Source organism: Acinonyx jubatus, chromosome A1, assembly GCF_027475565.1.
Source record: "Acinonyx jubatus isolate Ajub_Pintada_27869175 chromosome A1, VMU_Ajub_asm_v1.0, whole genome shotgun sequence".
NCBI lineage: Eukaryota > Metazoa > Chordata > Mammalia > Carnivora > Felidae > Acinonyx > Acinonyx jubatus.
In genome coordinates this window covers 171,611,940-171,884,875 of record NC_069380.1, presented here as the reverse complement: position 1 = coordinate 171,884,875, position 272,936 = coordinate 171,611,940, and the positions used below count along the sequence as shown (strand labels likewise).

At 41.4% G+C, this 272,936-nt stretch overlaps 3 protein-coding genes and 2 pseudogenes across 8 annotated transcripts; 2 read left to right on the top strand and 3 right to left on the bottom strand.

Moving 5' to 3' along the window:
- Window positions 1–67,510: 67,510 nt before the first annotated feature.
- Window positions 67,511–155,098, bottom strand: THOC3 (THO complex subunit 3). Of its 2 annotated transcripts, XM_053226289.1 has the most exons (8): window positions 154,843–155,098; window positions 150,536–150,666; window positions 95,034–95,307; window positions 84,209–84,365; window positions 82,580–82,784; window positions 75,138–75,299; window positions 74,918–75,018; window positions 67,511–68,095 (listed from the first exon to the last, which is right to left on the bottom strand). In XM_053226289.1, the coding sequence occupies exons 3-8, from the start codon at window positions 95,139–95,141 to the stop codon at window positions 67,932–67,934; spliced, it is 897 nt and encodes a 298-aa protein (XP_053082264.1). In that variant the 5' UTR covers window positions 95,142–95,307; window positions 150,536–150,666; window positions 154,843–155,098; the 3' UTR covers window positions 67,511–67,931. The 2 variants fall into 2 exon arrangements, with proteins under 2 accessions (XP_053082264.1, XP_026890710.1); XM_027034909.2 differs by lacking the exons at window positions 95,034–95,307; window positions 150,536–150,666; window positions 154,843–155,098 and adding an exon at window positions 85,128–85,490.
- LOC128316402 (density-regulated protein-like) lies at window positions 130,886–133,241 on the bottom strand (annotated as a pseudogene).
- A 172-nt stretch (window positions 155,099–155,270) lies between the features above and the next one.
- On the top strand, window positions 155,271–234,912 carry SIMC1 (SUMO interacting motifs containing 1). Of its 3 annotated transcripts, none has more exons than XM_027034942.2 (10): window positions 155,271–155,540; window positions 189,799–191,289; window positions 195,032–195,264; window positions 196,009–196,078; window positions 207,226–207,380; window positions 214,224–214,376; window positions 216,232–216,360; window positions 226,993–227,149; window positions 227,255–227,339; window positions 234,401–234,912. In XM_027034942.2, the coding sequence occupies exons 1-10, from the start codon at window positions 155,412–155,414 to the stop codon at window positions 234,661–234,663; spliced, it is 2,865 nt and encodes a 954-aa protein (XP_026890743.1). In that variant the 5' UTR covers window positions 155,271–155,411; the 3' UTR covers window positions 234,664–234,912. The 3 variants fall into 3 exon arrangements, with proteins under 3 accessions (XP_026890743.1, XP_026890736.1, XP_053082256.1); XM_027034935.2 differs by having other exon boundaries at window positions 195,032–195,279; XM_053226281.1 differs by lacking the exon at window positions 155,271–155,540 and adding an exon at window positions 183,084–183,224 and having other exon boundaries at window positions 195,032–195,279.
- Window positions 234,913–235,366: 454 nt separating this feature from the next.
- Window positions 235,367–249,945, bottom strand: KIAA1191 (KIAA1191 ortholog). 3 transcript variants are annotated; one of them, XM_015072710.3, is made up of 9 exons: window positions 249,723–249,945; window positions 248,339–248,451; window positions 247,971–248,057; window positions 245,124–245,302; window positions 241,729–241,855; window positions 239,346–239,470; window positions 237,239–237,345; window positions 236,905–237,047; window positions 235,367–236,770 (listed from the first exon to the last, which is right to left on the bottom strand). In XM_015072710.3, exons 3-9 carry the CDS (start codon window positions 247,996–247,998, stop codon window positions 236,562–236,564), a joined length of 918 nt encoding a protein of 305 aa, XP_014928196.1. In that variant the 5' UTR covers window positions 247,999–248,057; window positions 248,339–248,451; window positions 249,723–249,945; the 3' UTR covers window positions 235,367–236,561. The 3 variants fall into 3 exon arrangements, with proteins under 3 accessions (XP_014928196.1, XP_053082258.1, XP_014928197.1); XM_053226283.1 differs by lacking the exon at window positions 249,723–249,945 and adding an exon at window positions 249,104–249,122; XM_015072711.3 differs by lacking the exon at window positions 247,971–248,057.
- Window positions 249,946–263,526: 13,581 nt separating this feature from the next.
- Window positions 263,527–264,096, top strand: LOC106975392 (sterol carrier protein 2-like; annotated as a pseudogene).
- The last annotated feature ends 8,840 nt before the right edge of the window (window positions 264,097–272,936 follow it).

Below are 272,936 nucleotides of genomic sequence, written 5' to 3'. Positions count from 1 at the left end.
TGTCATGCTGGCTGGTGCTCCAAAGCCTCCCAGCACCCACTGCAGAGTCTAGCCTGTAGTGGGTCCTTAGGAACCCCAGTGCTGACTCAGGATCCAAGCGACCAATCTCCCTCTCCTCTGTTTGGTGGCCACAGTCACTTTTCCTCTAGCTCTCTGCACCTACTGGACAATAGGGGGAGGGGAGGCAGAACCTGACCCCTTTCTCTCCTATGCCCTAACATCACTCATCCTACCTTTCTCCCAGATCCCCCCATAAGTCTGGGCTAGTGCACTAAGGATAACAGGTCTCCTCGCCTCTCAGAGTCAGGGGAGCTCAGTGTGCACTGGGAGGCTGTGTTAGTTATCTACTGCTGCATAACAAATTACCACACACTTGGAGGCTTAAAGCAACATGTATTTATTATCTCACAGTTTCTCACAGGAGGCCAGGGTTCTCTGCTTCAGGGTCTCTCACCAAGCTGCAGTCAAGTGCAGGCCAGGGCTGGGGTCTCAACTGATGTCAAGGGCCACTTTCAAGGTCACGTGATTGTTGCCAAGATTTAGTTCCTGTTGGATTGAGGGCCTCAGTCCCTGGCTGGCTGTTGGCCAGAGGCTGTCCTTCATTTCTTATTATGTGGGCCCCTTCATTAGGGCAGCTCACAACATGGCAGCTTTCTTCATCCAAGTGTGCAAGCCAAGAAGGCAACAGAGAAGGCTGATAAGATGGAAGCCTCAATGTTATGTAACCTGATTGGGCAACTACATCCCATCACTTTTACCATATTCTATTGGTTAGAAGTCATAGGTCCTGCCCACACCCATAGGGAGAGAGTTACACAAGGATGTAACAGGACAGGGATCACTGGGGGGGCATCTTAGGGTCTGCCCCCATGGAGCCTGATGCAACTCCCCACCCTTCCCTACAAAGAAGCAGGAGTTGAGCAGGACCTCAGAGGAGCCAGAACCAAACCTCATCTACCACAGGGTCCCAAGTGGAGGAGGAAATGTGTCAGAGCAGAATAAGGGCCAACAGTTGGTTCCCCTCAGGCCTCTGCAAGACTGAGACCATTCCCAGAGTCAGTGGCTAGGCTCTCAGGGCCTTCCAAGGATGAAGACTGGAGAGAAATGGAACACAAGGTCTTTGGGCTTCCCTAGAAGTCCATCTGTGTGCTCTATCAGCACACAAGACACTGTCCTTTCAAGACTCAGGTCCCTCCTCAGTAAACAACTCAGCCCCAGACACTCAGATGCTTCTCCTCTGCCCACTTTGCCCCTCCTTGACACTCAGTGGCACCCCACAGAATCCTGTGCCCCAGTCAGGAAATGACAGCATCCTCTCACTGTTAGTCCCAAAGGTCTTCCCCTCATAGTCTTAACCCTTTCTTAAATAGCACTTACTGAGCTCCTACCACTTGCTAAGCACCAAGAACACCAATCACACACTAGACACCGAGAACACCAATCACACAGCCCTTTCTACCAGGAATCTACCTGCTAAAGGAGGAGACAGGCAGATAAATAGGCCAATTAGCCACCATAACATGTGCAGTGATAAAAGCAAACTCAGGATGCTTGGGGAAGGCTCCCGGGAGGAGGCAATATCTCAGATGAGTCTTAAATGAGAAGTCAACCTGGTAGAGAAGGAGGGCACTCCAGGCGGAAGGGCTGGCATGAGCAAAAGCAGGGAGGAGACAAAAGTAGTCTGAGCATGGGTGGTGGGTGTCAAGGAGGGAGAAGCAGGGGACATCTGCAGGAGCTTATTAAATTCTTGATGAAAAGCTGAAAGCTTGGGGACATCAACCAGGGTGCCAGGAGATGGAGCTTGGGCTCTCCCTGCAGACCATGGGGAGCCACTGAAGGGTCTTGAGCAGAGGTGTGATACGATCAGGTGGGCAGACTGAGAAAGATCATTAGGGCTGGGAGGAGAATGAACTGGGCTCCAAGAAGGAGCTAGTACAATGTCAAGGCTGGAGATGGTAAGGCCCGACCTCAGGCAATGGCAAAGGGCCTGAGAGAAACAGATAAACTGGGGGTACTATATAGGAGGGCAAATTGGCAGGACTTAAGGATTGAATGTGTAGGGCATGGAACAGGAAGGGGTTGAGGCCAAAGCCTGTGTCTCCATCTTGGGTGGCTCCATTCTTCAAGATCTGAAAAATTTGCGGAGACAGGTTTGGGGGAAGATAATGAGTTTAGTTTGGGGCTTCTGTGTTTGAGGCACCTGGGGAGAGTCTAGTGGCCATTCTGCTGTCCATGCTGGAGAAGGACAAGAAAAGCACAAACTGCACTGTGCATGGGCTGGCCTCCAAGTGGAGCAATGTCTTTACAACTTCATTTACCACAGGGATCAAAAAAGCATAGGACATCACGAATCCATCCTTCCATGCAACCCAGGAGTCCCTCTTGTGCCATCTTTGGTGGAGGGCACTCTCTGCTTGCATTCCCCACAGTGTGGGGGAGCTCATTACAGACAGATGCCTTCTTTCTCCTAAACCAAAAGTTGCCAGGAGGCAGGGGGTTAATGAAGCTTCCTCCAGCATCCCTTTAATTGACTGCAAAAGTCTGCTTCCAGACCACTCACTTAGCACTTGTAATTAATTGGGATTTCTTGCCTGATCTAAGAGATGATTCAGTATCCCTCCCCACCCCCCAACGTTTTCTCAGCTGGGATCCTCCAGCTGGAGCCATCTCTACACAATGGCCTCTCCACAGGTACTGACCTAGGTTTGAATGCGTGTTCCTTCCTTCCTTCATCTCTGTGTGAGCTGGGGCAGGAACAGGGCTAGCACAAGGTAAGGGTCAGTGGGTGAGCAAGAGCTGCTAGTGCTACCATCTCCTTGGATTCCAGACCCAGGCATGCACCCTGTCCATCCTGGGGCAGGCCCATCGGTCTCATCAACTCCCTGTTGGTACTACAGTGACAGGCAATGACATGACCCTGTCTATACAAGGGCTAGGATAGCCCATTGTAAAGTACATAAGTGGGGAGGGGAGAATAGGAAGATCAAGGAAGCCTCCCACTTACTAGGCCTTCGCTCCATGCCATAATAGGGTTGTTGCTCTAAAGGCACCACCTTTGCTCATCCTGACAGGGATCTGTGAGGTCAGAATTATGCCCATGTTACATATTACAACACTGGGGCTCAGAAGTAGAGATGTATAATGGAAATGAGCATAGGCTTTGGTTTGCAGACAAACCTGGCTTGGAATATTGATTCTTTCTGTCTGGTCTTGGGCATGTGACTCTCTAGACCATGGTCTCCTTATCTATTTAAAATAAATGAGTATATAATGTATGTTATCTATACTGGAATTAAAATAAAAAACAAAATAATAGAATACAATAATAACTAACCCCACCACCACCACCAATTAAGGGAACTAAATTAAATAATGTCTGTGGATCCCCTAACACAGTGCCTGGTGCATAACAGTTACTTAAACAATGACAGCCGTTACTACAAAATGCTACTCTTACTATGGCAAGACTGATGAAGACAAGAAAAAAGGATAGGAAAGGAGGGATAAAAAGTAAAAAGGGATAAGAAGAATTAATTTCAATAAAAATCCTCAGGTCATCCAAATAGTAAACTGGGAACCTGGATTTAAAACCAACTCTCATGTCTTTTTACTGTAATACATACAAAATAAACTGAGAGGCAGGAGTCACAAGTGAGAAAGGGGACAGGAGGGAATAAACTGCCTATTCCAGGAAGCTCTCATCAGCTCAAAAGAGACTTAGCAATATGCATGAGTTATCTGTTGTTGCATAACAAATTATCCCAAAACTTAGTAGCGTGAAACAAACATTTCTTTTTCTCTCACAGTTTCTGAGAGTCAAAAATTCTGTTGTAGCTTCATGGCTATTTATGGATTGGGGTCTCTCATAAAGTTGCAATTAAGATGTCAGCTGGGGGGCACCTGGGTGGTTCAGTCGGTTAAGCATCCAACTTTGGCTCAGGTCATGATCTCACAGTTCATGAGTTCGAGCCCTGCATCTGACTCTCTGCTATCAGCACAGAGCCTGCTTTGGGTCTTCTATCCCCACCTCTCTCTGCCCCTCCCCTGCTCTCTCCCTCTCTCTTTCTCTCTCTCTCAAAAATAAATAAACATAAAAAAAAAGATGTCAGCTGGGGCTGAGGTCTCATCTGAAGTCTTAACTAGGGCTTGAGGATCCACCTCCAAGACGCCTCCATCACATTGCTGCCAAACTGGCACTGGCTTTCTGGCAGAAGTCTCCCTCTCCAAAGGGCTTCTGAAGTGTCCTCATGATAGGGAAGCTAGTCTCTCCCAGAGTGAGTAATCCAAGAGAGCAAGGTGGAAGATGCAATGTCTTTCATGACCTGGCCTCGAAAGTCACACCATCGCTTCTCCAGTATTCTGTTGGTCACACAGACCAGCTCTGATTCAATGTAGGAGGATACTACACAGGGCATGAACAGCAGGAGGGACGATCACTGGGGGCTGCAGGCCATCTTGGAGGCTGCCTACCTCACAACGCATACCTCATCCCACCTTCTGCCCCTAGTCAGCAACTACTCTTTCATTCATCCATCCACTCAGCAAACATGTCCTCATTCCTTTCTTCCTCCAGCAAACTCCCCATGGCCAAACACTGGGATAGGAGCTGCCTTTTAAACCTGAATCTGATATGGTCATGAGAGCTCAGAGTCCAGACATGTACACGAACACACAACAGAGCATCATGAGAAAACATTTGGGTTTTTCCCAAGCAGACCTGGTTATAAGCCTGACTTGTTATGTGGAAGCCATTTGATCTTGAACACATTATTTTACCTCTCAGGGACTCCATACTAAAGGATAATAATACTTGCATTGCCCAATTATGGCAACAAATGTATTAAAGTGCCCAGCACATACAAGTTCTTAATAAATGATGACTAATACTATTAATATTGCTGTCCTAAATAAATGGAGATTGCACTCCCAAAGTGGACAGCAGCCCCATCTAGGCTTCCCATGTCCCCCAGGAGAAGGCTGGGTTCTTGGACCCCAAGGCTGGTCCCAGCTCCTGCCTGCCACCTCCTCTCAAAGGCCTAGCTGAGTCCTGCCATGGCTCTGACAGCCAGAGGGCTCCCTGGCTGCCAGCCCTAATCAGCAGCTCCAGCAGAGTCCTCAAATTGATTTGCCATCGTTTAGCTGGGAAGCGAGAGCTCTTCTTGACTCGCGGCCAAAATCCATTTTGAGAGCAAAGTAATCACCTCCGTGGCGGGTGTCCGGAGAATGTGATAGAGATCTAGGACAAAAAGTCTCCATCCTACCACCCAGAACCACTGTGTGTGTGTCCTCATGAGGCGGCACATACTCCCCACCCCACATTTCACGTGGTCTAATGCAGTGAGCACCTCTCAAACTTTGCAGCAAGTGGGACTATCTGGCGGTTTTTTTAAAATACCAGTGCCTAGTTTGGTCCCCCAGATATTCTGACTCAACTGGTAAGGGCTGTACCCTGGGCATTGGCGTTCTTATAAGATCTCCAGGTGGTTCAAATGAATGGCAAGGTTGGGAAACTTGGTAATCTAATGCACACAGCATTGGCCTCACCTGCATGCACATACCTCTGCATTATTCAGACAACTATTTATTGAGCACCTACGATGTGCCAGGCACTGTTCTAGGAGCTAGAGAACAAAGTAGTTGTCCTCAGGGAATTGACATTCTAGTAAAAGGAAGCAGATAAAAAACAAAAGAATAAGTAAAATATATGTTAGGTGAGAATAATTGAGAAGTCACATGTGGCCAGTCACTTTTGTGTGACACCTGGCTCCCCCATATACCAGTTGACAGCATCTGCCCTGTCTCCTGCTGACCAGCTTCTGATCCCCAGCCTGGACCCAGACTGAGTCTTTACCACAGCCACACAGTGATGCCAACTCACACAATAACCCCAACCGTGGCCACGCGCTAAGCTCAATACAAGCAGAGTGAGGTTTGACCCTGGCAACAGACAAGCCCTAAGTCTTGATAGCCACTGGCCATTTGCTCAGGCCCCCAACTGTCCCATGAACCCAGCACTTCACGTGCTCTAGCCCACCTCCCTGGCCCTGCCACAGATCCCAAACTTGGCTCCACTCTGAGCAGCTTCCCCTACTACTTCTCTGACTACCAGGTTTTCTAAGGATCTTTACCACTAGTATCTAGACTCACAAGAAAACAGATGGGCTAAACAGATGGGAAAGGCCTCTGAGTGGTAAGGCCCCTTAGAGGGCATCCCACCTCACCCCCTCATTCTACAGTCAGGCCCAGAGAGGTTAATAAGTAACTTGCTCAAAGTCACACAGCAGCAAGTTAGCAGAGGAACCAGAATCAGGACCCAGGTCTCCTCTTAATCCTGTCTCCCTAAGAGAATACAGGGAGCATCACCCATCGGGGAAAAGAGCCATCAGAATTTCCTTTAGGAACCCACTCTTCCTCTGTTATCTACCCATGATTTGAGTGAAATCCAACCCCCTGGCCCCATGATTGGTTGGGAGCTAGACTCAAGACCCAGGCAAGGCAAGGCAAAGCAAGGCAAGGCAAGGCAGGGCAGGGAGACCTGCTGAGAGGTGGCAGTTGCTCTGGCTCACTTAAACCTGGAGGCTGGGGGTGGCAGTGACTGCTGCTATGTTGCCATCTCATGTGGACTGAGAATAAAGCCAAGCTGGGGTTGAAAGGAGATTTGGGAGGTGGAGGGAAGTGGAGTTGTGGGACATCCTCTGACCCCCAACCCAGCTGTACTTGGAGGAATTCTTACCTGTGTGTGATGTTTTAGTCTCATGTGTCAGTAAATCCCCCTGGTCCTTAAAGCCAGTTTTGGCTGGGTTTCTACCACTTGCAGGTTTGACCATGACAGGCAGAAATCCCTTTCTGGCTCTCCCAGAACTCTCTTAACCTGCATCAAATCATCCTGCTATCTGACCCTGACTGTCCTTTTGCCCTTGGTGTCCCCCATTCTTAGAGTCTCACAGAGGGGTACCTCTCCCCACATGGCACTGGCTTCTCCAGCTTCTTCCTTATTGTGATGGGCAGGACAGTGGCCACCCAGAGATGTCCATGTCCTAATCCCTCAAACCTGTGAATATCTTGTTAATTTACACGGCAAAGAGGAATTAAGGCTGCAAATGAAATTAAGGTTGCTAATAAGCTGACCTTAAAATAGGGAGATTATACTGGATTTTCCAGTTGGGCTCAATGTAATCACCAGGGTCCTTAAAAGTGAAAGAGGGAGGCAGAAAAGAGAGATGGTACCATGAGAAGGACCCAGCCCAACATTGGTGGCTTTGAAATGGAGAAAGTGCCCACAAGCCAAGGTAAGTGGAAAAGGCCCCGGAAACTGGAAAAGACAAGGAAATAGATTCTCCCTTAGAGCCTCCAGAAGAAACCCAGACCTGTCCACCCTTTGATTTTGGCACAGTGAGACCAGGCCCCATCAGATTTCTGATCTCTAGAATTGTAGACTAAATTTGCATTGCTACTAAGCTTGTAGTAATTTGTTACAGCAGGGATAGGAAACTAATACATACATCAAAAGACCCTGATGTTGACATTTGAGAGATTGGTAGACATTTCATTTCTTCTGCAGCCCTGCTTAAGCATATACCACAGGCCTGACTCAGGTGGATGCTAGAGAGCACGACCAGCAAGATACCCAACCCTGGCTCTCCAAGCTCCCACAGCTAGCAGAGGGCAGAAGACAGATCTGCAGTCAACTGTAACTGAGAGTGCTAAGCGCCATGATGTAGAAACATGTGGGATGTTATAAGAGCCCACAACAGAGACACCTAGACCTGCTGAAGGCGGGGAGTGGGCACATGTTCAGGGAGCATTTCCTGGAGGAGTCAAAAGCTGAGTGTACTTACAACCAAAAGTGGGGAGAGACATTCCTTGGAGAGAGAACAGCATGAGCAAAGACTCAGAGTGGAGGGAACATGGCACACTGTGGGAACTGGAACATGCAAAGTGTTGGAGGAGGTGTGGAAGCAGAGGCTGCAGTAGGGCCCAGGCCACATGGAGCTCAGAATGCTAAGACAAGGAGTACAGATTTCATCTGGGGGTGCTGGGGGAGCCACTGAGAATTTTAAAACAGGAGAGAGCTATGGACAGGCAGCATGGATGGTCAACCAGGGGCTCAGAGTCAACGTGGAGACTCCAGGAAAGAAGGAAAGGTGAGTGAACCAGAGCACAGCCATGAAGAAGGTAGTTAAAAGAGTTGGTGGAAAGCTAGTAAAGGTTTGGCTTACCTGTGGTAGGTCAGGGGAAGAAGAGAGTTGGGAGCGACTCTGTGTGCCCTGGGCTGGGCTAGTGGGCAGACAGTGGAGCCCTTCTCCAAGATGGGATGCCACAGAGGCAGAGCAGGGTAGGCGGATGAGAAGTGGTAGAGTCTGTGGAGCCCAGGAGCACCCCTGGGAGATGCCCAGGAGGAAGCTGCTCAGCAAAGAGTCTGAGCTGCAAGTAGGGTTTAAGTCATCACTGATAACTTTCAAGGCCAAGGGGCTGGTGGGAGAGGAGAAGAGAAGAAGTCTGAGGGAAACTTAACAGATTTCTTTCTACTGGAGAAAAGGGAAAATGATAAGGGAGATGGGTCTACAGTATGGGAGCAACAGTACGTAGCCTCAAGACTACAAGTAGGACTGGTGGGATTCTCAGACACAGGACAGAGGGTAAGGGTCCAGTAGACACCACAGCCTTGGCGCAACCACCATAGTAGCCAAGAAGCCTCAGTGAGGAGTGCACCATCAAGGTGCCCTAGGGACCAGCACTGGCATCAGTTCAGCTCCTTTCCTGCATCCAAGGATGCTCATGACACTGTCCCTGCTGTCAAGGAGGGGCTTGCACCATGGTGACAGGTTTAGGCCCTGGAGAACCTCCGCCCTCCCCTCATATGATGAAAAGAAGGGATCCCCTGGTCCAGAAGAGGCAGAACCAACCCCAGCCCACACCCACAACTCCCATGTTGTTTTCTTCCCTCATCTGCCAAGCTCACCATCCTAGGGAGTGCCTAATAACTGGCTGCCAAGTTCCCTGGGGACAGACTAATGAAGCTGCCTCCCTGTCTCCCACCTCCTCGGAGTCCTTGGGCTCTACCCCTCCCCGCCTACTCCCACCCCTCTAGTCCCTCTCTGAAACCTCCCATCCTCCCCACTGAAGCACTCAGGCCTAGGGGCCTCATCTGGGCCCCAAATTGCCAGGCTTCAGATAAAAAACGAAGCTCTGGACTCTGGGAGAGGCCACAAGGGAACTGTCTGGGGCAGGAGACCCTGGGACCAGAAAGTGAAGCCCCATCCTGTGCCTCATCTTTGAGCATCCTCAGAACATCTGCTGAGTAACTGTGGGAGACACGCAGCTCAGCTTACCTGCCACGTTTTGGGGGCGGGGGAGGGGGTTGGGTTGCAACTGGGTCTCTGGTCCCCAGCATCAAAGGAGGCCCAGCTCAGAAGAACCAGGGCTTGGACATCAAATGGGCAGCATTCCCTCTTAGTATGTGATCTTGGGAGAAGTTTCCTAACATCCTCGAGTCTTGGTTCATTTGTCTGTAAAATGGGGACAATGATACTCCCTCAGTGCAGGGAGGATGAAAGGAGGTCATATATGTAAAGCACTTGACACAGGGCCTATACCATAGAATGTTTGCAATAAATTATATACCAGAATGTTTCAAATTGCCCTCCTTGGCAAGGTGAGATGTCCAATCAGGATGTGGTGGTTACCCTGGAAACAGAGGTTTCTCTGCACAATGCATCAGTGGATGCTGTGGGGACTGGACTCCCTATATGGTTTCCCCTGGGCTGGTTCTGTCCCTCCAGGTGTTGGTACTAATTTGTAAAACTCGTTTCCTCCTCTTGCTTAACCACGGCGAATCCCTGGAAGGCCTGGTCAGGTGGAGCCTATGGCCAGCCCACGAATCATGGAAGCTCAGATGCTTCCATCATAACTGTTTGCTCCAAACTGCAATCAGGACAGCGTGAGGAGGGTATAGGACACTGCCCACCCCATCCACAGAGTTGACCATAACCAAACCGGTTCACTGGCATAGCTCCTCCACTGTTAGGAACTATTGTACTGCCATGCATGCTGCTGCCTGGGGCCAAATGCTTTTCACTAAAAGCATTCCAGGAAATGCTTTTCCAGGAAAGCGTTCCTGACCCCCGGCTCAGGTGTCCCAGGCTTCCCTCAGCCCCAGGTCATAAGAGACGAATGGATGGGCCTGTCTGGGGCTCTATGAAGAACATCCACTGGGTTTGCCAGCCAGCCATCTCCCCCTTTACCGGGTGCAGGGCCCCAATATCACTTTGGGGGACCACCCTTCCTCCACTCTAGACCCTTGTAGTTCTGGCTCCTCTGGTCACGTGAGAGGCCTGATCTGTGAGAGGACTACATTCCCCTAGCCACTTGATTGGTTCAGTGATGGTCATGTGACCCAGGTGTGACCAATGAGAGGGCCACATCTTTTAGCCACTTGATTCGTTCTGTGATGGTCACGACGTGACCTACCAGAGGTCACTTCAGCCTTAGTGAGAAGGCCACATTCTCCTAACCATTGGCCGATTGATAGCCTTGTCACCCAAGGATGACCAGTGAGAACCCTGCCTAGGACTTTAACTGCAACCACTAGGAGGGGCGCCTGGGTCGGTTAAGCGTCTGACTTCAGCTCAGGTCATGATCTCACACTCCATCAGTTCGAGCCCCCCATCGGGCTCTGTGCTGACAGCTCAGAGCCTGGAGCCTGCTTCCGATTCTGTGTCTCCCTCTCTCTCTTCCCCTCCCCTGCTCATGCTCTGTCTCTCTCTGTCTCAAAAATAAATAAAAACATTAACTGCAACCACTAGGAAAGGGGCTCCCTCTCTCCTCTGCAGTAGCTCTGCTGGCCCAGTTGAGCTGCCAGCAGCCATCTTGCCACTTCCTGGGGGAAACTTGCTTGGGAGCAGAGCTTACATAGAAAGCAGAGCTCAGAGAAGGTACCCCGGTTTGTGCCCTTGAGCACCAGGTGATTTTTCTTCCTTCAGAGGGCAAGGCTGCCTCACATGCCACAGCAACCCAATTTATCAGCCCTGAGCTACAACACAAATAGGTCTCGAGAATGACAGTACACATGTTCTAACTTGAGCATTAACCACCGGGGTCAGAGTCAGACAGAACTGGGTATGGAGCTCTGCATTCCTGCATGCTTGACTTTAGGCAGGCCACATCTTCTGTATGAGATTCAGTTACATCCTCCTTGAAACTGAGTTAACACCTGAAGGCAAGCTAGAAGACCCCATACTATTTCCTGTGTTAGAACGTACTATTTCCACTTTCTACCTTGTGAACTCCTATTTAGCCTTCAAAACCCCACTCACCGCCACCTCCAAGCAGTCTTATTCCTTCCACTATGCCTCCACAGAGATAATACATACTAGTGTTTACTATATGACAGGAACTGTTGTTGCATTTATCCTGCACAATAATCCTAAAAATAGGGACTAAAATATCCCTGTTTTGCAAATGAGGCATCAGAAATTCAAAGAGTTTAATTAATTTACCCAAGATCATACTCTCTGCTCTGGTCTTCCAACTATCCATTTGCTTCATTTTGCTCTCCTGCTGCCAGTGAGTCTCTGGACTCCTGGACCTTGTTTATCCCTGCAACCCTATCCACTTACCAGAGAGCTTTTAAGCCAGACCAAAGCATCCATGCACATGCATCCACTCACAAGTACTACCTCCTATCCATCTCACCTCCCTTGCCCCAACGTGCTTGCCCCCCTCCCCAACCCTAGGCCTTGGCATCTGCTGAGTGTCTCCAGGATAGATGAGGAAGACTACAGTCTGATGTCCCCAGGGGCCCAGTGGGTATGCAAGGAAGAAAGCTGGTATAGGGAGACTTCAGTTAATGGGGAACCTGTTCCCCCCTGGAGGGCCAGCATCTCTCTGCAGATTTGGAAATATCTGCTAGACACATCATTAAGTGATCAAAACAAAGGCAGAACCTATTTTAAATGAGAGAGTTGAGGTGTATCTATTCATATTTGTTTGTGTCTGCATTTTTTTTTTAAATGGAAGGAAGCATGAGAATGTAATGCAGGGCTTTATTTGTGGTGAGGGGCTGAGAACAGAGTGGATGATGACAGGTGTGGGAGTCAGACTTTTCATTCTATACTGTCTTGTATTGTTTTGATTTCTGAACCCTAAGAATGTATGATCTATTTAAAACAAATAACAAAAGTAAAGCAAACAACAAAAGGGGAAAGTCCTACTCATCTCCGGCTGACTATTGCCACGCAAAGGTGCCAGCCCTGGGTTGAGGAAGTATGCAATTATTCAGAAGAAACCAGGATACAGGAGTTTAATATGAAATAGCCCCATTTTTAAGTGTTGGTAATTACTGTATGTCCTCATTACTCGGCAGCACATTTTTTCATATATAAACATCATTAAAATTTGGGGGTTCATCTTAAAATTGTTGGCATGTCTCTCAATGATACATAAAATGGAAGCATACTTTGCAATAAGTCTCATAGCAGAGCTGATGAAATATTACAGTAATGGTAATATAAATAAATCTTTTTAAATGGTTGTCGGCCAAAGAGAACATAGTTGAAGGCCAGAGAGGCTCAGGGGCTGCTGGGCCTGGTCCCCCTCAGCCATCCAGCTCCCTGCTGCTATGTCCCATGGCATACAATGTGGCTGAGTCCTCAGTTACCCTGAGTCCTCACTGGGGAGGGGCTTTCAGTCTCTATCACCAGGGTCCCACACTGGGCTGGCAAAAGTAGACACTAATAAATGTATATTGACTGGCAGAGCGAATGATCTAGAAGACAAACTGGAGTTGAAAGTTGCCTCTCAATCCACCTGGACTTGGCCTCAGTCCCTGGACCCAGTAGATGCACCTCACAATCATGGCTAGTGGGCCATGCGGCAAGTTTCCAGGCAGCCACGTGTAGACGTGTGAGACATATTCTTGAACATAGCACATGGCCCCACATAGGCAAGATCAGTCTGACGCCCTTCTATTCTCTAGATAGAATAAAAGAAGCCTTCAAGGTGGAGAGGGTGTGGATGTGTTTTTTACCATCATCTGTTGACTTTTATTTGCTCACGGCATCTCAGTTTTCCTTTGGGACACTGCCTAACCCCAGCTTCCCATCAAGAAGGGCTGACCTCATCCTCCCCGCTCTTGAGAGGCCCCATGACCCAGGCCTGGCCAATAAGTAGGATTTATCCTAGAACTAGTCATCACTGGGAGGTTTTGGCCCCCTCGTTCTGCCAGTGTTCCTGAGCTGGGAGGATGTGGGCCTGGAGCTGTTAGGGACCATCTTTTCTTCTCTCTCTCTCTTTTTTTTTTGTTTCAAATTTTTATTTAAATGCTAGTCAGTTACCATATAGTGTAATATTGGTTTCAGGAGTAGAATTTAGTGATTCATCACTCACATACAACACCCAGTGCTCATCGCAACAAGTGCCCTCCTTAGTACCCATCATCCATCCACCACCCACCTGCCTCCACCAACCCTCAGTTTGTTCTCTATAGTTAAGAATCTCTTATGGTGTGTTTCCCTCTCTCTTTCTTTTTTTTTCCTCCCCATATGTTCATCCATTTTGTATCTTAAGTTCCACATATGAGTGAAATCATATGGTATTTGTCTTTCTCTGACTGACTTGTTTCACTTAGCATAATATACTCTAGCTCCATCCACATCATTGCAAATGGCAAGAGTTCATTCTTTTTGATGGCTGAGTAATATTCAGATATAGATATATATAGACATAGATATAGATACAGATGATATAGATACATATATAGATACAGATATATAGACAGATATAGATATAGGTATAGGTATAGGTATAGATACAGATAGATATAATGCCCCCCCACCCCCCGTTGAGGGCCATTGTTAGCCTTCAAGGGCAGACTGCCTGAGAGTGAAGCCAACTCAGAGGAATTGGGGACTTAGAGATGGAAAGACAGGTGTGTGTGTGTGTGTGTGTGTGTGTGTGTGTATAAAGAGAGATTGAGACCCATCCTGATGAAATTCTTTGAGCTCCTGTATCCATCCATTCCTGAAGTCACTTCCATGTTCCCAATTATGTGAACAAGTAAACTCCTTTCATGACTTGAATTATTTTGAGTTGAAGTTTTATCCTCAAATAACTACCTATAAAGTATGCAATAGCTACCATTTATGGAGTCTTTATCAATTAGCCTAGCAATAGCTAGGACTTTTTATATCCGTGTCTTACAGATAAGTGAACTCACAGGTGTTGGGGTAGATGCTCCGATAGGAATAAAGACCCTATTACCCCAGCTGCCATCAGACAGTCCTCAGCTATCAGTACCATCAGAGACTGCTTCAGCAGAAGAAGACCACGTCACCCAAGGTCACCAGCCTGTTCCCAGGACTGCCAGGGCCTTTTGCCCCAACTCAGAACAGCTCTAAAAGATCACACCACCTTCAGGACTCACTGCAGGGCCAGCTGAGGCTTCAAACAGTACTATGGGACAACTTGACTTCTCTCTCTGTTCGATCCTGTTTCTGTCTCTTCCCCTCCACAGGTGTTGATCCTAAGAATAATTCTTAATAAATACCCCACATGCTGAATTCTGTCACAGAGTCTGCTTTCTGAGAACCCAACCTGTTACATACAGTTGGTACCAAAAGTGGGTCAGGAAAGCAGACACCAGGATGGGAGTTTGGAGCAGAATCACCTGCCACCCAGCTGGTTGAGTGATGAACTAGGATGGCAGACTGGTGACAGGGAATCCATTAATTAGAGTGATGCATATAAGAAATATGGAAGAAACAGTAACTACAAGGACAACCGAACTGGGTAGCTGTTGTTAAACCTCACTGATCCTGAAAACAATAACACAGAGCTGAGTATGATTAGTCAGCAATTAAAAGCTAAATGTGAAAGCCAGAGGGCCTTCTGTTGCTGTTTAGAGAGGTGGTCATCTTCCACCACAGAAGGACAGAAAATGTGAAAACTTGCCCTAGGCTCAACTCCAGCCAAGACACGTCTGCTCTGCCAAGGTCAAAGCCCTGGTTAGGAAAGAATGAAACCCCGACACGCAGTATGGGGACATCTGGGTGGGGATATTGCAAAAGCCCAACTCTCCAGATCCCCCTGAATGCTCTGAGTCTCCAGGAGCTTGCCCCTCCCCGCTGGGAGCTAGCACTCCCTCCTCACCTGAGACTGCAGAGGCTTCTCCCTGCCAAGACATGTCCACACTCAGGATCTGCTCCACTTCTGCTGATGTCATTGGGCCGATAACTAGGGTTAAGTCACACATAAAGTAGCTGTGGGCACACTGCCCAATGTGGAAAGATGGGGGCTCTACCCCAAAGGGGCTGCAGCACCTAGTCAACATGGCTCTGGATTGGGACGGAAGGTGAGTGATCAACAGGGCCAGCGCACAAAGCTAGATAAAGGGAGCATTTATCAGTATGGGAGCACCCTCCCAGGACACAGGATTTAACACCCTCACGAGTACCCCAGGGGTCCCCAGAAGCATGGGGAAAGCAGTGGCCCAGGTGAAGTGAAAAGTGCCACCGCAGATGTTGGAAGAAGGCACTGAAAGGCTCAGAGAAGTGGGCACGGCAGAGGGGATGTCCTATACTATGTAAGGCCAGAACTCCCTCCAGAGGCCTATATTGCACACAGAACCCAGAGGACATACCATGTGCAAGGCGGTCAGGAATGCACTGGTGAGTGGCCCCAGCATCACTTGGAAGTTCAAGGATGGCTCTTCTCTGGAGGCTGGGGCTGGCAGTAGGAGATGCCATTGCAAACCGGGCTTACTCACAGCAGTGGGGGTGATAGGGCCCTGAAAACACAGAAACCACCTGAAGGCAGGAAGACGCAATTCTGTGATGAGTGGTAAGGTGGAGGGACAGCGAGGAGAGCCTGACCTGCAGAGGGTCATGGAGTTGCTAGAACATAGCATCAGCCAACCAGGATACTACTCTATCTGCATAAAACAACAACAACAACAAAAAAAACCATCTAAGATGGGCTGTCGGGAGACTGAAGATAGTCACCCCAATAAGAAGTAACAATCCCTTCCCTAGTTTCATACCTGAGTAGGTTTTTAGACCTGGAATCCACTGGTTGAGGGAAAGCCTGTGTCCCCAGGAGGAAGGACCCTGCAATAATACGCAGCAATGATTTCCCCAGTCCTTCCCCCAAGTTACTCAGGTAACTGAATACTGAGAAAAAGGCAATAACGCAAGCATTTCTAGGGCAGTTGGGCACAGAATTGAAGATCACTTTGCTACCTCCAAGCATCATCATGGTCAGGGGGTCAGGTGATAAATGGAGTTCTAGCCCAGGCCCTGGTCACAGTGGGCCCACTGCATCCCACCCAGGAGTCTCCAAATGTATAACTGAAATAGACATACTTAGTAATTGGCACAAACTCCTTTATCCTGTGAGGTAAGAGTGGTCATGGTGGGGAAGAACAAGCGGAAGCCTCTGAAACTGCTCCTTCTGGCTAAGGTGGTAAATCAAAAATAGTATTACACCCTGGGAGGATGGCAAATATTAGTGCCATTCTTAAAGATCTTAGGGATGTAGGGGTAATAATTCTTATCATGGCTCCACTTAATTCACCAGTCTGCCCCCCATGGAAACCAGGTGAAACCTGAAGAATGTGAACTCGGGTACATATTATGAAGTCATTAATTTGCTAACTGTATTCTCTTCTATCCCAGTCAAGAAAGAAAATCAGGAAGAGCACACATTCACAAAGAACCGACAACAACATGCATTCACCATTTTCACCAAGGCTCTGTCATGGTAGTCCAAGGAGATCGGGACCATTCGGACACACTACAGAACATACACCAATCCATTACACTGATGACATCATGCTGATTGAGCTGATGAACAAGAGGCACCTAGTTTGCTGGAGGCCAGAGGGTGAGAGAGAAAACTGATGAAGATCCAGGGGCCCACCATGTCAGTAAAATTTCTAGGAATCCTGTGGTCTAGTAAATACTTGGACCCACCTCCAAAGTAAAGACAAATTATTTCATCTCTCACCTCCCATCACAAAGAAGAGAGCACAGCACCTGATAGATGGGTTTGGAAGCGAAATTATTTCATGTCTGAGAGTACTGTGATATGAGGGGCTACCAAGGCCCAGAGTGAGGAAGAACTCTGCAGAAGGTTCAGGCTGCTGGCACCATCAGCCCTGTCACTTGGGCTGACCGATTCAGCAGACCGTATGGTATTAGACACATAGGACAGTGATAGGAAAGGATGCCCTGTGAGGTGTGACAAGCTCCCCGGGGAGAACCACAATGGAGACCCTGGGAATTCTGGAGCAAGTGCATATCATCTGTAGTGAAGAATTCTACATCTTTTGAAAAACAGGTTGTGGCATGCTCCTGGCTCTGGTAGAGACAGAGCGCCCAATTATGAGATGCCGAGTGTTCACATACCCAGAACTGCCCATCATGAGCCGGGTCTGTCAGACCCACGAAGTCAGAAGGTGGGTACATCCTGAGTTGAACATGATCAGGACTTGAGTTCACCAGCAAGCTGCATAGCAGGTAAAAGAACCCTGTCACCCACCACTGTTTTACCAGTACCCTCAGCTCACACAAATGGCCCCACCAGGGATCCTGTGCCACCAGCTAAAGAGGAGGACAAAACCTTAGATTCGTTTGGGTCAATATGTAACAGACGACTACTCTGGACCCCTCCACCCTGGAAAGACCAGGAATAGAGACATGTTCCAGACACAGATTGGCCTTCCTTGCCCACAGGCTGTCTATCCAAGGGTGTATGAAGTGTTGAATCCACAGGCATATGATACCACATAACATCACGTCAAACCGAATAACTCATCTTACAGCAGTAACCCATGAGGTAGGGGAGCAGGCTGCCATCATGCACCCCATTACCCAAAAGCTTCTGGCCAGGTGGGGCAGTGTAACAGCCTGTTAAGGCACAGCTGAAAAGCCAACTCAGAAACAATACTTCATGAGGTCTGGGCACCATCCTCCAAGATGCAGCATCACTTTAAATCAAATACCTTATATGGCACTGTGTCCCAGTGGGATACATGGGTCTAAGAGGAAGCTTAAGTGGCCCAGCTCACATCCCTCCCAGTGACCCATGTAGAGAATTTGTGCTTTCCATCCCTCAACTATGGGTTCTGTGGGCTCCTTGTTCCCAAAGGGAGGGTACTTTTGCCAGTGGATGTGGTAAAGTCCCTTAAACTATGGGCTACAGCTGCCTCCCCCTTGGCACTTTAGGCTCCTAGTGTCAGGGAACCAGCAAGCATGAAGAGTGGCCATCCTGGCCAGAGCAATTGACCCTGGTCATCAGGAGGAAGTCACCCTTGGGGACAGGGAAGAATATGGTGACACATAGGTGATCCCTTTGGGTGCCTCTTGGTGTTCTCTTGCCCATATTGATGGTAAACTGACAAGTGCAACCATCCAGGCCTGAAAAGGGCATGGTGACCAGAGTCTCCGTCCCCACAGAGATGTCACCTGAGAGTGACAGGGATCTCTGGTGGCTAGTGGAGGAGGAAGTTGAAGAATGTTGGTTGCAGCCCCTGATATCACAAAACCCTTAGCAGGAAGAGGGAGGGGTGCTATAGTTCATCCACTAGCCCTCTTTTTCACTCCTAGAGGAGCCTCTCCCAGAAGAGGTCCAAGGAGTGGACTGTGGTGGGCTCTGTGAGGCACCACCCAGGTCCCCCTGCAGGAGTAAAGGACCTATTCCCCCAGCTTCTGTGGGTGTTGCTGGCAGATGGTTGTCAGCCCCTCACACTCCATTCCTGGAGTGACCTACAGACAATGACGGATCAACATGGGGTGCAAAGGCCCAGCCCTTTTGCCTCAACTCAGAACAGCCCTGAAGGGTCATCAACTCCCTGCAGGACCAACTGAGCTTCCATAAAGACAGCATGATAGGTTGGCTTCCTCCTTTGCCCAATCCTGTGTCCATCCCCTCCCTTCCAAAGATACTGATTTCAGGAGCATTCCCTAATAAACTCCCTGCATATTGTATCGCAGAGCCCAGTCCAAGATTATATACTGCGCTTGAGTGGCAAAGACAAGCCAAAAACTCATTGCTGTCCCCATCCAAAGCCCATCCATGCTCCTTCCTCTAGAGCTTCTCTGGCCACTTTACCCAGAGGTCCCAAAAGTCAGCACCCAAAAGGGGAGACACAGAGCAAGCCTCTTGATGGGATTCCCAGCACTCATCCAATTACCTAAGCTGCTCCACAGTGACTGATGGCATTGCTGAGTCCCCATTCCTAGGATGGGGGAGGGTAGATGTTCAGCCTCAGTTTCCCCAACTCCAAAATGGGACCAACAAAGATGTATTTTGAGCAGCTTCAAGTTTTGTACCGTCTGCAAGGCTCCTGGCATGCAGACACCTCTCCGTGAATGTGGCCATTATTATTCAGGAGCAGTGGAGCTAATTAGCCTCACGGCTGATGCAACAGGAATTCACAGCCGGCAACTGGCCTGTGAGGGGAGGATGAGGCTAGAACATCTCATTTTGACAAATGGCTTTTGTTTACCCACGACTGGCAAACAAACGCTCCACGACGTGCGGCTAATCACCTAAAAATAACAGCACATATGTTCCCTCTAAGGAGTGTTCCTTGCTAACAAGCACAGTGGCCGTGGGGTGCTGGGGGAGAACCGGCTCTGCACTCCTTTCTCTGCCCACCCCCCCCCCCCCCCGCAGCCCTGCAAGAGCCTGAAGGCTCTGGACCTGCATCTTCGACTCCGCACATCCAGTCTGCCACCTAGCCCCATCAGTCCCACACAAACCCACCCTCTCTTCTGTGGCCCTGGCTCTGACCCCCTGCTGCTGTCCTGGTCAGACCTCCCCCCATCTTGCCAAGACTGGCACCCCAGTGTCCTCACTGCCGTCCCAGCCCCACACAGGGGACCCCAGGTTCCCCTCCACCCTGCCTCAGATCTAACACACAGATCTGGCACAGCACTCCCCTGCTTAGTACCCTCCATGGCTTCTGGTCCTCAAAGCTGAGCCAACCTCATTTTCCACACCAATTTGGCCTAGCCATCAGCACTCAACCCCTCTTCGTACCCTGAGTGCACCCCAAAGCCTCAGGCCTTTGCAGATGCCTGGATCAGGGCCCCTTCCATCTCCACAGCATCCTGGTACTCTCAGCAGGCACAGCTTTCAATGACATCTGTACTAGTGACTAACAAGGGTCTTCTCCAGAAGCCCAGGCCCATGCGTCCAACCGTGTACTGGATGTCTCCTCCTGGTTACAGAGTAGGTATCTTAACAATGTGTCTAAACACACACACACACACACACACACACACACACACACACACACACACCTCATGCCATCATCTCAGTATTTCCAGTTGCTCAGGCCAAAGGCCATTGAGTCTTCTTTGTCTCCTCTCTGTCTCTGCCACCTCATGACCAACCTGTTAGCAAACAGGGTCACTTCCATCTTCCAAACATGTCTGGCTTCCCCTCATGTTTCCAAACTCCCACTGCCATACTAGCCCCCATCTCTCACTTCCCATGCCCCGCCCCCAGCTTCTGCCCCTACCTACTGCAGCCTGATCACAACATAGCACCCAGAGGATCCCCTTAAAACTAATCACATCCTATCCCTCCTCTGCTCCAAATCCTCCAGTGGCTTCCATCTCAGAGTCAAACCAAAGTCTTACAGAGGCCTGACACTAGGCTAGCTAAATTTAGCAAAGGAAAACACAGGACACCCAGTTAAATTTGAATTTCAGAGAAAGGCAGTTTTGCATGGTTCATACTTATTATACTAAAAATTTATTTGTTGTTTATATGAAATTCAAATTTAACTGGGCGTTCTGTACTTGTCCAGCAGCCAAACCCACAGGCCCACCCCTGCTCCCCGCTCCACCCCCCACATCCCTGCATGCCTGCCACCCTCCCCGCAGCTCTAGTCTCCTGGCTTCTCCCAGGGCCCAGCAAGGTTCTACCTCAGGGACTGTGCACTGTGTTCCCTCTGCCTACACTTTTCCCCCAAATCCCCATCTGGCTCACTCCCTTGCCTCCTCCAGGCCTCTGCTCAAGTGGCACCTGTCACCAAGCCCTGTCCTGAGCACCGGATACAAAACAGCAAGCACCATCCCTGCTCTGCTTGTCCTTTCTCTAGCCCCCCACCAGAAAATCATCTCCTTGAAAGCAGAGATTTGTCTGTTTTGTTCACAACTGTATCCCCACACTTAGAACACTGCCTGCCACACAGGAGGTGTCAATAAATATTTTTAATCAATGATGTCCCACTGTCCCACCCCCCAGGCTAGCTGGTAACTTCTCTAACTGCAGGGACAGCTCCGTGTCCCCGCCTCTGAAAGGCTCTCCTTGATGACACACGTGTGCTCCAGGCAGAGGACGTCACCCCTCCTCTGAGCTCCCAGGGGTTGGGTTGTCCATTGCCACAGCATAACCTAGCCTGTCCTGGCTAATTCCACTCCCACAGCACCAAAGAACTGCAGGAAACTGCAGGAACTGCAGGAAACTACGTTTCCTAGATAATAAAAAAAAAAAAATTAATAAAAAAAATAGTGATGGAGATAAGCAATGTGTTAATGAGGACCATGAGACCATAGATTTGAAATCAGAATGTCTGGACAAAATCCAGGCTGCAGAGCTCCTGAAATCAACAGCCCTCCCTACCCAATATCATGGCAATGATCTCTCCCTTAACTGGCATCCCCACTCGAGTGAGGGCCCCACTGAGGTGGGAATCGTGTCCCATCCACCTTTTTATTATCCCCAGTGCCTAGTCGATCGATGGTGGCACATGGGAAGTGATCAGTACATGTGTGAGTGAGTGAATGAATGGAGTGAATATTTGAGTGAGTGAAGAAATTAATAGCTTAGGAAACAGAATTCTATTTCTGAGACTTTCTGTAAAGGCTGGTTTGACTCCCATTGTCCCCAAAGGCACAGAGTATTGTTGGTTAACACCACTAAAGAATACCTTGAAAGAGAAGCAGAAGAAGAGGAATATGCCATCCCTTCCCTCTGATTCACACTCCACAAGGCACGTCCACATCCGCCATCATCTCACCAGCCCTGAGGGGCCGCTGTTACTACCCCCTGGTCCGGATGAGGAGACTGGGGCCCAAAGAGATGGAGAGACTTGCAGAAGGCCCCACCATGAGAGGTGAAAGGAGATGCAGCTGGGATCTGGCCACCACATAGTGCCACCTCTCCAACTGGCCCGAGGTTACAGTGACCCACTGGGGAAGAGGCATTATATTCCCTGGATTCCTCTTTGGACAGTCCAGGGAGGAAGGGGTTAGACTGCACAAGAGGATAGACCCTGTCCAAGGTAGAGTTGCTGTCTCCTCCCTTCCCACCGGGCATCTTGGGGACCTGGTCTTGTTATCCTCCTACCACATCTGCACTGTTTCCTCTCTGCCCCTTACCACAGCTCCCTTACCCACACCAACTTCTGAGCCATCCCTATGCAGGCGCCTTCCCTGAATCATTGCATTTGTCTCGAAATTTTTTGGATATTAATGTCATTCTGTACTAATGAGTCCAGCCCACTGGTCCCAGCTGGAGCCTCGGATGTCTGCTGATTAATTGGTACAGAGCTCTTGGAGGGAGGCAAGAGATGGGAGGTGGGGGGAGAGAAGAGTGGTTTCCAGAGTAGAACTAAGATTCCTCGGCTTACCAGTGATCCCCTCAACCCCATCCTTAAGTGTTTAGCTGGCTATGGGGCAGAAGCTAGAAGGCTACTCCTTTATCAGCCACTTGGTCCCCAGTTCAGGAAGAATGAGACATATAGACACTGCCCCAGGGTGCATAGGGGTGGGCTGGAGGACACAGGTCAAAAACTGGAAGATCTGGTTTCTGTCTCATCCCAGTTCTGCCCAGGTAAAGTCATGGACTTCCCTGAGCCTCATTTTCCTCATCCATAAAATGGGGACAAAAAATCCTACCAGAGCAGAGAGTATAAAGCTCTCAGGTTTGATTACTTGGCTTCCAATTCTGACTCCTCCATTTACAGGCTGTGTGGCTTTGGGCAAGTCACTTAATCTCATCTGCAAAACAGGGGGGTTAACAGCACCTACCAGAGTAGCAGGAAGGATTGAATGAGCTAGTGAAGATACACTGCTTGGCCTGGCATCCAGCAAGATCAAGCACTCAACGAATGGTAGCTACTGTCACTATGTCCGGCAACAGTCAAGTGGTTAAGCCTGTGGAATACCGCACAGTCTCCATAAAGGATGCACACAAGAGAGCGTGGCCCAGGAAATGCCTCTGCACTGTACCTGTTTGAGGGAATCTGATCTCCATTTTACAGAAAGGATAGCCAAGCCTCAGAGAAGTAGCTGAGATTTGTCCTGGGTCGCAGAGTAAGCAAACAGCCAGACCAGGAAAGAAAGCAAGGAAGACCTGGCTCAGAATGCAGACTCTTTCCTCTTTGCTACAATTCCTGCACATCGAATTTTTAAAATTGATTTACTAAAGTCTTGAGCCTACAGGCATTTCATTCTGGTTTCTGTCCATGTGATCATGATGTTTCTGTGCCATGGATAATCACTTTTTAAGGCAGATATTAATGCCTGTCCTGTGTTCCCCACCTGGCTGATGTGCAGATCAAAGGAGCTAATGGTTGTGTGAGGGCTTTAGAGACAGGAAAGCACTGGCCCAGGGGAGCATTACAGGACTCGGGTGGTTTGGCTTAACGTTAAACAGTCACTCATTCATTCATTCATTCATTCACTCGACAGGCATTCCTAGAGCCTAAAGGTACAAGTTCTAGGCTTAGAAGACATAGCAGTAAACAAAAGAGATAGACCTTGACTTTTTGTAGCTGACATTCCTGTGGAGGAAACAGACAGTAAGCAAATAGAAACAAGTATTACAAAAGAAAATAAAGCAGGATAAGAGCACTGGGGAATGAGGCTCTTTTGTCTACAGTATCATGGAAGGTCTCTCTGGTAAAGTGGCATTGGAGGCTGAGATTTAAACAAAGTAAGGAGGTAAATCATGATTCCAAGGAGACAGCTTTCCAGACAAAGGAACAGCAAGTGCATTGGCCCTGCAGCTGGCATGTCCCTTTGGTGTTCAAGAAACAGCAAGGCCAGTAGGGCTGAAGTGAGTAAGGGGAAGGTGACAGAAAGCGGATGCAGATGAGACAGCAGATGATGAGGGCCTTGCAGGCCATTGTATGAACCTCAGAATTTACACTGTTCAACTTGAAGAATCTAGTATATCATTTTCTCACTGTACTAGTTGCATTTCCTTTATGTTCCAACAATTTCCCATATCTGTCTAGATAAAACCAAACTCATTGGCATGGCATTCAAGGCCTTTCAGAGTCCCAGCCCGGACATAACTTTCCAGCCTCTGGTCTCTTTGCTTCCTCCCCCACCCCAACCCCCTCAACCCTCCATCTCACCTCTGTGCTTTTGCCCATGCAGTTCCCCCTGCCTGGCTTCACTCAGGCCAACACTGAAATATTCGGTGAGCACCTATGAGGTGCCAGGCTTTATGGAGGAGATGGGAAAACCGTGGGGAACAAAACTGTCTCTGTCCCTGCTCTTCTGTTAGATGCAGAGAAAGACAAACACTAACCAGGAAAGTGTGAGGAAATGAATAGGTGATTTCCATGAGCTGTGGGGCCATGGCTACCACTAACAGGGCACCTACCCACTCTGGAGTGGGAGGTGGTCAGGGAGATCCAAGAATGACCAGGAGTCAGCCCAGGGCAGAGGTGGTTAAAGGAAGACCTGCCCCTTGCCCAGCCCCCAGTGAGCAGCACACGGGAAGTCTGCAAGAGGAGAGAGGAAGAGGCCAGTCTCACATGACCCCAGGGCCTAGTCAGGACTTTATACTGAGGCCTGTGCAGGGTTTGGCTGCCAAGGAGGCACTCCCAACTCCCCACCTGCCACATCCTCTGTTGTCCCATCTTCCTCCTGGGCACCTAAGCCAGGCCAGGAATAGAGCTCAGCAAACAGGCAGCGCCTGCCCAGCTCAATGCTGGGTAAACAGGACTCTGCCCCGCACCTGCAGTCTCCACTCAGCCCGCAGCTGCACAGGAATAAATATTTGCCTACAGCCCCATCTTGCCTAATGAGTGTTTGGGCATCCGCTAGGCAGGCCTGGCCCAAGTGGACCTGGCAGGAAGGGGGCCAGCCCTGGGGGGGCCCCAGGACCTCACTCCCTGGGGCCCAGCAGTGCAGGACCCAGACCTGGAAGGCCCACAGCCAAGGCATCCCTGAAGGTCTTCACCAGCATGTCAGTGGGATTTCAGGGGGCCTGATGTCTGGAAGCCAAAGAAAGAGAGTGACCCTGAGAAGGGCAGCCCTATACCAGGCCACAGAGTAGCAGCCAATGCCCTCCACCCTTCCCACTCACTCTCTTCCCCCTCCTCCTGCCAAATACAATAAATACATGCTAGGAATACATTTCTTCTCCAACAGGGAGCTGGAGAGGGTAACTGCAAAATTGTACAACTCCCTTTGTGTCTTTTGGATGTTTTCACTTTGTGCATTATTATTAATGGTAGTCACATTAGGGACGCCTGGGTGGCTCAGCTGATTAAGTGTCTGACTCTTGATTTCAGCTCAGGTCATGATCTCATAGTGCATGAGATCAAGCCCCATGTTGGCTCTGAGATGACAGCACAGAGCCTGCTTAGGATTCTCTCTCTTTCTCCCTGCCCCTCCCCTTCTCACACACACACTCTCTCTCTCTCAAAATAAACAAATAAACATTTTTTGAAAAATGATAGTCAAAATAAAGGCAATCAAATAAGTAAACAAAATTGTAAGGTAATATATGTTCATAATTTTGAAAAATCAAATTGTAAAGAACAGTTTATAAGTTAAAGATAAAAGTCTCCTGATCCTTTATTCCCACTTTCCAACTGAACTTCATCTTAACTTTGGTAAGATTTCATTTTTGTTTCAACACAAACACCATCGTGCCACACATCCTGTCCTCCCCTACCAACATGGTATACCCTGGATACCTTTCCACACCCACACGTCCAGGGCCACCTCATTCTTCTCTTAGCAGCTGAAATTTATTCCACAGTTTAGATGTACTGTGATTCATTTAGACAGTCCCCTTTTTAATGGGAATTTGTTTCTGGTTTTTGCTGTTACAAATAATACTATACTAAACAGTCTTTTACTTGCATCTTTCCATATTTGTTGGTGTTTACCTGTACGATAAATTTCAAGCAGGAAGCAGGTGTATTTTCACATTCAACAGACATTGCCAAATTACCCTCCAAAGAGGCATGTGCCAGCTCATGAAAGGATCTGTTTCCCCATCCCCAGGTATTCGGCAACATTCAGCTCTTTGACAAACTGATGGGTGAAAAACAGATCTCACTTTATCTGTCTTTCTTAATTATTAGTGAGCTTGGAGATCTTGTCATTGGTATTCCTTTTTCTGTGAACTGCCTCTTCATACACTTTGTACACTTTTTTGTGAGGATGTTTTCTTTGCTTCATTTCAACAATGTTTGAGCACCTACTTTGTGATGGATGTTATGTTCAACAACCTTTTGTGAAACTTAGGATAAAATATGTGCACACTCAAGTGGGAACTGGAGGCAATGAGGAGTTCCCATGTGGGGCATTCCCAAGACAAAAGAGAGTCACCAAGCCTTGAATCTTCCTTACCAGTAAAATAGAAAAACATAGTAATTCCTGTCTGTTAGTGAAAAGAGCACAAAATGTTTTGTAGAAGTCTGAATAATTTCAGATGCAAGTGACAGAAAATCAATCAAAAATGGCATAAACAGAAAAAAGGAAATATATTGGCTCATGTGACTAAAACTCAGACTTCAGGCTTGGTTGGTTCCAGGTGCTCAAACACCACCATCAAGCATAATCTGTCTCTCTCCATCTTTCAACTCTGCTTTCCCCTGTGTTAGCTTCATTCTCAACCTAGATGTGCTAAGGCAGCCCTCAGCAACCAGAGACATACCCTATTGGTTCAACAACCTATGAAGAGTGACTATTTTTCAGTATCTCCAGCAAAAATACAGGGATTAGCTTTGATTTATCCAGCCTGGGTCATATGTCTATCATCAAGCTAATCAATGAGGCCTAAGTGATAGATTACATAGATTAGCCAGGCCTGGAGATGAGGGATGAGAATAAGTCCTCCATGAAGCAGATGGCCTGAGTATGAAATGCGAAAATTCAATTGCCATTGCTAAAAGAAAGGGCAGACTAAGATTACAGATGTCCCTCAACTGGATTCTAGCCCTACCTCATCTGTGTGACATTGGACAAGTCACTGCCTCTCTCTGACCTGTGAGAGTAAGACATCAAACTCCACCACTGATTTTTGGATATTTTATAGTAGCAGAAATTTTTACTTTCCAATTAATAATACATGGAACCAAATATAAAAGAGATAAGAGCTATGTTTTCTTAGAAACTTTTATTTGTTTAATCCTGTATTAGGGTAGACCAGGATTTGTTGTAATAACAAATAAACCCAACATCCCAGTCGCTGAACACACATGTGTGCTGCTCATGTCATAGTTCAATGTAGTTCAGAGAGCATTTCATGGCAGATCTCCAGCTCCCGCAGTCAGTGACCCACCATCTCACTATCTTGTGATTGCCTATTTAAAAAATAAAGCCCCGACCTCTGCAGAAGGAGGGGGGGCGGGGGGAGGGCAGCATACACTACTTCGGCCCACAGCCTGGTGGCCCTCAGCACCCAGCGCCTCTGTTCAAATGCAAAGGACTCTGGGAAGTTTAGTCTTCCTCTTGCAGGAAAAGACAAGTTTTGGTACCTCTGCACAAACTCCATAACATTTACTTATTATAAGGTCAATCCCTGAGATCAATAAGATTGTTTTAGTGAGTCAAAAGGAATAAGAAGTTTAGGGGTGGCTCGGTCGGTTGAGCGTCTGACTCTTGATTTCAGTACATATCATCATCCCAGGGTCTTGCTACCTGTGGGTTAGCCCACATTGGGCTCCGTGCTGAGCATCGAGCCTACTTAGGATTGTCTCTCTCTCCCTCTGCCCCTCTCCCCAGCTCACACACACGCTCTCTCTCTAAAATAAATTTAAAAAAAGAATAGGAAGTTTAAAAAAAAAGAATAGGAAACTAGATATGGATGACAGACACAGTCATGTTTCAACCTCAGCACTGACTTTTTTTTTTTAATTTTTTTTAACGTTTATTCTTTGAGACAGACAGAGACAGAGCATGAACAGGGGAAGGTCAGAGAGAGAGAGGGAGACACAGAATCTGAAACAGGCTCCAGGCTCTGAGCTGTCAGCACAGAGCCCGACGCGGGGCTCGAACTCACGGACCGCGAGATCATGACCTGAGCCGAAGTTGGATGCCCAACCGACTGAGCCACCCAGGCGCCCCAGCACTGACTATTTAAAGCCTTACTCTTTTTAAAATTGTAAATATGAAGATAATCCCTAGTTGCAACAAATAGGAGTTGGATATGCTAGCAGTATTTAAAAGTTTGCTTTGCAATTTCAGTATTCTTTTCAATTATACAAACAGAGAAAAAAGAAGAAACTTGAAGGTCGAGCCTACACGTATCTGACTTAACAGCTTAAGAAACTATGCTGGCCATCTCCAAAATGCTAATATTTAGCATGCAACACATCTGACGTTCTTGTTGCATTTATTACAATGTTTAAATAGTTAAGTATATTTAAAATGTGAAGTTCAAGTGTGTTTGTGGAGGCCTCTGCTTTGGAGAGCACAGTGCCAGGTGACCTCTGAGCTTTACAGCCAGTCCAAATGAGTGGAGCCCCGCTGGGCATCGTCGGGCAAGATGCTTTACTTCCATAGGCCTTGGTTTTTTCATCTGTCATAGAGATGACTTAGCAAACTCAAGGGACTTGACCAGAGAAATAAAAATTTTAAAAAGCAAAGGACAGACCAAGGTGTGCCAGTATACCCCACAGGCATCTGTAACTCAGTTGGCTGCCTATAATTCAGCAATGTGCAAGGAGTATCCTTTTGAAACACATGAAACTCCTGTTTGAACAGAGCAAAACAGCCAATTATAAGCAATTTTGCAAATAATATACACTAATGTATGAAAACTGGTAGACTGTGGTCTTTTTCTAGTCCATAGACATGTTTTATTTTAAAAACACTTACAAACTGAAATTTTTCACATGAAAAACCAATTTCTGGTCTCTCTTGGGAAAAAATTAATACCTCTACGAGCAAACATAAGAGAAAAATCTTTGTGATCACGGGCTAGGCAGACTTCTTAGATACAGCATGAAAAGAATGACCCAAAAAAAGTTGGTAAATTGGACATCATGAAAATTAAGAATGTCTACTCTTCAAAAGACACTGTTAAGAGAATATGAAGACCACATACCTGAGATGCTTGCAATATGTTTGCAAATCATGTGCCTGACTTAGAAAAATTTGTATCCAGACCATACAAAGAACCCTCAAGACTCTAGGGCCACATATTACACGACTCCATTTATAGGAAATGTCCAGAATAGGCAAATCTACAGAGATAGAAAGTACATCAGTGGTTGCCTAGGCCAGGGGGAAGGGGAGATTATGGGGAGTTGTGGGGTGATAGCTAAGAGGTATGGGGTTTGAAGTGATGAAAATGTTTTCAAGTTGACTGTGGTGATGGTTGCACCCCTTGAGTGTACTTAAAATCATTGAATTGCATACTTTAGTGTTTATTTATTTTTGACAGAGAGAGAGAGAGTAGGGGAGGGGCAGAGAGAGAGGGAGACACAGAATCTGAAGCAGGCTCCAGGCTCTGAGCTGTCAGCACAGAACCCAACATGGGGCTTGAACTCACAAACCCTGAGATCACGACCTGAGCCAAAATCAGACACTTGAATGACTGAGCCACCCAGGTGCCCCCTGAATTGTATGAGTGAATTTATGGCGTATGTTCCCCCCCCCCCGCCTCCTTTTCTTAGAAGGCTCTCCCTCCTGATGGACATGTGATGCTCTCCTCCATTCACGTCTTAGCTTAATGGTCATCAGAGGAGCTTCCCTGAGCCCCCTATATAAAACAGTAGCCCCCTCCCCTACCCACAGCACACCTGTCCCCCTTACCCCACTTCATTTTGCTCCACAGCACTTACCACCTCCCCACAAGTATTTATTTGTTCACTACAACAGAAGATCAATGACAGCAGGGACGTTGTTTTGTTCACTATTATGTACTTGAGTGCCTACAATAGTATCTGAGTCAGAGCAAGAGCTTGATAAAATATGTGTTGAGTAAATGAATCCAATTTTACAAATGAGGAAATGAAGCCTCACAGCTAGTACGTGGCAGAGCCAGGATGTGGTCCCAAAGCTCATAGGTTTGACTTTAAAGGGTGTTCTTTTAACCAGGATCAAGTGGAGGGGGGATTCGGAGCTCAGGCCTTGGGATCAGAAAGACCTTGGCTTAAGTCAGTGCTTCCTTACCATTATTGAATTACTGACCTTGAGAATCTGTTGAAAGTTTTAGACCCTTCACTCTAAAAAAGGGATTGAGGTGCAAACGTAAACTATTTTGCAGATGACCTCAAGGAGCTCTTGGATTCTCTTTGATAGCTTTTCTGAGCTTCCTGGCTTGTGTCTCTGGACAAGTCACCTAAACCTTCTGAGCCTCAGTCACTGCACGAAGGAGGGGATAGTGAGACTGACCTCACGGGGTTGATGGAGGATCTGAGGACATCAGTATGAACATCTGGTGTTCAAGTACTGCCAGTCTGCACTGCCCCTTCCCTGCCCGAGCCACTGTGTGGCAAGTCAGGGGAAACGGACTCAAGAGACCTTGCCCCAGTCTGTGTGACTCTCAGATCCTTACTTTTTATGAGCCTTGGTTGCACCCACCAGGAAAATGAGATTATTGCTCATTTAACAGACGGGATCAAATGAAATAATGAAAGCCCTCAGGAAACACTGAAGTCCTGGAAACATTTCCCAAGACATCCCCACTTGGTGTTTCACTGTTTTACTGTTTCAATTTCAGCTACAAACTGTTTTACTGTTTCAATTTCAGCTACAAAAAGCATTCTGCAGACCCAGGCCTAAGGAGTTCAAGGATAATTTGGGCCAAATCCCATTATGCCAAATCCTATCACAGTGCCACTTTCCTGTGTAGAAAGTTCCTCTCACCGTGGGATTATAGCTGGGCTAACTTGCCTTTGCCTCCCACTGGCCTAGCACAAAGCCTGGCACACTTTAGGGACTCCATTAGCAAAAACTTGCATCCATGATCCCAAGAAATGGGCTTTGAGAAAGAGACATCCACGAGGGAAGTCCTGAGTTGGTCACTGGCCTCAATGTGGGGAGGGGTGGCCAATATGTCAGATGCCTGTAGTCTGCCGTATGAGTACCTAGGACTCTTTGAAAATACCGGCTGCTGGAATGCTCTGTTTGAAGAAGTGCACAGACCACACCAGGGCAAAGAAGGGAAACACATGGCTGCTGCAGTGAGCTGACCTCTGCTGTGGGCAGTCTGGCTGGCCACAGATGCCCCACTAGAAGCTGAAGCTCCAGTCGGAGTGTGGGCAGAAGAGCTGGTGCCCATACTCCGCTAGCCACAGGGCTGACAGACAAGATGGGAACAGACGTACCTGGTGCCTTTAATCCCTGGAGATTTTCTGGAGATGTGGGGTGCTAACTGGTCAACTTCTGGCTTTCCCCCATGGATGGCCTAGGTTTCTGTTTCTTCTGACCTGCGAAGATAGTTAGCATCCATCCAGTTTCTTTCCAGCAGTTTCTTTTGTTGCTGTTATATCCTCTCTTTATTCTCTTAGTCATTGTGAGCGAATACCCTTTAAAGCCTCCTTTGTCACTACAGGGGCCTTTGGGGAGGGAGCAGGGGAATATGCACCTGCTCAACGCACCTATCAGATCAGAAGTTCATCTTTGGGGCGCCTGGGTGGTTCAGTTGGTTGAGGGTCTGACTTCGGCTCAGGTCATGATCTCACGGTTTGCCAGTTCAAGCCCCATATTGAGCACCCTGCTGTCAGCACAGAGCCCACTTCCGACCCTCTGTCCCTCTCTCTCCGCCCCTCCCCCACTTGTGCTCTCACTTACATGCATTAGCTCTCTATCTCAAAAATAAATAAACATTTTGTTAAAAAGCCTAAAAGAAACTTCATCTTTGCTCAAGCTCATTAGTTTACAATTTTGTCACTTGTAACTAGGGTTCTGACCAATACAATTATCATTTCCCTTTGCAGATGAAGAATTTGAGGCCCAGAGAGGGTAATGTGTCCAAAGTCACATAGCGGGCAGATGGGTGATGTCAGAATTGGATCTCATATCTCCCTGACTCCACAGCCAGTGCTCTTCCCCAGGATCTTCTACTCACCCCTCACCCAGTCCTACTGTGTCTAGCAATTAGGTCTTAGTAAATCATAAGTTAATGAAATGTGGAGGAAGTGAATCCTGGTGGGCACCCATTTATACAGAAGTCTGACAAAAACCCAAAGTCAATATATTTTGTCCAACCCGGGTGGAAAGTGGTAGCTCTTTACACTGACTGGAAGGCTGGTGTTTGCATCTGAGGCCTCCCCTTTCTTAGAGTTACACTGTAAATGAGCCATAATAAAGTGTTGTAGACAGTATCCACAAATTCAGTCTGGGGGGGTTGTTGATAGGCTGAATTGCAGTCTCCCAAAATTCATATGCTGAAGCCCTAATCCCCAGGTCTTTGAAATGGGACTGCATTTGGCGACAGGGCCTTTAAAGAGATGAGGCAGGTAAAATGACTGGACCAGCGTTGGGACTGCCCATCTCTGGCAATTTCTGCAGTGGGGGAGGGGAATGTGCTAAATGACCTTGCCCAGGCCAAGTGGTCCCTCTGGGATCAGAGGGCTGAGTGGAGTCAGTGTGCTCAGAGGCACAGAGCCCTCTAAACAGAAATCCAGTTTCGGGGAGGGGGAGAGAGAGATGTCATTAGAACTTCCTATTTTCCTTTGCTTCTATCTGCATGTCTGCTTCATTTTTTTCAAGTCAGTGTCTCCACAGGGTGAAGAATGTGTCTATCAAATGATAGCTATGCTTTGCTTTGCTAAGGGGATAAACAGGGTTGTCAGCTCTATTTAAAAAAAAAAAAAAATCCTAAGACAGGATGTGATTGGCCTGGTTTAGGTCACATGCTCACGCATGGCCCAATCACTGTGGCCAGGGAGACGGAATACCTGCCTGGCACAGCTGGGGCCAAACACACTCCCCCTGGAGAGGTAGTGCTGGGTTTGCAGCTCCTGCTTGTGTAAACAAAATGACAGGAGTCCTCTCAATATCTACAAGGCAGGGTTGTTGCAAGACTATACCTGAAGTTTCCTTTTTTTCTTTGGCATCCAATGTGTCTTCAATTCCCTTTTCCTTTCCCAACCCACCACCCTCACCTTGCCCTCCAGATCCAATGTGCCAAGCTGAAGAGCAGGTCCTGGGAAAAAAAAAACAAAAACAAAAACAAAAAAACCCACAGGTGAGTTCTGTCTACAAGCAGGCTCTGGTTCCCCCATGCACATCTCTCTCATTTAAAATAAACTATTCAGGGGCACTTGGGTGGCTTAGTTGGTTAAACATCTGACTTTGGCTCAGGTCACGATCTCATGGTTTGTGAGCTCAACCCCCGTGTCGGGGTCTGTGCTAACAACTCAGAGCCTGGAGACTGTTTTGGATTCTGTGTCTCCCTCTCTCTCTGCCCCTCCCCTGTTCACGCTCTCTCTCTCTCTCCCTCTTCCTCTCTCTCTCTCTTTCAAAAATAAACATTAAAATTTTTTAAAAATAAAACAAAATAATCAAAGCAGAGAGTGCTTGAGTGAACCACCATGTTCCTGAGACTCAGATTCTTCAGCTGTCAAATGGAGTTAGTGATAGTCCCTACCTCAGAAAGTAATTGTGATACGAACTGAATTGACGCATGTAAAAAGGGTTCTGAGCATACAGTAGCCACTGAGTAAATGGTAACTATTATGTTCCATTCCATTCTATACTTTTAAAAGCCTAGTCAAAAGGGAATCTCACTAAAAATAATTGTCCAAGAACATTTCAAAGCCTCCCCCACAGCTAAGAAAAGGCCATATCACCTTCTTCCCAGGGAGGTCCTGTCCCTACATGTCACCCTCCGGTACCTCTACCTGACACGCTGCACACCCAGGCTGAGTCCCCTGCACCCTGGTTTCTGAGAGTTCAGATCTGCACATTCACCCCCTGCACCTCCCTCCCTGACCCTCCAGTCATCAGTGTTGCCCAGCCCGGCAAGCTGTCTGTCTCTCTAACACCCCACCTGCTTCATTATTTTATTTCCCCACTTTTCCCATTCCGTGAAAGGAGGGAGCAGGGATAATCACACAAGGCAGGAGGCCCTGGGAGCCAGCTGGACACAGCCCCTGCTGCCAGGTGCCATGCCCCTAACCTCAGTTCCCACAAGCCCACCTCTGGCCTTCTGGCACCTTCTTTTTCCTCCCCACGCCACCCCCATCACTCCCAGGTGAGCAACCAGTGCTTCCCAGTCCCCACCCACTTCCCCTCCCCCTCATCCCAAGATTGGTCACAAAGCCCGGCCGAGTTCCAGACCCCCAGAACCACAGCTCTGGCAAAAAGCCTAATTCTCCTCTCTAGCAGGATGTATTAGCTAGAAAACACACTTCCCTGTCTGTAGTAGGTGGCGGGGAGGTAGGAAGGCAGTAGGAAGACCACTCACTGAGACCCCCGGCCCTCTGCAAGCTCTAGGCTCATTAGCCCTGTGACCTTGGAAATATTATTCTCTGAGCCCACCTATTTATCCCCCATCCCCCAATAAATAATTCTAAAAATATAATACAAACCCTTACTTCCTGTGACTCCGTTTCCTCTCCTGGGAACTACGTGGGCAGCATAGTGAGTGGGGACCAGACTTAATCCCTTCTAGACTGTGTGATGTTGGACAGGTCCCTTTGCCTCTCTGCAGCTAGGTTCCCTCATCTACAAAATGGAATGATCTGACACCCGCCTCACAGGCTTGCTTTGAGGAGAAAAACGATCACACGATGATGGGAACACACTTTGTCAAGCTGTTGGTTGTCACAAAGGGAGGTTTCTTCTCAGGTGGATTTTGAAAACAAGATCATGGAATAAAAAGGTACTTTTCTGCTCCAGCAAGTTGGAACATACTTAACCTTCCATCTGACACAACAACAACAAAGCATAGTAAAAATGTGAAACAACCATTTTCAAGACAGTGGACATAAAGCAACAAAGGATAAAGACCCCTGCGAGGGAGAAAACAAACAAAGTGAGCCCTGAAGTTGCCCTATCTCACTGCCTGAGGGGAAGTCCAGGCTGTGTTTTAGGGAGCAGGAAGGGAGGAGAGGCTGGCAGACAACTTGAGTTGAAGAGACAAAGCTGAGAGCTGGGAGACACTAGGGTGTCTACGGCACACAGCACAGAATGCCAGGGAGGAGCCAGCACGTGGGAAAAGCTCTAGAGGGCCCTGGAGCATTTAGCAGAGCACTGAGCAGTACGTGTGGGTATGTGAGGAAACTACCCGAGGCCGGAAAAGATTCGTCCTCCGACAGCGTTAGAGGGACAGCCTTGGGTCCTGGCACAGGCCGGGAACATTGCCTGTCCCTACCATCCGGTCTGTAAAGCCTCAAGCTTCACAGGGTTTGGGCAGAACACTCGCAGTCCTGCCTTGGGAATGAGGAATGATTAGCCCTTCACTAATACATGGTCTGGTCCCATGTAGTAATCTTGAAAGCAAGATACAGAAAATAAACTGTTTTCAAGTAATTAAGGTGCTTTCCAAAGTGAAGCTCAAGAGTCTTTGTAGAAATATTAAAATAGCCAGCAACCAACAAGGTAAAATTCACAATGTTTGGCATCCAATAAAAGATTTATAGGCATGGAAAGAAGAAGGAAAATATGACCCACAATGAGGAGAAAATCAGTCAAAATCGATCTAGAACTGACACAAATGTTAGAATAAGCAAAAAAGGACATTAAAACAATTATTATATTTTACATGTTATAACATTATGTATATTGTATTAATACTTTATAATATTCAATATATTATATTTCACATATTACAATGTATTGTACTTGATATAATATATATTTATTTTTTAAATATTCCGTACTTTCAAAAAGTTAACTAGAGGGGCACCTGGGTGGCTCAGTCGGTTGAGTGTCCGACTTCGGTTCAGGTCATGATCTCACAGCTCGTGAGTTTGAGCCCCGCGTCGGGCTCTGTGCTGACAGTTCAGAGCCTGGAGCCTGCTTCTGCTTCTGTGTCTCCCTCTCTCTCTGCCCCTAACCCACTCACATTCTGTCTCTGTCTCTCTCAAAAATAAATAAACATTAAAAAAAATTTTTTTAAATAGTTAACTAGAAACAGGGAAAACATATTTTTTAAAAGACCCTGAATTTTAGAAATGGAAACTATAATATGTAAGGAAAAACATACTGAATGAGATTGTTAGCAAATCAGTCATTACAGAAACAGATATTAGTGAACTTATGGCCATAGCAATAGAAACTATCCAAAATAAAACATACAAAGAGAAAATAATTTTTTTAAAGATTTTGTTTTAAAGTAATCTCTATACCCAACTTGGATCTCAAACTCACAACCCCAAGATCAAGACCTGATGCTCCACCAACCAGCCAGGTGCCCCCCAAGATAATTTTAACTAATGAAGAGAAGTGGCAGCAAACTATGGAACAACTATATATATATAAATATTATATATATATATATATATATATATATATATATATATATAGTCAATTGGAATTCCTGAAGAAGACAGGGATGGAGAGAAAAACTATTTGAATAAATGACACCCAAAATATTTTAAATTTGATAAAAACACACAAATTCAAGAAGCTCAACAAATTCCAAGTACAAGAAACATCAAGAACACTACACCAGGACACATCATAATAAAATTGCTCAAAACCAGTTAATGAGAAACAGAGAAAATTTGAAAACAGAGAAAAAAAGCACATCACATATAGAAAAACAAATATAAGAATAACACAGACTTCTCATCAGAAACAATTCAGCCAAGAAGACAATGAACAACATATTTGAAATACTAAAGGAAAAATCATAAACCTAGGGATACACCTTGTTACTGGGTTGGAATACTCAATATTATTAACATGTCAGTTCTCCCCAAATGGATGCATATAGTCAACACAATCCAAATTAAAATATCAGCAAGTTTTTGTACAAATTGACAAGCTAATTCCAAAATTCATATGGAAATGCAAAGGAGCCAGAATTCACCACCACCACCCCACACACACACACACCTCTGAAAAAGAAGAACAAAGTTGAAGGTCTAAGACTATCTGAATTCAAGAATTATTACATTAATCAAGATAGCATGGAATTGGCATCAAGTAGTCACATAGATCAGTGGAACAGAAGAGAGAGTCAAGATATAGACCCACCCAAATGCAAACTGGTGCAGCCATTCTGGAAAACAGTATGGAGGTTCCTCAAAAAATTAAAAATAGAAATACCCTATGACCCAACAATTGCACTACTAGGTATTTATCCAAGGGATACAGGTGTGCTGTGTTGAAGGGGCACACGCACCCCAGTGTTTATAGCAGCACCATTGACAATAGCCAAAGTATGGAAAGAGCCCAAATGTCCATCGACAGATGAATGGATAAAAAAGATGTGGTATATATATATATACAATGGAGTATTACTTGGCAATCAAAAAGAATGAAATCTTGCCATTTGCAGCTACGTGGATGGAACTAGAAGATATTATGCTAAGTGAAATTACTCAAAGAAAGGCAAATATCATATGATTTAACTCATGTGAGGAATTTAAGATACAAAACGGGGGGGGGGGGCAATATGGTGGAACAGCATGGAAGTTTTTTGTGTGTCTCACATCCATGAAATACAGCCAGGCCAACACTAAATCATCCTGCACACCTAGAAAACTGATCTGAGGATTAACACAACAATCTGCACAAACCGAACCACAGAATTCAGCAGGTATGTGGTGCAGAGAGGTGAACTGGGGGAGAGAGAAGCCACGGAGGGCAGGGAGGTGTTTTTGTGTGCAGAGAGAGGACAGAGAAGGTGGGGAGAATACAGGAAAAGCACCCCTCCCCAAAAGCAGCTGGAGAGAAAGTGGAAAATGGGAAACAGCCACAGGGACTGAACTAAAAAGGGAGAAAGGAGAAAGGTGAGGGTTTAAATTCCATTAAGACTATAAACAGGGGGAACGCAGAGTCTGAAACTCCGCAGCTCGATACCTGGTGGTGCTCTGGTGGGAAGGGTGAATCCCCAAGAGCAGAGTGGGGTCCAGGAGTCCTTAGGCCACACAGGGAGAAGCGATTCCACTGCTGGAAGGACACTTGGTAGAGGCTGTGAGGCCACCTGGGCCCAACAGACCCCAGAGAACGGCCACATTCGCTGGTGCTGGAACAAGGTCTTTAAGGCTGAAGCTTGGTGCAAGATGTGTGTTGTGATTTTCCATAATCCCTGAAACGCTGCTGCTACACTATCTCGCGAACTTTTTCTGGGGCGGGCTGGCACCTGGCCAGTCTCTGGGCATTGGCAGCAGCACCGTCACGCAAACTTTCCAAGGTGCAGCCGGCACCCGGCATTGCTCAGTGAGACACTCCACAGAGGGGCAGAACAGGTCAAAGCCACAGTCCCTCAGAAGTAAGGGGCCGGGGAAAACAGCCACATCTGAGACAAAACTCAGGAGAGAGGTACTTAGGGCAATTGTTGATCCGGGAGAACAGAGTTCCGATACTAGAGACTGGGTAGCTGGGTGACGCCATTTTCACCGATCCCGCGCATGCGTATACACACCTACTAGCGCCGCAATACTCCACCCCAGTAGGCTAGCAGCGCCATCTAATGGAAAACGGAGCCATTACACTAAGCCCTGCCCAACTGGGTGAACCTCACTCTTCAAGAAAAGAAGTCTCACCACCTGCTTAGTTTATGGACTATAAAGCACTTCACAGTCTGACTTCTAGAGGAAAACGAAATAATTTCAGACGTATTTCAGTCTGTTAGCAGGCCCATCTATTCAATTTTCTTTCTTTCTTTTTTTTCTTTTTTTCTTGTCCATTTTTTGTTTTCTTGAATACAGAAACAGAAAAAATTCATTTTTATTTTCAATTTTTATTAAAAATATTTTTCTTTAATTTTTTTACTATATTTTTACTTATGTGTAAATTTTTTCAAATTCTATTTTACTTCCATCATTTTATTTTAGTCTACTTCAGTGTATTCATTTTTTCAAATTTTCAAACGATTTCCTTTTTTTTTCTTTTTTGTTTCTTTACTTTTTCTTGAATACAGAAAGAGAAAACAATCATCTTTATTTTTAATTTGTATTAAAAATATTTTTCTTTAATTTTTCTACTATATTTTTTACTTTTGTGTAAATTTTAAAAATTCTAGTTTACGTCCATCATTTCATTTTAGTCTACTTCACTATATTCATTTTTTCAAATTTTCAAACAATTTCCTTTTTTTTTCTTCCTTCCCCTTTTTTCTCTAATCTATCAAGCCTCTTTCAACACCCAGACCAAAACACACCTAGGATCTAGCATCATTTATTCGATTTTGTGTGTGTGTGTTTAATTTATTAATTTTAATCTTTTTATTTTAATTTATTTTAATTTTAATTTTTCTACCCCATGAATTCCTTTTCTCCCTTCAAAATGATGAAATGAAGGAATTCACCCCAAAAGAAAGAGCAGGAAGAAACGCAGCCAGGGACATAACCAACACAGATACAAGCAAGATGTCTGAACCATAATTTAGAATAACCATAATAAGAATACTAGCGGGAGTCAAAAATAGACTAGAATCCCTTTTTGTGGAGATAAAAGAAGTAAAAGCTAGTCAGAATGAAATAAAAAATGCTATAACTGAGCTGCAATCTCAAATGGATGCTGCGGCGGCAAGGATGGATGAGGCGGAACAGAGAATCAGCAATATAGAGGACAAACTCATGGAGAATAACAAAGCAGTAAAAAAGAGGGAGATTAAAGCAAAAGAGCACTATTTAAGTATTAGAGAAATCAGTCACTCATTAAAAAGGAACAACCTCAGAATCATAGGGGTCCCAGAAGATGAAGAGATAGAAATAGGGGGAGAAGGGTTATGTGAGCAAATCATAGCAGAAAACATTCCTAACCTGGGGAAAGACACAGACATCAAAATCCAGGAAGCACAGAAGACTCCCATTAGATTCAACGAAAACCAACCATCAACAAGGCATATCATAGTCAAATTCACAAAATACTCAGACAAGGAGAGAATCATGAAAGCAGCAAGGGAAAAAAAGTCCTTAACTTACAAGGGAAGACAGATTAGGTTTGCAGCAGACCTATCCACAGAAACATGGCAGGCCAGAAAGGAGTGGCGGGATATAGTCAGTGTGCTGAATCAGAAAAATATGCAGCCAAGAATTCTTTATCCAGCAAGGCCGTCATTCAAAATAGGAGAGATTAAAAGTTTCCCAAACAAACAAAAATTAAAGGAGTTTGGGACCACTAAACCAGCTCTGCAAGAAATTTTAAGGGGGACTCTCTGAGGGGTAAAGAGATGAAAATAAAAATGAATGAATGAATGAATGAATGAATACCAAAAGCAACAAAGATTAGAAAGGACCAGAGAACACCACCAGAAACTCCAACTCTACAAGGATCATAATGGCAATAAATTCATATCTTTCAGTACTCACTCTAAACATCAATGTTCCAATCAAAAGACGTAGGGTAACAGAATGGATAAGAAAACAAGATGCATCCATATGCTGTTTACAAGAGACCCACTTTAGACCTAAAGACACCTTCAGACTGAAAGTAAGGGGATGGAGAATCATCTATCATGCTAATGGTCAATAAAAGAGAGCCAGAGTAGCCACACTTATATCAGACAATCTAACTTTAAAATAAAGACTGTATCAAGAGATGAAGAAGGGCATTATATCATAATTAAGGGGTCTATCCAGGAAGAAGACCTAACAATTGTAAACATTTATGCTCCAAATGTGATAGCTTGCAAATATATAAACCAATTATTCACAAACATAAAGAAACTCATTGATAATAATACCATAATAGTAGGAGACTTCAACCGCCCACTCACAGGAATGGACAGATCATCTAATCAAAAAATCAATGAGGAAACGATGGCTTTGAATGACACACCGAACCAGAAGGACTTAACAGATATATTCAGAACATTTCATCCTAAAGCAGTGGAATATACACTCTTCTCCAGTGCACATGGAACATTCTCCAGAATAGACCACATACTGGGACACAAGCCAGCCCTCAGCAAGTACAAAAAGATTGAGACCATACCATGCATATTTTCAGACTACAATGCTATGAAACTCAAAATCAACCACAAGAAAAAATTTGGAAAGGTAACAAATACTTGGAGACTTAAAAACATCCTACTAAAGAATGAATGGGCTAGGGGCGCCTGGGTGGCTCAGTTGGTTAAGCGGCCGACTTTGGCTCAGGTCATGATCTTGCGGTCCGTGAGTTTGAGCCCCGCGTCGGGCTCTGTGCTGACAGCTCAGAGCCTGAAGCCTGTTTCAGATTCTGTGTCTCCCTCTCTCTGACCCTCCCCCGTTCATGCTCTGTCTCTCTCTGTCTCAAAAATAAATAAACGTTAAAAAAAAAAAAAAAAGAATGAATGGGCTAACCAAGAAGTTAAAGAGAAAATTAAAAAGTATATGGAAACCAATGAAAATGGTAACACCACAACCCAAAACCTCTGGGACACAGCAAAGGCGGTCATAAGAGGAAAGTATATAGCAATCCAGGCTTTCCTAAAAGAGAAAGAAAGATCTCAGATACACAACCTAACCTTACACCTTAAAGAGCTGGAAAAAGAACAGCAAATAAAACCCAAAACCAGCAGAAGACAGGAAATAATAAAGATTAGAGCAGAAATTAATGCTATCAAAACCAAAATAAAACAGTAGAACAGATCAATGAAATCAGAAGCTAGTTCTTTGAAAGAATTAACAAATTCATAAGCCACTAGCCAGTTTGATCAAAAAAAAAAAAAAAAGGAAAGGACCCAAACAAAGAAAATCAAGAATGAAAGAGGAGAGATCACAACCAACACATCAGAAATAAAAACAATAATAAGAGAATATTATGAGCAATTATATGCCAATAAAATGGGCAATCTGGAAGAAATGGACAAATTCCCAGAAACATATACACTACCAAAACTGAAACAGAAAGAAATAGAAAATTGGAACAGACCCATAACCAGTAAGGAAATCGAATTAGTAATCAAAAATCTCCCAAAAAACAAGAGTCCGTCCAGGGTCAGATGGCCTTCCAGGGGACTTCTACCAAATATTTAAGGAAGAGTTAACACCTATTCTCTTGAAGCTATTCCCAAAAATACAAATGGAAGGAAAACTTCCAAACTCATTCTATGAAGCCAGAATTACCTTGATTCCAAAACCAGAGACCCCACTAAAAAGGAGAACTAAAGACCTATTTCCCTGATGAACACAGATGCAAAAGTCGTCAACAAGATATTAGCAACCAGATCCAACAATACATTTAAAAAAATTATTCCACGACCAAGTGGGATTTATACCTGGGATGCAGGGCTGATTCAACATCCACAAACCAATTAATGTGATTCATCACATCAATAAAAGAAAGGACAAGAACCATATGATCCTCTCAATAGATGCAGAGAAAGCATTTGACAAAATACAGCATCCTTTCTTGATAAAAACCCTCAAGAAAGTAGGGATAGAAGGAGCATACCTCGAGATCATAAAAGCCATATATGAATGACCCAATGCTAATATCATCCTCAATGGTGAAAACCTGACAGCTTTCCCCCTAAGGTCAGGAACAAGACAGGGATGTCCACTCTTGCCACTGTTACTCAACATAGTATTGGAAGTCTTAGCCTCTGCAATCAGACAACACAAAGAAATAAAAGGCATCCAAATCGGCCAGGAGGAGGTCAAATTTTCACTCCTCATAGATGACATGATACTCTATATGGAGAACCCTGAAGATTCCACCAGAAAACTGCTAGAACTGATTCATGAATTCAGCAAAGTTGCAGGATATAAAATCGACACACAGAAATCAGTTGCATTCCTATACACCAACAATGAAGCAGCAGAAAGAGAAACCAAGGAATCGATCCCATTTACAGTTGCACCAAAAAAAAAAAAAAAACCCATAAAATACCTAGGAATAAATCTAGCCAAAGATCTATACACTGTGAAAAATCTATACACTGAAAACTATAGAAAGGTTATGAAAGAAATTGAAGAAGACACCAAAAATGGAAAAAGTTTCCATGCTCCTGGATAGGAAGAACAAATATTGTTAACATGTTGATACTACCCAAAGCAATCTACATATTCAATGCAATCCCTATCAAAATAACACCAGCATTCTTCACAGAACTAGAATAAATAATCCTTAAATTTGTATGGAACCAGAAAAGACCCTGAATTGCAAAAACAATCTTGAAAAAGAAAACCAAAGCAGGAGGCATCACAATTCCTGACTTCAAGCTGTACTACAAAGCTGTAATCATCAAGACAGTATGGTACTGGCACAAGAACAGACACTCAGATCAATGGAACAGAATAGAGAACCCAGAAATGGACCCACAAACATATGGCCAACTAACCTTTGACAAAGCAGGAAAGAATATCCAATGGAATAAAGACAGTCTCTTCAGCAAATGGTGCTGGGAAAACTGGACAGCGACATACAGAGAGATGAACCTGGACCACTTTCTTACACCATACACGAAAATAAGCTCAAAATGGATGAAAGACCTAAATGTAAGACAGGAAGCCACGAAAATCCTTGAGGAGAAAGCAGGCAAAAACTCTTTGATCTTGGCCACAGCAACTTGTTACTCAACACGTCTCCAGGGGCAAGGGAAACAAAAGCAAAATTGAACTATTGGGACCTCATCAAAATAAAAAGCTTCTGCACAGTGAAGGAAACAATCAGCAAAACTAAAAGGCAACCGGCAGAATGGGAGAAGATATTTTCAAATGACATATCAGATAAAGGGTCGGTATTCAAAGTCTATAAAGAACTTCTCAAACTCAACACCCAAAAAACTCTCAACACCTCAAAACCCATAATCCAGTGAAGAAATGGGCAAAAGACATGAACAGACACTTCTCCAAAGAAGACATCCAGATGGCCAAGCGACACATGAAAAAATGTTCAAAACCACTCATCATCAGGGCACTACGAATCACAACCACCATGAGATACCACCTCACACCTGTCAGAATGGCTAACATTAACTCAGGCAACAACAGATGTAGGCGAGGATGCAGAGAGAGAGGATCTCTTTGGCACTGCTGGTGGGAATGCAAGCTGATGCAGCCACTCTGGAAAACAGTATGGAGGTTCCTCAAAACATTAAAAATAGAACTACCCTATGACCCAGCAATTGCACTATTAGGTATTTATCCAAGGGATACAGGTATGTTGTTTTGTAGGGACACATGCACCCCAATGTTTATAGAAGCACTATCAACAATAGCCAAAGTATGGAAGGAGCCCAATGTCCATCAATGGATGAATGGATAAAGAAGATGTGATACACACACACACACACACACACACACACACACACACACATACAATGGAGTACTACTCGGCAATCAAAAAGAATGAAATCTTGCTGTTTGCAACTATGTGGATGGAACTGGAGGGTATTATGCTAAGTGAAATTAGTCAGTTAGAGAAAGACAAAAATCTCATGACTTCACTCATATGAGGACTTTAAGACACAGAACAGATGAACATAAGGGAAGAGAAACAAAAATAATATAAAAACAGGGAGGGGGACAAAACAGAAGAGACTCATATATATGGAGAACAAACAGAGGGTTATTGGAGGAGGTGTGGGAGGTGGGAGGGCTAAATGGGTAAGGGGCATTAAGGAATCTACCCCTGAAATCATTGTTGCACTATACGCTAACTAATTTGGATGTAAATTTAAAAAATAAAAAAATTTTTAAAAAAGAATCATAAAAATGATATATACACAGTTCGTAGAAAAAGAATATACCAAAAATCATTCAAAATATTTCAAGTGTGAAACGGCATTGTGGTATATTTCTTCCCAGTGATATATGTTTCTACATAAATATTATGGACATACTCTTTACAGATGTGATTAAAATTCAAGAACCAAAAAAAAAAAAAAAAAGATACAAAACAGATGAACATAAGGGAAGGGAAGCAAAAATAATATAAAAACAGGAGGGGGACAAAAACATAAGAGACTCTTAGGGGCACCTGGGTGGCTCAGTCAGTTTAGCGTCTGATCTTGCAGTTTGTGAGTTTGAGCCCTGCATTGGGCTCTGTGTTGACAGGTCAGAGCCTGGAGCCTACTTTGGATTCTGTGTCTCCCTTTCTCTCTGCCCCTCCTTCCCTCACCTCTGCCTGCCTCCCTCTCTCTCTCTCTCTCTCTCTCTCTTTCAAAAGTAAACATGAAAAAATGTTTTTCTTAATAAAGAGACAAATATAGGAAACAAATAGAGGGTTGCTGGAGGGGTTGTGGGAGGGGGGATGGGTTAAATGGGTAAGGGGCATTAAGGAATCTACTCCTGAAATTACTGTTGCAGTATATGCTAACTTGGGTTTAAATTCAAAAATGAATGAATTAATTAATTTTAAAAATAAAAAAATTAACTAAAATACAAATACAAGTATAAAAAAAAGATAGACCCACCCATGTATGAGTTTTTGACAATAGTGCAAAGGGAATGCAGTAAAGATAAGACAGCCTTCTCAACACATGATACTGGAACAACTGGATATCCATATACAAAAAAAAAAAAAAACAATTGTCAATCCATACTTGTTACCATCTATAAAAATAACTCATAAATGGATCACACAGAGAAAAACAAATACCGTATGATCTCACTTGTATGTGGAATCTAAGAAAAACCACCCACAGAAGCTCAGAGATACAGAGAACAAATCAGTAGTTTCCATAGACAGGCAGAGGATGGGCAAAATGGGCAAAGGGAGTCAAAAGATATAAACTTCCAGTTATAAGATAAATAAGTTGTGGAGATGTAATGTACAGTATGGTGACCATAGTTAATAATTTTGTCTTGCATATTTGAAAGTTGCTAAGAGAGTAAATCTTAAAAGTTCTCATCACACACACAAAAAAATTTTGTAACTATGTCTGATGAAGGATGCTAACTAGACTTACTGTGGTGAATGTTTCACAAAATATACACATATCAAATCATTGTGTTGCACATGTGGAGCTAATATAATGCTGTATATCAATTATATCTCAATTTTTTTAAAAGGGATCATAGATCTAAATGTAAACCTAAAACTACACAGCATCTAGAAGAAAGCATAGGAAAAAATCTTTGTGGCCCTGGGTAACACAGCACCTCAAAGATTTCTTAGCTCAAACACCAAAAGGATAACCCATAAAGATCAAATAGATAAATTGGGCTCCATCAAAATTAAACACTTCTCCTCTTTGAACGATACTTTTAAGAAAATACAACAAGCCACACACCAGGAGAAAATACTTGTGAAGCATATGTCTGATATCCAGAATAAATAAAGAACTCTCAAAACTCAACAGTAAGAAAACAAACAACCAAATTTTTAAAAATATGAGCAAAACATTTGAACAGACTCTTAACTAAAGAAGATGTACAGATGGCAAATAAGCACATGAAGAGATGCTCCACATCATTAGTCATTAGGGAAATGCTAATTAAAAGCACAATGAGATACTGTTACCCGCCCAGTAAGATGGCTTCAATTAAAAAGAATGACCATGGTAAGTGTTGGTGGAGATGTGGAGGAACTAGAACCTCATGTTGGTGAAGTCAAACATATACTTAACATACGATCCAGCCGTTCCACGTCGTTTACCCAAGCAAAAGAGGAAATATATATCCATACAAAGAACTATACATAAATGTTCACAGCAGTTTTGCTTATAATAGCCCCAAACTGGAAACAAAGCAAATGGCCATCAATAAGTGAATGGATGAACAAAGTGTGGCGTATCTATCCGATGGAATGCGAGTTAGCAGCAAAAAGGAATGTTGTGTATACAAACAGCACCATGGCTGAATCTCAAAATAACTGTGCTTTTTGAATGAAGCAAGACAAAAGAGTATATGCTACATGATGCTATTTATATGGAACTCTAGAAAATGCAAACTAATCTATGATCCCACAAACGTGATCAGTGGTTGTTTGGTGGGGAGGTGGGAAATAGAGATAGACATGAAGAAATGTTTGTGGGTGACAAGTATGTCCACTACTTTTATTTGGTGACAGGTTTCATGAGAGAATGCCTATGCCAAAATTTAGCAAACTACACACTTTAAGTACATGTAGCTTATTGTATGGCAATATGTACATCAAAAAATCTGTAAAAAGGAAAAAAGATAATGCATTCATAAAGGATAACTGCTATAACTAGTACAATTCACTTCAGATCGTTTTTATTTTAACTTTTATTTTTAAATAATTTTACACTTACAGAAGAATTGCAAAGACAGCACAGATAGTTTCCAAATACCCTTCCCCCAGCTACCCTGATGTTAACAACTTACATAAGCTGGCACAGTTATCCAAAGGCACACACTTCCACCACTCCCTCTTCTCCCTCTCCGGGGCAGCCTGCTGCGGTCCAACAGACCAGTCCTCTCCAGTAACAAGGTCTAGGTCCTAATCTCGGCTCCAGCTTTATGCCTGCCACTCCGTATGCAATCAACACTCCACACTCTGGACAGCCCACCGTGTCCACCCCCAGCCCTATCGCTCGTTAGCTCCAGATCCTACAGCTAACCGCATCCTACATGTCTCCCTAGCTGTCTCACAGATGCCTCAAAAGCAGCATGACTACAATTGAATGCATAATTGTCCCTGCACCCCAAAAATCCTTTTCCTTCTCTGGTCTTGAACTCAGCAAATGGCACCTATCACTCATCAGACTTCTCAAAGTCTTCTCCGACTCGTCCCTCTCTCTCTTAGGGTCCCAAAACAGTAAGACACCATTCAAGTTCTGCTAACTCTTCCTCCACGTGTCGCTCAGACCCCACCACTTAGGCCCCATCTCCACCGTCCACATCTTTATTCAGGCCCTGATGTCAATTCCCTTTGGGCTGTCAGAAGAGGCCTTAAAAACACTCCTGTACTTCCAGCCTTTTCCCCTGACTCTGCTGCTTAGGATGATCTTTCTAAAATGCCCAATGCCCTAACTTCCTTCTTCCTAAAGACCACAGTGATTTCCAAATGCCCATAGAGTGACATTCTGGCTTCAGGTATGACATTCAAGTTCCTTTTAAAACACCCTTCGAGGGCACCTGGCTGGCTCAGGCGGCTGAGCGTCCGACTTCATCTCAGGTCATGATCTCGCGGTTGGTGAGCTTGAGCCCCGCGTCGGGCTCTGTGCTGACAGCTCAGAGCCTGGAGCCTGCTTCGGAATCTGTGTCTCCCTCTCTCTCTGCCCCTCCCTCATTCACTGTCTTCCTTCAAAAATAAACATTAAAAAAATTTTTTTAATAATAAAAATAAAAATAAATAAATAAATAAATAAATAAAACAGCCTTCAACATCCTGTCTTGACTATCAGCCAGCCAGTTTACTCCTTGGAGGAGTCATCAAATGAAATGGAATTCCTCCCCCTCCCAAGCCCACCAGGCATCCTCATGCCTTTTCCCCTGTTGTTCCCTCACCTAGAAGGGTTTTTTTTCCCCCCACCTTCCCCACTAGGAAACTCCTACCCAAGGTGCAGCTCTATTTTTACCCTCAGAATGAGCCTTCTCAGAAATAATAGGAAGAACTGTAAGTCCCCCTTTGTGTACAGCCAGAGCCCATCACACATACTTTAGACGCTACTTTCTGTGTCTTTCTCCACAGTATGTGAAAGCCCACAGAGCAAAGATTGATTTGTACTTATCTCGTTCCCTCGCACAAGCACAGGACTGGGGACCTTACAGACACATTGATGGCTGCATGAATGGATACAGAGGTAAGCAGATGTATGATTCAGGAATGGGCAAAGAGAAAAGGAGACTGATAGAAAGATGAACAGACAATGGCTGGCTGGCTGGCTGGATAGATGAAGAGATCATAAGCACTTGAAGGGCAGAGACTGTTTCTTATTCATTTGCACAGCACCTAGAATAGGGCCAGATGTTCAACATATGTTGCTGAAGGAATGAAGTTGAAACACCAGGTTATTCTGGTAAAGTTTCAGACTAAGAGTCAGAAGACCTGATTTCCATCTCTGTCCATATTAAGTGATGTGTATGAATGTTAGCAAGTTAACAAAACACCTTCAATTTACTCTTCTGTAAAATGGGTAGACTGGATTCAATGATTTCTAAGGTCTTTTCCAAACACTCTGTGTTCCATGACTTAAAGCTGCCCAAATCTAAGATAAGGCTATGGGATAGGAGCAGGAGCCACATTTAAGCGAATATGTTTTTATTTACAGCTTGTCCTAATGCAGAGCCGATTCCAGATCTCTGCCAACGATGGAGAGAAAAGTTAACACACTCCAGATGAGATTCTGTTCAAACTGTCTGGCTGAGAGCCTTTTTATGGAAATGAAAGACAGGCTGATAGTAGAGCCCAAGGGGTAATTAAGAGTGAAACATGAACCTCTGTGAGGGTGTACCCTCCTCAAGCTGAAAGGAAGGAGGGAAGGGCCAGGCTACACAAAGCCTCCCAAGGCCCCGGCTGATAGCCAAATGCACTCTATCCAGAAGGATGGTTGTTTGTTCACAGAGCACGTGGCCTGTCCTCCCAGAGTCGCACCTGGACTCCTAACATGCTCTGGAGTAGTAATTGTGCTGAGAACACGTCTATCATTAGTTACAGACTGCTACGTGCCAGGCACTGTCTGTATGTCACCTCATCACTTCTCCCAATGACCCTGGGAGGCAGGAACGATGATCCTCACTCATGGAGGAGGAAAGCGTAGCCACTAAGTGGCAGATTGAGAACTTGAACCCAGAGGACTTTGGCTGCCTGTCTGTTGGACAGCTGCCCTGGAACTGGTCAGGTAACAATGCGGAGACTTCAGACTTCATGCCACGCCAAACTGCAGGGACACCCTCTGGAGCTTGCCTGATCCCTCTACAATGTGCTTTCCCACTGATTCAGGCCTACAATGTTGATCCATCATTCCCGCTTTGTAGATGGGACACTGAGAGTCAGACTGACAGGTGAGTGAGCCGGCCATGGTCACACAACTTGTGAATGGTGAAACTGGGATTCCCTCACAGGGAACTGGAGTCCCAGGCCAGGGCTCTTAGCCAGTGGATTATTCTCTTCCCACATAGTAGCTGTAGTGGACATCTGTGGATTTTGCCTAAACATCGATTCTACTTACCTCTGGTAACAGCATCTGAATTTCTTTGGGGATTCACATTCACACCCCACCATCTACTACCTCAATTCATGTTATTTGGGCAGAACTATATGCCCTATACTTTCCCAATTCCATGCAGGGTGAGTAGATGATCCCCTTGGCCCCAGTGAATGCATGTGACCAAAGATGTCCAGTGAGACTAAGTCCCATGACATTAGAGCAAACCATTGAAAACAAGGCACCCTCTTTCTACTGGGATTTCTGAGCTGGTAAAAGGGAAGCCAGAAGCTCCTGGGGGGGCACCTGAGGCATTGCAAAGGGACAGACTGTCACAGAATGAAGCCAACACAGAGAAAGGCAAGGAGAAGAGATGGGAAGAGACAATTTCCTAAGGACCTCTTTTGAGACTGGATCCAGTCACACCTGAATATATTCCAGGTATGTGAGCCACTGAATCACCATTCTACTTAAATCAGTCAGAATCAATTGTCTCTCACATGTATCTTAACAGGCTCTGAGTCAATATGGCCCCTTCATCACACTGAACTATCATCAGCTGTGTCCTTGGATGTTGACTGGTTAGACCCAGGTCACTTGAGGGCAGGGACTGGGTCAAGGCCACCACTGTGTCTCAGTACGTGACTCCAGGCATGCCTGATGAATATTTATTGAATGAATGAAAATCCAACTTGACTTGATGATCCTTTGTGAAGCTGGAGGCATACTGGGCCCAAGAAGACTGAATTCTCTGGCCTGGCCCACTCTTCCCTCCTCCTCCACCCATCTTTAAAGGTCTAATACAAAGGCTGTCTTCTCTGAAACTGGCCCACACCCCTACCCCACTCCAAAAGTTCTCTTACTCACATCGGGACCTCCATGGAATGTTTTTGCCTTGTGCAGTAATGAACACCCATGCCTGACGTCTCCACCAGACTGAGAAGCCTAAAATGGAACCATTTATATACCAAGCTAGCACCTGGCACCATCCAGAGCTCAGAAAATATTTCCTGAATCCAAGGGCTCATCTCATTCAATAAACATACGCCAACCCCTGGTATATGCCAGGCACCAAGATAACAGAGGTGAAGATAGCATGACGGTTAAAAATAATGACAATAATAAGAGCTAACATTTAGAGTTATTTTTATTTTTTAAGTTTACTTATTTTGAGACAGAGAGAGACAGAGAGAGAGGGAGAGTGAGTCTGAGTGGGGGGAGGGGCAGAGAGAGAAGGAAAGAGAATCCCAAGCATGCTCCATGCTGTCAGCACAGAGCCCGGCAAACTGTGAGATCATGACCTGAGCGAAAACCAAGAGTCAGATGCTTAACTGACTGAGCCACCCAGGCGCCCCTAGTGAGTTATTTGTACCAGGCACTGATCTAAGCCTTTTGCATGTATTAACTCATTTAACCCTCAGAGCACACTAGTGAGGTAGCTACTATTATCTTCTCCCATTTTACAAGTGAGGAAAATGAGGCCCAGATGCCAAAGAATTTGCCCAACATCACAGAGACAGTAGGTGGCAGAGTCAGGATTTGAACCCAGGTAATCTGGCTCCAGATCCATACTTTTAATTGGTCTACTATAATATGGGATCATGAGTACTTAGTAGGCTGTTCTGTCATCAGGCTGGCCTTCTCCTTCCTATTGTCTATATACCCCACTTTGGAAGGAGCTAAAATAGAACTGCCCATACCCAATATTGCTGACAGAAAGACTTAGATTCTGGAGTGAGACGCATCGGTCTGAATTTCCAGCAGCACCATCCTTTGGCCCAATGCACCCCACTGTAACCTCTCCAAGTCCGTTTCTTCAGGATTAATTAATAATGCGTCATGGGCAGTTAAGAGGGTGAAGAGAGCAAATACGGGAATATCACTTAGCACAATCAGTAAGAGCAGGTAGCTGTCACTGGTACTTTCATTATTCTTGTAGAATAAAGCAACTCATCAAAGTACAGGGCTTGGCACAAGGTATACCATCAAATAGTATAAATGTGCGTCTCGTCTTTTTCCTTCTGTCACCACACCTATGACCTTGAAAGAGCACTCACACTTCTCTGAAATGACTCCACCGGTGCTGTTTTACCAGGCCCCTAGAAAGCCCTGCTTCCAGCCAGCCTTCAAAATGGATTAAGGATTTGGAATTCCCTTTATTTCTCCACCCACAGGATCAAAGGGTGCAGGCGAGGGCTGGGGAGCGGGGGAGGAAAGCAAGATGGAACAGGCCAAGTTCTGAACTGGCAGAAGGACAACTGTGGTTCATCCTAGGCTCTCCTGAGCTGCAGGGCCCAGGCCCCCATGTTCTGCTCTGCTTGTGCCCTTGAGAAATAAACACAGCTGCCAGAAAGCAGGACGCTTCGGTTATGGCTAATCCTCAGCCACAAGACAAGCAGGAACTCAGAGGTGCCCTGCGATTAGAAGTGTTTTCCAAAAAACGTCAGCAAACACAGCCAAGGAGGGAGAGGAGAGCGCAATGCAAATACACAATTAGGCTTCAGAGCACGAAGAAAGGCTGAATGCACAGACCAGCGCCAATCTTCAGGACGCCCACCTCCCTCTGCGCGGCCTTGCCTCCACTGCCCTCTAGTGGCCAGAAAGGGACCAGCCCGCGGATTTAAAGCAAGTTTCCAGTGAAGAAAGGAGGTGAAACCAGACTCTGATGAGAGAGGATCACAGGGCTTGGGGCTTCCCAGAGAAACCAGATCCCCTCCTCTCCATCACTCAGCCACTGGCCTCGTTCAGCCTCTCCTTCACCTCTCCCTGGCACTTCTGCAACAGCCTTCTCACTGGTTTTAATAAAAATAATAAACAGCCTAGTGAATGCTGACTTCAGGCACTGTGCTGAGCACTACATTATCTCATTGAACTCTTACAACATCTTTTGGGAATGGGCAGTATCCCCCCCCACCCCCCACCTACAGATGAGGAAACACACACATGCTCACACGGGTCTGGGGACTTGGCCCAGGCTGCATGGCTAACTACAAAGTGGAAGATCTGGAGTTCATACCCAGCAGCACCCTGGGCTGGGCCCTGGTACCTATCCACTTCACCAGCAGCAGCAGCAGCAGAAGCCCCCAGGAACCTGTTAGAACTTCAAGTTCTCAGGCCCCCATCTCCACTGCAGGGAACTAAAACTCTGAGGCCAAGACCTAGCAGTATTTGCTTTAACAAGCCCTCCAGAGGACTCCTCTGCATTACACCATGCTGCTTCCAGAAACATGCTGCTCCCTGAATCGTCAAGTCTCCATGCCACCCCAAATGGTCTTCCTAAAACACAACTCCCAGCTGCTTGAAGCCCTTAAAACCTCACTGGCAGGCCTTAGGTCTAACTCTAAGGAGCTAGTGGTTAGGTCCCTTCACAGCTGGCCCCAATCTACCTCTGTAGCCCCATTCTTGTCACCCCTTCCTTAAATCCAGAAAGGGGACATGAGAGGAAAGAGCCTAACACTGATCAAGCACTTTCTGTGTTGTGTGCAAGCTCTCCCCTAGTACTGATCATACAGGATGACACTTAATTCCTCGCCTGTAAAAAAGTTTCACTTCCCAGAAGGGGGAACCTGAAGCTCAGAGAGGTGACAAGACATGTCTTTGTTCACACAGCCAGCAAGTGGCAAGGCCCAGGTAAGAGCCTGGCACTATCTCACACCACAGACCCAGCACTTCCCACCCAGATGGGACCAAACTGGTTAGGAAGCTGGGCTGAGGCCCCATGCTGCAGGCTCTGAAGTCTGAATGAGTATAGGCTTCCCATACAAGGTCTCATCTTTATTTAATGGAGTCACCAGGCCAAAGTCCACCTAATTCTACCCAAAATTCCTTCATGGGAAAATCCCAGTCTTTAACTACCTCTCTGTGACTCTAATAATAGTGGGACAGGAGCTTAGAGAGGCCAAAGCCCTAATAGGACCCTTACATAACCAGACCCAGAGGAGGTGAGTTGTCATGACAAAGCACAACAGTCCAAAGCTTGGGTGAACCCTCTCTCCTCAGCACAAGGACTGTTAAAGGAAAGCCCATCTCTCCACAGTCCCCCACTGCTGCCCAAGCTCCTTGTCAGTCACACCTGGCCAGGATGGTCCGTGTCTCCACACCTTTGCCTATACTAGCCTGCGGCCTCAAACCTCCTCCATGGGCTGCCTGCCTGTTCCTACCCACTCTTCTAGGACCAAGCCAAGTCCTTTTTCAGGAAGCCTTCTTCCTCTATGCACCAAGGACTCCTGTGCCATTCCTGTGACACCACCCACCTTTCCACAGTCTGGAGAATCAGCAGGGGCTAGGGCAGTGATTCCCAACCTAGCAGGATGTTAGAATCCCCCGGGGAGTTTGGTTCAAGTAGGGCCTGAATGGCATCTGGTTCCAGGGTGTGACCAACCTACTGGGAAGGACCTGGGCTTTGTAGCCTCACACAGAGGTTTTAACCCTGCTCCTCCACCTGAGAGCTGTACAATTTGAGCAAGGAAACCAATCCTTCCAAGCTTGTTTCATATAGTATGAACTGGGGGCTATGCCGCCCACCTCTCTGGGTCACTGTGAGTGCTAAATGAGGACTTAACTTTCTCAGCCCCCCATGACCCGAATTCTTTCCCTCCTCTGCTCTACCCACAAACCCACCCTTCACAAAAGCAAGTACTGACAGCCTGGTGGGAATTCTGCCCAAACTGTTCACTACTTTCCCATCAGTCATCTATTTAATAAAATTTTACTGAGCATCTGATTGGTAGTATTGGGCACCTGCTAGAGATTGGGGATATAGCAGTGGATGTGTCAGAAAAGTTGGGGAGACAGTCACAAAACAGGAAAACAAATGAGGGACTTCTGATAAGAAGTGAATGTGTAACAAGTCAGATCCCCAGTATACCAATGGGACAAAATGAGGCTTCCTTAAAGAAGAGGTAAGGGAGCAGCCAAGATGGTGGAACAGCATGGAAGGTTTTTTGCGTCTCACATCCATGAAACACAGCCAGATCAACACTAAACCATCCTGCACACCTAGAAAACTGATCTGAGGATTAACACAACAATCTGCACAACATGAACCACAGAATTCAGTAGGTACATGTCACGGAGAGGTGAACTGGGGGAGAGAGGTGCCACGGAGAGCAGAGAGCTGTTTTTGCTTGCAGACTGCAGACGGAGATGGGGGGAAGAATAAGGTAAAAGCACCCCCCTCCAAAAGCAGCTGGAGAGAAAGTGGAAAAGTGGAAACAGCTGCAGAGACTGACCTAAAAAGGGAGAAAGGAGAAAGGAGAGGGCTTAAATTCCATTAAGACGCTATAAACAGGGGGAGTTCAGAGTCTGAAGCTCAACAGCTTGATACCTGGTGGTGCCCTGGTGGGAAGGGCGAATCCCCAGGAGCAGAGGGGGGGTCCAGGGATCTTCAAGCCACACAGGAAGAGGTGGCTCCCCTGCTGGGAGGCCATCTGGTAGAGGCTGTGTGGCTCCCCCAAAGGACCCAGTGGACCCAGGAGAACAACCACATTCGCTGGTGCTGGAACAAGGTTGTTGGAGGTGAAGTCTGGTGCCAGATGTGTGTTGTGATTTGCCATTATCGCTGAAACGCTGCTTTTACACAATCACGTGAACTTGTTCTGGGGCAGGCTGGCAGCCAGCCACAGTCTCTGGGCATTGGCAGCAGCACAGTCCTGCCAACATTCCTGGGTGTAACCAGCACCCAGCCATTGCTCAGTGAGACCCTCCTGCAGAGGGGCAGAACAGGTCAAAGCTGCAGTCCTTCAGAAGTAAGGTGTTGGGAAACACAGCCACATCTAAGATAAAACTCAGGAGGGAGGTACTGCCTGGGGCTTGGTCACGGACAGCATAAAAGCAGGGAGTGGACAGAAGCAGAAGACAAAGGATGGATGCGCCATTGCTGATTGGGAAGAACAGAGTTCCAATACCAGAGACTGGGTAGCTGGGTGACTCCATTTCCACCGCTCCCACACATGCACATACACACCTACAAGCACCACAACAATCCACCCCAGTAAGCTAAACAGCGCCATCTACTGGAGAACAGAGCCATTACACTAAGCCCAGCCCAACTGGGCCAACCTAACTCTTCAACACAAGTCTCTGCCTGCTTGGTTTACGGACTATAAAGAGCTTCAAAGTTTGACTTCTAGGTGAAATAGAAGTAATTTCAATCATATCTCAGGCTGTTCACTGGTCCATCCATTCAATTATCTTTTTATTTCCTTTTTTTCCTCTTTTACATTTCTTTTCTTTTTCTTGAATACAGAATGAAAAACATTTTTATTTTCAATTTTTATTAAAAATATTTTTCTTTAATTTTTTTCTACTATATTTTTAACCTTTGTGTAAATTTTTTCAAATTCGATTTTACTTCCATCATTTCACTTTATTCTATTTCAGTGGATTCATTTTTTCAAATTTTCAAATGATTGCTTTTTTTTTTTTCCTTTCCGCTTCTTTTCTCTAATCTATCAAGCCTCTTTCAACACCCAGACCAAAACACACCTAGGATCTACCATCATTTATTCGATTTTTTTATGTGTTTGTTGTTTTTAATTTTTTATTTTAATTAAAAAAAATGTTTTCCCTCATTGACTCCTTATCTCCCTTCAAAATGATGAAATGAAGGAATTCACCCCAAAAGAAAGAGCAGGAAGAAACGACAGCCAGGGACTTAACCAACACAGATACAAGCGAGATGTCTGAAACAGAATTTAGAATCACCATAATAAGAACACTAGCTGGAGTAAAAAATAGATTAGAATCCCTTTCTGCGGAGATAAAAGAAATAAAAGCTAGTCAGAATGAAATAAAAAATGCTATACCTGAGCTGCAATCTGGAATGGATGCCACGGTGGTAAGGATGGATGAGGCAGAGCAGAGAATCAGCAATATAGAGGACGAATTTATGGAGAATAATGAAGCAGAAACAAAAGATGGAGACTAAGGCAAAAGAGCACTATTTAAGAATTAGAGAAATCTGTGACTCATTAAAAATGAACAACATCAGAATCATAGGGGTCCCAGAAGATGAAGAGACAGAAATAGGGGGAGAAGGGTTATGTGAGCAAATCATAGCAGAAAACTTTCCTAACCTGGGGAAAGACACAGACATCAAAATCCAGGAAGCACGGAGGACTCCCATTAGATTCAACGAAAACCAACCATCTACAAGGCATATCATAGTCAAATTCACAAAATACTCAGACAAGGAGAGAATCATGAAAGCAGCAAGGGAAAAAAAGTCCTTAACTTACAAGGGAAGACAGATTAGGTTTGCAGCAGACCTATCCACAGAAACATGGCAGGCCAGAAAGGAGTGGCAGGATATATTCAATGTGCTGAATCAGAAAAATATGCAGCCAAGAATTCTTTATCCAGCAAGGCCGTCATTCAAAATAGAAGGAAAGATTAAAAGTTTCCCAAACAAACAAAAATTAAAGGAGTTCGTGACCACTAAAACAACCCTGCAAGAAATTTTAGGGGGACTCTCTGAGGGGAAAAAGATGAAATACATACATACATACATACATACATACATACATACATACCAAAAGCAACAAAGACTGGAAAGGAACAGAGAACACCACCAGAAACTCCAACTCTACAAGCAACATAATGGCAATAAATTCTTGTCTTTCAGTACTCAGTCTAAATGTCAATGGACTAAATGCTTCACTCAAAAGACATAGGGTAACAGAATGGATAAGAAAACAAGACCCATCCATATGCTGTTTACAAGAGACCCACTTTAGACCCAAAGACACCTTCAGACTGAAAGTAAGGGGATGGAGAATCATCTATCATGCTAATGGTCAACAAAAGAGAGCCTGAATAGCCACACTTATATCAAACAATCTAAACTTTAAAATAAAGACTGTATCAAGAGATGAAGAAGGGCATTATATCATAATTAAGGGGTCTATCCACGAAGAAGACTTAACAATTGTAAACATTTATGCTCCAAATGTGATAGGTTGCAAATATATAAACCAATTATTCACAAACATAAAGAAACTCATTGATAATAATACCATAATAGTAGGAGACTTCAACTGCCCACTCACAGGAATGGACAGATCATCTAATCAAAAAATCAACGAGGAAACGATGGCTTTGAATGACACACCGAACCAGAAGGACTCAACAGATATATTCAGAACATTTCATCCTAAAGCAGTGGAATATACATTCTTCTCCAGTGCACATGGAACATTCTCCGGAATAGACCACATACTGGGACACAAGCCAGCCCTCAGCAAGTACAAAAAGATTGAGACCATACCATGCATATTTTCAGACTACAATGCTATGAAACTCAAAATCAACCACAAGAAAAAATTTGGAAAGGCAACAAATACTTGAAGACTGAAAAACATCCTACTAAAGAATGAATGGGCTAACCAAGAAGTTAAAGAGAAAATTAAAAAGTATATGGAAACCAATGAAGATGATAACACCACAACCCAAAACCTCTGGGACGCAGCAAAGGCGGTCATAAGAGGAAAGTATATAGCAATCCAGGCTTTCCTAAAACAGAAAGAAAGATCTCAGATACACAACCTAACCTTACACCTTAAAGAGCTGGAAAATGAACAGCAAATAAAACCCAAAACCAGCAGAAGACAGGAAATAATAAAGATTAGAGCAGAAATTAATGCTATCAAAACCAAAATAAAACAGCAGAATAGATCAATGAAATCAGAAGCTAGTTCTTTGAAAGAATTAACAAAATTCATAAACCACTAGCCAGTTTGATCAAAAAAAAAAAAAAAAAAAAAGGAAAGGACCCAAACAAAGAAAATCAAGAATGAAAGAGGAGAGATCACAACCAACACATCAGAAATAAAAACAATAATAAAAGAATATTATGAGCAATTATATGCCAATAAAATGGGCAATCTGGAAGAAATGGACAAATTCCCAGAAACATATACACTACCAAAACTGAAACAGGAAGAAATAGAAAATTGGAACAGACCCATAAACAGTAAGGAAATCAAATTAGTAATCAAAAATCTCCCAAAAAACAAGAATCCAGGGCCAGATGGCTTTCCAGGGGAATTCTACCAAACATTTAAGGAACTCTTAACACCTATTCTCTTGAAGCTGTTCCAAAAAACAGAAATGGGCGAAAAACTTCCAAATTCTTTCTATGAAGTCAGCATTACCTTGATTCCAAAACCAGACAGTGACCCCACTAAATAGGAAAACTATAGACCAATATCCCTGATGAACATAGATGCAAAAATCCTCAACAAGATATTAGCCAACCAGATCCAAGAATACATTAAAACAATTATTCACCATGACCAAGTGGGATTTATACCTGGGATGCAGGGCTGGTTCAATATCCACAAAACAATTAATGTGATTCATCACATCAATAAAAGAAAGGACAAGAACCATATGATCCTCTCAATAGATGCAGAGAAAACATTTGACAAAATACAGCATCCTTTCTTGATAAAAACCCTCAAGAAAGTAGGGATAGAAGGATCATACCTCGAGATCATAAAAGCCAAATGTGAAAGACCCAGCACTAATATCATCCTCAATGGGGAAAACTAAGAGCTTTCGCCCTAAGGTCAGGAACAAGACAGGGGTGTTCACTCTCATCACTGTTATTCAACATAGTATTGGAAGTCTTAGCCTCTGCAATCAGACAACACAAAGAAATAAAAGGCATCCAAGTCAGCCAGGAGGAGGTCAAACTTTCACTCTTCGCAGGTTAACATGATACTCTATATGGAGAACCCTAAAGATTCCACCAAAAAACTGCTAGAACGGATTCATGAATTCAGCAAAGTTGCAGGATATAAAATCGACACACAGAAATCAGTTGCATTCCTATACACCAACAATGAAACAGCAGAAAGAGAAACCAAGGAATCGATCCCATTTACAAGTGCACCAAAACCATAAAATACCTAGGAATAAATCTAACCAAAGAGGTGAAAAATCTAGACACTGAAAACTAGAAAAAGCTTACGAAAAAAAATTGAGGATGACACACAAAAAAGGAAAAAGATTCTATGCTCCTGGATAGGAAGAACAAATATTGTTAAAATGTTGATACTACCCAAAGCAATCTACATATTCAATGCAATCCCTATCAAAATAACACCAGCATTCTTCACAGAGCCAGAACAAATAATCCTAAAATTTGTATGGAACCAGTAAAGACCCCAAATCACCAAAGCTTTTCTTCTTGAAAAAGAAAACCAAAGAAGGAGGCATCACAATCCCAGACTTCAAGCTATACTACAAAGCTGTAATCATCAAGACAGTATGGTACTGGCACAAGAACAGACACTCTGATCAGTGGAACAGAACAGAGAACCCAGAAATGGACCCACAAATGTATGGCCAACGAATCTTTGACAAAGCAGGAAAGAATATCCAATGGAATAAGGACAGTCTCTTCAGCAAGTGGTGCTGGGAAAACCGGACAGCGACATGCAGAAGAATGAACCTGGACCACTTTCTTACACCATACACAAACATAAACTCAAAATGGATGAAAGACCTAAACTTAAGACAGGAAGCCATCAAAATCCTCGAGGAGAAATCATGCAGAAACCTCTTTGATCTTGGCCACAGCAACTTCTTACTCAACACATCTCCAGAGGCAAGGGAAACAAAAGCAAAAATGAACTATTGGGACCTCATCAAAATAGCTTCTGCACAGCAAAGGAAACAATCAGCAAAGCTAAAAGGCAACCGACAGAATGGGAGAAGTTATTTGCCAGTACCCAAAATCAATAAAGAACTTATCAACCTCAACACCCAAAAAACAAACAATCCAGTGAAGAAATGGGCAAAAGATATGAATAGACACTTCTCCAAAGAAGACATCCAGATGGCCAAGTGACACATGAAAAAATGCTCAACATCACTCATCAACAGGGAAATACAAATCAAATCCACATGAGATACCACCTCACACCTGTCAGAATGGCTAACATTAACAACTCAGGCAACAACAGATGTTGGCGAGGATGTGGAGAAAAAGGATCTCTTTTGCATTGTTGGTGGGAATGCAAGCTGGTGCAGCCACTCTGGAAAACAGTATGGAGGTTCCTCAAAAAACTAAAAATAGAACTACCCTACGACCCAGCAATTGCACTACTAGGTATTTATCGAAGGGATACAGGTATGCTGTGTTGAAGGGACACATGCACCCCAATGTTTATAGAAGCACTATCAACAATAGCCAACGTATGGAAAGAGCCCAAATGTCCATCAATGGATGAATGGATAAAGAAGCTGTGGTGTGTGTGTGTGTATATACACATACATACACACACAATGGAGTATTACTCAGCAATCTAAAAGAATGAAATCTTGCCATTTGCAACTATGTAGATGGAACTAGAGGGCATTATGCTAAGCGAAATTAGTCAGAGAAAGACAAATATCCTATGACTTCACTCATATGAGGACTTTAAGACCAGAACAGATGAATATAAGGGAAGGGAAGCAAAAATAATATAAAAACAGGGAGAGGGAGAAAACATAAGAGACTCATAAATATGGAGAACAAACAAAGGGATACTGGAGGGGTTGTGGGAGGGGGGATGGGCTAAATGGGTAAGGGGCATTAAGGAATCTACCCCTGAAATCACTGTTGCACTATATGCTAACTAACTTGTTTGTAAATTTTTTAAAAATTACATTAATTAAATTAAATTAAATTAAATTAAATTAAATTAAATTAAAGAATTTACACAGCCATTGCTGGGGAAAAAAAAAAAAAAGAGGTAATTTAAGACCTAGACACAGAAAGGAACACAGCCTGAAAAAGATTGGATCTGGGGAAAATTCAAAGGGAAGCCTCTGTGGTGTTTTCAGCAATCTGAGTTACTCTTCTAAAAAACCACTGTCACACTGAATTTCACCATCTCCACACCAGACTGTGGGTTCCTGGGCACAGAAACTAGCTGAGCTTCACATCTCTACTCTTGGCGCTCAGCCCAGGTCTGCCACAGGGTAGATGTTTAAAGGATGGTTGAATGAACCTCCTTGCCTCTCATGTTATTTCCCTTTTGTTCACCAAGCCAAGCCTTTGGTCTCGTTTCCGCCCATCAGTATCATGACAGCTTTACCACAGAGAATCAGATTAATTCCAATGTTGATGGTTGACATCATCTAAGACTCCAAAGCCTTTATATCTATGTGGTTGGTGAGCAACATCTGGATTGGACTGAACCTAAACACTTGGGACCCATGTGCAGGGCTTCAAACTAATGTACTGACCACATGGACCTGGGCAAGTTCCCCAACCTCCCTGAACCTCAGCTTTCATCTGTAAAATGAGCCCAAGGTATGGTAGTCTGACTTCCCCCCCCTCTCTCTTGTATAATGCCCAGCACTCAGAGGAAGCTCAGATGTTTGGTCAATCCAACAAGGCACCTGGTTGGCTCAGTTAGTAAAGCATGTTACTCTTGATGTCAGGGTTATGAGTTCAAGCGCCACGTTGGGCATGAAGCCTATTTTAAAAAAAAGAAAAAGGAAAAGGAAAAAAAGGGGTGCCTGGTGGCTCAGTCATTTAAGCCTCTGGTTCTTGATTTCAGCTCAGGTCATGATCTCACAGCCATAAAATCAAGTCCCGCATTGGGTTCTGTGCTGAGGGTGGAGCCTGCTTGAGATTTTCTCTCTCTCTCTCTCTCTCTCTCTCTCTCTCTCTCTCTCTCTCTCCTGCCCCTCCCCAACTTGCACATTTGCATGCCCACATGCTTGTGCTCTTAAAAAAAAATTCCTTATTACAAAGAGGATAAGAGGGCAGGAGTTCTACTATGTGTTAAAGATGCACCTCAGCTACCATCATGGAGATGCAGTCCATCATAAGTATTCAATAAATAATCATAGACCTGATGATCTTCAACCTGATCTCCATGGTGCTATCTCATTTCAGGAGAGAAACTTTTCTCCAAATTAATTTTAATCCCACCCTGGGTACAGTTGATGACCAGGTACAAATAGGCTTATGCCTAGCTCAGATCTCCTTTGGTCCCCAAGGACATCCTGAGATATTTTGACAGATTCCTTGCCACACCTGCACCATTGCCTGACCTGTATTAAAGCAGTCTTACCAAGAAAATAAAAGGAAATGTGATTTTTAACAACTTGTTCTTGGCAAATTCATCGTGGCCCCAGTGGTCCGCACTGGCATTCCAGCCAGGGCAAGTTATACCCAGTTTGCTATGACGCTGCTGGTTGGATAGGCATGTCTTCACAATCTGCCTGCTTTACCAAAGGGGTGAAAGACTAAGATGTTGGATGCCTTGAGGTTCATCAGTCATGGCTCCATGTTGCAACAATTTCAAACATGTAAACTGCTAGTAAATTTGCAATTATTGGCTGAATAGTTCTCAATTTTTTTAAGGTGTATTTATTTTGAGAGAGAGAGAGAGCACAGAGGAGGGGCAGAGAGTAAGAGAGAAAATAATAAGCAGGCTCTGCGTTGTCCGCGCAGAGCAAGACAACATGGGGCTCGATCTCATGAACCATGAGATCGTGCCCTCAACCAAAATCAAGAGTTGGACATTTAACAGATATGAGCCACTGAAGAGTTCTCAACTTAATATCCTTAAATATCACAGAGCCTTAGTTCCATAATTGGGTATTTAAAAATGACTGTTAAATATTCACCTTCTCTAAATCCCACCCCATCCCACTCCCTACCTTTAATGCATAAGATGTGATAAGCTTAGGAGACAGTGAAGTTTCATAAGGTAAGAAGGTTTATATTGCACACAGATTTGATGTTAACACCTACATAACAATAATAGCTATTGATTTAACATCCATGATGTGCCAGGCATTTGACATGTGGCAAGTCATTTAACCCTCATAACCTGTATTGTTATTATGGACATTGTAAACAAACTGCAGCTCATGGAAGTGATTTGGCCTAAGTCTCCCAGTTAGTGATGGCAGAACAAGGATTTGAACCAAGGCACACCCTTAACCAGTACCAACTGACATCGCCAGAGCCCGACACCCTCTCTCTCTTTTCTCTCCAGCCCCACCTCATATTCCACCTGACAATCTTCTCCACGTCCCAAGACACTGCCACTGCCTCCACTTTGCCCCAAGCTGCAGCACCCCTTCTCACATGTCCTCACCCCCAGAGTCGCACCCTCTGTGATCAACGCTTGCTCTAAGCCCACCTCCTCTCCACCAATCCTTTCCCAGCCATCTCAGCTACTCTTTCTTCCCCCACTGGTATGCACACTTCTGACGTATGCTCCACCTGTTCACATGCACACATATCCATCACAGACCCAAACAGACTGCAACAGTAAGCAGATGTACTATTTCTCCTCTGAACCTCCCGCCACGCCCAGGTGTGACAGAGAAGTCTCCTCTCCTCACAGCACCTACTTCTGGAATGACAAACGTGGCCTGCACAGCTCTGACCGTGGACAGTCTGAGACAGAGCCGAGAAAGTGGACAGTCTGCTGACATGTCTCTGTGGACAGCCTCTGTGTTCTCATCAGAAGCTGCCCTTCCTCAAGGGGAAGGGATGTGCTAAGAATCTCCCGTGCGCCAGCTGCTATGCTAGACGCTTTACAAATAGGTTATGTCCTTTAACTCTCCGAACAACCCAAGGAGAAGAGGAAAGTGGGTTCACATCAATCACTGCTGGAGCTGGGATTCAAATCCCCTTCTGCTCACCTAGGAGGCCAGCCTTCTTTTCACTGCCCTGCAGTGTCACAGGGAGAAAAGAAGGCAATACTTACCTATATGTAGATATTTCTGAGTGTGCAAGGCACTTCTAGGTGTATGATCTCTACTCTCCTTCTGAAAGATGGGACTTACCTTGTAATTTTGTTTATGGGCTTTTTCCCTTCCAAAGAAGGTAGACATTTGGCAGTCCCTTTTATGACTAAAATCCTTAGGGAGTAGAATACATCTTTGAAACAGGAAAGGGAGTAAAGGTGTATCTACCCCATTCCTGGTCATTCTAAACTAAAAGACCACTGACACATCACACCCCAACCAGATCACACACACACACACAAACACACACCTTGGACCTCACAGTATTGGCTGCTTCCTGATTCCCCTTTTTGGATCTAATTGCCTCTGGCCAAAACTCCTTGTACTAGCCTCTCAATCCACCCTGCCAGGACACCACCCCCCAGCCATGCCCTACCCCTACAAAGGTTAGGGTGAGGGAATAATCCTCAAGGCACACACATACACTTTACACAAGCTTAACATCTGGCAGGTTTCATACTCCCCTCTATCTCATGCCATAGAGAAATCAGGATCCTAGCACAAAATATACTATAATTTTAACTACCTATTTCTTAGCCTGACTTGTAACTCAAGTCTACACAGCAATGGGTCACTGGCATAGCAAATCCCCAACTTTCTTTACCAACTACAGTCTAGCTCAAAGCAGAAGTCGCCACCCACTTCTGACTTGTTAGTGTTTGGAGCAGTAACTGTATGACACAGCTGGACTGACCACATATGTCAACTGCCAGGTGACTCTGAATGGTTCCCTTCCTGCTCTGAATTAGAAAACTCACTCAAACCATAGGGGTATCAGGTCTGGGACAAATTATGCCATTCCTCCAAGAGGGACCCAATTTCTGAGCCTCGTCAGGACTCTAAAGTCGAGGCACAGAAATGTTGTCAGCAAGATCCTGAGAGTCAGCAAGAGCTGCCACAAACGAGCTCTTTCCTCACAGGTAAGTGCTTTCCTGTTGCTAAGCATCCCACTAGTTGAAAGCAACAGACCTCTTAAATGAAAAGTTGAGTGGATTGCTACTTTACACAAACCCAGAGGGAAAAAATCCACATGGATGAAAGAGGAGGCAATTGATCAAATACGAAGATCTAGACTGAACTGTGGTGTCTGGTTCCAATGCTAAGGCGGAGATATAGAGAAACAAAGCAGCAACCACAGGAATGACAGATCACTGTAAAAACAAGAATCAATGTGCCACGGTTTACTCCCAGTAACATGAACACTCAACTTCTGACATAATGAGGTGGCATGCTGGTTTGCAACTAAAAAGACCATCCCCAGGGAAGGATGGAGGCAGAGGCTGTTCTGGGGGCTGAAGGAAATACTACTGAGCCTGAAGACGGGACTCAACTGATCTCACTCATTCACTAACTTGGGCCAAGAGTCAACTTCTCAGAGCCAAGGTTTACTTATCTGTAGAATGGGAATGGAAATAGAATAGCCATTGCAATAGAAGGCATGTGGACCTTTAAGCAAACCTACATCTGAATACCGTCGCTTAATGAGTAACACTGAGTTAAACTCCCTGTAGTAAAATAACATCAAACCTCAGAGGCTGTTGCAAAACTTGAGTAAAGTGCTCATTACAGTACCAGACATAAGGAGTGTCTAATAACTAAAAATTTCTATTAAGACTGTTCTAATACTACCAAACATGATGCTGAGCACTTTTCTTGCTTTATCTAGTCATACTTGATTTGTCTACCCTGCAGGATTTGTATAAACATGTTACCATTTGTAACTATGAGCATGGGATACTAGTGATTATCTCTTGGGAGGAGAAATATGATTTCTTCTTTTTGCTTATCTTTTTCCAAAATTTCTACAAACATCATTTATTGAGGCATATTTCTATTTTTTTAATGCCAAAATACAGTAAAACACAATGAGGATCAAGATATTGCTCACAGGTAATCTTCTATAGGAGCCATTTCTTTTGGAGGTAAGAGCTAACAAAAGTTCTGTTTTCCTTGAGGAACTGGCATGTGCTTTGCTTTTTAAGAATTAACTGGTTTATCCCTTCTTCACTTTGCCACCAGGGGGCACAGCCTCAGGCCCTCATTCTTTGCATATTTCTATTTTAATTTCCCCAGTCTTGACATTCTATTCTAATCTATATGTCTTATCCTGATGTGGGATTTACTTATATTTTATTACTTTTCTCAATGTTTATCATAAATTTATTGTCTACAAATCCTTGTACATTTAGACCAGTTATACATACACATAAACTGAAGACTCTAAGGATTGCTATTGCCATACACATCATGCTAGGTCCCTGCATTTCCAGAGTTCTTGGTTAGGACATAAAATGATAGAAATACAACCTGTAAATTCAATCTGAGATTTTTTTTTTTTTTTTAAATGCAAAACTACATCTCCCTGTAATAATATAAAAAAAAAAAAGCAAAAATACCATAACTTTTCAAGTCTTAGAAGTCCCATAATTAAATTCAGTTTTATTAAATGCTCAATTCTCAAAAGTATGTACATTTCTTTATTATAAAAAATCTCCATCCCCATCTCACCCTCCCTCACTCACTCCCCCAAAGTAGGTATTGTCCACACAGAAGCAAACACAACAAAGTCTACCATACATCTAAAAGCAGGGAAGACAGGAGGTCCCCAGAGGACAAGATATGCTGGTGTTATCATGCAGAGCCCTCCTGCAGGGTGGAAAGAATGGGAAGAGCTCATAATACAAGAAGGGAACTGGAATAGGCAGACTGACAAAAACGTATATAATTTATACCAATTTACAAATACGTGAGGTGCCCACCAACTCCAAGAGAACAGACCAAACTAACACACAAAGGAACGCCTCTGCCAGTGCCTCCTCTCCCTACATCAGGTCCCCCTATCAGGAGTCATTAGGAAGCCCAAACAGCTTCACAGTTCCTGCTTCCCGACTGCTGTCATATTTGCCATCTTTGTCATCACAGGCAAATGCCAGCAGAGGCCTTTTGGGGTGCCAAGCCACGGTGAAGGTCGGGGACTCACACTGCACCTCCCATAGCTTGTCTCCTATAAAAATCAATATAGAGAAACCAATAAATATGTTAATAATAAGAAACCACATTCATGAAGTACTTGCCTACATTAACTCACTTAATCCCCTTATTAACCCTATAGGATACAGTCATCACCCCATTTTACAGAGAACACTGAGGCACAAAGAGGGCACAAGTCAGTAGGTGGCAGAGCAAGATCTGAATGCAGAGGCTGTGCTCTGAACGTACTCTGTCTCCCTAGGAAAACAGTAGTGGCAGCTACCATTTGTTGAGCACCCCTTAGGAATCAGATGAATTCTATTTTATTTTAATAAAGCACAATGACATCCCAGCAAGATAGGTAACGTTTTAAACCCCACTTTATAAAGGAACAAGTGACTTAACAGTTAAGTCATACCTCAAGGAAGCAGCAGTCAGCATATGAAGTCTGTTTTCAAAGCTACAGATCTTTCTGCTAAATCACAATGTCTTGCAAATAGATTTCTTTTTCCAAAAACGTTATTTTTCCTACTTATTGAAATTAAACAGGATTTTTCTAAAGCCATTATCCCTTTAGTCCTGCTTTACTTTTCTTCAACCTTAGGATTAAGATTAATGTAGTAAAGCATTAGCGATGTGGTGTTAAAGATGCAGAATGCATTAAATTATATACCTGAAATTGGTCAACTATATGATAAATTATATTTCTATAAAGCTCTTTAAATATATATATATATTTATATACATATGCAAATACATATGTGTATAGGGAGAGTAAGAGAGATTCTTTTTTTTAAGTAATCTTATTTCAGGGACAATTAACCACTCTTCATGATGCTAGGATCTGGCAGTCCAGCTATACGTCTGAGCAAATTTCTGTATTATACAAATACCAAGAATAGTTTCAGAGGCTGCTACTCCCCTTTTACTTCTCTTTAGGCCTTTAACTCGAAGTCATTTGTCAAATTCACTTGGGATTGGTTAAGATAAAGAAATTTATGCAGTTCAAGAAAACCAGGGTAGATATGAAGAGGACTTCTAAAATGTTTCCTAAATAAACATCTTGACAGTTTTACTGGAAAGCTTAATCTCTGAATGATAAAGAAGGTGCTATCTGGGTGGGACTGACATTACCACTCCAGACCACCAAAGTTCCAAAAGACTTGGTGTAATACGTATGATGTGTCTAAAAGTTGAAAATAAGTGGACTCTTAAAACGTATGCTATCAGAAATAAAATTCTTACTTTGTTTTACATTTAAACATAAAAATATGTAAGATATAAAATCTTACTAAACATGATTCCAAATATAGTGTATACACACACACACACACATAGATGTCTATATACAAAATATCTATATAGCGATATAGATATCTATATATGAAAAGATTGGAAGGAAATATACCAATATGTTAGGAACAGCTATCTCCAAATTATAGGCCTATATGTGACTGTTAGTTTCTTCTTTATATTTGTTACCATTTTCTAAATATTCTACAATGAACATGTATTACTCTTATTTTACAAACTAATATACAAAGACATGCTTACTGTATAAAATTCAAACAGTACAAGGGTACAGAGCAGCACTGGGCAACAGAAACTTCTATGGTGGAGACATTCTACATCTGTGCCATCCATATAGAAACCACTAGCTACATGTGGCTACTAAAGTCCTTAAAATGAGCCTAGGGTGACTGAAGAACAGAACTTCTCATTTTATTTAACTGATTTCATAATAATAATTACATTATAATTTAAATTAAAATTTATCTTTTTGGGGGACACCTGGGTGGCTCAGTCGGCTGAGTGTCTGACTTCAGGTCATTATCTCACAGTTTGTGAGTTCAAGCCCCACATCGGGCTCGGTGCTGAAAGCTCAGAGCCTGGAGCCTGCTTCGGATTCTATGTCTCCCTCTCTCTGCCCTTCCCCTGCTCACGCTCTGTCTCTCCCTCTCTCTCAAAAATAAATAAACATAAAAAAAAATTTTTTTTTTAATTTATCCTTTTTCCCTACTGCAGTCTTCTCCCAATCTTCTAAGTCTGAAATAAATTCTTTCTTTCTTTTTTAATATATTTTTTTAAACATTTATTCAGTTTTGAGAGATAGAAAGAGAGAGCATGAGCAGGGGAGGGGCAGAGAAAGAGGGAGACACAGAATCCAAAGCACGCTCCAGGCTCTGAGCTGTCAGCTGATGCCAAAGAGTCCGATGCGGGGCTCAAACTCACGGACCATGAGATCATGACCTGAGCCGAAGTCAGACGCTTAACCAACTGAGCCATTCAGGTGTCCCTGAAATAAATTCTTTCAAAAGTCTTTCTGCCAACTTAGCTTTAGCTTCTTCACCTAAATGGGAACACATCACATGCACTGATTGGCTATTTGTTTTGCTCATTCAGTAAAATGCCTTGTCAATCTTCCATTTCGGCACATACAGAGCTATGTTTTTTCTCTTGGCACACTGTAATACGGATGCATCACAATTTATTTAATTAGCTCATCATAATGAAAATTTGACTATTTCCCATTTGTGCATAAAACAACTCTGTAAATATAATTGTGCTTCCCTTTGATAATCATTTGACTTTTAGTTTTTAGCCTCAGTTATAAAGAAAATTTAAAAAAAACTTGTTAAAAGTATTTGAACTATTTACAAAAATTAATACAGCCATATTTGATATAGTTCTGAAGATTGTATGTGAACTAAATCACATTTTATATGTATTAGGTGAGGCAGACAATTAAACTTGCACAAAGATGGCATGGGAAAAATAGCACACACTTGCACTGTTTTAAGAGCAAACACTACAATAACTTTTCAGTAAGTGGTTTAGTCCTTTACAAAATGTGAGCACTTTGGACTCAGTCAAACATTCACTTCAATAGTTTACCCAAAAGGATGACCGCATTAGTAAAATGAAGTGCATAAGGATATTTCTCACAGCATTATTTATAATGGTGCAGATGAGAAACCACCAAATAGATGGGCAACTAAAGTATCTACAGGCATATATATGTATATACTGGCAGTTTAAGTATATACTGATATAATTCAATGGAATTCTAAACTGCATGAAAAGTGGCAGTAGAGGGGCACCTGGGTGGCTCAGTCAGTTAAGCATCGAACTTCGGCTCAGGTCATGATCTCGCAGTTCGTGAGTTCGAGCCCCACATGGGGCTCTGCCCTGACAGCTCAGAGCCTGGAGCCTGCTTTGGATTCTGTGTCTCCCTCTCTCTCTGTCCCTCCCCCGCTCACACTCTGTCTCTCTCTCAAAAATAAATAAACATTAAAAAAAAAAAGTGGCAGTAGAGCTCAACAGCCATGGCCATGTAAGAAGCTATAACATCCTCAAGTGGGGCAGCCACATCCTAGAGCAGGAGAGTATCCATGCATCACATTAACAAGGGTGACAAAGGAGCTGCATGTCCGAATGCCTGGACAATACTCAACACAGTGTCATCAACAGAAGCGTTGTTAAATTGTGGAATCTCAACTTTTTTATTTTATTGTTTGATGTTTTCTACACAGTGTCAATTCTTTTACTAAAGTATCATGTATTTCCAAAAACAATAGAGCTACATTACAAAATAAATCTGGGGGTAATGACAGAAGATGACAGAGTAGGAGGATCCTGAGCTCACCTCCTCTCAGAGACACACTGAGACAACAAGTATGTCTATCATAACTAACTGAAAATGACCTGAAGACCAGCAGAAGAGATCTTCCACAGCTGAATATAGAGAGAAGGCCACACTGAAAGGGTAGAAGAGGTGGAGACGTGAGTCAGGAACCAAACCCCTGGTGCAAATAACGACAAACGGGAGGGACATCACAAGCATGGAGTGAGGGAATCAGATCCCAAACAGGGCAAGCCTAGCCCTAAGGACCGACACTGAGAAGACGAGTTCCCATAATGTCTGGCTTTGAAGATTAGCAAGGCTTAACTTTGGGAACTTTAGAAATCAGCGGGGCTTAACTACAGGAGAACTAGAGGGCAGAAGAGTCACCACACTAAGTTTCTCAGTCGGAGACAGCACAGAAGCAGCAACTTGAAAAGCACCTAGGGTATACATGAAGGATATTTATCGACTAATTTTAGGATGTGTACCAGAAGGGCAGAGATCTGCAGGAGATTTCTCCAGGAATAAAAAGTGCTGGCAGGTGCCATTTTTCTTGGCTTCCCTGAGCCTAGCTCTAGCTGGACGCTTGCAGAAACCAGTTCTAACTCTCTCCATCTTCCTCACTAGCAACACATGCCCCGCCCCAGCATTCTCCTACCACCCACCCTACCCAACCCACTGGCCTCCGCAGGCACCCCTCCAAAACAGCTCCTGCCCTGCCACACCCAGCAAGCAGCCCCAGATGGGAAGCCTCCAAAGTGACACCTCCCCTAGAGGACAGGGGAGATACCCTACACAGCAGCTTGCCCACAGTTCCTACAGCCAGGCCTCTTAGCTGGCTGCACAAAGAATTAGCCCTGCCCTTCCATGTACCTGCAGCTGTTCACAGAGGCTAATTACAGGCAGCTAGGCTGAGTGCCAACGCCCCCCACAACTGAGCCCATGACAGCTGCAGCCAGGCCTCTCAACAGCATGGGCAGCAAACCCTGCCCAGTGCGCATGCAGCAGGCAAAGCGGGTTACTGCAGCCAGCTGGGCTGAAGGCCAACCCCACCCATCAGCATGCCCATAGCAATCACAGCTCAGCCACAACAGGAGGGTGCACACAGCCCATACGGGGGCACCCCTGGTGCACCTGGTTCCAGTGACCAGGGTGGATAGCACTACAGGGCACCACAGGACCTCTTCTACATAAAGCCACTACTTTCAAGGTCAGGGGATGTAGCTGACCTACCTAACACATAGAAACAAACACGGACAGTTAGATAAAATGAGGAGACAAGGGATATGTCCCAAATGAAAAAATAAGACAAAACACAGAGAAAGGACTAAACAAAACAGAGATGAGCAATATGCGTGATGAAGAGTTCAGAGTAATAGTCATAAAGATACTCAACTGGACTTGAGAAAAGAGTGGATGAACTCAGTGAGAATTTCAACAAAAAGACAGAAAATGTAAAAAAGAACCAGTCAGAGATGAAGAATACGGTAACTGAAATGAAAAATACACTAGAGAAAATCAAGAACAGATTAGGGGATGCAGAAGAACAGACCAGAGATCTTAAAGACAAGGTAACAGAAAACAATCAAAACTAACAGCAAAAAGACAAAAGAATAATAAAAGTGAGAATAGGTGAAGGGACCTCTGCAAAATTATCAAGCATAATTAACATTCCCATTATAAGGATTTCAGAAAGAGAAGAGAGAAGAAAGGGGGAAAAATAATACCTGAAAACTTCCTGAATCTGGGGATGGAAACAGATATCCAAATCCAGGAAGCAAAGAGAGCTCCAAACAAGATGAACCCAAAAAGGTTCACACCAAGACATAATGATTAAAATGGCAAAAATTAAAGATAAAGGGAGAATCTTAAAAGCAGCAAAAGAAAAGCAAACAGTCACATACAAGGGAAAACCCATAAGTCTTATCAGCTGATCTTTCAGCAAAAACTTTGCAGTATGGAGGTTCCTCAAGAAATTAAAAACAGAAATACCATATGATCCACTAATTCCACTACTGGATATTTACCCAAAGAAAACAAAAACACCAACTGGAAAGGATACATGCACCCCTACATTTATTTCAGCATTATTTACAACAGTGAAGATACGGAAACAGCCCAAGTGTCCATGGATAGATGAATGGATGAAGAAGATGTGGTGTATATATACACAGTGGAATATTAATCAGTCATGAAAAAAGAATGAGATCTTGCCATTTGCAAGAACATGGGTGGACCTATGGGGTATTAAGCTAAGTGAAATAAGTCAGACAGAGACAGACAAATACCATATGATTTAACTTATACACGAAATCTAAAAAAAAAAAAAAAAAAAAAAAAAAAAAAAAAGAAACAAGTAAATAAACAAACAATAGAAAACAGACTCATAAATACAGAAAATAAACTGGTGGTTGCCAGAGGGGAATGGGTTAGGGTAATGGGTGAAATAGGTGAAGTGATTAAGAGGCACAAACTTCCAGGAACAAAAAAAGTAAGTCATGAAGATGTAAAGTACAGCAAGGGAAACACAGTCAACATTGTAATAATGTTGTATGTTGACTACATTTACTGCAGTCAATGACTGTAGTCAATTTACTACATTATACTGCAGTATAATGCATATAACTGTCAAATCACTGTCTTATATAAAATTAATATAACATTATATGTCAACTATCCCTCAATAACGAAAAAAAATTTCAATTAAAAATAAGTAAATATGAGGAAATTCTTCTGTAAAATGGATACTCTTCTCCCATTTTTCTATTTTCAAATTCTGTTGGTTGTTTTTAAAGCAAATCACATGTATTTGATAATTCCTAAAATTATTAAAAAATATGTATTTTTTAAGTTACACACAAGCAAAATATAGAAAAAAATATACACCACAACACTTAAAGAGACTGTATTTAGATGGTGGGACCACAGGTCATACTTTTTTCTTTCTCCTATTTTCTGTATTTTAAAATTTTCATTATAATAGAAGAATTAAAAGTTAATAAAATGCAAAATATTTTCCTAAATCACTTTCTTTCAGACCTTTCTTTTAACTCTCTGCTCCCTCATGACCCGACTATAGCAGTCATAATAAACAAACCTGTCTTAAGCAGACAAATTCATTTATGCTAATACTGGTGAAGTAGTAATGTGAAGATGAAAATACAAGACAGAAGTCCTGATGGCCACAGATGACAGAGAGAAGATCATTATGGTAGTGAGGGTTTCAGTTACCTGTCTCTACTTCAGCAATGTCAATAAAATGATCTTCTGAAGCTGATGCCAGCATTTTTCCATCATGGCTAAAACTGAGGGTCCTCACAGGCCAATCCAGCCTATAACAGAGAAGACAGAGGAGACATTAGAATAACCCAATAAGAGGAGGGCACAATTTCACCCAAAATGAAGTAAAATTAACTTATCCAGCAAGGAAAGTACTGGCAGGGCTGCTTACCTGGAAAAGCACCGAACACACACTAACTCATCCACATCCCAAAGGCTGACCAAAGCATCTGCACTTCCTGTGGCAAAGTACTTCCCCATGGGGTCAAATTTGATGCAGATGCAGTTGGAAGGATGAGCATTGATGGACTGCACAGGCTTCAGCTCTGGGTAGCTGAGAAACAAGACAGATGGCAATCAAACTATGGGAAGAGGACTATGGTACTGAGACAACAACAGGAGACGCTGAAGAAGAAAACCAAAGTAAGACAACATAACAAATATCAGACTATAATTCAAACAAACTTTTCTAAACTTTAAAAAAATAAAATTAGATTATCATCAGACCTTTCTGACAATAAGACTTTCTGCCAAAAGAAAATGGACTAACGTATTTAAGCTATACAGGGAAGAAAATATGAATCAAGGATTTTTTTTTAGTAGGCTTCACGCCTAGCATGGGGCCCAATGTGGAGCTTGAACTTATGACCCTGAGATCAAGACCTGAGCTGAGATGAAGAGTCAGACACTTAACTGAGCCACCCAAGTGCCCCAAGGATTTTTTAATTTTTTTTTAATGTTTATTTATTTTTGACAGAGAGAGAGAGACAGAGCATGAGTGGCAGAGGGGCAGAGAGAGAGGGAGACACAGAATCTGAAGCAGGCTCCAGGCCGCGAGGATTTTTATGTCTAGCAAAAGTGACTATCAATTATAAAAAGCTCAAATACTAAGCATAATATAATAAAGTAGTTGTAAGTTTTATTAAGTCTATAAATTATAATAAGTATGAACTCAGGGAAAACTGTTCCCATGAACCCTGTTCCTGAGGAAGCTAAAGAATGAGCTTCTTTAGCTATGCTGATCAGCATAGGACTGTCAATGAGCATTACATACATAGCTTCTTGTGTATGTATTGGTGGTGGTAGTGGTAATACTGTTATTCTGAGATATCTCCACATATAACATGGATAAAAGTAATAAGTAACTGTGGGATATTCTAATTCTGTAATCCCGTGTCCTTGAGAACCTGAATACTCAGTTTGAAGGAAAGAGTTACTTATAATATAGAAGATATTTAGTAAAATTCCTCTAGTCCTGAATTTTAACTGGAACTTATCAGTATGAATTCACAAGATATTTTATCTTTAAAAATACACACAGAGGCACCTGGGTGGCTCAGTCTGGGGCTTCTGACTTCAGCTCAGGTCATGATCTCACAGTTCGTGAGTTCAGGCCCCGTGTTGGGACTCCGAGCTGACAGCCCGGAGCCTCGAGCCTGCTTCAGATTCTGTGTCTCCTCTCTCTCTGCCCCTCCCCAGCTCTCACTTTGTCTCTCTCTCTCTCTCTCTCAAAAATAAACATTAAAAAAATTTAATAAAAAAACAAATACATACATACACATATGCTTCCTTGCTCTATCCACTGGAAAGGTCTAGAAATAATAATCAACGTATCAATATGGACATCGGTAGCTCCAATATTATTTCTCAGAAAAAGAATCCAGGGATTGATTCTTAGAGAATTTTCTGATTAAAGGTCTGAGGCAGGAAGCATACAAGATGAACTTGGAATACTCATTATACCAGAGAGCAAGAAACTGAAGACTACTAACACTGTCAAAAAAATGACTCAGGAATCAACTTGAAGAGGCTCCCATTGGCTAAAGATGGGATAATTTGAGCTTCCATAAGGATAATTATTCCAATAGATTGAAACACATCTACCATGCTTAAATACATGAGTTTATAATGAGTCTTAAAACTAGCTGATTATCTTTGTAAGTGATAGAGAACTAATTCATTATCTGATGACAAGAAGCATTTATCCTGTCTTTTCTAAGTAAACTATATTCTTTTTTTTTTAAGTTTATTTTTATTTATTATTTTGAAAGAGAGAGACAGAATGTGCATGCACAAGCAAGCACAAGCGTAAGAGTGGCAAAGAGAGAGGGAGACAGAATCCCAAGCAGGCTCCCCACCCAGCACAGAGCCTGACGTGGGGCTCCATCTCACAACCATGAGATCATGACCTGAGCCCAAACCAAGAGTGGGACAGTTAACCAACTGAGCCACCCAGGTGCCCCAAAGTAAACAATATTCTTAAGTAACCAAATAGTAGGGGCACCTGGGTGGATCAGTCAGTTAAGCATCCAACTTTGGCTCAAGTCCTGAGTGGGGCTCTGTGCAGACAGCTTGGAGCCTGGAGCCTGCTTTAGATTCTGTGTCTCCCTCTCCCTCTACCCTTCCCCTACTCACACTCTCTTTTTCAAAAATAAATAAACATTAAAAAAAAAATTAAATTCCAAAACTAGACAGAGACCCCACTAAAAAGGAGAACTATAGACTGATTTCCCTGATGAACATGGATGTAAAAATCCTCAACAAGATATTAGCCAACTGGATCCAAGAATACATTAAAAAAATTATTCACCATGACCAAGTGGGATTTATACCTGGGATGCAGGGCTGGTTCAATATCTGCAAAACAATTAACGTGATTCATTACATCAATAAAAGAAAGGACAAGAACCATATGATCCTCTCAATAGATGCAGAGAAAATATTTGACAAAATACAGCATCCTTTCTTGATAAAAACCCTCAAGAAAGTAGGGATAGAAGGATCATACCTCGAGATCATAAAAGCCAAATGTGAAAGACCCAGCACTAATATCATCCTCAATGGGGAAAACTAAGAGCTTTCGCCCTAAGGTCAGGAACAAGACAGGGGTGTTCACTCTCGCCACTGTTATTCAACATAGTATTGGAAGTCTTAGCCTCTGCAATCAGACAACACAAAGAAATAAAAGGCATCCAAGTCAGCCAGGAGGAGGTCAAACTTTCACTCTTCGCAGATTAACATGATACTCTATATGGAGAACCCTAAAGATTCCACCAAAAAACTGCTAGAACGGATTCATGAATTCAGCAAAGTTGCAGGATATAAAATCGACACACAGAAATCAGTTGCATTCCTATACACCAACAATGAAACAGCAGAAAGAGAAACCAAGGAATCGATCCCATTTACAAGTGCACCAAAACCATAAAATACCTAGGAATAAATCTAACCAAAGAGGTGAAAAATCTAGACACTGAAAACTAGAAAAAGCTTACGAAAAAAAATTGAGGATGACACACAAAAAAGGAAAAAGATTCTATGCTCCTGGATAGGAAGAACAAATATTGTTAAAATGTTGATACTACCCAAAGCAATCTACATATTCAATGCAATCCCTATCAAAATAACACCAGCATTCTTCACAGAGCCAGAACAAATAATCCTAAAATTTGTATGGAACCAGTAAAGACCCCAAATCACCAAAGCTTTTCTTCTTGAAAAAGAAAACCAAAGCAGGAGGCATCACAATCCCAGACTTCAAGCTATACTACAAAGCTGTAATCATCAAGACAGTATGGTACTGGCACAAGAACAGACACTCTGATCAGTGGAACAGAACAGAGAACCCAGAAATGGACCCACAAATGTATGGCCAACGAATCTTTGACAAAGCAGGAAAGAATATCCAATGGAATAAGGACAGTCTCTTCAGCAAGTGGTGCTGGGAAAACCGGACAGCGACATGCAGAAGAATGAACCTGGACCACTTTCTTACACCATACACAAACATAAACTCAAAATGGATGAAAGAACTAAATGTAAGACAGGAAGCCATCAAAATCCTCAAGGAGAAAGCAGGCAAAAACCTGTTTGATCTTGGCCAGGGCAACTTCTTACTCAACACCTCTCCGGAGGGAAGGGAAACAAAAGCAAAAATGAACTACTGGGACCTCATCAAAATAGCTTCTGCACAGCAAAGGAAACAATCAGCAAAGCTAAAAGGCAACCGACAGAATGGGAGAAGTTATTTGCCAGTATCCAAAATCAATAAAGAATTTATCAACCTCAACACCCAAAAAACAATCCAGTGAAGAAATGGGCAAAAAATATGAATAGACACTTCTCTAAAGAAGACATCCAGATGGCCAACCAACACATGAAAAGATGCTCAACATCACTCATCATCAGGGAAATACAAATCAAATCCACATGAGATACCACCTCACACCTGTCAGAATGGCTAACATTAACAACTCAGGCAACAACAGATGTAGGCGAGGATGCGGAGAGAGAGGATCTCTTTGGCACTGCTGGTGGGAATGCAAGCTGGTGCAGCCACTCTGGAAAACAATATGGAGGTTCCTCAAAACATTAAAAATAGAACTACCCTACAACCCAGCAATTGCACTACTAGGTATTTATCCAAGGGGTACAGGTATGCTGTGTTGAAGGGACACGTGCACCCCAATGTTTATAGAAGCACTATCAACAATAGCCAAAGTATGGAAAGAGCCCAAATGTCCATCGATGGATGAATGGATAAAGAAGATGTGGTATATATATACAACGGAGTATTACTCGGCAATCAAAAGAATGAAATCTTGCCATTTGCAACTATATGGATGGAACTAGAAGGTATTATGCTAAGCGAAATTAGAGAAAGACAAATATCCTATGACTTCACTCATATGAGGACTTTAAGACACAGAACAGATGAACATAAGGGAAGCAAAAATAATATAAATACAGGGAGGGGAACAAAACATAAGAGACTCATAAATATGGAGAACAAACAGAGGGATACTGGAGGGGTTATGGGAGGGGGGATGGGCTAAATGGGTAAGGGGCGTTAAGGAATCTACCCCTGAAATCACTGTTGCACTATATGCTAACTAACTTGTTTGTAAATTTAAAAAATTAAATTAAAATAACTAAATTAAATTAAATTAAAGATTTTACACAGCCATTGCTGGGGAAAAAAAAAAAAAAAGAAGAGGTAATTTAAGACCTAGACACAGAAAGGAACACAGCCTGAAAAGATTGGATCTGGGGAAAATTCAAAAGGAAGCCTCTGTAGTGTTTTCAGCAGGGGTGAGACGCAATCTGAGTTACTCTTCTACAAAACCACTGTCACACTGAATTGTCACCATCTCCACACCAGACTGTGGGTTCCTGGGCACAGAAACTAGCTGATCTTCACATCTGTACTCTTGGCACTCAGCCCAGGTCTGCCACAGGGTAGATGTTTAATGGATGGTTGAATGAACCTCCTTGCCCCTCAAAAAGAATAAAATCTTGCCATTTGCAACTATGTGGATGGAACTAGAAGGTATTACGCTAAGCAAAATTAGTCAGAGAAAGACAAATATCATATGACTTCACTCATATGAGGACTTTAAGACACAGAACAGATGAACACAAGGGAAGGGAAGCAAAAATAATATAAAAACCAGGAGGGGGACAAAACAAAAGAGGGTTACTGGAGGGGTTGTGGGAGGGGGGATAGGCTAAATAGGTAAGGGGCATTAAGGAAATCTACTCCTGAAATTATTGTTGCACTATATGCTAACTAATTTGGATGTAAATTAAAAAAATAAAATTAATTTTAAAAATAATAGGGGCGCCTGGGTGGCGCAGTCGGTTAAGCGTCCGACTTCAGACAGGTCAAGATCTCGCGGTCCGTGAGTTCGAGCCCCGCGTCGGGCTCTGGGCTGATGGCTCAGAGCCTGGAGCCTGTTTGCGATTCTGTGTCTCCCTCTCTCCCTGCCCCTCCCCCGTTCATGCTCTGTCTCTCTCTGTCCCAAAAATAAACGTTGAAAAAAAAAATAATTTAAAAAAAATAATAATAATAATAAATAATAGGAATAATTAACCAAATAGCAGATGAGAGGAAATACCTTATATTCCAACAAATAAATAAGCATGTGAAATCAGCTAAATTCAGACTAGGAGAATATCTGCAGGTTTTCAATGACTAAATTAGAAGTAAAAGAAGGATGCAAAGTGACTTGGTAGTGTAACATACTTAAAAGACATCCAATTTTTTTAAACACACAAAACTAGAGTATCTAGAAATGCATACATGGTCGCTAAAACTATAAAGAAATACTATAAAAATCAAGATAGTGTTTCCTTTTGAGGAGGGGGAGATATGAGCAGGAAAAGCACATGTTTGGACTTCTGGGATGGCCAACAAGTTACATTTCTTGACTTGGGTGGGGTTACAAAGATGTTGGGCATATAATGGTTCATTAAACTATACATTGTTTTAAGTGATTTTCTGTATCTGTGTTTTATTTTCTGATAAAAAGGCTTTAAAAGAAAAAAGATATAGAATCCTTACTAACTACAGAATAAAATTCAAGCTGCTAAGCATAGAATTCCAGCCTTTTATAATCTGGTCCCAGATTATATCTCAACTTTATCTTCCCATTTTCAGGCCCTCTCTTCAGACACCTTATCTGCCACCACTCCCAGCAACTCTGACCTACCAACTATTCCCCAAATAGACCATGCTCATTCACACCAGTTTCGTCCAACTGTATGGTTCCCTTTTGCTGATTCTTAAAATTCTCCTCAACTTTAAGGATCAAGCTCAAAAGGTGCCTCCTTCAAGCTCCAACTCCCACAGTCCATATAAATTTCTTTCCTTGGGGTTCCATAGCAAATTCCTAGACTCTCTAACACAACCTATTTCATACTGCCTTGCATTACCCACCCAGAATAACAGAAAGAATAGAATCGACAAGCCTGAATTTCAATTCCACCATTTCATTCATTTACAGAATAAATATTTAATGAGATCCTAACTCTGTGTAGCAGGTATTAAGTTAGGCACTAGGGATTTAAGAGTAAACAAGTTACACACGGTCCTTACCCTCATGGAATTTATAGTCTAATGGAAGATACAAATAAACATGAAATTATAACATAGAATGAGAAATGCTTCCAACAGGAAGTACATAAAATAAGCTTCTGGGGCCCTTAGGTGGCTCAGTCGGTTAAGCACCTGACTTCAGCTCAGGTCATGATCTCGCGGTTCACGAGTTCGAGCCCCATGTCAGGCTCTGTGCTGACAGCTCAGAGCCTGGAGCCTGCTTCAGATTCTGTATCTCCCTGTCTCTCTGCCCCTCCCCCACTCACGCTCTGTCTGTCTGTCTCTCTCTCTCTCTCTCTCAAAAATAAACACAAAAAAAATGTTTGTTTTTTTAATAAAAAAAAATAAGCTTCTAACCTGGGGAAGTAGGAAGATGATGAAGATGGCTTCCCTGGAGGGTAAGTGATATTTAAGCTAAGACTTTATGGGTACAAATTATCCACAATTCAAGGTGCATCTACTTCTAGTGCTCACTAGTTGATAGTGATTTAACCTCTGTGAATCCCAGGTCCTCATCTGTCAAATAAGATGCATACTATCAACCCCCTAGAATTTCTGTGATGACTTAAGTAAAATATAAGGTGCCTGGCTCAAAGGTGCTCAACAGAGGTTAGGATTCTTTATTACCACTTGTCCTTTGACCTCCTTCAGGACAGACTCAACATCTAATTCATCTCTGTATCTACCACAGCACCCAGCACAAAGATCAGACAGTTCCTAAGCTAGAATCCTCTCACCTGAGGATGTTGATACAACCATTGCCATTTGTCAGAAAGAACATGTTATTGTCATTATTCCAAGAGATTTCATTGACTTCAAACTTGAACTGCTCCTCCGCTTTGGAACGGTGTGTCTTGGCATCAATAAAGGTCACCACATCATCCTTGTTGCCCACAGCAATGGTCTGTCCATCGGGACTCCAGCAGATATTAATGTTCTCCCCTGGAAACCCAGATATAATCAGCAAGATATTGTTTGCCCATAATCCTCCAGAAGTTTATTTTTTTACCATACAAAGACCAGAGCTATTCACTAAGGTCCTAGTCAATAGAAGGGAATGACCACTTACTCAACAATTTTGAGACCAGCACATTCATCTACAAATTTCCCCCCTTTGGGTCCTCACAATAATTCTCTAATGGACACTTCATTATTCCCAATTTACATATGAAGAAATGGAAGATAAGAGAGATGAGCCAAAATGTCAAAGCTATGACGTAATAGAGCCAAAATCTAAGCCAGATTTAACTCCAAAGCCTCTTATTCTTACACCAACATTTCCCAAACTCCAGTCATTCGAATGCCACTTTCACAATTTTTGTCCTATGTTAATAGCTATATTTCTTTACTCAAGACTTTTCTTAAAATTGACTCAAAAAATTTCTTAAATAAATTTAGTTTCAACTTAGCAATGAATTCTACAGGCTAGTTCTTTTCTTCTGGTAGGTATTAAGATATAGACATAGCCAGTTTTGAATGTTCATCCATGTTACACCTAAATCGCACATGCATTACCAGCCATCTACTTGGAGAAAGCACTACAACATTCCATGTCCAGGTACCAGTCTTGTCAAAAAGTCCAGTGGCCCACAGTGAACACATTGATTAGAAATGTCATCAACTTTACCAATTCTATGATGCATATTTTTTTCACACTTTATTATCTATAATGTACCTTAAAATACAACAGGATGCATCTCAAAATTTTTGGTGCATCATGGTTACCTAGAAGCTTTATCTTCTTTCCTACTAGCACATAAAATATTGGTGCATCTTGTAATCAATGACATGTTAGTCAATAAAATATAATAAATGGCCTCAAGGTTTACAGAACAATACCTGGTGAAGAACAGATTCTACAAACATACTGCATGACTTCCAGTTCATTTTGTCCCAGACCATCAAGACCATTCATTCCAAGATCAGCCATTCTAGCCTATCAACAGTTTCATAAATTCTCCACACATCTGTACATGCAGTTCCCTCCTAGAGCTGCCTCCTATCCCCCACCAACCCACTGTACCCTGACCACTAAATCCCTATTAGCTATTCTAAGAGTTTGCTCAAATTCTGTGAGACCCTCCCTGTCTCCACAGGCAGACTTAAGCATTTCCATTCTGAGTGTCCATCTTTTAGACCTCTCCAGTTAAGACGAACCATGTCATATCACGTTAGGGTTTTTTTTACACGTACGTCTCTCTCCCTGCACTAAACCCAGTACAGGTCCTAGGAGCTGGAGATTGTCTTATTCAGCCCAGGATGTCTCACACCTAACACAAGGCCACAAATAGAGAAGATAATTCAGGAAAGGCCTGTTGAATGACTAGAAGTAGCTCATTCCTATTGCCCTTTCTCTGAAGAGTCACCTTTAGTGTTCACAGTGGCAATGCATTTAGTAGTCCTCACATCCCAGATGCGAATGGTTTTGTCTCCAGACGCGGTGACAAAGAGGTCAGGATTACTTGGGTGCCAACAAAGCTGGTCCACACTATCCCCATGTCCCCGATAATTGTTTTCTTTAACCTGAAATAAGAGAATCCAAACATCACTACACACAAAAGTACCTGCCTCCACATGTAATTTTTTTAACCTTATTCAAACTAAAGTACCTTGTGACCAACAAAGATCTGGATAATTTAAAAGACACCAATCCTTCCAAGCCCTTTCTGCCAAACTACTCCCAATACCCACCCACACTTCCTCCCCAATCACTCTAAACTGTTCTGAGGTTTGGGTTCCATACCAATGGCCTTACTCTTTTGTCCTCCCTGTCCTTCCTCCTCCTTTCTGGTTTTCCATCCTTACTCTACCACTCAGGTTCCCAGTCTTGCTCATCCCCACAGAAAGCCCTATTATTTTCAAAAGGGCCCCCCTCACCACCATGGGGACCTCACCAGCACCACAGCACCCTAGCCACTCCTCACACTACACAACACCTTCCTACCACTCAAGTACACCCCCATCTCACCCCAGTCCCATCCACCCTCCTCACCACCCGTCTTCATCTCCCCCCCACCCCCCTCATCTGAACTCCTCCTCACTACTACACTCCCTCGCACCCCCACCTCCCTCTTACCACCGCCGTCCACCTCTCCACCACACCCCCTCCTGACCCCTAACCACCAGCCTCATCACTCCCACACTCCTCTCTCGTGCACTGCACACTCCCAACATCCCCACACCCCTTGCCTCCACCCCCCTTTTCACCCCCATTCTCTCCCTCAACACCACACCGCCCTTTACCACGGCCCCTCTCTCCTGCTGGGCCGGTCCCTGACAGCTCACCAACCGGTCCTTCTCCAGCAGGAATACGCTGGCCGTCTTGTCGAAGGACCCCGAGGCAAGGCGACGCCCGTCGCAGCTCCAGGCCACCGAGTGCACCTTGGCGCTATGCGCAGGGAACTCGCGCGTCTTGCTGTGGCCGCGGAACAGCTCCTGCATTCCCAGCACGTAGCGTGTTGGGCCGCTGGTCACTGAGCACCAGGGAGCCATTGAGCCAGGACCACTCTGGCCCAGCGCCGAGGGCCCCATGGCCGCCGCAGGAACCGCCATGACAAGCTCCCGGTGGCCCGCGAGGACACGGCCGCTTTGGCCCAGTCAGTCCTGCCGCCGCTGCCGCACGCCTGCGCCCGGAAGAGCTGCTCTCCCCTGCACAGCCGCACTGTGGGCCATCCGGAGGGGACTACAAATCCCGGCATGCAGCGCGCAAGCTTCCTTACTTTTCAAATACGATTACGATTTAAGTATCTTTCACAGTTAATGATTCTAAGGATTTTAGGGCCTATTTCCCCCTTACCTACTGCCAGGTAGATATATATTTGTATCCCTATTTAATTGAAAAAAAAAACCAATGCAATCCTTCTAAACCTCAGTTCCCCATCAGTGAAAGACATTTTTTTCTAGGGTTGATCCCCACCCTCAGTCCCCTCCCTTGGAGCAGAAGACTCTCCACACTCTGGCTGGTGAACTAGGGGTTTGTGGGTGTCCACAGTTCAGGAGGGGAGGGACTGAGAAGGAGTCCAGGGAAGTCTTTAAATAGGCAAATTCTCCGCTTTTAAAAGGTACTACTGGTGAGTAATAGAAGCAGAAATATGTTCACTTTAGTGCAGAAGGCCGATCTATACAGCCTGCATAGTTCTGATAAGGAGCATATACGTACTGGCTGCTACATTCTTAAAAGGTCCTATGATTGCCTGTATGTCCCACCACTAGTTAATATCCAGCTAAATGATAAGCACCGGAGAAGTCTTGCAAAAATAGTTTTACGAGTAGAAATTCAAAGAAAACATTTATGATCTAATACTCCCTGCACATCCCCACCCCCTTTAACAGTAAGCATATAACCACTGGCTGCATATAGCAAAAGCGTGGATCTTTCTGCCCACGTCCTGTCCCGGCGCCATTTAAATAAACTTACTAAGTTGCACTGTAAAACATCTCAAGAATTCTTTCTTGACGATCAGCGTTCAATGATCCCGCAACACCATATATATGCACATTATTACATATGCAAAAACATAAAAGATACAGAGTAAACAATAAATGCCTACCTGTGACACACACTCCCTCTTTGATTATATATTTCCATCCTTACCACACCTACCTTAAACCACAAGTCCAGCAGTTTCTTGCTGAAGAAACCGTGGTAAGTTGCCACGACAACCAAAGCCCTGGGGAAGGACTGTGGGCTGGGAGAGGGGTTTGGAGGTAAGCAGGTGGCTGGAAATTTGTTTAAAAACAAACCTTTTTTTAAAAGGATAATATTTAAAAAAAGTGATATGAGCACTTGGTAACAAATATAGAAAAAACAAAAGGGAATAGAGTAAAAAGAGTAAGTTTACCTCCTGTGTCTCCAAATTCTCCTTCTGAAAAACATTATTAAATTTTTGTGTGGTCTTCCAGAGACAGTTTAAGTGTAAAAAAGCACCTTTGGAAAGGTAGATTGGTCTGTATATATCCTTCCCACACCACCACCGCCCGGCAAAAATAGTAGCCTTCCTTACATAAATTGTTTTCTTTGGTAAACACACATAATCTATAGTATATGCTAATGTCTCATTCTATTTCATGGATGAGTCTTTAATGACATGCATGTATAATAGTTTATTTAACTGATCCCCTTAATCGATAGTGTCCTTGAATTTGCTTTTAGAACAATACTGCAGAAGGGTCGCCCTGGGGGACTCAGTCTGTTAAGCTCAGGTTGTCTGTTGGCTCAGGTCATGATCTCACAGTTCATGAGTTCAAGCCCCACATCCGTGCTGCCAGCACAGAGCCTGTTCGGGATTCTCTCTCTCTCCTTCTCTCTCTGCCCTTCCTCAGCTCCTGCTATAAATAAACAAACAAACTTAAAACATAAAAATATATATATTAAAAAAGAACAATACTGCAGTAAATATGCTTATAAACTTGCCTATGCAAGTTTCATTGTGCACATATGCACTTTTTTATTTGAATAGATATTACCAAAATGAAAGCATTCTAACAATCTCTATTTCCATCGGCAACATAGGGAAGTGTCATAAGATCCTAAATACTAAATGAATCCACATGTAAAGCACATACTCTGATGAAGGCCTTAGCAAATAAGGCCCTTCTCTTTCCTCCATATTCTTCTCTACCCCAGTGAAACCACAAATTCTTATAGACTTCAAAGCTTTTTAGACTCCAAAGAATACCCATGAAGTCCACTAAAATCTTGGGGTAAGAGACCATTTGGTGTCTAGCTTTCCTTCCTTAAACTTTTCTTTTCAGGAATTTTCTTCATATGCTAGCTTTTTTTTTTTTTTTTTTTTTCCTACAAACACAGAGGATTTCTGTCTCTGGGTTCCAGATAAGGAAACTAAAGAAGAAAAAGGCAAAATGTTCTGCTCCAGATCACATGGTTGTTAATGGACAGAGCAAAGATTAGAACTCAGCTGTGACTGATTCCAAAACCTACACTCTGATTCTCAGTTCCTGAAACCTCCATGTTATAAACATAATTCTTCGTATTTCTGTATTAATTTTATATTTTTGTACATTATGTGTGTTTTTTATTTCATTTTCCCTTGTGCTCTTTTTCTATATTCTGTAAACAGAAACATTAGGACCTCAGTTGTGATAAGTGTATCCTGCTGGTCTTCACTGAGATAGCACATGGTACAACTGTTTTGAAGGTGGAACAGCATACGTGTGGGGGCTATGTGATTGAAGGCAGAGAATCTCAAAGGAGAGATAAAATTCAGGGAAACAGAGGCATTGGCCATTTTTTTTAAACTTGTATTTAGAAAAATAATCAAATTTACAGAAAAGTTGCAAGAACACTGCTAATCCTATGGCCCAGGTTCACCTAGTTTTAGCATTTTGTTTCCTTTGCTCTCTCTACCCATATACATATCTTGTCCTAAATGTTTGGGAGTAAGTTGCATATATCATTACACTTTGCCCCTAAATTTTTCAGTGAATATTTCCTAAGAGCAAGGATATTCTGTTTCCTATCTCCAGGATAGTTATAAACTTTGTTAATTTGAACAATAACATAGAATTTTATCTACTGTATTTCAGTGATGTCAGTTTAGCCAGTAATATCCTTTAGAGCATTTCTCCAGTACACGATCTAGTCTAGGATCTGATATTCTATTGAGTTATCATATCTCCTTAGTCTCCTTGAATCTATAAAAATCCCTCAGCATTTCTGTAATCATTTTGATATTCATATTTTTAAAGAATTTGTCTGATGGACCATTTTAATAGTCCCTTTGTCACCAAAATTTCTCTTTCAGGAGCTGATCTTTGCTCAACTCTGAAGGATATTTTTACATATGGGAGTCTTTGGATTTTTAGGGTCACTCAGGGCAGAATCAGGATATAAATAATAACAGAGATATAAATAATAACAGGATATAAATAATAACAGAGATGACAGGATGTGTAGAGGGGATTTTCAGGGGGCAAGGGAGACATCCTACAGTGAAGGAAGAGTAGACAAGGAAAGAAGGAAGCTTTAAGTTTAAGTCCTTTGATAGTGGGGAGCTTTGGAGAAGCTGTTGTTACAAAAGAAAACAGGAAAGAGTCTGTCACTTCAGGCAAATGATGGCAGATATTCTACACAAACCCTTTAAACAACTGTCTTTTATTTATTTATTTATTTATTTTTTCAACGTTTTCTTTTTATTTATTTTTGGGACAGAGAGAGACAGAGCATGAACGGGGGGGGGGGGGGGGCAGAGAGAGAAAGAGACACAGAATCGGAAACAGGCTCCAGGTTCCGAGCCATTAGCCCAGAGCCTGACGCGGGGCTCGAACTCACGGACCGCGAGATCGTGACCTGGCTGAAGTCAGACGCTTAACCGACTGCGCCACCCAGGCGCCCCATAAACAACTGTCTTAAAGATGCTCAAGGAATTAAAGGAAGAGGGGCATGTGGGTGGCTCAGTCAGTTAAGCAGTCGACTTCAGCTCAGGTCATGATCTCGGAGCTCGTGAGTTCGAGCCCCATGTCAGGCTGTGTGCTGACAGCTCAGAGCCTGGAGACTGCTTCAGATTCTGTGATCTGTCTCTCTCTTCCTCTACCCCACTTGTGCTCTGTCTCTCACATACACTCTCTCTCTCTCTCTCTCTAAAATAAATAAGCATTAAAAAATTTTTAAAGAATTGAAGATATGGAGAAAGTAAAAAAAAAAATATGTGAACAAAATGGAAATACAAATAAAGAAATAGAAAACCTAAAAAGAAACCAAGAAGATATTCTGGAGATGAAAAGTACAATAACTAAAATGAAAAATTCCCTACAGGTATTCAAAGGCAGATTTGAACAGGCCAAAGAAAAAAAATCAATGAACTTGAAGATAAGATCATGGCCATTATTGAATCTGAGAAACAGGAAAGGGAAAAGATTGAAGAAAAGTGAACAGAGTGTAAGGAACCTGTGTGATACTATCAAGTAAACCAACATATACACATTATAGGGGTCCAAGAGAGAGAAAGGGGGTACTAAGAAAGTATTTGAAGAAATCAGGGCTTAAAACTTCCCAAGTTTGGGGTACCTGGTGGTTCAGTCAGTTAAGTGTCCAACTTTTGGTTTCTCAGGTCATGATCTCATGGTTCATGAGTTCAAGCCCCATGTCAGGCTCTGCACTGACAGTGTGGAGCCTGCTTGGGGTTCATTCTCTCTCTCTCTCTCTCTCTCTGTACACACATACACACATCTCACTCTCAAAATAAATAAATAAACTTTAAAAAAAAACTTCCCAAGTTTGATAAAAGACAAATATAAACATCCAAGAAGCTCAACAAATTCCAAGTAAGATGGACTCAAAAAGACCCACACCAAGACAGATTATAAGCAAATTTTCAAAAACCAGAATGTATAAAAACAGAGAATCATGAAAGCAGCAAGAGAGAAACAACTCGTCACATACATGGGATCCTCAATAAGATAATGAGATTTTCATCACAAGTTTCATAGGCCATAAGGCAGTGAGTTGATACGGTCAAAGTGCCAGAACAACAAAAAAAGTGTCAACCAAGAATCCTACATCCACCAAAACTGTCCTTGAAAAGTGAGAGAGAAATTAAGACATTCCTAGATACACTAAAGCTAAGGGAACTTGTTACCACTAGATTTTTCCTATAAGAAATGCTCAAAAGTCCTACAGGATGAAAAGAAAAAAACAACAGAAAATAAAACTCAAAACAATATGAAAAAATATAGATCTCAATAAAGGTAAGTACATGGGCAATTACAAAAGCCGGTATTTTTGTAACAATGATTTGTAACTTCATGTTTCATTTTCTACATGATTTAAGAGACTAATATATTTTTTTAATTATGAGTCTAAAAACTAGTGTTATTGTAACCTTTTTTTGTAACTCCACATTAAGTTTTCTACATAAATTAAGAAACTAAAGCACTTAAAAGAATTACTACTTTACAGGGGCACCTGGGTGGCTCAGTTGGTTAAGCATCTGACTTCAGCTCAGGTCACCATCTCATGGTTTGTGAGTTCAAGCCCTGCGTCAGGCTTTGCATTGACAGTGAGGTGCCTGCCTGGGATTCTCTCTCTCTCTTTGTCCCTCCCTTACTTGCTCTCTCTCTCTCAAAATAAGTAAATGAACTTTATTTTTTTTAATGTTTATTTATTTTTGAGACAGAGATAGAGACAGAGCATGAACAGAGAGAGGGAGACACAGAATCTGAAGCAGGCTCCAGGCTCTGAGCTGTCAGCACAGAGCCCGACGTGGGGCTCGAACTCACAGACTATGAGATCATGACCTGAGCTGAAGTCAGATGCTTAACTGACTGAGCCACCCAGGCGCCCTATAAATAAATGAACTTTAAAAAAATTACTTTAAATTCTTTAAAAATACTTTAAAATTCTTTAAAAAGAATTAGTACTTTACATTTGAGGGCCCACAACGTATAAAGATGTAATTCTGTAACATCAACAACGAAAAAGGGTGAAGACAAAGCTATTAAGGGAGCAGAGTTTTTGTATGTTGTTGAAATCAAGTTAAGTTAGATTGTTAAAACTTTAGGATATTAAATATAATCCATATAGTAACCACAATGAAAATAGCTATAGAACATATACAAAAGGAATTAGAAAAGAATTGAAATATTTTGAGACAAAAATCAACTAAGCATAAAAGAAGACACTAATGTAGGAAATAAAGGACTGAAAAAAAGCAATAAGATATGTAGAAAATAAATAGAAAAATGACAGAAGTAATCCCTCCTTATAAGTAATTAAGTGTAAACAGATTAAACTCTCCAATGAAAAGACAGAGATTGGCAGAATGGATAAAATATGTGAACCAACTATATGCTGTCTATAAGAACTCACTTTAGATCCAAAGACACAAATAGATTGAAAGCGAAAGAATGGAAGAAGATATTCCATGAAAATAACCAAAAGGGAGCAAGTTGGCCTTATTAATATCAAACACAACGGACCTTAAACCAAAAAAGTTTCTAAGAGCCAAAGAAAGACATTGTGTATTAATTAAAGGCTCAATACAGCTAAAAGATATAACAATTATAAACATTTATGTACCTATTGACAGATCACCAAAATATATGTGGCCAAAACTGAAATCTGTTTTTATCAGTATTTGTAAAAAAAAAAAAAAAAAAAGAGATATAAATCAAGTTAGGGATGCCTATACCTAACCTCCAGAACACACTGACTCTTGTTTTATCTGTTCTTCTTCCCACTTTAATAAACCATTTGTAAAGAAACACACCTGAAGTGGAAATTCTTGAGAAATATTAGAACATCATCCTTCTAGAGGAATAGGATAGACTGGGTAGAGGGTAGAGTGGCAACTAGGACTCCTATTCAAAGTTCACAGTCAAATCTAGGGGGTCGTATACAGAGCTCCAGGGGAAAATCTCTGGATATCAAGGTCCTGGATTGGATAATTAAAAAGTTCAGCATACCCACAGCGGAACAGAGTTCTACAATACTCACTTTTCAGTTATCTTCCTATACAGAATCTTGGTCTCTGGGCCAAACCCTTAGGTCAAGGCTAAAATGCAGAGCAATGATGATCCTCTAAAAGCCTTTGAGAAGATTCCAAAAACCCAGCTCTAGCCCCCAGGACCAGAATCCTACCTGATAGAGTAAACTGCCCCTCTATGTCTGAGAATCTGCACCCTTCTTAAGCAGAAGGATAACTGACTGAAAGGTTGTTGCAGATCACATATTGAAAACAGGTTCTTACTTGAATTTATCAAATAAACATCAATAGAAAATATTTTTATCCATTTTAAAAATGAATAACAGAGAAGGAACACAGAGATCCATGAATTCAATGCAGAAGACATATTGTTCATGAATAATGAATAACTCTCTTGCCTAGAGACAGTATAGTGTGATTCCCAGCTGCTCATTCTTTTCTTGTCCCTTAGTGTAAACACAGAGTAAAGAAAAGACTGGCCTCACATGACCTTACGCTCTCATGATATCAATCTCTTACCAATTAACCCAGGTCCTAGATCCCACTGAATCATTCTCCTGGCATTCTGAACTTCCAAAGTTCCCTATTCTACCACCACTAGAATTCAATTAATTCATTCAGATTTGATTTCCATCCCGCTGAACACCATTTCACAGAGCTACTCTCCAGCTAGCACCTACTGTTGGCCTCTTCTATGTCAATATTCTCAGGAATGGGCCACTGACACCTGCCTATTTCACCTTCCCCTGGTGGCCAGCATCTGCCAAATACTTGTTCCTTTCCACTTCCTGACACTGTTCTCCAGCAAAACCTTCCTCCACTTCAACTTCCTCTGGGGAGACCCTACAAGCAGGTGTATGGAAACTAACAGCATCTTTTCCCACACACTTTATATCTTCAGGAGCATCTGAAGACACCAGTTATAACAAGAATGGATTTCTGAACTTGGGACAAGAAAGGAACAAAAAAAGCGATCATGTATAAATTCTAGAAATAGCTTAGAATCACTTGCTGATGAGTGGGACACCATAGCCTCCCAACCATTCTGAAGCACCGGGGGCAAACCAAGCAGCTGACCAGTCATCACAATTTCCCATTTCTTAAAACTTTGGAGAACCATATGCCACATAAATGGAGCTGGATCTTCTGGAATGTCCTCATCAGGCACAAGTCCCTGATGAACACAATCCTGGTCTTTGGTAGCGATTCCCCCATTAGCATCTCCAGCTGTCTCATTCAATGTAATATCTAATGTTCCTACCCTTCAAAACCAAATACAAGTTAAAGAATCCCTACAGTTTCCCCAGAAACAGCCCCTGCCCTACCCCAAGGCTCAGCCTCTGCTCCTGCCTAGAACCCTGTCTGACAGACTCTCAGTGCCCTCTGTTTTTAAGGGGTGAAGGAACAAGTATTCAAGGAAGATTGGATTAAGGAATCCAATAAGCTTCCATGTGAGGAGCCTAGTGAAGAAATTAGTGAAGGGGACAAGAGTATATTCTGTGATGGGGTCCAAAAGATAATCCAGCAAAAGCCTCAGTTATCCAATGCACTGTTTGAGAACTGACTCTAAGAAGGAAGGAAAAAGGGAGGTGAGTCATTCAGACAATGATTTATCAAGGCATCCAAGGGAGAACCTAGTAGAGAAGCAATTGGAAAAACACCCTGAGCATACACTTGGGCAAAGTCAATCAGGGTAGGATCCCTGTGAATGTACATCATGCAGGGCTCACTGCCGACTTTATTCTACCTCCCTCCTGGAATGTCTCACATCCACAGGGAAATCAGAAACTTGGCACCCTCAGTGGTTCAGGAATGTCACGTGAATAGCCCTTGGGGCTGTCCTTCATTGATTTAGCCACTTGACAGGTGCTAGAATCTCATCACCCATGCCCCCAAAAAAAGACCTTCTGAGCTACTGAGCTGAGAAACATCCAAAATCTAAATGGGGAATGGCCCCACCACTAAGAATGTTGCGGACCCAAGATCTAGCAAAAACTTTTCTTAAAGACCATGTTTTTAGTAAGATACAGCTCAAATTGAAGGTTGAGCCACATAGTCATGCTCATTGCACTTCCACAGAAGAATCACATGACTCAGGACAGTTTGGTGGCTAAAAGCTCACAACCCCATATGCAGTGTGTGCACAGTGGAGACATGGCCACTTCCCAGGTTCTTTCTATTCACATGGAGGACAAAGGAGAATGCTGGATGCAGGATCGTGGAGCCCCTAGCCTTCAGGACCCAGGTAAGAGTCAGAAGACAAATGCAGACCCAAATGAAGTGAAAGAGGGCCCTAAGCCAAATCAGGAGAACATCTATAAGAAAATGCAGGATTAGAGACCTTCCACACCAGGGAAAGAGCAAGCTGCTCAGGACAGAAGATGAACAGAGACCTTTGAAGCAAGAACACCTCAGGTCCTGGAACAGAAGGGACAGGCTCTTCATAAAACTGAGTTCAGACAAATAAGGAGTCGTTTGCTTCAGAAGCTTCAGTTCGAGGCAAAAGGCAAATGTCAGCAAGGTCCTCTGATAAAAGTCACATTGGTGTTAGCCTTTGTAGAGAGCCCAGGACCTTTTCAAACCAGAATAGGCTTTATGGGTGTGAGGATACCGTCAAGGGCCTGATGCCAGAGGGGAGACTGTGGTTTAGGATGTGTTTCATGCACAGAAGGAAAGTCAGAATAAGGAGGAACCCCAGACCCAGGCAGAGCCCACAGCTGGGCATTCCTGTGATTACAGAACCTCCTACCTTGAGCAAAGTGATAAGTGCAACAGCATCTGAAGGCTTGAATTTTCTAAGTAGAAGCAGGCAGTTAGGAGAAAAAGACAGACACCCTGAGAAAATGATGGAATTCATAGAGCAGCAACTCCTTCCACGTTCCCAGGAGTCAAGGGTGTCAGGTTCCACAAGCTGTGCTGGTCACTGCACTGGGTTCTCTCTTAGTGGGTGTGCTTCTTCTACTTAGCCAGAAAGTCTTTCTCTAACTCCTCCTAGGTAGAGAATTTCAGAAACCTTTCATTCCCTGTAGAGAAAAAATAGCGCTCCTATTAATATATTCTCCAAAGAGTATATTTTATTTTCCAAACAGATGTATTCCTTCTCATAGGAGCATGGTATGTGTTTAGTCGATGTCACATTTGAGATCAAGGTTTATACGGTATCAGTAGCTTGGACTAGAAAAAGGAAAAGATTAACTTCAGTGCCTGCTGATTGCCTGCTTCACCTTCTAAACTGTGTCCCAGGCCATGGAGGGAGAGTAAGAATAGCACTACAAAGTCACCACAATTCTGGCTTCCTCCATTTGTACCTGGTCCCATGTCCAAATATTAAGTTCATTATTTTTCCTAATCCTTTCATTAGAAAGGGAAAAAAAATGTCCCTATGCATATTTTCAGGAGCCTTCAAAAGTGACAAGATCAAATGAAGACCCAATCCCAGGATCTGGCTCAAGCAGTCCTACCCCCTCAATATTGTCACTTGATTTTTTTAATGGTGTATTTATTTTTGAGAAAGAGAGCATGAAAGCAGGGCAGGGGAAGAGAGAAGGGGGAGAGAGGATCCAAAGTGGGCTCTTCGGCTGACAGGAGCAAGCCCGATGTGGGGCTTGAACTCACAAATTGCAAGATCATGACCTGAGCTGAAATCAGATGCTCAACCAACTGAGCCATCCAGGTGCCCCTCAGTATCTTCACTTTATACAACTCGAGGGTAAACCGTAGGGTGGGTGTGGTTATACAGATATAATAGAGCAATAAATTCTCCACTTAACCTCCAGGGACAGTAGGAAATAACCAGCCTCATATATCACAAAAGTAAGAAACAGAAGTTTAGAATGGCTCACCCTAAATTCAGAAGGGTTAGGAGACATTTACGTTCCTATATCTCTTGGTGTGAGACTAGTTGACATCCACACCTAATAGTCCTTCCCCTTTAATGAAAGCTGAGTAGATGGGCAGTAAAAACGTGAAGCAGTCAACTCCTTGTCCTTCTACCCTTTCCCATATTCTAGAGCATTACTGAACACAGAACTGAAGTGTGTGTGACGGCGGGGGAATTGTCAAGGAGGCTGCTGGGGACTGGTTCATCTCTCTGTCCCAAATGATAAGTGACAGCTCTGTGTAAAAGGGCATAAGTAGGAACATGTATGCAGTGACCTTGGCTTCTGACACCTGAACACTATGGATGTCCAGGGGTGGGGTAGTAAAGCAGCTTTCTTTATTCTTCTACCCTCTGACAGATGAATGACAAAGAAAAGGGAAGAAAGATCTTATCAAAGCTTGGAAGGGAAGAAAAACATTCTCTATACAAGCTTGCAAGTCTCTATATAATCTTCAAGTAACATTCAGTTTGCCCTCCTGGACTGGAGTGGAACTGGATTCAGAGCTAGAAGCATGAGTGTTGACTCTAGTCTTGAGCCAGCTCTTCCCACTTCCCACCCTAAAAAGTGCCTTTTTTGCACTTTTAAAAAATTATTAAGTGTCACACAGAGCTGAGTGGGCTTTGTCATAGTACATTTTTAGAGTACTGCTATGGTAAAATCCTAGATGATCAGAACAAAACACAGTAAAAGGGTATTTGCTACTTAAGGATCTTTAGTGTCTGTAATGTTAATATATCTTGGAACAAATATTCAACTCATAATGAGATCTCTCTGTTTTATATTTACCTTCTATAAAATGTTCCATCTGAAAGAAAAAGGATGACCCAGATGTCAATGGTGGTCAATATGAGGAAAAGAGTAGTGCAGTGAGTGGGAAACAAGGAAAATGACTGAAGGAAATCAGAATGAACTAGAAATAGGAGGAATGAGAATATTCATCATTTTCATCATGATAGCCATCCCACCGACACACACACACGCACAACCATACCCAGGCCCACCTCTTTGTGGCAGCTGACAGTCCCAGGGCCATCCCCATAAGAAGTGTGTTTAGGTTTTATCTTTGAGCATCAAGTCAATATCTTCATGAATATTGTCAGACATGATATGGCCCTCTCTGAGGAAGGTGATCTTGGGGCCTCTTCAAGCTGTGCTTCATGACAATACCTAGGGCCCCTGTATTAGTTTCTGAGATCTTCCATAACAAATTACCACAAACTTTGTGGCTTAATACAACAAATTTATTATCTCACCATTCTAGAGTCAGAAGTTCAAAATCAAGATGTCAGCCACACTATATAAAGAAAACCCTAAAGACTCCACCAAAAAACTACTAGAACTGATCAATGAATTTAGTAAAGTTGCAGGATACAAAATCAATATACAGAAATCCATTGCATTTCTATAAACTAATAATGAAGTAGTGGAAAGAGAAATTAAGAAAACAATCTCATTTACAACTGCACCCAAAATGATAAGATACCTAGGAGTAAACTTAACCAAGGAGGTAAAAGATCTGTACTTTGAAAACTACAAAACATTGGTGAAAGAAATTGAAGATGGTGCAAACAAATGGAAAGACATTCCGTGCTCATGGGTTGGAAGAACAAATATTGTTAAAAGGTCCATACTACCCAAAGCTATCAAAATACCAACAGTATTTTTCACAGAACTAGAAAAAAAACAAACCTAAAATGTGTATGGAATCAGAAAAGACCCTGAATAGCCAAAGCAATCTTGAAAACAAAACTGGAGGTATCAAAATCTCAGATTTCAAGATATACTACAAAGCTATAGCAACCAAAACTGTATGGTACTGGCACAAAAACAGACACATAGATCAATGGAACAGAATTGAGAGCCCAGAAATAAACCCACAATTATATGGTCAGTTAATATTCAAACAAAGCAGAAAAGAGTATTCAATGGGAAAAAGACAGTCTCTTCAACAAATGATGTTGGGAAAACTGTACAGCTCCATGCAAAAGAATGAAACTGGACCACTTTCTTACACCACACACAAAAATAAACTCAAAATGGATTAAGTACCTAAATGTGACACCTGAAGCCATAAAAATCCTAGAAGAGAACATAGGCAGTAAGTTCTCTGACATCAGCCACAGCAACTTTTTTCTAGATATGTCTCCTAAGACAAGGGAAACAAAAGCAAAAATAAACTATTGGGACTGCATCAAAATAAAAAGCTTCTGCACAGCAAAGAAAGCAATCAACAAAATTAAAAAACAATCTACTGAATGAGAGAAGATATTTGCAAATGACACATCCAAAAAAGGGTTAGTATCCAAAATATATAAAGAACTTATACAACCCAACACCCAAAAAACAAATAATCTAATTTAAAAATGGGCAAAACATAAACAGACATTGCTCCAAAGAAGACACCCAGATGGCCAATGGACACATGAAAAGATGCTCAACATCACTCATCATCAGGGAAACGCAAATCAAAACTACAATGAGAAATCACCTCACAGCTGTCAGAACAGCTAAAATCAAAAACACAAGAAACATCAAGGATGTGGAGAAAAAGGAACCCTCATGCAAAGTTCATGGGAATGCAAACTGGTGCAGCCACTGTGAAAACCAGTATGAAGATTCCTCAAAAAATTGAAAATAGACCTATTTTCCAGTAATTCCACTAGTGGATATTTACCCAGAGAACACAAAAACACTAATTTGAAAAGATATATGCACCTCTATATTTATTGCACTATTATTTACAAAAGACAAATTATGGAAGCCCCCAAGTGTCCATTAATAGATGAATGGATAAAGAAGATATGGTATATATATCTACATCTATATCTATATAATATCTATATCTGTGTCTATATCTAATAATATTCCATCGTGTGTGTGTGTTTTCAGCCATAAAAAAGAATGAAATCTTGCCATTTGCAACAATGTGGATGGATCTAGAGAGTACAAGCAAAAAAATCAGAGAAAGACAAATACCATATGATTTCACTTACATGTGTAATTTACGATACAAAACAGAGAAAAAAAGAGACAAAAACCAGACTCTTACCTCTAGAGAATAAACTGATGGTTACCAGAGGGGAGGTGGGTGGGAGGATGGGTGAAAGAGGTGAAGGGGATTAAAAGTACACTTATTATGATGAGCCCTGAGTAATGTATAGAATAGTTGAATCATTCTAATTGTACACCAGAAACTAATATAACACTGTATGTTAATGATATTGCAATCAAAATTTTAAATTTTAAATTAAAAACACAAGAAAATCAAGATGTCAGCAGGACCACATTCCCTACAAAGTCTCCAGGAAAGAAATTTTCCTTGCCTCTCCCAATGTCTGGTAGCTTCTGGTGTCCCTTGGCTCATGGCAGCATAACCCCAACCTCCCCCCACCTTCACACGGCCTTCCTCTCTAAGCATCTCTATGACCAGTCTGTCTCTCCTATTATAAAGATCAGTATGCAAAACTCAGTTGCATTTCTATATATTAGAAATGAGCAACCAGAAATTAAAATAAAAACACTCTTTACATACAGCATTGGAAAATATGAAATACTTAGGGTTAAATCCGACAAAAGCTGTGAACGATCTGTAAGCTAAAAACTATAAAATATAGCTGAGAAAAAAATTACAGATGATGTAAATAAATGGAGAGCTAGCCCATGGCTTGAAAAACCCAATATTGATAAGAAGTCAATTCTCCCCAGTTTGATCAATGTAATACCAATCAAGATGTGGCAGGCATTTTTTTTAATTGACAAACTGATTCTAGAGTTCATGTGAAATGGAAAAAAAACTAGAATAGCCAAAACAACTTTGAAAAAAAGAACAAAATTGGAAAGCTACTACTACCTGATTTCAAGATTTGTTATAAAGTTTTAACAATCAAAATAGTCTGATGTTGGCATAAAAAAAAGCAAATAGATCAATGATGCAATACATATATATACATATATACATATATATATATATATATACACGCATACACATACACACACACATATTCGACAAACACACACACACCATGGAGTTTTACAATATAGATTTCATTTATTAGAATAGTTTTATATTTACAGAAAAATTGAGAAGATAGCACATAAAGTTCCTATATGTCTCTCATCAAGTTTCCCCTATTATTAACATCCTATATTAATATAATACATTTCTTATATTTAATGAACTAATGTTGATACATTGTTATTAACTAAAGTCCATCATTTACTCAAATTTCCTTAGTTTTAACTAACATCTTTTTCTGTTCCAAATAACATCTAGTTGTTATGTCTCCCTAGGCTCCTCTTAGCTATGACAGTTTCTCAGACTTTCCTTGTTTTTGATGACCTTGACAGGTTTGAAGAGTGCTGGACAAGTATTTTGTAGAATATCCCCCAATTGGGATTTGTCTGATGTTTTTTTCATTAGGCTGGGAAAAAAGTGCTTATGTTATACCAAGGTTATATACTATCAACGTGATTTATCTGATGAAGTTAACCTTCATTACTTGAGACAGCGTCTGTTACATTTCTCCACTGTAAAAGTATTCTTCCCCTCCCCTCTTTTCTATACTGTACTCTTCAGAAGAAAGTCACTACACACAGCCCACACCTGAGGAGTGGACACTTATACCCCGCTTCCTTAAGGGTGGAATATCTACATAAATTACTTGAAATGCTTTTGCAAAAGAAATTTTTCTCTTCTCATTTATTTATTTAATAACTTATATCCCTATAGACTCACGGATATTTGTTTTATACCTTGGATTATAATCCAATACTACTTTATTTACATACTGTTGATCAAATTGTTCAAATTGGCCTTTGGGAGCTCCTTCAGTTGGCTGCTGTGTTCTTTTGAAAAAATCCCATCAACATAGGATTTTCCTTTTTCAGCACTTCACTTCCGGTGCTACAAGATGCTCCAGGTCCATCTTGCATATTTCCTGCCCCAGTCCTAAAATTACCCACCTCTCCAAGAAGCCCTGGATCTTTTTATTGACAAATGGTACTAAAAAACAAGATCTAGGGGTGTTGGATGACTCAGTCAGCTGAGCACCTGACTCTTGATTTCAGCTCAGGTCATGATCCCAGGGTCATAGAATGAGCCCTGTGTCAGGTTCTGCACTGAGCATAGAGCCTGCTTAAGATTCTCTCTCTTTCCCTCTGTCTCTCTCTCTCTCTCTCTCTCTCAAATTAAAAAAAAGGAAAGAAAAGAAAAACAAGATCTGGGCATTAGGTGTGTACTCATTGCTAATGGAGTGAATATTTGATTTTAACAAAGGTGCAAGGGCAATTCATTAGAGAAAGCAGTCGTTTTCTTTTCTTTTCTTTCTTTCTTTCTTTTTTTTTTTTGTTGAGAGAAAGAGATGGGGGAGGGGCAGAGAGAGAATCCCAAGCAGGCTCTATGCTCAGGGAGGAGCACAACACAGGGCTCAATCCCACAACCGTGAGATCATGATCTAAGCTGAAATCAAGAGTCAGTCGCTTAAGCAATTGAGCCACCCAGGCACCCCAGAGAAAGCAGTATTTTCAACAAATGATGCTAAAACAACTGGATATCCATATGCCAAAGAAAGAGAGAAAGAGAGACAGAGACAGAGAGAGACAGAAAGAGGAAGGAAGGAAGGAAGAAAGGAAGGAAGGGAGGGAGGAAGGAAGAGGTAAAGAAAAGAACAAATAAACGAGCTTGGCTCTATACCTTGTACCATATACAAACATTACCTCAAAATCCTTCATAGACCTAAAGGTAAAACCTGAAACAATAAGACTTACAGAACAAAAACAGCAGAAAATCTTTGTGACCTTATGCTAGGCACAAATTTATTATAAAGACAGATCCATAAAAGAAAAGTTTAATAAGTTGGACTTCACCAAAACTCATGTGCTATTCTTTGGAACACTGTTAAAAGAATGAAAAGACAAGCCACATATGGAGAAAAAATGTTAATCTGACAAAGTGTTTATCTGATAAACAACTTTAATCCAGAATTTATATATTTTTTAATTTTTTTTAACATTTATTTTTGAGACAGAGAGAGACAGAGTATGAATGGGGGAGGGTCAGAGAGAGGGAGACACAGAATCCGAAACAGGCTCAAGGCTCTGAGCTGTCAGCACAGAGCCCAACGCGGGGCTCGAACTCAAGGACCACGAGATCGTGACCTGAGCCGAAGTCGGCCGCTCAACCGACTGAGCCACCCAGGCGCCCCAGTATATTTATTTTTGAATGTTTATTTATTTTTAAGTTTCTTTATCTTGAGAGAGAGGGAGAGAGTACATGTACAAGTGGGGAGGGGCAGACAGAAAGGGGAAGAAAGAGAATCCCAACCAGTCTCCACACTGTTAGTGCAGAGCCTGATGCAGAGCTCAGACCAGACTCCCAGACCGTGAGATCATGGCCTGAGCCGAGACCAAGAGTCAGACGCCTAACTGACTGAGCCACCAAGGTGCCTCTATTTATTTATTTTAAGAAAGCATGAAGGCATGAGCAGGGGAGAGGCAGAGAGAGAGAGAGAGAGAGAGAGAGAGAGAGAGAGAGAATCCCAAGCAGGCTCTGTGCTCAGCATGCAGCCTGATGCAGGGCTCAATTCCACAACCCTGGGATCACAACCTGAGCCAAAATCAAGAGTCAGACACTCAACCAACTGAGCCACCTAGGTGCCCCTAGAATTTATATTTAAATCTTACAGCTCAGTAAGAAAACAATTCAATTTCTTAAGCAGACAAAAGATTTGCACACACTTTCCCAAAATGATATATGGCTAGCAAATAAGCACACAAAGATGCTCACCAGCATTTGTCATAGGGGAACAACAAATCAAAACTAGAGCTATTAGAACGAATAAAATTAAAATAAATGATCATGCAAAAAGTTTAAAAGACTGTGGAGAAACCAGTAGAAATATAAGAGAGTAAAAACTCATTGAAAAATACTTTACCAGTTTTTTTATTTAAATTTTAATTGATTACTATACAGTGCAGTATTGGTTTCAGAAGTAGATTTCAGTGATTCATCACTTACACACAAATCCACTGCTCATTACAACAAGTGCCCCTCTTAATACCCATAATCCATCTAGCCCATCTCCCACCCACCTCCTTCCATCAACCCTCAGTTTTTTCTCTATCGTTAAGAGTCTATTATGGTTTGTTTCCCTTTCTTCTCTCTCCCTCAACCCATGCCATATGTTCATTTGTTTTGTTTCTTAAATTTGACATATGAGGGAAAGCATATGATATTTGTCTTTCTCTGATTGACTTATTTTGCTTAGCATAATACACTCTAGCTCCATCCATGTCATTGCAAATGGCAAGATTTCATTATTTTTGATGGCTGAGTAATATTCCATTACACACACACACACACACACACACACATCCATTCATCAGTTGATGGGCATTTCGGTTCTCTCCATAGTTTGGCTATTGTTGATAATGCTGCTATAAACCTTGTAGCAGCATGTACCCTTCGTACGTGGGTGCATGTACCCCTTTGAATCTGTATTTTTGTATCCTTTGGGCAAATACCTAATAGATTTTAGCAGTTTCTTAAAAAGCTAAATAAATATCTACCATATGATCCAGCCATTCTACTCCAAGGTACTTAATAAAAAGATAATAAAGTATGTGTTCATACAAAGACTCGAATACAAATGCTTCTTACTTCTCTCAGTCCTGAGTACCAGCCAAAAACCTGGAGCCATATAGACACTCAAGAAATTCTGGATAGATGAAGAGACCAATGGGTGGATCAAAAGAGAAGTGGATGGAAACAGGAACAGATGACAGGTGGGCAAGAAAACAGACAGAAAGATAAATAAATGTGGTGGACAATCTATGGTGAGATAAATGGACAAAAACAAATGTACAAAAGGATGAAGATTAAGGGATGGATGAAAAGATGGACAGGAGAAAGGTAAATGGATACACAGAGAAATGGATAAATGAAGAGACACACGCATTAGATGGACAGACGGACCAATGGACAAAGAGTTCATAAGCAATTCAAGGGCAAATCATTCCTTGTTTATCTGTTTTTCCAATGCCCACAAAAGGACAAGGTATAGGTAGGGAGATGCTCGGTACGCATTTTTTTGAAGGAATGAGTGAATGACTGACTGCAGTACTGGGTTACTATGGAAAGTTTTGGACTAAGAGTAAAAGACCTCATTTCCATCTTTATCTGTAACCTCAAGTTGTCTATGTAAACATGGGTGACTTAACTAAATACCTTCAATTTACTCTTCTGTAAAATGGGTAGACTGGATTCAATGATTTCTAAGGTCTTTTCCAAACACTCTGTGTTCCATGACTTAAAGCTGCCCAAATCTAAGATAAGGCTATGGGATAGGAGCAGGAGCCACATTTAAGCAAATATGTGTTTATTTACAACTTGTCCTAATGCAGAGCCGATTCCAGATCTCTGCCAATGATGGGGAGAATAGTTAACACACTCCAGATGAGATTCTATTCAAACTGTCTGACTGGGAGTGGAAATGAAAGGCTGATAGTAGAGCCCAAGGGGTAATTAAGAGTGAAACATGAACCTCTGTGAGGGTGTACCCTCCTCAAGCTGAAAGGAAGGAGGGAAGGGCCAGGCTACACAAAGCCTCCCAAGGCCCCGGCTGATGGCCAAATGCACTCTATCCAGAAGGATGGTTGTTTGTTCACAGAGCACGTGGCCTGTCCTCCCAGAGTCGCACCTGGACTCCTAACATGCTCTGGAGTAGTAATTGTGCTGAGAACACGTCTATCATTAGTTACAGACTGCTACGTGCCAGGCACTGTCTGTATGTCACCTCATCACTTCTCCCAATGACCCTGGGAGGCAGGAACGATGATCCTCACTCATGGAGGAGGAAAGCGCATAGCCAGTAAGTGGCAGATTGAGAACTTGAACCCAGAGGACTTTGGCTGCCTGTCTGTTGGACAGCTGCCCTGGAACTGGTCAGGTAACAATGCGGAGACTTCAGACTTCATGCCACGCCAAACTGCAGGGACACCCTCTGGAGCTTGCCTGATCCCTCTACAATGTGCTTTCCCACTGATTCAGGCCTACAATGTTGATCCATCACTCCCGCTTTGTAGATGGGACACTGAGAGTCAGACTGACAGGTGAGTGAGCCGGCCATGGTCACACAACTTGTGAATGGTGAAACTGGGATTCCCTCACAGGGAACTGGAGTCCCAGGCCAGAGCTCTTAGCCAGTGGATTATTCTCTTCCCACATAGTAGCTGTAGTGGACATCTGTGGATTTTGCCTAAACATCCACTCTTCCTTCCTCTAGTGAAATCATCTGAATTTTCTTTGAGGAATCATACCCACCACACTCCACCTCAGTCCACGCGATTTGGGTGGTACTGATATGGCCTGGGGGGCAGGGGAGGAATGCAAGATGGAATAGTCCCCATGTTTTGAACTGGCAAAAGAAAAACTGAGGTTTGTCCTAGGCTCTCCTGAGCTGTAGAGCCCAGGCCACCATGTTCTGCAGCTACTTGTGCCCTTCAGAAATAAATACAGCTGCCAGAAAGCGAGAGGCTTGAGCCATGACTAATCCCAGGCCACAGATGGAACAAGAACTCAGAGGTGCCCACCAATGCAATGTTTCAAAAAATGCCATCAGCTACACAGAGCAAAGAGGGAGAGGAGAGCACAATGCAAATACACAATTAGGCTTCAGAGCACGAAGAAAGGCTGAACGCACAGACCAGCGCCAATCTTCAGGACGCCCGCCTCCCTCTGCGCGGCCTTGCCTCCACTGCCCTCTAGTGGCCAGAAAGGGACCAGCCCGCGGATTTAAACCAAGTTCCCAGGGAAGAGAGGAGGTGAAACCAGACTCTGATGAGAGAGGATCACAGGGCCTGGGGCTTCCCAGAGAAACCAGATCCACTCCTCTCCATCACTCAGCCACTGGCCTCGTTCAGCCTCTCCTTCACCTCTCCCTGGCACTTCTGCAACAGCCTCCTCACTGATTTTAATAAAAATAATAAACAGCCTAGTGAATGCTGACTTCAGGCACTGTGCTGAGCACTACATTATCTCATTGAACTCTTACATCTTTTGAAGTGGGCAGTATCCCCCCTACAGATTAAGAAATAGAGGCTCACATGAGTTAGGGAACTTATTTAATGCCACATGGGTACCTACAAGTGGAAAACAGGAGTGACCACTAATGGGTGGAGTTTTTGGAGGAAGAAGGTGACAAAATGTTCTAAAATTGATTGTGATGATAAATTGTATAGCTCTGTGAATATACAAAAATCCACCAAATTGTACTGCATATGTATTACTTTCCTATTGCTGCTGAAACAAATGACAACTTAGTGGCTTCAAACACCAATTTATTCTTTTATAGTCTGGAGGCCAAAAGTCTAAAATCAAGGTGTTGGCAGGGATGTGTCCCTTCTGGAAGCCCAAGGAGGAATCTGTTTCCTTGCTCTTCCAGCTTATTGAGCCTGCCTGCATTCCTTGGCAATTGGCCTCTTCCTATATCTTCCATGTGTATCATTTAAACCTCAAAGGTTCAAATGTTATACTTCCCTTTTCTCTTTCTCATCCACTTGTCCCCCTCTTAGAAAGACCTTTGTTATTACACCTGACTCACAGGATATTACAGGATAATCTTTCCATCTCCAATGCCTCATTTACTCATATATCCAAATTTGTTTTTATCAGGTAAGGTAACATATTCACAGGTTCCACGGATTAGGATGTACACATCTTTGAAAGCCATCATTCAGCCTATCACAGTATGTACATAATAAAACTTGTTTTGGAGGGTTTTTTTTACGCTTATTTGTTATTTATTTTGAGAGCGTGAGTAGGGGAGAAGCAGAGACAGAGGGAGAGAGAATCCCAAGCAGGCTCCTGTCAGTGCAGAGCCCAATGTGGGGCTCGAACTCACTAATCATGAGATCATGACCTGAGCTGAAGTCAGACACTTAACTGACTGAGCCACCCAGGTGCCCCAAAACTGTTGTTTAAAAAAAAAAGAAAGGGAGTGCCTTCCAAATTAAGATGTGAATGCCAAGAAGTACATGGTTTAGAAAGACCAGATCTGGAAAAAAGTTCAAAAGGAAGCCTCTGTAGTGTTTTTAGCAGGGGAGAGACATGATCTGAGTTACTCTTCTTCCCTCCGCCCCCCGCCAGTGGTCCACCATTTTTATTTTATTTTATTTTTTAATAATTTATTTATTTTTTAATATACATCCCAGTTAGTTAGCATATAGTGCAACAATGATTTCAGGAGTAGATTCCTTAATGCCCCTTACCTATTTAGCCCATTCCCCCTCCCACAACCCCTCCAGTAACCCACCATTTGTTCTCCATATTTAAGAGTCTCTTATGTTTTGTCCCCCTCCCTGTTTTTATATTATTTTTGCTTCCCTTCCCTTATGTTCATCTGTTTTGTATCTTAAAGTCTTCCTGTGAGTGAAGTCATATGATATTTGTCTTTCTCTGACTAATTTTTTTTAGCATAATACCCTCTAGTTCCATCCACATAGTTGTACATGGCAAGATTTCATTCTTTTTGATTGCCAAGTAATACTCCATTGTATATATACACCACATCTTTATCCATTTATCCATCAATGGACATTTGGGCTCTTTCCATACTTTGGCTATTGTTGACAGTGGTGCTATAAACATTGGGGTGCATGTGCCCCTTCAAAACAATATAACTGTATCCCTTGGATAAATACCCAGTAGTTCAATTGCTGGGTCATAGGGTAATTAATTTTTTGAGGAACCTCCAAACTGTTTTCCAGAGTGGCTGTACCAGTTTGCATTCCCACCAGCAGTGCAAAAGAGCCCTCTTTCTCTGCATCCTCGCCAACATCTGTTGTTGCCTGAGTTGTTAATGTTAGCCATTCTGACAGGTGTGAGGTGGTATCTCATGTGGTTTTGATTTGTATCTCCCTGATAATGAGTGATGTTGAGCATTTTTTCATGTGTCACTTGGCCATCTGGATATCTTCTTTGGAGAAGTGTCTATTCATGTCTCTTGCCCATTTCTTCACTGGATTTTTTTTTTTTGGGGGGTGTTGAGTTTGAGAAGTTCTTTATAGATTTTGGATGCTAACCCTTTGCAAATATCTTCTCCCATTCCATCGGTTGCCTTTTAGTTTTGCTGATTGTTTCCTTCACTGTGCAGAAGCTTTTTTATTTTGATGAGGTCCCAATAGTTCATTTTTGCTTTTGTTTCCCTTGCCTCTGGAGATGTGTTGAATAAGAAGTTGCTCTGGCCAACATCAAAGAGGTTTTTGCCTGCTTTCTCCTTGAGGATTTTGATGGCTTCCTGTCTTACATTTAGTTCTTTCATCCATTTTGAGTTTATTTTTGTGTATGGTGTAAGAAAGTGGTCCAGGTTCATCTTTCTGCATGTTTCTGTCCAGTTTCCCCAGCACCACTTGCTGAAGAGACTGTCTTTAGGGGCGCCTGGGTGGCTCAGTCGGTTGGGCGGCTGACTTCGGCTCAGGTCATGATCTCACGGTCTGTGAGTTCGAGCCCCGCATCGGGCTCTGTGCTGACAGCTCAGAGCCTGGAGCCTGTTTCGGATTCTGTGTTTCCCTCTCTCTGACTCTCCCCCATTCATGCTCTGTCTCTCTCTCTATCTCAAAGATAAATAAACGTTAAAAAAAATTTAAAAAAAAAAAGAGACTGTCTTTATTCCATTGGATATTCTTTCCTGCTTTGTCAAAGATTCGTTGGCCATACGTTTGTGGGTCCATTTCTGGGTTCTCTATTCTGTTCCATTGATCTGAGTGTCTGTTTTTGTGCGGTGAGTTACTCTTCTACAAACCACTCTCACACTGAATTGTCACCATCTCCACACCAGGCTGTGGGTTCCTGAGCACAGAAACTGGCTGATCTTCACATCTGTACCCTCAGTGCTCAGCCCAGGACTGCCAAAGGGTGTTGAGTGGCTAGCTGGATAAACCTCCTTGCCCCTCATATGTTATTTCCCTTTGGTTCACCAAGCCAAACCTTTTGTCTGGTTTCTGCCCATCATGACAGCTTTGCCAGAACCAGATGAATCCCAGTGTTGATGGTTGACAATCTTCTAAGACTCCCAAGCCTTTATATCTGTGTATCTTTATATCTGTATCTTTATATCTGTGGTTCATAAGTGACATCTAGATTGGACTGAACCTAAACAGTTGGAATTTGGGACCCATGTGGAGGGCTTCAAACTAATGTACTGACCAGGTGACCCTGAGTAAGTTCTCCAACTTCCCTGAACCTCAGCTCTCATTTGTAAAATGGGTCCAGAGTACAAAGTCTGATTTTCCCCTTTGTCTCTTATACAATGCTCAGCACTCAAAGGGAGCTCAGATGTTTGGTCAATCCAACAAAGACTCCTTTCTACAAAGAGGGTAAGAGGGCAGGAGCTCTACTACGTGTTGAACAAAGCATTGTGGAGATACAGTCTGTCATAAATGTTCAATAATCATGGGCCTGATCATCTTCTACCTGAACTCCATGCTGCTATCTCATTTCAAGAGAGAAACTTTTTTCCAAATTGACTTTAATCCCCACTCTTTGTATAGTTGATGACCAGGTACAAGTGGGCTTGTGCCTAGCCCAGATTTCCTTTGGTCCTCAAGGACATTCTGAGATGTTTTGACAGATTCCTTGTATATCTGTGCCATTGCCTGACCTACATTCTAGTACCCATACCAAGAAGGTAAAAAGAAACAAGGTGAGTTTAGTAACTCATTCTTGGCCAACCCAAGGTAGCTCCAGGGACAACTATTCCCTTTAGATACAATGCCTCTCAAGAGTAATTAATTACCAGAAGAGGGACTTGGTGATGCTTCAGCTGGGTAAATTGTACCCAGGGACTTTGTTACTATGATACTGCTGGTTGGGAAGACATATTTTCATACTCTGCCTGCTTCTTGTAAGGGGTGAAAGACTGAGGTGATAGATGTCTTGAAGTTCAACAGCTTGTGGCCCCATCTGAGCAAAAATCAAACATGGAAACTGTAGTAAATTTGTAACTTTGAATAGTTTTAAATTTAGTGTCCTTAAATGCTAACAATGAGTCTTTGGTCTATAAATGGGCACTAAAAAGTAAGTGTTAATTATTCCTTTGTCCAGTTCTCACTTCCTTTTTTTAAGGCCTATACTGCCTTCTTTATAATCCCATAATCCTCCCTTTTGCATGCAATGTGATTAGCCCAGGGACAGGAAAAGCCTCATAAGGGAGGAAGGTTTACATTGCCCACAGATATAACATTCACATCTACAAAACAATAGCTGCTATTTACTGACCATCTACAATGTGCCAGGCATTTGACAGTATTCATAAGTTACACTGTTATTATGTACATTTTAAGGATAATCAAAATTGGGGAGGTGAAGTAATTGGCCAGATTCTTCCAGAATGATTTGAACCCAGGCCTATCCAGGTCTGCCCTACTCACCAGGGCACACCCTTAACCAGTACCAACTGACATCACCAGAGCCCGACACCCTCTCTCTCTTTTCTCTCCAGCCCCACCTCATTTTCCACCTGACAATCTTCTCCACGTCCCAAGACACTGCCACTGCCTCCACTTTGCCCCAAGCTGCAGCACCCCTTCTCACATGTCCTCACCCCCAGAGTCGCACCCTCTGTGATCAACACTCGCTCTAAGCCCACCTCCTCTCCACCAATCCTTTCCCAGCCATCTCAGCTACTCTTTCTTCCCCCACTGGTATGCACACTTCTGACGTATGCTCCACCTGTTCACATGCACACATATCCATCACAGACCCAAACAGACTGCAACAGTAAGCAGATGTACTATTTCTCCTCTGAACCTCCCGCCACGCCCAGGTGTGACAGAGAAGTCTCCTCTCCTCACAGCACCCACTTCTGGAATGACAAACGTGGCCTGCACAGCTCTGACCGTGGACAGTCTGAGACAGAGCCGAGAAAGTGGACAGTCTGCTGACATGTCTCTGTGGACAGCCTCTGTGTTCTCATCAGAAGCTGCCCTTCCTCAAGGGGAAGGGATGTGCTAAGAATCTCCCGTGAGCCAGCTGCTATGCTAGACGCTTTACAAATAGGTTATGTCCTTTAACTCTCCGAACAACCCAAGGAGAAGAGGAAAGTGGGTTCACATCAATCACTGCTGGAGCTGGGATTCAAATCCCCTTCTGCTCACCTAGGAGGCCAGCCTTCTTTTCACTGCCCTGCAGTGTCACAGGGAGAAAAGAAGGCAATACTTACCTATATGTAGGTATTTCTGAGTGTGCAAGGCACTTCTAGGTGTATGATCTCTACTCTCCTTCTGAAAGATGGGACTTACCTTGTAATTCTGTTTATGGGCTTTCTCCCTTCCAAAGAAGGTAGACATTTGGTGGTCCCTTTTGTGATTAAAATCTTTATGGAATAGAATACATCTTTGACATAGGAAAGGGAGTAAGGGTATATCTACCCCATTCCTAGTCACTCTAAACTGAAAGACCACTGACACATCACATCCCAACCAGCTCATCACACACACACACACACACACACACACACACACACACACAGAGGCACACACACATGCACACAGGCACACACACTCCTCTGGGACCTCCCAGAACTGACCTCTCCTGATTCCTCTTCCGGTATTACACACTGCACTCTCCAACTGAGGAGAGCTTAACCTGCTTTCCTTGGAACTAACTGCTTTGGGTTCATTGGATGGAACTGCCTCTGGCTAGGACTCTGCTCTGGTCTCCCAATTGTTCACACAAGGCCCTCTGCCAGGATCCCAGTACTCACCCTCATCCCCACACAGGTTAGCATGAGGGAAATAATCCACAAGGCACACACATATATCTCACACTTGATGTCTGGCATGAAAAATAGGTTCATCCTTCCCTGGATCATAGGCTACAAAGGTACTTGGGACTCAGCAAAAGACTAGGAACAACCAAAACCAAACCAAAACAAAATGCCATCTTTCCCAGCTTACTAGCATTTAGAGGAGAAACTATAGGATATGCCTAGACTGGCCAATCAGTAAATAGCCAGATGTGATCGTTAAGAAACTAGAGAAATGACCAAACCATAGAGTTACTGTGTGTCATTTCTCTGGCAGAGCCTCAAGCTCCAAACTCTCTTGGCCACTCTCTAGGGCTGGATATCAAACCATCGAGGACTGTGTAGCTAAAGAAAGAGGGTAGTGGACCATGACCTTGACAGTCAGCTGAGGCAGCCACAAGCTAAGGCTTTCTTCACTGATGTGTGTATTAATAATTTTCCTATTACAATTGCTCCTTTAGTCAAAGGAGATGAATTTCTTTTTGTTTAAATTATAAGGAGCAAAGTTTGCTACTTTTGCTTATAACATATCCAAAAGAAGAAAATAAAAGATCCATATTGATGGGGAGGTACTGTCTGAACCAAACCCATGAAACCACCAACAAAATTAAGTCTGCAGAAAGACAGAGCGCATAAAGATTATTGGGGAAAACACCAAGATGCTTTCTTTGCTCAAGATAATGAAAATGTAGCCCAAGGGAATAAGAAATGAGATAGGCTGCACAGTTATCATAGTCATAGGGTGTATGGCCTCTGCATTTGCTAACAAAGCACCATTGACACACATTGCAGAACCAGATCAGGGAAAGGAACCACTCACCACCAGACCACAATCTTGATGAAATCAGATGGACCAGTGCCAGAAAGACCAGTCAATCAATCTTGAATTTACCCAGTTTATTTATTTTTGAGACAGAGAGAGACAGAGCATGAACGGGGGAGGGTCAGAGAGAGAGAAGGAGACACAGAATCTGAAACAGGCTCCAGGCTCTGAGCTGTCAGCACAGAGCCCGACGCCGGGCTTGAACTCACGAACCGCGAGATCATGACCTGAGCTGAAGTCGGACGCTTAACCGACTGAGCCACCCAGGCACCCCAACAACTGATAACTTTTAAAGATTGCTGTAGCCCGTGTACTTCATTTCACACTTCATGCATTTCATGGAGTTCTTGGTTACAACACTAATGAAAGAATTATAGTAATCTTTAAACCCTATTTCTGAGATTTAAAAAAAAATGCAAAACCACAAAATCTCCCTGTAATGACTTTTAAAAACCTTAGAACTAGGTCACTTTTATTCAATGCTCAATTCTTAAAACGTATATGTTATAAAACATATATTTTATAATATATAAATTATATAACATAATATATAAAATTTTTGAGAATATCTTTTTTAATTTTTTTTAAAATTTTTTTTTAACGTTTATTTATTTTTGAGACAGAGAGAGACACAGCATGAACGGGGGAGGGGCAGAGAGAGAGGGAAACACAGAATCAGAAGCAGGCTCCAGGCTCCGAGCCATCAGCCCAGAGCCTGACGCGGGGCTCGAACTCGCGGACCACGAGATCGTGACCTGAGCTGAAGTCGGATGGCCAACCGACTGAGCCACCCAGGCGCCCCAAATTTTAAAGAACTCTATACTTATTCCTCCCCTTCCCTACCTACTCCACTGAATTTTGATATATGCAAGAAGCAGCAAGCCCAACAAAGTCACTCCTAAGGAAAGAGGTCAGAGGCACTAATAAAACTACTCTCTCAAAACCCTGGCATAGAATTTCAAGAGATCCTCTATCAGAACCTAATGCTGTAGCCAGCCCACCGACCTGTGGTAATTTTATGCCACCATTCTCAAATGAAGGGCCTCCCTCAGGCTGGGGAAATAGGAAGTTGACAATTTCCTTCTCCTGCAAAAGATATTCAGGCAGCCAATTTACAAATATTTAAGACGCATACCAACTCCAGGAATCCAAGGCCAAACTAATACACAAAGGAAGGCCTCTGCCAGTGCCTCCTCTCCCTACACCAGGTCCTCCTATCAGGAGTCATTAGGACCCCCCAACAGCTTCACAGTTACAGCTTCCCGACTGCTGTCATACTTGCCATCTTTGTCATCACAGGCAAACACCAGCAGAGACCTTTTGTGGTGGCAATGCATGCCAAGTTCAGAGACCCATACTACTTCCCAGCTGGTCTCCTATGAAATCAATACAGAGAAACCATGTTAATAATAAGAGTGTACATTCATTAAGTATTTGCCTACAGTAAGTGATTTAACCTGTTTAACAACCCTATAGGATAGATACAATCATGACTCCATTTTACAGAGAACACTAGGCACAGACAGGGCACAAGCCAGTAGATGACACAGCAAGACCTGAATGTAGGCCAGTTAACTTAAGAGCCTATGCTCTGAACCCCTACTCTCTACTCCCCAGGAAAACAGGACTAGCAGCTGATGTTTGTCGAGCATGTCTTACGAATCAGATGAATTATATTTTACTGAATGCCAATCACAACTCAGCAAGGCAGTTTTCTTTTTAAAATTTTAGCTGCAAAATTAAAATCAATCGTTAAAAAATAACAAAGTTTTTAAATTAAAAAATTGTGAAATTTGCTTCTTCCCATGTATAGTTCTAAGAGATTTTAAACATACATGCACTTTTCTCTTTTTTTTTTTTTAATTTAAATTCAAGTTAGTTAACATATAGTGTAATATCGGCTTCTGGAGTAGAATTTAGTGATGCATAACTTACATACAACCAATGCTCATCCCAACAAGTGCCCTCCTTAATGCCCATCACCCATTTAGCCTGTGCCCCCACCCACTTCCCCCCCAGCAACCCTCAGTTTGTTCTTTATATTTAAGAGTCTCTTATAGTTTGCCTCCCTTTCTGTTTTTATCTTATTTTATTTTTCCTTCCCTTCCCCTATGTTCATCTGTTTTGTTTCTTAAATTCCATATATGAGTGAAATAATATAATATTTGTCTTTCTCTGACTTATTTCATTTAGCATTAACACAAAATAGCTCCATCCACGTTGTTGCAGATGGCAAGATTTCATTCTTTTTCATTGCCATATTCAATTGGATATATATACCACGTCTTCTTTATCCATTGATCAGTCGATGGACATCTGGGCTCTTTCCATAATCTGGCTATTGATGATAGCGCTGCTATAAACATTGGGTGTGTGTGTCCCTTCAAGTCAGCATTTTTGTTTCCTTTGGATAAATACCTATTAGTGCAATTGCTGGGTCCCAGGGTAGCTCTATTTTTAACTTTTTGAGGAACCTCTGTACTATTCTTCAGAGTGGCTGTACCAGTTTGCATTCCCACCAACAGTGCAAAAGGGTTCCCCTTTCCCCTCATCCTCCTTGCCAACATCTGATGTGCCGAGGTCCAGCCCCAGCAGGTCCAGGGGTTCCCGAAGGATGAACGGCATCAGCGAAAATAACAAATGAACACAGACAACAGCAGTGTGTTAGACTGGCCGCTGTATTGTGGCAAGCGTGGCATTTTATGTGTCAGCAATTTCCTTGTAGTGTGCGTCATCTATGTTTCTCGGCTTTACCTGATTCTAAAAATGTTCCTTTGTGTAATCACCCATTAAGGAACCTCATGGTTATTTCTTTGCAATGTTTCCTCCTGCCTTTTTGCTTATTGATTTCTTCATACTACTTTCATTATGTATCTACATTTATTTATACTGTATAAAGCAGTTGCTTTGCTATTTTCATGAAAGGTCATCTAACTCTCAACACCTCAAGTGGAACATTTACAGGGACGTGACTTCTTAATTGTTCCTTTGAACCATTTGCAGTACAAGGAACAAAAGTATTTGCTTTGGTCTGGGGTGCCAGGAGGGAGCCAAGAGGGCCCTGGGAACCCACGCCTTATGCGCTCCCGGAGAGACAAATGTATACCTAGGAACTAATGAACCATTCTGTACCTTAACCCACCAGGTCCAGTTATGCTCTGGAATGCCTCCTGGGGGCCAAGTGGGCCTAGGGGTTGGAGTAACTTGTATCCATGGATACATTCCTTTGTTGCCAGAGTGGGGATTTTGAACCCATTTGCCCCCCTCCTTGACTGGGAAATATATGGGGCTATCCTTCCTTTAGATAGAGAACGGGCAGGCAGGGGTGGCACCGGCTGGATATAAGGTTTCTTTTTTGTCCTGGGGGTCATCCCCAGAAAATATCCCCAAGTTTGCTTCCATGGGTTTATTTTGAATCATCAGTGCCAGTTGGACCATGGGGATGGCCATGATGAGTAACAGGAGGGATACCAGTAGCTTCCCATTGGAGGGTCACTGTGCATTGTCCTTCTGCCAACCATCCAGGCTGTGCCATCAGGAGGGCTGGATGGATCAGCTACTGGCAATTTCGTCATAGTCTTAATTATTACTAATGATGTTGAGCATCTTTCAGTTGCTTATTTGCCATCTTTATATCCTCTATGGTGAAAAGTCTGTTCAAATCTTTTGTCTGCTTTTTAAATTGATATGGTTAAGTTTTATTGAGTTTTGAGAGTTAAGTATTTTAGATATAAATGATTTTTCTTATGTAAGTTTGCAAATATTTTCTCCCAGTATGGGACTGGGTTTCTATTCTCTTAACAGTGTTATTTGCAAAGCAAAAGTCTTCCATTTTCACGGGGTCCAATCTATCAGCTTTTCTTTTTTTTTTTAATTTTTTTTTTAACGTTTATTTATTTTTGAGACAGAGAGAGACACAGCATGAATGGGGGAGGGTCAGAGAGAGGGAGACACAGAATCTGAAACAGGCTCCAGGCTCTGAGCTGTCAGCACAGAGCCCGACGCGGGGCTCAAACTCACGGACCACGAGATCATGACCTGAGCCAAAGTCGGCCGCCTAACCGACTGAGTCACCCAGGCGCCCCTCTATCAGCTTTTCTTTATGGATCAAGCTTGTGTTGTCGTATCTAAGAGATAGTTACCTAACTCAACAGGAAAAAGATTTTCCTGTTGCTTTCTAAGAACTTTATAGTTTTAGGTCTTACACTTAGGTCTATCATTCAATTCAAGTTAATTTTGTATGCAACATAAGGTGTAGGTCAAGGCTTACTTTTTTGCATGTGAATGGTCCAGCACCATTTGCTGAAGACTGTCTATCCTTTGTCCATTGGACTGCTATTGTACTTTTATCAAAAGTCAATTGATCCTCTTTATGAGGGTCTATTTTTGTCAAAAATCAGTTGACCCTATTTATGATTTTATATTGCATATATATTTCATTTGTCTATGTGACTTTCCTTTCACCAATATCACACTGGTTGCCTTACGGTGTATCTTAAAAACAGGTAGTGAAATCCTTCAATTCTGTTCTTTTTTCAAAGCTGTTTTGGCTTTCAAGTTCCTTTCCATATAAATTTTAGAATCAGCTATATCTACAAAGAAGCTATCTTAGTCCTTCCAGGCTGCTTTAGCAGATCATCACAGACTGGGTGACTTATAAACAACGGAAATTTATGTCTCTCATTTCTGGAGGCTGGGAAGTCCAATCAAGACACCTACAGATTCAATGTCTGGTGAGAGCTGCTTCCAGTTTCACAGATGGCCATATCCGTGCTGTATCCTCACATGGCAGAAGAGGCAAGGGAGCCCTCTGGAGTCTCTTTTGTAAGGGCACTAATCCCATTCATGAGAGCTCCACACTAATGACCTAATCACTTCCCAAAGGCCTCACTGCCAAATACTATCACACTGAGGATTAGGTTTCAACATATGAATTGTGGGGGAGTGGGGAGCATATTCACTCTATAGAAGCTTTCTGGGACGTTGAGATTGCTTTAATTCTTTAGGTCAAGTTAGGGAGAATTAACAATATTGAGTCTTCCAGCATGAACGCAATATGTTTCCATATTTATTCAGCCCTTCTTTAATTAGTGTTTGGTAAAACATTAATTTCAACCTCACTATAAATAGGCGACTTAACTAAAGTCATGCTTTCTAGTGGAGTCAGCACTCTGAAATAAGTTCCATCTGCCCCCAACGATTTAATTCTTTCCACTAAATCACACTGTCTTGCAAATAGATTGGTTCATTTTTTTAACCGATATTTTATTTCTCTCATTCATCGAAATAATACATGATTTTTCTGCAAGCTATTATTTCTTCAGCTGTCTATTTATCAATATCAGGATTATGATTAAGATTAAAGTAGAAAATATTTATAGTGTGTTGTTAACTTAAAAAAATGCAGTACATAAAATTATATCTACTATATGATCCTAACTACATCAAAAATACATATATAGGGGCACCTGGGTGGCTCAGTTGGTTAAGCGTCCAACTCTTGGTTTCAGCTCAGATCTCACACTGTTCATAGGTTCAAGCTCTGCGTTGGTCTCTGCACCGAGTGTGGAGCCTGCTTGGGATTCTCTCTCTCCATCTTTCTCTCTGTCCCTCCCTTGCTCACATGCTCTCTCTCTCAAAATAAACAAACATTAAAAAAATACATGCAAAGAAAAGTATATTAAAATGTTCAATGTTTCTGACATAGGCAGGTCAGGTCCAAGGACCCAGAGGGGGTCCCCCAGGACCAGCCAAGAGGATCTTTCACTTTGCATAAGATAGAATCAAATGCAAGCCAGCAGGAAGTGAGAGCTCTATAGGTCAAATGGTCTGGGTTTTTCAAAAGGTACATTATAAGGAAAATAAAGCAACAGAGGAGAAATGTGTAGATTAAATGAAGTTGACTTTGCTATCCTAGGGAAAGGACTAGAGCTATCTTCTTCAAAGATTCATTCAAGATGGTCCTAGTCAGTAGAAGGGAACTACCATTTATGGATCACAAGAGTCCAGCACATTCACCTACAAATTTTCCCTTTAGTCCTTACAATAAATCCTAGACATATATTTAACCCCATTTTATAAATAGGAAAATGGAAGATAAGAGAGACCAGCCAGAGTGTCAAAGCTGTTAAGTGGAAGAGCAAAAATATGTAATGAGGTCTGACCCCAAAACCAGTTATTCTATCTTTTACACAGGCATTAATCATTCACACATCATCTTCAGAATTTTTGCCCTAACCACCATCAGCTACACTTTTCTTTATTCAGTAATTCTTTTAAAGTAGGCTCCACACACAATGTGGGCCTTGAACTTAACAAACCCTGAGATGAAGAGTTGCATGCTCTATAACTGAGCCAGCCAGGCGCCCCTCTTCATTCAATACTTTTTAAATTTTTTACTTAAAAATTTTAGCTAATCTTCACTAATAAATGCAATGACCTGGCTATACGTTTCCCAGTAAGTGTGAAAATATACCCCTACTCTAACTGCATTTGTCACACACTCCTCTACCTCTTCTCAGTCCCGCCCTCTTATTTGCCCCCATCCTTCTCCTCACCACCAGTCTCTATCCCCTCCCCTCTCCTCATCCCTACACCCTCTCTCTCCTCACCCCTTCTCCTCCCCTTTCCTCATTCCTGCTCCCTTCTTCATCCCATCCTCTTCTGTACCACCATTCTCTCCTTACCAGCACACTACACTTCTCCATCTCCCTTCTCTCTGGCTTGGGTTGAGCCCTGACAGCTCACCAACAAGTCCTTGTCCAGCAAGAAGACACAGGCCATTTTGTCCAAGGACCCCAAGGCCAGAGGGGTTCATGGCAGCACATATACCATATGCCAGGAACACTCATGCTTTGCTATGCACCCAGAACAGCTCCAGAATCCTAAGCATTTAGCAGAACAGGCTGGAAGTCACTGAATTCCAGGAGGCCATTGAACCTGGACTGCTCTGGCCCAGAGACAGAATTCCATTGCCACCAGTACCACCACAAGGAGCACATGGTCAACAAAATCACTGTGGGGGACGCCTGGGTGGCTCAGTCAGTTAAGTACGCAACTCTTGGTTTTGGCTCAGGTCATGATCTCACAGTTGTGGGATAGAGCCCTGCACTGGGCTCTGTGCTGACAGCATGGATTCTGCTTGGGATTCTCTCTCTCCCTTTCTCTCCCTGTCCCTCCTCCACTCACACACACTCACTCTCTCTCAAAATAAATAAATATTTTATTTATTGAAACTTTTTTTTTAAATCACTGTGTGGGAATTCAAGCTGGTGCAGCCACTCTGGAAAACAGTTTGGAGGTTCCTCAAAAAACTAAAAATAGAACTACCCTACGACCCAGCAATTGCACTACTAGGCATTTATCCATGGGATACTGTTTCGAAGGGACACATGCTGTGTGCTGTGTGCTGTTTTGAAGGGACACATGCACCCCCATATTTATAGCAGCACTATCAACAATAGCCAAAGTATGGAAAGAGCCCAAATGTCCATCGATGGATGAATGGATAAAGAAGATGTGGTATATATGTACAATGGAGTATTACTCGGCAATCAAAAAGAATGAAATCTTGCCATTTGCAACTACGTGGATGGAACTGGAGGGTATTATGCTAAGTGAAATTAGTCAGTCAGAGAAAGACAAAAATCATAGACCACTCATATGAGGACTTTAAGAGACAAAACAGATGCACATAAGGGAAGGGAAACAAAAATAACATAAAAACAGGGAGGGGGACAAAACAGAAGAGACTCATAAATATGGAGAACAAACTGAGGGTTGCTGGAAGGGTTGTGGGAAGGGGGATTGGCTAAATGGGTAAGGGGCATTAAGGAATCTACTCCTGAAATCATTGTTGCACTATATGCTAACTAATTTGGATGTAAATTTTAAAAAATAAAAAAGAAAATTTAAAAAAAAGACAAGAATGAAAAAAAAAAAATCACTGTGGTTCACAGCCTGTTCTCCTGCTGCCTCCATGTGAATACATGTGCCCAAAAGTGAGGCAGAGGACTGCAAAGCCACACTGTGCCCCCAACACACTGAAAATCCCAGCATGCAGCACACACTCACCTTTGTCTTGTCAAATATATTTTACCTTAAAACATGTTTTTGAAGTGACATAATCTTTTATTTAAATATAACTCATATAACATAAAATTCACCTTCTAAAGTATGCAATTTAGTGCTTTTAATATGTTCAAAAAGTTGTACAACCATCACCACTATCTAATTTCAGAATACTTTCAGAAATCACCCCAACAAGTAACCATTTACCTACACAGAGTCACTCCTCATTCCCTCCTCCCAACAACCACTAATTTACTTTATGTCTGTCTGGATTTGCCTTAACTGGACATTTCATGTAAATGGAATCACACAATATGCAGCCTTCTTTCTCCTGACAATGTTTTCAAGGTTCATCAATGTTGTAGCAAGTATCAGTACTTATTTCCTTTTATGGCTAAATAATATTCCACTGTATCCCATGGATATTCCACATTTTATTCATGTAATCATCAGTTGATGGACATTTGAGTTATTTTCACTTTTTTTAAAGTTTATTTATTTATTTTGAGAAAGAGAGAGACACCAGAGGAGGGGCAGAGAGAGAGAATTTCAAGAAGGGCCCACACTACCAGCATGGAGCCTAATGTGGGGCTGGAACTCACGAACCACAAGATCATGACCTGAGGACACTTAACCACTGAGCCAAATAGGCTCCCCATTCACTTTTTGACTATTATAAATAATGCTACTATGAGCATTCATTTTTCTGGAGACGTATGTTCGATTGCATATTTGTAAATATTTTCTCCCATTCTATGGGTTTTCATTTCACTTTCTTATTTGTGTCTACTGAAGCACAAAAGATGCTGCAATTGGTTTTTCTAGATATTATGCCCTTATCGGATATAAATAAAGTCCAACATATCTTGTTTTCTTTAGTTGCTTGTGAATTTAGTGCCATGCCTAAAAAAACTAACTCAAGGTCATGAAGATACTTTCTTCTAAGACTTACATAGTTCTAGCTATCTTATTTAGGTCTTTGATCCATTTTGAGTTGATTTTTGTGTGTGATATGAGATAGGGGTCCAAATCCATTATTTTGCATGTAAATATCTAGTAAACACAATAAAATCAGTTATATCTTGGGTTGCATGGCTGGCTCAGTTGGTGAGCATGTGACTCTTGATCTCCAGGTTGTGAGTTCGAACCCCATGTTGGGTGTAAAGCTTACTTAAAAAAAATAAATTAAATAAATCAATAAAATCAGTTACATTTTATATATTGGCATTGAGTAATTACAAAATAAAATTCCTTTAAATATCATTATAAAACCTCCCTGACATGAAATAATTAGGTATAAACTAACAAAATATGTTCAAGATAAAACTACAAAATGCTGATGAAATAAATTAAAAACCTACGTAAATGGAGAGGCATACTATATGCATGGATTGTAAAACTGAACATAATAAATATATCAGTTCTCCCAAGCTGACCTATAACTTTAACAGAATTCCCATCAAAATCCCATCAGGATTTCTTCTGTAGATATAAACAAGTGATTCTAAAATTTAATTGGAAGGGCATAGGAAGTAGGAAAAAACAAAATAATTTTGATAAACAAGTATACAGTTGGAAGAACCACATTATCCAATATTAAGACTTATGATACAGTTACAGTAATCAAGACAGAATGGTACTGGCAAGGGAGTACACACAGATAGAATCATACAATATATGGCCTTTCTGGTAGCATATTTTCAGACATAGGCCCACACAAATATGGCAAGCTGATTTTTGAAAAGACACAAAGGCGATTAAAGATGAAAGGATACTTCTTTCAACAAATGGCATTAGAACAATTGGACATTTATATTATAAAAAAAAAAAAGAACATCAACCTAAACCTTACCCCTGATACTAAAGTAAATCAAAAGGGATCATAGACCTAAAACTATAAAACTTCCAGAATGAAACATAGGAGAAAATCTTCATGAGGTAGGATTAGACAAATAATTCTTGGTTTTAACTCCAAAAATACAATTCACCAAAGACTAAGTTGACAAATTGGACTTCATTAAAATTAAAAGTATTTGTTTTATAAAAATACTGTTTAAAATTAAAAGAGAAGCTACAGAGTGGGAGAAAGTATTTGCAAATAACATACTCAAAAAGAATGGACTTATGCCCAGAATATATAAAGAAGTCTCAATACAAAACAAAAACAACTCAACTTAAAAATGGGCAAAACACTTGAACACATACTTAACTAAATAGGATATACAAATAGAAAATAAGCATATGAAAAGACACTCAACATCATATGCCATTAAGGGGAAAGCAATTTAAAACCATGATGTTGGGGAACCTGGGTGGCTCAGTCAGTTAAGCATCCTACTCTTATTTTCAACTGAGACCAGGATCTTGGGCTCATGACATCAAGCCCCACACTGGGTTCCACACTGACAGCACAGAGCCTGCTTGGGATTCTCTCTCTCCCTCTCTCTCTCTCTCTCTCTCTCTCTCTCTGCCCCTCCCCCACTTACACATGCACTCTCTCTCCCTCTCTCTCAAAAGAAAATGAATAAACTTAGGAAAAAACCATGATACATACCATTGCACATTTATTTGAATGGCTAAAATAAAAAGTACTTATAATTCCAGGTGCTGACAATGATGCAAAGGAGAGCAAGTCAAACCATCATACATTGCAGGTGGGAATAAAAAATGACACAGTCAATCTAGAAAACAGTTTGGCAGTTTCTTATAAATCTAAAAATATTCTTACCATATGAACCAGCAATCCCACTCTTGGGCATTTACCCTAGAGAAATGAAAACTAATGTTTCCCAAAAAAAGTTTAGGCAGCTGTATTCATAATTGCCCAAATTGAAAACAATCCAAATGCCCTTCAATTAGGTGAATGAATAAACTGGTACATTCACACGATGGAATATAACTCGGTATGTATCAATAGTGCCTAGATAAATCGCAAAGGTATGCTATTTGAAAGCCCATCTCAAAAGGTTATAAACAACATGATTCTATTTATATGACATATGTGATAAGACAAACTACTGGTGATATCACTTCAGTGGTGGCCAGGTTGGCATCAGGGGAGGTTATCGCCATAAAGAAGTCCATAATGGAGTGTTTGGGGGCATGTGTTAGTTTCCTAGGGCTGACAACACAGTACCACAAAATTGGTTGTCTTAAAGCAACCAAAATTTATTCTCTCACAGTTCTGAAGGTTAGAAATCTGAAAACAAGGTATTACCATGGTGATGCTCCTTTCTGAAACCAGTAGGAGAGGACCTTACTTATCTCTTCCAGTTCCTAGTAGTCCCATCCTTGCATTCCTTGGCTTGTGACAGCATAACTCCAACATCTGCTTCTTTCTTCACATGACCTTCACCCTGATGTTTTCCTCTTTTTTAAAAGACACCAGTTATATTGGATTTGAGCCCATCCTAATGGCCTCATCTTAACTTAATTACATCTCCAAAGACTCCAAATAAGGTCACAATCACAAGTACTGGAAGTTAGGACTTCAACATATCTTTGTGGGGGTTGCAGAGGGAAGGATATAATTCAACCCATAAAAAAAGTGATAGGACTGTTCTGATTCTGATTACAATGGTGGTTTCAGGGATCTGTTCATGTATTAAAACTGATAGTACTGTACGTTTTTAAAAAGCTACTCTACTGTAAATTTAAAAACAAAGTAAAAAAAGGAAGAGCACAGGCATAGGGATGTCAACTTTCATTTTGCCAAGTTGAGGACACTTAATATAAATATACTGTCACCACTTACTATTCTCATGATTTTGTTGAAGAAAGGATTGATGACTATCAAAAAGTAAGAACAACATAACCTCAAAATAACATCAGTCTGTTCATTACCACAAATTTACAGTACAGGTAAGTTCATTAAAAACAAAAGAGGATTATTGGCCACATACATAATGTAAAAACTGAAAGAAATGAAGAGATAAACAGACAATTGAATGTATAGTTGGAAACTTTGATACTCCACTTTGAATAATAGAACATCTAGATAGAAGATCAACAGAGAAATAGAAGACTTGAACAACAGTATAAGCTAATATATCTAACAGGTATCCATAGAGAACATTCATCCAAAAACAGTGGATTACATAATCTTCTCAAGTGCACATGGTATATTACCCAGGATTAAAAAAAAATATGTTGGGCCATAAAACAAGTCTGAACAAATTTAAAAGTATGTGCTCTGACTACAATGGAATAAAATTAGAAATACAGGGGAAAAATTGGGATTCACAAGTAAGCGAAAATTAAACAACACACTCCTTAAAAAAAAACCTCAATGGGTCAAAGAAGAAGTCACAAGGGAAATTAGAAAATACTTAGCTATAAATGAAAATTAAAACACAACATGCCAAAATCTATGCCATACTTTCCCTCTAAGGCATTGCTTACAGGGAAATTTATATAGCTATAAATATATATATTTAAAAATAAGAAAAACCTCAACTAACTTTCTACCTTAAAATACTAGAAAAAGAAGAGCAAACTAAACCTAAGGCAAGCAGAAGGAAATAAATAATAATTAGAGCAAAAAATAAATGAAATAGAGAATAGAAAACAATAGAGCAAATCAATGAGACTAAAAGTTGGTTCTTTGCAAAGACCAATAAAATTGACAAGTAAAGCTAGCTGACCAAGAAAAAGAGAGAAATAAAACTCAAATTACTAAAGAGGGGACATCATTACTGACCTCAAAGAAATAAAATGAATTATAAGGGAATACTATGTATGTCAACAAGTCATGTCAACCTAGATGAAACAAAATAGAAAAACTACCAAAATTGACTCAAGAAGAAATAGAATAGAAGCAACCCAAATGTCTATCATTGAGGAACAGAAAAACAAAATGTGCTATAGCAATATAATGGAATATTATTTAGTCATAAAAAGGAGCAAAGTACTGATACATGTTACAATGTGGATGAACCCTGAAAACATAATGCTAACTGACAAAAGCCAGACACAAAAGGTCACATATTGTGTAGTTCTACTTACATGAAATGCCCACAATAGACCAAGCCACAGAGACACAAAATAAATTAGCAGTCAGTAAGGACTGAAAAAAAGGAAATGGGGCATGATTACTAACAGGTACAGAATTTCTTTTGGGGTGATGAAAAAAATTCTGGGAGATGGTAGTGATGGAGCACTGCTCTATAAAGAATGTAAGAATGCGGGGCGCCTGGGTGGCTCAGTCGGTTGAGCGTCCGACTTCGGCTCAGGTCACGATCTCGCGGTCCGTGAGTTCGAGCCCCGCGTCGGGCTCTGTGCTGATGGCTCAGAGCCTGGAGCCTGCTTCCGATTCTGTGTCTCCCTCTCTCTCTGACCCTCCCCTGTTCATGCTCTGTCTCTCTCTGTCTCAAAAATAAATAAACGTTAAAAAATTAAAAAAAAAAAAAAGAATATAAGAATGCTAAATTGTACACTTTAAAAGAGTGACTTTCTGGGGCACCTGGGTGGCTCAGTCAGTAAAGCATCTGACTTCAGCTCAGGTCACGATCTCACAGTTCCTGAGTTCAAGCCCCGCATTGGGCTCTGTGCTGACAACTCGGAGCCTGGAGCCTGCTTCAGATTCTGTGTCTCCCTTGCTCTCTGCCCTTCCCCCACTCGCATTCTCTCAATCTCTCTCTCTCTCTCTCTCTCTCTCTCTCTCTCTCTCTCTCTCTCAAAAATAAATAAACATTTAAAAAGAAAAAAAATTTTTTAATATGAAATTTATTGCCAAATTGGTTTCCGTACAACACCCAGGGCTCATCCCAACAGGTGCCCTCCTCAATGCCCATCACCAACTTTCTCCTCCCTCCCACCCCCCATCAACCCTCAGTTTATGCTCAGTTTAAAAAGAAAAAATTTTAAAGAGTGAGTTTTGGGGAGCCTGGGTGGCTCAGTCCATTAAGCAACCAACTCTTGATTTCAGTTCAGGTCATGATCCCAGGGTCATGGGATTGAGCCCAGCATCAGGCTCTGTGCTGAGTGCACAGAGCCTGCTTGGGATTCTCTCTCTCCCTTTCTCTCGCTGCCCCTCCTCCGCTCACATGCGCTCTCTCTCAAAATAAACAAACTTTTTAAAAAATGACACACATTTGAAATAGTGCCATAGTTAAAATATTAATGAAGTCTCGCTATATGCAGAAAATAGAAGCAATGCAATCCCCACACCACCCCCAATTTGAAAAATCTGCCAGGAATTTCGTAATTTCAAAACCAGCAGCCCAGGTGAATTGTATACTGTACTTATGTAGTTGCCAAATTGGGCATCCTTCAGCTGGCAAAAAGAAAAACTATAGCTTTTATATGCTTCGGGAAATTTCTCCAAGTTAGATTTTTCACGTGTCCACTTTACATTCACTTGTTATTTTAATGTAATATCATCTCTAGTGTAATATCATAACACTGTCCTTTAAATACTTTGTTAGGTAATATTTTGTTAGGTAATACCTCTGATTACAGAGCTATTAAAGGTGCCCCCTAAATGTTGCGAGATGATAAAAACCTCATGAGGAAGGCCCATCATCATGATATAGCAAGCTGACAATTTAGAAGAGTACGCTCTGCTGAAGAGTATAAATCATGCTAAGAGATTTTTAGAAATAAGCATTAAAACAAATGTACAGTGACATCAGTTAACTCAAGAATGGATAAGTTTTGAATTGTATAAAAGTTCTAAACATGTGTCCCCCTCATAAAGAGAATTGGCCTTGAAATTCCTTCGAAATTTTCATCTCTGTTCTAGGTCTTAATAGTTGTGAGAGATGCCTGGCAAGCGGCTTAACGCTCACAGCCTCAGTTTTCTCATTGAGAAATGGGGATGATAATAGGATTTGGTTCACAGGAGTTCTCCTGAGGATTAAATGAGCTAATTCACATAAAGTGCTTTTTGAAGTGACTGGTACAGAATATCAAGAAAGGCTCACGGTAATAGTAGTGGTAGTTTTGTTGTGGTTATTTCATTTTTTTTTAATGTTTTTATTTATTTTTGAGACAGAGAGAGGCAGAGCATGAGCAGGGGAGGGGCAGAGAGAGAGGGAGACACAGAATCAGAAGCAGGCTCCAGACTCCGAGCCATCAGCCCAGAGCCCAACGTGGGGCTCGAACTCACGGACCACGAGATCGTGACCTGAGCCGAAGTCGGACGCTCAACCGACTGAGCCACCCAGGTGCCCCTGTTGTGGTTATTTCAAAACGTTAGATGGCTTACTGCTCCCTCAGACCTGATATAGTTGCCTTATCTAGGAGCTAAAACCGTCAATGTCAATAAAAATCAGAACAGTGGTATCCTATTAGGAAAAGGTGGTTGAGGATTGACTATAATGTGGCAAGAAGGAACTTTCTGGGGCAGTGGAAATCTGTATCTTTATTGGCGTGTTGGTTGTCAAATTTCATTGAATTATACTGTTAAGATTTACACATTTCACTACATGTAAACTTTCAATTCAGTTTTTAAAAATTAGCATGTTAAGCTAATGACTGCCCTGTTGAACAAAGGCACCACTTCCTAATGTTTAACAGGTGAGAGACAGAAATCATTTTTGAGGCCATGCAAACAGGGGAAACTGGTTTTTCTTCCTAGCCTAAGACTACAAAGTTCCACAGATGTGAGACGGGTAGAAGACAAAGAAAATGAGAAGCAATGTAGTAGCTTCAAGCTCCACACCAGCTTCCCCATATGTAGGTTTATGGCAGAGGGAGAAGGCAACAAAATGACGACCGAAATTTGAGGGACTCAAGAATAAGACAAGTGTACCACCTCTAGTCTGGCATTTGAGAGTAGTACCCCATAGATGTCCCCTGTACCAGTGGACAGGGGCATGCAGTAAAAAGGGCAGCATGCTACATCTGGGCAAGGAGGCAGGGAGAACGCTTGGGTTTCCAGAAGCTCCCCTGTACATCCCCTGAATGCCCAGCCTGGTCAAGGAAGAGACAACAACAGTCACAATACATTTGAAGGCTTACTATGTTCCAAGAACTTTCCTAAGTGCTTTATATGTATCATCTCAGTTAATCCTCTCAGAAATCCTATGTAAGTCTTAGATACTATTATTATTCCCTTTTCACTGATCAAGAAACCAAGGCCAGGATGGTGAAAAGGCTTGATCAAGGACATACAACTAATAAGTGGTAGAACCTGGCAGGGTGTATGCAGATCCCTCTATCCTCCAACTTTTCTTCTTCAAAACTGTTTTTTCTCCTTTGACTCGTATTAGAATCAGCTAGTTAGTCTACAAAACAAAGCCTGCCAGGACTAGGGCTGCATTGACTCTATATAAACCAATTTGCAGAGAACTGACATCATAATAATACGGAATCTTTGAATTCATGAATATAGTTTATTTCTCCATTTATTTACATCTTCTTTAATTTCTCTGAAATTTTACACTGCTTAAAGTTTTCAGTGTACAGGTCTTGCACATATTTAGTTGAATTTATCCCTTAGTATTTCATATCTATTGATGCTACTATATGTGATTTATTTACATTTTCAATTTCAATTGCTTATTGCTACTATATATAAATACAATTAAAGCTTTTTATTGAAATATAATTCACATACCATAATATTCACATACCATAATATACCATAATATTCACCCTTTTAAAGAATATAGTTCAGTGGTTTTAGTATATTCACAAGGTGGTGCAGTCATTATCACTATCTAATTGCATAACATCTACATCACTCCAAAAAGAAACTCTATACTCAGGGTGCCTGGGTAGCTCAGTCAGTTAAGCATCTGACTCTTGATCTCAGCTCAGGTCTTGATATTGGGGTTCTGAGTTCAAGCCCATGTTGAGTTTTGCACTGGTCATGGAGCCTACATAAAAAAAAAAAAAAAGAGGGGCGCCTGGGTGGCTTGGTCAGTTAAGCGTCCGACTTCAGCTCAGGTCATGATCTCACGGTCCGTGAGTTCAAGCCCCGCGTCAGGCTCTGTGCTGACAGCTCAGAGCCTGGAGCCTGCTTCAGATTCTGTGTCTCCCTCTCTCTCTGCCCCTCCCCTGTTCATGCTCTGTCTCTCTCTGTCTCAAAAATAAATAAACGTTAAAAAAAAATTAAAAAAAAAAAAAGAAACTCCATACTTATTATCAGTCGCTCCCCATTTCCACCCTCCCAGCCCCTGGCAACCACTAATCTGCTTCTATTTCTATGAATTTATCCATAGAATTAATTTTTATGTAATGACCTTATATCATGAGACCTTGCTAAACTCACTTATTATTTCTAAAGTGTTTTTGTAGATTCCTCTGGATTTTCTACATATATGTTCATGTTGTCTGAGTGACTGGATATACAAACAGACAAAAGCCAGACCATATATAACAACAGAACTCTGACCCACAACCCCTGCAGCAACCACTCTAGGAAGCCAAATTACAACCTCTGAAGCAATCAACCCAGAATGGTCAGAACTCAATCGGTGACAGCCAACTTCCCTATTTCTTTTATCTTGCTTCTAACTCAAGACCAACGAGAAAAAGATAAATATGCTAAATATGCTCCCCAAACCATCACATAAGATGCCGACTTCTGGTTAACCCATCTCTAGCTTCCCCATGCCAAGAGCCTTCAATCAGTGCATGCTGAAAGCTTTCCCTTTTTTTCATTAGAAAACTTTCCTGGCCCCTGCCTGACTCTTAGTCTCTCCCAAAGTCAAGTGTTTGTGGCTATCTGCTATAACAAATTCTGAATAAATAGCCTATTTTCACTTGAGTGGTCTTCATTTGTGAATTAAGACAGTTTTACTTCTTTTTTTTTGCTTGTTTGTTTACACTAGGACAATTTTAACCCTCCATTACCCTATCCTGCAGTAACATCCACTACTGGCTTTATATGGATTAAAACTGCATTTGCCAAGAACTGTGAACATTTAGAATCTTTACATGGAGTCACATGGTTGATACAGGCACATAGACATCTTCCAACACTAACAGAATACATATACAACACGTACCAAATGGTCTTGGTGGATAAATTTGCTTCATCAGATACTCATATTCAGTAAAATTCACAGTTAATGCAGAATTTCATTTTCTTAATTTGCATCTTTATTACACATTTTTTCTAAGATTTTAATTATTTAAAAAAACCACTCATTCATTCAAGGTTGTAATTTGCAGGGCAATAAACAATGGGTTCTAAATTTCTTAAAGGTGTCTATAGCAATTTAAAATACCAGGAGTCTTCTTTTCTATTTGTAGCACCTGATTTAAGACCCGTATAAAAACAAAGTTTAAATTCATTTAGTGCATTCATTAAAATTCATTGTCACTGTTTCTCTTGAGAAAGACTCATTTCAATTGTTATTTCCCAGACTACCTATATATAGAGAGACAGCATGGGTGTATATTCTTTTCAATTGGGTAGAATTTTACTCTCAGAATTTATAGCTAGAACAAGAAATTGCAGCATCTTTGAATGGTCTTTCACTCAAAACAATGGTGATAATAATGCATAAAACAGATTTGGGATCCAACCCCCTACTTAACATCATCAAACATGTTTCCAAAGTATCCTTGGAAAATATTTAAAAATATATGAAAATTCTACCATATGGTACACCATCATTCTCTAACCATTTCCCAATTGTTCATTTATATCAGTTGCAATTTCTTTATAAGTAACATTGTGATGAACACCCTCACCCACAGTTCTAAGCAAGAATGATTCTATCTTTAGGATAATGTCAACTAAGTGGCTTACTGGGTTAGACTACAGATGGTTTTAAGGCTTTAGTATACTTTACCAAATAATCTCCAGAACTGAACAACTCCTACCAACGTTAAGTTAATGTGACCACAAAATGGACTCGTTTGGTAACAATGAAGCAAATTCAACCACAAATCTATTAGATGCCCAAGCATCTCAAAACTATTACACCAAAGAAGCAAGGAGATAATCATTAATGGTGATGAAGCCAAAATTCAAATTCTTTAAAACATTACTCAGCTTTAAATCATGATTTCATTAAATCATGACTATTTTTAAGAAAATTAACTCATTAAATCATGATTATTTTAAGATAGTAAACAGAAAGGCTTTGCACAAAAAAATCTAGTGTTTTTCAAAAATAAAAAGTTAAAAAGAGAAAGAGAAAAGTCAGTACCAAATGACCAAAAATTTTTATTTGACTAAATTCTATTTCATGCATAAGCATGACAGTCTCCCCTGTTTATTAGACTTTGGCAATTAAAAAAAAAAACAAGCAGCCTTATACAGAACAGAATGGTGAAAATGCCAAGGGTGAGGGTAGTCTACAGTTTCACTGTAGGATAAATATACATTTTTTAAAAGGCCTCTCTCCCTTTGGCCATATCAACTCTCAGTTCAAATCATTAAATCGAGAGAAATTTTCTTTTTTTTTTTTTAGTTTTTTTAAAATGTGTATTTATTTTTGAGACAGAGAGAGACAGCATGAACAGGGGAGGGTCAGAGAGAGAGGGAGACACAGAATCGGAAGCAGGCTCCAGGCTCTGAGCTGTCAGCACAGAGCCCGACGCGGGGCTCGAACTCACAGACCGTGAGATCATGACCTGAGCCGAAGTCAGACGCTTAACCGACTGAGCCACCCAGGCGCCCCTAGAAAGAAATTTTCAAAATCACTTCTTTACTTCTCCAACATCTTTGATGCTATCATCATCTACCTCTGGCCATTTTTCCTGAATGACATCAATTATGTCATCTGTAAAGTCTCCCTGAATGATGATTTCATCCTCTCCTGTTACTGAGGCACCACAGGAGAATTTTTGAGCAAAAAATCTTTGTGCTTCTTTTAGATCAATTTCACAGTTGCAAGGCCACATACTCTGGTTACATATTTCTTCTTTGCTCTGGGAATTTTGGCTATCGTAACCTTTTGTGGTACAGTCTTCTTTTTTTGCTTTATTTGACCCCTTCCACCTCTCTTCTGCTTTTCTTCTTTTCTTCTTCCCCTGCTGTGCCTTGACCCTCACTGCCTCCAGCTTCTTGTTTGAGCAAATTTTCTACAGTAAGTTTTGCAAACTCACTTGGAAAATTCTTCTCTAACCACTGTCGACATTTAGCGACAGCAGGCATATATTCACAGTACTCTGTTAGTAATGAACAGACTCTACAGTAGAGGACTCAAAGTGGATAGTCTGCATGTAACTTGGTATTGCCCCTCGGCTCTCCTTTGCAATCATGCCCACTGGATTCAGAAATATCAGCAGCCATCTCACAAAATGCCAGCTGAAGCAATATATGCAACTCCTCTTCCCCGACCAGGGCCACCTGAAAGCCCGTCTGAAGGCAGTTTTACTTCTTTATTTCCAATCTGCAACCTTTTTATTTTTCTTTGCCTTGCTTTATTACTCTGGATAGGACCTCAAGTATAATGCTTAACAAAAGTGGTGAAAGCAGGCATCTTTACCTGGTTCCTCCTCTTAAAATATTAAGGTATTAAAAAAATTTTTTTAATGTTTTATTTATTTTTGAGAGAGAGAGAGAATGTAAGCAGGGGAGGGGCAGAGAGAGGTGAAGACAAAGAATGTGAAGCAGGCTCCAGGCTCTGAGCTGTCAGCACAGAGCCGGATGGCGAGGCTCAAACCCATGAACTGAGAGAGCATGACCTGAACCGAAGCTAGATGTTCAACTGGCTGAGCCATCCAAGCACCCCAAAATATTAAGGTTTTTTTTTTTAACTTTTTTTTTTTTGAGAGAGAGAGGGAGCATGAGCATACGTATGAGCAGGGGAGAGGGTCAGAGGGAAAGAGAGAGAAAATCTTAAGCAGGTTCCATGACCAGAGCGGAGCCTGACTTGGTGTTCCATCTCATGACCATGAGATCATGACCTGAGCCAAAACCAAGAGTTGGACACTTAATGGACTGAGCCACCCAGGTGCCCCTAAGGTATTTTTAATTAAATTAAATTAAATTGTTATAGTATGTATATATATTTAAAAGTATGGGATAATAGTTCGATTTTTAAATATCAATATATGCAGTATGCTAATAAATCTTTTATAACGATTTGAATTTATGATGAAAAGTTTAAATGTCAACTAAAAATTGAGCAAGGAGTTACACAGATGTTCAAAATTCTTTTATAGGGCAATGAGCAAAGTTTGAAGCAGGCTCCAGTAAAGGCCATCACTGAATCTGGGGGAGTTGGACAATGTCCAAGTTTGTCAGCAGAGGCTGACCAAGATGACTGGGGTCCAACCTCAGTTGGCAAGGAGTTGTCTTCCATTATGCAGAATGAGGATGCAGAGTCAGAAATTGAAGAGGTACTAAAAATAAATAAAATTACGTTTTATGCACACCTGAGATTATGAATGAAATTTAAATTCACATTATGATTATAATAATTATTATAACGATAATTAGCACAGAGCCTTCTAAAACAGATGCAGTGCTTTGAAAACCTCCTGCTGGTGGGGAAAATCATAAATAAGAAAGAATCTTTCTTTAGTTGGCACAATTCCTTCTCTCCCTGGGCATCACCTTACTAACTAGAACTGAAGAGCCATATTTGCAATGCTAATACCTGGCCCTGGGGAAAGGCCTACAGTTACCCATCTTGCCTATTTACAATTTCTAACTTCCCAAACAAAAAGCTGCCCAAGTGTCAGCAGCAGCTCCCATTAACCAAAAAGCAAGGGTTTCCTAAAGAGAAGAGTAATGGACACAGGTGGGCACCAACTTAGTTGGAAGTCATATCTGCCTACCAGTTGCAGAAATCCACCTGAAATAGTCAGGGACAAAGCAGGAAGTGTCCAGTCCTGATCTTCCCCCAGGAAAACATATCTTATCAAAATAAGGCACATTCTGCACACTTGAAGCACTGGGTAGAGTCCCCCAGCCCCCAGGGAGCTGGAGAAGGGATTTGGAACAAAATCCAAGAACCCTCCAGAATACCCAGGGGATCCAGATCCTGGGAACTGCTGAAGCATGGAACTGGGCCAGAGGAGATGCTGTTCAGTTATAGAAACTGACTCTTTCAGCATCTTAGTCCTTCCCCTGGTTGGAAGCATCCCAGACTGTGCATTTCCAACCCTGACAAAAAGCAGGGTTAAGTTGGGGGGGGGGGGACTATACCCCCTAACTAACTCTGCATTGGCTCCAGATTAGGCTGAGTAGTCTGCAGAGAAAAAAAACTGAAGCAAAAGGTGAGAGCAACTTTAAGTTTCTCCAGCCTCAGAGACAGTGGATATGGGGAAATCAGAACAAGACATGGGCAACTGGTAAGGTAATCTTCCCCAGCTTTTGTCAAGCAACTGCAGTAAAAGAAATGTCAATAGAAGCACCTAAAAGAGGCAAAGCATTGCAGTGCCCATGGTAATAATATGGTTGTCCCCAGTTCTCATTCTAGATACTAAAGAATATACCCCATCCAGCAACAAGTCCAAATTCTTTCCTGGCAACAAGATGTGATATACAGGGGCATCTGGGTGGCTCAGGAGGTTAAGTGTCCAACTTTGGCTCAGGTCATGATCTCACAGCTTGTGAGTTCGAGCCCTGCATCAGGCTCTGTGCTGATAGCTCAGAGCCTAGAGCCTGCTTGGGACTCTATGTCTCCCTCTCTCTCTGCCCCTCCCCTGCTTACACTCTGTCTGTCTCTCTCTCTCTCAAAAATAAGTATTAAAAAAAAAAGATGTGATAAACATATTCAGCACTCACAATAGGCTAAAAGGGTACGTCAAAAATTAAGATGAACACTCAACCTAGAATGACAAAACACTTGAGGAAAACTAACATCAAAAATCACACACACACACACACACACACACACACACACACACACACATCCCACAAAAGAGAGAAGTAACACCTAAGAAAATAGCATAGACCAGACAGAAGATGACTTGGTTCTTCTCTCCTCTGAGTGAGGGGGAGGAAACTGGCTCCGGGTGTCTAACACCTAGGCCCCAGCTTTGAAATTCGCAAGCCAAGAATTTGCCTCTTTTGTATTCTGGTTCTATTGGGACAACCTCCCTTAAGGCAGAGGATGACTCAGAGTCTAGTCAGCTGAATAGAGAGTTACATACTGGATGAAAACACATGGGTTTAAGTATCAAAATATTTTCCCAGCACACCAAACAAAAGATTATGTTATGTATGTTACAATGTTAATGTAACAAACAGTAGAATTCAAGAGGAAAGCACTAAAAGAGACAAGTAGTGGTGTTTCATATCAATAAAAGAACAATTAACAAAAAAAGTATTGAATTTTTATGTATCTCACATCAGAGTTTATGAATATGTAAAGCAAAATCTAATATAAATGTCAGACTTCCGAGTTAAGATGAATTTTCTCCCTTAATACCTAATGAAATGAGCATAAATGGTATACACACACGTCATCAACATTAGCCAAACTAGACTGGTGGCCAAGAAAATAACCTGAAGAGTCTGAAGCAAATGGAGAGATCCAACTTAGCTTAGCTCCCAGTAGCATTCCTGGTGAATTAATAAGATCCTGAAGACTCTTGCTAATGCCATCAAACCCGCAGTGATTCAACTTGAATAATAATCCATATCTCTTACCTCTTCTAAGAAGTAGCACCTATGGCTCCTAGAGAAGAATGAGGAAGGTAAATAATGGGACTGACTTTCAAACAAAAGGGAAAATTTCAGAACTACCCACTGAACTGGGAGAATGCCCCAAAAAAGAGGAAATCCAAATGGACGATAAACTTTGACAAGATTGCTTTAAATAAAGCCCGCTGATCAAAGGCCTCCAGGAACATATCCATAATAAAAAAGTTAGATTTACCTTCCCACAGCAAGGGAGAAAGTACTCCAGAGGAACCTGTAGAGGCCTCAGCAAGAGAAGCTTGGAAGGAGTTTCTCATACTATTTGGACTTGTACTAGATTATTCCCTGAAAAGTCTAAGAAGTAAGGACCAGTTATGGATTGAAGGTTGTCAAAAAGTTGGGGAAATTTAGTGGCTGGACAGCTGAACAATTTTTATCTGGAAGTAGGAGGATTAAAGCAAGGCCCTGTTGTCATTGGTAAAGGAGCTGCTGTCACTCAGTTAAGTCAGAAGTAGAGGATATTTTATTGTTTTTATGTCTTGTTCTAGAAATGGTCACAGAGTGGCCTTGTGTACATCTTACTTATATTCTAGTGAATTTGTTTATGTTCTTTTGAGAGCATCATGGCCTGGCTGCTAGCTGCCAGTAAGGAAGCTTTACACTTTCTCAAGATAATCTAGTGATGAGGTTCATGAGCAAATGGCGAAGAAAGGATTCTTGAGACATCTTTGGTGTGAAAAAGTGATTTTATTAAATCACGGGGACAGGACCCGTGGGCAGAAAGAGCTGCACAACTGGGGCTGTGAGGAGTGTATGATTATATATTTTTAGGTTTGTGGAGGGAGGGAGGTAGAGATAAAGTAAGTTTCTAAGGAATTGGGAAGCAAGGCTTTCAGGACCTTGAGGGGCTGGCTGTTAAGATAAGGTTACTTTTAGTCTTTAATAAAAACAAAAACATTAAGGCACTAAGGCAGCCATGACTTGCTTGAGGAAGGTCACGTTCTGTATGTTTCAAGTGTCTATCAGTGAGCTGCAAGCTGTAAGGAGATTTAATTTAAGCTGCATTTCTCTTGCCTTTGTTTTCCTCATCACTAGTAGTAAGGTAAATACAAATTATAGCAACAAATATCTTTTTTCATGCATGAGATTGACAAAAATAAAAAAAGTGATAATATCTGGTGCTAACGGAAATGTAAGGAACTAGGTTTTCTCATACATTATATAATATGAATTTTTGTAGCTTTTATTATTATTATTATGAATTTCAACCATATATAAAAGAAGACAACGGTATAATGAATTCCCATTATATCAGCTTCAGTCCACTTCTCTCCCTCTAGTAGAAACAAATTATTTCATCCATAAATATTTCAGTATGTATCTCTACCATTATCACACCTAAAAAATGCCCCCCATTCCTTAATTTAATGAATTATCTAGTCGGTGTTCAAATTTCCAGTTGTCTTATAAATATACTCGATTTTATACTTTATTTGAATCAAGATCCAAATAAGGTCTACACACAGCTTTTTAAAGTAATATGGCATTATACATTAAAAACAAAAAATATATATACCCTCTGATCTAGGGATCCTAGTCCTAACAATCTAAGAATGAATCTGTGAGAATATTTTTTAATGTTTCTTTATTTTTGAGAGAGAGAGAGAGCAGGGGAGGGGCAAAGAAAGAGGGAGACAGAGAATCTGGAGCAGGCTCCACACGGTCAGTGCAGAGCCCAGTGCAGGGCTAGAATTCACAAACCGTGACATCATGTCCTGAGCCAAAATCAAGAGTCAGACACTTAGCCGACTGAGCCACCTAGGTGCCCCAAGAATATTTATTGTGGCATTGTTTGTAATAACAAAAAACTTGAGAACTGGGGCACCTGGGTGGCTCAGTCGGTTGAGTCTCCGACTCTGGATTTTGGCTCAGATCATGATCTCATGGTTCATGAGATAGAGTCCCACGTCGGGCTCTGCCCTGATAGTGCAGAGCTGCTTGGGATTCTCCCTCTCCCTTCTCTCTGCCCCTCCCTCCCCCCAAAAATAAGTAAACTTAAAAACAAACTTGAAAACATAAAAGTCCATCAATGGAGGAACCCTCTATTGATGAATAATGTGTACATCTATAGTATAGCTAACTATGTTGCTATTAAAAAAATCAAGTTGATTTTTCCAGATGACATGATATTATACATGGAAAACCCGATAGACTCCACCAAAAGTTTGCTAGAACTGATACATGAATTCAGCAAAGTCGCAGGTTACAAAATTAATGTACAGAATCAGTTGCATTTTTATACACTAATAATGAAGCAACAGAAAGACAAATAAAGAAACTGATCCCATTCACAATTGCACCAAGAATCATAAAATACCTAGGAATAAACCTAACCAAAGATGCAAAAGATCTGTATGCTGAAAACTATAGAAAGCTTATGAAGGAAATTGAAGAAGACACAAAGAAATGGAAAAACATTCCATGCTCATGGATTGGAAGAATAAATATTGTTAAAATGTTGATACTACCCAAAGCAGTCTACACATTCAATGCAATCCCAATCAAAATTACACCAGCATTCTTCTCAAAGCTAGAACAAGCAATCCTAAAATTTGTATGGAACCACAAAAGACCCCGAATAGCCAAAGTAATATTGAAGAAGACCAAAGCGGGAGGCATCACAATCCCAGACTTTAGCCTCTACTACAAAGCTGTAATCATCAAGACAGCATGGTATTGGCACAAAAACAGACACATAGACCAATGGAATAGAATAGAGACTCCAGAATTGGACCCACAAATGTATGGCCAGCTAATCTTTGACAAAGCAGGAAAGAATATACGATGGAAAAAAGACAGTCTCTTTAACAAATGGTGCTGGGAGAACTGGACAGCAACATGCAGAAGAATGAAACTAGACCACTTTCTTACACCATTCACAAAAATAAACTCAAAATGCATAAAGACCTGAATGTGAGACAGGAAACCATCAAAACCCTAGAGGAGAAAGCAGGAAAAAAACCTCTCTGACCTCAGCCGCAACAATTTCTTACTTGACACATCTTCAAAGGCAAGGGAATTAAAAGCAAAAATGAACTACTGGGACCTTATGAAGAAAAAAGCTTCTGCACTGCAAAGGAAACAATCAGCAAAACTAAAAGGCAACCAACGAAATGGGAAAAGATATTTGCAAACAACATATCGGACAAAGGGCTAGTATCCAAATCCATAAAGAACTCACCAAACTCCACACCTGAAAAACAAATAATCCAGTGAAGAAATGGGCAGAAAACATGAATCGACACTTCTCCAAAGAAGACATCCAAATGGCTAACAGGCACATGAAAAGATGCTCAACATCACTCCTCATCAGGGAAATACAAATCAAAACCACATTGAGATACCACCTCACGCCAGTTAGAGTGGCTAAAATCAGGAGACTAGAGATGCTGGAGAGGATATGGAGAAACAGGAACCCTCTTGCACTGTTGGTGGGAATGCAAACTGGTGCAGCCACTCTGGAAAACAGTGTGGAGGTTCCTCAAAAAATTAAAAATAGACCTACCCTATGACCCAGCAATAGCACTGCTAGGAATTTACCCAAGGGATACAGGAGTGCTGATGCATAGGGCACTTGTACCCCAATGTTTATAGCAGCACTTTCAACAATAGCCAAATTATGGAAAGAGCCTAAATGTTCATCAGCTGATGAATGGATAAAGAAATTGTGGTTTATATATACAATGGAATACTACTTGGCAATGAGAAAGAATAAAATATGGCCTTTTGTAGCAACGTGGATGGAACTGGAGAGTGTTATGCTAAGTGAAATAAGTCATACAGAGAAAGACAGATACTATATGTTTTCACTCTTACGTGGATCCTGAGAAACTTAACAGAAGACCATGGGAGAGGGGAAGGGAAGAAAAAAAAAGAGAGAAGGAGGGAGGCAAACCATTAGAGACTCTTAAAAACTGAGAATAAACTGAGGGTTGATGGTGGGTAGGTGGGAGGGGAAAGTGGGTGATGGGCATTGAGGAGGGCACCTGTTGGGATGAGCACTGGGTGTTGTATGGAAACCAATTTGACAATAAATTTCATATTAAAAAAAAATCAAGTTGATCTGTCCGGCTGCCCTAATGAATTAAACAAGAAAGGATGTAACTGAGAAATAGATATAATTTATGACCATACTTCTGTAAAAGTAAATGACAATTAACAATCTTTTAATATATATTTTATATATTTATTTATATGTGTATGCATGTATCTGTATATCTTTGTAAATGCTTACATAGTTATGGAGAAAAATGTGTGGACTCACATACCTACGCAAATATTGGTTACGTGATGGTGGTCAAGGGAAAATGCATGAAGCAACAGAAAATCAGAATAAAAACAGACTGGGGTGCCTGTGTGGCTCAGTCAGTTAAGCATCTGACTCAGGTCACAAACTCCCCACATGTGGTCACATGAGGTCACATGAGGTCACATGTGGCTCAGGTCACAAACTCCCCATTCATGTTTGAGCCCTGCATCAGGCTCTGTGCTGACAGCTCAGAGCCTGGAGCCTGCTTTGGATTCTGTGTCTCCCGCTCTCTCTGACCCTCCCCTGCTTGCACTCTGTCGTCTCTCTCTCAAAAATAAATAAACATTAAGAATAAAAACAGATGAACAAAATGGAAAATAATTATGGTATATGTTAAATGAAATGTAAAATTCAAAACTCTAGCTATAACATTGTTGTAAATATGTAAAACTGAATATACTTGTGGAGGTAACAAAGACAATAGAAAATTTAAATGGCAGATTTTTATCTTGGATTGTTTTCAAAAGAAAGTAACACTGGAGGGGTGCCTGAGTGACTCAGTTAAGCGTCTGACTTCGGCTCAGGTCATGATCTCTCATTTGTGAGCTGGAGCCCCACATCAGGCTCTGCGCTGACAGCTCAAAACCTGGAGCCTGCTTCGGATTCTGTATCTCCCTCTCTCTCTGCCCCTTGCCTAATCATGTTCTCTCTTTCAATCTCTCTCTCTCTCTCTCAAAAATAAACATTAAAAAAAAAGTAACACTGGTAAAAAAAAAAGAAATAGATTAACATTATTAACATTATATATGTGTATATATATATTCATAATAAATGCATATTAGAACAAAAAATGAGAGCAAACCAATTTTTGCCTATTTGATTTTGTCTGTCAAAAATATGAATGCACAAAATGTCTGTTCGGGTAATAATATTGCACAAAGTGGTGAGAATAACTTCACTTCTTGACTTTGCAGATACCAAGGCAGACCTCATACTGCCCAAGTAATCCTGGAATGCCTGGTTTAACGTAGTGTTACCTAATAACCCCTGTAAAACTAAGGTTGGCATTGTGGTCATTAATGCAATTTGGCCTGAACTGGTATCCTAGTCCAATTATAACTCCAATCAGAAATGTAAATTTCTTTGCTCTGTATTTTCTACTACACTACCTGCTAATGAAAAAGTTATTAGGTACAAAGACAAGATTTATGCAATTCATGCTCCCCCAAATCACTTCCTAAATTATCCTAATTTAATGGATTGCTTTGTGCACAGCTTCTCTTGAACTCAGCTTGAACTTGGGTTCTTAAACTGAACCAGTCCTATAGATATCCTTATTCGAGTCTCCCACTACTTTCCTCCAATCAATTTAAATTCATAAATTACCTTAATGCCAAATGTTCCTTTAAACCATGTGCACCACCCAGATAATTGTAAACAGAAATGTAAAGCCAACATTAAAATTGCATGGCCATGCAATGATTCAAAATGTGCTTATGATTATGTTTGAATACTATTATTTCACTTGAAAATGACATTTTGTTCTTTTTTTCCTTCCAGAGAATTTGCAGACGCCCAGGAGGCTCCAAATAGCAAAGGAGATTCAGGATTTTAAGAAACTCATTGATGAAAGCAGCTAGGATGATAACATCACCAATTAGCCTTTTAGTTCAATTCTAATTTAGAGCAGATTAGCCTTGCAATCAGGATCTCCTATTTAGTGCCTCTTTCTTTGCTCCCACTCCCTAACTTGGACTATTCCCCCATCAAACAATGCTATTTTGAAAGTTTTGACAAGGAATTGGGCTTTAAACCAGCAATTCTACTTCTGGAAATCTAACTTAAAGACATATTTTATTCAGAGCATAAAGTTGCAAGTACATGAAGCTTGAAACTGTAGTGTGATATTCTAAACATTCTAACTGTTCATTATTAGGTAATTAGTTGAATAAATTATCCAAGCAATGCAATACCTTGCTCAGTAAATGTTTTCCATTCACACAAATTCTAGTGACAGTTATTAAAAAAGATGAACAGCCTAGGAGGAAAAAAATACAGTGAATGTATGAACAGTTTCAAGGAAAAAACTACAAACAGCCAACGAACATTTCAAAACTATCTCAACTTCATTCGTAATAAAGTAAATGCAAATCAGAACAAGATAATAATTTTAATTTATTTGATTGGCAACACCTAAAAAGCCTGATAACTAACGCTTGTGGAATTTTAGGAAACAAGCACTCTCAAACACTTTTGTTGTAATGGTATTTGGTGTAACCGTTCTGGATGATGATTTGGCGATTTCTACCAACATGTAAAACACATACACCCTGTAATCCAATCCCCAGTGCTTAAGATTTTCTCTATGGATATGCTGGCAGGACTTGTTAAGATAAGTACAAAGATGTTTTTGCAACATTATTGATAATAGTAGAATCAAAACTGCATAATAAACAAGCAAAACCCTGGAAACAATCAGAATATCCATCACAGGGAACTAAGTAGATTATGGCACATCCTAACAAATGACTTTTTACGCAGCTGTTCAAAAGATACATTTACCTTGCAGTTAAGGAATGATCCCCCAAATACAACAAACAAAACAAAAAAGCAACGTAAATAACTCTATATAGTGATATGTTTTGTATTTTAAAAAAAAACCCAAAAATTAGAAAGATAGAAATACATATATGTAAGTGATTTTGCATGTTTTGAAGGATTCACTAGAAATTAAAGGCATTTAGCCTTGGGAAGAATAAACGAGGAAAGTGTGGGTGGCTCTCAACTTTCACTTTTTATTTTGTAACTTTTTGTAGCATGAATTTCCTAATCTCACAGATGTGTTTTTAATTTTACAAACTGTTCAGTGTAGGCTATCAGGGTTGAGAGAATGTGATACACTTTTTTGTTTCTTTGTGCTTTTCTATTAAATAAGAAAACAATGTCATACTATTTTTAAAATATTATGAGCCAGTAAAATGGATAATGTGAATCTATATCCACTGCCATAGAAAACTTTAAGGACATATTTTTTTAAGAAAGCCAATTGCAATACAATGTGCATAGTATGATCCTATTTGTCTAAAATTGTGTGGTTTGCACCTGTGGGTATTCACCATTCAGAGATGTCTAGAAAAGTTATCAAAGTGTGATGTGGTTGCGCATTGTTTTACAACCATTCTAAATTGCTTTAATTTTCTCAAAATGAGGATGTATCATCCTTAAATATAGAGGATAAAACAAAATTTTTATAAAGATTTGGCCCTACTTGATATCTCAGCAAATTAGAAACAGGGATGGAAAAGGGGAAAAGATAAGAAAATTATTTAAATAAAGTTATGTATTTAGTAGGCAGCACTGAGGGGCTGCCTACTAAAGCAGTCCAGTGGAAAAGCTAGGAGTGACCTGAAACTGGGAGTTTATACCTGGAGTCCATCAGGAAGGACGAAGTGTTCTCTAAGGCATGGGAGAAATCTGAGCTGGCTAGCTGTGGGATAACAAAAGCAGCTGTGTAGGCACTGACCCTGCCATATTGTGGGAGATGCAGGAGAGAAGCATCAAAGGAAAAGACTTCAAAAGGGAAGGGCTGGAGAAGGTGCAAGGCCTTAGGACATGTTTACGCAGCCATTAACATTGTCCAGGGCCTGATCCCCCTTCACACCTAACCCTTCCTAGTGTTGTAGACACCAATTAACTCAAAATTCAACCTTGGAAACCTAAACCATTAAATTGATTAACACACTTGCTTAGCTGACTTTACGCACGTAGTCGTTAGCAATTATCCTAACAAAAAGAAGCTCCATTCTAGAGTTGGGCCTCATTCCTACTCAAGTATGAGGACTTTCACTTAACTGCATTTTGTTTGCGGACTCATCTTTTGCGACTCTGGCCATATTCCCTGAAACACCATATAATGAAAAAAAGAAAAATGAGAGAAAAACACAACTTTTTAAAAAATGTATATCCAGGGGCGACTGGGTGGCTCAGTTGGTTAAGTGTCCGACTTCGGCTCAGGTCATGATCTCACAGTCTGTGAGTTCAAGCCCCGCGTCGGGCTCTGTGCTGACAGCTCAGAGCCTGGAGCCTGTTTCAGATTCTGTGTCTCCCTCTCTCTCTCTGCCCCTTCCCCGCTCGTGCTCTGTCTCTGTCTCAAAAATAAATAAAAACATTTAAAAATGTATATCCACACACAAAAAAATCCCCATTAATAAGGCAGAAAGTCCTACTGCTTAGAACATTTTTACTGCAAGTGATGGTTTCAAATCTCCATGCCAAGGCAGACATGTTCTTTGGCTAAAGCTAAAAATAAAAGTCATTTTGCTAAGTAAATATAAATCCAGGCAAATATACAGAAAAACTCTAGAGGAGAAAACACAAAACAATGAAGAGGGGAATTGGGATCAGGATAGTGGACGTGGACAAAGGGGCCTCTGATGTTGTCCATAATGTTTTGATTTTTTAATAAAAGGAAAATATTCACGTATATATATTGTGGTAAAATATACATAAAATTTACTACTCTAACCATTTGTAAGTGCAGAATACAATGGAATTAACATACAGTCACAATATTGTGCAGCCATCACACTATCCATCTCTAGAACTTTTCCGTCTTCCCAACAGAAACTCTGTACCTATTGAAGAGCACCCATTCTCCCTTCCCCCCAGCCCCTGATAACTCCATTCTATTTTCTATTTCTATGAATTTGCCTGTCTAAGTAACTTATATAAGCAGACTCATACAATATTTGTCCTTTTGCGACTGGCTTGTTTCATTTAGCATGGTGTCCTCAAGTTTCCTCCATGTTATATCTTTTGTCATGATTTCCATCCTTTTTAAGTCTGAATAGAATTCTATTTTGATTATCCCTTCAACTGTTAATGGACAGAGGTCATTTCTACCTGTGTCTCTATCATGAATACTGTTGCTATGAAGATACGTGGATAAGTATCTATTTGTGTCCCTGCTTTCAGTGCTTTTGGGTAAAGGAATAGAATTTCTGGATCATATGGTAATTCTATGTCTAACTTTTTGAGGAACTGCCAAAATGTTGTCCACAGCAGCTGCACCATTTTACATTCCTACCACCAATGAGCAAGGGTTCCAATTTCTCCACATCCTTGCCAAAACTTGTTTTCCATTTTATTTTAATAACAGTCATCATAATGGGTGTGAAATGGTTTTGATTTACATGTTCACATATTTTTTCATATGTAAGTTTTCAATTAAAAATTACTCTTGATCAATGAAACGAGAAACTGGCTCTTTAAAAGAATTAACAAAATTGATAAACCACTAGCCAGTTTGATCAAAAAGAAAAAGGAAAGGACCCAAATAAATAAAATCAAGAATGAAAGAGGAGAGGCCACAACCAACACAGCAGAAATAAAAACAATAATAAGAGAATATTATGAGCAATTATACACCAATAAAATGGGTAATCTGGAAGAAATGGACAAATTCCTAGAAACATATATGCTACCAAACTGAAACAGGAAGAAATAGAAAATTGGAACAGACCCATAACCAGTAAGGAAATCGAATTAATAATCAAAAGTCTACCAAAAAACAAGAGTCTAGGGCCAGATGGCTTTCCAGGGGAATTCTATCAAACATTTAAGGAAGAGTTAACACCTGTTCTCTTGAAGCTGTTCCAAAAAACAGAAATGGAAGGAAAATTTCCAAACTCTTTCTATGAAGCCAGCATTACCTTGATTCCAAAACCAGACAAAGACCCCACTAAAAAGGAGAACTATAGACCAATTTCCCTGATGAACATGGATGTAAAAATCCTCAACAAGATATTAGCCAATCAGATCCAAGAATACATTAAAAAAATTATTCACCACGACCAAGCGGGATTTATGCCTGGGATGCAGGGCTAGTTCAATATTCGCAAAACAATTAACGTGATTCATTACATCAATAAAAGAAAGGACAAGAACCACATGATCCTCTCAATAGATGCAGAGAAAGCATTTGACAAAACACAGCATCCTTTCTTGATAAAAACCCTCAAGAAAGTAGGGATAGAAGGAGCATACCTTGAGATCATAAAAGCCATATATGAATGACCCAATGCTAATATCATCCTCAATGGTGAAAAACTGACAGCTTTTCCCCTAAGGTCAGGAACAAGACAGGGATGTCCACTCTCGCCACTGTTATTCAACATAGTATTGGAAGTCAGCCTCAGCAATCAGACAACACAAAGAAATAAAAGGCATCCAAATCGGCCAGGAGGAGGTCAAATTTTCACTCTTCACAGATGACATGATACTCTATATGGAAAACCCAAAAGATTCCACCTAAAAACTGCTAGAATTGATTCATAAATTCAGCAATGTTGCAGGATATAATATCAATGCACAGAAATCAATTGCATTCCTATACACCAACAATGAAGCAACAGAAAGAGAAATCAAGGAATCGATCCCATTTACAGTTGCACAAAAAACCATAAAATACCTAGGAATAAATCTAACTGAAGAGGTGAAAAATCTAGACACTGAAAACTATAGAAACCTTATGAAAGAAATTGAAGAAGACACCAAAAAATGGGAAAAGATTCCATGCTCCTGGATAGGAAGAACAAATATTGTTAAAATGTTGATATTACCCAAAGCAATCTACATATTCAATGCAATCCTTATCAAAGTAACACCAACATTCTTCACAGAGCTAGACAAATAATCCTAAAATTTGTATGGAACCAGAAAAGACCCCGAATAGCCAAAGCGATCTTGAAAAAGAAAACCAAGGCAGGAGGCATCACAATCCCAGACTTCAATCTATACTACAAAGCTGTAATCATCAAGACAGTATGGTACTGGCACAAGAACAGACACTCAGATCAATGGAACACAATACAGAACACAGAAATGGACCCACAAACATATGGCCAACTAATCTTTGACAAAGCAGGAAAGAATATCCAATGGAATAAAGACAGTCTCTTCAGCAAGTGGTGCTGGGAAAACTGGACAGAAACCTGCAGAAAGATGAACCTGGACCACTTTCTTACACCATACACAAAAATAAACTCAAAATGGATGAAAGACCTAAATGTAAGACAGGAAGCCATCAAAATCCTCAAGGAGAAAGCAGGCAAAAACCTCTTTGATCTGGCCAGAGCAACTTCTTACTCAACACGTCTCCGGAGGCAAGGGAAAGCAAAAATGAACTACTGGGACCTCATCAAAATAATAAGTTTCTGCACAGCAAAGGAAACAATCAGCAAAACTAAAAGGCAACCGATAGAATGGGAGAAGATATTTGCAAATGATATATCAGATAAAGGGCTAGTATCCAAAATCTATTAAGAACTTCTCAAACTCAACACCCAAAAAAACAAATAATCCAGTGAAGAAATGGGCAAAAGACATGAATAGACACTTCTCCGAAGAAGACATCCAGATGGCCAACCAACACATGAAAAAATACTCAACATCACTCATCATCAGGGAAATACAAATCAAAACCACATGAGATACAACTTCACACCTGTCAGAATGGCTCACATTAACAACTCAGGCAACAACAGATGTTGGCGAGGATGTGGAGAAAGAGGAACTCTTTTGCATTGTTGGTGGGAATGCAAGCTGGTGCAGCCACTCTGGAAAACAGTGTTGAGGTTCCTCAAAAAACTAAAAATAGAACTACCCTACGACCCAGCAATTGCACTACTAGGCATTTATCCACAGGATACAGGTGTGCTGTTTTGAAGGGACACATGCACCCCCATGTTTATAGCAGCACTATCAATAATAGCCAAAGTATGGAAAGAGCCCAAATGTCCATCGATGGATGAATGGATAAAGAACATGTGGTGTATAAATGTACAATGGAGTATTACTCGGCAATCAAAAAGAATGAAATCTTGCCATTTGCAACTACGTGGATGGAACTGGAGGGTATTATGCTAAGTGAAATCAGTCAGAGAAAGACAAAAATCATATGAATTCACTCATATAAGAACTTTAAGAGATAAAACAGATGAATATAAGAGAAGGGAAACAAAAACAATATAAAAACAGGGAGGGGGACAAAACAGAAGAGACTCATAAATAATGGAGAACAAACTGAGGGTTACTGTGGGAGGTGGGATGGGCTAAATGGGTAAGGGGCATTAAGGAATCTACTCCTGAAATCATTGTTTCACTATATGCTAATTTGGATGTAAATTTTAAAAAATAAAAAATAAAATAAAAAAGTTTCAGTGCAGATTAGACTGACTGAATGAAGAACTTTCTTTTTTGAATCAGGATTATTGTAGACTGGTCATATACGTATGTTATTCAGAAGTTTTAAATACATAAGTGATCAGATTTGGCAAAAATAATCTACGCGAGATGTATGAGAGCGACTGCAGCAAACTCTTCTAGGCAGCCCCCCAAATAAATAAATAAATAAACAAATAAACATTTTTTTAAAAAAATAAATATTTTTCAAAAGAAAGTAAGAGATTGAGATTTGTTTTCTTCATTCACAAAGTAGGACTGCTCAGCTCTGTGAGAACAGAGGCCATGACTCTCTTGCTTACTGTTTCATCCCCAGCCCCTAACAAGGTGCCTGACACCCAATAGGCACTCAATACATCCTTCCATCCAAAACTAGAGTCCTCCTGTGAAACCCTTCATAAGCTGAAATGGCATAAAGCAAAGAAGCAATTTCCATTCATTTATATGGAATTTTTTGTGTTTCCAGACCCCAAAAATAACCTCTCTTAGGCTCTTCCCTTACCTTAGGACACATCTTGCTAACAGCTGCACAAAATAAACTGAGATACAGCACAGATGCTCACAGACACAGTTCAAAGCTACAGTGGCTCGCTGCTGAGATGCTGAGTGGAGATCCTGGTAAAGGAGCTGGGCAGGGCCGCTCTCACTGCTTGGGGTGCAAGCTGCCACTCTTAGGGCTGGCTGCAAAACAAATGCTGGACACTGTTTTTGCTTTTTGCCTTTTTTCATAAGGGTGAAAATCCTCTTCAGATTTCTTTTGGTTACCAAAAACAGATACTAATGTTAAGTCTTTCATAAAAGCAAAGTGGTATAATGTGGAACTTTCAGAAAAGTGGGAGATACCTATACAGTAATCATTGGATGAATAAATGACTGCGTTAGCCTCTCAGTTTACAAGGGATTAATGTATTATTTAAGGGGAATAAGTCTATTAAGAAGTATCACCTTGAAAAATACACACAGACGCACACACACACATATTATTCAGCCATTAAAAAAAAAGGAAATCCTTGTTTGCAACAACATGGATGGACCTTGAGGGCATTATACTAAGGAAAATAATTCAGGAAAAGACAAATACTCTATGATCTCACTTATATGTGGAATCTAAAACATTAAACTTATAGAAACAAAGAGAAGGGTGGTGGTTGCCAGGGTTGGGAGGGGGTAAAGGGGAGCTATTAATCAAACAGTCCAAACTTTCAGTTTTAAGATGAATAAGTTCTGGGCATCTAATGTACAGCATGATGACCATAGTTAATAATACTGTATTGTATACTTGAAAGTTGCTATGAGAGCAAAGCTTTAATGTTCTCACCATACCAACAACAAAACAGTAGTTATGTGAGGTAAAGGATGTGTTAACCAACCTTATTGTGGTAAATATTTCACAACATATGTATGTATCAAAATATCACATTGTACTTCTTAAACTTACACAGTGTTATGTGTCAACTATATCTCAATAAATCTGGAAAAAAATAAGACAAATCTCCCAGAAAAAAAAGAAAAGAAAAACACACAAAGATACTAGCTTGTGAAAAACTATGATTTTAGAAGCCTTGGGTAAACAGAGTATTTCAAGACAGATCCAGGATGACCAAGAAAACGTAAGTGACACTACTTACAGTTTTAAGAAAAGCAACTTCAGGGCTGGTATTCTTCCATCTGGGTTTTCAGATAAGGACAAGGCATTTTTCAAGTGTACTCTTATTATACAACCAGGGCCCCTGTGTTTCCTGACTTTCAGGCAGGATGGCTGATGAGAAAGATATATACAATCAGAACACCGTTGTACCCTTAAAGTCATATCACTATGCTTAAAAGTTAGTTACTAATATTAACCACTTTATTATAAATTCTGCAACAAAAGTAGAATTTAAATTTTTCTCCAATTAGTTCATATATCCAGATGAATATTGTAGTTAGCAACCATCCATTAACTCTCCCTAGCTAAAGAAGATGGGGTCATTCAACTTGTTCTCCCCATTCCCTTACCACAAGTTGAAAGTGCAGCAAACTATTCTTCTTCCCATTCCCCAAGCTGAGAACTTGTCTGAAAGTTACTGAACCATGACTTGAACAAGCCCCTGATGTCCTTGGGTGCGAAGGAAGGGAGAAGAGAGCTAACGTGGGCTTAGATAAAGATCATCAGGATGAGAGCTGCCTGCATTTCTTTCCTTCCTGATTTAAGCATGCAAAATCTCCATGTGTGAGTCTCCTAGAGAGCACAGAAGATGGCTGAGCCTCAAGGCTCTTGCTGGCACTCCCCAAGAAGCCCCTCCAGACAAGGATCCCCGAAAAACAAGGATCCCCCAACAGGCTTACAGGTTAGATTGCCCCTGGTAGGGACTGATGGGGATGTCTGGGAGAAAGAGGTTGAGACTGACTTCTCCTAGGTTAGGATGTACACAGAGCAGGCCCCAGGGAGCAACCATGTGCCCTGTCCAAGTAAGAGAGCTAGCCTCTGTACTCCCCACACATTGGGAGAACTATTATTGAAACAGCAACAACCAGCAGAAAAAGAGCAAACAATTCTTTCTGGACAGTCTTGCAGAGAATATTCTCTCTCCCTCTTCCTCATTCCTACTTGGGAGGAACAAGAGTCAAGGGTACAGAAGGGGACATTACCACCCTCTCCACGAGGAGCTGTTGTAACCACAAGTCTACCTGCACCCAGAGAATGGTAAGAGCTATAAATTAAATATGAGATTAAAGACTTTAAATGGACAAGCCTAAGTCATAATGCTTGGAATGGGACCAGAACAGGATATTTTTTTTAAAAAATCTTTTAATGTTTATTTATTCTGAGACAGAGAGAGAGAGCATGTGCAGAGGAGAGGCAGAGAGAGAGGGAGAGAGAGAATCCCAACCAGGCAGAGCCCGATGCGGGGCTCAATGTCACGAACCATGGGATCATTACCTGAATTGAAATCAAGAGTCACTTAACCGACTGAGCCACATAGGCACCCCCAGAATAGACTATTTTTTAAGGGAATTCACTATCTAGAGAACAAGAGGATTTCTACAGACAGTGGTGATGGTTACTGGAGAAACAATAAAATTATTTTATATTTATATCTCACAAGTTACATCTCACAAGTATATCACAAACTGGTTATATACTTGTCATAATTTATAATTATTTACTAGCTTATTGTCTGCTTTCTCCACAAAGTATAATCACCATAAACCAGAGACCATGTCTACCTTGTTCACTATTGTTTCAAAAGCGTCACTGTGTTGTGACAGAGTGGGTAAGAATATAAGTGGAACAAGATTGATCATTCTTCAAGCTGGATGATGGGCACACAGGGTTCATCATAATCTTCACTCTCCTTTTTTTAAAACGTTATAAAATCATAATTCACTTTCTTAATTTTAAATTTTTTCTCAATATAATATGAAAACATTCAAATTTACATAAAAGTTAAAGTATCATGTAGATTTGACAATGTTAACATTTTGTTATATTTGCTTTATCCATATTTATCCATCTACACATTCATCTATTTTATTTTTGATGCATCTCAAAATAACTTGTAGACATCAGTACACTTCGTCCCTTAACACTGTAACATGCATATCATAGAGTTCAAAATTTTTTCCCTTCCTTTTTTTGGGGGGGGTAAAAATTACTTATGGTGAAATCATATGTTTACTATATATAAATATAATATTTATATAATTTACAAAAATATATTTTTTACATTTAAAAGTTTATAGTGCCATATTTGTGTTCCCCCAAAAAAACTCTAACCCCCAATGTGATGGTACTTGGATATGGGGCCTTTGAAAGGTAATTAAGGTTAGATTAGACATGTAGATTGGGCCCTCATGCTGGGATTAGTGGCCTTATAGGAGGAAGAAATCTCTCTCTTCTCTCTCTCTCTCTCCTTTTCCTTCTCTGCCTCCCTTCCTCTCTCTCCCCTCTCCCTCTCCTTGTCTCCCTCCTTCCCTCTTTCCTTTGCTCCTTCTTTTCTTCCTCCCTCCTTTCCTCCCTCTCTCCCTCTCTCTCAGCATACACCCACTGCGGAAAGACCATGTGAGGCTGTAAAAAAAAATCTGCAACCTAAACAGAGAGGTTTCACCAGAAACCTTGATCTTTGACTTCCCAGCCTCTAGAACTGTAAGAAAAGAAACTTCTATTGTTTAAGTAACCCAGGCCATGGTATTTTGTTAATATGGTGGCGACTAAGACACAGTGTTATTAGGAAGCCACTAAAGGGGGCTTGATTACAAACTCTCTTAAAGATCACTTTGGATGTGGAAAAAGGAATGAAAGAGGGCAAGAATAGATTCAGGAAGACTAAATAGGTGACTACTAAAGCAGACTGGGCCAGAGGTGACCTTAGCTTGCCTAGAAGGATCCCAGAAGAGGCCAAAAGAAGCAAACGGGCACGAAAAATATTTAGGAGATAAAAGAGACAGGACTTGTTGGTGAGAAAGAGGTAGAAATCAAGCATAATGCTCAGATTTCTCACTTGAGCAATTGCTGGCTGGTAGTACCACCGCTCACTAAGATAGGGAACAGAGAAGAAGAAGCAGGCTTTTTTGGAGGGGACAGGGGTTCGGTTTTAATTCATTCAATATAAGCCTGTGGGAGCCGTCCACATCAAAGTTACCCTTACAGCCATTTTGACACTGTGTAGGGAGAGTGCTTGAAGGTGGCCTCTGTTAGAACTCTGAAGAACATCAAGATTCAAGGATGGGGCGCCTGGGTGGCTCAGTCAGTGAAGCGTCCGACTTTGCTCAGGTCATGATCTCACGGTTTGTGGGTTTGAGCCCCACATTGGGCTCTGTGCTAACAGATCAGAGCCTGGAGCCTGCTTCAGATTCTGTGTCTCCTCCTCTCTCTGCCCTTCACATGCTCATGTTCTGTCTCTGTCAATAATAAGTAAATGTTAAAAAAAAATTAAAAATAAGATTCAAGGAGTGAGTAGAGGAGCAGGAGTCACCTAGGAAGACTGAAAAGAAGTGGTCAGAGAGGTGCAGCGTCACAGAAGCTTAGAGAAGACAGTGTTTCAAGAAGCAGGGAGTCAAATAAAACGAATGTTTAATGGCATTTGGTGAAGACAACTTAATGAATCCCCTCACAATGGGATGATTTTCGCCATTCAACCAGAACTTCTGAAATGCATTCGCAGCAGACTCCCTGCCCACCAGACCAGTGGTTTTCAACACATGGTGCCCGGACCAGCAGCATCAACGATATCTGGGAACTTTTCAGAAATATAAATTCAGAGCCTCATGCCTCATACCCCAGAATTACAAACTCCGGGGTGGGGCCCAACAATCTGTGTTTGAACACGTCTTCTTGGTGATTGTGATGTTCACTGAAGTTTGAGAATCACTGCTCTAGACGGTGCTTATCAGGTAGCATCTGATAACCATTCCTTTGGAAATCAATCCCTCTTCTGAGAAATGTTTTCCCATTGGCTCTGTCAACCCATATTAGCAAGTTGCGGGAGCATGAGCTACAGGATTTTGTCAATACCCAACATTTATCGTAACACAGATCCTCCCCATCTTGACTTGTTCCTGCCCTACAACCGGCCACCTACCTACCACTTCTCCCTCTACCGGGTATATCTTTTTATCTTTATAACTTTGCTCATTCATAACATCTCATTTTTCCTGGCGGGAGCCATCTCAGGGCTTCTCTTTGTACATTTTTTCAAGTTTCTGATCCTGCTACCAACTGCCCAAGTTTCTGAATCTCACAGTTTAAATGCCTGCGTGACCCAGATTGTTGGTGAAACTGCCAGTTGGTACAATTTAGGAGTAATTTGGCATCATTTATCGAAACAGCAGAAACATCCCCTCTGACCCAGTAATTCCACTTCTAGGCATTTATCTCACAGTCGTACTGGCACCTGTGCACAAGGGAGCGGGGGTGGTCTCTGCCCCCTCAGCCACAGGCCAGGCCACCTACCCTCAGTCAGTGGGGGACCCTCCAGCCAGTCTGTTGCAGGCCAGGTCCTCAAGGGCCTCTCTCCTGGGCAGTCAGTGGGCTCGGGCTCAGTCAGAGGCCTCCCTGTTCACACCTCACTTCACACTTGGGTCAGTTGGAAACAGCTGGGGAAGCCCTCGCAGCCTCAGCGTCTCCCACGCCCGCCCGCAACACCGGCCCAAGCCGGCTGCGACTTGATTTTCTCTCTCTCTCTCTTTTTTTTCCTCCCCAGGAAGGGAAGATAAGTTTCCCCGCCAAGCACAGCGCCCGCGGGGCCAGAGCCCGACCCACCCGCCGCCCGCCGCCCGCCGCTCGCCGCTCGCCGCTCGCCACCGCCAGCGGGGGGGGGGGGGGGGGGGGGGCTGGCTCCGGAGGGGCGGGGCGGAGCCGGCCGGCGGGGGCGGGGCTCGGGGCGGGAAGGGGCGGGGCCGGTAGGGTGATGGCTCCGGTTGTCGCCGCCGCCACCGCCTCAGCAGCAGGAACCGAAGTCGCCGCCGCCGTCGTCCGGGTCGCCGGCCGCCCGCGCGCCGCCTCGGCCGGGGCCCGCAGCCATGGAGGATTTCATCGTGATCTCGGACGACAGCGGCTCCGAGAGCTCCGGGGGGGCCCGCTCGGGCAGGGCGCGGAGGCTCCGCCGGGCCCTGTCCCGAACCCCCGGCGCTCTGCCCCGCCGGACCGTGGTGAGTGAGCAAGCCGCCGCTCGCCCAGCCCCGCCGAGGCCGGAGCGCTGCCCCCGCTCGGGCTGCGCATCCTCGCACCCCCGGCTCGGCCCGCTGGTCCCCCCGCGCCACCGCCTCCCGCCCCCTGGTGCCTCACAGCTTCAGCCGCTTCCCGCCTCGCCGCTTGCCGACCTTTCCCGCCCAGAGGAGCGCGGCGGGCCCGGGCCGCGGCCGCCGGGCCTCCCGGGCTCCGCGCTGCAGCCTCAGCGGGCCGGGACTGGCAACGGCGGCCGAGCACATGGACGGCGGCCTGGAGCGCCTGTGGCGGGGGGGTGCAGGAGCCGGCTGCAAGCGGCGGTGTGAGGCCCGGCCGCCGGCTTCCCCGGAGCCCGGGTGGGGGCGGGGAGCTGGGGGGACGTGGTCCTGGGGGATCTCGAGGCAGGGACGCGGGAGCGTGTAATTGTTTGGCCTGTGGTGGGTACAGATGTGTGCAGGGAGGTAACAGGAGCCCGGGCTGGGAGGGAGGGAAGCGCGGGCCTGAGCTTGAGCCAGATGGTGGCCGCGCTCCAGGGCCTGGCAGCCGAGCGAGGGGCCCGATTTTGGAGTAGTGCAGGAGGGCGATTTATTTCGCTTAGCAAACATTTACCCAGCTCTAAAGGAATAGGGAGGGAAACGTCTTGCTCCCTTTTTCCTTCAGGCTCCTTAGTCTTTAGTCTTTGTCCTTCGTCCTGAGGTGGTGAATGAAATATCTATGGTCCCTGCCTTTCTAGAATCCTCCACAGATATTTACGGAACTCCTAATGTGGGCTAGATGTGCTAGGCGCTGGGGATACAGTGGAGAACACAATGTCCGTGACCTCTCTCACAGAAGGTGATGTATTCAACAAGTGACTGTTGAGTACTCCAGGAGTGGGAGGTGGACAGGCTTTCTATCAGAAGACTCTCAACATCAGACTTCCAGCCGTCTTCCCAGCTTCCCACGGACACACCCCAGAAATAAAAGAATTCTCTGGCTGGTATAGGTCTGTAACCCACAGGTTAAGGAAGACACCTTTCTTCATATGCAAATACTCCTTCGAGGCAAATCTCCTAGCTTCTGCTCCTCCGGTCCCAGCCAGTTTGTAGTCCCTACGCCTCCACTGCCAGCCCCTTCTGTGCCCCAGGTATAGTGCTAAATGCGAAGTGGTCGCTACAAAATGAATGGCATGCCAGACCAGTTAACGTCTAGTCCCGTGTGGCCCTGGTTCAAGCATGCAGGATTCTCAGTAAATCTCAGTAAAGAACTTATAGGGGATGGACAGACAAGATTTCAGAGGAGAAGTGACCCGACATGGTAAGTGCATGGGGTAGCCCCAGTGCTGTGGCGGTGTGAAGGACGTAGACCCACAATAAATGTTTGTTGGGTGAAAGAATGGCTGAAGGAAGAGAGGAGAAAGAGCAGTTCTAATGGATGTTTGATAAGTGAGAACGAGTACATGAGTAGGAGACAGGCTTGAGGTGGAAGGGATGCCGCCTTCAGTTGGGACCTCAGGAGGAGTTGAACTCTGGAGAAAAGTCAGGACTGGAGAGATTTGGTAATCACCCAAATAGAAAAGAGTGCTGAAGGCCTAATCGTGACCGAGATAAGCAAGGAAAAGACGAGAGGGAGAAAAAAGGTGGAAGGAAGAAGTGGCCTCAGGATAACTCACAGCTGCCTTTCCTTCCAGTTCTTCCTCGTTCCCGTTGCCCCTGGTCTCAAGCCCCCTTTCCTTCCAGGTGTCGTCCATCTTCCCTCATCTTCGTCCAGCTCCTCTCTTTAAGTGCTCAGATGTCATCCCTTCGTCTGTGGTGTCTCTTGTGGCCCTTCACACACAAACGTGGGTGCTCTCTCAAACTGCTCCCCTCCCCCGTGACCGCCCAACCAAGCCTTTTCATTCTGAGCCTTCTGAGTTGAAGAGAAATGAAGGGCACATTCCAGAGAATAGTACCCAATGTAAATCTTGCTTCTCCATATATTTACTCCAGTTTCCTTTAAAACTCCAGGCTTGGTCTCTTTTTATGGTTGTTGCAAATTAAATAGGGCAGTAGGATAACCATGTCAGAGATCAGCTGCGGTAAGAGACTTGCAAGGTTAAAGCCTAAAACGCTTTTGTCTAGCTTTCGCCTGAAGGCCCTGAGGTCAGAGAGACCTCTCTTCAAATCAGGAACCCCCACCCCGTATAGCAGCACTGAGAGTTTTGGCAAATTCTGTCACCTCTCTCAGCTTTTGCGCTTGAGAACATTGATACCTACCTGACAGGATCATAAGGGGGGTTTTAATAAGGCAACACAAGGAAAATGCCTAGCATAGATGATCGCTTTTGCTACACTTTGTATTTTTTCTCAACCAGGCCTGACCTTCTCAAGCTTGGCAGGCGATGAAATAAAAGAAACAAGTTTTATTTATTTTTCTTTTTTTTTTTTTTTTTGTTTTTTTTTACAAATATTGACTGAGGGGAAACAACTTGCTTGAATTCGGGAAATCAGAAAACTATTTCCAATACTGAAGTTGACATTTCTGAACTCCTGGTTCTTAACCTGGGCTTTAGTCTTCACTAAGTTTATGAAGCGGGTCTGTGTTTTCCATAATACTACTTTTTGTTTGCCACTTACAAAAGCAGAATGTTGACCTAATTACAAAAACTTTAGAAATGTATGTAGAAGAAAATTAAAACTGTCCTTAATCTCACCATCCAGAGATAACCAGTGTTGATATTTTGAAGTATGTCCATCTAAACTTTATCTGTAAATGCCAGTGTGCATTCATACAGACCCTCGTGTCTTCCCCATGTATGTTTTTGCGAAAATGAAATTCCACTATACATGTGGGGTTTTTTTAGCTTGCCTTTTTCTCTCTCTTTTTTAATGTTTATTTATTATTTAAGAGAGAGAATCCCAAGCAACACAAGGCTTGAGTTCACGAACCATGAGATAAAACCTGAGCCAAAATCAAGAGTCAGATGCTTAATTGCCTGAGCCACCCAGGTGCCCCACCTTTTCTCTTAATATACTTTTTGTCTCTTGCACTAATAAATACATGTCTCTCCAATATTTTTAATGTGTTTCATTGTATAGATTTGTAATTCTATTTATGATCTCCTATTAATGGATATCATGCTGACATTTACAAATTTTCTCTGTCATAAACAACCCAGTGTAAAGTCCCTCACAAATAATCTTTGTACCCTTGTTTATTTGCTTCTTTAGGATGAGTTCCTCTTAGAAGTGAGAGTATGAAGTCAAAAGGTATGCCCCCTTTGAGAGCTTTTGATATATATTGCCAAATTTCCTACAGAAATTGTGCACCAATTATATTCTCACCATACCCTTTTCTCCACTACCCAGTCACTCCTAGATATTGTCAACTTATTTGGTAAACATTTACTGAACACTTACTATATGCAAGGCACTTGTAGGTGCTAACAATACAGCTGTGAACAAGTCCCTGCCCTTGTGGAGGTTCTATTTTAGTCAAGGGGAAACAAACAATAAACAGTCACATAAATGTAATGTCAGATGATACAGAGTGTTAGAAATAAAAATAGGCACTTTTGTTCATTTAAATATTTGTTGATTTGGTAGCCAAATTCTATGAGCTGTCCTGGTTTTAATTTTTTTCTTTGGTTGTGATTCATTCTTTCAATAAATACTTATTGAGCACATGCTCTGACCCTGGGGACCAGAAGTAAACAAGTTAACAATGAGCTGATATTCTGTTGGGGAAATATAAGCAATAAACAACCAGAAAATAAGTGAACAATGTAATAGTAACAGGTGGTGTTGGGAACGTTAAATTGTATTTTCAAAGAAGGTCTCTCTCTGAAGAGTTAATATTTGATCTGAGAAAAAAATGACAGAATAGATTTGTTATGAGAAGATCTAAGGTAGCAGCAATGGGTGTGGCAAAAACAAAGACTTGGAAGTGGAAATGGTATGACTAATTGGAGGAATTGAAAGGCCAGTGGGGCTGGAAGGTAATGAATGGAAGACGCAGTCTGAAGAGATGAGAAGTAGTGGGCTAGGTCATATAGGGTCTTGTAGACCACAATAAGGAGTTCCAATTTTATCCTTATGTAATAAGAAATCTTTGAAGGGTTTTAGGCAGGGGAATGACATGATCTCATTTGCATTTTTAAAAGATGGTTTTAGGGGTGCCTTGGTGGCTCAGTCAGTTAAGTGTCCAACTTTGGCTCAGGTCACGATCTCACGGTTCGTGGGTTCGAGCCCCGTGTCAGGCTCTGTGCTGACAGCTCAGAGCCTGGAGCGTGCTTCAGATTCTGTGTTTCACCCTCTCTCTCTGCTTTTCCCCCGCTCATGCTCTGTCTACTCTTTCTCTCAAAAATAAATAAACATTAAAAAAAAAGAAAAGATTTAAAAAGTAGTTTTAGCTACTGTGAGAAGATAATACTGTACAGTAAGGTGACCGTGTAATTTATCATCCAAGTGGGAATCCTTTTGCAAATGAAAGGGGGTGCTAACTGGAGGGGATGTCAAACAACAGGTGAAAACTAGAACTGTCCCAAACAAACCAGGAGTATAGTCACCTTCCTGAAAGGAGACCATAGCGGAATCAGGGAGACCAGTTTAAGAGGTTGCTGCAGTAGTCTAAACCAAAAATAATTGTAGCTTGGAATAGCCTGGGATACTGGAAGGATTTGGGACATTGGAAGATAGGAAGTAGAATCAATGAGTCTTGATAACTTGGATGTGGACAATGAAAAGAAAAGGAGGAATCAAGAATGAAGCTCTGGTTTTGGCCTGAGCAACTAGATGTATGTTGGTGTCATTCATTGAAATGGAGACTTGAAGAACAGGATTGGAGGAAAGATTCAAGAGTTCTGTTTTGAAGGTGTTAAAAGATGCTTATAGAATAGCCAGCTGGAGATACAAGGTATGTTGTTTGTACTAAGTTTGGAGGCCAGGGGAGAAGGTCTGACTAGGGACACAAATTTGATGTCATTGACACATAGGTCGTAGTAAAGTCCTTGACCTGGATGAGATCATCTAGGCTAAGACTCAACAAGAAGAGCATCCTGGACGTAGCCCTAGGGCACACACAGCGTCTACCTCAGATGAAGGTAAGGGGAGGAGGAGCAGCTAGTGAGGTTGGAGATCAGAGAGTGTGCTCAGCATGTAGTAGAGCTGGACACTTTGAACATGTTTATTGGTGGTATATTGGGTATATATAGAGAGAGAGATTGTGTGCATGAAGATTACCTGTTCTTCTCCTATTGGGGTGTTATTTGTAAATTTTCCTTACATACTAAAGACTTGTTATGGGTTGAATTGGGTCCTTCAAAAAGATATGTCAAAGGCCTAACCACCACTACAAAATGTGACCTTATTGGGAAATAGGGCCATTGCAGATGTAGTAATTGAAGATGAGGCCATACAGAGTAGGGTGGCCCTTACTAATCTAATATGACTGGTGTCCTTATAAGAAGACATGAGAATAGAGGAAGAACACCATGTGACAATAGAAACAAAGATGGGAGTTGAAGCTGCAAATTAAGGAATACCAAGGATTGCTGGTGACACCAGAAACTAAGAGAAAGGCATGGAACAGATTATCTTCTACAGGCTTCGAGAGAGCGTGGCACTGCAGATTGGTTTTGACTTTTAAGCCTCCAGAACTGTGAGATGATAGATGCCTGTTGTTTTAAGCTATTTTGCAGTAATTTGTGCTAGGAAACTAATACAGCCCCCTGTGTTATACACATTACTTCCCCCACCCCCAATTTTTTATTTCTTTTGGTTCTTTACAAAAGTTTTAAATTCTTGTGTAGCCAGCTCTATCACTCTTTTCCTTAGGAAGCCTTTCCTCTTAAGATTATAAAAATATTTTTTACATTTAATTTATTAATCCACCTGGAATTAATTTCAAAAAAGGGATAAAATAGTCATCTTTTTCTTTCAGGATGGTTAGCTAGTTGTCCTAACATTTATTGAATTATCTATCCTTTCTACCCTGTGGTTTGAAATATTACCTTTATCAAATGGTAAACTTTTATATATTTTTGTGTCTATTTGTGGACTTTCTTTTCTCGCCTTGGTACATGCTATTTTAATAATAAGCAGAGGAGGGGCACCTGGGTGGCTCAGTCAGTTAAGCGTTGGACTTCAGCGCAGGTCGTGGTCTCACGGCTCCTGAATTTGAGCCCCTGTGTTCGAGCCCCACATCAGGCTTTGTTTTTTTTAATTTTTTTTAACGTTTATTTATTTTTGAGACAGAGAGAGGCAGAGCATGAACAGGGGAGGGGCAGAGAGAGAGGGAGACACAGAATCCGAAACAGGCTCCAGGCTCTGAGCGGTCAGCAGAGACCCCGATGCGGGGCTCGAACTCACGGACCGTGAGATCATGACCTGAGCCGAAGTCGGATGCTTAACTGACCGAGCCACCCAGGCGCCCCAAGCCCCACATCAGGCTTTGTACTGACAGCTCAGGGCCTGGAGCCTGCTTCAGATTCTGTGTCCCTTCCCTGTGCACACTCTGTCTCTGTCTCTCTAAAATAAATAAGCATTGAAAATTTTAACAATAAGCAGAGGAAACTCTTCATTGCTCTTTTTAGAATTTTTTTTGACTAGTTTTGCATGTTTATTCTGTCAGATCCCTTTAAAATCATTTTGTCAACCTCCAAATAATTTCTACTTTTAAAATGGGGATGATACTAAATTTAGAAATCTGTACTTTGTGGTGTTTTACTTAATGAAGTTTTACACTTTTATGTATGTATCTGTGCATCTTTTATCTTTATGGTTTTTTTCTTTGTTTTATGTTTAGAGAGCTCTTTCCTGTCCTGAGATTACTTTCCTTTTATTTCCTTATTATTATTCTTTTACCACTCATTCTTACATTTAGATCTTTAATTCACCTAAAATGTTTTATATGGCATGAAATGTACCTGCCACCGTATTGCCCTATGTAAGACTTGCTGTCAACTTAAGAACAGCTTTTCAGGAAAAAAGAAACTACCACATGAAATGTGAGACCAACTATTAGATGCACCCTGATTGCAGATATAGGAGGGGAACACTCTAGATATGAGAGTTTATAATATATGGTGTTAATTGTCTGGGAATCATTTCTCAAATAATTATCTTTTTTCCACATATTTGAGACATATTTTTAACACCGAATTATTTTATACACTTGTGTCTGTTTCTAGGTTTTCTTTTGTGCTTCATTGATTGGTCTGTTTTCAATGACAGAACTTTACTGTTTTATTTTTGTGGTTTGATCATATTTTTTGGTATCTAATAGAGCAATTATCTTTCCTTATTTTTCTCCCGAAATTTCTTGGTTATTGTGCCCATGTAGGCCTCCAAAAGAATTTTAGAATCATTTTGTCCAGGATTGCATTTGATTAGGGTTCCTTTGGGTCAGATAATTCTTTGTTGTGGGAGGCTGTTCTGTGCACTGTGGAATGTTTAGCAGCATCTTTGGTCTCTGCCCACTAGTTGCCAGCCAGTAGCAGCACCTCACCTTTCCCCCAACTTGTTACAACCAAAAGTGTCTCTAGACACTCCCGAGTGCTCCTGGAGGGCAAAATTGCCACTGGTTCAAAACTACTGTGTTGGATTTATAAGTTAATTGAAAGAGAAATAACATCTTTATAATACTGTCTTCCTAATTAGAAACATGGCTTACCTTTCATTTTATGGGGTTTCCTTTTTGGCAATCAATAAAACTTGCTTTGAATCCTGTGCGTTTCTTGTCCTGGAGCTAGTGTTTTGATTCTGAGTAACTGGTTGCCCCACAGGGTTGAGCATGCCAATCATGGTGAGCCTCACATAGTATGAATAGCTTGCCTTTATGCTAGGCACCCTGTTAATTAAGTACGTTGCATGGATTAGCTCAAGTAATCTTCACTGCAGCCCCGTAAGTTTGGTACTGTTATTATCCCTATTTGATAGATGAAGAATCTGAGGTAGGGTCAGCCAGGTGCTAACTAGTAGAACAGGTTTACCACCATTAGTCTCAATCTTGAAAATCCTGGGGTGAGGGCATCTGGGTGTCTTAGTTAAGCATCCCACTTAGGCCCAGGTGGTGATCTCACCGTTCATGAGTTCAAGCACCTCCTTGGGCTCTGCACTGACAGCTCAGAGCCTAGAGCCTACTTCAGATTCTGTGTCTCCCACTCTTTCGCTCTCTGCCCCTCCCCCATTTGTGTGTTCATGCTCTCTCAAAAGTGAATAAACATTAAAATAATTTTTAATAATAAATAAAATTAAATTAATAAAATTTTAAAAAAGAAAATCCTGGGGTGAACTTGCAAACCTCTCACCAGGTTTCTGAAGGCACATCCTCTGGAGGCACTAGAAATAAATGGATAAGTTGAAAAAAGCAAGTTGCAAAATAATTCTGTTTTTTAAATGTAGTTTTAGGGGCACCTGGGTGGTTCAGTCAGATAAGCGTCTGACTTCAGCTCAGGTCACGATCTCACAGTTCATGGGTTTGAGCCCCACATTGGACTCTGTACTGACAGCTCAGAGCCTGGAGCCTGCTTCAGATTCTGTGTCTCCTTCTCTTTCTGTTCCTCCCTTGCTCGTTCTCTGTCTCTGTCTCTCAAAAATAAATAAACGTTAAAAAAATTTTTTTAATGTATGGTTTTAGAAGAATAGACCCATTGCAGTTTTTTAATCCAAAAATTATTTTTCTAAGTTTATTTATTTTGAGTGAGAGAGAGAGTGAGCAGCAAAGGGGCGGAGAGAGAGAGGGAGAGAGAATCCCAAGCAGGCCCCTCACTGTCATCACAGAGCCCGATGTGGGGCTCAAACCCATGAACTGCGAGATCATGACCCCAGCTAAAACCATGACTCAGACACTTAACCAGGTGAGCCATGCAGGCAACCCCCAAAATTATTTTTTAAACCCCTATCATGTACTTTAAAAATATTTTTAAAAATCGTCTTCTCTTTCTTAATCCCTTCCTCCAAATAAAAGTACACTGTTGGACACAGCCATATCCCCAGCAACTAGCTTAGTGCCTTGAGTGTAGTAGATTCTCAGTAACTATTTATTCTAGGAGAAACAATTCCTTTTACTGATTTTCTAAGGAATCCTTTTCTCCTGCTAAGTTTTGTTGCAGTTACGTCAAAATAATTTTATGTGATGGGAGAGCCAAGGGATATATATGGCAGCTATCCCAGGCTAATTTTTTTTTCCAGGCTACTAAGACTTTTAAAACTAAAAAATGTGGCTATGTCTTAGAATAAAAGGCAGAATTCACCTACATTTTGAATTTAAACATCAGATGTCACACTAATTTGAATCTTAAATCAAGGTCAGCTCTCATGTAAGCCTGCAGATCACTTACCCCATCCCCCATTAACAGCTTTATTAAGATATAATTCCATACCTTACGTGAAGATTCCCACCCATAAAATTCCCTGAATTGTTTGACCTTCACCACTATCTAATTTTAGAACATTTTCCTTACTCCAGAAGGAAACCCTAGACTCTCCAGTGGGTTCTCTTTGTTTTCTGTTTTTTTAAGGTAATCATACCACCTGAAAAATAAAATTTCCCCATTTTAAATTATAAAAAGTATTTTAAAATTTTAAATAGAGGTAAAAAATTCAGGGCTTCAGGAAAAAACCCACCCCTGTCCATTGCCACTCTGAGATAAGTAAGTTTTTGTGTATTGTTCCCGAAGTTTTCTCTGTGTGCACACAAAAATGCGTAAGTGTCTTTTTTCCCAATGGAGTCATACTAATCTTTTAAACCACTAAATCTATTTTAGGCATTTAAAAAAAATATTAGTACCTCATCAAAGCTGTTGCCCATTTTGCTTACAGTGGTATTCCTAGTGCATAACATGATGATTCCTGGTACATAGTATTCATTTAGTAAGTATTTATCGGCTGCATGTTATTCTAATATTTTGAAAAAGACCATAATTTATTGGACCAGCCCTTACTGATTTTAATTTTGCTATCACAGAAGATGTGATGAACTCTCTTTCATGGTCATGAGAATACATTTGTAGGACAAATTCCTTACAGTGGGATTTTGGAGTTAAAGAGTAGTATGTATTTATAATTTTAATATATACCATGGTCGAGAACAATATGTCATTCTTTGTGGGATCCTAGTATCTGAATCCCAGAACTGTGTTTACAGAACTCCCACCTTTGGCGATATAATCTGTTTCTAACTAAAGAAGCCGAAACTCCGGATACTCACATCACATTCCCAGACGACTTTGCACATAGGGCTTGGACATAGAACCTAGATACACTAGTCAGATGTACTTACTCCACTATATGGTTTTTTAAATAATTTTTTAAATGTTTATTTTTGAAAGAGAGAGCATGAACTGGGAGGGGCAGATAGAGAGGGAGACACAGAATCTGAAGGAGGCTCCAGGCTCTGAGCCGTCGGCACAGAGCCCAACATGGGTCTCAAACACACAAACTGAGATCGTGACCTAAGCTGAAGTCAGATGCTTACCAGACTGAGCCACCCAGGCACCCTGCACTATATGTTAACTAACTCGGATTTAAATTTTTAAAAATTTAAATTAAAAAAGTTTTTAAACACATATACATATTTTTTGATCATTCAGATGACAAAATATATATTTCTCACCTATGTGTAGTCTTTATCCATGGTTCTTTGCTCACAGCTCTCAAAACCCTTGGAACTCCTTAAGTGATGAGAAGTTAAAGGTATTCTTTGTTATGGTAGTGAGGTGACTTTTGGAAAACACCTAAATAAGGGAGCTGGTTACCAGTGAAGCCAGATGGTTGGAGGATTGGAATTTTCAGTCCCACCCCCAGGCCTCCAGAGAGTGGAGAGGGCCTAGAGATTGACTTCAATCACCAGTGACCAATGAGTCAATCAATTCTGACTATATAATGAAGCCTTTATGAAAACCCAAAGGACGTCTGGAGAGCTTCTGGGTTGGTGAACACGTAGAGGTGCTAGAACGGCGCCTGGGTGGCTCAGTCAGTTGGCATCTGGCTCTGGATTTCAGCTCGGGTCATGATCTCACCGTTGTGAGTTTAAGCCCCACAGCAGTCTCTGTGCTGGCTCGCTCTCTCTGTCTCTCTGTCTCAAAATAAATAAACTTTTAAAAAAGTGCTCGGAGAGTGGCACACCTGGAGAGGGTTTGGAAGTTTGTCTCACTGAGCCTGTTACCTATGGAATATGATTCTATCTCCAGGGAGATCATGTCAGAGTTGAGTTGACCTCTCAGACATGAGAGAATTGATTGTTGGTGTGGGGAAGTCTCCACAGAACACACTGGAATTGGATCCAGGAACCCTTTTCACCTCTTCACTTACCTTTTGCTTTCCCTTATAGTTTTTCATTTTTGTTTCTGTTTTTTTAATGTTATTCTTCAGCCTTTTCTGATTCAGATGAACTTTCGAATCATCTCCATTTCTTTCAAAAATACCGTTGGAATTTTGCTTGGTGTTTATTGAATTTATAGGTTAATTTGGGGGAGAACCAACATTTTTTAAACTTTAAATTTTTTGTTACAGAAGTTACATGAACAGTCTGGATAGACCTATATCTAATAAGGAAATTGAATCAATGATTAATAACCTTCTAAACCAGAAAGTACCAAGCCCAGTTGGGTTCACTGGCATATTCTACTAAACGTTTAAGGAAAAAATTATACCAATTCTCTATAGAAGATATGGAAGCAGAGAAGACACAGCCTAACTCTGTAAGGCCAGCATTACCCTAACACCCTAAAACCAGACAAAGACATTATAAGAAAAGAAAAACATTAATATCTCTCACTGAACATATGCAGAAAAACTCAAAGTATTAGGAAGCTGAAGCCAATAGTGTCTAAAAAGAATTATACACCATGATCAAGAGGAATATATCCTAAGTATGCAAGGCTGTTCATTCAAAAATCAATGTGGGGTGGGAAACATGGCAGCAGAGTAGGAGGACTTTAGGCTCACTTCATCCCACGAATACAACTAGATAACTATCAAATCATCTTAAATACCTCAGAAATTGACCTGGAGACTGGCATAACAAACTCACAACTAAAGGTAGAAAAAAGGCCACAATGAAGAAAATAGGAAGTGCAAAGATGTGGTTTGGGACAGAAACAGATAGTGGCTTCTATCTTGAGGAGGGAGCCATGGTCACGGAGAAGGGTGAAAGACAGACTAGCACACAGGGGAGCACACAGGGAAAACAAATCCCCGTAGCCAGCAATTAGATTGGAAAGTAAAAGAGGCCAATTTCATAAGTTCCTGCAACCAGTGGGGCTTAAAGCCTGGTGTTTCAAAGGTCAGTGGGCTTGGCTGGGATAGAACCCAGAAGGCATTGCTCTGCTGTTAGAAGGCAGGCAAACAACACACAGATATACAGTATGGAAACAGTGATCCCAGACTGTCTGGGTCACACAGTGTGGAGGTTATTCGCTCATCTCAGAGCATATCCCAGAGAGTGTCAGTGGAGATACTCTCCAGAAACAAAGGAACTGGCTGGTGCCATTTCCCTCCCCTGCCCCTCACATAAACACAGAGCTACATGTGGGATCCAGAACATCCATCAAATATGCTACCTAACTTGCTTACACCAAGCCCCACTCCCCATACTCTTTAGAACTGCCCCTCCTAGTCACACTTGCCTCATACCCTGCATGGTGGGCCCCTTTCCACAGAAAACTGTCCCAAACCCTGCTCACACCATGTCTCCTGACTTGGGAGTTTTGCAGAGCCTCAGTTCTGGTTACGGTGGCAACAGTCTCATTTCACAAACAGACCAGAACACACCTAGTTAAAACGCACCACATTCAGGCCAGGGACCAAACACTACCCACAAAAGGCAAAGAGAGTCTTTGCAAATGACTAGCCTGAAGGATAAAGTGGCCAGGACAAGACAGAGCACATGCAGTACACATTGGAGACCCTCTCAGAAGCAGCAGGCCCTGGGGAACAAGAGACACTAAACAGCAGAGCACTAGAGGACATCTTCTACGTAAGGCGGTTACTTTCAAGAGCAAGAGACATAGCTGACTTACCTAACACACAGAAACAGGCACAGAGACAAAATGAGACAACAAAAATTTATCCCAAATAAAAGAACAGGACAAGGCCATGGGCAGAGATCTAAGCGAAACAGATATAAGTAACATGCCTGGTAGAGAATTTAAAGTAGTGACCATAAGGATACTCAGTGGACTTGAGAAAAGAGAGGGAGATGTAAGCCTCTTGAAACAGATAAGGAATAGCATAGCAGAGATAAAGGACTCAATAAATGAAATGAGAAACACATTTGAAGAAAGGATTCTTCCAACAGGCTGGAATAAACAGAGGATGAATTATTGACCTAAAAAGCAGAGTAATGAAAAATAATCGGTCTGAACAAAAGAGAGAAAAAAGAATTATGCAAAATGAGAATAGACTTAGGGAACTCGATGACTTCATCAAGCATAATGATATTCGTATCATAGCAGTCCCAGAAGAAGAGAGAGAAACAAAAAATTTATTTGAAGAAATAGCTGAAAACTTCCCTAATCTGAGAAGGGAAATAGATAACCACATCCGGGAGGCACAGAGAACTTCCATCAGAATCAGCCAAATCAAATCCACACGAAGACATATTGCAATTAAATTGGCAAAATATAGTGATAAAGAAACAAATTTTAAAGCAAGACCAAAGATGACAGTAACCAAGAAGGGAAAACCCATAAGGCTAGCAGGGGATTTTGCAGCAGATCAGAAACATGTGGCTTGATAATATTCAAAGTGCTGAATGGGAGAAATGTGCAGCCAAGAATTCTCTATCCAGAAAGGCTATCATTCAGTATAGAAGGAGAGATAGTTTCCCAGACAAACAAAAACTAAGAGTTTATTATCAATAAACTAACCCTGCAAAATATTATTTTTTTTAATTTGTATTTAATTTATTTTTTTAAGTTTACATCCAAGTTAGTTATTTATAGTACAACAATGATTTCAGGAGTAGATTCCTTAATGCCCCTTACCCATTTAGCCCATCCCCCCTCCCACAACCCCTTTGGCAAACTGCTGTTCTCCATGTTTAAGAGTCTCATTTTTTGTTTACCTCCCTGTTTTTATATTATTTTTGCTTCCCTTCCCTTATGTTCATCTGTTTGTCTCTTAAAGTCCTCATCTGAGTGAAGTCATGTGATATTTGGCTTCCTCTGACTAATTTCACTTAGCATAATACCCTCTAGTTCCATGCACGTAGTTGCAAATAGTAAGATTTCATTCTTTTTGATTGCTGAGTAATACTCCATTGTATGTTATGTGTGTGTGTAGACACACACACACACACACACACACACACACACACACGTCTTCTTTATTCATTCATCCATTGATGGACATTTGGGCTCTTTCCATACTTTGGCTGCCGTTGATAGTGCTGCTATAAACTTAAGGGTGCATGTGCCCCTTCGACACAGCATACCGTATCCCAGTGGATTAATAACCAGTAGTGCATTTGCTGGGTCATAGGGTAGTTCTATTTTTAGTTTTTTGAGGAACCTCTATACTGTTTTCCAGAGTGGCTGCACCATTTTGCATTCCCACCAGCAGTGCCACCAGCAGTGGCTGCATCCTCACCAGTATCTGTTGCCTGAGTTGTTAATGTTAGACATTCTGACAGGTGTGAGGTGGTATCTCATGGTGGTTTTGATTTATATTTCCCTAATGAGTGATGTTGAGCATTTTTTTCATTTGTCAGTTGGCCATCTGATGTCTTATTTGGAGAAGTGTCTATTCGTGTCTTTTGCCCATTTCTTCACTGGATTATTTGTTTTTGGGGTGTTGAGGTTGAGAAGTTCTGTATAGATTTTGGATACTGACAAATATCTTCTCCCATTCTGTCAGTTGCCTTTTAGCTTTGCTGATTGTTTCCTTTGCTGTGCAGAAGCTTTTTATTTTGATGAGGTCCCAATAGTTCATTTTTGCTTTTGTTTCCCTTGCCTCTGGAGATGTGTTGAGTAAGAAGTTGCTGCGGCCAAAGTCAAAGCAGTTTGCCTGCTTTCTCCTTGAGGATTTTGATGGCTTCCTTTCTTACATTTAGGCCTTTCATCCATTTTGAGTTCATATTTTTGTGTATGGTGTAAGAAAGTGGTCCAGGTTCATCTCTCTGTATGTCGCTGTCCAGTTTTCCCAGCACCACTTGCTGAAGAGACTGTCCTTATTCCACTGGATATTCTTTCCTGCTTTGTCAAAGATTAGTTGGCCATACGTTTGTGGGTCCATTTCTGGATTCTCTATTCTGTTCCATTGATCTGAGTGTCTGTTCTTGTGCCAGTACCATACTGTCTTGATGATTACAGCTTTGTAGTATAGCTTGAAGTTTGGGAATGTGATGCCTCCTGCTTTAGTTTTCTTTTTCAAGATTGCTTTGGCAATTCAGGGTCTTTTTGGTTCCATACAAATTTTAGGATTATTTGTTCTAGTTCTGTGAAGAATGTTGGTGTTACTTTGATAGGGATTGCATTGAATATGTAGATTACTTTGGGTAGTATTGACGTTTTAACAATATTTGTTCTTCCTATCCAGGAGCACGGAATCTTTTTCCCTTTTTTTTGTGTCTTCTTCAATTTCTTTCATAAGCTTTCTATAGTTTTCAGTGTCTAGATTTTTCACCTCTTCAGTTAGATTTATTCCTAGGTATTTTATGGTTTTTTGTGCAATTGTACATGGGATCAATTCCTTGGTTTCTCTTTCTGCTGCTTCATTGTTGGTGTATAGGAATGAAACCGATTTCTGTACATTGATTTTGTATCCTGCCCCTTTCCTGAATTCATGAATCAGTTCTAGCAGTTTTTAGGTGGAATCTTTTGGGTTTTCCATATAGAGTGTCATGTCATCTGCAAAGAGTGAGAGTCTGACCTCCTCCTCAACGATTTGGATGCCTTTTATTGCTTTGTGTTGTCTGATTGCTGAGGCTAAGACTTACAATACTATGTTAAATAACAGTGGCAAGAGAGGACATCCCTGTCTTGTTCCTGACATTAGGGGGAACGCTCTCAGTTTTTCTCCATTGACAATAATATTAGCGTTGGGTCTTTCATATATGGCTTTTATGATCTCAAGGTATGCTCCTTCTATCCCTACTTTCTTGAGCGTTTTTATCAAAGGATGCTGTATTTTGTCAAATGCTTTCTCTGCATCTATTGAGAGGATCATGTGGTTCTTGTCCTTTCTTTTATTGATGTGATGAATCACGTTAATTGTTTTGTGGATATTGAACCAGCCCTGCATCCCAGGTATAAATCCCACTTGGTCATGGTGAATAATTTTTTTAATGTATTCTTGGATCTGGTTGGCTAATATCTTGTTGAGGATTTTTACATCCATGTTCATCAGGAAAATTGGTCTATAGTTCTCCTTTTTAGTGGGGTCTTTGTCTGGTTTTGGAATCAAGGTTATGCTGGCTTCATAGAGAGAGTTTGGAAGTTTTCCTTCCATTTCCATTGTTTGGAACAGCTTCAAGAGAATAGGTGTTAACTCTTCCTTAAATGTTTGGTAGAATTCCCCTGGAAAGCCATGTGGCCCTGGACTCTTGTTTTTTGGTAGACTTTTGAGTACTAATTTGATTTCCTTACTGGTTATGGGTCTGTTCCGATTTTCCATTTCTTCCTGTTTCAGTTTTGGTAGTGTATATGTTTCTAGGAATTTGTCCATTTCTTCCAGATTGCCCATTTTATTGGTGTATAATTGCTCATAATATTCTCTTATTATTGTTTTTATTTCTGCTGTATTGGTTGTGGGCTCTCCTCTTTCATTCTTGATTTTGTTTGAGTCCTTTCCTTTTTCTTTTTGATCAAACGGGCTAGTGGTTTATCAATTTTGTTAATTCTTTTAAAGAACCAGTTTCTGGTTTCATTGTTCTGTTCTACTAGGTTTTTTGTTTTTTGTTTTTTGTTTTTTTGCTTTTAATAGCATTGTTTTCTGCTCTAATCTTTATTATTTCCTGTCTTTTGCTGGTTTTGGGTTTTATTTGCTGTTCTTTCTCCAGCTCTTTAAGGTGTAAGGTTAGGTTGTGTATCTGAGACCTTTCTTCCTTCTTTAGGAAGGCCTGGATTGCTATAATCTTCCCTCTTACGACCATCTTTGCTGCATCCCAGAGGTTTTGGTCTTGGTGTTATCATTTTTGTTGGCTTCCATGTACATTATAATTTCCTTTTTAACTTCTTGGTTAGTCCATTCATTCTTTCTCAGGAGGATGTTCTTTAGTCTCCAAGTGTTTGCTGTCTTTCCAAATTTTTTCTTGTGGTCGATTTCGAGTTTCATAGTGTTGTGGTCTGAAAATATGCATGGTATGATCTCAGTCTTTTTGTACTGGTTGAAGGCTGATTTGTGTCCCAGTACATGGTCTATTCTGGAGAACGTTCCATGTGCACTGGAGAAGAATGTATATTCCACTGCTTTAGGATGAAATGTTCTGAGTATATCTGTTAAGTCCATCTGGTCCGGTGTCATTTAAAGGCATTGTTTCCTTGTTGATTTTCTGTTTAGATGATCTGTCCATTGTTGTAATTGGGGTGTTGAAGTCCCCTACTATTATGGTATTATTATCAATGAGATTCTTTATGTTTGTAATTAATTGATTTATAAATTTGGGTGCTGTCACATATGGAGCATAAATGTTTACAATTGCTAGGTCTTCTTGGTGTATAGACCCCTTAATTATGATATAATGCCCTTCTTCATCTCTTGTTACAGTCTTTAGTTTGAAGTCTAGATTGTCTGATATAAGTATGGCTACTCTGGCTTTATTTTGTCAACCATTAGCATGATAGATGGTTCTCCATCCTCTTATTTTCAATCTGAAGGTATCTTTAGGTCTGAAGTGGGTCTCTTGTAAACAGCATATTGACGGATCTTGTTTTCTTGTCCATTCTGTTACCCAGTGTCTTTTGATTGGAACATTTAGTCCATTGAAGTTTAGAGTGAGTACTGAAAGATATAAGTTTATTGCCATTATGTTTCTTATAGAGTTGGAGTTTCTGATGGTGTTCTCTGGTCCTTTCTAGTCTTTGTTGCTTTTGGTATTTTTTCCCCATCTTTTCTCAGAGAGTCCCCCTTAAAATTTCTTGCAGGGCTGTTTTAGTGGTCATGAACTCCTTTAATTTTTGTTTGGGAAACTTAATCTCCTTCTACTTTGAGTGACAGCCTTGCTGGATAAAGAATTCTTGGCTGCATATTTTTCCAATTCAGCACATTGAATATATCTTGCTACTCCTTTCTGGTCTGCCAAGTTTCTGTGGATACATCTGTTGCAAACCTGATCTGTCTTCCCTTGTAGGTTAAGGATTTTTTTTTCCCTTGCTGCTTTCATGATTCTTTCCTTGCCTGAGTATTTTGTGAATTTGACCATGACATGCCTTGCTGGTCGGTTTTTGTTGAATCTTATGGGAGTCCTCTGTGCTTCCTGGATTTTGGTGTCTGTGTCTTTCCCCAGGTTAGGAAAGTTTTCTGCTATGATTTGCTCACATAACTCTTACCCCTTTTTCTATCTCTTCATCTTCTGGGACCCCTATGATTCTGATGTTGTTCTTTTTTAATGAGTCACTGGTTGCTCTAGTTCTTAAATCGTGTTCTTTTGCCTTAGTCTCCCCTTTTTTTTTCTGCTTCATTATTCTCCATAAGTTTGTCCTCTACATTGCTGATTTGCTGTTTTGCCTCACCCATCCTTGCCACCGTGGCATCCATTCGAGATTGCAGCTCAGTTATAGCATTTTTTATTTCATCCTGACTAGTTTTTACTTCTTTTATCTCCGCAGAAAGGGATTCTAATCTATTTTCGACCCCAGCTAGTATTCTTATTATCATGATTCTAAATTCTGGTTCAGACATCTTGTATCTGTGTCGATTAAGTCCCTGGCTTTCGTTTCTTCCTGCTCTTTCTCTTGGGGTGAATTCCATTGTTTTGTCATTTTGAAGGGAGAAAAGGAATTGATAAGGTAATAAAAAAATTAAAATTAAAAAATTAAAAATAACACACACAAAAATCAAATAAATGATGCTAGATTCTAGGTGTGTTTTGGTCTGGTTATTGAAAGGAGCTTGATAGATTAGAGGAAAAAAAGTGGGAAAAAGGAAAACGTTTGAAAATTTGTGAAACTGAATACAATGAAATAGAATAAAATGAAATGATGGAAGTAAAATAGAATTTGAAAAACTTATCAAAAAAGTAAGATATATAGTAGAAAAAATAAAAATATTTTTAATAAGAATTGAAAATAAAAATAGATTTTTTTTCTGTATTCAAGAAAAAGAAGAAACGAAGAAGAAGAAGAAAAAAGAAAATTGAATAGATAGACCAGCAAACAGACTGAAATACGATTGAAATTACATCAGTTTCCTCTAGAAGTGAAACTGTGAAGCCCTTTATAGTCATAAACTAGGCAGGTGGAGAGATTTGTGGTGTACGTGAAGAGTGAGTTTGGCACAGTTGGCCAGGGCTTAGTGTAATGGTCCCATTCTCTACTAAATGGCACTGTGTAGCTTATTGGGGTGGATTGTTGTGGCACTTCTGGGTGGGTATGCACATGCACGAAGGGGTGAAAATGGCATCACCCAGCTACCCAGTCTCTAGTATTGGAACTCTGCTCTCCCCGACCAGCAATCATGCACCCATCCTTTCTCTCCAGTTTCCATCCACTCCCCTCTTTTACACTGTCTGTGACCATGCCGTCAGGTTGCCAGGAGGCACCTCCCTCCTGAGTTTTCTCTCAAAAGCAGCTGTGTTTCCCCACCCCTCACTTCTGAGGGACTGCAGCTTTGACCCTTTCTGACTGTCTGCAGCAGTGTCTCACCGAGCAATGCCTGGATGCCGGCCACATCCAGGAATGTTCGTGGGACCATGCTGCTGCCGATGCCCAGAGACTGTGGCTGGATGCCAGCCCACCCCAGAAAAAGTTCATGCAGTCATGTAACAGCAGTGTTTTAGGGGTTTTGGAAAATCACAACACACATCTGGCACCAGGCTTCACCCTTAATGACCTTGTTCCAGCACCAGCAGATGTGGTTGTTCTCTAGGGTCTGCCGGGACCAGGTGGCTGCACAGCGTCTACCAAATATCTTTCCTGCAGTGGAACCACTTCTCCCTGTGTGGCCTGAGAACTTCCCAGACCCCACTCTGTTTCTAGGGATTTACCCTTCCCGCCAGAGCACCACCAGGTATTGAGCTTCAGAGTTTCAGACTCTGTGCTCCCCCTGTTTATAGAGTCTTAATGGAATTTAAACCCTCTCCTTTCTCCTTTCTCCCTTTTTAGTTCAGTCCCTGTGGCTGTTTCCACTTTTCCACTTTCCCTCCAGCTGCTTTGGTGGGGGGGGGGGTGCTTTTCCTGAACTCTCCCCCTGTCCCCATCCTCTCTCTGTAAGTAAAAACACCTCCCTGCCCTCTGTGGCCTTTCTCTCACCTAGTTCACCTCTCCACACCGCATACCTACTGAGTTCTGTGGTTCAAGTTGTGCAGATTGTTATGTTAATCCTCAAGTCAGTTTTCTAGGTATGCAGGATGGTTTAGTATTGATCTGGCTGTATTTCATGAACGCAAGACACAAAAAAACTTCCATGCTGTTCGGCCATGTTGGCTACTCCCCTACACTGCAAAATATTAAAGGGGATTCTTTTAGTAGAAAGGAGTGACACTATAAAGATAATAAAAAAGCAGTAAATATGAACACTTCTGTAAAAACTCAATCAAGGAACTCACAAAATAAAAGGATATAAAATAGGAGACCATATACCTAAAATGTGGGGGAAGGAGAGGAGCAAAGGATAGGCTCAAACTTAAGCAGCCATCGAATTAACATAGACTGCTATATGCAGAAGAGGTTATGTAGAAACCTACTGGTAACCATATATCAAAAGCTAATGAATACGCAAAGAATAAACAGAAAGAAATCCAAGTATATCACTAAAGAAAATAAGCCATGAAAGAAAGACAAGAAAGGATCAGAGAAAATCTTTAGAAACAACCACAAAACAAATACTAAAATGCCAGTAATTACATATCTATCAATAATTACTTTGAATGGAAATGGGCTAAATGCTCCAATCAAAAGACATAAGGTAACAGGGGGGAAAAAAAAGACATGGGGTGACAGATTGGATAAAAAAAACAAGACCCATCTATGTACTGCCTACAAGAGGCTCCTTTTAGACCTAAAGACACCTGCACATTGAAAGTTAGGTGATGGAAAAACACCTATCATGCAAATGGATGTCAAAAGAAAACTGGGTTAGTAATACTTAGATCTGACAATATAGACTGTAAAACAAAGACTGTAACAAGAGACCAAAAAGGACACTATATAATAATAGGACAATCCAACAAGAAGATATAACAGTTGTAAATATCTGTGCACCCAACATAGGACCACCCAAACACATACAACAGTTAATAACAAACATAAAGGAACTAGTCAATAATATTACAATAATAGTAGGGGACTTTAGCACAACACTTACATCAATGGCAGATCATCTAATCAGAAAATCAACAGGGAAACAATGGCTTTGAATGACACACTGGAACAGATGGATTTAACAGATATATTCAGAGCATCCCATCCTAAAACAGCAGAATACACATTCTTTTCAAGTGCACATGGAACATGCTCCAGAATAGATCATATATTAGCCCACAAAACAAGCCTCAAATTCAAGATCGAAGTCATACCATGCATCTTTTCTTACCACAACACTATGAATCTAGAAGTCAACCACAAGAAAAATCGGGAAAGACCACAAATACATGAAGATTAAATAACCTGCTACTAAACAATGAATGGGTCAACCAGGAAATAAAGGAAGAAATAAACAAGTACATGGAAACAAAAGTGAAAACACAATGGTCCAATACCTTTGAGATGCAGCAGAAGTGGCTCTAAGAAGGAAATTTATAGCAATACAGACCTACATCAAGAAGCAAGAAAAATCTGAAATAAACAACCCAACCTTAACACCTACAGGAGCTAGAAAAAGAAGAACAAACAAAAGCCAAACAAGCAGAAGGAAGGAAATAATAAAGATTAGAGCAGAAATAAGTGGTATAGAAACCAAAACCAAACAAACAAACAGAACGGATCAGTGAAATCAGCTGGTTCTTTGAAAAAAAATGAAGAAAATTGATAAACCTCTAGCCAGACTTATAAAGAGAAATGACTCAAATTAAAATCACAAATGAGAGAGGAGAGATAACAACCAACACCACAGAAATACAATCACAAGAGAACATTATGAAAAACTATATGCCAACAAATTAGACAACCTAGAAGAAATAAATTCCTAGAAACATATAACCTACCAAAATTGAAGCAGGAAGAAATAGAAATTTTGAACAGACTTGTTTAACCAGCAAAGAAGTTGAATCAGTAATCAAAAATCTCCCAACAAACAAAAGTCCAGGACCAGATGGCTTTGCAGGCTAATTCTACCAAACATTTAAAGAAGAGTTAACACCTGCTCTTCTCAAACTATTCCAAAATATAGAAAAGAGGAAAACCCAAATTCATTCTATGAGGCCAGCATTACCCTGATACCAAAACCGGATAAAGACACCACTAAAAGAGCTACAGTTGAATATCCCTGATGAACGTAGATACAAAAATCCTCAACAAAATACTAGGAAACTGGATTCAACAATACATTAAAAATACCATTCACCACCATCAAGTGGGTTTAATTCCTGGGTTGCAAGGGTGGTTCAATATTTGCAAATCAATCAACATGATACATCACATCAGTAAGAGAAGGATAAGAACCATATTATCATTTCAGTAGACAGAGAAAAAGCATTTGACAATGTACAACATCCATTCCTGACAAAATCCTCAACAAGTAAGTTTAAAGGGAACATGCCTCAACATACTGCCATATATGAAAACCCACAGCTAACATCATCTTGACTGGGGAAAAACTTAGAGCTTTTCCCCTAAGGTAAGGAACAGAATAAGGATGTCCACTCTCCCCACTTATGTTCTTCATAGTACTGGAAGTCCTAGCCTCAGCAATCAGAGAGAGAGGAAAAGAGAAGAGAAAAAATGAAAGAAAAGGAGAGAGAGAGAGGAGAGGACAGAAGAGAGAAGAGAAAAATAAAGGAAAGAAAGAAAATAAATGCATCCAAATCAGTAAAATCTTTACTATTTGCAGATGACACAATACTATATATAGAAAACCCATAAAACTGCACGCAAAAACTATTAGAACTGATAAATTCAGTAAAGTCACAGGACACAAAATTAATGTACAGAAATATGTTGCATTTCTATAGACCAAAAATGAAGAAAGAGAAATTAAGAAAACCCCCATTTATGGGGTGCCTGGCTGGCTCGGTCGGGAGAGCGTGTGACTCTTGATCTTGGGGTCATGGATTCAAGTCCCATTTTGGGTATACAGCATACTTTAAAAAATATATATCCCGTTTACAACTGCACCAAGAATAATAAGATATCTAGGAATAAAAGTAACCAAAGAGGTGAAAGACCTGTACTCTAAAAACTATAAAACACTGGTGACAAAATTGAAGATAGCACAAAGAAATGGAAAGACATTCCATGCTCAGAGATTGGAAGAACAAATATTGTTAAAATATCTGTACTACCCAAAGCAATCTACACATTCAATGCAATCTGTATCAAAATACCAACAGCATTTTTTGACAGGACTGGGACAAACAATTCTAAAATTTGTATGGAACCACAAAAGACCCTGAATAGCCAAAGCAATCTTGAGAAAGAAAAGCAAAGCTGGGGCATCACAATTTCAGACTTCAAGTTATATTACAAAGCTGAAGTGTTCAGGTCTCACGTTTATGTCCTTAATCCATCTTGTGTTTATTTTTGTGTATAGTGTAAGAAAGTGGCCCAGTTTCTTTTGCATGTTGCTGTCCAGTTTTCCCAGCACGATTTGCTAAAGAGACTTTTTCCCATTGCATATTCTTTGCTGCTTTGTCAAATATTAGTTGACCATATAGGTGTGTGTTTATTTCTGGGTTTTCTGTTATGTTCTGTTGATCTATGTCTCTGTTGTGCCAGTGCCATATTGTTTTGGTGAAATATCAACTAAATAAATGGAGGAATATTGCACGTTTGTGGTTAGAAAGACTCAATATTGTCAAGATGTCAGTTCTTATAAATTTGGTCAATAGATTCAACACAATCCCAGTCAAAATCCTAGCAAGTTATTTTGTAGATATTAATAAGGTGATTGAAGTTTATAGGGAGAGGCAAAAGACTGCAAATAGCGAATCCAATATTGAAGGAGAAGAACAGAGGACTGCCACTACCTGACTTCAAGACTTACTACAAATTACAGTAGCCAAGACAGTGTAAAAAGAATAGACAAATAGGTCAGTGGAACAAAACTGAAAGCCCAGAAATATACCCACATTAATATAGTAAGCTGATTTTTGACAAAGGAGCAAAAGTAATTCAATGGAGCAAAGATAGTCTTTTCAACAAATGGTGCTGGAACAACCGGACATTCAGATGCAAAGAAAAGAATCTAGATAAACATCTTACACCCTCAGCAAAAATTAACTCAAAATAGATCATAGACCTAAAAGTAAAATGTGAGACTATAAAACTCCTAAAAGATAAAGTAGAAAAAACCTACATGACTTTGGGCAATGACTCTTTAGATACAACACTGAAGACACAATCCATGAAAGAAATAATTGCTAAGCTGAATTTCATCAAAATTAAAAACTGCTCTGCGAAAGACCACATCAAGAGAATGAGAAGACAGGCCACGGACTGGGAGAAGACGTATGCAAAAGACACATATGAGAAAAGACTGTTATCAAAAATATACAAAGAACTCTTAAAACTCAATAAGAAAATGAACAATCCAATTTAAAAATGGCAAAATATCTGGGGCACCTGGGTGGCTCAGTGGGTTAAGAAGCATCTGACTCTTGATTTCAGCTCGGGTCATGATCTCACAGTTTGTGAATTCTGACAGCATGGAGCCTGCTTGGGATTCTGTCTCCTTTCTCTGCCCCTCCCTTGCTTGCTCTCTATCTCCCTCTTTCAAAATAAATAAAAATAAGCTTCAAATAAAATAGCAAAACACCTAAACAGACACCTCACCCAAGAAAGTGTACAGATGGCAAGTAAGCATATGAAAAGATGTTCAACAACATATGTCATTAGGAAATTGCAAATTAAAACAAGGATGAGATATTACTACATTTGGATTTTAGAATAGCCAAAATCCAAAATACTGATTACACCAAATACTGGTGAAGATATATAGTAAAGGGAACTCTCATTAACTACTGCTGGGAATGCAAAATGGTACAGTTCAGTTTCTTACAAACATATTCTTACCATAAGATCCAGCAGTCGTGGTCCTTAGTATTTACCCAGATGAATTGAAACTTTATGTCCACACAAAAACCTGCACACATATATTTATAGCAGCTTTATTTATAATTACCAAAACTGGGAAGCAACTAAGATGTTCATCAGTAAGTGAATGGATAAGTAAACTGTGGTACACCCAGACACTGGAATATTATTCGTTGCTAAAAAGAAATGAGCTATCAAGTCTTGAAAAGACGTGGAGGAAACTTAAATGCATATTACTAAGGGAAAGAAGCCAATCTGAAAAGGTTACCTACTCTGTGATTCCAACAATATGACATTCTGGAGAAGTCAAAACTATGGAGATAGTAAAAAGTTAGATCAGTGGTTGCTGGAGGTTAGTGGGAAGGGAGAGAAATAGGAGGAACTAATATTAAGGGTTTTCCAGGCATGTCATTATACATTTGTCAAACCCCATAGAATGTACAACACCAAGAGTGAACCCTAATGTAAACCATGGACTTTGGGTAATGATAATGGGTCAATGTTGATTCATCAGTTGTAACCAATGTGCTGTGGTGGTATTGGATGCCGATAGTGAGGGAGATTGTATGTGGGGAGAGGAGTACATGGGAATGCTCTGAAGTTTTTCAATTTTGCTGTGAACCTAAAGCTGCTTTAAAAACTAAAGTTTTATTAATTTACATAAAAGTTACATGTACTGAGGTGCCTGGGTAGCTCAGTTGGTTGAGCATCTGACTTCAGCTCAGGCCATGATCTTGCAGTTCCTGAGTTCGAGCCACACAATGGGCTTGCTGCTGTCAGTGCAGAGTCCACTAAGCTCTGCACTGTCCCCCATTCTCTCTGCTCCTCCCCCGCTTGCACTCTCTCAAAAAATAAACATTTAAAAAAAAGTTATACGTACCAATCCAAGAAATTCAAATACTCTAAGGTAGTGTTAGTCCCCGGCTCATTATTTGCCAGTTTTTCTGGCTTTTGTCACGTTTTTAAAGTTGTTTGTTTTTAATCTCAGCCTTAGTAATTCAATTGAAGTGTAAATAACATTATAAGATATTTAAAGTATACATTGCGGTGATGTGATATACATATATATTGTGAAAGGCTTCCCTCCATTTGTTAATTAGCAACACTTTTGTTTTCTTAATCAAAATTTCACACATTATAATTAAACTTTAATGTCATTCTGTCACATTTTCTAAAAATCCTCAGCATTTTAAATGAACAGATTAACGTAGAAAGATTTGCTATCCTACAATGCTGCATCTTTCTACACGATAGTGGTAGAATAGTGTTTTCATGAATTTAGACATTTAGGATCCTTACTTAAATGGGCTTTTTTAAAGTTTTCTTCACGTGGGTCTTGAAATTTCCTGAGAAGTTTACTCCACAGACTTTTTAACTTTCTTTTTTTTTTTAAATATGTGTATAGGTGTGCATGAATGACTCATTCGGTAAGCGTCTGACTCTTGGTTTCAGCTCAGATCATGATCCCACGGTTTGTGAATTTAGGCCCCACGTTAGACTGTGCCCTGACAGTGCAGAACCTGTTTGGGATTCACTCTCTCTGCCTCTCTCTCTGTCTCTCTCCTTCCCTCCCTCCTTCCCCCCACTCTTTCTCTCAAAATAGATAAGTAAACTTAAAAAAATATATGTGTATATAGATATACATTGCACGCACACACACGGCGGCAGGGGAGGGAATGTATAAAGCAAACATATAGTAGAACAAATTAAGTTAAAGCCCATGCAGCCATATTGCCGGTGTTATAAAAGTTGTAGATATGTTTCTTTGTTCAACGTATATTCTACCTCCATGCCTTGCCACCCTCCTCCTCTCAACTACTTCCTAATTTTCATGATGCTCACTTGCTTTTCGCTATAGTTTTACTATATGTGTGTATCTAAATAATATAGTTTGCTTCTGCCTATTTTTGGACTTTATATGAACGGAATCTAAATGAAAACGCTATTTCTCTGTTCACATTATTTCTGATACCAAACGTGTGGGGAGTTTTTCCTTATAATAACTAATTCTCCAACTCTGGACATCACTGAGTGTCCCAATTCTGATACTACCTGGAATTAGTGCAGAACCCACAGGTTAAGGGCTCAGTCCCACATGACTGCCCCCCATACAGATGCCAGTCACAAGTAGTTGGGCCCCTAGTTACCCACCATTCTGTCCAACTTGGCTATAAATTGGGGGTTCCCATGACCCCCTTCCTAAGTTTTGATAATAACAGCTCACAGAACTCAGGGAAACACTTTACTTACTATTACCAGTTTATTATAAAGGATGCAAGTGAACAGCCAGATGAAGAGGTACATAGGGCAAGGTCCAGAAGGGTCCCCGAGTGCAGGAGCTTCTGACCCCCTGGAGTTTGAGGTACACCTCCCTACTGGTATGTGGATGTATTCACCAACCTGGAAGCTCTCCAAAGTGTTGCTTAGGATTTTTATGGAGGCTCCATGACATGAGTCTTGTTGACTAAAATCGTTAGCCATTGGTGATTAACTCAATCTCCAGCTCCTTTCCCCTCCCCAGAGACTGAGGAAGTAGGGCTGAAAATTCTAACCCTCTAAACGCCTGGTTGGTTCCTCTGACAACTAGCCCCAATCCTGAAGTTGTGTAGGGGTTTTCAGTCATTAGCAAACTCAGGTATGGTTGAAAGGGACTTATGAATAACAAAAGACAGTCCTCTTACCCTATCACTCAGCAAATTACAGGGGTTTACTGGAGTTCTGCCGGTAACCAGGGATAAGGACCAAGACAGTAGTCCCCTCCTTTCTTCAGTTTCACTTTCTGAGGTTTCAGTGACCCAGGGTCAGGTGCAGTTTCTAAGACAATGACCCCCTTCTGACATATCATTAGAAGGTCCATAGTAGCCTAACACTTCATCACAACGCCTACATCCACCATTCACCTCACTCATCTCATCACATAGGCATTTTATCATCTCACATCGTCACACAAAGGATGAGTATAGTACAAGAAGTTATTTTGAGACAAACCACAATCACATAACTTTTATTACAGTATATTGTGATAATTGTTTCCTCTTATTATGAGTTACGGTCATTAATCTTTTACTTTGCCTAATTTAAAAATTAAATTTTATCATAGGAATGTATGCATAGGAGAAAACATGTAGGGTTCAGTATCATCTGCGATTTTACACCTTCACTGAGGGTCTTGGAAAGTATCCCCTGTGGACAAGGGGGGACTACTGTATATCACAATATCACAGAATCATATTGTATGTTATTCTCTTTTGTTTTTCTTTTAGCTTCAATATTATGTTTATAAAATTAATCACTGTTGGGGTGCCTGGCTGGCTCAGTCAGTAGAGTGTGCAACTCTTGATCTCCGTGTTGTAAGTTCAACCCCCAAGTTGGGTGTAGAGATTACTTAAAAAAAATAGGGGCGCCTGGGTGGCTCAGTCGGTTGGGCGGCCGACTTCGGCTCAGGTCACGATCTCGCGGTCCGTGAGTTCGAGCCCCGCGTCGGGCTCTGGGCTGATGGCTCAGAGCCTGGAGCCTGCTTCCAATTCTGTGTCTCCCTCTCTCTCTGCCCGTCCCCCGTTCATGCTGTGTCTCTCTCTGTCTCAAAAATGAATAAAACGTTAAAAAAAATTTAAAAATAAATAAATAAATAAAAAATAAATAAAATCTTCCAAAACAGTTAATGTTATTGCATGTGCCTTTAATTAGTCATTTTCTTCTCCACATAGTATTCCCAAGTCAGTCACTGCCAAGTTCCTTCTAGTTTGTGGCTTGTCTTACAACTTTAAGGTACTTTTGATAAACAGTAAGTCCTAATTTTGATGTAGTCAAATATTCTTTTATGGTTTACCCTTTGTATCTTAAGAAATCCTTCCTTACACAAATATTATAAAGATGTTCTCTTGGTTTTTTTCCTAAAAAAATTTTAACTGGGTTTTTCATTTCTTTAATAAATCTGAAATTGATTTATGATTTTGGCATGAAGTTAAGATCTGATTTCATTTTTCTCTCTTAATGGATAGTGGTACCATTTAAAGTTCCATCCTTTTCCTCATAATCTTTTTTTTTTAAACACTTTTTATTTTAATTTTTTTTAACGTTTATTTATTTTGAGACAGAGAGAGACAGAGCATGAATGGGGGAGGGTCAGAGAGAGAGGGAGACACAGAATCAGAAGCAGGCTCCAGGCTCTGAGCCATCAGCCCAGAGCCTGACGCGGGGCTCGAACTCACGGACCGCGAGACCGTGACCTGAGTTGAAGTCGGACGCTTAACCGACTGAGCCACCCAGGCACCCCATTCTTCATAATCTTTAATACCACCTCTGACATAAATCAAATTTTTCTAAATGTATGGGTCTGTTTGTAAACCTGCTCTTCTGTCCGTTTATCTGTTTGACTATCTAGTGCCAATACCACACTGTCTTCTTCAGAATTGTCTTGGCTATTCTTGGTCTTTTGTTTTTCCTTTCAAATTTTATTTTATTTTATTATTTTTTAATTTTTTAATATTTATTCATTTTTGAAAGACAGAGACAGAGCACAAGCAGGGGTGGGGCAGAGAGAGAGGGAGACACAGAATCTGAAGCAGGCTCTAGGCTCTGAGCTGTCAGCACAGAGCCCTATGCGGGACTCAAACTCACGAACTGTGAGATCATGACCTGAGCCAAAGTCGGATGCTCAACCGACTGAGCCACCCAAGGCGCCCCTTTCCTTTCAAATTTTAGAGATAACTTCTAAGTTCCTCAGTAAAACCTGCTTAGACATTGAGATGGTACTGAATTTGTATGTCAGTTTGGGGAGAATGGCATATTTATTACATTGCGTCTTCTAATTCATGTACAATGGTATATACTTTCATTTATTTAGGCCTATGTTCCTGTTCTTCAGTATGCTTCCATAATATTTTTTTGCACAGGTCTTGCACATCTCTAGTTAAATTTGTTCCCAGGTACTGCGTTTGTCAGGATAAGCTATGTTATACTGTGGCTTAAGACAAGGTTTATTTCCATTCACACTACTACATGCCCATTGCAGGTGGGGTAGAGGAGGAGGGATGTCTGCATATCATAGTCCTGTGGAGACACAGGCTGACAGAGTTGCCATTATCTTGAACATGGCCATGAGACAGACACATCAGAAGGAAAAGAAACCTTTGGAGTGTCTGCATCCAGAAAGGCCCAGCCCAGGAGTAATACATGTTACTTCCTCTCATAATTTATTGGGCAGAATTAATCACATGACTCCACCTAGTCATGGGATTCAGGAACTACAGTCTACCATGTATCATGGAAATGTTTGGCAACCCACAAAAATAACTACCACATAATAAATAAACTTTTTTTTTTTAAAGGGGGGGTCATCTGGGTGGCTCAGTCAGTTAAGTGTCAGACTCTTGATTTCAGCTTAGGTTCTGATTTCATGGTTGTGGAATCAAGCCCTGCATCGGGCTCTGTACTGAGTGTGGAGCCTGCTTGGGATTTTCTCTCTCCCTCTCTTCCCCTCTCCCGCTCACATGCATGCTCTCTCCCAAAATAAGTAAACAAATGTTTAAAAAAATAACTACCACCTGTAGTGTGTGTGTGCATATGTGCACATGCATGTGTATACAGATATATACAAACACATTCATATACATGTATATGTTTTTTGTGTTGATATTGTATGGATTGCCTAGAATTTTGCCCTAGATGGCATAATTCATATAGAATATAATATGAATGATTTCCCCTGAAGTTGTGAGATGTGGGAGTTATACAACATGAGGCTACTGTTGTTGAAGTATTAAAAAATGTAATTTTTATATCCAACAACCATGATAAATGCTCTTATTCTGATATTTATCTATAGATTCTTTTGAGTTTTTCATGTAAATAATCATATTATTCATGAAGGACAGTTTTATTTTCTAATTTTTACAATTTTTATATCATTATTTTCCTGCATTGCATATACAACATTGGTACACTGCTGAATAGAATTAGCAACAGTAAGCATCTTTGATGTGCTTCTGATTTTACAGGGAATGTTTTCAGTGTTTCAGTGTAACGTTTACTATATGTGCTTTGGAAATAACTTTTAATAGATTAAGTATGTTTTCTTCTATTTCTACTTTGAGGGTTTTTTTCCCCCTCTTTTTAAGAATGGATGTTGAATGTGTTATCAAATGCTTTTTGGCCTCTTCACATGATCATATGATTTTCTCCTTTATGTGATGAGTTATATTCATTGATTTTTTTTTTAATGCTAAGCTAGCTGTGATTCCTAGGTAAACTCATCTCGGTTGTGCTGGATTTAGTTTAATAGTGTTTTGTTTAGAATTTTTATGTCTGTGTACACAAGTGATATTGACTTATAACATTTCCTTCTTTCAGATTTTGTATCAAGTGTATGCTAAGTCATAATAGGAGTCAGAGGTAGCCCTTCATTTTTTGATACTCTCAAATAACTTGTATAAAAGTAGAATAATTTTTTCCTTGAATTTTTAGCAAAACTAAACAGATGATTTCTAAAATCACCTTGACCTGGAGTTTTTTGATGGAAAAAAATTTCAACTACTGATTTATTTCTTTATTGGTTAAAGGACTATTTTGATTTTTTTCTTTCTTCTTGAGTCAACTTAAAAATGTCTTTTCATGAAGGAAAATCTCAAACATGAAAAATTTAGCAAATTGTATAATGATCCCCCATGTACCCATCACCCAGTTTCTTGAGTCAGTTTTGCTAAGCTTTATTTTTCCAGGGATTTATCTGTTTCATCCAAGTTCCCAAGTTTTTTCGACATAAAATTATTCATAACATCTTCTAATCTTTTTTGTCTTAAAAACATCTGTAATTTTGTCCTATTTTCATTCTTAATATTGGTTATTTGTGCTTTTGTTCTCAAATTTCTTCTCAGATGTTTGCCAATTTTAATAATCTTTTAGAAGAACAACCTGTAACATTGTTGCACTTCTCTGCTGTGCTCTCTGTTTCATTCATTTCTGCTCTTATTTCCTCTGTTCTGCTTTCTTTGGGGTATTTTTTCCTTTTTCTGCTATCAAAAGGTTTGTGCTTAGCACGTTAATTTTCTTCCATTCCACTTTTCTAATTAAGTGTGTAAGTGTACATTTTTTTCTACATAGTGATTCTGCATGCCACATTTTAATAACTGGTATTTTTGTTATTGTTCAGTTCTAAAATTTCTCTAGTTTGTGATTCCTCCTTTGACCTATTTGCAGTTATATGGAGTTTTTCCTAGTTATTCTTTTGTGCTGCTTCCTAGCCTAATAGTATTTTGGCCTGAGTGATAATCTTTTTGACATTGACTAAGATGTACTTTGACTCCTGGTTTGTGGTCAATTTTTGTAAATATTTCGTGTGATTGTGAATATCTATTCTGAGTCCTTCAGATGAAGCTTACTAAATGTGTTCAAATCTTGGGGTACCTGGGTGGCTCAGTCGGTTAAGTGTCCAACTCTTGATTTCAGGTCAGGTCATGATCTTGCAGTTCATGAGTTCAAGCCCTGCGTCACGCTCTGCACTGACAGTGTAAAGCCTGCTTGGGATTCTCTCTCCCTGCCCCACCCCACCCCCTCTGTTTTTCTCTCTGTCTCTCAAAATAGAAACTTTTAAAAAAGTGTTCAAATCTTTTGTATCAATAATAATTTTTTTGTTTGAGTAATCTATCAATCCAGAAAGACATGTAAAAGTTTCTTACAATGACTGGATATTCCTTTTTCTCCTTGTATCTGTTTTTGCTTTATGGAGACTGTTATTAGGCATATAGTTTTAAAATTATTATATCTTGATGAAATAAGTCTTTTATTGTACAGTAGCCTCTTTATCTCTAGTAACACTATTTTCCTTGAAATCTAGTTTGTCTGACATTAATATAGGTACACTGGCTTTCTTTTTGGTCAGTTTTTCTTGTTATAACCTCTCCCGTGTTTTTACATTTGTATATAATTTCTCACTTTTATTAGGTTGGTTGATCAGAGTATCTAGCTAGCCCTTCTGATCAGAAATGGAACTTTTTTTTTTAAATACTGGATTTACTAATACTTCATAGAGAATATTTGCATTCATATTCATCAATGAGATTGATGGATAATTAGGCTGTTAATTTTCATCCACACTGAGACAGTTTTGAGAGTTGAAGGGAGTACAATATTTTAACATGTGTATGGCACAGAGATTGATTTTAGTACCATGGGCAGGTGTCATTAGGGTTTATGAAGTACCTAATCATTTTGGCAAGGAATGGAGGTAAAGATAGGAGGTTTTCCAATAATGAACCTAGTTAGGGCTCAGACTTACACTGTTGGTTTTATAACTGTTATTGCATTACTCTACATATCTGACTATAAGGTAATTATATATTGAATGAAGTTGTACAGAGAAAAAAGGAAACGGACCTGGGTTTGAATGTGTGTGTCTGTGACTTAATTGTATAATCCTTAGGTAATGACCTAACTCCTCTGAACTCCATTTTCCCCATCTGTGTAATGGAGATTATAAGGCCTACCTGACAGGGATATTGTGAAAGTTAAAGATACGTGCAAGCACTCAACATGTTCTTAGCACATAGTAGATTCTCTTATGTTAGCTTACCTTCTTTAGTTTCTGTTGTAAGTAAGTTGCTTTTCCAAACAAAGGTTGCTTTTTCCCTTGTGACTTAAGGTTGCAATCTTCCCTACTACTCCCCTATTTACCTTGGATCAGAAAAAATTTCCCACCATGCCCTCCGTTATATGCATGTGGCATTTGGATCATTTAAGATGGTATAGAAATTGACAGATTGACAGTAGCAAAATTTTGACCAAAGGAAATACTAATGCTTATGGTATATAAAATGTATAAATTTTCAGTGAAGTGAAAAGGTAAAATATGATTATCCTTAAAAGCTCAGATGCAGATCTTCTTAGATAAAGCAAAGGCTCCCTACTTGACCACTTATATTCTCATAATATTTTAACAGGACTTCATTGACTTAACCAGAGAAACCAGACCAAGGGCAAAGGATCGCAATGGACTCTGTGTGATTGACCTGACAAGAACTGAAGAAGAAAATAGACCTATTGCCACTCTTGACTTGACCCTAGAACCTGTTGCTCCTTCCCAGAAGGAGCCAGCCAGTCTTCAGACATGTGCCAGCCTCTCCAGCAAAGAGGTGATGGAAGGGTGGGTAGACAGAAGCTCTCGGCCTGCAGCACGGAGAATCATTAACAGCGATCCTGTGGATTTGGACCTTTTGGAAGAAACCGCATTTGAAGGTCCACAACCTCCTACATCCGTCAGTGGGGACTCTATTTATGCAGCAGAGCCAAATTGCAGCTCAACTGCATTTAAAGGTGACCTTGGCTTCTTGGCAAGCCTACAGCTATCTTCAGATGTTCACTCCCATTCCCCAGCAAGCAATAATGGTAGCAGCAGCAATCAGAGGGCACCCTTGCCAACCCCACAGCAAGATGTGCCTTGCCCACCACAAGCCTTGCCATGCCCACTGCGAGCCTTGCCATGCCCGCTGCGAGCCTCACCCTGTCCACCACGAGCCTCCTCGTGCCCACCACGAGCCTTGTCATGCCCACCACAAACCATGCAGTGCCAACTACAAGCTTTGCCTCACCCGCCTCAAGAAGTTCCGTGCCCTCCTCAAGAGACGCCATGCCCTCAGCAGAAGGTGCCAAGCCCACCTAAAGACTCATCGTGGCGACCTCAGTACTCACCCAGCCCACCTCAAGACTCACTGTGCCCACCTCAATACTCTCTGGGCCTACCTCAAGATGTACCAGGCCCACCTCAAAACATATCATATCCACAAGATGTGGCACACTTACGGGATATGCCACAGTCACTGGGAGATGTGCCACAGTCATCAAGAGACACACCACAGTCGCCAGAAGACGTGCCACGGTCACCAAGACATGTGCCACAGTCACCAGTAAGCATGTCACAGTCACCATCAGACATGCCACAGTCACCAGCAGATGCGCCACAGTCACCAGAAAGCGTGCCACGTTCACCTGGCGAAGTCCCACACTTCCCAGGAGATATGTTCCGTTCAGCTGGAGACATGCCTTGCTTGCCAGGAGACATGCTACACTCACTTGGAGATTTGCCTCACTTACGACAAGACTGGCCTGACCCTCCCCAAAATGATATACAGAACCATGACATCCCTATGGATGTCTCAGCTCCATCTTCTCCAAGGTCCTCTCCCAGTCCACAGTCTCCACAGTTTGAAACTTCCTTAGAGAAAGTTCCTTGGCTCTCTGCTACAGAAACACCAGCTAGAAAAGAGAGATCACTGTCAGAGCCTGCTAACCCCGAGTCTGCCCAGGTACAAGCACGAACACCACAAGGTGGGTTATACAGCAGACCATGCCTGCATAGACTGAAGTACTTCTTACGACCTCCAGTGCATCACCTCTTCTTCCAGACACTAATACCAGATAAAGACACAAGAGAGGTGAGCTAATATGTCTTCCCCTAGGGATTAGGTGTCCTTTGTATAGGCCTAGCATAAATATGCATGAAAGAACAGGCCCAGTATAAATTTGATATTTTTATCTTTCCTCCACTTGTGGAACCATCTAGTGTAGTCAGACCTGGGTTCAAATTTCGCCCCCACAGTGAAAAACTGGCACTGTAGAAGTCACTTTACCTTTCTGAGCCTTAGCTTCTTTCCTATATGTAAAATAGAGATAAAAACATACCTCACAGGATCATTAAATGACATAACATATGTAAAAGTGTCTGTTAGAGTGTCTGGCTCATTATAGGTCTTCATCAAATGCTTCTCTTCAATTCCTATGCCTTTCCCTTCCTGATGCCCTTATTACAGCTCCCAAATCACAGAAATAGTGAGACCCTTGACACTTCAGTGCTTCCAGAATTATTACTTTCTGACTTTTGAGGAGGAAATTCAGTTTTAAGATTTTAATGGGAGGGGTGCCTGGCTGGCTCAGTCAGTTAAGCAACCAAGTCTTGATTTCAGCTCAGGTTATGATCTCACAGTTCATGAATTCGAGCCTGACCCCCTTCCCACCCCATCGGGTTCTGCACTGACCGTGCGGAACCTGCTTGGGAGTCTCTGTCTCCTTCTCTCTCTGCCCCTCTCCTCTTCATGAGTGCATGCACACTTCCTCTCTCTCTCTCTCAAAAATAAATAAACATTAAAAAAAAAGATTTTAATGGAAATGCTACTTCCCATTGGTCTTTATTAAGCTGTGAGAACTAAACCAGATGCTTTTCTTAGCAGATGTAAGAAAAAGTTTGTGGCTAGGTTTTACAATATGAAGCTATTTTTTCATCATCTGTAACCATATTCTCAATGTTAAGAAGACTGGCTTGAGGGGCACCTGTGTGGCTCAGTTGGTTAAGCCTCTGACTCTTGATTTCAGCTCAGGTCATGGTCTCATGGTTCATGAGGTCAAACCCCAAGTCAGGCTCTTCACCAACAATGCGGAGCCTGCTTGGAATTCTCTCTCTCTGTCTCTCTCTCTCTCTCTTTGCCCCTCCCTGGCTCAGGCTCACTCTCCCTCACAATAAATAAATATATAAACCTTAAAAAAAAAAAAAAGACTGGCTTGAGGTAGTCCATGAATTCAGAAGGTGCATTCTTGGAGCAATGAGGAATCCCATGTAGCCTGTATCAGGCATTCACATCGATTTGGCCTTGAAGATTGAATTTTTTTCTCTCATTTTAATTGTTGTTGTATCTTCTAATACGTTTTATGTCTTCTCTTTCTGAATGACTCTCCCTAACTACCCTAGCTCATTCTCTTTATTCCTGTGGGTTTGCCTCAGGATGGTGATATATCAGTCCATTATCAAGAGCATTTGGAGGACTTGAGAGAGTTTGTGTTTCCTTAGTCAAGGCCGTAGTGCTTTGTAAGTGCTGCACAAAGTAGCGAGGGCGCCAGTAGATGCAAATGGGACACCACATCCCCTTTCTGTGTAAACACAGGTTGGATTATAAGATGGCAGTTAGGCCAAACAAAGGGGATTTTTCTTCCTCATCTTTATTTCTTACCTTAAAGAACTTCGGCCATCTAGAATCCATCTGTAAATCTTTTTGGTCTCTCCTATTATTTCTTTTGGGCTTTTAATAAGTACTTCTTCAACCAGGTCGTTTTCCCCCCAGAACTTCTTAGCCAGTCCCCACGCTGCCTGCCGCCTACCAGCCTTTGGCCTTAACTCTCTGAGTCTTTCTTTGTTTACTCTAAAATAAGTCATAATGCTCATATCATAAAGTTGTTTGACCTAAAAGTAAATACATAAAGCACAAAGCCACCTTTCAAGGCCTAAAGAAATACTTTATAAGTCTTAGTTCCCCTTAAGTATATGGGCATCAAAAGAATTTGTAAACTTTATCTGCTGTAGATGTCCCCATTTGTAGGCAAGAAATGCATAATATAGGTTCAAATATAGGTAAAGTGCCTCACATGTGAAATAGTCACAAAAGCAATATTGTTTGTTCTTCTCTTCTCTGGCTCTTAATTTTCATTACATGACATGTACAGTATTGGTCTCTGATCAGTGGGATAAAGGGTTACCCTTAGGTGATTTGAGGCATAAGGAAAGCTAACTAGACTTCTCCGGAAGATTTTCTGGAAGGACAATTCTAGTCATCACTGTTTTACTGTCATATATAAGCTGTCAGACCTTTGGTTGATGTTTTACATTTAATACTTGGGGTGCCTGAGTGGCTCAGTCAGTTGAGCATCCAGCTCTTGATTTTGGCCCAGGTCATGATCCCAGGGTCATGAGATCAAACCCCACATCGGATCCGCACTGGACATGGAGCCTGCTTAAGATTTTCTCGGGGCGCCTGGGTGGCTCTGTCGGTTAAGGGTCCGACTTCAGCTCAGGTCATGATCTCGCGGTCCGTGAGTTCGAGCCCCGCGTCGGGCTCTGTGCTGACAGCTCAGAGCCTGGAGCTTGTTTCAGATTCTGTGTCTCCCTCTCTCTCTGACTCTATCCCGTTCATGCTCTGTCTCTCTCTGTCTCAAAAATAAATAAATGTTAAAAAAAAAAAAATTAAAAAAAAAAAAGATTTTCTCTCTCTCTCTCTTTGCCCCTCTTCCCCACTCGTGCGCATGCTCTCTCTCGCTCTCTCTCTCTGTAAAATTAAAAAAATAATAATAAAGTAAAATAATAAGTTTACTACTTATTCTCAGATTTTAAAAATAATACTTGCTGCTCAGTTGCCTTTTTATACATAGGCATTTAAAATCTTTTAATGGGGATTTTTAGCAAAAATATATTTATTATTATTGGTTTTGTTGTTGAGAGGTAGTATGAATTTAGAGGGTAGATATGGGGTTACACCACCCATGTGTGAAACCAGCTTCTGACATTTGTTGCATAACAAGTCCTTACTCTCTAAACCTCAGCTTCCTTATCTATATAATAGGAATAATAATAGTAGTAGTAGGGTTGTGAGAATTAAGATGAGGATAAGTCAAATGTTCAAAAATTATCGTCATTGTTATTATATTCTGATGTCAGAAAACTTTTTCATGTTTTTCCTTTTGATTCTGAAAGTAATATGTATCTATTATGGCAACATACAGAAGAACGTATAGAGGCAAAACATCTAATTCCAGCACCCCAGATAATAGAAAACCACTTTTCACATATTCTCTCCCAGTCTTTATATACATACTTTTGGGAGGTGGGAGGGAAGCAACTTAACATTTACTGTTAACAGTAAATCAATAAAACATATTTAAAGCATCTTCCGGGCCACCTGGTGGCTCAATCGGTTAAGCGTCCGACTTCAGCTCAGGTCATGATCTCACAGTTCGTGAGCTCTGTGCTGACAGCTCAGAACCTGGAGCCTGCTTGGGATTCTGTGTCTCCCTCTCTTTATCTAAGTACCTGATAATAGTATCACAGCTACCCTATCTTCCCACCTTCACTCCAAAATCTACTTAGGCTAGCTCTTGACTCTTTTGTACTTCTTTTCTGTGCTTTTAGCACAGATGAAATCATATTATATGTAGAACTTTGAATTCTTATTTTTTAACTTAATATAAGTATTTTTCCATGTCGTTGAAAGTTTTTTAGATAAGGCTTTTCAGTCTTTTTATTTTTTATTAATTTTTCAAATGCATGGAAAATTTTGCTGTCTTGAATCTGTTTCAGATCCTGTGTATATATGTCTATAGAAACCTGTTCTTATTGGTTTATTTTTATCTCTACAGAGTAAAAGTCAAAAATTAGAACCCATTCCTCATCGAAGACTAAGAATGGTAACAAACACCATTGAAGAAAATTTTCCCCTGGGGACTGTGCAGTTTTTGATGGACTTTGTGTCACCCCAGCATTACCCACCCAGAGAAATTGTGGCTCACATCATCCAGAAAATCCTGCTCAGTGGCTCTGAGACCGTGGATGTACTGAAGGAGGCCTATATGCTTCTCATGAAAATTCAACAGTATGAACCTTTGATGTTGGTGAATCTCCTAGAGAATCTGGACTCAGGGCACATCTTTCTCTTGCCTGAGCTTGATTGAGCTAACCAACTAGAGAGCGTGACTTAGTGTATTAGTGTTATTTGGATTACAACTAATGGGAAACCCAATCCAAACTAGCTGTAACAGCTGATAAAAGAGAATTTAATTATTCATTTTACTAGAAGCCTAGGAATAAGACTTAATTCAGTTCAGAATGGTTACCAGGATCCATTTTCCTGCTTTGCTTCTCTCTTGAGGCTCCACGTAGTAGTCTTCTCAGCCTCCAGCTTTTATGAGAGAAAGCCCACTTCCTTTATAATCACACAAAAGTTCTGAAATTTAGTCTTGTAGGCTTTAATTGCAATAACATAGGACATGAGCCCATTTTTGAACCAACCACTGAACTGAGGAATAGAATATCATGATTGGCTCAATATACTTCATGGGCTGGGATCCTGGTAGGGTAAAGCTAATGGGCTAATAGCAATAAAGAGCTGAGTTCTTCAAGGCAAAATTGGGGTGCTAATGTCTTCCAAAAGAGAAGTGAATACTGGGTAGCAAAAAAACTGAAGTTCTACTACCATCAGATGTCATGGTATCATATCAAAGGATAGACAAAAGCAGTGAGGATAAGAGGAGGTTTTTTTGTTTCTGTCATCTTCCAGATCCCATCCCTTCTTCCACTATACCCTCTAGAATTCTAATTGATGTCCCTTGAATTTCAGGCTACATCCAGCTAATGCCAAGACAGTGGAGTGGGACTGGAAGCTGCTCACTTATGTCATGGAGGAAGAGGTAACATAACAATTATGAGGGTGTATCTTTTGCATAGGAAGTTTTAACTAGAAACGAAAGTGATGACAAAATCTGGTAGTAAAGTCTTTGCCATTATTCCATCCTTATATTCCCACCCTCACCAAAAAACTCCTTTTGAAATGGTATGTGCTGTCTTCCAATTCGAAATTGAGTACCTTCACTTATCCCTCTCCTTCTTGAGATCCCATTGAAAATAATAGTAGATGAATAGTGAAAGATATAAGTCCATGGCAATGAAAATAAGGGGAAGGGCAATAGATTTGAATGAAAACTAGAAGAACTAAAGGAAATGTAAGTGTTGACTGGTGAAGCTAGGCAGAGAAAGCCATAGGCTGTAATGCATCTAGAGGTGGCTGCAGTCAAGGAGAAAGGAAATCTCCCTTTAGAGTAAAGAGGTTTTCAACTCAGAAACACAATATATACAAGAGGGTTAGAGTCAGATGTGGGCTGTAAATCTGTTGAAAGTTTGCAGATAGAACTGACAGTCTTTCCATTCTTGAGTACAGAAAGTTCAGTCATCAGGTTACCTACCCTTCAGGCGAAAAGTCAGAGGACTTATTTTCTAAAGACATTGAATGAAACATCCGTCATAAACAAAGGCACCTAGTATAGAGTTGGTGCTGCAGAAAAGAAGTCTTCTGCATTCTGACTTTTAGGGATCCCTAAATGGCCAGCATTCTGTCTGCTCACCCAGAGCACTTGGATGGAACAAATTATTTTCAGCTTAGAATTCCATACTCAACAAAACTATTATTCAAGTATGAGTGTAAACATAAAGACATTTCCAGACATGTGGGAACTTGAAAAAATAGCCTCACACCCATTTCTTCAGTTACCTAAAGGTATGCATCTAAAGAAGAAGGGATTAAGAAAGAGGGTGGAACAGGATCTAGGGAACACTAGATCTAATCCAAGAGAATAATACAGAGAATTCCTAAAATTATGGTGAATAGTAGACCTACAAAGCAGTCAGTCCAGATTGGAGCAGAATAATTGAGGGCTTTAAGAATGATCTGGGAAACATCACCTAGATGATAAACAAGCTCCAGGCTATTGTTCTCCATGGAGACGCCAAATTAAGAAAAACATATGGACCAGAATACTTTTGTGAAAACTCTGGAGATCAGTTGAGAAGCCTCAGTACCCAGGAGAATGCATAATCGAGAAGGGGCTCAATGAAAGGAGTAGGAAGATTTGTGTTATTTGGTGTGCCCATGCCCCTCCCTCGACCCTGCTTATCATGGTGCAACTGGAAGGAAACTTCACATGCCCCAGCTCCTCCCTCAAGATGGAAACAAAAAAGTGGACCTGGCTTGTTAGGGAGCTGCCCAAGGGAGAGTTGTTTTCTCACCCGACTCAGATCACTGATGGGAATAGTGGTATAGTTTGGAAGCTGCTGAAAAGAGAGGTGAGCACTGCCACATGTTAGAGCTGCAAGGAGTATGCACTTCCACAGGCAGGTACCAGGGAAGCAAGAGATTGTGGCTCCTGAGACAAAGGCAAGCCATTGGGAAATTAAGACAGATAAAAGCACACACTCAGTGCAGAGCCTGACGTGGGGCTAGATCTCACAACCATGAGATCATGACCTGAGCTGAAATTAAGAGCTGGATGCTTAAATGGTGCCCCCCGACAAAAGAGTATTTTTGAACTATCTTAAAAATGTACAAGGAGCTAAAAGAGAGCAGAGATAGACAACTAACTGCAGCATGAAAATTATGTGTGAACAAAATGAGAGTATTAAACAAGAAACTATTAGAATCAAACATATTCTGGACCCGAAAAGTGTAACTGAATTGAAAAATTCACTAGAAGGATTCAACAGCATGCTTGACCAGGCAAAAGAAAACTGTCAATGAACTTGAAGACAGGTCATTTGAAATCATTGAGACAGAAGAGCAAAAAGAAAATACAATGAAGAAAGTTGAAGAGAGCCTAAGGGACCATGGGACATTATTAAGTGGACCATGTATGTATTATGAGAGCCCCAGAAGAAGAGAGAAAGGGGCAGAGAGCTTACTTGAGAAAATAATGACCCCAAACTCCCCAAACCTGAGGAAAGAAATGGATATACAGATTTGTGAAGTTCAACTCCAATGAAGTTAAACCAGTGACCCACACCAAGACACATTAAATCAAGTGTCAAAAGTTAACAAAAGTTAAAGCCAGAATCTTGAAAACAGCAAGAAAAAAGTGGCTCACCGCATGCAAGGTTTTTAGCAGAATCTTGCAAGTCACAAGGCAGTGGGATGATATATTCAAAATGCTGAAGGAAAAAAAGCTCTTATCTGGCCAAACTATATCTGGCCAAACCATCCTTCAAAAATGAGGGAGAGCAGCAGGAGAGAAGCAACACATCACATACAAGGTCTCAATAAGATTATCAGCAGATTTCTCATCAGAAATTTTGGAGGCCAGAAGGTAGTGGGCTAATATATTCAAAGTGCTAAAGAATAAAACTCAGCCAAGAGTTCCATGTTCAACAAAGCTGCTTTTCAAAAATGAGGCAGAAATAAAGACCTCCCTAGATAAACAAAAGCTGAGGGAGTTCATTTCCACTAGCCCTGCCCAGCAAAAAAAAAGCCTAAAGGGAGTCCTGCAGAGTAAAATGAAACACTGAACAGTAACTTGAGCCATATGAAGAAACAAAGATGTCAATAAAGGTAAATACATGGACAATTACAAAAACTATGATTGTAACAACAATTTATAATGTTTGGTTTTCTATATGGTTAAGTGACTAATACAAGTTTCATAATTATTAGTCTAAAAGCCAGTATTACTATAACTTTGAAACACCACATTTTGCTTTCTATGTAATGAAAGACACTAATGCATTTAAAAGAATTATTAATTTGTTTTGTATGAAGATGTAGTTATGTGACATCAACAACCAAAACAGTAAGGGACAGAGCTGTAAAGGAACAGTTTTTATACGTTATTGAAGTTAAGCTTGTACAAATTCAAATTAGAGTATTTTAACTTCCGAATATTAAATGTAATTATGATGGTAACCACAAAGACAATAGCTAGAGACACAAAAGGAAGTAACAAAGGAATTTAAACATTTCACTACAAAAAATCAACTAACAACAAAAGACAATAATGCAGGAAATGAGGGACAAAAAAGCTATAAGGCATGTAGAAAACAGTACAATGACACAAGTGCATCCTTCCTTATCAGTAATTGCTTTTTATTATTTTTTAAAGTAATCTCTACACCCAACAGGGAGCTCAAACTTATAACCCTGAGATCAAGAGTCACACTCTCTAGGGTGAGCCTGGGTGGCACAGTCAGTTTAGCATCCAACTTCAGCTCAGGTCATGATCTCACAGCTCATGAGTTCGAGCCCTTTGTTGGGCTCTGTGCTGACAGCTCAGAGCCTGGAGCCGGCTTCTGATTCAGTGTCTCCGTCTCTCTCTGCTCCCACCCCACTGATGCTGTGTCTCTCCTTCAAAAATAAATAAACATTAAGAAAAAAAAAAGTCCTATTCTTTACTGACTGACCCTCTTTCCTTATAAGCAATTACTTTAAAATGTAAATGTAAATGGGGTAAACTCTCCAATCAAAAGACACAGATTGGCATGATCCAACTACATGCTATCTACAAAAAACACTTTAGATCCAAAGACACAAGTAGATTCAAAGTGAAAGAATGGGAGAAGATATTCCATGTAAGTAGTAACCAAAAGAGCACAGGTGGCCGTACTAATATGAGACAAAATAGATAAGTCAGAAAATGTTACAAGAGACAAAGGAGGACGTTATGTATTAATTAAAAGGTTCAATACAACCCTGAGATACAACAATCATAAATATTTACGTACCTAATGACAGACCATCAAGATACAAGGCAAAAACTGATAGAATCAAAAGGAAAAATAGTTCTTTTTAATTTTTTTTCTAATGTTTATTTTTGAGACAGAGACAGAGCATGAGCAGGGGAGGGGCAGAGAGAGAGAGGGAGACACAGAATCTGAAACAGGCTCCAGGCTCCGAGCTGTCAGCCCAGAGCCCAATGTGGGGGCTCGAACTCCCACACCGTGAGATCATGACCTGAGCCAAAGTCAGACGTGCAACTGACTGAGCCACCCAGGCACCCCAAAGGGAAAAATTGTTCTATATTAATAGTTGGAGACTTCAATACCCAGCTCTCAATAATGGATAGAATAACCAGAATGGAAGATAAGTAAGGAAAGAGAGAAATTAAGCAACACAATAAACTAACCAGATCTAATAATTATATGCAGAATAGTCTACCAACAACAGTACCCACCTTCTTCTTGGTGCACAAGGGGCATATTCCAGGAAAGACCTTATTTTAGGCCATGAATTAAGTTCCAATAGATTTTAAATTTTTAAGTTTATTTATTTTGAGAGAGAGAGGGCAAGCAAGGAAGGGACAGAGAGAGGGGGATGGGGAGGATCTGAAGCAGCTCCATGCTGTCAGGGCAGAACCTGATGCGGGGCTCAAACTCACAAACCATGAGATCATGACCTGAGCTGAAACCAAGAGTCAGACATTTAACCAACTGAGCCACCCAGGGCCCCAAGTCCCAATAGATTTTAAAAGATCTCATAGCAAGTATTTTCATTCTGTGAAACCAGCACCAACCTGATACTAAAACCAGATATAAACACTACAAGAAAACTGTAGACCAATAAATATCCCTTATGAACGCTGATGCAAAAATCCTCAGCAAAATACTAGCAAACCAAATTCAGCAGCATATCATATGGATTATACATCATGATCAAGTGGGATTTATCTGGGAATACAAGGATGGTTCAATATAAAAAATCAGTCAATCAAATACACTATATTAACAGAATGAAGGACAGAAACCACCTGATCATCTCAATTGATGCAAAAAATGCATTTGACAAGATTCAACACATTTTCATCCTAAAAACTAGGAATAGATGGAAACCATCTCATAAAAACCCTATATGGAAAAACCCCAGCAAACCATATTCAATGGTGAAATACTACAAGCTTTTTCTCTAAGTTCAGGAATAAAGCAAGAATACCTGCTTTTGTCCCTTCTATTCAACATAGTATTGGAAGTTCTAACCAAAGCAGTTAGGCAAGGAAGGAAATAAAAGACATCTGAATTTAAAGGCAAGAATTGTCTCTGTTCATAGATAACATGATCTTATATGAAGAAAACCCTAAAGATTCCACACAGAAAGATTGTTACAGCTAATAGGCAAATTCAGCAAGGTTGCAGGATACAAAATTAACACACAAAAATCAATTGCATTTCTGTGTCCTAACAATCTCAAAACGAAATTAGGAAAACAGTTCGGTTAACAATAGCATAAAAAACAATAAAATACTTAGAGGTAACCTAACCAAGGAGATGAACAATTTGCACACTGAAAATTATAAAACATTGCTGAAAGAAAATGAAGACATAAATAAATCGTAAGACATCTCATGTTCATAGGTTGAAAGATTTAATATTGTTAAGATGTCAATAGTACCCAAAGTAATCCACATATTCAGCACTATCCCTAACAAAATCCCAGCAGCATTTTTTTCAGAAATAGAAAAATCATCCTAAAATTCCTATGGAATCTTAGAGGACCCTGAATAGCCAAAACAATCTTGAAAAAGAACAAAGTTGGAGTATTCATACTTCTTGATTTTTAAACATATTACAAAGCTACAGTAATCAAAACAGTGTGGTAATCTCATAAAGACAGACCTACAGACATGTGGAGTAAAATGGAGAACCCAGAAAAAAAAAATTGTGAATATGATCAAACGATGTTCATCAAGGGTGCCAAGACCATTCAATGGAAAAAGATAGCCTTTTCAACAAATGGTTTTGGGAAAACTGGATAGCCATATGCAAAAGAATGAAGTTGGACTCTTATCCAATACCATATACAAAAATTAGCTCAAAATGGATCAAAGATCTCTTACATCATGCCAAAAACTATAAAACTCTTAGAAAATATAGGGGAAAGCTTCATGACAATTGGATTTTACATTTTTCTCTGATATGACACCAAAGATACCGGCAAAAAAAAAAAAAAAAAAAAAAAGGCAAAAATAGGCAAATGGGACTACATCAAAGTTTAAAACGTGTGCAGCAAAGAACACAATCTGGAATTAAAAGACAGTCTATGGAATAGAAAACATTTTGTTATTTTTTTATAAAGTTTTTTTTTCACTTTTTTTTTTTAAGAGAGATTTCACACATGCACAAGCATGAGCAGAGGAGGGTAGAGAGACAGAGAAACAATCCCACACGGGCTCTATCCCACAACTGTGAGATCACAACCTAAGCCAAAATCGAGTCGGGCACTCGACCAACTGAGCCAATCAGGCGCCCAGGGGAAGACATTTTAAAATTGCATATCTGATAAAGGGTTAATATCCTGAATACATAAAGAGCTCCTTAACTCAACAACATTTAAACATTTTATTACAAAACTGACAGAATTAAAGGGAAAATTGAACAACAAATAATCTGATTTTTAAAAGGGCAAAGGAGGGGCGCCTGGGTGGCACAGTCGGTTAAGCGTCCGACTTCAGCCAGGTCACGATCTCGCGGTCCGTGGGTTTGAGCCCCGCGTCAGGCTCTGGGCTGATGGCTCAGAGCCTGGAGCCTGTTTCCGATTCTGTGTCTCCCTCTCTCTCTGCCCCTCCCCCGTTCATGCTCTGTCTCTCTCTGTCCCAAAAATAAATAAACGTTGAAAAAAAAAAAATTAAAAGGGCAAAGGACTTGAATGGCCATTTCTCCAAAGATGATATACAAGTGGCCAACAAGCATATGAAAGGATGCTCAACATCACTAAATCACAAAGAATGGCACATCAAAACCACAATGAGATATCATCTCACACCCATTCAGGATAACCACTATTAAAACAAAATTTTTTAACAGAAAATAAGTCATGAGTTGTGGCAAATTTGTAGAGAAATGAGAACACTTGCCCACTGTGGGTAGGATTATAAAATTGTACAACCACTGTGGAAAACTATATGGTGTTTCTTCAAAAAATTAAAAAAATTATTATATGATCCATCAATCCCACTTCTTCCCACATGCATATACGTGTAAAAGAATTGAAAGAAGTGTCTTGAAGAGATATTTGCACACCCATGTTCATAGCAGCATTATTCACAAAAGCCAAGAAGTGGAAGCAGCCCAAACGTCCATCCATAGATGACGAGGTAAACAAAATGTGGCATATACAGGTACAGTGAAATATTCTGCTTTAAATAGGAAGGAAATCCCATATGCTACAACATGGATGGTACCATAATGAGGGTATTCTACTAAGTGAAATAAGCCAGTCATAAAAAGACCCTGTATAATTTGACATACACAAAGTATCTATAGCTGTCATTAATATAAAAAGCAAATAGAATGTTGGTTACCAGAGGCTAGGGGGGAGGGGGAAATGGGACATGATTGTTCATTGTGTGTAAAGTTTCATTTTGCAAGATGGAAAAGTTCATGAGATCTGTTGCACAACTACGTGAATATACTGAAAAATGATTAAGATAGGGGTGGCTCCGTTGGTTAGCATCTGACTCTTGGTCTCAGCCCAGGTCTTGATGTCAGGCCCCGTGTTGGGCTCCATGCTAGGCATGAGGCCTACTTAAAAAAAAAAAAAAAAAAAAATACAGGGCCCCTGGATGGCTCAGTCGGTTAAGCATCCGACTTCAGCTCAGGTCATGATCTCACAGTTTGTGGGTTTGAGCCATGCATCAGGCTCTGGCTGACAGCTCAGAGACTGGAGCCTGATTAGGATTCTGTGTTTCCCTCTTTTTCTCTGCCCCTCCCTTATTTGTGCTGTCTCTCAAAAATAAAAAATAAATGGTTAAGATAGTTAAGTTTATGTTATATGTTTTTTTTACCACAATTTTAAAAAGAAAGTAGGCAATAACAAATGCTGGCAAGAAAGTAGAGATACAGGAAGTCTGATACATTACTGGTGGGAATGTAAATGGAACAGCCACTGTCGAAAACAGTTTGACAGTTCCTTTAAAAAATTAAACATAAACTTATCATATGACCCAGCTATTCAGCTTCTAGATACTGACCCAAGAAAAATGAAAATATGTGTCTAACAAAGGCTTACATGTGAATGTTCATAGCAGCCTTATTCATAATAGCCAAAAAGTGGAAACAACCCAAATGTCCATCAACAATTGAATGGATAGGGGCACCTGGGTGGCTCAGTCAGCTGAGCCTCTGACTTTGGCTCAGGTCATGATCTCACAGTTTGTGGGTTCGAGCCCCACATCAGGTTCTGTCCTCACTGCTTGCTCAGAGCGTGGAGCCTGCTTCAGATTCTGTGTCTCCTTCTCTCTCTGCCCCTCTCCCGCTCACGCTTTGTCTCACTCTGTTTCTCAAAAATAAATAAAAGTAAAAAAAAATTAAAAAAACAATCGGATAAACAAAATGTGCTATCTTCATACATGGGAATGCTATTCAGTAATTAAAAAAAGTGCTCTTGATATATGCCGTGACATGGACAAACCTCAAAAAATATTAAGCTACATAAAAGGAAGCCACTTACACAAGGTCATATAGTGTATAGTTCTCCGTATATGAAATGTCCAGAAGGGCAAATCAGTAGAGCCATAAAGTAGAGGAGTGGTTGCCTGGGGCTAGAGATGGGAACGGGAACTAACTGTAAATAGGGATGAGGGATCTTATTTCAGTTATAAAGATATTCTAAAAATTGGTTATGGCCATGGTTACCAAGCTCAGTAAATTTACAACAAATCATTGAATTGCACATTGAAAGTGGTTGAACTTATAAGGGTTGTCAATAAAGTTGGTTTTTCTTTTTTTAATGTTTGTTTATTTTTGAGAGAGACAGAGCCTGAGTGGGAGAGAGACAGAGAGAGAGGGAAACACGGAATCTGAAGCAGGCGCCAGGCTCTGAGCTGTCAGCACAGAGCCCGATGTGGGCGTCAAACCCATAAACTGCAAGATCATGACCTGAGCCAAAGTTGGGCGCTTAACCAACTAAGCCACCCAGGCGCCCCAAAAAAGTTGTTTTTAAAAATGAAAAAAAAAATGGGAAAGAAGGATATTCTCAAGATTCAACACCATTCTTGAGGAGTTAAAAGAGGTAAAGTGATAATTGTAGGCAATATAGGGAGGATAAAAAAGAAACTTTAAGAAAATCAAAAAGCTTAACAAGAAAGAAATTATTTTCTTAGTGTACTATATGGATTTCCAGTGTAGTAAATAATTTTAACATAGTCCTCATACTGTAAACACTATTTAGTTATAATATTTAGAATCAATTTATATATAAAACAAAACAATTTTAGCCTTGACAATGGAAAGCCCTAGATGATAAAGATTAAGAAGTGAAAAGGGATAGGATCTCTGAGTAGTAGGGCTTTTATAGTATCTTTATCTTATAAAATTGGGTGTCAAGAGATACTATCTGTAGATGATGGAACATAAATTGAGATAGTTATTTTAGGAAGAGAAATGGGGAAGTGGCATAAGTGAATTAAATCTTTATCTAACACAGCAGAAGCCAATAGATAATGTCTAAAGTTGATAAATCAAGAAGTAATGATATGAGCATTTTTTAGAGATGTTTAGAGTAACTTTCAGAAGAGTAAAATTTCACTCTAGGGTACTGCAGGGGGCAAGCAGTAGTGGAGAGTGGTGTTAGTGAAAGACTTTCATCATAAATCTAGCATAATTACTTGATTTTAAAAAAATTTGCACCAGAGTGCCTGGGTGGCTCAGTTGGTTAAGCATCAAACTCTTGATTTCGGCTCAGGTCACGATCTCGTGGTTTGTGAGCTCAAGCCCCACTTACACGTTGACAGTGCAAAGCCTGCCTGGGATCCTATCTCTCTGCCCCTCTCCAGCTTGTGCACACTCTCTCTCAAAAATAAATAAACTTTTAAAAAATCATTTGCACTAGTTAATGAGGATTAGAAAAAAATATGCACATTGGAAGACAAAGTTATCACATCCTTACCTATTTATTTATTTATTTTAGAATTTTTTAACGTTTATTTATTTTTGAGAGACAGAGCATGAGTAGGGGAGGACCAGAGAGAGAGGGAGACACAGAATCCAAAGCAGGCTCCAGGCTCTGAGCTGCCAGCACAGAGCCCAATGTGGGGCTCAAACCCATGAACTGTGAGATCATGACCTGAGCCAAAGTCAACACTCAACTGACTGTGCCACCCAGATGCCCCTCTCACCTCTTAAAAAAAAGAAATCATACGTGCTTACAATGGTTATTCGTTTTCCTGCTTACTAAACTGTACCCTAGTCCATGAGTTTATCTTCTCAGAGTATATACCAACCCCCTGCTGTTTGAAAAGTTCCTAAAGAATCCAGAAACAGTTTGGGGCCTTATTCTTTGAAGTTTGAAAGCCCGAGCTCCTGGTCCTACGTCACAGCACTTGTCTCCCAGTAAAGGGAAATCAACAAATGGTGCATGTCTGCTTGGCATGTCACAGGTACTTATACTGGCTTTTGTATACTTAAAATTATCACCACTTAAATCAAGAGACAGTGAAACTCAGAAGGGCAGTTGAATGAGTATAGATCTGGGTTTAAAACAATCAAACAAAAATAAATACATAAGATCTGTGTGCCATCAAAGCCCATGCTCTTTACCTACAACAGTTCAGCTTTCTCAGTTAGAATCATTTCACCTGTAACAGAAAACTCAACTCAGACTTGCTTAAACAATAAGGATGTGAATCAGCTCACGTTACTAGAAGTTCAGCAGTGGTATGAACATCATGACTGCTTGATCCAGCAGCTCAACAGGATCATATAGGAACCAGTTTTTGTCTCTCTATTCTGATACCCACAGTTTGAGGTTTATCCTGAGACTGATAGTCAAGTTTAGTGAGAGACGACTTGTCATGGCTATCTATCTCTTAAAATTAGAAAGTCTACAGTCCTGAGCCTCCAGGCTCTGGGATTGCCCTGTTTTCCCTCTTTTAAAACAACCTCGATTGCCTGCTCTCTCTCAGGAGCTTCTCTTTTAGGTACAGACATACTTCGTGATGCATGGCCTTTGCTTGGACTTCATATTTAGGAGAGCCGAATGCTCACTCATCAGGAAATTGAGAGGAAATACTTCTCATTTTTTCTTCTACAGGGGCAAAATCTACCTGGGAGAGTCCTTTTTCTGCGTTATGTGGTACAGACCCTGGAAGATGACTTCCAGCAGATCCTGAGGAGGCAACGACAGCACCTGCAGCAGTCCATTGCAAGCACTGTGCTGTCCTGTGACAAGCAGCCCCACAATGTCAGGTAACTAACTAGCACCTGAGCTCAGGGATGTTAAGAAGTAGGAGCCATAGGTGGGCAGCTACTCAAGGCTGGAGAACATCAAATGGATGAGGTTTCATAGTCACACAATAATATAACAGGGATAGCTATTAAAACTATAGACAAGGAGTGCCCGAGTGGCTCAGTCGGTTAAGCATCTAACTCTTGATCTCGGCTCAGGTCATGATCTCACAGTTCGTGAGTTCCAGCCCAGCATCAGGCTCCATGCTGACAGTATGGAGCCTGCTTGAGATTCCCTCTCTGCCTCTTCCATGTGCACACACTTTCTCACTCGATCTCAATATAAATAAATAAAAACAAAAAAAATTATAGATGATCCTAGAGGCATCTGTGTGGCTCAGTCAGTTAAGCATCTAACTTCAGCTCAGGTCATGATCTCGTGGTTCGTGAGTTCGAGCCACGCATTGGGCTCTGTGCTGACAATGCAAAGCCTGCTTGGGATTCTCTGTCTCTCCCACTCTTTCTCTGCCCTCCCCCTGCTTGTACTGTGTCTCTCTCAAAAATAAATAAATAAACTTAAAAAAAAAAAAAAAAAGAACTACAGACGATTCTAAAAGAAAATCTCTCTGTACCAACCATGTGTTGAGCACCACAGCCTTCATGGTTTTTGGTTTTTCTCAAGACTGTCAGACGTCCTTTGGTGTATTTCAGAATTGTCCAGACAGCCTCAGGAGATCTAGGGGAAAACCTTAACTTGCATAAAACTTTTCACAGCTTTTATAAACCTAGATTTATTTCCATCTCCCTGAGTACCTCAGGAGAACTCTCATTTGTCACTATTAGTTTCTAAAAAGTAATATAATAGGTCCTGAGGCTAACAATAAGGTACAAGATGGTAGCAAGCATGTATTCTTTTTTTGTAGAATCAGGGCAAGTGGGAGCTTCTGGAAGCTTCAGGACAGGGAACTACTATATCCTTATATATGAATAGGAGAAAATGTGATTTCTAGGGTGGCAATCTCAGGCTGGAATTTTCTTCCTGGAACTACAACTCGTGGGTTCTTTTGTTATTTTTAATTAAAAAAATTTTTTTGTGTGTGAGACAGAGAGACAGAGTGTGGGGAGGGGCAGAGAGAGGAGACACAGAATCCAAAGCAGGCTCCAGGCTCTGAGATGTCAGCACAGAGCCTGATGCATGGTTTGAACTCACACACAGTGAGATCATGACCTGAGCTGAAGTCGGACACCCAACCAACTGAAGCACCAGGCGCCCCCCATTTTTTTTTAAGTTTATTTATTTTGAGAAAGACAGCACGAGTGGGGAGGTACAGAGAGAGGGAGAGACAGAGAATCATAAGCAAGCTCCATGTTGTGTGCAGAGCCCAACATGAGGCTCGAACTCGTGAACTACAGGATCACAACTTGAGCAGAAATCAAGAGTCGGATGCTTAACCAACTGAGCTACCCGGGCACTCCAATCCTTACTTTTTTTGGAAATGGTTTTCACCAAGCTAGTGTACCAGCATCCTTTTTTTTTTTTTTTAACAGCATCATTGAAACTCTTCCACTCATATTTACATTCTCATATGTTCTTGTATGTTTGTTAAAAATAGTTTTCTATAGGCCAATATGGGATATTGACTGTTATAACTACTTTAATAAAAAAAAACAAAAAAGAGGAAGCTTCATACTGTTTTGAGCATCAGTCAGCTTCCCCCCTTAGTTTGCATGCCCATACCCATTTTCATAGATGTGGCATTTTCTGTAAAGTTTAAATGTTAATGATTATAGAATAGAAAATCAGTAAGTAGATCTACAAAGAGCACAGGATAGTGTAGTTAGGTAGTTTTTTGTTTTTTTAATGTTTTATTTTTTATTAGAGTGAGAGCATGGGCGGGAGAGGGGGACAGAGGATCCAAAGCAGGCTCTGTGCTGACAGCAGTGAGCCCAATGCAGGGCTTGAACTCACAAACCGAGATCATGACCTGAGCCAAAGTTGGATGCTCAACTGACTTAGCCACCCAGGTACCCCAGCATAGTTGGGTTTTAAATAGAAAAATAACAATTTAGGGACACTAAATATGGATCTTAGATTGAGGTTATGGTTACACAGATGTATATATATCTATTTACCAAAACTCATCAAATAAAAATCTGTGTGCAATTTATTGTATATAAACTGTACCTCAAAGATGAGGGCTTTTTTTTTATTGAAGTATAGTTGACACACAATGTTTATCAGTTTCACGTATACAACATAGTGATTCAACATCTCTATATATTATGAAGTGTGGCCACCATCTGTCACCATACTACACTTTTATAATATCATTGACAATGTTCCCCATGCTGTACCTTTCATACCTGTGACTTATTCATTCTATAACTGGTAGCCTATACCCCCCAGTCCCCTTCACCTATTTTACTCATCCTCCAAACCCCTGCCCTCTGGCAACCACCAGTTTGTTTTCTGTATTTACAAGTCTGTTTCTTTTGTTTGTTTTGTGTTTTTACATTCCACAAATAAGTGAAATCATATGGTATTTGTCTTTTTCTGACTTACTTCATCTAGTGTAATATCTTCTTGGTCCATCCATGTTCTTATAAATGGCAAGATCTCACTCTTTCTCATGGCTGAGTAATATTCCTTTGTATGTATGTATGTATGTACATACATATATATATCACATCTTTTTCATCCATCCATCTATTGATGGACACTTAGGTTGCTTCCATGTCTTAGCTATTGTAAATAATACTGCAGTAAACATAGTAGTGCATGTGTCTTTTCAAATTAGTGTTTTCATTTCCTTTAAATACACACTAGTGGGATTAGTGGATCACATGTTTTTTTCTGTTATTAAATTTTTGATGAACTTCCATACTGTTTCCCCAGTGGTTGCACCAACTTACATTCCCAATAGTGCAGGAGGAGTCCCTTTTGTCCACATCCTTGCCAGCACTTGTTATTTCTTGTCTCAAAGATACGAGGTTTTAAAAGTCAGTCTCTATATTACCCTGGTCTTACGGGGTTTTCTTTTCTTTTTTAACTGTGCATACAAAGAGTAAACTAGTTCTACAAGGTTTAAGAAATACACTAGTTCCCAGGTTCCCTCACCTGCATTTTTCTTTTCCACAGGGGTAGCTACTTTCCACTCTTTTAAGTGATTTTTTTTAATATTTACCTCTGTATGGCTAAATAACATGTTTATGTTGCTAATTCTTGATTTTTCATTATTAGCTATTATCTATTGACTTTCCACATGAAATAAGAGTAGTTAACTCTTTTTCCTCCCTACCTCCTCCTGGGCACACACATGTTTCCCTGCCCCCATGCTATTAATTTATTTATATCATAATTGTGTTCAGATCAGTATTCAATGTTTCTATTGTTACGACGATGTATGCTAGTCAGAGTTGAGCCAAGTCCTAAATAAACTATGATTATTTTTCCTTTAATTCATACCTTTGTGTTTCCTTACAGTTAATAATTGCCTTATTTTTAGTTCCACTGTATTCTTTTTGCATATTGGAAGTCAACCCCAAATTCTCTATTTGGTTTAAATCTCCCCTCGATGTTTATTTGCACTGGGTCGTCATATTCTTGAAGATCTGTGGTGGAACTGTTTGACCTCCTTCAATCTGGATTAGTTGTCCTTTTTGCCAGCTTTTATCCTAAATGTGAGAATTTCCTTTGTTTCCAAAAGTTGGATCTTTCCTTTATTTGTCCTGTGTCTTCTCTTTATTGGTTTACTCCCTCATTTGATGGATCGGTCTCCAGTAGCTTCTTAGAAAGGGATGTGGAAAGTAAAATTTTGAGATGTTATATATCTGAAAATATTTTATCTTCCTGTATGTTGACTGATAACTGAGTATAGATATTTAGGTTAGCAATAACTTTTCTACAGAGTACTGCAGGAAATCTTCCATTGTCTTCCACATTTGCTGTTAAAAAGTCATAACTACCTTGATTACTGATTCTTTGTATATGCCCTAATTTTTTCCTCTGAAAGTTTTTAGAATCCTATTTTTTTGCCCAGTATGCTTGTTGTAGGTCTGTATTCATCCATTGTTCTGGGCCTTCAGTGTGCCATTTCAGTCTAGGAACATCCTTCATTCCTGGAAAAGAGTTTTTATCTCTGCTATCATGTTTTTAATTTCCAAGGGCTCCTTTACTTTGTCTCTAAATGTTTCTTTTTTAAAATAATAAATATGGGACACCTGGGTGGCTCAGTGGGTTAGGTGTCCAACTCTTGGTTTTGGCTCAGGTCATGATCTCATAGTTTCATGAATTTGAACCCCGCATCGGGCTCTGTGCTGACAGCGCAGAACCTACTTGGGATTCTCTCTCTCTCTCTCTCTCTCTCTCTCTCTCTCTCTCTCTCTCTTTCTCTGTCTCTCCCTCTCCCTCTCCCACTCCACCCACTCCACTCACCCTCCCCTGCTCACACTATCTCTGTCTCTCTCAAAAATAAATAAACTTTAAAAAAATTAAATTAATAAATAATATTCTGTTCTTGTTCTTTCATGGGTCTGTATTTCCTCATATCTTTGGTGACACTAATTATAGCCTTTGTTTTTGTTTTTTTAATATAATTTATTGTCAGGTTGGCTAACATACAGTATATACAGTGTGCTCTTGGTTTTGGGGGTAGATTCCCGTGATTCATCGCTTACATACAACACCCAGTGCTCATCCTAACAAATGCCCTCCTCAATGCCCATCACCCCATTTCTCCTCTCCCCTGCCCTCCCCCATCAACCCTCAGTTCTCTGTATTTAAGAGTCTCTTATGGTTTGCCTCCTTCCCTCTGTGTAACTATTTTTTCCCCTTCCCCTCCCCCATGGTCTTCTGTTAAGTTTCTCAAGTTCCACATATGAGTGAAAACATATGATATCTGTCTTTCTCTGACTGACTTATTTCGCTTAGCATAATACCCTCCAGTTCCATCCATGTTGCTGCAAATGGCCAGATTTCATTCTTTCTCATTGCCAAATAGTATTCCATTGTGTATATAAACCACATCTTCTTTATCCATTCATTAGTTGATGGACATTTAGATAGCCTTCGTTTTTGTTTATTCTCTGTATAGTCTTATTTTCTCCCAAGTTGCTTTTTTAGGGGGAGGGGAGAGTTGGTTTTGGCTATTTTGGTGCTTATCTCTCTTATTAGAATATCTCCATAAGTGTGTAATAAACCATGGTAGTCTGTGTTGTGACTGACTCAACAGCTGATGGAAGCAGAGTCCACGGGAGGACTCATCATTTCTACACTTCCCTGTTCTTAGAAAATACCTCGTCATGTCTCTAAGTCTTTTCTCTTGGGCTGGATGGGTTTTCCAGAGAAGACTTCCAGTTTCCCACATGAAGGATAAAGACCGGGATGCCAGGTTTTTAGAAGACAAGTGTGGGAAAATAGCCAGGGTCTCTGCACTCAGCATATGTTCACTTAGTGCTGCTGTTACGCTTTGATGCCCTTTCCTCCCAGCTGTGCCTGGTGTCCTCATCCAGAGACCCTCTGTTTTATCTCTCCACGATGTTAACCTGCAGTGTAGGGTCTAAATTTCTCTTAAAGAGCTTACAAACCATCATATTCGTTTTCCCTTACGTCCTTTCATCCTCGCTTCAGAGAAAACTTGCACTGTCTTTTGCAGAGCTTATTGAGGATTCTTTTTCTTTTTTGGTAAATATGCTTACATAGGATTGCTCTTCTCTACTGCTAGTTTAGGATTCAGGTTTCTCAATCCTGCTAAGTCACTTAAAATCCATCCCTTTGCTAAAGTCATAGATTTAGATTAAAAATCATCCTGAAGGCATGATACACTTGCCTTATTTAATTAGTTAATCGGTTACCTTTGATTTTATAATCAGCATCTCGTAACTCACTCCCCAAATCAAAGGCTGGGACCTTGACGGTTACCTGCATCTAACCATATATCCATCCTCCATCACCTACTTTTGCACCTTTCTGCACCCAAAGTGATCAGCATCTTGAATGTTTATCAATTCCTTTACTTTTTTATGTAGTTTTAGTTTATGTGTTCCTGTAAAGTATATGTTTTTATTTTAGTTCCTTCCTGCTATATATTAAAGGATATCATGCTATACATAATCTGTTGGGGCTTTTATTTTCCACTTTATATTATACAGTGTAAGATTTGTCCATAGTGTTACTTATCACTGTAGTTTATTTTCACTACTATGTAATATTCTATTTTGTGACTATACTTCATTTTCTTTCCATCTTCTAAAATTTCACTGTTGTCTCCCTTTTCTCTTCTCCCTTGTGGCTCTTTAAAAGAATTATTTAGTCTGATATTAGTGGGATTTTAGGAAGGAAGAATATTAGAAGTGTGTATTAAGTCCACCATTTTTACCTGGGTTACCTAAGTGATCATCAAAAGCAATTTTGACTGTATGAGAATATGAGATGTTTTTACCTTACTAACTTTAAGAGCCTACACCCTATAGAAAGTATGACTCCATTGCATATACTCTAAACCTTGTTTACTAGCATTAATGGATGACACCTAATCATAGAAAGCCAGCAAGGACCTCTTTGGTCATCAGGTCTAACTTTCCACCTGCTCAAGAGGCCATAGATAGTACTCTCTGACCTCAGAGGTGCCTTTCAATAATTAGAACTCACAAAAATGTCAGTATTTTAGTTAGCTCTTATAACCTTACTACAGTTAAATGTGGGGTTTCCATTAGACTTATTTAAATATTGAAAATCTCCAAAGAGCCCTCTTGGTTGCCTTTGGGGAAATCTTGGGCCTTGGAACCTAGGTTAAGGCTGCAGTTTTGATTATCATACCATAAGACAGAAGTTTAAAGTTTTTTTTTTCTTATTTTCCTCTACAGGGATGTTATCAAGTGGTTGGTCAAAGTAGTGACTGAAGACGGATTAACTCAACCCACAAATGGAAATCAAACCTCTTCAGGAACAGGAATCTTGAAGGCCACCAGTAGCTATCCTTCTCCCCAGCCTAACCTGACAAAGAACACCAATCAGCTGTAAGGGGCAGACAGAAGTTGTCTTTCCCAGGGCTATTGGGATTTATTGCTTTAGAGAACAGCACCTTTCCTAGAAGAAGTTTCCACAAAATTAGTTAGCTCTTATAACATAGACTGATTCTTACTAAAGACTATCTTAGTTTGACTAAAGGCTAAATTCTAATGCCAAAGCTAAACAAAAGCAGGTGATTTCCCTCTTAGATAAATAGGACTTCGCTAAGTGAACATAAATTCACAAAGCTGAAGTGAAACGAAAGCTAGGGGATACTGACTTCCATCCCCTGGATTCCCAGAGACAGTACAGGGTTACAGCTACTCATTACTTCAGCTGTCCACCAACAAAAGAAGAGCAAGAATCATGGATAGTGGGTGTTCCAGCAGCCTGTAGCCTTCAGGGACCTTCATGTCTCTCCTTCAGGCCTGGGAGAAGAGTAGCAGTTTAACCTGCAGATTCCAACAGGTTATAACAGCCTGTTAGAACAGAACAGAGCCGTCCCCATCACCTCAGACCACACTGAAAAGAGATTTCCTGGCATTTCTTTTATGGGATTGAGAGTAGTCTTGGCATTTTTTGAGAGAGGCCAGGATTTTAGATCCAGAGCCGTCATTGCACAAGTAACCTACTATTCCAAGTCAGTCATATCGTTAAAAGCCAGTCACGCTTGACATTTCAAATACAGCGTTTGTGCCTAAATTCACAATGCTATTTTCTAATCTGTTTGCATCCATCTGATTTACATATAAGGCCTATGGGTTTTAACTAACAGACAATCTTGTATCTAAAAGGAGAATGTTTAGAACGATAAAGCATTTGCTTGACAGATTGGGGGAGGCACTAAAGTAGGGTTATCCTAGAACCCCAGTTATAGAGACCTAACAGAGAGGCAGACACTGTGCCTTCAGTGGAAGATAGTCTATATTATAATCTAAATTACTATGATTTATTATAAGTAAATAGGAGTAGAAATAAAAATAAGGCCCTCTAAAAGTCAGTTTATCATGACCTTAATAACAACAGTAAGCACTACCATCTAACATTAATGAGTGTGTATCTGCCAAATATCTTACACAGCGCTCACAACTTTATGAAATAGGTAGTATTATTTCCTCTTTTTAGAGATGAGAAGACTTGGGCTCAGAGCAGTTTAGTAATTTGTCAAAAGTTGAACAGCTTGTCATTGCAGAGCCAGAAACTGATGCCAAAGCCCTTGGGCCACCTATTGTGTTACTAGCTGCAGATTTTCTGAAAACAGCCCTTTCTTCCATCACAAATAATAATGCATGTTAGAAAAGACTGACTTCACGCCAGGCCCATCTTTCTGCGGGGTGGCCTACATTCTTTTGGTCACATCAGCCTGGCTATCTCCCACATTTAGGTCCGATGGGAGAGAGGGTCACGGTCCACCAGTTCAAGTTCTGAGACTGAACTTGGTAAAGGATAATTCTAAGGGAACCAGTAACAGGAGAACTATATGATAAAGATGTATTTTCTCCCATATCAAAGAAATTCAAATAATTGATAGTCATTCTGGACCTGTTTCTTCATCTGGAAAATAGAGAAGTTACAGGTTAGATGATCCTTAAAGTTCTCTAGATCCTATTTTCTATTTTTGAATTTAAAAGTAGCTTGCTTTTACAGCTCAACCACAGGTTCAGTGGTTCAGATAGCTGGCAGAAGGGATTCAGGTAGGTGAAATTTCTAAATAAAAGCATGCTGATGGCTCAGGTAGTTCTCCCTGACCTAGTAGGTGCTTTACAAGATCCTTTAGTACACTGGTGGGGGCCTCCTCCCAGCTAGCAGGGTGGCTCCTTGCCAGACGGTCCCACTCACTTGTGTTCTGTGTTCTGGACTCAGGATTGTGTGTCAGCTGCAAAGGATGCTGTCTATAGCCGTAGAGGTAGACAGGACCCCCACCTGCAGCTCCAATAAAATTGCTGAGATGATGTTTGGATTTGTGCTGGACATTCCTGAGAGGAGTCAGAGGTGAGTCTTACTTTTGTTTCTGTTTTATGTTCTGGGAACAGAATTTCAAAAGAAAATTCCAAACAGTAGTTAAATTGGGAAAGACGAGAAGGAGGGATAGTTTCTGTCTCGTTAGCCTTTTGAAATAAAGAGGTTCTCAACTGATTATTTGAAACTAAGGCAAAACCTCTTGAGAACAGGCAGGATGCCTTAAGTGGAGCCTGCAGTTTCTTACTTGATTCATTTGGCTGAGAACTTTACTCATCCCTCAAGGTTCAGCTGTTCTCTGATCCTCAACCATAGAGCCTGATATAAATGTTCACTATAGGCTTGGTGGATGAATGAAATAGGCATGTCCAATATTAGCAGAAGAAGAGGTGAGCCAAGAATGAAAACAGTTGGACCTGGAGAATAAGCCCAAACAGTAAGAATAAGGAACTCAATTTCTCTAAGCATGCATTAGTAAAGTGTTCCTTCCCTTAGAAGGAGATAAAGAAATAGAGTTATTGGCAGGGACCAGTGATTCCTTCTTTAAACCAGTAATTTTAGAATCCAGAGGAAAAATAAATAAATGAATGAATATGAATTCATGAATAGTGGCTAGTGCAGGAAATAACTATGAGAGAGCCATTGAACAGTAGTGTCTCTTGGGTAAATTATCTCTATCAGAGCTCCATGTGTGACTTCTGATCCCCATCGCATAACTCCCAATTGGCAGGCGAGACTGTTCTTCTACAGTTCTGGTTCCTCTATTAGAAGAAAACGTCATATCAAATTGTACTGTAATAGAGATTTAATTAAAATACCCCAGTGAGATTAAGAAAAACATTTATTGAGTCCCTACAATGACATGTGTCATTGTCACATTAGCTATCTCATATTTTCACGTTTTCATACGGTATTCCTATTTAACAAATGAGAAAAATACTTAAAGTAGTGAAATCATTACTCCACGATTACACAGCTAATTGGATTCATAATACAAATTCAAACCCAGGACTTTTTGATCCCAAGTTCAATGTTCAAAGGAAGCAATATGTTATAGTGGTCAGACCGAAGGAAGCGTACATAAATGCCATGCTCGCTCTATCACTTTGTCGGAAGTATTTCATTTGGGTCCAACTCGCATGCCATTCATTCATATAAGCCTAGATTCTTATGAGAGATGGGAAATCTAAGGAATGGGTAACTGTAAACACATTTAGACCTAACACTGACAAAAACAATTTAAATAAAGCCTGACCCTGTTCTAAAACTCAGAAGGGGCAAATTGGCAACCACTCAAATTATACTAGAAGATACTTTATATAGCCTTTACCTTGGTTTATTTAAATTCTTTAAAGTTTAGGTATAATTTACACACAATTAAATTATATAAACTGATTTGCATAAGTATTCCATGGACTTTGGCAAATGCATAACCCATGTCACCTATCATTTTCCAGTGACTCACTGATAGTATGTAGAAATCCTGCTGCAACCTTGCTAAATTCACTTATTATATCTAATAAGAATATTTTTGTGGTTTTCTTAGGATTTTCTACATACACAACCATATTTTCTGCAAATAAAAGCAGTTTAACATCTTCCTCTCCAGTCTTTATGCCTCTTGCTTCTTTTTCCTACCTTATTACATGGGCTAGCACCCCCAATAGAATGTTGGAGAAGTGATCAGAGCAGATATCCTTGCCTTATTCCTAATCTTAGTGGGAAAACATTCAGTCTTTGACCAAGTATAATGTTAGCTATAGATGTTTCCTAGAGGTCGTCTGTTGGATTGAGGAAGCTTCTTTCTATTTCTAGTTTCTATAGTGGAGTGTTTTTATGAAAACTAGGTATTGAAATTTGTGAAATATGTTTTCTGCATCTATTGAGATAATCGTAATTTTTCTCCTTTATCACATTGTGATGAATTATACTGATTAATTTCCTAATGTTAAACCAACCTTCCATTCCTGGAATAAAAAATCGTACTTGGTTGTGATATGTTACTCTTTTTGTGTACTGACAGATTCCATTTACTAATATTTTATTAAGCACTTTTGCATCTGTGTTTACAAGGGATATTGAGCTGTAATTTTGTTTTCTTATAATGTTCACCCTCACTCATATTTAAAGAAATATAAACTAAAACTACGCTGAGGTGCCGTTTCTCACCTACCCAAATAGTAAGAATTTTGAAGTACAATAAATACATTCCAGTAGAGAGGTTTTGAGGGCACCTGGCTGGCTCTTAGTAGAGCATGTGACTCTTGATTTCAGGGTTGTGAATTCAAGCTCCATGTTGGATGTAGAGATTACTTAAACATAAAATCTTTAAAAAATAAAAATAAAAAAGAGAGAGAGAGAGAGAGATTTGAGAAAGCAGGTACTCATATGTTGCTGGTGGGAATGCAAAATGGGGCAGACCTGTTGGGAATTCTGCATTATCTAACAAAACTAAATGAACAATTGTCCCTTGACCCCGCAAGCTCACTTCTAGGAATTTGCCCTGAAGATACACTTCTAACAATATGAAAATATCATATGTAGGATTTTCACTACAGCATTGTTTATAATTGTATAAAATTAAAATTGTATAAAAACAACCCAAATGCCCATTCATAGTGCAGTGGTTGAATATCCATAGTACATCCACACAATGGAGTATTATGCAGTGGTAAAAAATAAAGAAATAAATAAACAAATAAATAAAAGTAGGAGCAAAGTTTCTGAACCGATTTCCAAAATATATTATCGAATAAAAAAGGCAAAATATAAAGAGTATGCATAGTAAATATATGTATCTTTTTGTAAGAAAGGAGAAATTTTTAAATGTACATGATTATGATCATTTGTCAAAAAAGGAACAAAGTTAAGAAAGATGGCAGACTGAAAAAATGGCAACTGGCAGACTAATCAAACTGCTTACATTGAGGGGATGGATGGCGATGGGCTGGAAGAGAAAAGGTACTAGGCCAGAGTGATCATGGTGATACTGGTGGTGATGGTGATGCTATAATACTTCTAAGTACAAACTTCTTCGTATATTATGACTTTTAGGCTTTGGGGGCTATTCTAATGTTTTATATACTCCAAAAAGGAAAATAAATCAACAAGAGAGTTGAAAGATAACAAGGGAGAGCCTAACATGGCATACAGACAAACTAATCTGTGCTTTAAATAAATAACATAACCGGGGTGAGGGGAGGTGTATGAGGGGAGGGGTGTGAGGGAAAAACAAGCCCAAGTAACTTTTTTTTTTCACTTTCTATTTTTAAATAATTATGGATTCACAGGAGGTTGCAAAAATTAATACAGAGAAGTCCTACGTACGCTTCGCCCTGTTTTTTCCCCAGTGATTACATCTTACATAACTATAGTACAATATCACTAACAGGAAATCGACACTGGTATAATCCACAGATCATATACAGATTTCACCCAATTTGCATGCACTCATTTGTGTGCAGTGCGATCACATGTATAGATTCATAGATTCACGTAACTGCCGGCACAATCGAGATATACAGAACTATTCCATCTCCACAAGGATCCCTTTCCTTTTACAGCCGCACCATCCATCTTCCCCAATCCCTGGCAACCACTAATCTGTCCAAGTAATTTAAAACACAGTATTTGGACTAAATATTCTCAGGCTAAAGAGAAAATGAAATGTAAATAAATATTGGAACTCTTTTTCACAGAGGTATTAAGTTAACAATTCAAAAATTATCTTATGTGTATTCTAGGATTAAACAAATAAATGTATTGTGGATAATGAGAGCCAAGTTTCTCACTGTCAGAGAAGAGAGTTACACATATGAAAAGGGGAAAGGATAGAAGGAACCCTGTGGTGCTGGATTGGAATTGGAGGTATCAATATGAACTTGTGGTTTCTAATAAATATGGAAAGATAAAGAAATAGATGTAGATGTGTGACAGTGCTCTGTGTGTGTGTGTGTGTGTGTGTATGTGTGTATTCATTCATACATCTTTTTCCTACCTGTGCCCACTGAGAGAACATAAAAATAATTACACTTTAGTGGCAATAAGCTCACCTAGGACCCAGATCTTTGTTTCTAAATACCAATTTACCCTAAAAGGAACAAGAGTTCCTTGAAGGAAAGGATAATTCCACAGCCGAGGTAGGGAAAAGTACAAGATGAACCTGGAACATCTTGTGCCAGAAAGTACGGAAATGTTCAGACTTGTCAAAAGACACACGAGCCAGCTGACCAAATCTGGGATAATTTGGCATCAGAATAAATATTGACAGTAAAAGACTATAAAAACTATTAAGTAAAATAAGAATCTATAATTCTAATACTGACAGGAAAGAAGAGAAAGGACTTTCTCCCTTACAGTTGAAAGCCAATTAATAAATATAAGAAGAAATGACGAATTGGGAAAAAATGCCATTTGACAACCATCATGATAATAGTTTAGGTATAAATGGATATTAAAATGGTGAAAGTTTGTCAAGTACCAAGATATTTGCATAATCTCAAAGTGTATTGCCACAAGATATTAATTATAATAGGGAAAAAATAATAGTGGAGGCCCTACCTTAGTCACTAAGTGATCAAAGTTAATACCAACAATAAGGTAAGTTGGCATCATGTGCCTTTTGATATGATGCACTGAGAAAAACAAAACATAATTCTTGTAGTACTCTTGCCCCAAAACGCATAACCTCAGTCTAATTGTGGGAAAATAATCAGACAATCTGATACCTCCAATTCCAATCCAGCACCACAGGGTTGGACAATCTGTGTGTCCAACAAAAGGTTAAAGGAAAAAAGGGTATGTTTATTGTAAATAGCATAGAGTCTGGCTTTTTGAGTCAGCTGACAATCCCTACCTTTTAATGGGAGTTATTTATTCCATTTACATTTAATTGTTGGTTTTATATCTGTCATCTTGCTATTTGCTTCCCATTTGTCTCTTTCTCCTTTGTTCACTTTTACCTCCTTTTCTGCCTTCTTTCGGATTATTTTCGGTTATTCCATTTAGTCTTTCCTATTGGCTTTTAGCTTTTTTTAATTAAAATTTATTTTGGGGCACCTCGGTGGCGCAGTCAGTTAAGCATCTGACTTCTCGGCTCAGGTCATGATCCCCCAGTTCGTGAGTTCAAGCCCCGCCCGCATCAGGCTCTGTGCTGACATCTCAGACCTTGGAGCCTGCTTCGGATTCTGTGTCTCCTCTCTCTCTCTGCCTTCCCCCACTCACGCTCTGATCCTCTATCAAAAAATAAATAAACATCAAAAACATTTTTATTTTGACATCTATTTGCATTAGTTACAAGGAAGAATACAGAGAGATCCCATGTACTCTTTAACCAGTTTTCCCCAGTGATAACGTATCACAAAACCATAGTGCAGGATCACAACCAGAACATCTAGATTGGTGCAAGCCAACATACAGAACATTTTCATCACCACAGGGATTATTCATTTTGCCCTTTTATAGCCATATGCCCTTCCCTCCCACCCCTTCCCTTCTTAACCTCTGACAACTAATCTGCTCTCCATTGTTACACTTTTGTCATTTCAAGAATATTTTATAAATGGAATCATACAGTATATAACCTTTTGGGGTTGGCTTTTTACACTCAGCATAATTCTCTAGAGATTCATTCAGGTTATTGTATCAGTAGTTCATCCCTTTTTATTACTGAATCGTAGTCCATGGTGTGAGTGTATCTTGGATTTTCTTTAACCATTTACCCATTGAGGATATCTGTTGTTTAGTTTGGGACTATTATGAATAAAGCTGCTATAAATACTCGTATAGAAATTCTCATGTGAACAGAAGTCTTCGTATCTCTAGAATAAATACAAAGGAGTATAATGTTTGTATCATATGTCCGTGACATGTTTAGTTCAAGAAACTGCCAAACTCTTTCCCTGAGCAGCTATACTATTTTACATGCCCACCAACAATACATTTGTGATCCAGTTTATCTGCACCCCAGCCGGCATCTGGTGTTGCCACTGTTGTTGATGTTAGCCGTTCTGGTAAGTCTGTGGTGGCGTCTCAGTGTGGTTTTCATTTCTCTAATAGCTAATGAGTGTGAACATCTTCTCATGTGCTTAGTATAACTTCTTTATTGAAATGTCTCTTTTCATTTTCTAAATGGATTGTTTGCTTTGTTACTGTTGAGTTTTGAGAATCTTTTTGTATCCTAGATACTACTTTTTCGCCAGATCTGTGGTTTGCAAACATTTTCTCCCATTCTGTAGTTTCTCTTTTCAGCCACTAAACAAGGTCTTTCACAGACCAAAAGTTTTAAATGTTGATAAAATACAATTTATCAACTTTCCTTCTATGGATACTTTTGTGCCAAAGATTCCTTGGGGTTGTCCATATAGATCTGTGTCAGTGTGTTATCTTGTATATAGGGACAGTTTTATTTCTTCTTCCTGTCTAGAATCTTTATGCCTTTTATTTCCTTTTCTTGCCTTACTGCGCTGGCTAGAACTTCCACAGCTATGTTGAATAGTCGTGGTAAAAGCAGACATCTTTGCCTTTGTTAATGACCCAGGGGAAAACATTCAGTTCATTAGTTAATTATTTATTAAAATATAAGTTCACCATGAATTATGATGCAAGCTGTGGGGGGGTTTTGTAGATGTTCATTAACAAGTTGAAGAAGTTCCCTTTTACTCCTAGTTTTCATCGTGAGTGGATATTGAATTTTATCAAATACTTTTCAGCAAATTATTTTTAATAATTGCCCTTAGAATTAGAATATGCATCCTTAAGTTACTGTAGTCTGCCTTGAATTAATATTATGTCACTTAACACGTGATGTAAGAATCTTAAAAACTTGTACTTCCGTTTACCCTGCTCTCATCCTTTGTGCTTTACTGTCATACACTTTTACTTTTACATAGGTATAAACTCCAGAATGAAGTCACATTTTTGTTTTAAACACTTAGTTGCTTTTAAAACAAATTTAAGAGATGATGTGGGATGGGGCGCCTGGGTGGCTCAGTTGGATGAGCGTCCAGCTTCGGCTCAGGTCATGATCTCATGGTCTGGTCCGTGAGTTCCAGCTCAGAGTGCTAACAGATCAGAGCCTGGAGCCTGCTTCGGATTCTGTGTCCCCCACCCTCTCTCTGCCCCTTCCCCTTCCTCCCTCTCCCTTTCTGTCTCTCTCTCTCTCTCTCTCTCTCTCTCTCTCTCTCTCTCAGAAATAAATAAAACATTTTAAAAGAGAGAGAGAGTGGGGCACCTGGGTGGCTCGGTCGGTTAAACGTCTGACTTCGGCGCAGGTCATGATCTCACAGTTCATGAGTTCGAGCCCCGCGTCAGGCTCTGTGCTGACAGCTCAGAGCCTGGAATCTGCTTTGGATTCTGTGCCTCCCTCTCTCTCTCTGTCCCTCTCCTGCTCACGCGTTCTCTCTCTCTCTTTTAATGTTTGTTTATTTTTGAGAGAGAGGCTGTGGGAAGGGTCTTTCATATTTACCCTCCATGATATTGTGATTTATAATAAGAAATATATATAATTGGTCTTCATCCCATTTTTGGCACAGAGCTAAAACCCTTGGAATTTCCTAAGTGAGGAGAGCTAAAGGTGCCTTTTATTATGTTAATGAGGTCACTTGTGGAATATCCCTAGGGTAGGTATGGGAGCTGGTTGTTAGGAGAACCAACTGTGTCCCAACCCCCAACCCCCTACCTCCACCTTCCTACGGGATGGGGAGAGGGGCTGGGGATGGAGTTTAATCACAAATAGTCAATGATTTAATCCGTCCTGTCTATCTAATGAAGCCTCTATAAAAAAACCAAAAGGACAGGGCTCAGAAAGCTTACAGGATAGTGAACACAGGGAGATACCAGGAGAATAACAGCCTCAGAGAGCTTGGAAGCTTTTCACCTCTCCCCATACCTTGCCCTGTGCATATCTTCCATCTGGCTGTTCCTGAGTTACATCCCTTTATAAGAAACTGGTAAACTAGTAAGTAAAATCTTTTTCTGAGTTTTGTGAGCCATTCCAGCAAATTGATTGAACCTGAGGAGGGAGACCTAGGAACTTCTCATCCACAGCCAGTCATCCAGAAGCACAGATGACAAACTGGATGTGAGGGTGGCATCTGAAGTAAGGGTGGAGGGAGTCTCATAGGATCCATAACCTGTGGGATCTGATGCTATCTTCACGCCAGAATTGAGTTAACTGCTTGTAGTGTCAGAAAAAATATATACATCAGACCCACATCGTTACCATTTCTGGTATTCTTTCTTGAAGATCCAAGTTCCATTTGGTGTCATTTCTTATCTACCAAAAGAATTTACTTTTTAAAGTATTCTTGTAGTGCAGAATAAATTATATAATAAATTCTCTCGGCTTTTATCTGGAAATGTTTTTATGTCACCTTCATTTATGAGTGGTGTTTTTACTTGATGTAAATTCTAGGTTGATAGGTAATTTTTCTTCATTTATTTTAAAGTTGTTCCATTTTCTCCTGGTTTGCTAATGAGAGGTTCTTAGAACATCTTACTGCAGTTCCCCTATGTCGTGTGTCTTTTTCTCTGACTGCTTTATTATTTTTTTTCCAGCAATTTGATTATGATACCTAGGTGTGGTTTCCTTTACATTTATCCTGCTTGGGGTTCAGTGAGCTTCTTAAATCTGTGAGTTGATGTTTTTCATCAAATTCTGTAACATCTTGGCCAGGATTTTTTTGCCCCAAACTCTCAACTTATTCTGGGGATTCAAGTACATATATGGATTGCTTGACACTGTTTCACAGATCACTGAGATTCTGGTGTTTTCTGTTGGTGTTGTTTTGCCTTGTTGTGTCTTGACTCTTTTTTTCTATTTCGGTTTGGATAGGCTCCAAGATTCCCAATCATTTCTTTCACAGTGCCCAATTTGCTGTTAAGCCTAAGCAGTGGTGTGTTTTTTTTTCTTTTTTTCCATTTCAGATATTATATTTTTCAGATCTGGTGTTTCCATTTGATTCATTTTTATGGTTTCCATTTCTCTTTGCTAGTAGTCCCCAGCTACCTAGTCACTCATTAGGTACATCTTGTTTTTGAAATTCAAATTTGAATTGTTATAGATCATTGTACCTCCATTTCCTACTCTGGCCAATGCATGAAAATGATCTTTTTGTCCTTTGTGTATCTCTGAGTTTGCCACCTGTGGATTATAAAACCAAGACAACCGGGAGCCCTGGAAACAAAGTTAGAAGAGAAAATACAGTTTGAAATAAAAGGTTATTGAATAGGAAAACTGTCTTGTGAAAGAAATAGGGCAAATACACAGTACAGATTGGACTTTAAAAAGAATTTGGGAACTATCTTGCATATGCAATCATTTGGAGTTCCTTATATCTGGAAAATGTGTCAGAGAAAATATACAATGATTTTCAAATCATTAAAGAGATAAAATGGATAGTCACAAATTATTGTTGACTTTTTAAACTTTTGAATAGTAAGAAGCAAAGGTTAAAAATATTCATTTTGCTTTTATACAAATAATATATGTGCCTGACGCAAAAGCAAAGGGAAAGGGAAAAAAGAAGATTAAAATAATAAACTCTTTGTGCTTTTATCCTTTTTATAAATGGCAGTGGCACGAAGAACCCCCTACTTTTCCAGATGTTGCAAAACTATAAAGGGCAAGATGTTACAGGAGAAAGAGCTCTTGGATCAGGGCTACCCGTGTTCCTTACAGCTGCACCTCCTTATGTGCTCGTGAGCTATCTGCTCCCCGGAACTGCTGTGACCGGCAGACCTGACAAGGACTGACAAACCTTTAAGAAAACACCTTGGAGCAGATGCATCTGAGATTTATACCATTCTTCTAGAAGCTGACATTGCTTTCAGAACAATGAGCTTGATTCACCTTCCTGAAGCACAGGAAGTTTTGTCATTTTGTAGCCCTCCCTCTCTGACACTTTGAATATTCTGGAGCCCACCCTTGCTGGTCGAGTCCTGTACTGGGTAGAGTGACAGAGTCAAGGGCAAGAGCCCTCTGGGACTCTCAAGTCCTGGACTTGAAATTTAAGGGGCTACACTGCCCACAGCTGTGTATTTTTCACTTTTTTCGTTTTGTCCAGGTTTCTCCTCTCTGGAGAAAGGCCTCCTGCCTTGAGTCTTCTTTGCTCTTCCTGGACCACTGTCCCATGCCTCCTCCTCCATTAGAAGGCCACTCGGAGTCCCCTGACCAAACGTACCCTCTCCTGTTTGTGTGTCTGGAGCACCACAGGCAGCTCACGTACACATGCACTTGCCCCGCGCTATATTTAAGTTCCCGTCGCGTACCGTCTGCCCTTGTTCAACAGTCAGCTTTTGGAGAGAAATACCTTCTTTTATTTACCTTGATGTTCTTTGCCGGGCCAAACAGTACCTGGCACACTGTGGACACTCGGAAATATTTATCTCATATGAATTCTCTTACAGTATGAAGTTATCCTTTTTCATTTGTCCTCAACTTATCTTTTCCAAATGTCAAAGACTTTTCCCTCTTTCTGGCAGTGGTTAATTCATGAACAAATCCCCCTCTGCCCTGTCCGCAAGCTTTGTGATTTTGTAGGCCCCTGTCGTATTCCTTCTTAGCCGTCTCTGCTTCAGGACAAACGTTAGCACTTTCGGGGGAATTGTGGTATGTGTTCCTTGAAGTGATAGTTGTGATGGTTAACCTTTCTGTTCTCCACACAGAGAGATGTTCTTCACTACGATGGAGAGCCACCTTCTGCGCTGCAAAGTGTTAGAAATCATATTCCTTCACAGCTGCGAGACTCCCACCCGCCTGCCCTTGTCTCTGGCCCAGGCCCTCTACTTTCTGAACAATTCCACATCACTGCTCAAGTGCCAGGTACATGCTTCCCTGCTTTGGTCAGGCCTAGAACACCTTCCCCCCAACCCTTGAGCTTCTAACTGAGGAAGGCATCTACTACCACCTGCTTTTACTTCTCTGCAGTCGGATAAAACCCAGTGGCAGACGTGGGATGAACTGGTTGAGCATCTGCAGTTTCTGTTATCCAGTTATCAACATGTTTTAAGAGGTAAGGAGCATTTGTTCACAAATAAGATGGTGTAGGAGCCTCACAATGGCCATTATTATGAATTGAAGTTAATAGGTGATTCTAATTTGTTAGCCTAAGTAAAGCATTGTGCCTTGGTTGTAACTATAAGGAAGAAGGAATGACATCGTTGGAATCACCGCTGTGAGTCAAAAGAATTCACGTATTTTTGTAATGGCAGACAATCCAGTGGCCATTGCAGTTGTTAGGTTGTATAGGTAAGCAGATGTCATTATAACATGAGAAATATTTCGGAATGATCTGATTAGCCCTGGCATCTTACCCTAGCCTGTCACTGCAAAGTCTTTGTTGAGTCATTTGCTCCTTGACTGCGGACATTGTAAGCATCTGTCAGTATGATGCAAATCCAGAGCAAATCAGTGGCAAGCTAAAAGCATACATCTTGCAGAAATTGTTAAGACACTCTAAAGCCTGCGAACATAGGTTTGCTCAAGGCCCTGGCAAAGCCAGTGATCAATGAGGATCCAGGAGAGTCAGACTAATTAACGCTCAAGAGGCAAATATCAACAAGGAAAAGAATTAATAGCTCCTTCGAATGAGAATGATTTTATTGGCCAAAGACTAATAAGGCCCTTGGGAAAACTGATATCATTAATTCCAAAAGGAAAGATAGTAACTTTTTAGAGGAGAAAGCACATTTTTTTTTATTTTTTTTAATGTTTATTTATTTTTGACAGAGAGAGAGAGAGAGAGAGACAGAGCATGAGCAGGGGAGGGACAGAGAGAGAGGGAGACACAGAATCCGAAGCAGGCTCCAGGCTCCAAGCTGTCAGCACAGAGCCCGACATGGGGCTCAAACTCACAGACAGCGAGATCGTGACCTGAGCCGAAGTCGGACACTCAACCGACTGAGCCACCCAGGCGCCCCAAGAAAACACATTTCTTAATATGATGCCCTGAGAAGAACACCTCATCACTTATGTAGTGTTCTTGCCAAAAATCCATGACCTGAGTCTAATCACATGGAAGCACCAGACAAACTCACACTGAGGGACCTTTTATAAAATAATTGGCTTATACTCCTTAAAAATGCCAATGTCTTGGGGCACCTGGGTAGTTCAGCAGGTTGAGCATCCAACTCTTGATTTCAGCTAATGTCATGATCCCAGGGTCATAGGATTGAGCCCCTCTGTGCTGAGCATGGAGCCTGCTTAAGATTCTCTTGCTCTCTCTCTGTCTGCCCCTCTCCATCTCTCCCCGACGCATACTTTCTCTCTCTCTCTCAAATTAAAAAATTAGATAAATAAATAAAGTGCCAATGTCTTAAAAACAAAGACCAAGAAACTTCCAGATTAGAAATTAATCCAGATTAATACTAAATGCAAAGCATGATCCTGGATTGGATCCTGAACAAGGAAAAAAGAAGCTATAAAGCACATTATTGGGACAATTGGTGAAATGTAAATAGATTATGTAATATTATATTAATATTAAACTTCCTATTTTTGATAATGATCCTGGCTTATGAAAGTAAATGTCCTAGGTCTTAGGAAATCCAGACTGAAGTACTGAAGGGTAGAAATGCATAATGTTCAACTTATTCTCAAACAGGAGGGAAAGTATATATTCATATGTAAATATACACAAATATATAAATTTACATGTAATACAAATTTTATATTTACTTGCCATGATCATGTTGAGATTGATCTTAGCTCAGTAATGGCACTGGGGAAGGTACAAATTAGTCCTTATACCCTCTCAGGCCTGGAACTGAGGAAACTGTTGTAGAGAAATAAAAAAACAGCACTGAATTTAAGACAGAAGGTCTGGATTTGAATCCCAACTCCGCTACTTACTCTCCTAACTTTATGTCTCTAGACCTCATTTTCTTCCTTCTATGGAATGGGGATGGTAATATATAACTTTTCAACACTGATTGTTAATAGGTGTGAGAAAAAATAGTAAGCCCACAGTCAATGTTCGTTGACTCTCAGCCTGTTTGCCCAGCCAGGAGCAGGCTGCAAGGTCTTCTGTGTTTCAGGCTCTTGTAACTAAAACTTAAAAGTGCATTGTTAAGGCCTTGACATTTGTAGTTGTGTAGTTTGTGCATTATTGAGCACCTCAAAGAAAGGTGTATGTCCTTCTCAGGACAAAGCCCCAAAGGCAAATTCCATGTGTACTTAGCCTCATCAAGGTTTACATAATTGTTCTTTTGGGAGATCAAGCAGAAAGTTTAATGTTAAAGCAGCTTGGGTTGATTTCAAGTTCACCTTTAACATGCTTGTTCACTTCTGTTCTGCTTCTCAGGGAATACAGCTAGGCCTTGGGCAATAGTGACTTAAGATGGACATGGGATCCATTTTGTTAGGTTTGTTTTTTTTTTTGTTTTTTTGGTTTTTTGTTTTAATTTTAGTTAGTTTACATACAGTACAATTTTGGTTTCAGGAGTAGAATTCAGTGCTGCATCACTTACATACAACACCCAGTGCTCATCACAAGTGCCCTCCTTAGTACCCATCACCCCTCTAGCCCATCTCCCATCCAAGGAATCTGTTTTCATTACAGAATATTCTTCTGCTTCTAAGAAAGGAGAGGAAAGCCTTAGACCAGTGTATATTGACCAAAAATAAATGGAGTATTCCAGGGCTATTTTATCCTTAACATTCTTTCCACTTTCTTTGGAGACCAAGAGTTAAGGAGAAAAAAATATTTAGAACCAATAGTTTGGAAACAATGTCCTCCAAAGAAGACAGCTAAATGGTACCCTGAAATGTTCGGTATCATTGTCGGGAGGCTTTTTCCTGTGAGGGCTCCTTAATCATCTCTGCCCTCTGCAAGTGTCTGAGGACGATGTTGAGGGCATTTTGGGTCAGCCTGAGCTGTCCAGCTCCACGGATAGGAGAAGAAGGGAAGAGGTTGGGGAGCTTGCCCCTTGTTTAGGGGAACATCTTAGCATGGGAGAAGAGAAGAAGGAAGACTAGTAAATTCACACAGACTGGCTTATATAATCCAATAACCTGGTAAAGAAGAGTATCATGCCCTTTCTATAGATGGGGAAACAAAGGCTGAGAGAAAATTTGTTTATTTTCTCTGGTGCAGAGCCAGGATTCAAAGGTCTGTCGCCCCGTCTGTGTGCAGTGAAAACACACTGGAAGGAATTATTATTCTATGAAATCACTGGGTGAGATTAGAAGGTGAGATTCTAAGGAATTTCCAGCCCCCATTTTCTAAACTGTCTGTACATAGTTAAATTACTTTTGTACAAACCCTTGACCTTGGGGAGAAGTATATCCTGAAGCCCCACACTTTGTAAATATTTCAAGGCAGAGCAGCCCCACTGAGATGCTGGTCTGTCAGATGAGCTCACATTGTCTGGCTAAGAGAACCAGTCCCACCACACCCCCACTTACATAGCCATGCAGCTCAAGTTTGAGCCTCAGCACAATTACAAATTGCTTTATGCCATGAGTTTTCCTGACACTTGTGAATAGTTTATACCTCTTATTTTGAAGCTAGGAATGCTAGGAATTTAAACATACAGTATTTAAAGGAAGAAAAACACATGCTTTTCGGAATTCCACTTGGCTGGACAGGTTAGCAGGATGGCCCGCAGAAGTCAGATCCCAGTTCATTCTGAGGAGAGAGACACATACAGCCTTCCCACAAGGAGCCCTGTCCAAAGAGGGGAGAAAAGCAGACGCAGGCAAGATCAGTTCAATTCATACATTCATGCAGGCAACAGATATTTACGAAATGCCTCCTGTGTGCCTGGCTCATTGGGAATACTTCAGTGAATAAGACCCACATGGCCTTTGCCCTCACAGAGCTTACTGTCTAGTGAAAAGATTTGATCCTACGCAAATATTCACACAAGTAACATATAATTACAATTAACATAAGTGCTCTGAAGGAAAAGAGAAGTACATAAAATAGGAGGACGTAATCTATTTTTGGAGGGACCCACAAAGGCTTCCCTGAAGAAGTGATACTTCAGCTGAGATAAGAAGTACTGGTGTTAGCAGGCAAATAAGGCAAAGTTTTCCAGAAAAAAAAAAAAAAAAAAAATAGCACGTCTAAGGGCCCTGAGGCAAGAGGTTGCTTAGTGAGTCCAAGAAACACAGAACACACTAGTAAGACTGGAATGTAGAGGGGCGCCTGGGTGGCTCAGTCGGTTAAGCGTCTGACTTCGGCTCGGGTCATGATCTCGCGGTTCGTGAGTTCAAGCCCCGCATCGGGCTCTGTGCTGACAGCTCAGAACCTGGAGCCTGTTTCAGATTCTGTGTCTCCCTCTCTCTCTGACCCTCCCCCGTTCATGCTCTGTCTCTCTCTGTCTCAAAAATAAACAAACATTAAAAAAAAAAAAAAAAAAGACTGGAATGTAGAGAGCCAGGGGAGAATAGCACGAGATGAGACTAGAGTGGTAGAGAGGGCACAAAGGGCCTTCTGGGCCATGCTAAGGAATGTCAGCTGATTCCAAGAGTGAAGAGAAGCCATCAAAGTGGTTTTGCATAAGATTGTTCCACCTGATGTGTGGCAAGTAGTTTGGTGGAGGACCAGGCAGGTCCCGGAAGGGGTCATGGTGGCGAGGACGTGGGTGGTACAGCAGGGACCACCTGGATGGTGGATGGAACAGAAGCACTTTGAAGATCCGTTTGACAGGGCTTGGGTGACTGAGTCTGAAGGCTGACTCCAGGGTTCTGCCATTACTGACATGGAGATAAATGGAGAAAGATCTGTAAAGAAGATAAAAAGCTCAGTGTGACTGTCAGGTTGGAGATTCCTGTAGTGATGGCGATAATGAGGGTGAGGAGGAGGATGATGATAAAATAATAATAGCTAACCCTAGTAACCTGATCCAGGAACTAATAATAATAATACCACCAGCCAGAATATCTTGAGTAAGGTATTGTGCTGAACCCATTACATAAATCACCTCACACAGTAATCCCAGCAGCCTCTGATGTAAGACTTACTAAAGCATGCTTACTGAAGCATAAAATCCAAGGCCTTTGCCAACTGGACCAGAATGGCCGAAGTCCACTGGCTGAGAGCTCCTCCCCCTTGGACAGTGTTTGGATGGAAAGAGCTAACATTTGCTTCTTTGAATGTGCTGTATTACCTTAATGAACTCCAAACTCTTCTTCCCACCCCAAGTCTTCCCTCTCCCCCCCTCTGTTCAGCCAGTTCTTTCCATTTTTTCCAAATCACTTTCGTATTTTTCAGAGTAGCATACGCCTTAAGAAAACCATTTTACTAAAAGGCTTTTGCCCCCGTACAACCATTCTCCACCAGTAGCAGAATAAAATGGAGGACATTCCCTGGCTTACAACCCTCCAGATACTTCCATGTGCTCTTCAAGGCCAAACTCCACATTGTTCTGTGGTCCAGACTGCCTTCCAGTCTCATCTTTTACCACTCTCCCTTACTACCCAGATTTTACCTCTAGTTCTCAGAACAGGCTTTGTCCTGCCTCGGGGCATTTACAGCTCCTGTTCTCATTACCTGAATTGCTTTTCCCCTAGGCCTTTGCAGTTGCCTCCTTCTCATCCTTCAGGACTCAGCTAAGAGGCCCTCCCTGACTAGAGTGGGCTGCTTCCCTCATTCCCCCAGTGCCACTATCTATCACAGCATCTGATTTATTTCTCTGATTGTACTCACCAAAACTATAGTTGTTCTTGACGGCTGGTTTACTGTCAGGCTCTCTGCAAGTAGAATGCCAGTCCGTGGGGGCTGGGCCCAAGTCTAATTCCACTGTATCCCTGGAAACTAGCCCAGTTCCAGATGCATAGTAGATGATTGCTGGAATTGTTGATTGAATGCTGAAAGGGCCCTGAAATGACACCTCAAGGCAGTTTTGCTTCCTGTGTTACCTTTTTGAACACTCCATTTGTTGTATTTGTTGTACTTTCTTTTCATATTACAGTTAGGCCTAGTGCCCTAAGTTTAGAGGGACTTTACCTAGAAAGTTATCTAAAGGTTCAGGAGAAACATATTGAGCATATTATTTGAAAACGTAACCTAACGTAAACGTTGCTTAAAAATAAGTTTATTCTGTGTTTCCCAAACTTCTGGGTACAAGGTAGTTCGGTCCTAATAACCCTGCTGGCAGAGGTGCCATTATCCCCTTTTCACAAATGAGATCGAGAAAATGATGCTCTCGTTAGTGCACACTGGTGCATCTGGGAGTCCGCAAGTCCTCGGAGCTCTCTTTGATCCATTTGCCTTAGCCTGACCTGTGCTGCTTTGCCTGAGCTCCACAGGCTTCCAGAATCCTATTGGGGCTGATCTGTGCATTGGGATTACCCACCTTTATAACCTCTTTTACTTTTCCCTAATGTTTTTATTTTTGGACCTACAGAAGGGTTGAAAGAGAGGTTCAATGAACACCCATTTACCTTTTATGTTGATTTAGTAGCTATTAACATTTTGCCACATTTGGTTTATCTGTTGATCCACCTAAATACTTGAGTTGAGAGTAAGTTGCACCATCATAATTCTTCATGTAGGGGCGCCTGGGTGGTGCAGTCGGTTGAGCATCCGTCTCTTGGTTTTGGCTCAGGTCATGATCCACAGGGTTGTGGGATCGAGACCCCATATCAGGATCTGTGCTGAATGTGGAGCCTGCTTAAGATTCTCTCTGCGCCCCTCCCCGTGCTGGCTCGCTCTCTCTCAGACTTAAAAAGGGGTGCCTGAATGGCTCAGTCGATGAAGCATCTGACTTCAACTCAGGTCATGATCTCATGGTCCATGGGTTCCAGCCCCACGGGTTCAAGCCCCACATCGGGCTCTGTGCTGACAGCTCAGAGCCTGAGGTTTTCTTCGGATTCTGTGTCTCTCTCACTCTCTGCCCCTCCATCACTCACGCTCTGTCTCTCTCTTTCAAAAATAAATAAATTATTAAAAATAAGCAACTTTAAAAAAAATGGAGTTACCACAGTTCCTCAAATAGCCTTTGAGTCGTACCCCAGTAACCAGTCTCTGCCCAGACCCTACCTGCTAAAATTGCACTTCATCTTAAACGATAAAGGGGAGTTAAAAGCAGTTCAAGAACAGTTCAGTGGACTTTTTCCCTCTTGCAGAGCACTTACGGAGTTCAGTGATTGATCGAAAAGACTTAATCATCAAAAGGATTAAGCCCAAGCCCCAGCAGGGGGATGACATCACGGTGGTGGACGTGGAGAAGCAGATCGAGGCCTTCCGCAGCCGCCTGGTCCAGATGCTGGGGGAGCCGCTCGTGCCGCAGCTCCAAGACAAGGTGCACTTGTTGAAGCTCCTGCTCTTCTATGCCGCTGACTTGAACCCCGATGCAGAGCCTCCTCCAAAGAACTGGAGCAGCCCCTGAGGTCCTTCTAAGCACTGAACACCAAGAATACCTCCCGAACTCTATCTCCAACTACTTGGAAGTTCTAAAAGTATCTGAAGTAGTTAAAAATCTTAGAGGACCAAACCTATCTATTTATCTGTAGGTTATAATGACTTTCTAACTCTTTAGTAAATATCTTTTTTTGATATTCTATCCTAGCCTGTTCTCAAATATGGCTTAAATATACAAGGTGTATATATTTTTTAATAAATTATTTATACCTTTTTTGAAACAGGTAATACTATATGCACTATGTGTTTACCATTTCCACTCAATATGTGAAAAAAGAATCCCTCTGCTGAACAAATTCTGGACATCAACGTATGTCATTCAAGGTACTGATAACCTGTTTCGAAAGAGAAAGATCTACTCATTTCTCCCTGATGGAACACAAACATCCTATTTTAGAGCTGTTATGCTGACTATGAATTTGACTTTGTGGCCAGTCTGTTAAGATCTAATGTATTGGGGGGGGGGGGGGGTTGGGGAGGCAGAAACAAAAGGATTGAATGTGTTACAAATAATTTGATGTTAAAAGGATACAATAAAAAGGCACTGGTTTTTCAAAATACCAAGTTTACCATGCTTAGGTTCTATGACTGCGAGTAGGCAGAATGTAATAACAACTCTCAAAAGGACCAAAAAAACCCAAAAAACAACAAACAAAAAAAAGCTATCCACGTTTGAGAAAGCACTAAGGATTTTTATTGTCAAAACAAATAAGAAATACAAGCATACAGAACAGAAGACACAAATAAATTAATTATTCTGATCATTTTAGACTCCAGGGCTTCTCTATGGAAAGGTCAGCCCAGGTCCTTATGTAGACAGGACACTATCCAAAATAAAACACAACAGTGGGAATTTGAGACTGTGTTTAGAACAATGACTGAACATATACATGGTGAGAGGAAAAATAAATGTTCTTCAGTAACTTACATATTTATAAAAGTATGCAGCTCTTTGTGGGGGACGATTTCATATAGAAAATTTTTAAATTCTTCTACCTCTCAGAAAAAAAAAAAAGTTTTATGCTTCGCCTGAACAAGAAAATCAAAATGGAAAAAAAAAAATTCAAAATAGGGTGACACTGGTTTCACATGAACCTCAATGACTATAATCTAAATGTAGGTACCACCTTCCATACTAAAAAAGTTTAACATCCATTTATCTATACCAAACCAGTACACTAAATTTCCTCCCTTAGGAAGTTTTCAACCGAATTGTGAGTTACTCTCATTTTCAAAGCGCAAAAAAGGATATGCAAGACTAGTGTTTGCTCTGTGACACATAAGAGCTCCGGCGATGAGTGGCTGCAAGATGACATGATCCGTAAGGCCTACCGAAAGGCAAGGACGCTCCGGTTTCAGCATAGGGAGAGGGGTCCCTGCCGAGTCTGGCTCAAATAGATCTCAGGTGCCCCACGGACAAGGCTGGAACACACAGAAGTACACTAGTCAAGAGGGCCAAAGTCTAAACTAGCTCGTGAATACATCTATTTCATGGTTTCTCCATGCACACGTGTTGATAGTGGTAAAGACATCAAGAAGCCTCAGTTCTGGACCAACACAAACATTATTTACCTAGTAAGCAGTGATCAAAGTTCTTGTCTAAGGTAAATGATACAAAAATGGGTAATGAGGTCCCCCATACATCACTGCTGGGATTTAACTTTAAACCATACAAAATGGCTTCTTCCACACAAGGATAAGCTTTGCACTAACATTCCTCAAAACCCAATTATATCTCCAGCTCTAGCCTCGGTTTAAGAGGTTAAAAAAAAAAAAAAAAGAAACCTTTCCTATGTCAAAGCCAAGGTAAAAAGAGAATTGGATACAAGATATCCTCTATCCAGAGTCCCTGGAATACAAAGAGCTCTAGAAGCCAGTGGGTGTGAGCACATTTAAGTCACGGGGTTTGAGATTGTGGGTCCGTGGCGGTTGTTTCTTCCCTTCCACCACTGGGATGTCCATCTTGGGTGGCTTGAAGGTTGCTGGATCTTCAGCCATGCGGGTGGCCTGGGCACGGATCAGTTCCATCGGAGAAGGTTTCTGGGCTCCTCTGTAAGCCTGGGTGGCAAAACCTCCTATGGAAGTAAACCAAAAAGTAAATTATTTCAAAATTAGTAGCAGCTCCCAATATACATGGTAAAATGCCATCCACATGGGGTTTTTTTTGTTTGTTTTTGGTTTTTGGTTTTTTTTGAAGGAGCTGCCTTACCTGAATCAGACTTCTGGAGGGATCTTGGTCCAAAGAGGCTCCATTTATCTGCCAAGTTTCTGTCCTTGTCCCCACTTGCAGAATCCATGGGGCCAGGATTTGGGCCAGGTAAGGCTGTGGAAGAACCAGAAGTGAACCAGCCTCTGGAAGAGAAAGAATAAAGCATATCCTTATATCCCCTTCTGACACCTCTAGAAGCGCCTCATGCCAAAAGACTAGAACTGTCAGCTCCCCTGGCTCCCTCTGAAACCACAGGCTTAAGCTCCAATTTCACATGCAGCACTAGCTTCCTGGAAGCACGATGCAGCACGAAAGGCTCCCAGCAAGGGCTCACCTGGACTTCTGCTTAGGGGAGGAGTGCGGGGTGCTGCTGGGGGTGGACTGGGCTGAGGCCGGCTGCTTCTCTTCTCTTGTTATCTCTCCACTCTGTAGCTTTAATTTCTGTTCAGATGGGTGAGAAGGGACTTTTTTTAAATGACAGCAAATACAAAACAGCTAGTTTGGGTAGAAATAACTTGGTTCACACTTTAACCTCAGGCAAAAGGAAAAACGTTAATACGTAGAATAATTTTGATTACAGAACAGATATTTGATTTTGCCGTACTAGACAGAATTCCATCTTTAGGAGAATGTATTCATTCTACAACATATCTCAAATAGTTCTGTATTAAATACCGCAATAGAGCTTTTGCTTTCAGAGAAATAATTTTCCCACTTGCCAGCAAGTGAAAAACCAGAACACAAGCTATAGGCCTTTTCGGCCTTTTAAGGAGGCCCTTGAGCACTCATGCTGCTTCTCCTACCAGGTACAAGCCCTGCCATTCCCGGTGTCTCAAAGCCAAGACTCAGGCATGCTACTCCTCTCCAGCTAAATGCTTTTATGTGGAGCCTGCCCCTTTCCCTTCACTGGGGAAAGTCACTCTGGGTTCCTAACATACAGACTAGCCGTCTCGGAGGGGAGAGACAAGTCTACTTTTCAGTTCTTCTAGATCAAGGCCCGCTCCACCACCACGGTCTCTGTGCGCCATTATCTAGCAAGCCCAAGCTACATTCCAAACAAATGAGCATGTCTAAATGTTCTCCCACACTCAACATGTCAATTTATGTAAGCTGGCATTTCAGCCATCCTCACGTTCTACTCCTGTGGCCAAGATGCAGAAAATGGGCCAGCCAACTGGAAAAATTGCTCAACTGGAATTCTGACTGACACCTATCCTGGAAAGTTCTCAAAGACGGACAGTGCCCCTCTCCAGAATTATCTGCCTTGTCTGAGAGATTAAATGAGCCACCAACCCAACCCTGATGCCCTACAGCAGTGGTTTCTAAACTTAGGGTGCAAAGAATCATCTGGGATGCTCACTGCAAAACGCAAACAGTCCACAATGTCCTATATCCTTACCCACAAGCCACCAGTACCATATACTGTGCATCATGATCCTCTTATGACCCCTTAAGGAACCAGATTCCCAGACAACTTTGGAATATGGGGGGAAAAACACCGGGAAATAGGGAATCAGGAGATTTTGAGTTCTAGTACTGTGACTGGTTACATATATGACCTTGGGCCTCAGTCTCTTCATTTATAAAATATGGAGAACAGTATCTACCTCCAAGGATTAATACAAAGACTAAGTGAATCCAAGTGCTTCATAGATCACAAAGCACTATTAAGTGCCACCTAGTAGTCCCCGGCAGAAAATCCCTTGAAACTATGTCATTCATACAATTAGTCATTAACCTCATCAAAAATTATTCTTCATTCATTCCAATTTTAGAAATGAAAGGGCAAAAACATTTCAATTCTACCTGTGATTTTACTATTTTAAAAACTAGGGGAGCCTGGATGACTCAGTCGGTTAAGTGTCTGACTCTTGATTTCAGCTCAGGTCATGATTTCAGTTTGTGGGTTTGAGCCCCACATCGGGCTCCGTGCTGACAGTGCAGAGCCTAATTGGGATTCTTTCTCTCTGCCTCTCGCTCATACTCACTGTCTCTCTCAAAATAAATAAAATTTTAAAAATAAATTAAACATAGAGCATAACGTTCCTTTCCCGCTAAACTGTTGAGACTGTCCGATTCTCTTCTCTCCCTCAAAGTGTCACTCTGGTACACAAAGTACCCGCTCCATTGTTCATAACGTGCTCACACACATCATGTGTAAGCTCAGAGTCTCATCTGATCCCCCTGACCAGAAGGCAACAAGGCAGATACCCCCACTTTACAGATGGATAAGCAGAAACCAGAGGCTGAGAGTTCTGGAGCTCTCAACCAGAAAGTGCCACCACAGGTGGGACTAAACCAGTTCTGAAACGCTCACCCAATTCTGTCCACTGCTCTCCACAACCCCCGGCTGGCTGCGCTGGTAACTTGTAAGCCACACAGCCACATCTCGAGCTATGAGTGAGGAGGGCTTTCTTAACGTTCCTAAGAGACGAGCTTACGTGGAGTGCTTCTGCCACTCGCAGGTACTTGGTCTCCTCGGTGGTAAGGCCCTTGTGGGGTGTGTAGCCAGCATCTCTCAGCCCTGCCTGTTGCTCAAAACGCTGAATGCTCTCCTGGGTCTGTTCTGGGAACAGAGGAGATGATGGTCATGCCCATCCCCCTCGCCCACCACAAACTGGGGGAGATCTACACAGATGTCCGCTGTTCTCCCCAGAAGCAAGAGACCACACTGACCATCTGAGGAGGAGGGGTCCCCCAGACGGGCATCACGGCAGCAATGCTGAACCTCATACAAAAGTTCTCTAACCAGAAGGAAGCCTTCCCTCACACCAAACTAAAATAGGTTACTCCTAAAGGGATGGCCGGATCACCTGCAGGGAAACACTCCTTACCTTCCTTTATTTGTGCACTGACGTTTTTTTGTGTGTTTAGAAATGCAACATGGAGAAGGCAGCTGACATTCAGAAGTGGTGCAAGTTCTCCAAGCGTGGAGCTTCCCCAGACTCCCCACCCTCGTTACTCCCACAGAGACCTCTACCAAAGAGAAACGGGCTGCATTTAGGCCGGGTGGCAGCAAGGTCCCAAGTAGATCCAAACCACAGAGAACATGCTTTGACCTAGCCAAGGTCTGCTGATCCCACGTGTCTCAAGTGTGAGATCAGCCATCACGGTACCCGGCAGAAGACACAGGCAGACTCAGTGTTAGGTCAGTCTGACCCGTTTATCTCATCAGTAAGTCAGTTAATCTGCGGTATGACTGACAGCTGCATTTTTGCTTCATCTGTACACACACTACAAAACACACCCCTTCATACAGGAATGTGGCAGCTGGGGACCAAAAGCCTAGACACCAGATGTCCTTTATGAGTTAGCCATTCCCCTTCTAAGGAACTATTTTATTATCATCAGAAATAGAAGCAAAAGGAAAACAAATGCATAAAAATGTTTTCCAATTTTGCCAGGTGGCCACCTGAAAATTTTAAAAGCAGGAAAGGATTTAATGAATTACAGTTCACTAACACCAGGATTTTAAATGCAGAGGGTTTTTTGTTGCTTTTTTTAAATTTAAGACTAGAACAACAGCAAAGTTCATGGCATTATTAGTTGGGCAAAACAGAATGGTATGTCTATACCTGTGAGGATTTTAAATGCAGAGGGTTTTTTGTTGCTTTTTTTAAATTTAAGACTAGAACAACAGCAAAGTTCATGGCATTATTAGTTGGGCAAAACAGAATGGTATGTCTATACCTGTGATTACATAAAAACTTGCTCAAAAGTGGAAGTGACTAAACCAAACAAGTATCTGAGTGACAGGAGCACACTGGGCTGTTAACAACATTCTGCACTGGTGAGAAATGGGATCATCAATAAAGAAGTTAATACTGTGCTAAGACAATGCCTAAGCTTTTCTAACGCCTGCCACGATACCTTCTCAAGCTGGCAAAATACAAGTGGTAGTTGCTGATTCAAACAGTGCCTTTATGTAGGAATAAAAAAAAAAGTCCAAGGAGGAGTTTGGACTTTGGGTTCTTAGGTGAATTCTCCAAGAACTGCCCAAGACAAGTGGATGCCCTCCTGGAGCAGGTAAACAAAAACTTCCAACTTCAAAGCGGAGCCAACCAAGGAGCTCTGTGTGCTCGGCAGAGCTGCTGCTGACCAGCAGAGCTGTGGATCTAAGAGATGTTAATTAACTTCCCACAGCAACTAGAAGGGCCCTCAGAACCAAAAGTTTAGTTAATTTGTTACAAGGTTTTAAAAGGGAAAGAAGAAAAAAAAAAAAAAAAGCTAGCTCTCATTTCTGGTCTCATTAGACCCACAAACCACACATTCCTAAGACGATAAAGATGTCTGAGGCACCGAACTTGCCTCAGGTCCAGGAAGAGAAACAACTTTGAGCCTCTCAATTAAAAATAAGAAGTAGTAGTAGCGCAGGGCAGGTGGGAGATGCCTCAGCGTGTCACCATCTCCAGGACGGCCTGAGACAGCCACAGCAGCAGCAGCTCCCAGCCACTGAGCACTGGGGCCAGCTACACCTCCCCTCAGCCCACCAACCAGCTGCCTCATTTCACGGAGAGGGAAACAGTCTCGAGAGTTAACTAACTGGCCTGACGCCACACTAATGGATATGGGAAAATCAGATTGCATCAGCAGATCAGCAGGGATGCACCCAAATCAACTGAGATGCTCAATATTTGGCAAACCTTCCATTTAAATGATCGTCAGTACCGACGCCTCAGCAGCCAAGCTGACAAGGGCCAGGCACGGTCAGGACATGCCATGCTAAGGCATGGGAGTCTGCAGTATCCCCCACAGCTAGCTTGTAGGAAGCCCAAACTCTCCCCGCCCCTACTTCATTCTATTCTGAGGATGAAAAGTGCTTACTTGTGATCAGAGAATTCATGATGACATGAGTAGCTTTAGCCTTCACCACAGGGGCCTTGTCCACACTGTCAGTGGCCGATGACATGGTCATGGCAGGGGAGGAGACACTGGCCTCCCCTTCCTCCGCCTGTTCAAGAAAGGTAAGGAGGAGCTTGAGTAGGGCAGGGGAGTCACACACCTAAACTTACTCCTTTGGGGAAGAAGTTACCCAAATACCTTTCACCTGACAGGTAAGGAAATATCTGAAAGGGGGTTGGTTATCTCCACCCAATTACGTATGTATTATCCACAGTGAAAACACACAAAGACATTATATGAATAGTCTGAATTTATAAAAGTGGGAAAGCTGGGGGCGCCTGGGTGGCTCAGTCAGTTAAGCATCTCTTGACTTTGGCTCAGGTCACAATCTCACGGTTCCTGAGTTCAAGCCCTGCATCAGGCTTTGCACTGACCGCGCAGAGCCCACCGGGATTCTCTCTCTCCCTCCCTCTCTGCCCCTCCCCTGCTTGTGCATGCTCATGCTTTCTCTCAATAAATAAACTTTTAAAAAAATAAATAAAAGTGAGAAAGCCAGAATTTGAAGATTTGAGGTCTTCTACCTTCCCAGCCTCTGTATAATATACTATACGATTGTGTCCCTAAGAATGCAGGAGAAACATTACTAAGCCCTGACCATGTCCCAGTCACTATGCTGGCTTTGTTTAATCACTACATTTGCTAGGTGGTTCTCAAACTTTGCTGAGCATCAAAATCCCATGGAGGACTTGTTAAATAAAGATTGCTGGGCCCACCCCAGAGCTGATTCAACGAGTTCGGGGAGAGGCATGGGGGGGCTCTCAAGAATTCATGTTTCTGGAGCACCTGGGTGGCTCAGTCGGGTTAAACATCCAAGTCTTGATTTCAGCTCAGGTCATGATCTCACGGTTCATGAGTTCGAGCCCTACACGAGTGCTGACAGCTCAGAGCCTAGAGCCTGCTTCGGATTCTGGGTCTCCCTCTCTTTCTCTCTGCCTGTCTCCTGCTTGCACTCTGTCTCTGTCTGTCTGTGTGGGTCTCTCTCTCAAAAAGTAAATAAGCATTAAAAAAAAAAATCATGTTTCTAACAAATTCCCAGGTGATGCTAATGCCGCGAGCGCCCAGGACCACAGTTTGATGCCTACTGCTCTAAAGGTTCAAGTAACGGTCTTTAAAACAAATCAAAAATGGGGACGGGGGAGCTGGGGAAAATGGGTGATGGGCACTGAGGGCACTTGTTGCAATGAGCACTGAGTGCTGTACGTAAGCGATGAATCATGGGAATCTACTCCCAAAGCCAAGAGTACACTGTATATGCTGTATATTAGCTAACTTGACAATTAAATAAATAAATAAATAAATAAATAGCTAGCTAGCTAGCTAGCTCCTAACCTTTAACATGAGAAAGCTCAGACATGCCACCTCTGTAATCTAGACACCATGCTCAGGACTACCAGGAAGAAGAGAACTGGGTTTATTCTTTGTTCTCTGCTTCTCCAAAAGAATTGAGGAGAAAGATGGTCCAAAAGGAGGAGAGCAGAATAAAGTACTGAAATGCTGCATCCCTGTTACAAAATGGGATTTCTAGCTTTTAGCTGTAACCCTATTTGACTAAAAGGGACCTCTACTTCCTCACTTGGAGCGTGGTTGACTGTTTGGACACGGGGAGTCAGGACAAATGAGAGAATGCATGTAATGAGTCAAATCAAGCTTTCTTTTGAGAGAACAGTTGTTCCAAACTGTCAACTTTTCCAGCTGGGGCAGGATACAAAACTGGGAGCCCATCCCTTGCCCAGTGGAGTAAGCAGCAGCCTTTAGGACGGAAAGGGTGTGGCCCTTCAATGCACCATCAGAAGCCAGACCCATTTTCTGCCCTTGTCCCCCGAGTGTGCTGCTCTGGCCTTGAGGCCAGGCTGCCAGGCCCTTTCCCCCTGGCGCTCTTGTGCTTTCTAGACTAAATGTTTTCTCCTTCACAAATGACTGGGTCAGATTTCAGTAGATAACTGATCCAGGGAGTTCCCCTCAGAGCTGCAGGGGATGCTTTTGTAGACCGGAGCTCCCTATTTTGAGAGCTTCCTGTGGGAGGGGGTGGGCTGGGGGCCTCATCGGAAAGGAACGATCAAATACAGCTCTACCCAGTGAAAGTTAAGCCAGGAGTCACAGGAGCAGATACACACCTAACGTGTCAAGCCTCTTAATCTTTTTTGATTTGATCCCCCACAACACCTCCATGACATAAAGTATTCTCATCTCTCAGATGAAGACACTGTGACTCGGGGATGAAGCTGTGTTCCCAAGGTCATTGCTAGTACATAGACCTTTACGGGATTCTCACCCAGGTCTGCTTAAGCAGATGCGTACTGTGCACTTCCTGCCAGGCCCTGAGCTGTCACACAGCTCAAAGTTCAGTGAAACTAGCTGCAGGTTAAATGACCTCATGTGAACTTGGCAGGCCTAGTTTATTCAGGCAACAGTACCACCTTTCTTGGGTTCTTGATGGCTGGAGAGTCAGAAGCGAGGGAGACGCAGCCCCTGCAGTCAGGAAACAGGTCTATAACAAGCATGTGAGAACCTATGAAGCCAAACTACACAAAAGGGCTGGAGAGCAGATCAAGGTGCAACGAGGTGTGTGTGGGGTTATGTGTGTGTGTGTGTGACAGGTGGGCCTTAGGAAGGAGGCGCCTTTACGGAGGATAGCAATGGGAAGAGGCATCTGAGGCAGGAGGAACCGCATGAGGAAAGCACAGCATGTGTTCAGGAAAGAGCCATTTTTTCTCCTAATCACTCCATGAAAACTTTTTTTGGAAATCTACTTCACGCCAGGTCCTCTGCTAAATACTGCAGATGGGAGTATAAAACTGGACATGGCCCCTGCCCTCAAGAACCTCATGGAAGGTGATAAAAATCACGTAAAGTTTATGACAGGGGCACAGCAGAGAGCTCAAAGGGCAGCAGGATGGAGGAAAACCCTCCCAGAAGAGATGTCTGAGCTAAGATGTATTGTGCAGCTGAAGTAGGAGGAGGGGTGGGAGAACAGGACGGGGGCTGTAAACGGGACAGGGACTGTAAACATCCCAGCAGTGTGATGCAAAGACTTAGAGGCATAAGATACCCATCAAGTGCAAGAAATCTTAAATAATTTGCATGGTCGGATCACGGGGCGGGGAGATGACACAGCAGAGTCTCAGGTAAGAGAAGACACAGCCATTCTAGTTTGAATTCATAAAAAAAAGAAGGCCCACCAACTCCAGCTGAAGCACTGAGAACATACAGGGGGCTACCCAATTCAAAGGGTGCCAAGAGCCACTGAAGGCTTCTGGAGCAGACGAAGGAAAACGAAAAGGTTGGGCTTGCCAGAAGCAGTCAGTGGAGTCAGATACCTTGGCGAGGTGCTGATACTTGCGCTCTGGAATCACTGGCTTCCAGGGGATGCTGCCCATGTCCGATGGAGGAGGAGTCATGGGTGTAGGGTCCTCGAGGGCATCATCATAGCTGAATGCCCGGCGGTACATCCCGATGGGCAGGGACATCTTGCCTAGAGGCCCACTAGGCTCTAGAGCTAAGAACAGAGATACCTGTCAGGATGAGTTCAGCAGCTGAACATACTAGTATCTTTAAATTAATCTTTAGGCAGGAAAGCTCTGAAACACTCTCCTTCTGGGACAGAGCAATAGCTTGTTCTGGAATAGCTAATCCATTCAAGGAAAGGTAATGGTACTAAATCCTTCCTTTATGCCTGATGCTTTGAATTCTCCACTTTACCCATCCAGAAGCTCTAATCCATTTTTATGGAGCAGAAAAACAAACTTCAATTTAAAATTACCTGAGTAAGGTCATACACCTTCAAAGTACAGTTTGGAATCAAATCAAAACCCAAGCCTGATTTCGAAGCTATGTTCTTTATGCCACAGAAGCCACCCAACGGCAAAGCCAAGGCTCTCAACTCATGTAGGACTAAAGATATGCAGTTCTTGTTCCCATTTTATAGATAACGAAACTAAGGCCTACAGGTAAAGTGATTTGGCAAAGCTCATACAGAAAGTAGCCAGCTGGGGCACAACTGCAAATCTTCTGCCTTCTTTACCTACTCTACCAAAGAAAACAAGAGTGCCATGATAAGAAATAATTAGGGGCACCTGGGTGACTCAGTTGGTTAAGCATCTGACTTCAGCTCAGGTCATGATCTCACGTTTCATGAGTTCGCGCCCCACGTCGGGCTCACTGCTGTCAGAGCAGAACCACTTCGGATCCTCTGTCCCCCTTGCTCTCTGGCTCCCGCCTCCCGCCCCCGCAAAGTAAGTAAGTAAGTAAGTAAGTAAGTAAGTAAGTAAATAAATAAATAAATAAATAAATAAAACATTAAAGTATATATTTTTTAAAAAGATATAATTAAAGCATTTCCTGTCCAGAGTCACCTCTAGTTTTGAGCAGTCTGTGTGATTTAAACAGCAGAGCCAATTTCCATCACAGAAATTGTTGACAACCACTCTCATAAAGCACTGCCGGCTGATCCTGCCATTCCTGTCCACTGAACTCACTGGCGGAAGGAATGTCCCACTGTGACACAGGCACCCTACTTCAAGGGCACTCTCAGTTCTGCCAGACCAGGGAGCAAAGTTCATTTTGTTTGTTTGCTAATCCTTTCACTGCAGAACTGATGTCCAGATCCTCCCTTCAGCATGACATTTTCCTGCTTAAAATTATATCATAACTCTCTAAGACATCAACTTCAATGGCAGGAAGTCCCAAACCAGCAAAGACACTTCATTGAAAGAGCAAGGGGAACAAGCAGCTACCATTATTATTAACATTAATAATAATTACTAACAAATCCACAGAAATAAAGAATCAATGGTTGCCAGGGACTAGGATGAAACAGAGGAGAAGTGATTGCTAATGGGTACAAGGTTTTCTTTTTGGGGTGGTGAAACGCTCGGGAATTAAATGGTGGGGATGGTTGCACAACCATGGGAATATACGAATCACCACTAAACTGTTCACTTTGAATGGGAATTTTACGGCATGTGAAGTAACTCAATTAAAACAAACACACAAGCAAATAATAATTACCAAATACCGTTCCTTGCTGAGCAGTTACATCCCTCATCTTACTTAATGCTCATTAAGCAGATATTCTTCCCATTTTCCAGCTCAGGAAACTGAGGCATTGAACTTAAGTGACACCCAGGTAGCAAGGTGGGGACTGCATCATAGATCTAAGCCAGTGCTCACACTCTATGTGCAACACTCCATCCTCCCCACACTCAAACTTTAACCTAATGAGTGCAACCCTATAGCCCAGATGGTTACAGGGAATTCATGTGATCACAACAATGATGAAAGACAAACTATAATGCAAACTGATGATGTTAGAGACCAGAGACAGATCCACATCGAGAGACGTGGGGGAGACTCCTAATAATCCACCTAATTTGGGAGCAATTTCAAAGTATCTTAAAGACCCCTCTTAGCAGCCATCCCAACAGCCCTTCTAAAAATAATACTAAGTCAGCTAAAATTTATTAGGAAATATATTCCTACAGATAGAGACCAAAAAACTGAGCAGTACATGTATATTCATCACTAATTTTTTAACTCACATTTTCACATATGTTACATTTAATCTTCACAGCAACCTTGAAAGACAGGCAGTATCTCTCTACTGAGAATCAAAATTTGAGGGATTCAGATCTGATTAAAAATCACTGGTCCTTCCCACTAAAACAGTCCTAGGAGGGATCAATGACTTTAGTAACCCAGAAGGTACTGCCCTACACAGGCCCAGGACTCATTAGATGTTGCTGTGAGGGTTTTCACGACTGCCCAAATTTAATCTGCCTTTAAATCAGGCTGGTGCCTTTTTGCCCAGACCTCCATTCTGCCCACCCCCATCCCCTCAAAAAAGGGGGATAGGTACAGTCATTTTTGGTACATACTATTAGAACTACACAACTTATTCTGAATTCTTATTTGATATCTGTAGGAAAGTGACAAATTTGGTATATGCTTAAGTGAAATGACTGTACGCTTATGAGTGAGGGTTTGGGTTTGTACCCTGGCTGGGTAGTTAGCAAGATAATATTTAAATGATGCCAATCTATTAAGTTTACATACTTGCCTGGAGGCAGAAAGTAACCATTAATATATGGTTGAGAAAAAAATTGGTTTCTATCTAGCTTAAAACATTAAGGGCAAAACAAAACTTTATCAAAAAGAATTAAGTTTACCAGGCACTTCTGGTTGTCTCGAAGCCATTGAAAGACTGGGATCCAGGTGCTTTTTCTATATAGAATTCGGAGCTGAGTGCCTGCCACCTAATAAAAATAACAAAGGGCATTTTCTTACAGTGAACACGAAAGAATAGCTCCAATCCTGTTCTTCTGACAGGCACACAGTTTTACAGCTTGTTCACAAGGTTGAAGCACACTTCAACCTTGGTTGAAGAGCCAATGGGTGGGTGACAAACATACAAACATGCCAAAGATGACTTAAAAAAAAAAAAAGGATAAAGTCAAAGGTCTCACCACACTCATGGCTGATCTTAACACCTGTGATATGACAAAGACACTAACACGTGGTGAAAAGGTCACCTTACCAGAGTGAAATGATGTGACGATTATGCTGACAGACAGGTATTAATGAGGAACATTGTCCAGCTGCTGTGAATTAGCAAAGCTGCTTGGGAAGAGTCCATCCATTTCAGAGGTTCTACGAATAACAAACAACCAGCATTGGTAGAGCCCTTCAGAGTCTGCCAAACACCTTCCTATACATTCATGTATTCCCCACAACCTCGCAACAGTGATTATAAACATTTCATTTTTAAGTAAGTTAGGACCCAGGGTCCATACAACTTAACCCACAGCAAGGAGCTATTTACCATAATGGTTAAACTCATTCTTTGTTGCCAGCATTAACATTCTATTCATAAGCATTTTCTACTCTGCAAAGCGGGCACTTTCTATCCCCTATAATTTTAAAAGAAGGAAACTAAAACTCAGGAGATGTATATATGTGATTTGTCCACTGTCACAGATAAGTGGCCCATCTGCAAGGCTGATAGTTTCACCCCCATTTTACAGGGGAATTAAAACAAAGCCCTTGGGGGCACCTGAGTGGCTCAGTTGGTTAAGCATATGACTTCAGCTCAGTTCATGATCTCACAGCTCTTGAGTTCCAGGCCCTCCTGGGGTTCTGTGCTGACAGCTCAGAGCCTGGCGCTTGCTTCAGGCTCTGTGTCTCCCTCTCTCTCCGCCCCTCCACTGCTTGCACTCTCTCTCTCTAAAATAAACATTAAAAAATATTTTTAAAAAAGCCCTCAAAAAGCCAAGTTATTTGCTTTTCAACTTGCTGCACTGACCCTCTATCCTGAAAGCTCAGAGGACAAACTAGTTAGTTCTTCATTAAAAAACATCGCAGAAACCAAAGTTCAGCATCTTCCGGGTCCAGGAAGCATTCCGACCCACATACAGCCCCTTCCTCTTCCCCTTCCCTTTCCCCATTCGCACTCCCCCGCAGGGTTCACGCTGCTCCTGCACAGGATACAGAACAAAGCCACAAGGATTTGAAAGGCCAGGTCTGACCCAACCCCCCTCCCACCCCGCGAATCTAAGAAAAAGGAGATTAAGGCCGCGGCCTGGCACAAGCCGAAGGTTCCCCGAGGGCAGGGCAAGGCAGAGGCATGGGGTGAGGGCTAGGAGTGGGGTTCCCGGGCTAGCCCAGTCTGAGGAAGCAGAGACCAGGCCTGGTGCGGGGATGCAGGGGGATCATCAGACAGACGTCCCACTAGACAACCTCCCAGAAGGCGGGGCAAGAGAAGCTAGGGGCTGTGGGGCCGAGCTCTGACCCTGGGTAGGGGACAAGGGCGAGCCACGGAGAGGCCCTCTGCCAGCGCCTCGGTGGAGGGGCCACAGGCACGCCCCTCCGTATGCCCGCAGGACACAGCCCCAAGGAGGGCCAGGCCTGGGCCGTCTGGTTACCTGTTCTTCCGCCGCCGCGGGGCTGCCTGCGGCCAGAGCTCCGGCACTAAAGAGGCTCCGAGGACCCCTGTCTCACGAGACGCTGTGGTGCATTCGGGACCCAAGCCATGGTGCGAGCAGCGTCGTGCCTGTGGAGACACCGAAGGCCTCAGGCACCAACCAAAGAGCACTGGCCGGCAGCGACCGGCAGCCTTCCTGCAAAGCCTTCCGAGGTCTCGTCACATCACGCGAGACTTGGCCCGAGAGGCCCTCGGGGCATGCTGGGAACTGTAGTCCACGGTCCAGAAGGCCGCACAACTTCAGCCGCACCGCGAGTTAGGGGCGGGGCCACAGTTGCAGGTGTGAAACTAGCCAGTTCCCAGAGGAAAAGCCACCCTTTACCACCATTCTGTGCTTTGGTCTATGACAGGCTGAGAAAGATGGAGGTGCCATTGCAAAGTGAAACCCTGAAACCCGTTTCAGGGAGGTGATTTTGAGGCCCAGAGAGATGAGAAGTCACTTAAGGAAGTGAGCCTGAGCCGGAACCCTCTTCCAGGAATAGATAGGTTATGCAGGGTTCATACTAACAGCACAACCGAGAAGAGCTATCCGCACCTGCTCTCCCCTCCATAAGACGGTCCTAATATCATGTCCCTTTTACACTAAGGAAAGTGATACTTGGAGAGGTGCCAGCTCAAATTTCACATCCTGAAGGAAGACCTTTTTTTCCCCTAATAGTGTTTACAAATCTGACAGAACAACAAAGTTGAGGAAGTAAAAGAAGATGGGGGAAAAAATCTACCTCCGTTTCTACCCCACGTCCAAAGCTTGCCATCAAGGCTCTTCTCAGGAGGGCTCTGAGGGTTGGGGGTGGGTCTCACATTTAGATTTCTGCATTTGACGTTTGCTGGGCCTACTAGAAGGCCTGAGAGGCTTTGCTCCCGCGACTTTAAACGTGAGTGCCATTACCAAACCTGTGAATGAATTCAGGTCTTTTATAAATTCTATAATTAGCTTATGAATAGCACAATTATCTTGCAGTGTGGTTTGTGTGTTAAAAGTGTTAATTTGTTAATTTGGAACTTTTAAAATATGCTGTAATCTTTTTCATTCTGCAGAAGCAGAGCTGACACGTTGCCCTCCTCCGTTAAGAGGATAGGCCGCACAGAACATTTCAGTCAAAATGGGAGAAACAGGACTTTGCACCCTTCTATAAGTGATAATGATCGGTTTGTTCTTATCATCAAATAAATTAAAACTAGAGTGTTTCCTGATGTTCTAATACAACTTTATCCCTGACCTTTAATGATACAAATTTCTGAACCTATGGCATTATGTTGATATCATGTAAGAAAATTGCTGTTTCCCACAAAAAACCAGACTGTAAACTTTCAACCTTTACAATCTTAAGTTTTCCCCTTTAAATGGGTGTTGTATTTTTTATACCTCTCTCTCTGCCTCTCTCCTCCTTGTGCAAGAGCACATGCACACATGTGCACACACACACACACTCTCTCTCTAAAATAAATATTATAAATAAAATAAATAAATAAATAAGTGATTTTGTCTCTGAATTGCCTTTTTGCACCTCCTTGGGCATTTCATACTTTAACAAATTTGGAGCTTCGAAAATTAGAATTGACCAGGACCTCTCTTGTATCCACACTGGATGCCCCAAAACATCCTACATTCCTACTTCATGGGGAAATAAAATACAATTATTTCAAAGCCTGGTGTCTCTTAGCAGCCTTATTTGCAAGTAAACTACTTTTCTAAAGGGTATGGTTGCATTGCTAAGGAGGAGTCAGTCAATCAAAACTGAATCCATCAGGCCCAAGAAGGGCCTTTTAAGCTGTTTGAGCTCAGGCCTTCTTTTGCAGCTCCTGGTGTGGATTTCTTGTAGCAATAGAAGTTCCCTTTCATCCCCTCCTTTGTGCTTTTTTTCTGACTCTGGTTTTGGTTCATAACCAAGCTTGCTCCCAGTTATATACACAGCCACTTTATTTCCCCAAGAGTGGCAGCATCATTGAGAAGTTTGTCTTTGAGGTCTGACTGTATGGTTCTTGTCTGGGGGCAGACAACAGTCAGGGGTCCCTGTATGTGACTGACCAGGGAAACTGGTTGCCTTTTTATGTATGTTTACAACATATACTTACTATGAAACTAATTTTCTAAATGCTTTTGTCTCTGGGGGCACCGGAGTGGCTCAGTTGGTTAAGCACCCGACCCTTGATTTCAGCTCAGGTCATGATCTCATGATATCGAGCCCTGGGATCCTCTCTCTGCCCCTCTCCTGCTTGTGCAAGAGCACATACACACACGTGCACACATACACACTCTAAAATAAATGTTATGAATGAATAAATAAATAAATAAATAAATAAATAAATAAGTGCTTTTGTCTCTGAATTGCCTTTCTGCACCTCCTTGGGCATTTCATACTTTAACAAATTCGGACCTTCGAAAATTACAATTGACCAGGACCTCTCTTGCATCTACCCTGGATGCCCCAAAGCATCCTACATTCCTACTTCATGGGGGAGGAGGCAGGGCGCAGGACCAAATTCTGCTTACCTGCCTTCCTCCTTAGACTTGCCGACATTCTCAACCACCCATCAGCAGACAGGAGCTTGTTTACTGAGATGGGAGCAAGTGGAGCATTTGCATTTCTGGGGTTTCTAGACTGGGAGCTCTATCTGGAAGCCTGCCCCACGTATCATCACAGATGAGGCATTTCCATTGCTCACTCAGCAGCAGAGAAAATGAACGCTCTCAAGGGGACCTTGCCAAAGATACCTCAGCCGGCCAAGAAATGGTAGAGTTGAAATTCAAGCCCAAGGCTTGAATGCCCGCTGATAGTTTGGCCGCAGGTTGTCCTTGGCCTCAGCTCCTCCACTTTTAATATCCCTGGGGCAAGAGAGTTAAAGGCACATTCCTACAGAGAAAAAAAAAACTAGAAGTAGCATCTCCCTCTAGTGGTGGCGGGGAAAGATTTCACTGAAGAGATTAATTAAAGGATGTTGGGTCAACAGTCAGACTCCCCTTAGAGACCAGTTTGTCCAGCCTGATATTACAGGTGGTGCAACTAAGGTACAGAAAACAGAAGGAACCAGGCCAATGTCACACAGTCTGGGGCAGTTAATTAAATAGAAAATGTGTTCTTGTGTCTTACTTAATGTCAGATATCATGCTCAGTGCTTGGGATACACTGGGGAGAAGGACACAGTCTGTTATGGGCTGAATTGTGTCCTCCCAAAAGTCACATGTTGAGGCCCCAAACCTCAGTGACTCAGAACAGTATTTGGAGGTAAAGTCTTTAAAGGATAATTTAGTTAAAATAAGGCTGGTGTCCTTGTAAGTAGAAGAAACCCCAGGGTTGCACACACGTAGAGGAAAGGCCACGTGACGATACAGTAAGAAGGCAATTAACTGCAAGCCAAGGAGAGAGGACTCAAAAGACACCAAGCCTGCCACCATCTTGATCTTAGACTTCTAGCCTCCAAAACTGTGAGAAAATAAATTTCTGTTGTTTAAACCACCCAGTGTATGGTCCTTTTTATGGCAACCCTAGCAAACTAACATGAGGAAACACGATAAATGAATGGTTATGAATAACTACAAATCAAACGTCCTGGAGCAATAGCACCAGGTACTATGTAATAGAAGGACTGACTCGGAAATGTCAGGGGAGATTGCCCACAGAGATACAAGTTTAGAAGCAAGGAAGTGGGTGGAAGAGGGTACTCCAAGTGGGGCACCACAGTAAGGGCAGAGACTCAAAGGTAAGAGAAAGCTTGTGTCTGAAGAACTGAGAGAAGGTAAAGCTGAGGGTAGGGACTATGAGGTTGGGCTTTACAGGCCAAGGTAGGGAGTTCTGTTTTTTCCCTGAAAGCCCAGAGGATAAGGGGCCCTCTCAAAGTAGATATAGTGTAAACAATTCTGAAGTCAGCCTTTGGTGAGGAAGGGAGAGGACAGTTAGAAAGGTTAGTTGCAGTGGGTCCTAGTGTGATTTTGTTAGGCCAGGTTTTGTTAGGCTAGAAGGGTTTATCAGGATGGTAGAAATCAGTACATTTAAATGCAGCTGGGAAGAATCAAGCAGAGAGGGAGGTGTGGAAGATGTGACTGAGTGAGGGCTTAAAAGCCCTGAGAAGCAAGAAGGGGCACCTGGCATTCTGCAAATTACCTAGGGCCTCTGAGCTTTTCAGGGACCCACAAAAATCTTTGAGTGCTAAATGTAGAATTATTGCCTCCAAAATTGTTTTTAAACCATACCTAATCAAACTTATTGTTTAGTTAAATGACGGCACAACAGATTATTACGTCAACTTCCTTTATGGCAATATTTAATGTTCATAAAAATGGCATTACATTTGAAAACAATTTGGGAGTTAGATTTTTCTTACCTTAAAATAAATTCCAAGTGGCACCTTAGTGCTCCTAAGGCGGGGACGTGGAGGGAGGGGAGGGGAGGGGAAAGCATTGCCAATCACAAATTAGACAAGTTACCTGCAGCTAAGTAATTAAATTCTCAAAAAAAGTATTTAAGATTTTTACAGCAAAAATATATATTTCATATAGGAAGTGAGTACATCTGAATATGTTTGGTGTGGTACGTGGTGAATAAATAAAGACAGACTAGGGCCAAAGAAGATCTAAAAGTCACTGTGGGGGGTGGGGTGAGCCAGATCGTGTGACATATAGGAGACTAATACTGAAGAGGAGGAAGTTTTCAAGGGATTTGGCACAGGAATATTGGCAAGCCCCACTCTAATGGCTTTTTTGTTGTCTGTGAAGTAGAAGATGAGGTTGTCTCTTCTGCAAGCAGAAAGGGGGAGGCATGGTATGGGGCAAAGAAAGAGAAGCATGAAGTTTTTAAATTGCTGTTTCAGGGGTGCTTGGGTGGCTCTGTATGTTAAGTGTCTGACTTCAGCTCCGGGCATGATCTCACAGTTCGTGAGTTCAAGCCCCACATGGCGCTTCGCACTGACAGTGTGAATCCTGTGTGGGAATCTCTCTCCCTCTCTCTGCCCCCCTCCTACTCTCTCTCTCTCTCTCAAAATAAATAAACTGAAAGAAAGAAAGAAAGAAAGAAAGAAAGAAAGAAAGAAAGAAAGAAAGAAAGAAAGAAAGAAAGAAAGAAAGAAAGAAAAAATTATTGTTCCAGAGAGTGGAAGAAACTACCTGGAAAGTGTGGAGGACCCAGTTGAGGGTGGTCACCAAGAGTAAATGTTTGTGCCAATCTGCCTCATTGTGTGTCTCCTGAAACACAGTTTAGCAATCTGGAAGCAGGCACAGAGAGGGGCTTATTGGGTCCACCCAGGAGTGGGGTTCAACAGAAGGATAGGATGAAGGGTCAAAGTATGAGAGGAACTTAACATCTTTGAGTGACTACATCATGCACACAGATACTTTTACATGCCCTACCTCAATCATAAGGATCATTATATCTGTCAGTATGCACTGGACTATAAGCAAGAGAAAAACTCAACAATGGCATAAGGATATCTGCTTACTTACCAGAGGGTATGGAGGAAAGTATGCCCAGGATTGGTTGGGAAGCTCCATGATATCAAGGACCCAGGCTCTTTTCTTCCCCCATTCTGCTCCCCCCCTCCCCCCACCAAGCAAGTTGAGTTTCACTGCAGGCTTGCACCTCATGTTTGAGCTGGCCACCCCAGCTCACAAAGCATACCTTCCTTCCATGACAGCACTTTCTACAAGAAAGGAGAAAATTATTTCCCAGAAAACTGGCCGTTTACCTAAATCTCCTGGGCCAGAACTGAGGCAGGTACTTAAACCTAAACTAACACTGAATTGGAAGGCTTCAGTTAGCTTAGCTTTTTTTTTTTTTCTCCAGTTTTATTTATTTAAGTAATCTCTACACCCCATGTAGGGCTCAAACTCATGACCCCAAGATCAAAAGTCCCCTGCTCTTCCAACTGAGCCAGCCAGGTGCCCCTAGCTTTGTTTTAAATTGTGACTCCTCCTGGGGCTTGGCGCATGCCAAATAAATAAAATTGGGATTCTGTTAGCAAGAAAAACAGAAGAATGGCTGTTAGGTAGGCTACCAACAGTGTCTGCCACAATCATCATCCTCCATTTTACAGTTGAAGAAACAGGTTCAGGGAGGTTATGTAAACTGATAAAGGTCATAGACCTAATAAGCAGTGGGTCCAGAATCTGAGCCCAGATCTTTCCAATATGCTGTGTCCTTTTAAGGTCTTGCTGAAGCCAAGACCAGTTTTCTTTGCATATAACAATGGTTCCTAACTAGGATTTGAGGACAGAAGGGGCCCCTAGAAGTAGTAAGTGGGAGTGAGGAGAGGAGGGAACCTCCTGGGTATTCACCTATTCCCAGGAACTTTACAAAACTCGTATGTTCCTAATGAGACCACAGAAGCAGTTCCCCAAACTGAATATAATATTAAGAAGCCAAAGATGGAGCACCTGGGTGGCTCAGTCGGATAGGGGTCCAACTCTTGATTTCAGCTCAGATCATGATCTCATGGTTGGTGAGTTCAAGCCCCTTTGCACTACAGTGCAAAGCCCACTTGGGGTTCTGTGTCTCTGTCTCTGTCTCTCTCTGTCTCTCTCTCTGGCCCTATCCTGCTTGCTCTCTATCCCTCTCAAAAATAAATAAATAAATAAACAAACAAACAAACAAACCTAAAAAAAAAAAAAATGAATCCAAACATAATCCAAGCAAGAATAATCAACAGATGCTAACTTGTGAAAGTGGCTATTCGTGCAATCTCAAAGTATTACCTTATAGACTACTTATTAATTAGAAAGGGGAAAGGGTATCTTAAAAATGGAGCAATCTAGTGAACACCACCTCTAACCAAGTGATCACATTAGCATCATCAATACTAAAATAAGCTGATAGCTATGTGTCCTTGGTGTGATGTCCTTAGGACATGTCACTCAAGTAACATCCCTGCCAAAAACAACACAAATCTAATCATGAGGAGACAATCAGACAAACCAACTTATGGGATTGCCCACAAGTGACCCAGACTCTTCCAAAATGTCAATGTCATAAAAGACCTCTTATCATGTCATAAATGTCAAAAAACACTACAACTGTTCTAGTTTCGGGTACACCAAAGAGTCATAACAACTAAATACAACACATGACAGGGGCACCTGGGTGGCTCAGCTGGTTGAGCATCCAACTCTTGATTTTGGTTCAGGTCATGATCTCACGGTTCATGGGTTCAAGCCCCATGTTGAGCTCTGTGCTGACCATGTACAGCCTGCTTGGGATTCTCTCTCTCCCCCCCTTACTGCCTCTCCCCCACTTGTGCTCTCTCTCAAAATAAATACATAAACTTAAAAAAAAGTTTAGGTATGGGAATGCAAGCTGGTGCAGCCACTCTGAAAACAGTATGGAGGTTCCTCAAAAAACTAAAAATAGAACTACCTACGACCCAGCAATTGCACTGCTAGGCATTTATCCATGGGATACAGATGTGCTGTTTCAAAGGGACACATGCACCCCCATGTTTATAGCAGCACTATCAACAATAGCCAAAGTATGAAAGGAGACCAAATGTCCATCGATGGATGAATGGATAAAGATGTGGTGTGTATACACACACACACACACACACACACACACACACACACACACACACACACAAAGGAGTATTAGTCGGCAATCAAAAAGAATGAAATCTTGCCATTTGCAACTACATGGATGGAACTGGAGGGTGTTATGCTAAGTAAAATTAGTCAGAGAAAGACAAAAATCATATGACTTCACTCATATGAGTGAAAGAGACAAAACAGATGAACATAAGGGAAGGGAAACAAAAATAATATAAAAACAGGGAGGGGAACAAAACACAAAAGACTCATAAATATGGAGAACAGAGGGTTGCTGGAGGGGTTGTGGGAGGGGGGATGGGCTAAATGGGTAAGGGGCATTAAGGAATCTACTCCTGAAATCATTGTTTCACTATTTGCTAATTTGGATGTAAATTTAAAAAAATAAAAAATAAAATTTAAAAAATGTTTAAATACAACACAATATTTGACTGAATCATAACTTTTCCATTTAAAAAACAGCTATAAAGGTTAGCATTGAGGAAATTCAAATATTGACTGCATATTAGACAATCATACTACATTGACATTAAAATTCCTGTGTGTTATATTTGTCCTGTGGTTTTGTAGGAGCCTGGTCTTGTTAGGAAGCTTCTGATGTATTTGGGACTAAAATGCCATGATGTCTGCAACTAAATCTCAAAGAATTTGTGTGTATTTGTGCGTGTGTATCTGTTTGAATATACACAGAGAGAGAGATAAACAGATAAAACAATAAAGCAAAATGTTAACAGCTGGTGACTCTAGATGAAGGATTTACAAGTGTTCATTAAGCTATGCTTAAATTTTCTTCTGCAGATTTGAAATTTTTTTTTTATTTTTTTTTTTAACATTTATTTATTTTTGAGACAGAGACAGAGCATGAACGGGGGGAGGGCCAGAGAGAGAGGGAGACACAGAATCTGAAGCAGGCTCCAGGCTCTGAGCTGTCAGCACAGGGCCTGATGCGGGGCTGGAACTCACAGACTGTGAGATCGTGACCTGAGCGAAGTCGGACACTCAACCGACTGAGCCACCCAGGCACCCCTGAAAATTTTTGAAAGAAAAAAAAATTGGGAAAAACCCAAATGTAAAGTGGTTTAGTCAGAATTCATTTAGTTAAAAGGAGAGAAACTCTGGGGCACCTGGATGGCTCAGTCTGTTAGGCATCCTACTCTTAATTTTGGTTCATGATCTCATGGTTCGTGAGTTTGAGTCCCACATCAGCCTCTGTGCTGACAGCAAAGCCTGCTTGGGATTCTCTGTCTCCCTCTCTCTCTCTGCCCCTCCCCTGCTCACTCTCTATCTCCCTCTCAAAATAAATAAATAAACATTAAGAAAAAAAGGAGAGAAACTCTGATAAAAGACCATAAGGCAAGCTGAGGGCAAAGCACAAGCTACCCTAGGTCCAGGCCTTTGAGGCTCTGGACCTAAGGGCCTCTTGTAGAATGTTTTTGCCCAAATGTATTTGGTTAGTAAACTCCCCCAGACATATATTGTCTCCCCCAGACATATATACAGTCGCTGGAGGAAACACAAGCCATCCCTAACGAAGGGGACACTGACCCTCTCTTACTGTTCCTTCTTCTAATTAATGTGAGGGTTTCTCCCTCATTCATTTCCTAGGTTAATGGCTATGATAATTGGAGCCAACAGTGGTTAGTCAGGATGGGAACTTTAAGGAATATTCCCAAACAGCTGTTAAAATTCCATTTGTTTCAGGAAATTCCCTGTCTTTTCCAGCCTGACATGGACAGCCTAATTCCACTAGTTGGTAGAAAACAAAACAAAACAAAACAACACAAAAATCTGGCGTCTGTTCCTCTGTCCCAGATGACAATGTTTAAAACCGGGAATCCTCCTTCTCTGCCTTCTGCTGGCACCTTGCTTCTTCTGCCTTCCCCTCCCACTCCTGTTTCTGCACCACCTTGGATGCAGCCTACAAAACTGGCTTCTATACCATCCTTGGTGTCTCTGGCACCATTGGCTCCTACTCCCATCATCAATGTCAAAGAGTGAAGAGCACCCCCTTGGACCGCCCACTTCAGATTCCCAGGTAAAAACTGACAATGGGGAACAACTGACTGACTTTTAAGTGGACACAGGTAGAACATATTTGGTATTTAAATTAAGTTTGTTGATTTAATTAAGATAGACATGTTTTTACAGTTATCAGCATTAAATATGGAACTTATTCTATCTAGGTTTGCTGAAGGCCACAAAAGCTCATGTTATCTCCGTTCCAATTTGTTAGCGAAAAGATGACTTAAAATAATGGTTAATTTTGCCTGTCTCAAAGTTTTCATGGGTAATTGTTAAGATATTTCAAAGTCTTTGGTAATCTGAAACTTAAAAGTTTTGCTTGCCTGGTAAGTGGGACTGAATTCATTGGACATATAGGTCTTTTCCAAATAGAATGGAATGCTAAAATATTAATTATTCAATGTAGATTTGTGCTTTTGACTTCTTATTGCAGAGAAACTAAGGCTATTTGGGTCTGTTGGCAAACATGCTTTGCGCTTAACTGGTTCATAAATTTGTCATCTAAAAAAATTCTGCTTTAACAGTTCACAATTGGTTACTACTTAGTTTTCACTGGAGACTAAGGTTCCTAAGAGTTAAAATTCTGCTAAATGTAGTTAAGCCTGATGGAAATAAGGGAAACAACTCTGTATGTAAAAAAAAAGTAGAAGATGTATAAGATATAGTAAATGGAAATATAATTTTGTTGAAAGTAAAAGAAAGTAATTTTGTCCTAAATGAGATTGGTTGTTTGAAGAGAAATGGCTTGGGACAAAATCTGAAGGCAAAGGAAAGTTGTAGAAGGTTCGTGAAAGGAAATCTTTGGAAAGGAATTTTATATGTGGTTAGAATGGACTAAGTGAAATTAATGGATTTTAAAAGTACACTGGTATTGAGGTGCCTGGGTGGCTCAGTTGGTTAAGCATCTGACTTTGGCTCAGGTCACGATCTCACAGTTTGTGGATTTGAGCCCAGCATCAGGCCCTGTGCTGACAGTTCAGAGCCTGGAGCCTGCTTCGGACTCTGTGTCTCCCTCTCTCTCTGCTCCTCCCCCACTCACACTCTGACTCTGTCTCTCTCTCTCTCTCTCTCAAAAATAAATAAACATTAAAAAAATATTTTTTTAACTACACTGGTATAAGGTTAAAATTCTGCTTTTCTATATTCAAAAGACAAAGTTTTCTTGGATTGTTCTGCTCTTGATAAATATATATATTAAATTTTATATATAATATATATTTATATGATATATAAATAAATCTATAATTCTATATTATATATAATATATAATACATATAGTAAATATATGTATGCAAACGGTTTTTTCTCTTTTGTCTGCTGGGAAAATGAAAGGTTATGTTTTGTCTTTATCAGGTCTTTGACAACTTAAAGTTAAAACTTCTCAATGTTAAAGGACCTAAGTGTTGCTAACAACTATACAACCCTACATGTTTGTTTTTGAAATCTCTTATTGCCATCTTGGTTAAATAAATAATTTAAAGTTTTTAAGATTTGTAATGATCTATAATCCTATTTAGGATGTGCTTTATAACTTTCTAAGGTTTTAACAAACTTCCAAGATTTAAATTGTAAATGAAGTCTTTTTGACCAGTTAGGCCATTTTATTTGTTATGTTAAGTTACTCTGCAAACACTGTCAAACAAATAATGGTTAAGTTTAGGTTTTATTGCTTGGGTAAATGCTATAACTCTTCAAATATATATGCAATTCCTAAAATTTTAATATGTTTTGGTGATAAGGTTGACACCTGATATTCTGATTATCAAAGTGTTATGTGTCACAGAAATAACCAAATTTCCTTGTCAATTCCATCAAAATGAACTCTCATCAGACTGTTAACCATGTCCACTTTTTAGTCTTTTGTCACTTATAGTTATTGTTCTGATGCTCTTACAAAACGTCTTTTATCTTCAAGATTTATAAAAAGGACTTTTAGGACAAATACAGGTATCTGAAATCTTTAACATTAATACTAAAATGGGTAAGAATTTCCAGAACCAAAAGACATCATTCAAACTGAACAAAAATTAGGAACATGGTACAAAATAAACTGAGGAAAATTACAGTTTTCATGACTCTTGTTTTAAACAATTGCTGGTTCTCTGTTTGCTCTTCCCGATTAAGGAAACTTTCTCCTAAGATATCCATGATATACAAAAATAGGATAAGGTATTCATTGGGAAACAAACTGAAGCTTTTAACCTTTCTCTCTACCTGAACCCCAGTAAGTGTTCTTTTTCATGGCAATTACAGTTATTTGCATGAGTTATATAAGAATCTGTTCTCTTTGTAACAGGACACCATTGGTTATTTTACTAGGCTTTGACTGGAAGGTCATATTTGAGAATCATGCATAGACTCAGAAATAACCAAACAGCTTTAAGGAACTAAGGTTGACTTTATAAAGCATGAAGCCAACAAAGCCCGTTGGAAATGTTGGCCTTATGCCTTGCTTACAGAGTTCCCAGCAGCCTTACCAGGTGAGTAAAAAATGTCACTTCCTGGCAGGTGCAGGAACCTCAGGATATCTTGGGGACCTCTAGAAGAGGAACTTGCCCAACTCTCTAAGTATTGCAGGCACGTCTGATGGCAAGTATATGGCTGGCTTCTGGCCTGGAGATGCCTAAAAGTTCAACCTAGAGATTCCTTACAAAAAGTTCTAGCAAAGCAAATTATAAAGGATTTATATGATCAGTCGCTGTTCTTGCTGAGCTTATGTAATTAATTAGGTCAAGTTTATTAAAACTGGACTTGTTTTACAAGCAAATTAGTCTTGATTTGGCTATCTCTGGAAATGAGGATTATTACAAAAATTATGTTTCAATAATGCACCTTTATGGATGTTAAATTCTAGTTCTGATTGTCTTTACCTGTTTGTTGTTTGCCTAAGTTGAACAACGTGAGGTAAACTTCAGAAGAATTGTCACAATAGCACAGGTATGGACAATATTCTTGTTTGTTATTTTGTGGGAATAATAACAGGACCCCATGGCCATATATATATATACGTATATATATACATATATATATATATATATATATACATATACATACATATATACATATATATACACACACACACATATATATATACGTATATATATTTTTTAGTGGGATGGATTTCCCCAACAATTGTATATAAAAAGACTTTTCTCACTGTAAACCTATCAATAGATAAAAACTATAGCGCTTTATTAAATTATTCACTTGAGGCTGGGTTAATTCATCAATCTCTAAGTGAATATACAAACCATATCCTCCCTAAACCTGATTTGACAGTTACTAGAAACCTACCCCATAAAAACCCAGGAGTCCTGGGCGAAAGTCTAATACAGCAGGGGATTTAATTCCAAAATGGAAGGACCTCTACTTGGGGTCATATTGTGTACTTCCACTGCAATAAAGTTAGAGGGGCATTCTTCATGGGCTCATATACCCAGAATAAAAACTGTACCTCCTTCACAGGAAACCTATGAGCCAACTAATGTGCTTTCTTATTCCTGAAACCTGTGGAAGACCTCAAGCTTCTCTTGTGATGGTTGCACCTTTCTTCTTCATTCTCCTTTTCCCAATTTATACTGATAATTCCTTCTTATAATGGGTCATTCAAAAGGATCACCAAAGACATTTGAATTACAAACCAAAAAGACCCATCTGATTCCTGCTGCCAGTTCCTACTCCCCTCTGAGGAGGAGGAGTAGTAGTAGTAGGGGTAGAAGTAGTAGAAGTATTCCCCTCTGAGAGGCTTCAAGCCTGACATCTAAAAGTCTCACTGGCAGTGCTGGCAGACACCGGGTTTGAAATCTGCTATAACCATTAACCTATAATTGCCTTGTTTCTATATTTCTTTATTGATTACTTATTTGCTTCCTGAACAGAGTCTATGATGGCTATACACAACCTTTACACAGTTAAGGCCTTAAATGACTCTCAAAATAACATTATATTATTAAATACTAAAATAACTAAAATAAAATTAAACATTAAAATAAAAGCATGAAGCCAATAAAGCTCGTTGGAAATGGTGGCCTGATACCTTGCTTAGAGAGTTCCCAGCAGCCTTATCAGGTGTGTAAAGAATGTCATTTCCTGGCAGGTGCAGGAACCTCAGGATATCTTGGGGACCTCTAGAAGAGGAATTTGCTCTCTTCATAGTTCTACAAAAGAGAATGGCATTAGATGTTTTAACTGCTGCACAAGGTGGAACTTGTGCTCTCATAAAAACAATGCTGTGTAGACGCTCTACAAGATGGGTTTTCCTGAAGCTGCCAGTTCTTTCAGAACTCATCAAATCGAGGCTGCTCCAACCAGCTCTGCATTTGATGGATTTAAGGCAAATCTTGTCTTTAAGGAGATTGAGAAGAAACTTGAAGACAAGGGAACTTGAAGAAAACTGGTGGTTTTTTTGTCTTCAAGGTGAAGGATGGCCCTGGGGGTAAAGAAGCCACCTGGATGGTGGATGTGAAGAATGGCAAAGGTCAGTGCTTCCTAACTAGATTGTGACTGCACAATCACAATGGCTGACTCGACTTACTGGCTTTAACGCCTGGTAAAAGGAATCCTCAGTCGGCATTCTTTCAAGGCAAATTGAAAATCACTGACAACATGGGTCTGGCTATGGAGTTACAAAATCGTCAGCTTCAGTCAGGCAAAGCTAAGCTGTGAAGAACTCCCTTTGCCTATCTTTGAAAATTAAGATAAGGTATATAGATATATATCCATATATTTCATTATCAGAACTTAGATGGAAATCACACATTGGCAAATAATGTGAGATTTGTTTTTTTTTTTTTTTAACGTTTATTTATTTTTGAGACAGGGAGAGACAGAGCATGAACAGGGGAGGGTCAGAGAGAGGGAGACACAGAATCTGAAGCAGGCTCCAGGCTCTGAGCTGTCAGCACAGAGCCCGACACGGGGCTAGAACTCACGGACCGTGAGATCATGACCTGAGCCGAAGTCGGACGCTCAACTGACTGAGCCACCCAGGCGCCCTGTGAGATTTGTTTTTAAATGGGTGTGACCAATCCTATTTACCCTGAACTCTGGGTGAATAGAGCCTGCTAGTATATTACTGCTTGCTGAACTGCATACAACTGTGCATTACAAAGTTAATATGTTAATTAAGGTTTGGGGTAAAACTGAGTTTCAGAATAAAATTAGGAACAGCAAGATCTAAAAACAATGTAAACAACGCTCTCATTTTGCTTTAAAGAGCATTCTGCTGAAGACTGAATTTAAGTTTCCTTTGGGAGAACTAGGGAAGAAACCGAATACCACCACTAGGTGGCCAATAATTAGTGTTGTGCACTTAATGTCCTTAACCTATTTTCCATTAACAGTTTTTAAAATTCTGTACTGGGATGTTTAAAAAAACTTAAACTTTGCATTTCATGCTGTCAAAATGGTATTTTCCTCCCAAATCAAAATAATCTGATCAGAGCTGGGGGAAAATTTTTTTAGGTGAATACAGGCCTATTTAAAAAAAAAAATTTAAGATGAGTTTCCTTCTTGAAAAATCAGTGTATTTATCATAAAACGCTGTTGTTAAAAATAATTGAACAAATAAAGTTTGCTTTGAGATGCATAGTTTTCAAAGTAAAAAAAACAAAAACAAAAAAAACAATGCTGTGTATACATTCCAGATTACCACACGAATATTTCTGAAATTCAAAGCAACATGAATGCTCAAATTGACACTTTTAAAAATCCCTCTCTTTCCTTTAATGATTGGTTAAACATCTAGACTGGAAAATTTTTGTCAACTACCAAGGACTTTTATTGGGGTTTCTTTCTTCTTACTCTAATTATGTTTTGCTGTTTTCTCCCATGTCTCTCCACCTGATGCTAAGACTCCATCACTACAATAACTTCAAGCCAACAGATGATCTTTTCTACTCAAGGAGATTCATACTCATTGTCCACCTTGAATTCAGTTGCTTCCGCCTTTCATAACTCTCCTATACGTCCCCAGACTGACCAATGTTGACCCACAGGTAGGGACATCTCTATACCGCTATTTAGCAGGAAGAAGCTATAGAAGATGAGACCCTCCACCTTCAGCAACTTTAAAGATTTAAAAGTCAAAACTGATTAGGGGGGATCGGACAAGGGACCATAAGGCAAGTTGAGGGCAAAGCACAAGCTAGCACCCCACTCCCAACCCCTAGGTGGGATACGTGTGATTCCTCAGGCACTCCTGGATGCCCAAGAACAAAGGAAAGGAAACAAATAGGAAACTGACAGAGATCACAGTCATGAGGGCATGAGTCTCCATCAGTTTACAAATATCTTAGTAAATTACAAGAAAAAGGCATTCATTTCAATAGCCTAATCTCCAGAAACCTATAGACTCGGTTTCCTGGAGCCCCTAATATCACCCTCCCCTCCATAGTGATGTGGAGAACAAAGGCAAGAAGGAAATGGCAGGGAAAATTAAATTTCTTTATAACTGCAGCCCATTGACAAATACTTGAGGCAAATACAGAGTATAACATTTCTCTAGGAACCTCCTACCGTCATAATGCTAATGCATTACTAGAGGGAAAACCACCTTAGTTTGACAATAGCAAGGTCTCCAGTATTTTAAGAGTCCTCTTTAGTGTATCAAAGTCTTTCTGGAGGCCTACCTCCCTTTTGTCTTTACCTCCCCCAACTCCATAGTATATAACCAGTCACTCTTCACAACCCCAGTGCAGCTCTTTCTGCCCATGGGTCCTGTTCCTGTGCTTTAATAAAATCACTTTTTTGCACCAAAGATGTCTTCAAGAATTCTCTCTTGGCTGGCAGCTCTGGACCCCTCCCCCCCCCCACCACTCTAAAACCTTATCAACTCCAGTCCGCCCGCTTAACTCACAGAAATCCCTCTTGAATACCTGAAACCAGAAGTTCTAATTTTCTCATCTTTTCACGTTATCTTCATTCTCTCAGTGTCTGTAGGGAACATGAATGCTGATATCTCTCCAGCTTTACTTCTGCCAAGAGTATAGCTATTTCTCAAATGCAGTATGAAAGCGTCAAATGCTTGCCCTGGCTTGGGTCAGTGCTCCCTCCCACTGCAGCCAACCATCTGTGGCCAGGATCATGCTACATTAGAAAATGTTAGCTTCCCTAGGAATCTCATGACTGGGATGGAAGAGGCATTCCCATAGGAAAAGGGGGAGATGACAGAAAGAATAGATGTCAGCACACAGGAGATGCAATCAGCACCCACTCAACAAAGGGTTGATGAATATTGAAGGGACAGGGATTGTGCTAAGTGCTGGGTGACTCAGTCCTTGCCCTCAGGGCACCTACCTTCTAATGTAAGGGACTGGTGATAAACTGATATTCATCCAAATTGCCAATTAAACAAATGGTAAAAGGATATGAACAAACACAGAAGAAAACTGGTGAATAAACTGAAAGGGCGGGCCTACGCCGGCCGACTCCATCTTGTTCTGTGTCCTCCCCATTGAGTGACTATGTCCCCGACATGATCCCTTTTCCGGGAAAATCACAGAAACCTCAGACCGCGCCTCCTCCCCTTGAGTAACCTCCCGCTCACCCGTTCAAACTTCCTGATCAAAACACGCCCAGCGACCTTGGTAACAGGACTCTGACCCTTCCCCAGCCAATCGGCTGAGGCCACAGCCGTTACCTCACCAACTGCCCCTAGACCCCTATAAAACCTTTGTGCTTTTGAAGCTCTCTCCCCCTGGTATCTCACCGCTGCGTCTGTGCAGGTAGGGGACTGAGCTCAAGCTAGCTCGAATAAAGGCTCTTTTGCTTTTGCATCGGACTCGGCTCCCTAGTGGTCTTTGGGGATCACGAATTCAGGGCATAACAAAACATATAGAAAGTTGCTCAGCCTCACTCCAATGGGAAAAACACCAATAAACAAAGAAATAGAAGCTCATTTCCATCAGATTTGCAAAAAAATTTAAGTTTGATAATACCATATGTTGGCAAGGATATGGGGAAATAGAGACTTAATATGTTTTTGGAATAGATTAAAAATTAGGACAACCATTTGGGAGAGCAATTTGGCAGTATTAACTTTGAAGATGCACAAATAGAATGACTCAGGAATTTTGCTCCCAGGAAATACTTCACACATACATCCCTCACAAATGTGCTCAAGGAGATGCATATAACAATCTTCATTGCATCACTGTTTGTGAGAGCAAAAACGTGTAGTCAGTCCATTTCAACAACAGAAGAATAAAAAACTAAATCGTGGGGGCGCCTGGGTGGCTCAGTCCATTAAGTGGCTGACTTTGGCTCAGGTCATGATCTCAACAGTGTGTGAGTTGGAGCCCCACGTCAGGCTCTTGTGCTGGCAGCTCGGAGCCTGCTTCGGATTCTGTGTGTCTCTCTCTCTGCCCCTCCCCCCTTGCCCTCTGTCTCTCTCTCTCAAAAATAAATAAACATTAAAAAAAAAAGTAAACTGTGATATATTCATGCAAGGGAATACTACACAGCATTAGAAATGAAACTAGATCTCCATGTATGACATGGATTAATCTCAAAAACGTCAAGTTGGATAAAAAAAGATAACAGTATGTTACCTGTAGAGGACACTTTTTAGGCAACAGGCTCAAGCATTAGAAACTTGAACAAGGCAAAAGTGTCCACAGTGACCACCAAGCTGACGCAAAAAGGTTTATCAAGTGACCCACCTGGAAATAGCCATAGGCTCTGACCAATTACAACCACGCATAGTTCTTAAGATCACCAAAAAAGGGAAAATTCCATAGGTTCCATACTTCCTCACTCTGCCCTATACCTATAGCCCTTTACCACCACCTCCTGGCAGATAGTCTCTCCTTTGCTGTCCTTCCTGCTCTTTTGCAGTGTATTCAATAAACTTTTATCTCTTTTGTTCTGCCTTGGGTGTATTCTTTCACCACCCATGCCTTGGCCCCCTATCCAATCAGACCATGCCACATCACCATTTATGTATATTATTAAAATTCAAAAAACAGTTTTGATACGTACATAATAAAAGTGTAAAAACATAAATGGGAATGATACACATCAACTTCAGGATAATGGTTATACCTGGAGATAGGAATAGCATCCTAGTTATGTTTGAATTTTTTTTTTTTTAGAGAGAGAGAGCATGCATGAGCCGGGGGGGCGGGGAGAGAGACACACACACAGAGAGAGAGAGAGAGAGAGAGAGAATGAAACCCAAGCAGGCTCCACATTCAGCACAGAGCCCAATGCAGAGCTCGATACCATGACCCTGGGATCATGACCTGAGCAGAAATCAAGAGTCAGATGTTCAACTGACTGAGTCACCCTGGTGCCCCTGAAAAATCTTTTTAATAAAAAAAGAGAATAAAGCAAAATGCTAACTCTCAAATTTTGGTCAATACATGGGTATCTGAACATGTTTGTTTGTCATATTTAATAATTTTAAAATTTAAAAATATTAAGAGTCGATTAATTAAAATGATGAACAACTCCAGAGCTCATCTATGTCTGTGAAATTGAAACATCCTAAAATCCAACTGAGGACACATGTGAAAAACTTCAGAACCAATCCTTTGAGTTTCCCTTCTTTTTCAAAAGAAAAGTTGGATAAAATGAGTGGATCTAGATTCCTGGATCTATACAGGGAGAAACAAGGCATCAAAAGCATGGTTTTCAAGACACACAGACCTGGTTCAAATCATAGCTGCCTTGGTTATTCAATACATGTTCTTGGGTAAACCACTTCCTCCCTCCAAGCTTGTTTCCTCTTTTATGAGATGGAGATAAGCTGGCCAGATGGCAGATAGCACAAGGCAGCCCCAGGTCAGGGATACCTGAGAGCCAAAGGGAAGCTGGCAGATCAGAGAAACCAGCCCTGTGGCCATCAGAAGAGGGCTGGGCTTGGGTGTAAACAATGGCAACCCATTACAGAAGAGGCCAGAGCTCTAAGAAGGGAATCAGGCCCTGTTGGGTTTCAGACAGATGTACCCCTTCTTCTTCCCCCCGTTGCCCTGGGGAGAGCTTGGCCAGCCCTATCACCGTTACTGCAGGTTGAGAAGACACTGGCTGGGTGGCTGGGTAGGCACCTGCTCTACCTCAAGAACTAACTACAGTGTAGTGAACCAGCTTGCACCTTAGCAGCCTCTCTTCCACCACTCCTCTTCCCTCTCCCTGTACCCAAGCACTAAGTTAAAGCGATCAGAGGCGGCAACTTCTAGTAAGAGTCTTACCTGGGCCAAGAGAGTTATAGAGGGGTTCTCCAGGGATGCAGTTGTCTGCTCAGGATTATACCAACTAGGGGTGTAGACTATACACCAGAGAGCCTCCTTCCCAACTCACCAGGAATACTTCAAGTTACACTTGGACTATGCCACCTCCCCTAGGCATTTTAGTCTCCAGGCCTCTCCTGGCCCCAAGGAAAGAGGAGCTCACAGGGACAGATAAGAGCGGTCTGAGGGGCACACACCCAACAAGAGAAAGACAACATACAGGACTATCTTATCCAGACACACCAGAGTTAATAGACTAGGCAGGGCAACAACTGAAAATAAGCATTTTAAGTATTATTAAAAAAAGAAAAGAGAGGACTTTGGAAATATGAAGGGAGAAACAAGAAATCATAAACAAGAACCAACTACAGAACCCGATGTGAAAAATGTAGATTAAATAAAGCCCTCAAAGGCTGTGGTGAATAGCAGTGTGGATATATACCCAAGGACGAAATAAGCAAGTGTGAAGATCAGGTTCAGAAAATTGCCTTAAAAGCATAACAAAGGTATAACTGAAAGGCAGAAGGTTAAGCCAGTGTTGTCTGAAGCTGGCTACTTCTGAATGATATGGTGTATGATATAATGAGTGGACTCTTTGGTCAAGGGTCCTGCCTTTCACTGTATAGTGGGTCCCCTCATTGTATGCTATGTTGTTTGTGACTACTTCCTGTGGATTGGGCAGGCATAGTGTGGTTCCCCAGATAGTGATGAAAAAAAAAAAAAAAGGATGGAAGGAAAGAGGGAAGGAAGGAAGGAAGGAAGCAAGCTATAAAAGGGGTGAACACAAATATACCCTGGACTTTAGGAACAAAAGTGCACAAGAATGCAAATGGCACCAGGATTCCAGCTCTACTTTCTTTCTTTGTTTTTCCTGCTCTACCTCAATCTCTTTGACCTGAAGCCTTCTTCTATACAGGTGGGGAAAATGGCTGCCTATAGCTGATAAGTTTTATATCTTTATCCACCCAAGACAGATTGATCTCAACACTCTGCTAACCAAATTTAAGAATCTCATGAAAGGATCTTCTTCGTCCAGCTTGATCCAAGTCATTACCCTGGGACTAATTATTTGTGCCAAGAATCATATAAACATGGTAGGTTTCCAGTTAATTCAATCATTAGGGAAACAATTCTCAGGAGATGAAGACAGACAAATGTTTGCATAGCAGTACACTTTACACCAGAACAAAGCCTGATATATAGTAGGTGATCATTAAATGTCAGTTCCCTGCTGCCCTTCTTGCACCATCATCAGAGACGTGTAGTACTTATCCTGGTAGAGATGGGGAGCCACTAAGGAATTTTAAGCTAAAGATGACATTGTCGGCTTTTGTTAAGACTACTGTGTAGCAATATGGAAATTGGACTGTGTAAGGAAAGTTGGCAGTGTTTATCTTTAGAATTTAATCTTTAGAGGCGCCTGGGTGGCTGAGTCGGTTAAACGTCCAACTTCAGCTCAGGTCATGATCTCATGTTCTTGGGTTTGAGCCCCATGTTGGGCTCTGTGCTGACAGCTTAGAGCCTAGAGCCTGCTTCAGATTCTGTGTCTCCCTCTCTCTCTCTGCCCCTTGCCGCTCATGCTCTGTCTCCCTCTGTCTCAAAAATAAACATTTAAAAAAAATTTTTTAAGAATTTAATCTTTAATTGTAGAATATCCAGATGGGGTTATGATTGAAGAGGAATTAACATCACTCAGAGATGGATATATTGACTATTGGGACTTTGTCTTCCCTTTTTTCAGAAGGTAAAGGGTGACTATTTTTATGATGGATATTAGATCATGTAAGTGGAAGCACAAAGTTTAAAATGGATATAAGAGTAAAACTGGATGCAAAGGGGTGGACTGTGCTGGTCATGTGCCTGTTTACTTATGGCTCCATCCTTCACCCTTCACCTGCCCTGCTGTGTATCTAACTCCTGACAATCCAATTTCCAAAATTTCCTTGCCAAATAGTCCAGTTAGTTTCAGCTAATGGCAGCCAATGCCAGGTAAAAGGAGATTGAAAAGGATTGGTCAGAGAGGAGGGAAAAGATCAAGAAAAAAATGTGTCATAGAAGCCAAGGGAGGAGCACATGCAATTCATTCAATTCTGCAAATATTTAAGTGTGACCTCTGGGCTTCAGTCAGACTGAGCACATCAGACCCCAAGATGACAAAGGCCTAGTCAACATCCTCAAGTGGAGTGACAGAAAAATTTTCAGGCAGAAACTGTGACAAAACAGGGTGACTGAACTGCAGCTGAGGAAAAACAAAACAAAACAAAACAAAACAAAAAAAGAAACCTAAAAAAATTTTTTCTCTGACTGCAAAGTTCTGGTTAAATTCACTGATAATAACTTTTCTCTTTGGGAACTTTGCACTCCTGTTTTACCAAGGAGGTGATCCCTCAAGCAGTGAGCTGGCACCCTGGCCAGGTTTTGAATGGCATCTCTGCTAAGACTCTATTTAACAGTGTTAAATGGTGCAAGGAGGTCGAGCAAAATAAGAGCTGAGATGTTACCAACAGATTTAATAAAGAGGGATTTGTTAGAGACCCAGGTGAGAGAAGTTTCTCTGGGTGGGCGGGGCGTGGAATAGGAAACGCATATTATCCAGAAGTAGGGCTGTAATAGAAAGGAGAGGAGGTAGCCAGTGAGGGAGGACAGTTTCCCAAACAAGAGAGATCTGAGCATACCTGTGAATGACTACAAGAGTCCCGGGTCAACTAGATGGCTTGGGGTTGCTTACAATAAAGACACCTATTCACCGCGCAGCCCCTCATGGAGTTCTTCTTTGAAGTACCTCAGGATGTTTCCCCTGCTACACCTGGAAACCTTGGCAGTCACTGGAAGTCACAAAAGACTAGGTGATTAGGAGATCTAAACACTGCCTTCTGATCCTGCCTGCTTCATTAGCATGCCCAAGACCCCAAGAGAGCAGAACCCCTGGGGTCTGAGAAGCAGCCAACGGAAGGTAGAGTACCAAGCGTCTGGGATCCAGGCTGCAGTCCCGCCTCTGACACTCCATAACCTGATACCCGTAGCCTTGTGACTTGTCTTGAGGTCACAAGGGATGCCCGAGGTTTTGAGGGATGCCCAGAAAACACCTTTTGGGTTTGAGTGCAGTCTCTACCAATGCACTACAATGCGACCTGGGGCCTCGGTTTTTCCTTCTAGGAAGCCCTGCTTTACAGAGTAACCGAGAACAGCGGTCAACTGACCACTAGGCATACAGTAAGTGCTCGGGAAATGCCAATATCACCGTCTCCCATTACGCCCAGGTACAGCCTCTCGCTCCACACCGCACCTTGCAGCGGGGGCGGGAGGTCCCCGCGCTCTGGTCGGCTAGCCCACTCCCGCTGCCCCGGCGCGGGCCGCCTGTCGCTGATAGCAGCGG

Excerpts from the sequence above, each read along its gene's own strand:
- KIAA1191 (XM_015072710.3), bottom strand. The coding sequence starts at position 247,998 with ATGGCTTCGAGACAACCAGAAGTGCCTG. Across the intron at positions 237,048-237,238 it reads TCCCCTAAGCAGAAGTCCAG|AGGCTGGTTCACTTCTGGTT; the intron begins GTGAGCCCTTGC and ends TTTCTCTTCCAG. Across the intron at positions 236,771-236,904 it reads CCTCCAGAAGTCTGATTCAG|GAGGTTTTGCCACCCAGGCT; the intron begins GTAAGGCAGCTC and ends TTACTTCCATAG.
- THOC3 (XM_027034909.2), bottom strand. The coding sequence starts at position 85,394 with ATGGCGGTTCCTGCGGCGGCCATGGGGCCCTCGGCGCTGGGCCAGAGT. Across the intron at positions 75,300-82,579 it reads GGTTGTATCAACATCCTCAG|CTACCCAGAGCTGAAGCCTG; the intron begins GTGAGAGGATTC and ends CTTGTTTCTCAG. Across the intron at positions 68,096-74,917 it reads CATTGCTGAAGTAGAGACAG|GAGACAAGCTATGGGAGGTG; the intron begins GTAACTGAAACC and ends TGATTTTTATAG.
- SIMC1 (XM_027034935.2), top strand. The coding sequence starts at position 155,412 with ATGGAGGATTTCATCGTGATCTCGGACGACAGCGGCTCCGAGAGCTCC. Across the intron at positions 191,290-195,031 it reads CAGATAAAGACACAAGAGAG|AGTAAAAGTCAAAAATTAGA; the intron begins GTGAGCTAATAT and ends TTATCTCTACAG. Across the intron at positions 195,280-196,008 it reads CAACAGTATGAACCTTTGAT|GCTACATCCAGCTAATGCCA; the intron begins GTTGGTGAATCT and ends CTTGAATTTCAG.